This window comes from Sorex araneus, chromosome 1 (assembly GCF_027595985.1).
Source record: "Sorex araneus isolate mSorAra2 chromosome 1, mSorAra2.pri, whole genome shotgun sequence".
In the NCBI taxonomy this organism is placed as follows: Eukaryota; Metazoa; Chordata; class Mammalia; order Eulipotyphla; family Soricidae; genus Sorex; species Sorex araneus.
Genome location: NC_073302.1, coordinates 427,694,944 through 427,938,719, shown reverse-complemented (window position 1 = coordinate 427,938,719; position 243,776 = coordinate 427,694,944). Strand labels below are relative to the sequence as shown.

Genomic DNA, 243,776 nt, shown 5'->3' with positions numbered 1-243,776 from the left:
AATTCAGGGCCTCACCGATACTAGGCATTTGCACTGACACTTGGAGTAATATGCCTGATGTGACCCTATTAAATAGCATATAAATTAAATCAGGGGCCAGAGAGGCTCAAAGGACTGGAGTGCATGTTCTGCATGTTGGAGGCTTGGGTTTGATCCCTGGCACTTCATGGTTCCCCAACCACTGCCAGGAGTGACTCTGCACTGAGCAAGAAGCATATCCTGAACACCAATGAATATGGTCCACAACCAACCTCCTCCCCCAAATTAAATCAGACCATTGAATCCTTACCCTAGGAGATAAGCCCTATACATTTAATAGCACACCCCAGCCCCAGGCAAACTGAGACTCTGAATAGCTATATAACTTGGTAAAGTTGCACAACTTGTAAATAGCAGAGCTGATCAAGTCAGCCTAACTCAAAGGATATGCTCTTGGGAACCAGCATCTGTATAGGAGTTAAGGCATTTGTCATGTCCATGGCCAATCCCAGTTCAATCCCTGACACCACATATGGTCCCCTAAGAACTGCCAAGAGTGATTCCTTAAGCGAAGAGCCAGGAGTAAGACCTGAGCACTGCAGGTTGTGGGCCAGAAACAGAACAAGAAATTATATGCTCTTCCCTAATGTCACGAAACAGAGAAAACTGCAGACCAGTGAGTGGCCTGAGATTAGCCTGCGACTGTAAAGTTAAGACCCAGAACCTTCACAAGAGAAGCAAACACTTTCAGCAAAGCCTGTCAACAGCTACGGTTTCAGCCCTAGCTCTGAACTATTACCAACTGCCCAGATTGTTTTAGTCCACTGGTCCTAGTTTAGATGAACAAAAGTCAAAGAAGATTCTGATAAGGAAGAAAGTATCTTGCATATAGGATTAACTAGTTTAGGTTGTCAACTATAGGTGGCTATCAGAAAGTGACTCAAAAATGGCTACTCTAGGACCAGTGATAGTGTACTGGGTAAGGTGCTTGCCTTGTATACAGTCAACACAGATTCAATCCATGGAACCACATATGGTCCACTGGGCAATGCCAGGAGTGATCTCTGAATGCAGAGCCAGGAGTAAGCCCTGAGCATTGCTGGGTATGGCCCCCAAATAAAATAAAGATCTCTACCAGATTCACCTCATTCTACTTGAAGGTTGCCATGTCCTGGGTGCCTGGATCTTTTGACTCCCAGTCACGGAAGCTGGTGGGACCTAAAACCAGGATTTGCTTTCTTTTTTTGAGGGGGAGAGGCAATACTCGGGGGTTACTCCTGATTCTGTACTCAGGAATTACTCCTGGCAGATACTTGGGAGACCATATGGATATTAGGCATTGAACTCAAGTCTAATGCCCTACCGATAAACTCTTACTCTGGGTCCAGGATTTACTTTTTTTTTTTTTTTTTGCTTTTTTTGGGGTCATACCCGTCGATGCACAGACTTTGCACTCAGGAATCACCCCTGGCAGTGCTCGGGGGACCATATGGGATGCTGGGAATCAAACCTGGTCAGCCGTGTGCAAGGCAAACGCCCTACCCGCTGTACTATTGCTATAGCCCCAGGATTTACTTTCTTTGCCTTATGTCTACACTTCATAACTCTCCTGGGTTAAGAGCAATATCCTTTCACTGATAACTGGGGGAAGGTTGGACATATTAGTGGAATGACCATCATGAAATAAGGAATATAAAGTTCACATCAAACATACCATCTGGTTATTGCTTTTTCTTTTCATATCCTTGCCCTCAAGCTGTCTCTCCAGCCTGCTGCACCAAGACTTCTCTCATTTCTCAATTTCTAGTTCACAGAAGCAAGGAATACTTTCACAGCAAAAATCCATTTTAAGAATATTTTATTTTTCTTTTGAGATTACATAGTCATTATTGCTGATCTAATACAATCACTTAGACATAAAGATTTCAAAGAGCCTCTCAGAAATGGCGATCCTTAGAGGTTTTATATCCTTTCAATAAGATGACAAAGACAACTAGATGATTTATATATATATATATAATATATATGTATGTATGTATATATAGTTTAGAACTTGTCCACATATAATTTGCTGGTGTTGCCTATTTTCTTTCTGTAATTTTCCTTTATTAAAAAAAAAGTTTAACGCAACAATGCATTTTGATTTCTTTTTTAAAACCATGACAAAGTTAATTTTGAGAAAAACCACAGGAGCAGCAATTTCTGATCTGTTCAGAGGGAAGCCAAGCAGCACAAAAGCTTTACAGGAGTGTGTGGCCTTGGGGAGCCGTGCTTGCATGGTGGGGGGATGAGGATGTGCCCCCCACCCCTGGGAAGGTAGACTGGATATCTTAATATTTTTCTTTTTTAATGGAACAAAGAGTATTTCCACTAAGAAGGCAAAACAGACTGCCCAGAGCCAGTGGGTGGTCTCTACAAATTCACTGTAGAGAAAATGAAGTATCCCACAGGCCAGGGCTACATACAAAATGATGGTGACTCTTTCCCGAGCTTCCTGATGGCTAAGATTCATCTGAAGGGAGAGCTTATAGGAAGACACAATTGCTCTGACTTCAAGGCTAGAGGAAATAATGACTAAATCCCAACAGTAAGGTTGCCTCGGCTTCCTTTTTTCTTAATGGCTGCTTACAGGAGCCCCTAAGAAAGGAGGAAGGGTCATCTGAAACTCAGAGGCAAATACATCACCATGAGCAGCAACACTGGCAATCTAATTGGGAAGCCCGAAGCGGATTCTTTTGGATTTGAACGGTGCCTTCACTCGAGCAAGGAGGAGTGAGCGCTGGTAGCAGGAGTAAGCAGTTAACTCCCAGGAGGGCCAGGCTTTGCTAAGAAACAGGTTAGGATTTTCGATCAAAGAGCAGAATAGTCTAGAGTTCTGCTAACTGCCTAACAGAATTTGCTCTGGATATAGGAAGAGAGACCTAAATCTTTTTTAGGAGGGATCCAATTATTAACACAAACCAGAACTGGGTAGGCTAGAGGAAGAACTGAGGGGCTCAGAGGAGCCTTTATGATTCTCCTCATAAATGAATATAGCCAAGCATGAGGCACTTTTGCAGCACTTGCTAAGATATATGGCCACTGAGGAAACAGATTTTAGGGGTTGAGCCAACATGCTATTTTGTAGGCAAACAGTTATTTCCTCAAGGTTTACCTCTCCCGACCTCTGAAAGGAAGGTCACCTCCAGACTAGCCTTGAAGACAAAGAGCAAGAGAAGGTGGATGTTGAGGGGTGACTCAAGGTAGGACGGTTCTAGTGATCCGAGCTTCTTGGAGTCACTTTAATCTTGAGATTGAGGTAAATCAGGATAGGAAGGGGAAAAAAATAAAGGGGAAACAACCTGTGGGTGTTAAAAACTTTAGCAGGGGAAAAAGGGACTTATTTTGTTCAAAATTCCTAGGTTCACTGTAGACGAACTCTTTGAACTAATCTGATCTCAGTGAAACCCTTAATAGCTCAGCCTTCCAGTAGGAAATTAAAATTTCAGGCTGCTCAAATTATTAACCTTTTTGGTTTATTTTGGGGAGCCAAACCTGGCAATGTTCAGGGCTTATTATTGGTTCTGTGCTCAGGGATCACTCCTGGTGGTGCCCGGCAAACCATATGTGGTGCTGGGGATCAAACAACCATGTACAAGGCAAGTACCTTAACCTCTGTACTATCTCTCCAGCCCTTATTAAGTTTTGTAATGCTGGAGTTATGCAAGAAACTACTTCTAAAACACAGAATCCTAAAGAGGAAGCGGGCAGAACATAAAAAGAATTCCCAGCAGAGAAGTAACACCACAGGTTAAATTGCAGACACTTTAGCTCTGTTTCATCAATAGCAATGCCCAAAGGGATAAATGTCTGAGAAGGGTTCAAATTGGTCACACTACCCTTAGACACTTTCATCTGGATAGTGGACACTGCCATCTCATCTCTTATCCAGCTTACTCAGCTGAGATGCAAAAAAGCCCCTCTTAAGAGAGAAAAGAAATATATTCTGTTTGTTTCTTTAAGGTCTTGTGGGTTCAGAAAGCCCTATCCCATTCCAGATGCCTTGGGAAGCATGCCTTTCCTTGCTCAGTTTCAGAAGTAGTTTTAGGCTGTAAGGAAGTTGCAGGAAGCAGTGTTTCTCAATAAGCCCTCCTTTTCAAAAAGTGACTGTGTATCAGGAGGAAGCATTCTGGGAAAAGCATCCAGGTACTGAGGGAAACAAAACTCTAGGAAAGGGGCTGAGCCCCCACTTCCTGGGCAGAGTTTCTTAGTTGGGTTAGAAAGATGGCAAAGCACATGTCTGACAAACACCAGAGCTGCTGAGGAAATAATGGAGGCACATTCTTTTTGGAACCACAAAATGTGAAAATGGACATATTCAAGGAGGAGAAATGAGTCCTGGGCAGGGAAGAGAACTCCCAGGAAGCACAGGCACAGCTGAGTTCTTGGTATGGTAGTTTGCCAAAGCCTAACACTCCTTCCTTTCTAGCCATTTGATAAAGAAGGCAGTGACAGTGAGGGTCAAAGCCGAGAGCCCAGGCCATGCGAATTCTGTGGCTTCTAAAAGGCCTCACTGGGGAAAAGGCTAAAGCTGAGAAAGGCAGTTGCTAAAATTTATTCCAGGATATCCCAAGGAGTCTGGAATCTCTGGACTATCTCCTGAACCTGGACGAAAGATAAAACTGACCGCTGCTGAGGAATCAGTCAGTGAGGAATGACGTCACAGATGCACTGGGAATGGCTGCCCCATTTCTTTCCTTCTGCAGTCTGTTTTCTGTGGCTTTCCTGGCCCTTGGGGCAGTAACCACACTCCGGGCCAAGGCAATAGGAACAGGGTTCCGGATTTTAATAAATAAATAAACCTAAAATATAGAATGAGCATGGCGGGCAGCTGATTGAAGAAGCAGCTTGCTGGGTTCTTTCCTGTATAGGAGTGGAGAAAAGACTTGGAGTTCTGTTCCTTAAAACTTCATCAGGCTTGAGTTTCAGGAACTTAATACCTGGAGAGACAAAGAAAGATGAGATCCTGATGTTATCAGCGAGAGGGGATTCTGGGACAGGAGGATCCCGCCTAAAGGAACAGCAGGAAGGCAGGGACCTTTCTGGAGTATCTGGGAAGGATAGATCACTGGGGTGCTTTTGCACTTCAGTCAGAAAGACGGGCAATTGTTTCTGCACCCTCCCCCAACCCCGCTGTTGAAAGGTAAAACGTTTTATCCCTAAGATGAAATGGAGACAGCCGAATTCAGGAAGGGGGGCACCCATGCCCAGTGAAGGCCTGAAAGAATACTTTGGGAGTGGTATTGAGTGGGGAGTATGTTGATTTTTCTGAGTTTGTGGAAAAATGATAATGGACACAAAGAACAATTCCAATGCAGGAACTCGTCCCCACCCAAGGTTCCTTGTTTTTCGGGGAGTCTTAGGCACCTGTAGTAATTAGGCTTGAAGGGCCCATTCTTGTTGAGTCCCAGGTACTTGGCCTGCTCATCTGTCAGCTCTGTCAGGTGGGCGTCAAAGGTGGGCAGGTGTAGGCTGGCCACATACTCATCTGGAACAGACCACAGAAACTGGTGTGAGCGTCCTGTCTCTTGGCTGGCTCTTCTCTTTAGAAAGAGGCTAAGTTTTCAAAGGCTGGATGGGAGCGAATTCTTGGAGGTGAATGAAAAATGCTCAACTTATGCTCACTGACTCTCATTTCCCGTGATGGTTGCTTGCATTTTAAGCCCCGTGCTTTCGAAGCCCATTACTTGCATTTCAAGCCCAGTGCTCCCTTACAAGCTACCTGTCTTGAAACTTCCCTTCTCCCCAGGTAGACGGGGGAGAGATAAAAGATGAAAGCAGCAAAGACCTTAAGATCTAAAAGAAAGGCTGAGACAGACAGCAGGGGGACTAAAACAGTGGGACGCTTCAACATGTGTTTTGTCTTGGACTCCACACTCTGAGTCCCTCAGGAAAATGAACAGCTGGGGCAATCAGAAAGGAACAACAAAGGATACTATACTGCTCACTTGGCTTTCAGCACACTTAGTTTTTACGGGGTTCTTTTTACACTTTATTGCCTGAATATATTATCGCTCCAGTCCAGCACCCTTAATTCCTATGGGGGTTCTTTTTACATTTTGTTACCAGAATCTATTATATATATTATTTTTATGTCATTCTCTATGCATGTGTTTAACCTCCCTAATTTCACTTAATTACATTTAATCAGAACATGGGCTGTTCTTCCAATGTGTAGGTGAAAGAGAAAATATGTTCACTTTGAAGAGTTGCCTTGGGAGTTTACAAACACTGTATCAGTTCAAGTGCTTAAGGCAGGTTCTTTGAAAATTTAAGACAGTTTAACATTTCCCTTATATGAAACACTCACAAAAATGCTACTGAGAATCTTTCTTCTGCCCTGAAAGCGCAGTGCCCGGGTTAAAAGATATAGCGTGGGAAGCCTTGCTGGGTCTGAAAAGTTTCGGAGGAGCTATTCAGCAGCGTGGAACTAGAATAAGTTAGATGTCATCAGGTAGGTGGTGGTTCATTCTCCAGGAAGATTTTTTCCTAGTTTAAGGTTCTTACATATACTCTTAAGATACTCTTAAGAGAGAGAATATTTAAAAGTCACAATCATGTAATCCAAATTATAGCTATGCACGATGGTTTCAACAGGGTAATCCATGTGGAAAATGTGATGTCAAGTGGGAGAACTAGGAATGTGGCTTTTACCTAACAAAATCACAGTAGCTTCCTCTCCCACACCTTCCCCATCTGTAAGAGATGTCATTCCCCAAACTTCATGTATTCTGATCTGGAACTACGGGAATGGAAGATTACTGCATACTTACCCATTTTCTTAGGCAGCAGGTAGACATCCTGCTTATAGCGACCCTCTGGAGCATTGTAAAGCTCTATCAAGGCGAGAGCCTAAAAAAGCGGAGAGACGGATACTGATGTGCCATCCACAACCACCTGCCCTTGGCCCAGGGAATCCCAGAAGGCTAGACCCCTTTGTGGCCATGGATTCCTCACTCTGGAAACCTTACCTGAGTAGTAGCGGTGATTGAGAGCACAAAGGTAGGCACAGTGGAGCAGCTTAGGTTTAGCAGACGGCCCTGGGGAGCAAGGGTTAGGAAGTGAGTGATTAGGACAACATCTGAGGCCTCTGGGGAATAAAGACAGAGCATAAATGTGCTTTTCCAACCCCATGTTCCAAACAACACTACTAGAAAAAAGCAGGAGAACAATCAACAACTGAATTGACTGGCATTTTAGCAAAACCATAACAACTGGAAAATCTGAAGACAAAGAGATACAGGACGAAGAGATGATCTCTGGAAGAGACAGTCACATGATACTGTCTTATGCAAAGACTTCTGATAGGCTTATGCAAAGAAAGGGTCAATTCCTTTCTTCGTTATTTTGGCTTTTTGGGGCCACACCGGACAATACTCAGGGATTACTTCTGGCTTTGCACTCAGGAATCACTCCTGGAAGTGCTTAGGAAACCATAGGGGATGCTGGGGATAGAACCAGGGTCACCATCTTGCAAGGAAAACGCCCTCCCCGCTGTGCTATGGCTCCAGCCCAGAAAGGGTCAATTTCTCTTGAGTTATCTACTAGCTACAGCAGCCTGTTCTCCTTCAAAGGGACTGGCATTCCTTTGCAAGGCCTTCCTTACATGACCTGGTTAAATCCAGGAGCAATCTCTCCAGGTTGGGAGGAGAGATATTTCAGTATTCAGGAAGCTATGATGTTTTTCTCTCGGCTGGTTCTCACAAAACTCAAGGGCAGTCTTGTATCTCAAGGGCATGGTTCCAAAAGTACAAGACCCAGAAAATAGGAAAAGACTAGAAGACTACCTTTGGTATTTTGTTCCCTAAGAAGCACAGCCACTTCTCTCTCTCCTTCTCTCCTTCCCTCCCTCCCCCTCCCTCCCTTATCCCTCCCTCCCTCCTTCCCTCCCTCCCTCCCTCCCTTCCTTCCTTCCTTGTCACACCCGGCAATGCACAGGGTTTACTTCCAGCTCTGCACTCAGGAATCACTCCTGGCAGTGCTCGGAGGACCATATGGGATGCTGGGAATTGAACCCAGGTTGGCTGCGTGCAAGGCAAACGCCCTACCCACTGTTTATCACTTCAGCCCCTCTTTCTTTCTTTTTCTAAAACTCAACGATAGAGGCTGGATTGATAGCACAACGGTAGGATGTTTGCCTTGCACACGGCTGACCCGGGTTCGATTCTCAAAATTCCTGAGTGCATGAGCCAGGAGTAACCCCTGTGCATGGAAACGATAGTAGTAAAAAAATCAGTCAAGGTGCTGGCTTTTGTCATAACTGGATGAGACCTTCCAAAGAAACTAGAAATAAGTCAGGCTCATGTCCAAGTAGTTAATAGACATTTAACAATTGCCTATCTGCTCCTCATGTATGTTCCTTTTGTGTGAAAAATAATGAAGTTCTTCTCCAAGTACATTAATAAGTATTTGAGAAGAGGTGAGTAAAGGCGAGAAAAGATGAAGAGAAGAGTGAAAATATTCAAACGTGAATTTAAAGACTTGTAGATGAAGACTGTATATCTGCTACATTTTTGTATTCTGTATTATTAAATTAATTACTTTTTTGGTCTTAGGGCTGTACCCAGCAGTGCTCAGGGCATACACCTAGCTCTGTGCTTAGGGATCACTCCTGGGGGATCACAGATGGTACCAGAGATTTGAACCAGTATGGCTGCATGCAAAGCAAACTTCTTACCCCTTTCCTTATTTCTCTGGTTCCTGTATTCTGTGTTTAAAGTGTTTGAAAAGGAGGGGGCGAGAGAGATAATACAGTGGGTAAAGCAATTGCCTTGCATACAGCTGACCTAGCTTCTATTTCTGGCACTACATATAATCCCCTATGCACCGTCAGGAGTGACCCCTGAGCAGAGAGCCAGAATTAAATCTTGGGCACAGTGAATATGGCTCCAAATCTGCACTCCTTCTACCTAAAACAACAAAAAAAAAGGTGTATGTTTGAAGTGGAATAAACCAGGATGGGGAAATATTACACAACCAATATGTAGCTGGGTACATACTACACATGTGGCTAAATTTAGGGGAATGGACACGCAGAAACAGGGAATCTATCAAAGACATGTTCTTGAAGAGACTGTCTGCTAGTCTTCATCACACACACCAGGAACATTTTGTGCTTACTGATTATATCAACCCACAAATGACATTATCTCTTTGTAAGCATCACTCAAGGAGCACTGGTTCTATCCATTATTTCTTTCCAGAGCAAGAGTCATTATCTGACTCAACCTGCAAAGAGAGTGACAAGGAGAGATGGGATAATTGGGAGAAAGTGCGAAGCCAGGAGAGGTTCTTAATTGCTGAATGAAAAGACCCTGCATAATTAGATGTAAAAGCTGTTGGTAAAGAAGTTAAACTCCTTCAGAAGTAGCTGCAAGTATGAGCAGGAGGGGCCCAGGGATGGAAACAAGTCCCGTTAGGTGAGGAGTCTCTTACCTCTGCCAGCAATACTATCCTTTTGCCATCGGGCCATATTACATGGTCAACTTGGGATCGGACTCGCTCCCAGGTCAGCTCTGGTGTCCGCAGACTCGCCTGGAACACAGACAGCAAGTACATCATCAGCCATGCTTAGTCCCACCGTGAGGAAGGAGAAATGATGAAGGGAACTGTTCAAGAGCAAGTTGAGAGGAGCAACCAACATGCCACACCTGTCCTGGGTGGGTTAGAACTGTTTCATTTCAGGGCCGGAGCAATAGCACAGCGGATAGGGCGTTTGCCTTGCACTCGGCCGACCCGGGTTCGATTCCCAGCATCCCATATGGTCCCCCGAGCACCTCCAGGAATAATTCCTGAGATGCAGAGCCAGGAGTAAGTAACCCCTGAGCATCGCTGGGTGTGAACCCTCCCCCCCCAAAAAAAGAACTGTTTCATTTCAGGGAATTTATTGTAGTCTGTTTTGCTTTGTTTTGTTTTAGGGCCAAGCATGGTGGCTCTCTGCTCTGTCATTCCCAGTGATGTGGGGCTGCTAGCACGTAGCACATGTGCTCCTCCTGTTGCGCTTTCACTCTGGCCCCCATTTCAGGGAGTTCAATCATCAGACCAGCCAGGGAGGGATTCCTCAGGTTGTCACTTCACTACGGACACTGCACACCCACTCCCTGCTCAGCGCCGTGAAAGGGACTATGAGAAACACAGAAGCAAGTGAAGTTTCTGCTTTCAAAAGACTCACACTTTAGTCGAGGACCCAAAAGAATAAGCATGGGAGGTGGGGGAGAAAGTCTTTAAAACACTTATAAAGCAACATGCAAACAAGAGCAGAGTAATACAGTGTGCACAGAGTCTGCAGGAGCTGGGACAGACACAGAGAAGGAGACAGAGAGCTGAGTGGCATGAGGTAAGTGGGCTCCAGATTCATTAATACACGGCCCGCCATCTTGAGCCTCAAGTCTGCTCTTGCGTTCTTAAAGAGGCTCCTTTTTCTCAGTAACAGTGGTCTACCCTACAGTTACAGAAGCTTTGCAAGAGTGAGCAGCCTTTAGGAGATGCCCCAACTCTCCAAACTCTACAATACTAACATCCCAGAAGGAGCACACCAGATTGGCTGGGAATGTGATGTAGAAGCCAAATAAGTTTGACTAACAAAAGCATTAACACAGAAGGCTCAACCAGCAACACCAGCTTAGTCAACCCTCAACAAGCACTTAATGTCCCCTGAATGAGATGTAACTATTTTCTACTGAAGTGGTGTTTTTTTTTTTTTTTGATCATTCCATTGACCATTACAAGTAATATCAAATAAACTGCTGTGGGGCTAGAGTGATAGCACAGTGGGTAGGGAGTTTGCCTTAACCGTGGCTGACCCGGGTTCGATTCCCAGTATGCTATATGGTCCCCCGAGCACCGCCAGGAGTAATTCCTGAGTGTATGAGCCAGGAGTAACTCCTGAGCATTGCTGGGTGTGACCCAAAAAAGCAAAAAGAAAAAAATGAATTGCTGTGGACCTGCTTATGGGGGCAGGCTGTGAGGGGTGGTTGGAAAAAGGGAGACGGTCGTGGAAGGAAGGTGACAGCGGTGGTGGGACTGATGTTGGAATACTGAATGCCTGTAACAAATCATCACGAACAACTTTGTAAACAGCAGTGTTTAAATGAAGTGGGGGGAAAATGAGAAAAAAATACCCGCCTTTCTTTTTGTATTGGGTATTAAGAAAACAAACATTTATGAACAGCAGCAATCAGATGGTTTTCACAGATTTAGACTTATGACCACAACTTTTTTTTCCAATGGACCACACTTAAAATAGACCAGATTCCAAAGTGACATACTGGCTCAACTGGCAAGATGGAAAAGTTGTGCTAAATAATAGTTTCAGACAAATAAACTATTATACAGCAATCATTTACAGAGTACATATTGGATTTGAGGCATGTGAGTAAAGAAAACAGTATAGATAAGATGATGACACACCCTCACCCCCTGATAACAAAAAAAGGGTCAGGAGAGAGCTTAATAGGTTGGAGCACTTGCTTTACATGCTGGAGACCTGGGTTTGATCCCTGAGCAGTGTCAAGAGTGGTTCTCAAATCCCTAAATAGCCAAAGTAATCCTTGGAAAAAAGGGGACAGGTGGGTGGGCATAACTTTTTCCAACTTCATACTATTCTACAGTGCAGTAGTAATCATAGTACTGGAATAAAGTACTCAGACCAACGGAATAGAATTGAAAATTCAGAGACAGACAGACCCTCAGATATGTGGTCAGTTAACTTTCTAAAGAGGAGTAATATATATGAAATGGATCAAGGAAATGGATCAAGCCTCTTCAATAAGTGGTGATGGGAAAACTGTTTAGCCACATAAAAAATAAAAATGAACCCAAACCTGATTCTAGCAGCATGCACAAAAGCCAAATCAAAATGGATTACAGACCTTGATATCAGACCTAAATTCATAAGGTACACAGAGGAAAACATAGGCGGAACTCTCCATGACACTGAAGCTAGAGGCATCTTTAAGGAGGAAAGGCCACTGACCAAGCAAGTGGAAGCAAAGATAAACAAATAGGACTACATTAAACCGAAAAGCTTTTGCATCTCAAAGGAAATCATGACCAAGACACAAAAACAGCCCACAATCTGGGAGAAATTATTTGCCCACCACTTATATGACAAATGACTAATATTCAAGATATGTAAAGTTTTGTTATAACTACAAGAAAAAGTACCCACCCGATCATAAAATGGGGAAAAGAGATGAATACATACTTCCTCAAAGAAGGAATACAATTGGCCAAAGGCCCATGAAATAGTACTCTTTATCACCATCAGGGAAATGCAAATCAAAACAATGAGATAATATCTCATACCACAGAGACTAGCACCCCCAGTGTAGAAAATATACAGAACCACAACCACCAGTGTTGGTGTGGACATTGGATAAAGACAGCTTCATTCACTGCTGGTAGGAATGTCAACTGGTCTAGCTTTTTTGTAAGAAAATAAGGACATCCTTCAAAAATCTAGGAATTGAGCTTCCACATGACCCAACCACTCCACTTCTGGGAATATACCTTGAATGCCAACAAACATAGTGCAGAAGAGACATTTGCATTCCTATGTTCTTTACAGTACTATACACAATATGCAAAATCTGGAAACAACCCAAGCGCCTGAGAACAGATGAGTGGATCAAGGAATACTACTACAGCCATAAGAAAAGATGAAGTCATGAAATCTGCTCCTACATGGATGGACCTGGAGAGTATTATATTGAGTGAAATGGGTCTGAAAGAGAGGGAGAGACACGAAACATTGTACGCCTGAAACTCAATCATGAATATCCTTGTAAGGAAGGGAGGGAGGGGAAGGAAGGGAAAAAAGAAAGGAAGGAAATAAGTTCCTAGTAGGTGTAACTTAGTGGAGAATGAGGATGAGTATGATGCAAGCAGGAGACCAGTGGGGTTGGCTTTAAAATTATTAAAATTATTTTTAAAATTATTTCGAGTAGTTCCAATAACCTAATAAAATCTACCTGGTAGTCTGTCAAGCCTCTTGAGAAAAGGGTTTCCTCTGCTGAGCAATTCTATAAGATTTTCTCTTAAAGACAATCAATTGTCTTTACTGTGAACTTATAGTCACCAAGCAATCTAGTAGGAAAAAAAAAGGTTCCCTACGCAAACTGCTTTTTCAAACTAGATCTATATATTGCACTGCAAATGAACCAGTTACTACACATGCTTATATAATCAGTTATTGTATGATTCTGGACAGATTCTGAACATAGACCATCTTTTTTTCTTTTTGGGTCACACCTGGCAATGCGCAGGGGTTACTTTGTACTCAGAAATTACTCCTGGCAGTGCTGAGGGGGCCATATGGGATGCTGGGAATTGAACCTGGGTTGGTCCCGTGCAAGGCAAATGCTGTATTATTGCTCCAGCTCCATAGACCATTTTTTAAGGAGCAACAACTATGGTTCTAATCCTGCAAAGGACTGAGGCAACAGCAAGTTCCAGGCAGTATTTCTTTGGCTAGCAAAGCTTACTTAAAGAGTGGGTCTCTAAAGGTCTGATCTCATCAACTGCGATGCTTACATTCACACAGGCTTCCATCTGATACAGGTAAGCAAGTCTTCTGTCTAGGCAGATGATGCTGAATTAAAATGGCCCACAGAGAATGCCGACTGGGTTAGCCCTTTTGGAAAACAGTATGGGTGCTTCTCAAAAAATTAGAAATTGAGCTCCCATTTGATCTAGCAATACCACTTCTGGGAATATATCCTAGAATTGCAAAAAATATATAGTAAAAGTGACATCTGCTCCTATATGTTCATTGCAGCACTGTTCACAATAGCCAGAATCTGGAAAAAACCCAAGTGCCTGAGAACAGATGACTGGCTAAAGAAACTTTGGTACATCTAGACAATGGAATACTATGCAGCGGTTAGAAAAGATGAAGTCATGAAATTTGCATATAGGTGGATCAACATGGAAAGTATCATGTTATGTGAAATGAGTCAGAAAGAGAGGGACAGACATAGAAAGATTGCACTCATTTGTGGAATATAAAGTAACAGAATGGGAGACTAACACCCAAGAATAGTAGAGATAAGTATCAAGAAGAGTACCCCACAGCTTGGAAGCTGACCTCACATGCTAAGTGAAGAAGCAACTCTGATAGAGAAGGGATCACCAAGCAAAGGGTGCTAGGCTAGGTGGGCCCACTAGGTATGGGAGATACAGGCTGAAAATAGACTATAGACCGAACAAGATGCCTACTTAACACCTCTGTAGCAAACCACAACACCCAAAAAGAGAGAGTGAACAAATGGGAATGCCCTGCCACAGAGCCAGGGTGGGGTGAAGGGGACAGGGTGGGGGAGGTGGGAGGGATGCTGGGACCATTGGTGGTGGAAAATGGGCACTGGTGGAGGGATGGGCACTCAATCACTGTATGACTGAAACGTAAGCATGAAAACCTGTAAGTCTGTAACTTTGTCTCACGGTGATTCACTAATAAAATAAAACAAAAATAAATAAATAAAATGGCCCACAGAGAGAGATGTTCAGAAGGCTTTCAGAGGGATGGTCCGTGGATGACAATGAGAGTGGTTATTCAACAACACCTGCAGATAGTAGATGTAGGCTCTACACTGCAGTCTGGAGTGTATAATAAACACTGGGGTGTATAATAAACACTGTCCCTGGGGCCTGGGATGGCTCAGTGGTACAACACCTCCTTGTAGGCTGGAAGCTGAGAATTTGATCCCCGGCCCCACCCTTCATGTTAAGTGTGATCCTAGCAGCACTGCTGTTTGTGATCTCCCTGTGCCCAAACAAAAAGTGCTTTACCACGTGTGTGAGCACTGCAAAGGACATGTAAATAATACCCTAATTGAAGTATGTGCAGCCCTGGGTCACAAATGAACAACAAAGGGAAGGGGTGGGGTGGGGTAGAGGGAGAAGATAAAGGTCACGGTCAAACTACTTTTGGTTTGTTTCTGGGTCACATTGGACCCAGGGGTTCTCCTGGCACTGCACTCATGAATCACTTCTGTATGGTGCTTGGGGGACCATACAGGATGCTGAAGATCAAGACTGGCTGCATGGAAGGCAAGAGCCTTGCCCTCTGGACTATCTCTCCAGCTCCAATATTACACTTGTAAAATGGGAGTCAGGTTGCTATAGTCCTGTAATTGCTGCCACGTTCTCGCAGAATATAACTAGTTCTTTTTTTTTTTTTTGCTTTTTGGGTCACACCTGGCAATGCACAGGGGTTACTCCTGGCTCTGCACTCAGGAACTACCCCTGGCCATGCTCAGGAGACCATATGGGATGCTGGGATTTGAACCCGGGTCGGCCGCGTGCAAGGCAAACGCCCTACCCGCTGTGCTATCTCTCCAGCCCCGGGAATATAACTAGTTCTTACAATGACCTTGGAGTCCCCGGGAAATCTGGCCATAACCTCTCTAACATCATCTTCAGTCTCCCCTGCCTCTTTCAGCCATGCTGGGCGGCGTCACAGCAATCAACAAACAGACTTGGCACATGCCTGCCTTTGCTCTGGCCCTTCCCGCTAATGCTCTGCATTTAAACATTCACACAGAAAACCTTCTAAGCCTACACAAACATCACCTTCTTTGTTGTTGTTTAGTTGCTGTTGTTTGTTTCGTGGCCACACCAGCAGTGCTCAGGGCTTATTCCTGGCTCTGTGCTAAGGGTGTCACTTCTGGCGGGCTCGGTGGACCAAACGTGGTGCCAGGGATTGAATCTGGGTCAGCTTTGTGCAAGGCAAGTGCCTTACCTGCTGTGCTACCTCTCTGGATACACATTACCTTCTTAATGAAACAAGAGATAAGAAATAAACTTAAGATACAAGATATAAGTCTCCTGTATTTAAAATTATAGTCTAGAACCCCTGATTTGCCTTCCCAGAATCTTTCACGCCCCCTCCCTGTGTTTTCACCTTCTAACATACTGTGACTTTTACTTACTGTTTTTGTCTTTCTTCTCACTAAAAGGACTCTTTTCCTATTTGTTCATTGTTTTCAAGCAACCTGAATAGCACATGGCATACATCAATCACACAACAAATATTTGTGATTGAAGGCAAAATCTCCCAAGAGATTTATTTATGTCTGGACTGCCTTCAGAGGAGAGCTTATGATTATAATTTGTAGCTAATCTAAAAATTGCAAGGTGATTCTAGTATAATATGCAGCTAAGCAAAACAAATCAACTGAACCAGAAGTTAAAAAACAACAACCATCACAATAACCTATACTTTAGATTGCAAATTAATTTTTTGATTTTTGTTTTGGGGCCATACCCAGCTGACTCAGGGCTTACTTCTAGGTCTGCACTCAGGAATCACTCCTGGGGGTCCAGGGGACCATATGGGATGCTGGGGATTGAACCCAGGTTGGCTGCATGCATGCAAGGCAAGTGCCCTACCCACTGTACCAGCTCTCTAAACCCCTAAATTAATTTTTAAACAATGCATATGAGTGTCATAGAGATAGCTCCAGGATTAGAATGCACGGCTTTGCAGGTGCTTGGTACTGAGTTTGATCCCCAGACCCTCATGGATGCCAGAGCTAAACTGAGTACAGTACTGGTGGCCCTCAAGCACCACCAGGTGTGGCCTAAGCACTGCTGGGGTGGTTCAACAATAGCAAAAGTGAAAAAAAAACAAACCCCACAATGTATACAACTGAACAATGTACTCAACTTCTTAGTTTCCCAATTGAAAAATAAGGAAGAACAATGCTGCATGGGGTAATCATAATGAAAGAAACAATGAAATAAATGCATTGGAATAATCTTTTTATTTTTAGTCATACTCAGCAATGCTAAAGGTTGGCACCTCTGGCTCTGCACTCAGGAATCACTCTTGGTGATGCTTGGGGGAACATGCTGGGGCAGGGGAATGAACCTGGGTCAGGCGTGTGCACATGCCCTACCCACTGTATTATCACTCTAGCATGGGAATATTTTAGGATTTCTTGGAGATTTACATGGAAAAACTAATTCCTTCCCCTCCCTTTACTCAATATTTCTTTGTAGCAAGGAGAGTGCTACAGATTTTTTTCCCATCTGGGGGCTCTGTAAGTAGATTAATCCAGAAGACAATCATATGCTACATAGTTTAGAAACACAGTAACTCTGACCATTAGTAAAGGGGCAGTGTGTTACCTTAGTGAAATGTAGCAGACACAAACAACTAGAGGCCAGAGCAGTAGAACAGTGGGCAGGGCATTTGCCTTGCATGCGGCTGACCCAGTCTGATCCCCGGCATCCCTTATGGTCCCCTGAACCCTACCAGAGTGGTCCCTGAGCCCAGAGCCAGGAGTACATACTAAGCAACACTGGTATGATCCAAAAACAAAACAAAACAATCAACTTAAATTATTCATTGCAAGCAAAATATCATAGTAACACAGAGTAATAGTCATACTACTTAGAAATCTCAAGGGAAGAAACAGACTATGGTAGGTTGTTTTTGCTGCTATTTTTGGTAACAGAGGAACAGAGCATAGAATTAAAAAAAAAGAAACCTTCTAAAATAGATTTTATAGGGCTGGAGAGAAAATACAGTGGATAGGTGCCTGCCTTGCATGCAGCCAACCTGGGTTCCATCCCTGGAATTCCATATGGTTCCCCAATCCCTCCAGGAGTGATTCCTAAGTGCAAAGTCGGGATAACCCTTGACCACTGACTGTTGTGGCCCAAGAGCTTTTTCCCCCCCAAAATAATAAAATAAATTGGATATTATCCAATAGGCTCTCAATAGATCAATTGATTCTTACCTGGAAATGCTGAAACAGATGACAGCATGTTTGCTTGAGGCATTTACCCAGAGAGAAATACAGCTGTGTCGCAAAATGCCAAGAACAGGCCAGAGCAATAGTATAGCATCTAGGGTGCTTGCCTTGCAGGGGGCTGACCTGGGTTTGATCCCACATGGTCTCCAGAGTCCACCAGGAGTGATCTGAGCACACAGCCAGGAATAAGCCCTGAGCACTGTCAGGTGCGGGCCCCCAAACAGACAACCAAATGACAACAAGAAAAAGTCACGAAAAATTAAAACCAGAGTGAAAGTCAGACTGAGAGGTACTCTGGTAAGTCTGAAAAGAGTAATACTTCCATTAGTTTGGGTTATTTACAGGACCACATATTATGTTGGACTGGAAAATTCAATGGTGAATACAAACAAATTAGGGAACCACGTTTTCAGGTTTGAGAAACATAGCTACTGAATTGACTGTGACACAAATAGAACCAATTACAAAACTCTGTGAAGTAAGAAGGGAGAGAAGGTTCAAAGTGTGTAAGAAATAGGGGCTGGAGTGATAGCACAGCGGGTAGGGCGTTTGCCTTGCACGCGGCCGACCTGGGTCCAATTCCCAGCATCCCATATTTCCCTGAGCACGGCCGGGGTAATTCCTGAGTGCAGAGCCAGGAGTGACCCCTGAGCATCGCTGGGTATGACCCAAAAAGAAAAAGAAAGTGTGTAAGAAATAAAACCCACCATACTTGATAATCTCCAAACTATACTTGAATCCCAGCCTACAGATCTCTCTCCCTTGACGTATTCCCTTGGACTTACCTACTCATCTCACCTTTCTGATAAAACTCAAAACAACAGAATATTGACTTCTACACTAGCTCACATTTAGAATCATTTTTGTAGTTTTGAATTTACCTTGTTCTCAATCCTAAACATAAAGATAAAACTGCTTCCCCCCCCCTTTTTCTTTTCAGTTTTTGGGCCACACACAGCGATGTTCTGGGCTTATTCCTGGCTTCGTACTCAGGTGGTGCTCAGGGGACCATTCTGGATGCTGGGGATTGAACCCGGGTCGTTCATGTGCAAGGCAAGCACCCTACTTGCTGTACTACCTCTCAGGCCCCATGATCAAACAACCCACAGCATAAGTAAGTGTCAAAGTTTGTGTGGAAGAAAACTATCATTTAAAAGAATTGAGGGACCCAAAAAGCAAATAATAATAATAATAATAATAATAATAAAATAAAAGAATTGAGGGACTGTGAGTGGAGCACTTCTGGGGAGGCCCAGGGAGATCCCTAGAGTAGCATCACACCCCTGGGTCCTTGCATTGAACCACTGGCCAAGTAAGCAGAGAATCCCTGGTGGGGGCCTAGGCCTCCTGAGCACTGACTTGAAGACACCCCTTCCTTCCCTGCCCACCACCACCACCAAAATGATTAACTGAAACAAAAAAGGGTTTGAGTGTCCATAAGCACAAACCATAAGGCTAGTAAACGAATGGAGTGTGGAAAGCTTTGCCAGATTGTCATAGTTTGGATGGCTGGTGGCTCTGGGATCACTCCTGGTGGGGCTCGGGGGACCATATAGGATGCTGGGAATGGAACAACCCAGGTGGGCTGTGTGCAATGCAAGTGCCCTACTCGCTGGACTATTGTTCTGGCCCTGTTCTTTTCTTTTCTAGTCTGCTTTTAGGGGTGGACAGAAAAGAAAAATAAGTCCCAAATGATGAGTCACTTGATCTTACCACATCAATCTCTGTGTTGGAATGCCCCATGTTACAAACGATGCAACTATTCTTCATCCGGTCCAAGTGCTCTCTGGTTACCACATTCTTGTTACCTTAAAAAGAGGAGAGTTAGTCACATGAGAGGGAATCACGTGGGACCCCTACCTGACACCATATGTAAAATTTAACTCAAAATGGGTCAAAGATCTAAATTTACTAGCCAAAACTATGTACCTTTTATCAGAACACAGGAATAAGTCTTTGTGAGCTTAGGCAATGATTCTTAGGTATAACATTTATAAGTATAAGAAACTGAAGAATAAAATAAACTGAGCTACATCAAAATTTAAAAAAAAATTGTGCAAAAAATACCACCTCCAAGGAAGTAAAAAGACAACCACCGAATAGTACAAAATATTTGCAAATCCTGTATCTGACAGAGAACTTGTATCCAGGAATTATAAAGAACTCTTGCAACTCAATAACAGAGATCAGAGAACCCAAGTTAAAAATGAGCAAAGGATCTGAATAGACATTTCTCAAAAGAACATGAGCAAATGAAGATGTGCGAATGTGCACAAGAAAAGATGCTTGATATCATTAGTCATCATGGAAATGCAAATCAAAGCCACAATGAGATACCACTTCACACCTACTAGGATGACTATAATAATAATAAAAAGAGACAGATAATAAGTGCTGGCAAGAATGTGAAGATACTGGGGGCTGGAGAGAGAGTACAGAGAGTAAGGCCAACTGGGGACTGATCCCTTACTGTGCCCCAAGTTCCACTGGGAGTGATCCCTGAGCAGAGTCTGTCAGCCCTGAGCACCGCTGGGTGTAGCCCAAAAACAAACAAAAAGTTACCATATGATTCAATAATTCCACTTGAAGGAATTATTATACCCAAGAGATAATTCAAGTGTCCACCAACTGATGAATGAATAAAATGTCGCATATCCTTAATATGTATATTATTCAGAATAGCAATAAAAATAAAATATGAACATTTGCTACAATATAAATGAATTTTTAAAACATTATGCAAATTGGGTTTTTTCCTGGCCACATCTGGCTGTTCTCAGGGATTATTCCCAGTTTGCAGTAAGGAATTACTCCTGGCAGTGCTAGGGGACCATATGAGATGCCAGGAATTGAACCCAAGCTGGCCGCATTCAAAGCAAGCATCCTACATACTGTATCATGGCTCCAACCACACATTATGCAATTTTTATTAAGCCTGCCACAAAAGATGATATACTGTTATGATTCCATTTATATGAAATGTCTACAATAAGAAAATGTATACAGAGGAGTTAATGGTTGCCAAGGGCTGCGAAAAAGGTAGAGGACAAAAAGAGGAGTGACTATTAAGAGTATGTTTTCTTTTCTGGGATGACGGAAATGTTCTAAAATTAGAGGCATTGCACAATTTTACTAAACCACTACAGTGTACAATTTTAAAAGGGCAGGTTTTATGGTATGAGAATTATATCTCAATGAGAAATTTAGTTTGTATTGATGGCCATATAACCTTGTGAATCTGCAGGAAAATACTGAATGGTAAGCTCGAAATAGGTAAAATGAGAGGTCGGAGATGTAGTATACGGGTTAAGGCGCTTGCCTTCTTGCACTCTGCCAACCCCTGGCACCGTATAAGGTCCCCTAAGCACCTCCACGGATCACTCTTAGGAGCAGAGCCCCTGAGCACCAGAGAGTGTGATCCAAACACAAAAACAAACTCATGAAATGTATGATATGTGTATTACATCTCCATAAAGCTATTAAAAACCAAAAACTGAAGGGATTGATGTGAAGCAAGAATAGTTTCTTATAGTCCCTCTTTTCTGCCCCCAGTTTTCCCTGAGGCTACAAATATGTTTTTATTTTTAAATATTCATATTTTTGGCCTCTAAAATAAAATTATGAAAGAAAACTAATGGTTTAGTGCATTACGGTTCTAGCATTATGATTTAGTATCTCAGTCCAAGGTAAGTAACTTTTTCTTCACATTTCTATTAAAACTCAAAATTGGTTGTGGGGGGCCAGAGTAACAGAACAGTAAGAAGGGCTTTTGCTTAGCATGTTGCCAACCTGGGTTTGATCTGTGGCATCCCCTAGGGTCCCCTGAGCACCATCAGGAGTAATGCCTGAGTGCAGTCAGGAGTAAGCCCTGAGCATCACCAGGTGTGACACAAAGAGCCAAAAAAAAAAAATGGTTGTGGTGAGCGGTGGAGGGATGGAGAGACAGTGGCCAACTGGTTTGATTCCAGGTGAAAATAAAAAACGTTTTTTTAAAAAAGGGCCAGAGAGATAGTATAGCAGGCAGGTGCTTGCCTTGCATGTGGCCTGGGTTCGATTCCCAGCACTCCATATGGTTCCCTGAGCTCTACCAGGAGTAACACCTGACGGCAGAGCCAGAAGTAAATTCTGAGCACTGCTGGGTGTGGCTGCCCCTCTCTCCTGACAAAGAAAGGGCCAGAGGTACGACAAGAGGTTCTAGCCTTGCAGCTGAGACAATGGTTCAAATCCCCCTACCACATACAGCCCTCCAAGTACCACTAGACATGACCCCTGAGCACTTCGAGTGTGTCCCCAAAATAACAACAATAAAACCTAAAACTGACCTCTTTGAAAATGAGCACAGCTACTTTTCCCTCTTTCTCTAAAGGTGCTTCCTCTAGACTTGCCTTAATCATAGTATATATACCTCTATGTGTTTGTGCGTGTGTGTGCATTATATATATCTAATATCTAGAGATAGATATAAAATTTTAAAGGTAAAATAAGAATTCAATATATTTCTTTTTTGTGGAGGAAGGGTTGGGCTACACTCAGCAGTGCTCAGGGTTATTTATACCTGGCAATTCTTGGGGGACTGTATGAAGTGCTGGGAAAGAAACCAGGGATGGCCACATGCAAGAATATGCAACAAATTTAAGAGTAGACTTTCCAAATCATCTCTAGCCTCCTCTTAGATAGCTGAGAATAAATGGAAATACAGAAAGGTTAAAACTGACAGTGAGGACCTTAGAGACAGCTCAAAGGACTGGACTGCATGCTTTGCATGCTAGCGGTTGAGTTTCCTTCCTGGCAACACCGGGACCCCATGAGCAATGAACCAGGAGTAGGCCCTGAGCACCGTGGAGTTGGCCCCAAATCGAAGAAAAAGGAAAAAGAAGGACAGAAGGCTGGAGAGATAACACATGCGGTAAGGCACTTGCCCTGTATATAGCCAACCTGGGTTCAATCCCTGGTATCACATATGGTTCCCAGAGCACTACTAGGACTGATTCCTGAGCACAGAGCCAGCAGTAAGTACTGGACACAGCTGGGTGTGGCCCCCAAACAAAAACAAAACAACAACAACAAAAGAGGTGGAGAGAAACTTTCTTTTAGGGATGACGTAGTGATGTTTTCTGGTTAGAGTGCTAATGAAGTAGCAAAATTGTAAAAAAATCAGCTGCTTTTGTGAACATACATGATTTCTGACTTTTAGAGCTTGAATTTTCCAGAACACTTTCAGGAATTCTTCACTTGTCCCATGAAAGTGTTCTAAAGTGCCATCTCTCATTTCATAGGCCATAATCATACCTGTACAAGTAATAACAATATCCACTTGTCGGATGACCTCATTTAATTTCACCAGTCGAAATCCGTCCATGCTGAAGAAATAAAACATGATACATTAACCTGAGCAGGCAGCTGGGGACCATTTTGTCATAGAACTTCAAAAGTTTCTTTGGTAACTAGTCACTTCTCAGTATAGCTGGACTATTCTCAGCAGTGAAAAGATACAAGCATTTCCTCAGCTCATACAGTAGAAATAAAAGAAACCTGTGGCATCATTGGAGCCTAATTCTTCCTGACAAATGGAAGCTAGAGGTTAACAATGAGCTTCTCTCACTGAGCGTTAAAAGGTGAAAAGGTGCTTTCCTTGCACACCGCCGACTGGGGTTTAATCCCCAAAACCCCATATGGTCCCTGAGACTGCCAGGAGTGATTCCTGAACACAGAGCCAGGAGTAAGCCCTGAGCACTGCAGGTGAGCTGCCCCCAATCCCCTAAAAAAGTGTAGTCACAGAGCTTATTATCCCACCGTGACTCTCATCCAAGATCATTAATATTTTCCTGAATGCAAAAGACAAATTTCTGTACCCTTAAATTACATTAAACATTTTTAAGTTTAAAACTAAAATTACATTAAACGAAATTACATTAAACTCCCCGCCACTGGAGAGACAGTACAGTGGGTAGGGCATACCATATAGTCAGTCCTGAGTTCTGCCAGGAGGAATATCTGAACGCAGCGTCAGAAGTCCTAGTATCCCCTGGTGTGGCCCCAAAAAACAAAAACAAAACCCAAAAACCCTATACATGACTCGCTTCCGGAAAACTCTATACTCTAATGCCACAACATTGTTTGCTGGGGTTTCTCCTATTTTTCCGACTGCTCCTTTGAATCACAATGTTTAAATGTGGATAGTCCGTATGGCTCTCTTCTCTCTGTTATTTCTGCACTTATTCATGCCCTCTCCTCACCTAATCTCTAAAAATTACCCTAATAAATCTTATAAATTTATTTATAAATCTTTAAAAAAATGTTGGGGTGTGTTGGTGGTCACACCTAGTGATGCTGGACAGTGATGTCGGGGGTTAGGGACATGCTAGGGCTCAAACCCAAAGTCTCATACATGCAAGACATGGGCTCACCTTAGCCACATCCCTGGACCCTGCACATCTATGGCCTGACTTTAGATTACCTTGAAGTTCAGAGCCATGGATCAAACTATACTCTGGATAGCTATTCCTTAAAACTTACGTTTGATATTTTTGTTTTTGGCCCCACCTGGCAGTGCTCAGGGATCATTCCTGAGCTCAGGGTACCCCATGGGGTACTGGCGATAGAATCGGGTCTGCTGCGTGCAAGGCAAGTGCCCTGCCAGCTGTACTGTCTCTCCAGTCCCAAACTTATGTTTGAAAATAAGTTCATTACCTTCTCCCTATATCCCTCTCTAACCCTAAGTAGTCTCTTTATATTTTCTATAAATTACCCAATTGTACAAGCCCAATGAAGTAGTAAATCCTGCCTCTCCTTGATTCCTTAAACTCTCTCTCTCTCTGTCTCTCTCTCTCTCTCTCTCTCTCTCTCTCTCTCTCTCTCTCTCTCACACACACACACACACACACACACACGGTTCAGGGGTTACTTCTGTCACCCCTGGAGGGGCTAATGGGACAATATACGGTGTTGGGGATCAAACCAGGGTTCTGTTGAGTGCAAGGTGAGTGCCGTATCCACCATGTCTCTCCGCCTCCCCTCAAACTCTCTTCAATCTATCTCCTCCTCTCCATTCATGCTGGCCTTGCTTATATTCAGATCTTATTATAGCTTGCTTAGATTGCTAGAGCAGCTCCTTGTCCCAACTTATTTCTTCCAGGTTTGCATCTCTAATTCATTTTGCAGAGTGATTTCTTTAACTGCAGTTTGAACTAAGTCGGTTATATGCTTGAAATACTTTAGTGAGATTACCCGTTCTCAGAATAACACTCAAATTCTCCTACTATGCAACATGATGTAATTATACAGATATACAATTCCTTCCAGTATTCCCACTCTCTTTTTGCTTTAGGGCTGGATCTGGTAGTGGTCAGGGCTTACTCCTGGCTCTGTGTTCAGGGATCACTCCTGGTTGACTTGGGGGACCATATGGGATACCAGGGGTTGAACCTGGGTTAGCTGCATACAAGCAAATGCCCTACCAGTTGTACTACTGCTCTGGTCCCTACTGCAAAATCTTTATGCCATGTCTCATTCTATCCCAGGCAACTTCCTCTGTAGGATTAATGTAAACATTGGGTAAATTATTCAGGCTCAGATACTCAGACTCTGAAGTAGTTTCCAGGGAACCACGGTATTTCCATCTTGTTGGAGATAGCAAAAATAATAGTGACCATCTAGTGAGTGTTTATTATAAGAGAACAGTTCTGCACCTTATGCATCACTGTATCACTGTCATCCTGTTGTTTGTCGATTTACTCAAGCAGGCACCAGTATGTCTCTATTCCTCTCAGCCCTGAGATTTTAGCAGCCTCTCCTTACTCGTCTTTCCCAATGATTGGAGGCTCTTTCAGGGTCAGGGGAATGAGACCTGTTCATTACTATTTTTGGCATATCGAATATGCCACGGGTAGCTTGCCAGGCTCTGCCCGTGTGGGCAGGATGCTCTTGGTAGCTTCCTGGGCTTTCTGAGAGGGATGTATACACTGTCATCCCGCTGATCAATGATTTGATGGAGCGGGCCCAGTAATGTCTCTATTCATCCTAGCCCTAAGATTTTAGCAGCCTCTCTTTACTTGTCCTTCCCAACTTTATGCACTTTATGCATATATAAATTATATGCCAAAAACAGTAATAACAAGTCTCACAATGGAGACATTACTAGTGCCCACTCGAGCAAATCGATGAACAATGGGATGACAGTGCAGTGCAGTGCTACTGTATAATTATATGTAACAATTTTATCAAATATTCACAATTCTCTGAGGTAGGTATAACTACCTACCTTTTACAGATGAGAAAAGAACTATTCCTTTATAATAACTTTTAATTTTGAAACAATTTCAGGCTTAATAATGACAAGAATAATATAAACAATTGCTGACTCAGACCCAGCAATTTTCACCCTGACTCTGGATTTGCCTGATGCTGCCCCTGATTCTATTTCAGTTACACATTTTTTGTGAGAAGTGGAACAGAAATGTTTTCTTTTTTTTCCCAGTGTGTCATAGCAGAAGGGATCTGGCATCAGTCTATTTCTTTTTTTGTGATCATTCTTTTCCAAGGGAGAAGGATTACTTATGGAGAAAGCACGGGCATTGCGTGTTTTCTAGTTCACGGTACCCTGTGACTATTTCCACAGGAATTCCGCATTAGCCTCTCTGACAATCTCTGTTCTCAGCGTCTGCGCCCAGCAACCTCGTCCGTGAGACAGGAGCTTAGGGCTAATAGCAGCTCTCTCCTGGGCTCCTCTCAGATAAAACATGGCATTGACTAGGCTGTGCGCTGGAGCGGCTCCAAGCGCGTTATCTGGAAAGCGGGGAGAGGGACGGGCAGTCGCCAGTCTCTGGCAGGCTTACCAGGCTTGCAGGGCACAGATGGGGTCAATCTCGGTGACATACACGATGGAGCCCATGGCTTTCAGAGCAGCACAGCACCCCTTTCCCACCTGAAGAAGGGAGCCAGGGAAGGAAATCATGAGAAAACAGTTCCTCAACTCTGATACCGTGCACCCCCATGCGCCCAAGGAATTGCACTGATTAGATTCATGTTTGGTAGGGGCGGGGGGAGAGAAGCGAAACAAATACATGAAGGCAGGTCATAAACAAACTCCTAGCCCCTGCGTAGCATACACATGAGCAGAAGAACCCTCCCCTCCCCCGATTTATAATCAAAACATGAGCTAAAAGAACATCACAAACAGTGCTCCAGAACAGTCAGAAAAATCAACTTAATCAAAAACGGGCAAAAACGCTATGGGGAAAAAGACTGTACGTCAACCAAAGGCTCACTAAAGCCACTCCCCGCCCCCCACGATAAAAAGTGGTTCCTATATAAAGTGAACGTGCTCCTATGTTCAAACAAATGAAAACTCTCGTGTATGTCAGCAAGGGAAATTTTAAACTCCTCATCATGGAAAGGTTAACCCTTACCTCTCCGTAGCCACACACCACCACCTGCTTTCCACCAAACATCATGTCTGTTGTCCTTTTAAGTCTGAGGAGAAAAAAACACACACACACATGCACACACACAATATTAGAAAATAAAAATCTTTTCTTCTTCCTCTCTTGAGTTTAGATAGGATCGCGTTATTTATTTTATTTATTTATTTATTTATTTATTTTGCTTTTTGGGTCACAACCCAGCAATGCTCAGGGGTTACTCCTGGCTTTACACTCAGGAATTACCCCTGGCGGTGCTTGGGGGACCATATGGGGTGCCGGGGATTGAACCCAGGTCGGCCGCGTGCAAGGCAAACGCCCTACCCACTGTGCTATCACTCCGGCCCCTTATTTATTTATTTTAAAATTTCAAGTCTGGTTTCTCTCTTAGAGAAATTGTTTAAGATCAATTAGAAAAGCTGAGCAAAATATGTATTTTTTTTTCACTCTCCCTGCTATCAAATCAGTTCCATCTCTGTGTGAGGTTTTTTTTCTTTTCTATTTTTTTTTCTTTTTGGGTCACACCCGACGATGCACAGGGGGTTACTCCTGGCTCTGCGCTCAGGAATTACTCTGGCACTGCTCAGGGGATTATATGGGATGCTGGGAATTGAACCCAGGTCGTTTGTGTGCAAGGCAAACACCCTACCCGCTGTGCTATTGCTCCAGCCCCTTTTCTATTTTTCACCACCTCCTCCCCCCACCTTGTCTTGGGAATGGAGCAAACTATAGAGAGAAGAATCTATAGTCTACAAATAAACTTTCAAATATAAATGTACTATGCATAAGAATAAAAGAATAAAAACAATACAATTTTTTTGAGGAAAAAATAAAGATCTGGCTTAATAGAAACATTCTTCTAGTTTACTGGATGATATGGAAATGTTGAAGTATAATTGATAAATGTGATAAATGAATATGGCAGTCAGTGGTACCAGCATGGATAACAGGTCCTACATTATGGACAACATGGTGCCGAAGAGCTTGGAAGCACAACTACAATGGCCCACAAGACTGAATTCCTGCGGCTCGTTCTTTCTCAAACATGTCTTAATTCTTTGTCTTGGATTTTCTAAGAAGCTGGAGGAAGGGTCTTACTGTTTTCAGAAATTCTTGGAAAAACCTGAAGGATCAGTTGCTGGTTTCTTTTGGGGTTCTTTCCTCCCTTCTCTGGGACTCACTGGCTAGGCAGAGGAATGTTTTTAATTCAGACAAGCTTATTCAGGGCGGGGGAGATGGCGCAAAGTTTTGAAGCACATGCTTTTTTGCATGCTGAAGCCCTGGGGTGAGAAAGAAAATTCATACAAATATTTATAGATCTTAGTCACTTATCTATTTACCATTCCCCAAAGACAACACACTGCTTTAAAAAAAAAAAATTGACAACTCCCCTCAACAGGAACTGGTTTAATTCCTTGACCCCTAACAAAACTCAACAAATGTCACAAATATCAATTAAGTGCAGACACAATTCATACTGAGTAAAGACAAGACTGGCGGGGCTATTTCAGTTATGGCTTAGGAGAGTGGTCCTAGGACAGTCAGCACAGCAGGGAAAACCAACAGATCATATTTCTCAATCTCCATTTCTTTGGTACCTTCCACCTTTTCTGTCTCTCTTCCCAAACAAAGGAAGATGACTCTCTCTTGGTCACTACACAATACTGTGTGGTAGAAAGGATAATGTCCCCAGCACGGCCTCTCTGAGAATGATAAGCTGACAGACCTGGCTGCATTTCTGTTAGGCATAATTTCCTTGCAATCTTAGGAACTCTTATCTGCCTCAAGATTCAATTTTTTGTTTTTTGGGGCCATACCTGGTGGTGCTCAGGGGACCACATGAGGTGCTGGGGACTGAGTCTGGGTTGACTGCAAGCAAAGCAAGCATCCCACCAGCTGTACTAACCTCTGGCCCGAGATTCTATTTTCTTTTCTTAAAACTGGGCCCGAGATTCTACTTTCTTTTCTTAAAACTGGGCTCCTGAGCAGTGCACAGGATGCCTGGAATGCACAGGATGCACAGGATGATTTTCAGAGATTCTAAACTCATTGAAAAGACTTCAGGGCTGGAGAGACAGAATACTGGGAAAGGGGATGCCTTGCAGCTGACCTGGATTCGATCCCCAGCATCCCAAATGGTCCCTGGAACACCGCCAGGGTAATTTGAGTACAGAGTCAGGAGTAACCCCTGAGTGTGGCTAGGTGTTGCCCTCCCCCTCAAAAAAGGAAAAGAAGTGAAAAGAAAAGACTTCAGTCAAGGAAGGTCTCCAAGGGGCATGGGGGTAGGTTGCTGGAGGCATATGTAAGTCACTTCAAGTTTGACTTTTCTCTAATTCTTATAGGTCCCAGAACCCTCTGAAGAGTTCCTGAAATACTCCCTCTATGATCTGAAACATTACAGCTGGGCTCCTTTGGGAAACTCTTATTCTTCCTCCCAAGAGGAACTTCCATCCGCAGAAGGCTGTGCTCGACTGCTTTTGTGGCACTGTGGTCCCTGACAGCGGCACAGTCGGGAGCTGGCAAGGGGAGTCCTTCTAGCTAGGGTGCGGGGCAGCTGTTCAGAGCTCCAGGTCAATCAGAAATGCCTTCCATGGGGGGTGTTTGACTTGAAGGCCTTCTTTTTATTGCAGCCTTTCCTGAAGAACACTCTTTTTTCTTTTCTCTGCTTGCTCTTAACTCTGGGAGGAAAAACCTGTCTGTGACCAAGTGGAATTATTTTTTAAATTTACCATTTTTTTCCATTTTAATTACAATTTTTAATTGAATCACCATGAGATACACAGTTACAAAGTTGTTCATGACTGAATTTCAATCATACATTATTCCATCACCCGTCCCTTCACCAGAGCACATTTCCCGCCACCAACATCCCAAGATTCCCTCCCCCTAACCTGCCTCTAGGACAGGTACTTTTCTTCTTCTTCCTCTCTCTCTCTCTCTCTCTCTCTCTCTCTCTCTCTCTCTCTCTCTCTCTCCCCCCTCATTTATTTTTGTTTTGGGGTCACACGGGCAATGCTCAGGGGTTAATCCTTGCTCTGAGCTTTGGAATCACTCCTGGCAGTGCTCGGGAAACCACATGGGATGTCTAGGTTTGAGCCTGGGTTGTCCACATGCAAGTCAAAAAAGGCTTACCCCCTGTACTATCTCTCCAGCCCAAGTTATTATTAGCTGAAGGTACCAACAAGGTTTCTGAAGAATAGCTGATGTTCTTCTATTTCTTTATTAATTTTAACTCATGTTCCACTGCTTCCATCTTACTCTCACTTTTATATAGTTATGACATTAAAGAGTCTTTTATTTATAGGGCAAACTGCTCAGGAGAGTCATTCATTTTTATAGGTACCTCAGATATCCTGTTTTTTTCATGGCAGGGGGTCACACCTGGCTGTGCTCAGGGACTATATGTGGCACTAGGGACAGAACCTGGGTAGGCTGTGTGCAAGGCAAGTGTTCTGCCTACTGTTTTATCCCCAGCCCCTCAACGAATTCCCTACTGAACCTAGCTTAGGCAGATTCTAGGCTTACAGATTTTGGAACTTAAGAAACCTAAAAGATACTTAGCTATGTATGACCTTAGTGAGTTATTACCCAGATTACTATTGATTTTCCAGGCTCAAGGGTATTTAATAACATGCTATCAGTCAAAGTATAGAACGACAGATTGAGAATTCAAATGTCCAATCCCTTTGATAATATTATTGACCGAATAAGTAAATAATTAACAGTAGTTTAAATCTGAAATAATTTTTTTTCAAAATATAAAGCTTCCCTTAAGATCTAACTCATTATCAGAACTTATTGTACAAAGTTCCAGAAAGAAGGATAAGAGCTAGCATTAGGACATATGACTAAGCTCATTACTTCTCACTCCATGAGGCTGGTCTTTCTGTCATTATTACTGATGAAGAAATAGGCAAAGAGAATACAGAATAAGTCACAGCTTTACAGTTAATAAATGATAGAGTCAACAACAGTTTAACCAAGGTCCTTCTGGCTTTAAAGCCTGTGGTGTCACAACTTCCTGGAACCAGACTATGGCCCATTGGTCCTTCATTCATTTTTTGTTAATTTAAACATGAATGGAAACTAACTTGATTTTGCAATACTCTAAATCAACTTAAGTTTGATTTAGAGAATTCCTTAGTCATACAAGCAAAGATGTTTTGTTTTGTTTTTGGGTTACACCTGGCAGTGCTCAGGGCTTACTCCTGAAGGTGCTCAGGGGATACTATTCAGTGCTGGGTATTGAACCAGGGTCAGGCCGTACATGGCAAGCACTTTACCACTGTGCTATCTCTCTAGCTCCTTCTTAACAAAAATGAAGTAATATGTGAATACAAGAGTCAAAAGAGAAAGTAAATTTCTGACTTGCAGTATGAAAAACTAGAAATGCCCCTGGAAATTGATTCTGTGAACCCCAAATTGCTGAATTATATGACAGGGGCTGGCAAAATACAGCAAATGATATAACAAAATGAGTGAGGCGCACTTAGCTGACCCTGGTACCTCAATTGGTTCCCTGAGCCCACCAGGAGTAATATCTGAGCACAGAGTCAGGAGTAAGCCTTGAGCACCACTAGATGTGGTCTGAGTTCCCCCATCTCCAGAAAGAAATTAAGACAGTTAGAACTGTTGGGGGGGTGGGGGGAGGAAAAATAAAAAAAACTTAGATCTGTTAAGAGGACCTAGAATAGAGATATCATAAAACTTTCCCAAACTACCAGATACTTAGTTTTTTTGTGTTTTTTTTTTTTTAACTGAATGACTCTAGTTATTGACTTGTGGGCTGTTAGGATCTCAAAGAAAGAACTCTGCCATCAACAGATAGAGACTAGGGGCTGGAGCGATAGCACAACTGGTAGGGCATTTGCCTTGCATGTAGCCAACCTGGGTTGATTTCCAGCATCCCATATGGTGCCCTGAGCACTGCCAGGAGGAATTCCTGAGTGCATGAGCCAGGAGTAACCCCTGTGTGACCCAAAAAAAGAAAAAAAAAGATAGGGGCTAGTCTGATTTCTTAATAGAACGGATTTGCACAGTAGTAGATTTGGGTCATGAAACATTGAGTGTGATGCAGTGACAGACTCAGTGGTGCTACATACAATTGTTTCCAGAAATAATTCAAAAAAAACAAAAAAAAAAAGGGGGGAAGAACCTCAAGTCAACAATTCAAATTCATTCAAAAGATAAAAAACTATTACCCATCAAGGATTGATTCCCGGCAACAGTAGAGGTTATCAAACTTCTGCTTGGTTACTGAGTCATTGACGTTCATGGCAGGAACACACAACTTCCCAGCTTTGGAGAGCTGGTACAGTCTGAGAAAGAGGAAATTAAGAACATAAAGACATTAGCTATTACAATCTACTGCCAATTTTATGTAAAATTATGAAAATATGCTTATTCAACAGTCTTGGGAGCATCTGACGCAACTAGCTTCCACCTATTAGATGTATCCAGAGGTGAAGACCATCTTTCTAGGGTTTGTATACAGTGTAGAAATAAAGATCTTGGTCAAAAGGCGTGTGGGGAAAATCCTTGACCCATCTATAAATATTAAGGATTAAAATATGAAATTTTGGGGCTGTGAGATAATATAGTGGTTAGGCTGGATGTCCAGTATGACCCAGTTTTGATCCCTGGCACCTTATGGTGCCCGAGACATTACCAGATGCAGGCCTGGAGGCCTCTAGGCGTCCCTGAGTGGCCTGGTGAGCCCCAGCACTGCAGGGCCGGAGCAGCGCCCTCAGGAACTGCTCACCAGGTTGGCTTTCTCTGGCAGCCCCAGCCCACACACGCACATCCCAAATGCCAATGTAAAGTTTGGGGTCTTTGGATGTAGCTTAGTAGGAGAGAATTTGCCTTGCTTTATATGAGACCCTGGGTTGATGTCCAGCAGAACTTGTATGTTGCTCATACAAGTGAGCAACAAGTAAAATTAAAAATTGCTATTTTAATCTGAAAATAGTGAAAAAAAAAAAGGGGGGGTTGTCACACCTGGCAATGCTCGGGACTCAATCCTGACTCTGCTCAGGGATCACTCCTGGGGGGCTCAGGGGACCAAATGGGGGGCTGGAGAACAAACGTAGGTCACGCATGTGCTCTCTCCCTCTGTCCCCTCATATAGTCTCAATTTTATCATGTCAATATCACTGTCACTGGGCTGGAGTGATAGCACAGCGGGTAGGGCGTTTGCCTTGCACGCGACTGACCCGGGTTCGATTCCCAGCATCCCATATGGTCCCCTGAGCACCTCGAGGGGTGATTCCTGAGTGCAGAGCCAAGGATAACCCTTGTGCATTGCCAGGTGTGACCCAAAAAGAAAAAAAAAAACACTGTCACTGTATCACTGTCATCCCATTGCTCACTGATTTGCTCGAGCGGGCACCAGTAACGTCTCCATTGTGAGACTTCTTGTTACTGTTTTTGGCATATCGAATATGCCACGGGTAGCTTGCCAGGCTCTGCCGCGTGGGCGAGATACTCTGGGTAGCTTGCTGAGCTCTCTTAGAGAGGCGGAGGAATCAAACCCGGGTCGGCTGTGTGCAAGGCAAACGCCCTACCCGCTGTGCTATCACTCCAGCCCATAATCTCAATATGCATGCCTATAATTATATATACACACACATAAGTATATATGAGTTTCATCTAAATAGTCCAAAGTGAGAAACTGATCACTTTTATTTGGTATTTGACTTTGGTTTGGTTTTTGGGCCATGCCTGGTGGTGTCCAGAGGACCATATAGTACCTGGACCTGAACCAGGTCCTCTTGCGTGCAAAGAATGTGCTCAGCTCATTGAGCGGTCTCTCCGGACGCCAAAATGGGATTTGATTTAGCATGTACCCTTTTCTCAGAGCCTGAAGGTACTGTATAACCCACAGTTATTGTGTGTGATCAAAAAGATCACAACAGGGTGTCAAGGACATGGCCCAGCGGCAGTGCACTTGCTTGCCAGACAAGGGTTTGATCCTGGCACTAAAACCCAACAATCAGAAAACCAAACTGACAAACAAAAAGCTTCAAAAAGATCTTTATAATAGACTGAAGTTGTGATGGTGGTTTATTCAGAGTTCACTTCCCTGAGCTATTTCTTTCTTATGCTCAGTTCTTTCTAGCTGAATAATAATACATAGAAATGATTCCAATTTTCCTGAGAAGACAAGGATGATAAGGATATTTCTGTGCAAGGTTATTAAGCTATACAAAGACCCAGGTTTCTGCCTTTGCCACTGCCAGATCCCTAGCACTGTTCCTGAGAAGTTCTCATCAGAGAGGTGGAAAACACATCTGGAGAACAGAGGGACTTCCTCAAAAGGGGCCATAGCAGCACTGGACCTAGAAGACAGGAGAGCTGCATTTGTTTCTTTACCTATCCATACCCCTCCCCCTCAGCTATTCTAGGGTTTCTGTGTGTGTGTGTGTGTGTGTGTGTGTGTGTGCGCGCGCGCGCGCGAGCGCACTACTAGAAAAAACAAGGCCATCTCCAAAGCCGGCTCCCTATTTTTGTTTTGTTCTTTTATTTTTGGACCATGCCTGGCAGTGCTCAGGGCTTACTCCTTGCTCTGCTCTGCTCTGTATCACCCTTGCTCAGGGGCCATGTGGGGTACTGGGGATCAAGCCCAGGTCAGCTGTGTGCAAGATCTTACCTGTGGACTCCAGTCACGCTCTCTTCTACTATGCCCTTGATCTTCTTAAACATATTGGGGTATTTCTTATAAATCCAGTGAGTGAGATCCCCTCCATCGTCCAAGATCTGCAATAATAAGCACGAATAACGATATTTATTTTGCTGTAGGCTCAAGGCTTTCAGTGCTTCTCTGGGTCTTGGGTCCTAATTTCTAATAGCCCATTTGCAGAAGTTCAAATTTCCCATAGTTATGCAAAGTAATGTAAAACCAACGTAACAACCAAGCAATCCTAAGGAAATAAAAACCAATAAAGGGTGAAAGGCCAGTTTTAATTCTCAGTTAAATGCGTTGAACCTTCCCACGACTATAATATCAAAAACCACAGTAGTGCAACGTGCAGCCTCATATGGGCCAATAGCTTAAGTTGCTATCTGGGCCAGTGTTGCCCAACTGAGGGTCCCCAGGGTATTCCAGGGGGCCACAGTCCAGAAACGGTTGAAAACACTACTCTTGACAACTCTTCTTTTTTTAACTTTTTGGGTCACACCTGGTGATGTTCAGGGTTACTCCTGGTTCTGCACTCAGGAATAACTCCTGGCAGTACTCAGGGAACCATACGGGATGCCGGGTCAGCCGATTGCAGGGCAAATGCCCTGCCCACTGGACTATCGCTCCGGCCCCTCGAGAACTAATTCTTTAATGTATTATAGATATTTAGAAAACCTAAACTTGACACTGGTATTGTTCTATCAGTAAGACTTGAAATATATTCAGTCTAGTTTAAACAAGTCTCCTTCTCAGAACAATGACTTATACAATGATTAGTTAATTCGTTGCTTCTCCCAAAGTACAGGCACACACCTACCCAAAATATCAGGGCATACTGCACGGTTTTGCCTAGCTCAACCTCACACTCTTTATAAACCCAATTAAAAATAACCAGGAACTGAGTGCCGTGTAGGTGTGCGAGCACGCCTGGGAACAGCTCATCACTATTTCAGGTTGGGGTTCAAGACAAACGCAGTGCTGTGTCCACTGGACTTTCCATCACCGAGGCCAGTTCCTGAATTATAAACAAGCTGAAGAAAGCCCAGCCTAGACTGCTATTAGGCAGTGTCCCCGGAGCCCCTGGCCAGGTGGCTAGCAGGCTTCGCAGGACTTCCCGAAGGGTCACCCCATATTCCTGGAAAAGGACTAAGTTGTCCTTGACTAGGCAGACCCACATTTTCTGGACCACAATTACCCAAAATGTCATCCTGCAATCAGGATATACAAACCCACCTACCCCCACCTCAATGTCTACTACCTGGTTCCTGTTTTGCTTCTGCTTGGTGCTGTTGGTCTATTTTTTCTGATCAGCTAAACCCTATTTGTCAAAGCAGGGATCTCATTAAAACTGATACTCGTTGGGGCTGGAGCAATAGCACAGCTGGTAGGGTGTTTGCCTTGCCCGCGCCAACCCGGGTTTGATTCTCAGCATCCCATATGATCCCCTGAGCACCACCAGGAGCAATTCCTAAATGCAGAGCCAGGAGTAACCCCTGTGCATCGCCAGGTGTGACCCAAAATGCAAAAAACAAAACAAAACCAAAAAAACTGATACTTGCTCTCTACTAGAGGTCAGTGTTGCATTTTCTCCCAGTAGAAACCCTCCAAGTAGGTCCCTGGAGAAACAGAAGGGTTTCTCCGAATATCTCTTTCCCAGCACTGCAGCCGATACACCCCAGTCACACAAAAAGGTCAGAGACAAAAAGACTAAGCAATTAGAATTGTGTTTGAAGCTTACCATTCTTGTCCACTTTCCTTATTTATTTGTTTGGGGCTACACTTGGCACTGCCTGGGGGCTGCTCCTAGCTCTGTGCTCCAGAGTTGCTCCCCACAGTACTCGGTAAAACATGTGATGTCAGACACTGAATCCGAATCATGCGAAGCAAGCATACAACTATCTCTTTGAGCTCTGTCTTCAACCCTACCTTTCCTTTTTATCTAGGTAGTTGTACTCCTTATATTTATTAAATGAATGTAATTCCACTATAGAAAATTCTTATGGCCAGGGAATTTTCCTGAGGTTAGAAAATAAGAAATCTACTAGATCCTGACACAGTCCAAAGAAAATTTTCTGGAGTGACAATTGGAGTGACAACTCAAGGGGTGGCTATGTTTGTGGCTCTGTAGTCTATAAAGGCTCTCGGGGCAAAATCTCAAGCTCCCTCAATGTTCATGTTTTTTGCAAACCTCTCAACACTGACAACAGAACTGATGTTACCAAAAAGTGAGGAGTGGAGAAAAAAATGTAAGTGGGGTCCAATGGACTGTGATAGAGGGACACTGGCGCTTTGATGGTTGATGTGGTAACACTATACGCTTAAAACAGAAACACTGGTGAGGAAAGGGTGTTGGAAGATTATATGACTGAAACCCAATCATGAACAACTTCGTAACTGTATACCTCACTCACTGTGGTTAAAAAAAAAAGTATATAAACACACGTCTACGTTTTATTCTCAAAAGACACCCTTTTGAGCCCACCTCCTTTCTGCCCCAGCATGTCTACTTTGGCATCTATCACTCTGGCTCTCTCCTGTCACTGATAAAACTCTACTGGGACTCACGGTACAGCCAACTTCTCCCTCCGTTTCAAGACAGGAAGGTTTTAGAGCAGTTCTCTCCAACCAGCACCCGGTGCAGAGGGACCCGAGTTGCCGAATCCAGAAAGAGGCTGCTTCACTTTGGAAATACTGGAGTCACGAGGGGTTCTGATTTCGGTGTCTGGTGGGGAGAAGGAACGTGGGCCCCATCTGGCTAGGTGCAGAGCTGGGGATCGAGTCTGGAGCTCCCCCATGCCGAGCAGGTACTCCAGCCCTTTCAGCCATCTCCTTGACCCAAGGATCATTAGCTGATTCCCTATTTTTCTTCTTCATATGCAGACATGTCCGCAGAGGAGGAGTCCCTCCATCTTTGTGCAGTTTTTGTTCTCTCTGTGAATCTTTGTTTGTTTGGGGCCACACTTGGAGGTGCTTGGGGTTATTTCTGGCTCTGTGCTCAGGAATGACCAATGCTCAGGGGACCATGTGTGGTGTCAGGGATCTGAACCTGGGTTAGCAGCATGCAAGCCGAGCACCCTGCCTCCCTGTGTTCTCAGACCCATGTGGATTTTTTTTTTTTTTAAATAACACCAGCAGCTGAGGTGATGGGGATCCAACTCAGGACCCCCACATGTAAAATAAGCACTCTAGTCCTTTGAGCCATCTCTTCAGTCCCTAGTTATCTTTCTTTTTTTCTTGTGTTTATGCGCATTTAAATTTCTTTCCCACTTTATTTAAACACTATGGCTTACAAAGCTGATCATGATGCATTTGTTACAGGCATTCAATATTTCAACACCAATCCCACAACCACTGTCCATCTCTCCGCAACTCTATTTTTCCAACCACTCCTCAAACCTACCCCTCTAATAGGCCCAAAGTAATTTATTTTATATTGCTTGTTACTAGTAAATGGCTAATGAATGATTTGAAAAAAAAAAAAACTACTTCAGTATAAGAAAATTTGTGAGAATTGTTATATCTCATCATGGAGACATTAAAACCTTGTCTGAGAATTTACTAACTGTTACTAGCTTATTGCTAGCTGAGCCTTCCATCTTTCCTTTTCTAAGACTGCCATACCTCGAGGTGCTGGGGGTTACTTCCAACTTTGTGCTTGAGTGGGGTTCACTCCTGGCAGAGCTTGGGGGACCACAAAGTTAGGTAGAAGTGGCGGGGCAGGGTGGGGAGTGGCAGGCAGGAAACTGAACCAGGTGAGCTGTAGGCAGGGCAAGGGTGCTAACTCCTGTGCTATCCCGCTGGCCCTCTGGTCATCTTTCTTACGGTAGGCAATGAATAGAGAGAGACAATTTCTTCAAGTTTACTATAAATTTATCACATAATTCTAGAGGGGAAGCTAAATGCTATATAATATGTGTATATGTATAGTTACATCTTTTCATTATTTCTGTTGTTAGCTGGTGGTAAGCAGTGGTAGAAGATGACACTTTATTATCTTGCTTTTCAGCTAATCATGAATGATCTGAGAAATATTCTTTTTTTTTTTAAAAAAAAACTAATTAATTTTCCCCCCTTTACTTTGTTGTTGCAGTGACAGGGAACTGTCCACATGTACTCTCTGGGCAGTATTTTAATGCTGCCGATAAATACTAATATTTCTAGGACCATCAACAACAACTGAGACTATAGAGGGTTTGCACCTAGTTCTGTTGGAAGACAGAAGAGACGGCGCCTTCTTTTATCCCTGTTGTGAAGTATTACCCCATTGCTCCACCCTCCCACCAGAGCCTCTTTCTGTCCCCTCCAGAACAATGCCAGCAGAAACCTAACCCACCATGTTCGGCTGCCAGCCTTCCACATTCACACATCTGTCAATGCACCACCAGAAGTCATCCTCTGATTCTCCTTTCCAAGCAAAGACAGGGAATCCTAAGAAAAAGAGCAAAGAAAAACCATTAAAGCTCGCAAAAAAGGCTAATCCTAGATTTTTGGCAAAATTGTGTTCCTTAGATGGACTTTTTTCACTAATTAGTACTGTCCTCAGCCCTTCCCTCACCTTTGTTTTTGGTGGTCATTTTTCTCATTAGTCAAGGACTAATTCACAGGGAATGAGAATATGATGGATGCTAAATATACGACTAATGAAAAAAAGAAAAGAAAAAAAAAGTACGAAGTACATCCTGATCCAGCCACCCAGAACTTCCCTCAGTCCCCAACTATACTTTGATCTTTCTTACGTCTATACTTTACCATCCTGTCCTCTTCATCTGGAAAACACATTCTTCTCTGTTAAAATGTTGTTACACTTCATGGTTCAGTTAAGGGTCATGTTCCTGACGAAGCCTGATTAACATAACTGGAAGTAATCTCTCCAGGAATCTGAACTGGATTTATGATCTGTTGTGGCATTTATCATACGTGCCCTTATACTCTCATTGTTTTTTACATCTGTCTTCTCAAACACAATATAAAAGTCTGAGGGCAAAAACAGTCATTGTCTCATTTGTCCTTATATCTCTTCAAGTACATCAATAGGCATTTGTTGAAGAAATAGGAAAAAAATGTGTATATACACACATATATGTGACTGGGCATGTATTCAATATTTATACACTTTTCTCTAAATATTCTGTACATTAATCAAGAATCTTGTAAGTGAATTAACATAAAATATAAGAACAAATGAAATGCTGAAAATGCCAACAAAACGAGAGATTTGTTCCCCTAAAGCACTTCCTAAGGATTTCTCAAGAGCTCAAAAGCAAGTGTTTGGAACTCTGATACGAGGGAGTGCAGGCAAGAAATTGGTCAAGTACAAGTTTTTCATTTATTTTGTCAAGTGCCAGTGGCCCTTAGGATCAAATATGAATTTTCTAGGACGAATTTTTTTAACTGCTAAAGCAGAAAATACCAAGCATTGTATCAGAACAACTTACTAGAATCAGTATGACCATAAATTGATGCCCAAAGCAATTTTTTTCCTAATCCATATTATTTGGAGAGTGCACAGCATTCACTGGTGCTCTAATATTAGCAAGTGAAGGCAAAGCATTAACAATGCACTGTTAGACAGAAGATATTTGGGGAGTTGTTTTAAAAAACAGCTATGGGGCTGGAGCACAGTGCAGTGGGTAAGGCGCTTGTCTGGCAAGCAGCTGACCGGGGTTCAGCCCCTGATATCCCATATGATCCTCTGAGCACCCCCAGGAGTAATTAGAGTGTAGAGCCAGGGGTTACCCCTAAGTATTGCTGGGTGTGGCCCCAAAACCAAAATAAGTAATAAAATTTAAAGTATTTAACAAGAAAATCCCAGAGCGGGGGGCGGGGTGGGGGGGTGGGAAAGCAAATGTATTATTAAGAACAGGGATTCTTTTCTTCCCAGACAGCTCCCTCTATGTCAACCTTCTTGAAGGATTTATATAGAAACAGTGAGGTCCAGAGAGAAGCGAAAGACCCTACCGCTTTCTGCGAGAGCAGCAGCCACCTCGTTGAGAGTGGAATAGATGTTGCAGGCGGCCCAGCGGCACTGCGCCCCCAGGGCACCCAGAGTCTCCATCAGCACCTGCGTTAGAGAGAAAAGCAGGAAATAGGTGATGCTGGGCTGAACAGTTGCTCAAGACTTAAGTTTATATACTTGACAGTGAGCAAGTACATCAGGAAGAGCCAAGACAAATGATTTTCAGCTGCATTCTACAGAAACGCCTCAGAATGCTGAGGAGAGGACAGGGCTTAGGACAGGCACAGGGCAAGGCTCCAGCTGAGCGCTATGCCTTTATGACTTAATGTTCAGTTTCCTCTGCCCTCTGGGGGCATGACCTACAGTACAGTGGGTAGGGTTGTTTGCCTTGCATGCAGCTGACATGAGTTCAATCCCCACCATCCCATATGGTCTCCCAGGCACCAATAAGAGTACTTCCTGAATATAGAGCAGGAGCAACCCCTGAGCACCACTGGGCGTGGGCCCCCCAAAAACAAATCATGTAGTCCCGCAAAAATAGTTAATTACACCACGGATTTGAGAACCAAAAATTTTAATATTTCATATTTATTTTATTTTTTAAAATTTATTTTTTTGCTTTTTGGGTCACACCCGGCGATGCACAGGGGGTATTCCTGGTTCATGCACTCAGGAATTACTCCTGGCAGTGCTCAGGGGACCAAATGGGATGCTGGGAATTGAACCCAGGTCAGCCGCGTGCAAGGCAAACACCCTACCCACTATGCTATCGATCCAGCCCTTTTATTTATTTTTTTACTGTTTTTTAAAACGTATTAAATCGCTGTGAGATGGACCGTTACAAAACTGCTCATGATTGGATTTCAGTCATACGGGTATTTCAACACCCATCTGTCTACCACTTTACATTTCCCAGCACCAGTGTCCCCAGGTTCCCTCCCATCACCCCCACCCCTCACCCCTATCTGCCTCTATGGCAGGCGCTCGCCCGCCCTCCCTCCCTCCCTCCCTTCCTCCCTTCCTCCCTCGCTCTCTCCCCCCCTTCTTCCCTCCCTCCTCTCCCTCCCTCTTCTCCCTTCTTTCTCCCTCCCTCTCCTTTTGGGCATCATAGTTTGCAAGTTTGCAGTATTACTACTGCAAGGTTATCAGGAATATCCCTTACCTACTTTTAACCCTCAGCTCTTGTCCAGCGTGATCATTCCCAGCTATTATTGTCATACTGGTCTTTTCTCGATCTTACCTGTCCTCAGCCTCACATACACTTGGGGTTAGTTCCAACCACTGACCAGTCCTCCTAACCCCTATTTTCCCTGGCCTTGGATATTATTCTTCTACTATATATATTCTAATATACCACAAATGAACAGTCATTCTATATCTGTCCCTTTCATTCTGACTCATTTCTTTTTTTTTTTTTTTGGGTCACACCAGGCAATGCTCAGAGGTTACTTCTGGCTCTGCACTCAGGAATTACTCCTGGCGGTGCTCGGGGGACCATATGGGATGCTGGGAATTGAACCCGGGTCAGCCGTGTGCAAGGCAAGTGCCCTACCCGCTGTGCTATCGCTCCAGCCCCCTCCTTCTGACTCATTTCAACTCAGCATGGTACTCTCCATGTCCATCCATTCATAGACAAATTTCTTGACTTCATTTTTCCTGACAGTTGCATAGTATTTCATTATGTAGATGTGCTATAGCTTCTTTATCCATTCGTCTAAAACCAAAACTTTGTTTTTGTTTCGGGCCACACCCAGCAGTGCTCAGGGCCTACTCTGGGTGGGTTGAGCACTTAGGGATCACTCTTGACCATGCCTGAGATCAAACCTGGGTCGCCTGCATGTAAGGCAAGTGGTTTACCTGCTGCATATATCTCTTTGTGTTTGCCCAAAACATTTTCCTTTTAAAGAGAATCAATTTAATGTTACACTTCTTCTTTAGACTGTAGAAGCTGCAAGAGAAACTACCAACAGAAAAACTGGGACTAGAGAATTCAATGGTCAGAGTGCATGATTCACAGGCAGGTGGCCTGAATCTGATGTCCAGCACAGAACTTCCTGAGCACTGTCGGGAGTGATCCTTGAGCACAGAACTAGATGTGACTCCTAAGTGTGACTCACAAACCCAAAGAAACAAAACAATAACAAAAGAGAAAACCAGATTATCTATAAAAACTTAACTTTTCCGGGGCCCATCAAATTGTTGACACACAAACCAACCAGGGGAACACTTCTGGAAGGGAGAAATCCCTTACAGAGAAAGGTGACGAAGCTTTGCCTTTGGCAAAATGCGGGAGGAAGAGGTGTCTGTCACCAGGATGGCTATAAACAAAACTGCTTAAAATCTTCATGGATTCGTAAACTTGAATTCGGTGTTTCTGGTCCCTCCAGCCACACACACAAGCAGGTCCTTCCCCTACCCAGTGCTCATGAGCAAGGCAGGGGGCTGACTGGCTGTGCTCAAACGGAGGCATGACGCTGAGCCTGTGCCCACACCGTCTCTTGAGAAGGCAAATGCTGCAAGTTACCAGAAGAGGAGCAAGAATCAAGCCTGCCAGGCACCAGGCAGGGACCCAGTCCTTCCGGGAAAAGAGATAAGCATAAATTCTCTGGTCCTTCAGGGAGCCTCGGGGGTACGGGACTCCACTTGGAGATGAAGCAAAGATCTGCAAAATGGTCAGGAAACAGTTCCAGCTCAAGAGCTACTACAGATACACAGTAAATTTGGACAGAAGAGATGGGAAAACTAAAACAAACAAACAAACAAACAAAAAACCCAACAAAACAACCACCACCAACAAAAAACCCTAAAGACAAAACTTGGAGCAATAGCACAGCAGTAGGGCATTTGCCTTGCACGCAGCCGCCCCGGGTTCGATTCCTCCGCCCCTCTCGGTGAGCCCGGCAAGCTACCGAGAGTATCTCACTTGCACAACAGAGCCTGGCAAGCTACCTGTAGTGTATTCGATATGCCAAAAACAGTAACAAGTCTCACAATGGAGACGTTACTGGTGCCCGCTTGAGCAAAATTGATGAGCAATGGGATGACAGTGATACAGTGATACAGTGAAAGACAAAACCAAACCCCAAATCCCTACAGACTGGCACTGACACAGGAGGCCTAGGGACAGCAATTGTTCTCACCACAACCCAAGTTCTAGGAAATGGGGAGCAGCAGTCTAAGGCTGGCTGCCGCTGAGCGGGCAGTCAAAGAGTGGGCCTGGCCCGGCACTCCATGGCCAGGTGTGTGCAGCAGCAGAGGAAGGCGGAGGGTGGGGTCCACAACCTAAGGAGAGACATTTGCGGGGCTGAAGCAATAGCACAGCGAGTAGGGCATTTGCCTTGCATGAGGTCAAACTGGGTTCGATTCCCAGCATCCCATACGGTCCCCTGAGCACTGCCAGGAGTAATACCTGAGTGCAGAGCCAGGAGTAACCCTGGTGCATTGCCGGGTATGACCCAAAAAGCTTTAAAAAAAAAAAAAGGAGAAAGATTTGCTAACATCAGGTAATAGCAGGCACCTTCGAGAAATTTTGACGCCTGAGGTATGAAAAAAAAAGTCAGAAGCAGAATCCAGTCCAATTCATGACAGCAATGGAAACTAATATATGACTCAATCAATAAAAATTCTAAGATGCACATGAACGTGTAGGAAGCACCACTCTCGAGGAATAAAGCATTTAAGAGAACAAAACTGGAAGTGAGCTAGGAATCTGATTGTCAGTAATTTTAATTATGATTAGTTGATAGATCTAGTTAGAATTAATAACTTGACAGATCTAGAGGAAAATAGAGACACTGCCCACAAACTAACAGAAATTCTTATGATATAAAAAATAAAAATCAATCCAATAAGAAAAAATTTTATAGTTATCAGGGAACTGAAGAGTGCAAGGAACTTGTCCTGCACACAGCAAACCAGAATTCAGTCCCCAGCACTGCATATGATCCCTAAAAACTATCAGGAGTAATCCCTGAGCACTGCTGGGTGTGACCTAAAGCCCAAACCACACACAAGACAGCCATAAAGATAAATAATTCCTTTTAGACTCAGCAAGTAAGCTGGGAGTAGCTGAAAGTAGGATCAGTGACTTGAAGATATAGTAATAAAAATTACCTACCTGAAACAGAAAGAAAACTATGGAACTATGGAGGACGCAGACGCGCGCGCACACACACACACACACACACACACACACACACACACACATATCCTTTTGATATAAAAAGTAGAACTGCGATAACCTATGAAACTCAGGTGGGGTTGGAGGATTAGATGGCAATAATAAACTTAATTTCCTAATCTTATCCTTGTCTGTGGAAAACACACATATAAGTATTTGTGAGTACAGCAGCATCTGTTAGCAATTACTCTCAACCAAATCAGGAAAAAACTATAAATCGGTGTCTATTTCAAGTTTCTTTTTTGTTTTTTTTTGTTTGTTTGTTTGTTTTCTTCCAGTTTTTGAGTGCGCTTAGCAGTGCTCAGAGGCGCAGGGGACTGTGCAGTATCTGGGATCAAACACAGGGCCGCCTGCAAAACTAAGGCTTAGTACAAAACTAAGGCTTTTCCATTTGAGCCATATTACCAGCTCCCGCTGTTTCAACTTTTCAAAAGTGAATTTAACAATTTAATCCACTGATCAGATCTTGACTTTTACTTGAGTATATAAGCTGGAATTAGGAGTTTCCTGAATAAAGATACTGTGCTACCTTAACACTTTTTGGAGCTTTTTAAAATGAATTAATGCAATTAAGTGTGTCATACACACATGAAGGGCGCTGAGGGCACGCCTGAAGGTGCCCTGGGTCCCTCCCGAGAAACCTCAAGCGGGGTGGGGGGAGACCTTTCTCCATCTTCCTTTCTCTTCTCTTCAGCCTGAGTTAGTTACACTCCGATTTCTCAGTCTGGACACTCAGGGCCTGCTTGGCGCGCTGGTCCCTGCTGACCGTCTTTTTCTCTTCCCCACTCTGCTGCTTTCAGGCTCTGTGCCAACACTGGGTCTGTAAGAACAGTGCCACGGAGGACCAGGCATTGCTCAGCGAGTAAGAGCCCGAAGGATGGCTTCCAGGCTCCAGACACGAATGTTAGGCTTGGCAAAATTAACTCTAGAGAAACCCCCTATAACACCTTTGGGGCCCTGCTTTCCTTCCCAACGCCCTGTCCTCTCTCCTCTCCCTTCTCTGCCCTCCCTGGTTAGACAAAGCTACCACAGCCCAGGTGAGTGGCACTCTGATCTCATGCCAGGAATATCCATGTCAGGAATAGGAGAAGAGGTGACGGTTGTTAGGAGAGTGAAAATAACAGGTCTGTTCTGGGAAGGACGTGTGGCAGGGCTAGCTCAAAAGAATTGCCCTGCGCCAACTTCAGCCAACCCTGTTAGACTCTGTTGGAGGGGGAAAGAAAAACGAAGAAAAAAGTGTGCCAATGATAACAAACGCCAGGACTTGAACTGCAGAACTGAACACAGGATGGGGGGTAGGGGGTCTGAGGACGGAAAGGGTAGACCAGAGGTGACATAAGGACAACAGTGAAGTTTGTTTGCCCTGCCCTGATAAATGTTTTTGAAAAAGATCTGCATTGAGTTGGTGAGATAGTACAGTGGGTAGGGTGCTTGCCTTCACGTGGCCAACCTGGGTTCGGTCCCAGATACCATGTATGGTTGCCTGAGCACTGCTAGGAGTGATCCCTGCCAAGTAAGCACTGCTCGATGTGGCCCCCAAACAGTATGTACGCGTACACACACACACACACACACACACACACACAAGCCCCTCCCCCCAAGATTTCTATAGTAAAAATAGCTAATTAAAGTAGTACTATCGTCCCGTTGTTTATGGATTTGCTCGAGCGGGCACCAGTAACACCTCCACTGTAAGACTTGTTGTTACTGTTTTTGGCATATCAAATACGCCAAGGGGAGCTTGCCAGGCTCTGCCGTGTGGGTGGGATACCCTTGGTAGCTTGCACGCAGCCGACCTGGGTTCGATTCCTCCATCCCTCTCAGAGAGCCCGGCAAGCCACTGAGAATTAAAGTAAGCTAATTAAAAATATACTTGCAAACAGGGATATGGCTCAAAGGCTAGAGTGCATGCTCTTCATGGGGGTCAGGTTAGATTCTCAGTATGACATGGTCTGCTAAAGCACCACCAGGAGTGACCTGTGAGCAATGTGCCAGGCATAGTACCTAAGCACTGCTGGGTGTGGCTCCACACTCAGTATCCAAACTCAGTATACACACACACAGACACACATACATATGTGTGCATTATATATATATATATATGTATATACACACATATATACATATACACACATATATGCGAACAACTTGAATTTAATCTCTCAAGTAACCATGCCATAATAAGTTAATAATAGAGCTACTTGAATGTCTTCATTTCTAGTCCATACTAACTTTCAATGTCTGATCCCACTTTTCCCTCTCATTCTTTTTTTTGATTTTTGGGTCACAAGTGGTGGTGCTCATGGGTTACTCATGGAAGAGCTCAGGGAACATTATGGGGTGTTGGGGATCAAGCTCGGCTTGGCCACATGCAAGGTAAGTGCCCTACCCTTTGTACTATCTCTCCTGTCCCCTCCCTCATTTTTCACCTAAGCTAATTAATTTTCATAAATAGCACTCTGAATAATGATTCTGAGACTTATCAACACGGCACTGTAAATGAGGGCAGTGATTAAAATCAAGAATGTAAGAACCACTCAGAAAACAATGAATCATGACTGCTGCTGGTGGGGGTCAAGCAATGTGAAGGCAGGTAAGAGCAGGAGGAGGAGTGAGATCAGAAACTGGTTTAATCAGACTTTAAATCATCATCTAGAAGGCACAGCAAGGAAAGAATCCCATCAGAAGAGATTGCAGAAACATGTCTAAAGATACAAACAGATCCACATCGACTAGAAATATGGAGAGAAAACCACTAACTCTTGAGTTACTTCTAAGACTGTGGTTATAGGAGATCGAAAAAAAGTATTATATTGTAGTAATGTTTGGACATTATAAAATGAACCTAAACTATTTCTGTATGGCAGTGGCCAAATCCAAAACCATACACATGCAAGGTAAGAGCTTGGCCACTATACTACACCCCCTTCCCAACATCTAAAAACCAGCTTCGCAGCTAAAAAAGAAAAAAAAAAGTGATTAGAAACAAAACAAAATTCCTTCGTAGCTCTTTTTTTAAGGGAAAGGAAAAATATGGAGTGGAAATAATAAATATTCAAATCGGGAAACTAATTTTAATTACTGCATTCAGGAAAAAAATAGAAAGGAACCTTGAAGGGTGGTAATGTTCAGTATGCCAGGGGGTAAAAAAGAAACTAGATATAATTTAGCAACATGAGACAGTACAAGAGGACTTACTATTTTAAGTCACCACACTGATGTCTCATGTCCTTAACTGAAGGAAGACCAAAAGAGCTGCCAAGGGTAGTTTTTGCCATCTCAAGTATTAATCTGAGGCTCCAAAAATAATAGCTTCTCAGGGCCAGCGAGATACTCAAAGAGCAGGAACATATGCCATGCAAGTGGGAACCCTGAGTTTCATACCCAGCATCTCACAGTCTCACCCCACCTCCAGCACTGGGCACTAATAGGTCTGACCCCTGAACAACAAAAAGAAGAGTTTTTTCAATTGACTTTTGGGCCACCAAGATAACCTTTTTTCTTTCTTTCTTTTTATTTTTTTTCCTCTTTTTTATTAGAGAACAAATCGCCCAGAGAAGTCTCCCAGTGAAAGTGTTAAGAATAGCTGTCTGAATCTCTGCTGCTCTTAATCGGGAATGTGGCCACTTAGGTGTTCTTTAGGGGACGATCTTCTGGAAGTTGACTGAGTCATGCAGATGACCTGGATCTCTAAATCCCATGAGAGATTCCAGACCATTTCAGCACACCAGCTTCCGGGTCTGGGTCTAGTTACGGCTGCTAACTCAGTACCTGTTACAACTTTTTGTTGATTCTGGATTACCCTGGCTGTGGTCAGATGCTATTCCTGGTCTGGGGGATGGGGATGTGTGTTGCTCAGGCGACCACGTGGTGCCAGGGATCAAACCCGGGCCTGTTGTGGAGCATGCACCTGAGCAGTTCAGCCAGCTCTTCTGGCTCCCTTGTAAGATCTTTAAAGGTGACTCTAACCAGTCATTCTCAACAAAGGAGCCTTGGAAAACAGTGGGGACAATTTTGATTATTAAATAACTGGGAGAAGATTTACTTCTTTGCTTATTTGGGGGGAGTAGGCCACACCTGGTAGTACTCAGGGCGAATTCCTGGTTCTGTGTTTGGGGATCACTCCTAGCAGTGCTTGGAGGACCATACTGTGATGCTGGGGATCAAACTGGAGTCAGCTGTATGCAAAGAATGCACCCTAACTTCTCTATTCTCTTTCCAGCCCATTCTGTTGATATTTAATAGGGGCCACCCCTGAGGATATTTAGTTTGGTGATTTGGCACTCAGGCCTGACAGTTCAGAGTTCACCAGGGTTATAGACAGCAAAATTTATGGGGTGGGAGGACTGGATGGTAGGAATGGAATATGGGGCTTCCCAAATGTGCTTGACTACTTAAGTTATACTCTCAGACCTTTAGGTTTTTATTACTTATCTACTTTTTGTGTGTGTGTTTTGGGGCAACACCAGGTGATGCTCGGGGGTTACTTCTGGCTCTGCATTCAGGAATTACTGCTGGTGATGCTTGGGGGAGATGCTTGGGGGACCCTATGGGAAACTGGGCATCAAATCTGGGTCAGTTTCATACAAGCAAATGCCCTACCTGCTAAATCATTGCTCCAGCCCTAGATTTTGGAAAATGTACATGTAGGGGCTGGGGCGATAGCACAGAGGATAGGGCGTTTGCCTTGCATGTGGCCATTCTGGTTTCGATTCCCAGCATCCCATGTGGTCCCCTGAGCACCAGGAGTTATTCCTGAGTGTACGAGCCAAGAGTAACCCCTGTGCATTGCCAGGTGTGACCCAAAAGCAAAAAAAAAAAAGTATATGTACTGATGTTATATATGAATTTCATGTCATGACAAGAGAAACATTTTATGAAAAATAAAAAAAAATTTTTTTTCCAAATAAGACAAATATCTAGGGGTAAAAATCCCAGACAAGAAATAAATTTAAAAAAAAAATCTTTTTTGCGGAGGAGTGTGGAGAGAGAAAGAATCACTGTTCTAAGTCAATTATGTTTCCTGGGTCAGCCTGGTGGGGCAGAGGCATAGTCCTTTCCAGTGATTCTTGATGGCATGTTCTGGACGACTTCTTGGAAAGGTATCCTTGCTCTTGTGAGAGAGAAAGAAACGATCCTTCCTTTTCATATCATTTGGCGATAGCTTGAAGAACTAGAACCATTTTGCCAACAGACTGAGGGTGAAGCAAGCTCAAAGGGGACACAGCTCCTTGAGACCCAGAGAGCCACAGACAGAGGAGACTGGAACGCTGAGGGGCGCCATCTGGAGACTACCTTACTTCTCGACACCCAACTAAGCAGGAAATAAACTCCCGGATGAAACCAGGAGTTCTCTTACTTGCAGCTGAAAGCAGCCCAACACAGACTTACCTTGTTGAGATGCCACCAGAAGGGGAGGAAAACAGGAGAATTAATAGAGCATAGTAGGGGCAAGAGAGATAGAAATGAGGGTGTCTGCCTAACATGTGGTGACCCGAGTCGATCCCTGGTGCTGCAGATGGTCCCCTGAACCCTGCGAGGGTTGTGTGGAGAGAGCGCAAATAACCTTGGATAAATCATTTAAAGCTGAGCTCCAACTTCCTTGTTCATCAACAAGAAAAAGGAAAACCTTCTTTACATGGCTAATGGGCTGGAGAGATAGCACAGCAGGTAGGGCATTTGCCTTGCACGCGGTTGACCTGGTTTCAATACTTCCATCCCTCTCGGAGAGCCCGGCAAGCTACCTAGAATATCCCACCTGCACAGCAGAGCCGGGCAAGCTCCCGGTGGTGTATCCAATAGGCCAAAAACAGTAACAAGTCTCACAATGGAGATGTTACTGGTGCCGGCTACAGCAAATCAAGGAACAAAGGGATGCCAGTGTTACAGTGTTACAGCGCTACAGTGCTACAAGGCTAATAGGGGGATTACTGACTTAACACTTGTAAGACTTTACTGTCACGTTCTTAACCCAGTGCTTGGCATGTTGTGTGCACTCAGTAAACAGTTGGGAGCGTTTAAATCGCCCCTATTGAAGTAGAACTGTTTACAGTCTGAAGCTATCATTACTGTACCGTACAGAAAGGAAAAGGCACTCACAGCAGTCTGGGCAGTGATGTGTGTGCAACCCACAATTTTGGCTCCAGCCAGCGGCTTTTCTCCTTGGGCTCTCTTCCGCAGAGCCATGAGCGCAGGCATTTCTGAAAAGGCCAATACATACACAGCGGTATTAGGGGGAGGAGAGATAAAAGAAGAAACAGCAAAACCTACTTGTTCTTTTCCTGCTTCCTTCAAAAGTTACGCTTTTAAGGTTAAAATTTTTCCCTTAATTGGGTTCTGTTACCCTCTCTTCCTCCCTCCCTTCCTTTCCTTATTGAATCACAGTGAGACACACAGTTACCAAAGTTGTTCATGATTGGGTTTCAGTCATATAATGTTCCAACACCTGTGCCTTCACCAGTGCACATTTCCCAACACCAATGTCCCCATCTTTTTCCCCCCCTTTAACTTATTTATATTTTTATTGAATCACCGTGAGAAGCTCAGTTACATGCAAGCGCAGCAAACCCACCTTCTCCAAAGGGATCCTGTTTTCGGACACCCGCTTATGGGTGCTACACTTTCTTAAGCCTCAAGACATTAAGTCTGATTTTCTTTTTGAAGTAATCTTTAGAGGCAAATGCTCCAGGGTCTAACTCCCTATATTCTGGTCCTTATCTAGTCTCTCTCCCCTTCCTCCCTTCCTCTCTTTCTCCTCTCTTTCTCTCTTTTCTTTCTTCCTTTCTTCCTTTCTTCCTTCCTTCCTTCCTTCCTTCCTTCCTTCCTTCCTTCCTTTCTTTCTTTCTTTCTTTCTTTCTTTCTTTCTTTCTTTCTTTCTTTCTTTCTTTCCTTCTTTCTTTCTTTTCAAAGGTCATACCTGTTATGCTCAGAGGCTACTCCCATCATGTCACTAGGGGGTTGCTCTTGGCAGTGCTTAGGGGACCGTGTGGCACTGGGATTTGAACCAGGCATCCCTCATGTGGAGCATACGCACTAGCCCTCTCAGCCATCTTCCTGGCCCCTGAGCCTCTCTCCCTTTTCTTTGTAGAGCAGTCTCTCCTACCTCCAGCACAGTTCACTCCCCGCACCCCCACGGTGTCTACTGAACTCAGATTTCTTCTGTTATTAGTATCCTTAAATAACTTCACACGCTACTTGATCTCAGCACAGGAAAAAAGAGGGATTAACACAAAGAGAGACCTGCGGCGTGCTTTCTTTACCTTGCTCGGCGATTTCAATTTCTCTTCGCCCAAACTCGGCCTGCTTGATGTTCCTGACACAGAAGTCACTGCTTCCCTTCGAGTTCTTTTGCTGCTTGTCCCTGGGAGAGGTCTCATCGTCAGAGCTATCTGTGTATGAAGCCGCTGGAATGACAGAGGAAAACCTCTCAGGAAAAAAATGGATTCTTGTAAACTGCAAACCTTGGAGTAAACGAAGACTTGCTAATGCTCACGTTTTGCACCTTAAACATTGCATTTTGCATCTTACATATATGGTAACAGGTACTAATACAGGAGTGTGGCGCTCTCTCAATCATCTACGACCTGGTGTTATCCACCAGTCAGGAGGAAGCTGAGAGGTGATGCCAAAGACATTCCTCCTGAAGAACATTAACTGGCCATCTATGTTCAGAAAATGCAGAGGATTTATTTTTTTATTAGTGAATCACCATGAGTTACAGTTACAAACTTGTTAACTTTCATGTTTGCATTTTGTTTATATCCCTCCACCAGTGCCCAGTCCCCTCCACCAATGTTCCCAGTATCCCTCCCACCCTCCTACCCCATCCCCCCCACCCCACCCCACCTCTGTGGCAGGGCATTCCCCCTTGTTCTCTCTCTCTCCTTGTGGTTTGCAACAGAGGCACTACGTGGCCATCGTGTTTGGTCTATATTCTATTTTCAAAGTAATGTAGAGGATTTTGACTGTTCAAACAGAGCGGTTACACCAGGCTAACAATAGGTTAAAATTCTTAATGCACAATCATAGTAATTAACCTAGGGATTTCTAGAATCCTAGTTACTTCTCTCTGTTGCTTAAATGTCTGATGTAGGGGCTGGAGCGATAGCACAGCGGGTAGGGCGTTTGCCTTGCACGCGGCCGACCCGGGTTCGATCCCCGGCATCCCATATGGTCCCCCAAGCACCGCCAGGAGTAATTCCTGAGTGCAAAGCCAGGAGTAACCCCTGAGCATTGCTGGGTGTGACCCAAAAAGCAAAAAAAAAATAAATAAATAAAATAAAATAAAATGTCTTCCTTTAAAAAAAAATAAATAAATAAATAAAATAAATGTCTGATGTAATTTGTGTTTCAATAAAATAACCAAAGTGATAGGACCTAGAAAATAAAAAACTCATGGGAAAGTAATTAAGACCCACACAAAAACTCTTTGTCTCACTTAACAGCTTTCTTTTGAAGGCTAGCTGAGACGAAGCTGAAATATGAGTGCGGACCCAATTAGATATTGACAATAAAGACCCTTCTTTCTGGTTTTGGGGTCACACCTGGAAATGTGACTTACTTACTTCCTGCTCTGTGCTCAGGGAGACCAAAAAAAAAGTAGTATTACTTTCATCTAATAATGCTCTGAGAACTAATTCATCTAGCAATATACACTGGAAAGTGAAAGGGTCTGAGGCTTTTAGTTGTTGCCAACAAGCAAAAGTGTCCCTCGTGTTGGGCTGAAGTCTCTTGGTCTTTCTAAAATTCTGTAGTGTTAATTACTTGCTGGATAATTTGCATTTATTTTCTTCCTTGATTTCACTTTCTCGAAATGGTTTATTCCTAAGTAGTCTTGAAGATGTTGGGGAGAAGGGGGGACAGAAAGTACTTCGGGGCATGATATGCTGATGCCATTGGTACTTCCACCACTTTTAAGGGGGGAAAGTTACAAAAGCTCCATGTTGCTAAAGTCTGTGGTGCACTGATTTATTATATCCAGAGAATTAAGGCATTTCTGGGATTTCTTAGCAGAGGGCCGATCACTGGGAGGGCTGTAAAGGGCAAGTCTGACCTTGCCCGGTTAATCAGGCATGGCACTACAACATGTTTGGGCAGCGGGGGCCCAAGGATCTCTCGTGGAGCTGGAAAATGACCCCCGAGCAAAGTCCCAACACGAGGTAACAGGAATGAACACCAGCACCAAGGGAGGTGAGAAAATGAGTAAATCCCCAAAGGGACTTTTGTTCTTCAAAGGAGCTAATCTGTACACAAAGTTTTCGGTTCTCCCTCCTAGGGTGCGCAAGAGCTCAAAGTACCTTTGGCAAAGGAGCCCAGGCACAGCTCCCCGGAGAGTCATCTGTCTCACTAATCAATACTCGGAGCTTCTGAGCTAGTGGTGCTGGGGAATGTTGCTTCTATCACCTGGGGGGAGAACTATAACAGCCCCCCTCGGCTGTATCGGAGCTCACAGGAATGATTTCTTTTTCCTCCTCCCTTTGTGGATGTGTGCGGGGTGTGCTGGCTGGCGCAGGCTTGTTGCAGCACAGAGCCCCAAATTGAAGGCTCAACCACAAGGCAAAAGTGCCCCCCCACCCGTGCACCTCTCCTGGGGTCTCAGGATAACTACTGTTGTAGAAAGCATTTATATTCAGAATATCCTAAAAGTTCAAGATCTCTTCCAGAACCTCAGTGACTTTTGTTAATTTTGTGGCCACACCTGGCAGTGCTCAGGGTCTTACTCCTAGCTCTGCACTCAGGGATCACTCCTGGTGGTGCTTGGGGGACCATTGGGGATGCCAGGGGTTGAACCTGGGTTAGCCACATGCAAACCCTACCCACTGCAGCCCTGCCATGATGATTTTTATGTTCCTCAATGGCCACTGCAAAACAGTGGTTATGCGTTATGGAGAAAGACAGACTGGCTGAAGCCACACTTGGTTCTGAATGCAAAAAGTAGAAGTGATAACAGATCCTATTTAATAGGGTTGTTTATTCAGGTAATTCACACATTTGATTGTTTATTCAACAATATTTTAACTGCGTAACTACCAGGTACCAAGCACAATCTGGGGATATAAGACCGATATGAACTACTTTCATGGAATTCTTAATTTTTTTTGTTTGTTTGGGGGCCATCCCTGACTATGCTCAAGGTTTTCTGCTGAATCTGTGCTCAGGGCACCATATGTGGTGCAGGAACTGAACTGGGATTGGCCACATGAAAGGCCAGCATCTTTTCAACTGTAGCGTCTCTCCAGAGTTTTCCATTTAATAAGTGAGTCAGAGATTAAGGAATTAATAACAAAAGTACTTCTTTCCATTTGGATACATTGTGTCATATAAAGCAGACTATGATTTAAAAAATATATATGATTTGTCAGAGACAAGTTATAGATAAATATAAGTAGAGTGCAGAGAGTAATGCTTGTTGCAAAGATAACCAAAAACTAACTTTTGCATACACACACACACACACACACACACACACACACACATTTGTTCTTTAGGGCCACACCTAGAGGTTCTCAGGAGTCCATGTGGTGCTGAAGATGGAACCTGGGTCTCCCGCCTGCAAAGACAGAGCTCACTCTTTGAGCCCACTTACTGATCCTGCACATATATTTAATTCAATACCACATAGTATCTTAAGGGTGCTTGCCCAGCTTTAGAATTTTCAATAGGAAAGGAATCTCTCTCTCTCTCTCTCTCTCTCTCTCACACACACACACACAAAGCACGCACGCACGCACGCACGCACGCACGCACAGGATTTCTTTAGCACTTTTTTCTATTCCATCATCTACTAATCTATCCAAGCAGCAGGTGGTTGGCAGGCAGTGATTAAAAAGGTTGATATGATATTGGAGCTCTAACTTTTCACAATAGATTTTTTCTTTTCTGATTCTTAACCTTCTAAGGATAAGTCAGGGTGAAAAACAAATAACTCCCCCTATCCCAACAACAAAAAGCATCTAAATTTATTAGAAAGCACTCCAGTTTTAAGCTTGGATCATTTTCTTACAAATGGAAATATATTTGTAAAAGTATTATTCTACTATTCTAAAAGCTGGGGAAAAAAAACAATGTTTTATTTTCAAAACAGTAGTCAAACAGCACTAGTTCAACCAATGTTTTTCTTTGAACCAAAATTAATTTGCTTTCAAAGAACTCTATATTAAGACCTGTTAATAGGTGAGAACCAAAGAATCAGCTGTGTAAGACTGTACCAATCTGTGGATGCAAAATGCCTGACAGACCCAGATCAACAGGGGGTTGTCTCTTCAAACACAGAGGAAAGGCCATTTTTCAATCAGAGTGACATGCATATTAATCTAATATTTACTCATTTCTGATACTATATTTAAAGTAGTACATTCAAGAAAAGAGTTGAAATATATCAAAGATTTCTTTTTAGGAAATTTAAAGAAACCCAACTCAAAGGGACATACACACTTTAATAGATTCTGAGTATTTATATTTATGACTGAAGCCCAGAAACATAATTTAATTGAAAATGAGCAATCAGTTGGAGCGAAGAGATAGTACAGCGGGTAGAGCACTTGCCTTGCACTCAGCAACCTAGGTCTGATCCCCAGCATTCCATACGGTCCCCTGAGCAACAACGTAAAGAGTGATTCCTGAGTGCAGAGCCAGGAGTGAACCCTGAGCACCATCTGGTGTGCGCCCCCACCCCATGCACCCCCCCCAAAAAAAAGGGCAACCTATAACTTAAGTAGCTTGTATTGACATACAAGTACATGTTTGAGATCTTAGCTCCAGCTTCACTGCTAATGAATTAAGTGATGATATATGATGAAGTAACATCAAAAGGTTTAATTTCTGGATAGAAAAGCAAAGGAGGCAGTTAGGACAGAGAAGAGACCACTATGGCAATGACAGTAGGAAATGATCACTCTGGACAAGAACTGGGTGCTGATAAGTGGTGATATACATGATAATCTTTCAGTATCTGTGTTGCAAACCATAATGTCCAAAAAGGGGGGGGAGGGAGGGAGTGACCAAGTGAGAGAGAGAGACAGAGAGAGACACAGAGAGAGAGAGAGATCGCCAGACAGAGAGAGAGAGATGGTCAGACAGAGAGAGAGAGAGAGAGAGAGAGAGAGAGAGAAAGAGAGAGAGAAGAGAGAGAGGGACAGAGACAGAGACACAGATAGACAGAGATAGAGAGAGACAGAGAGAGAGAAGAAAATTGCTGTAGAGGAAGGCTTTCGGTGGTGGCAGGAGGGAAACTGAAACATTGGTGGCAGGAAATGTACACTGGTGAAGGGATGGGTGTTGGAACATTATATGACTGAAACCCAATCATGAACAACTTTGTAACCGTGTATCTCACTGTGATTCAGTTGGAAAAAATTTTAAGAAAAGTAAAGTGATACAATTCTCTCTTTGACATTCTTGTATCATAATTTCCCTGGGTTAAAATACAATTGGATGAAGCATGAAACACAGCCTCTCCATACTCGGCACATGTTCAGCTCCACACTGGTCTGCCTTTCTACCCAGCAGCTACGATATTGCTGCCATTCACTAGCAGAAGCAATTCAAATCCTGATTGAGTTAGTTCTGATAGACTAAAATTCAATTATCCTTGTTAGACTAAAATTAAAAAATTTCTTTTTCTTTAATTGAATGTTTACATAATTGTTGTAAGTAAAACTAGTATTTGTAAGTAAACTCTTTAAATTCCAGCAACTGTATAAGATCTAATCAGGAAATGAATAAACAGCTTTTTTTTGGGGGGGAGAGGGGCTATACCCAGGGGTGCTCAGGGCTTACTCCTGACTCCTGGTTCTGCAGGGATCACTCCTGGCAGGCTTGGAGGACCACATGGGTCCTGACTGAAACCAAATCAGCTTTGTGCAAGACAAGCATCCTACCTGCTGTACTACCTCTCCAGTTCCAATAACTAATTTTTTGTTTCATATATTGGAGCACACCCAGCAGTGTCAGGGATTACTCCTGGCTCTCTGCTCAGAAGTGATACGGGCTCACCACAGGCAGTGCCAGGGATCTAACCAGGATCAACCACTTACTTGATCTCTCAGCCCAGAAAGCAAATCACTAGATAGGAAGCATGAATCCTATTACCCATACTATCATGGGAACCACAGTATCTAAAACGCTTTATGGATCAGGGAGATGACTCAAAGGGCTGGAGCACATGTCTCACCTGCAGGAGACCCAGGTTCAATCCCTGGTATCACCAGGAACAACGCTTTAGCACTTTGCCAGGAGAAGCATCATTGGATGTGCCCCCACAAAAAGCAAAACAAAACCTAACAGAATATCTATAATGCTCTTAAACAGGTCAATGGTCATTTGTAAGGGCCACCCCCCGCCCACTTCAAAGTAAACCCAGCATCCAATAGAAATGTAAGAATTAATCTTTAGGGGCCGGAGCGATAGCACAGCGGGTAGGGCGTTTGCCTTGCACGCGGCCGACCCGGGTTTGATCCCCGGCATCCCATATGGTCCCCCAAGCACCGCCAGGAGTAATTCCTGAGTTCAGAGCCAGGAGTAACCCCTGTGCATTGCCAGGTGTGACCCAAAAAGCAAAAAAAAAAAAAAAAAAAAAAGAATTAATCTTTAGATTATTTTCCATTTCTACGGTGTTTTGACTCCAGACTCCTGAATTTAGTATTTGAAAATGGGTTATCAACGACATACTCAACTATAAAATGTAAATTTTATAGACTTCAACTAAAAGATCCAAGTTTTTGGGAGTGACATCAATCAGTATCATCCACCAAAAAGCAAGAGCAGACAACTCTGAGTTCACTTAAAAAAAAGTCAAGAGCATCATTTACACTCAACCAGGCAAACACATCTCTTGTGAGATCTGCGTATGGGTGTTCTGCTGGGGGGCAGACATGGATTTTCTAGCAGGAATAGTTGGAAACATGAGCATGGTGGGCAGGGGAGACTCTGAACTAGAAGTAAACAGAATCTGACACTGAACTAAAATGCAAACAACCATCTACCCAACCATATAGCCTCCCCGACAAGTTTCCCTCAAATCTGTATAACAGAGATTACTTTTCTGTTTGTGCAAAGAATAAAATTTTCTAATAAGTATTTCTATTTATATTGCAAAGACATAAGTAGGGCAAAAACTCAGCTTCCTACGCATTCTAACACAGGATAAAATTAAAATAGCTCCCTCTTCTATCAGATACATACTAGACTTGGGGCACTGTCACAGAAATGATCAATGCCTTCCAGGAGTCCTGGATGGTAAGAGTTCACCCAGCATTAAATTATAATTCAGTCCCACGAGCCATATGCAAAGGGAGGAGCAACAAGTCCTACACTGTCACAGCTTAGAAGAAGGGAAGATCTCACTTTCTGAGATAGATACAATGTTCTATTTTGGGGGAAATTAATGTGCCTCATTAATTTGCAAATACCAAGCTGGAAGGCCAGAGAATCCCTCTTTTATTTTCTAGGATGGGAAAAGCCAAGGTCTTTACACACACTGTTTCATGAAGGCCAGAAGTGAGCCCTGACCTTCTGAATAAGTCAGAAGTCAGTTTCCCGAACCACCACCTTCTACCTTTACAGAAGAGGAGACTGGTATTAAACCCCAATTTGCATCTCTCAGAGGAATGAAAAGATTTCACCCAGAATTTGGGTCTAAACTTATACTTAAGGAGTCAAAACTCTGTTCCCAAATATAGGCTCTATCATGTTGAGTAAGCCTCGAGCAGAGAGGAGGGTCCATTGATGACAAAGGTGGGGTCAGCACTGCCCGGCACGCACCTGAGCTGTAACTGTCGGTGGACGACTGAGAAATGGAGCGAGACAGGGAGCGACGTCCTATCTTGGTGGGACGTTTATTGAATTCTTGCTTCTGGTCGGCAAACTGGATCTGCTAAGAAAAAGAACTCAAGTTAGATAAAGAAAAAGAACCTCCATTTTATTTTTTTATTTAAAAAAATTTTTTTTAATTTGTTTTTTAATCAGTGAGTCACAGTGAGGGTACAGTTACAGATTCACACATTTTCGTGCTTATTTTTCCCTCATGCAATGTTTAAGAGCCCATCCCTCCACCAGTGTCCATTCTCCACTACCAATGAACCCAGTATCCCTCCCACTCCCCTCCCCCCCCCCCCCGTCCCATCCCTCTGTGGCGGGGCATTCCAATTTGATATCTCTCTTTCCTTTTGGGTGTTGTGGTCTGCAACAGGGGTACTGAGTGGTCATCCTGTTCAGTCTCTAGTCTACTTTCAGCACGCATCTCCTTTCCCGCGCAGGATCTCCAATTACATATTACTTGGTGTTCCCCTCTCTATCTGGGATGACTTTGCCCCAGCGTGTGAGGCCAGCTTCTAAGCTATGGAGCCAACCTCCTAAGAACCTCCATTTTGAGACAACTCCAGGTCTGTCTTGAGGACCCGACCTGGCCTTGAAATTTATCAAATTGTACCAATCATACTTGTAACCTCTGTGGAGAGAAGAATGGTTTTCTATCAAAAGTAAACCTTTGATTTACTCTTTCTGACTATGGCTTTAACAAAATGGTGATTAAAAAAAGAAGAACGAGGTATTTCTGGTTATAATAAATTTTTAGAAAGGTGAGTCATAGCCAGAAATCTTTCTATAGTTTCACAGAAAATTAAAGCAGGAGAGAATCTGAGACTTTTTCGGATCTTCATAATTACATGAAAAAACATCAAGGTACAGAAAAGTAAAGGCATTGCCTTCAGGCTTCAGGGATCTTGGGAAATAGCATGGTATCATGAAAAATGGTCTTTCCATTCAGAGAGAAATTTTGGAAACTTCACTCAACTCCTTCCTAGGACAATCACTAGCTAGGAACTTACCCAGAATAACAATACATTTAATTAGAGAAAAAGAAAAAAAGGTATTCTTGAATAAGTGATATGAACTCTAACTTGCAAAACCAACCTCCAAAAGCAGGACAAAAATGTAACACTGAAAGAAAGGCAGCACTGAAAGAAAGTTTTTGTCTGTATATATTGCCCCAAAAGTAATCTAGTATTGGTCTATACAATCTCGGTCACCTAGTCCTTCTACACTGTTATACTGTACTTAATAAATGTAAGTACATACTGCTTGTGGCTTTCAGGTATTTTGATACCAAGCATTAAAAAATTAGCATTTGTGGTTAATTATTATATTATTAAACATCACTATTAGCTGGAAAGCTAATACACTTTACAAAGACCTCAGAAAGAGCATTGATAGGGTCAGAGAGACAGTAGTGGGGAGGATGCTTGCCTTGCACTCAGCAGACCCAGGGTCAACACCCCCAGCACTGCCAAGAGAGATCCCTGTGTACAGAGCCAGGAGTAAGTGCTAAACACTGCTGGGTGTGACCCAAAAGCCAACTGAAAAAGAGAAAAGGAAGCTAGTGATTCCCTGCCAGAGTAACACTGAATGCTCAGGATGTGGAGGGGTTTGCATTTACTGAATCTCTACTATGTTTCACAGTTCACTTTTTTTTTTTTTTTTTTTTTGCTTTTTGGGTCACACCGGCGATGCACAAGGATTATTCCTGGCTCATGCACTCAGGAATTACTCCTGGCGGTGCTCGGGAGACCATATGGGATGCTGGGAATCGAACCCGGGTCGGCCGCATGCAAGGCAAACGCTCTACCTGCTGTGCTATTGCTCCAGCCCCCTCACAGTTCACATATTTTTGATTGTCCCATTTAACCTGTCTCTTAAGTAAAACTTGTGTCCTAAGTACTTTCATCTTTGTTGTGAATGTTGAAAAGCTCAAACCAGTTTCCCTAGCCAAGCTTTCTTCTGTACTAAGTCTTGTTCATTAATATCCCGTTTCATGAAAAAAAAAATGAGAAGTCCTAAAGTATTCTGACCAAAAACGTTAAGCACCATAAAATGAGCAATATACATTTTTTTCAGTAACAGGGAAATTCATTGGCTTGAAGTACTCTGTAAAATGAAAAAAATTACCAAGTTGATTACATGGCCAAAGTAACAACTTAATATGAAAAAATAATGTGCCCTTTCATCACTCCCATGGCACAGACATGAACTTCCACATGCGTGCTCATAGGACTTACGGCTCTCTACTGCATCCAGAGCACAGGAGCTATATCATTTCTTCATCTTTACATGCGCAGGCACCAAAGCCTGGCACATGGCAAAGCAATCACATGCTTGCCTTGAATGAACCCCACATAGCCCATTTTATCTTCTATTCCTGGATGAGTAGGAAGTAAATATGGGAAGCTCGCCAAAAGTTAAAGTGAAAAGGCTTTTAAGGGTAATAAAGACGAGGCTGGGTGAAAAGATGGGGAGTGGACAGCAGCCAGATGGGGCTCAACACTCGAGATGGGCTTCCATCTCACCAACCCTGTTCGAGGCAATGACACGGCTGGGGCGTGCTCGGCGGGAGAGTGCTTGCCGTGCACGCCTGGGTTCCGTCCCTGCCACAACAAAACCAAACACGAAACAAAACTAACTTCTTCTGCAGGCTGGGATGTGGTTCAGAGGTAAAACATTTTCCTTGCTCTGAGTTTGACTCCTGGCACCATAAAAAAAAAAAAAAATCCTCTGGGATTTTTTTTTTTTTTTTTGGAGGGCAGTGTTGGAGAGACAGCTTCACAGGCTTAGTGCATGCTTTACATGGGGGAGGCCTGGCTCTGACCGTGAACTCCGTGGTTCCCCTAGCACTACAGAGTGACCCTGGACCAGGAGCAGCCCCTCAGCACTGGGAGCTGTGGCCCCCAACAAGAACAAAAAATAATGATAATTTATCTTTATTCCTGTTTTTAGAAGTCATGTAGGAAAAGGAGTAGTGATTTCCAAGGCCACAACAAATCACTAATTTCAGCAGTGTCTCCCTTTCACAAGACCAACAGATAAATGCTGCCTCAAAAACCATCTCCACACGCCCCCCCCTCCATCTCACAGACCACTAGATGGGGCCAGTCACTCTGCCTCACTACCTGTCGGGTTCTATTCCGACAGGATAGAACCTATTCTGCGTGGGCCTATTCCTACTTACGCTCCTAACACCAAGCCAACTCAACCAGCTGCCCCATCAAGCTCAAGCCAGTATCCCTAACCGAGCTCTCTTCCCTATTAAGTCTTGTCCATTCACAGCCATTTTTCCCACCCAGATCAAGTTCGGGCTGTCTCTTGGCACTAAAGACGAGAGAGACTATGTAACCTTTCTTCATTCAGAGATGTAAGAGTTTAAATCTTGTCTACTTATTCACTAGACACAGAACCCAGTTTCTTTAAGATGTCAGAAAATTAGAGATGAACAACGTATGCAAAATAAGCCATACATTTCCCCCAAGAAAGAGCTATACATTTTACTAATGAGAATGCTCAGAGTAGCAGGTGCTCCTTGGTCCTGCCTCTCTCCGACAGCTAAATGCCAATCACGCTGTCCACACACACTTGGCCGTCCCAGTTGTAATACGATGACAGGCTCTACTCTACTCCCACCTTGTCCGAAATCAAAGAATTCTTGGGGTCTCAATGATCGAGCACATGCCTTGTAAATGTGAGGGTTTGATGCCCAGCCGGAAGAAAGGGAAAAGAGAAAGCCTTCATTAAGGTAACCCTCCTTTTCCAATTCATTGCAAATGACCTAACTGCAACAGGTACCACGGCAGAGGAAGAGGAGGAGAGACCGTTAGCGGAGGGACAGCTCACCTTCGGCCAGAAGAAGGAATCAGAGCAGGAGAGGAGGGGGAAAACAGCCGGCCCTTTACAGCAGCGGCTATAGCAGCCGCAAGTCTGGTAAACAAGAGCTTCGCCTCACCTGGGCCTTAATCCCAGAGTTGCCATTGACAATGTACTTCTTCCTGCTGCTCAGCATAGTGACATTCCCAGCCCTCCTGCCACCTCTTCGGTCCAGGGACCCTTGTGGCTAGGCCTTTAAACTTTCCTCCTCAGCAATTCCGTTGGCACTGGTTCCAACTAGCTGCTTTTTTGGGGGGTGAGGGGGGGCGAAGTGGGGGGAGCTACCTTTCCTGGAATCCTTGAAGCAGTTTAATAAGGCATTTCTGTTAGTGGTTCATCAGCTGCTCCTAATTCTGGCTTCAGTTTTGCTTTTATTATTTTTTTTTCCCCTAAACACCTAATTACACAGATTTTCTGACCTCTAAACCTTAACAAGTCCCTTGACAAGGCCCAACTTGCATGCACATAACAATAGCTTATTTATATAACCGGAGCACTTTTTTGTGTGCTATAATTAACTTGGTAATTAGGTTCCTTTTAAACCTTACCTCCTCCTTTTCCATGTCAGATGATTTTAGTTAACCTAGTCTCATTAGAAAAAAATTAACTACAGAGTCACTAAAACAATGAGGAAATTTATTAGGACAGTAAGAAAAAAAGTTTCTGGTGTCAAGTGGTCAGCTCCTACCCTACACTATTGTGTACTTGATTTAGACTGGGTACCTGGGTTTCAGCTCTGACCAAGGAAATCAGTGGAATCACTCTATTGCTTTACTGTTGGTTTTTTTTTTTTTTATTTGCCATATCTCGCTTGGACACATGTTCCATTCTTTCTCTTCCTTCACATCTAAGTAAGTTCCACTGAAGAAAAACTACCCTGCTTCACTAAATAAAATAAAAGTCTTATGTCATTGGATTGTCCAGATAAACAGAACCAAGAACTAATGGTGCAAACACGCACAGACACACACAAACTATAAAAACAGAGCCTGGGGACCAGGGAGATGGCTCAACGGCTTAAAAAGCGTGTAGGCCAAGTGTGAGGTGATGAGCTGAAGGCTCACTCCTGACAGCCCCACTGTCTGTGACCCCCAACAAAGGAAAGTTAAGGAATTAATTTTTTAAATGGAGTCATTACAGATAAAAACTGCTCAGCTGTGTGTTAGGTGAACTGGACCAAAGACCTTTGGACTCGGCCCAAAGCAATTGTTTTAAGGAACTCAAACAATTGTGTAAGAGCTGATGACTCTGGACTTTCAGCCAGGATTAAACCAATCGGTTCCTCTTTCATCCTTTCTAGAGAATCAGTAACTAACTATGTATGGCTGAGAATAGTCTGAGCTGGCCAACACCCTCTGCTCTCACTACTTACCACATCTTCCTTGTTCCCACCCACAAAATCCCCTGATTTCTGTCCCTCCTTGAGGTATATTTAGGTATAGACTTGAATCAGTATAACACGGAATCACAATTCTTTCAAACCAAATAAATGCTCTTTGCCTTAACTGCCTTCTGAATTTTTACACTGACCCTACAAAGGGAATTTTTCTATTTCTTCAGAGTTCTCAGAACCACAATAACCATGACACTCACACACACAAAAAAAGTCAAACAAAAGAGGGGAAAAATTACATCATTTATTTGTTGACTTCTGAAAAGGAACCCAGTGAATAGAAAAGCTACAGTCAACTGTACGTAACAGAGATAGGAGTGGGAATGTGATTTGAATTCTTCCTAAAAAAGAGACTGCTTGCTGAGTAGTAGGAGAAAGAACACAAAATGGTAGTCTTTTTTTAGTATAATCTTTGTTTTGAGAGAAAAGGTCTCTGAAAGGATAGAACAAGGGGAGAAAAAATGTTGATTAAGTGCCTACTATGCACAGCCCTGGGTATTTGTTCTATTACTTGATATAAGAACCTTAAGAATAGGCATTATTTTCCCCACTTGATGAATTAGGAAAGTACGACTCATCGAGCATAAATGATTTGCCTGAGGTCTCACAGCAGTAAGTGGATGCGCCTAGAATGAGAAACTGCTTAATGTCCAAAGGGAAGTTTACCCATGAAAGCCAGTGGTTTTTCACTCACCAGTGTTAAAAGATTAAAAAAGAATGCATGCGCACTTCATGATATTACCAGAAGACAGAAACTCCCTAGTCTAAACTAGTGCCACCCATCTCGAATTTAGCTCTATATTTACTTAAAGTTATTTTAAAAGAAAACAAAAGCTTTATTTGTTTAGTTATGGCTTTTTGAGGCACACCCGGCGATGCACAGGGGTTACTACTGGCTCTGCACTCAAAAATCACTCCTGATGGGACCATACGGGATGCTGGGGATCAATCCCAGGTTGGGGGTCGGAAGCTTGCAAGGCAAATGCCCTACCCACTGTACTACTGGTCCAGCCACTTAAAGTTACTTTTAGAGTATACTTTCTTAACAGACTGAGTCCCAGAAATGACATTATTCCAGATGATCTCTGGGCCCTCATCAAAGTACAATTCTGCAGTGGCTACTCATCTGAGAATCAGTGCCCTGACAGGCCTTTAACTGGCAATTCTATCCAGTGACACTACCAAAAACTAAAATGGAGATTAACTCCACTCAAATATTGATGGTCGCCATCACCCACAAGAATTTTAATTTCTGTCTTATTTTTTGGGGTAGGGGGCACACCTGGCAGTGCTCAGAGGACTACTGTAGTGCCTAGGATCAAACGGGGGTCAGCCACATGCAAGGCAACAGCCTATAAGCCCTGTACTATCTCTCAGAAAAATAGACTATTATTTCCCAACTCCTGCTCTTTGCAACCAAGGATGCCCACCTTTATGTGCCCTCAGATCATTTTCATTATCAGGTGAAAAGGAACTCCGTGATGACATCGCTTAAGACACTGGAGCTGAGCTGAACCAAAGGGAGAGCTGCAGGACTATTGCAAATACTGTTGGATTATAGTTCCAACATTTTAGGCTTAACATTGGACTGCCCTTTCTCCTCCCACAGGGAGCTTAGGTTAATTGAATTATACCCACCACAGTGCTCCTAGGCACACCCAATTCCATCAAGGCACTCCCAATCCTCTGTGTTTATCTTTAACCTCTCCTTTTTGCTCTTCTTCCCCTATCAGTCACAAATATCTCTAAATCAGAACCTGTATCTTGTAAAGTCGAACCTTCTGATGGCTCTGGATTTTGTATATGTAAGTAAAATATTGCTTTTCTCTTTCCTTTACGTCCTTTGCATCGTTTATTTTAGAGCAATGTCCTTTTTGTATAGACACAGGAAGACAGTAAATGCTATGCTTTTGTAACTTGGGGTTAACTGACTCCAAATAATATTTACTCCTGGGCGTCTGTCATATTTACTTGACTTAAGCCTCAGTTGCCTTTAGATTGACCTTAGTTCCTAACACCCCAAAAAAGTGGTCCTGCCAAGAGACTGGATGGATGCAGGGCAAGCTGTAAGTTACCCTAGCTTCAAGAAGGGACTGCTTAAGTACCATAAGAAGTATAGTAAGTTAAGACACACACGGTCATGGAACAAACTCTGACATGACCCAAAAAGAAGTAACTGAATAAGTACCCTGTTGGGGTTAGAAAAAACTAGCCTGGCCTGAGGACTATAGTCTGAGAAATATAGCGAGATGTTCCCAGGAAAAGCCATCCGTAAGTCCAGAGAGACCATTTAACCTTAATCTAGGCTACTATCTCTTACTCTGTTCATACAAAATGATGAGAAATATTATTAAGAAGTAAATCTAATATAATTGTTTAAATGGATTACCAGCAAAGGAAAGGAGAATGCAATATGCCCTTACATGGAACTCCACCCTTTGGCAGATCTCCTAGTAGGAATCTAGAGCGCTGAAGCCTCTAGATGAAATTCTGTCCTTGGCTGGATCTCCTAGAAGAACATCCCCTGAAGCTTTACATCTGTTCACTGTTTATGTTAATGTTCAACCACACCTCTGTGTAACTGCTGACCCCCCAACCCTTCACAATTTCTCTACAATAATGCTGAAATATTTAAATAAACTGCTACTCATTACCAGCCACTATCAGCTTGTGGCCCTGTTCCTTTATCTGTCGTTGGGGTGGGGAGTGGGGGGAGAAGGTCATCAGCCCCGAACACACCAGGGGACCTAGGTCACCGTGGGACAGTGACAATGACAAAATACAACCAAGGGCATTTAATAGGAAATGTCTTACTACTGAATAAGACCATTTCACAAAGTAGTTCTCATACTTTCCATGTGTCACAATCAGCTGGAGAGTTTATTAAAATACAATGCAATTTCTGACTTCGAAAAGGCCCAAGATTTTGCATTTCAACAAGCATCTATGGGACGTTGACTGCTGCTGGTCTAGCAGACACCTTGAGAACTGCTGTTCTGACACTTTGTCCCTGCACCAATAAAGGAGCCCTCATTCTCTCAACTTCTTAGTCAACAGTCTTTAAAAATATTTTTTTGTCTTGGGGTCACACCTGGAGTCTACTGATGTTTGATGGCCACTAAAACAGAACACAGACCCTGAAGCCTACGCAGATGTTCCCGGGGAGAAGGTCAGCCATTGTCATCAGTTTCTTCAGTTTCTGCTTTAAAGTCAATCCTGAACCAGAGTTCGAGTCAGTTCCCTCTACCACTGTTTATTGGAAGCTTGGGTTTCTGCCTCACTTCAAAGAGATATGATTCAATCACTCTCAGAGAATCCCTCACTTCCAAGCCAAATGAGTTGCTTGAACAAATTCTTCACTTATAGAAGGGATTACTTCTAGCTAGAAGAAAACTGGGTAACAAGTAGGCTGGGTACTTAAAGTCAATAAATCAGACTTCTAATGGAAAGGTACCAAGTGCTACTTAATAATAGTCATACTAATTTCTTTATTTCACATCATATTTGATGGGGTTCTGACAGTAGGCAACAAATCATAGAGGGATATATATATGTATATATATATGTATATATATCTATATATCTGACTGGGAACACCTGTAACGGCAATTAGAGACTGCCCCAAAAGCCTCCATCCCTCTCGGAGAGCCCGGCAAGCTACCAAGAGTATTCTGCCCGAATAGCAGAGCCTGGCAAGCTACCCGTGGCATACTTGATATGCCAAAAACAGTAACAATGACAGTCCTTATTCCCCTGACCCTGAAAGAGCCCCCAATATGCCACCGGGCTATACTAGCACACAACAGGGATGAATGGAGATGTTACTGGTGCCCGCTCGAGCAAATCGATAGATAGATAAACAATGGGATGACAGTGATACAGTGATACTAATTTCTTTAGGCTATTTTCTTGTTCTCAGAAAAAAAAGAACACGGATGGGAGGAGGAAATATTGAAATGTAGAAAAATGTATTACTGATCTCCGTGCTTGTAAGCAAAGGTAATGTACACACTGGCAGGAACTAAAGATTTCTCAGAAGTAAAAACACGTTACTGGTGCCTGCTCGAACAGTGAAGAACAAACACTGAAAAGATGTGTTCCCAAAGCAGATAGCAGTAAAACTGCCTGAACAAAGCCAAGAAAATCCTTCACATGAAGATAGCTGTGAGCAGAGACCCCTGCCGAAGTTTCCCAGTGACTGGTAGAACGTTAACTTGAAGGTTTCCCTGCCTTGTCAGTTCCCGAGGTGGTTTTCCTCGTGCTCCATGCCGTCTTATTTCCCTGCTGGGCACGAGAGTGTGAGTGTGTCCACTGCTGTCTTCATTCTGAGTTCTGTTCTGAGGGGTACTCAGTTCCCTGCTGACTGCAGATTGTTGAAATGGGAGCTTACATTTTCTCTGCTAAATTTTCCTCCTAAAAGAATGTTTGGGAGAGACTTCTCGAATTTCTTTTGGAGGCCAGGAATATCAGGGAAAACTCAGTTACATTAAATTCAAGTAATTTAACATTAATTGAACATTAATTAATTGAGCAAGTCAAACATTTATTAAGGCTTTCTTCAGTTGAAATTGTGGCCCAATATGGGAGCTGGCTACTCCAGCGTTTTTTCTTTAATAAAAAAAAAAAAATGACTCAACATTTCTCAGCCCTGTCTGGAAATCTATAGGCAAAATCCCTAGTGACACCCTTCAATGGCTCCGTGATACAGGTGGCAGTATGATAAAGCACCTCAAGACAAGGTCAGAAATAAATAACTTATGTGGTATGTGAAACAAAGTCTCAAGAGATTTGTCTTTGACAAGGAAAAAGTTTTTGGAGTCACTTAAAAAAAACCCAAAAACTTTACTTCTTGGTTTTGAGAGAGAAGGGCCAAGAAACTCCTAAATAAGGATAACGTGGGACTAACACCAAAGTAGAGCTGTGCTCTAATAAAGACTTCCCGAAAAGCTGGCAGGTCCTCGGGCATGTCCCTTAAGCAACAGTCATACTAACCCCTTAGGATACTCCCCTGCTCCCAGAAATAAAAAGGTGAATCAGTCAGAAATTCCAAGAGCTCTTCAATGAGATGTGCTTAGCAATAAAGAGAAGAATTATTTATTTTTTCTCTGTATATTATGAGTATCCCGCCCTCATGGCAGAGCCTGGCAAGCTACCCGTGGCGTATTCGATATGCCAAAAACAGTAACAAGTCTCACAATGGAGACATTACTGGTGCCCACTCGAGCAAATCGATGAACAATGGGACAACAGTGATACAGTGATTAGTGAGTAGAACTAGAGCGATAGCACAGCAGGTAGGGCATTTGCCTTGCACCTGACCGACCCGGGTTCGATTCCTCCGTCCCTCTCAGAGAGCCTGGCAAGCTACTGAGAGTATCAAGCCTGCATGGCCGAGTTTGGCAAACTACCTGTTTGCATCACTCGATATGCCAAAAACAGTAACAAGTCTCACAATGGACACATTACTGGTGCCTGCTCGAGCAAATCAATGAACAACAGGATGACAGTGCTACAGACAGTGTTACATTAGTGAGTACTGGTTTACAACACTATAGCATTTCAGGAGTTCAGCTTCACATTTGTGTGTGTGACTTGCCCCATTCCTACTCCCAAAGCTCCAGTGAAGTCCCACCAAAAAAGGCCCAACCCCGCCTCTGCCACGACACTCTCCTTTCCCCTGAGAGCAATGGAAAGAGTTGCACCAAACTCCTGATTCTGAGTGGAGAGGCCAATGTTTCCTGAAATTCTGTGGTATTGCTTTCTATAGCACTAAAGCTTATTATTTTATTACACTGTTTTGGACCACACCAAAGTGGTACTCAGGGCTTACTCCTGCCTCTGCACTCAGGAATCACACACAGGATGTTAAGGACTGAACCGGATCAGCTGCATGCAAGGTAAAAGTGCCCTGCCCTCTGTATTATCACTCTGGTCCCCAAAACTTATTATTTTAATGTGTTTCCACCCCTAAGAAAAAGCAGAATTTTTACTACCCCCACCCTCCACCTCATTCCTTGTGGGCAACTGGAGATTAAGAAAAAAAAAATAAAAAACCCAACTAGAATTAATAATAAATTCTGAAACACTGTATTATTTGAGATAATATAGTGGATTGCATTTCTTTCCATCAAATATTTTTAACTGAGCACAAGGGTCTATCCATGTATGTGTGTAGACAGGGACCAAATCCAGGTGCTCCACATGCAAGGATGTGCTCTACCTCTGAGCTACATCCCCAGCCCAGAGTTTTTCAATTCACACCAGTAATCGTCTCCTTTTCTCCCACCTTGCTGGAACTTGAGCTCAGAGACTCACCCATGCCTCAAACAACTCTTACCTGAGCCACATCCCCAAACCATGCTCTAAAACAACACTAAAAACAGCAATAACCCTAGCAAAAAAAGTTAAATAGTTCTGACAAGAATTGAAAGGTAAACGTCTCAGTCAGGCCTTTGTGAAATCTAGCACACACACACACACATATATATATATACACACACACGTATATATGTATATATATTCAGTGTTATTATCCATGTTATTGAGTTTATAATTTGTAAAGACTGAAAAGAATCTGGAATACATTTTAAAATACTCTACAGTTGTCTACAGGAAAAAATACATAAACATACACAAATCACAAGATGAAATACATGAACAAATTTGGCTAAACTTAGAGTAAAACAGACTGGAACCTCAGAATGCTTGATGTCTTAAAATCAAAAGTTGAAGTTGATCTAAAATACTAAGTTGTTAGCATAAGCACTATTTCTTTTTATTTGTGTATCGAGGGAATACTGGTTTACAGTATCATAGCATTTCACATAGCTTCACATCTCTGTGTGTGTAACTGTCCCCATTCCCACTCCCCAAATTCCAGCGCTGTCCCCCAACCAAGAACTAGTGCGAGCTCCTATTAATAACTGAGTCCTTATTATCATTTCATTAAAAATTTGCATCAGGCAAATATGGTATTTTGAAGAACGGTGCAAGAGAACTATGTGGTTCTTACCTTTTAGAAATACACATGAAAAAAAGCTAGGGAAAGAAACATTTTGACAGGAGAGAGGAAAAAAGGGCAAGCCAAGAGAAAAAAATGTGTGAAATCTTTTTTAGAAACTTGAGCAAGTACTGTTTCTACCAGCTCTGTTTTTCTTGCTCTTCTTCTTTACCCCAAGAGACTTACGAATCAGCATCAGCGTGCAGAAAGAATGCAACCAGGGCTCGCAGCCGGGCCCTGCAGGTCACCGTGCCCCGCCCCCGCCCCGCCCACGGCCGCCCAGGCCATGCATCACTCAGACCTTCCCAAGCTGCACATGGAATGAAGGAGCAGAGCCCACTCAGGACACAGAAAAATCAGCAGAAATTAGAGTCACAACCATTTTCCCAATGCCAACTCTCGGACTTCTCACTGGTGACGCCTGTCCTGTCAGAAAAGGTTCCCTTATCATCAAAAGCCAAAACAAAACAAAACAAAACAAACCCAAGGAAAAAGCAACAAGACCATAAGCAACTTACCATCCACTCAGGCATGTTAAAAGCCGAGGTCCCCTCATCATTGCCGTCCCACTTCTCCATAGTGCAGGCGTGGGTACTACTCTGTCCTGAAGCCATGGGGAAAGCTGGATGGGAAAGGCCAGCGCTTTCTGAGTGCCCAGAAGCAGAACCAGAAACAGTGATTCAGAGGTTCACAATGTCTTGATCCTCCTTCACAGAGGTCTCCTATTCAAATCAAGATCACTAGCCAACTGCCTGACACACGTCCCTCACCAGCCAGCTTCCAACCGCAACTTCCTGTTCAAAATCAGAGCCAAGGCAAGGTTCTGCATCTGACTACTGAACTTCCTACAGGCACTCGTGGTCGGAGGCCCCCCTCCCCAACACTCAGCTCCCAGCTCCCCAGTGGGAACTTTCTGCAGCAATGGGAAGGTTTCTCTTGTTCCCAGTGTATGCGGCACTGGATCATTTTCTCCCGCCCCTTGGGACACGTCACTGGAGCTGCTGATACCAATATCAATAAAGATCGAGGTCAAGAAGGCACTCCCATTTCTCAAGAGTTGTCTGATTTGGACCAGGATGGTAAACAGGCGTTTCCTTGAAATCAAGGATTCCTTTATTACCGTCAAATTCCAACAGCTACGCACAAGCACCCTATCTGCTCACACCGGGGGTCTGGCACCAAACTCACACATGTCTCGGCTAAAATTCGAATGGCATGGGAGCCAGGGAATATCTGCAAATTCAGAACTAGAAGCTCCCAAGATTGTATGGGGAACCCAATTTCTTTTGTGGGCTACTTGTGGCATGTTCCTTCAGCTAAAAGAAACAACACTGGTGCCAACTGCAAATCTGCTGCTTCTTGAGCCTGGTCAGGAGTTACTATAGTGAAATTGGGGGACCAGGGCTGCCAGACCAGCCCAGTAACATCTTTCCGGATACCAAGTCCCTATTCAGTGCCAGTTTTTACTCACGGGTCTGGTTTCAGGAAAATGTATCCACAGAGCAGACCTGACTACTGTCATCTCAAGGGACCTTAAAAGCTGTGTGTGTGCTCCTTCAGCTGAGGGTGGGAGGCACCCTTGTTGAGCTCAGGCCTGGCAGTGCTCAGAGGGTACCAGGGCTGCACCCAGTTGATGTTTGGTGAGGGACGAGGGAGGGAATCAATGCTGGAGATCTGACTTAAGGCCTCCCACATGCAAGGCAGACTCGGCTACATGCTTAGGTCAATAGTTTTTCTGTTTGTTTTTTGGTTTTAACTGAATCACCGTGAGATACACAGTTAAGGTTGCTACGATTGGGTTTCAGTCACTCAATGTTCCAACACCTGTCCCTTCTATAGCGTTATTTTTTATTGCAGAGAGAAAGTCCTCTAGAGCTGAACGTTGTGATATTTAATTAGGACTGTAAGTTCCAGGATCTGTAGGGCCCTTGCTGACTAAGAGAAAGGGCATCTGAAGGCTCTGCGTGCACAAGGCCTGGGGTTCAATCCTCAGCACTGCATGGTTTCCGGAGCACTGATGGGTGTGGCTCTGGGACCCCCCCATCACTAACAGCCGAGCGCAGAACATCAGGACTACACTAAAGAGTATTACAGGGAGGGGCTCCCAAGCTCCCGAAAAATGGGAGCTCTTTCTTATTTTTTGTGTCATAGGCACGTATGTCATGTATTTTCCCACCATATCTTTTCTGGGGAGCATGAGAGAGAGAGGAAGGGAAGGAGAGAGGAGACAGAGAGAGAAAGAGAGAGGGGGGAGGGAGGGAGAGGAGAATGAACCCCAGGAGCAAATGTGAATCTCTTTACTTGTCTCCTTAAAGATGACAGATTTGGGGCTGGAGGGACAGTACGGGGCTACGGTGTTTGCCCTGCACACGGCTGAGCCCAGTTTGATCTCCAGCACCATACATGGCTCCCTGGCAAGAAGTAAGCCCTGAGCACCATGCTGGGTATGGACAGACCACCGCCACCACCTCCCACCACTACCTCCCACCCCCGTGGAGAAAAAAAAGATTTCCAGGGTAGTATCAAATGACCTTTTTTTTGTGTGTGGAGGAGGGAAGGGGAATGGTAGGCCAAACAAGTCTGGACTGGCTAGGGGAAGAAGTGACGTAGGATGTCAGAGTGGGCATCTGACAAAGGACTGACCCAGAGGTCTACACCAGAGAGAAAGGCAGGTGCGATAGAAGGGGAGCACTGGGCGTGGTGAATGCAGAGGTGTCAAAGGGCTGGAGATCACAATGCAGGAAGGAAAGAGCAGACGTGGAAGTAAGAATGTCCCGTTCCTAGAGGAGGGGTGGGGTGAAGCAATCTGAGTGACAAGATACAGAAGGCTGATCAAATACAGGAGATAAGCTGCCTGAGGTCAAGGTGTCAATACTGATAAAGTCTTACTCCGCAACCCCCAGTTACTGTCTTTCAGACTTCCTTTCTCTTTAAGAGTTACTTTTTTGAATGAGGGTAGGCCACACGCAGTGGTGCCCAGGGTTTACTCCTGGCTCTGTGCTCAGGAATCACTCCTGGCAGGGCTCAGGGGACCATATGGGGTGCCAGGAACAAACCTGGGTTGGCCAAATGCAAAGTGCCCTTCCCACTGTACTATCTCCCCAATCCCTTTCCAGATTTCATAGTCAAGTGAAGAACATTCTATCTGCTGCCTTCATCTCCAAAGGGCTATTTCATGGGCTTTTGGCATATGTGACTGAATCCAGGTTTGGACTTATGTGTGAGGAAGCTTGTACTCTTCCACTGAGCTATCTCCCTGGCCTGCTGCCATGTTTTTTTTTTTTTTTTTTATGTTTTTAATCTTTTTTGCTTTCTGGGTCACACCCAGCAATACTCAGGGGTTACTCCTGGCTTTGCACTCAGGAATTACTCCTGGCAGTGCTTGGGGGACCATATGGGATGCCGGGGATTGAACCCGCGTGCAAGGCAAATGCCCTACCCACTGTGCTATCGCTCTGGCCCCTGTCATGTGTTTTAAATGGCACAGATCTAGTATCAGAATGACTGTTCCATCTTTCTTCCACTCCTTCTTCTCCTTACTCTACCACAGTTCTCACAGTCAAGCAAATAGAAAAGCAGTGTCCAATGCAGTTTTGATTTTCCGCTTGTTCCCAGAACAGTCAGTTCCCAGTGGTTTGGGCGTTCCCTACACCGATTCTCATTCTCCACTTACTTGCCCCTCCCGCCATCCCGACTCACTGTCTCCTAAAAACCCTCTAAAATCCTTTGCAAGGGGCTCCTCCACTACAAGCCCTTCTATATATGCAGTCTCCAGAGAAGCAGGGTTACCTGCTGTTTCCTGAACGTTGTATCTACACAGCACGGCAGCTAAGAACACTGGTTTTGGGATAAATCCACATGGGTTACAATCCCGACTCTCTACCCCTCCAGTTTTCCAACACTACAGTACAAATCACAGCCATCTCAGATGGCTGACGCGAGAACTTAAAGAGGAGTGTGACTAAGTATTTAACAAATGATAATTTTTCTTTTTTTTTTTTTCATTTTTGGGGCCATACCCAGTTGTGCTCAGGGGTGACGCCCAGCTCTGTGCTCGGGGAACCACGCCGCAGCCAGGGACTGAACTCAGGCCTCCCACACGCAAAGCATTTGGGGAGTTCTCTCCCCAGCCTGGGAGCTTTTTCTTATGTCACTATTATGCTGTGTCCTTTCCCACCTCACACTGAACACTGGACAACATTCGCTCGCCTTAACTAACGGCCATCACTTCCACACACTCAGAGTCTTTAGCGTTCAAAAGGCAATACCTACACCTGGGCGCCTCCTTTCTTCTGATAACGTTCTTTGATCTCATCACTATTTCACTCTTCCTCCTGTCATACAGATCATGTGCACGTGTGTTAGATTCTAGGAACCTTGGGAAGTTAGCCAGCTTTGATTCCTCTGCAGTGTCAAATACAGGAAAGATTTAAGTAATAATCAAATTCTGCGAGCTGGATATAATGTACTCTATGGGAAACTTGCCAAATTAATGTGTTCCATCTGTTTTTTTTTATATGATTGAGCCCAGCTGTGATTTATCTGTGGCATGTCCCTAGCAAGGTTTTAATCTTTAGTTATGGTGTTATCTCACAGAAATACTTCACCTGCCTTCCACTGCTCAATCTGCATCAATTGTAACATGTTATGAGTTGTAAGAACTTTTAGTAATAAATCAAGAACAAAAACTGAGAGCAGAGCTCAATCCTTAAAATATTTTAGTGATCAGCAAATCACTTAACTAATTGGTGTTCCTGATGAAATTTTACACATTATAGTTTATTAAGCAAATGGAAGATGACTGCTTTTAAAGAGAAGTTAAAGCACAGAAAAAGCCTTTGAAAGAAACCAGGAAGGGGGCGCTGGAGCAACAGCACAGTGGGTAGGGCGTTTTGCCTTGCACTCGGCCAACCCGGGTTCGATTCCCAGCATCCCATATGGTCCCCTGAGCACCGCCAGGAGTAATTCCTGAGTGCAGAGCCAGGAGTAACCCCTGTGCATCGCCAGGTGTGACCCAAAAAGAAAAAAAAAAACAGGAAGGGAATGAAAGAATAAACACAAATAAAATACACTATTTTGACAGGCTAAACTAAATGTTACTTAGTTGGGGTCTTTGCCCCCCCTTTTTTTTTTAAATTATAGGTTCTAACTAAACTATACTTAATTTGAAACCTGTGGCCTTAATGTAATGATTCTAGACCAAAAACAAAACAAAAGTTACTACTCTTGGGAACTGACGGTTGTTTCACGGAGCAGGACTGTCGAAGGCACAAGGTGAAGATGTAAGTACTAGTTATACTCCCATTTCCTACTTCACTTCACTCAGCCTTAGGAAGCCCAACTGCAGGAAGAGCAGATTTAAGGAGACCGCACATGGTTATCTCTAAAAATCACAGAATGTCTAGGCCAGGTTCCTGCAACTTCAAAAAAATAAAAAAGGCACACAAACTGCACCTATTCTTGCTGAAAAGTGACAGAGTATGTTAGTAACTCTGAAGAATCTTATTTTTCACTTCCACAAGACAGGATGGAGTTCTGTGCACTAGTTTATGTCCCTACCAGTGGACACTTGATAAAAGGCCATCATCACCCACACGGGCAAGCCAGATGAATAACCAAATATGCTTGGGGTTGAGAGGAAAAGATATTTACAGCGGTGAGTCCAAAAAGAGCAGGCAACAGTGACAAAATAACAGCGGCAAAACTTTTTTAAACAAGCTGTGATTAATCTGGACGCAGAGAGTCAGAAGACACAAGGCAAACCCAAGAATGTTGACCCTGTCCTTCATTCCTGCTTGTCACTAATGGTTTTATTAGACTTTGGCAACTCACCTAATTACTTTCTTCATGAGTTTCCTCACTATAAAATGAGGAGGAGGTAGGCAAGAGTGGACTCTGGAAGGCCAGAGCTGGTTCCTTCTAGCCTGGCATTCGCTATTCCTAATCCATTAGGTTTGCCCAAGGCCATAAGAAAAACTACTTCTTAGTCACCTAAATTACACTTTAATTGTAGAGGGTGAGTTCAAAGTTCCATCTGGTCAGTTACGAGTCTTGCAAGAACAGCTAGTAAGACTCATTCTCTCTTGCCCCTTCAAATTTAAAATGCCAATGCTACAAAAGCAACTGGACTGATTATGAATGTCCACCACCACCCACCCCAAACCCCATACATTAGACATCCTATCTCTCAGTTCCTCATTCCTTAGTGAACTTAGGCTCACATTACACAGGTATTTTGAGGCAACTGCTGCTGTAGACTCCAGGCTTTGGAATAGAATTGGCTCAAATCTAAAGGCTAGCTCCATCAATCTCTAGCTGTGTATCTTCACGTAAGCGTCCTAACTTTCTGAGCCCATCCTTCCCCACCAATATGAAGACAATAATAATAAACAGGTGCTCTACCATTAGGTCACCTCCCCAGTCCTCACGCTGATGTTTTAAGGATTTATTAGTAATATAAAAAAACGCAGAAAACACTTTGCCACTTTGCGTAGTGTTAGGAAGCTGTTTCCCCAACCCCACCACCACCACCAAAACTAGACATAGCAGAATAGTACCGGACAATCCGGTTTAAATCTTAATTCTACCACTTACACACTGTATAACTTTGGGCAAATCACTCATGCTCCCTGTGCCTTACTTGACTCATCTGTGTAGTGGAGATGTTAAAAGAGCCTACCTTATAGGGTAACTGAGAAGATCAAGTAAATTCATATTAACTTCAAAGTATCTTTTAGAACGCCAAACACTGCTCCCAACAGAGCCAAATTCATCTTTTCATGCATGGTAAATTAATTCAGTCAACCATGCCACATAAACAGGCAGCATGTGCTGGGCAATGCAGAAAGATATTCCCTAGCCTACAGTGCTTACGGTCTAGGGAGAAAAAGTGATACGTAATTACACTCACCATATGAGAAATAATAGTGTAGGCAGTCTATGAGAGAATACGGCAAAGAAGCCAGTCATATGTGCCGGGAGGATGGCATGAGGGAAGATGCATGTAGCTGAAAAGTAAAGGATGGGCAAGGGGTGCTCGGTGAGACGAGAGATTCGGGGTATTGCACATAGGAAGAACCTGTTTTCATGAGTATCTCTGGCAAACTGCCCTTCACACTAGCTCTCTAAGGCCTGGGCACCGTCATCTCTCTCTCTCTCTCTCTCTCTCTATATATATATATATATATATCTGCATCATTTATTTATTCTTTGCAGTACTAGAGATCAAACCCAAGGCTTCACATATGCACAGCATGCGCTCTGCTGTTAAGCTACAGCGTTGGCCCTAAATCAGTGCACCTTAAAAACTTGAAAGTGCATACAAATTCTCTGGAGATCTTGTTAAAATGCGGTTTCTGATTTAGTAAGTCTGGAACAGTCCCAAGATTTTACATTTAACAGCGCTCAGATGATGCTTAATGCTGCTGAGACCACACTTTGACAAGGTTCTGGATAATTCCATCCCAGTAATAGCCTACCTTCAGCTCATTAAACCCAACTTACTTATAAATGATCCCCAAGAGCAAGGCCATTTGAAAATCTGATCATTTGAAAACTTCCTTTTTCACAGTGCCCCACTGTCTTTACTACAAAATCCATCTCTTCAGCAAGATATTGAAGGTCCTTCCTGATTTTGCTTTGTGTGCCTTTGACCCTCAGCTCTCTGAACTCGCCCACAGTCCCTCTTTGAACACACACATAATTATAGAAATGCACACGGGCAAACACACATGTTCACATCTTTCAAAATTTAGCTTGTCTGTAACTTCTTCCTTTCCAGCTCCTGGTCTAGATTAAGAATCAATTCTATGAGTTAATGAATAATCCCCAGACTTCTCTATCATAGCACATTGTTCGTGTTGATACTGTAATTGACTATTTGTCTGTTTCCACACTAGAATTACAACAGTTTGAGAGCACGGATTATATGCCTTATTCCTGAATTCCTTGTGCCTAACATAGCACAAACAAAATATCTGCTAAAAGGGGGGGTGGGTGGGTATCTTCACAACAGCCAGCTCACACTGCAAGGCCCTAACATAGACCGAAATGGACTGAGAATCGCCAGGAGTGGCTCCAGAATCACCGGGCACAGAACAGAGGAAAAGCCAAAATGAGTAAAATACAGGCTCATATACCTTTGAGGTAAAAGGAAGAAAAACGGAATCAGGCCTGAGTAAGAAGACCCATAAATAGAAATACCACCATAAGCAAAGTCAAGTTAAACATAACGCCTTGTCACTGACTAGGTCAATCACTCCTTCTCAGATAAAAACACTTTGGCAATCTGGAGACTAGAGCACAGGAAAGCAGGCACCGAGCCACCTTCTCACTCCCTGCTCAACCCCCGAGAACCTGGGAGTGGAGTGTGGACTTAAATCCTCCGTTTCCCTGACACAGCGAATACACAGCTCCACGGAGGGCAGAGGGCACCTTACCACAGAGTCAGCACCTCCAGCGAGCGCTGGCCTCAAAAGAGAGGTCAGTTTAACTTGAAAACGTCTTAAACTTGAACACAACCAGAGTTAAGACAGGAAGGAATCTGCATTGAGGAGCATCCATTTTATCGGAGTCGGAAAGGGGAATGGGACGGGAGTGGGGTGAAACCCTGACGCCCAATGCCATTAAAAGCAGAATGTGGACTTCTCGCGATATTCTTGTTGTTTGTTTTGGGGCCACACCTGGCTGCGCTGAAGCCTTACTCCTGGCTCTGTGCTCAAGGCTCACTCCTGGTGGGCTCAGGGAACCATATGGGATGCTGGAGATCGAACCCAGGTCGGTCATGGGCAAGGTACTACTGCTACGGCCCCTCTACATTCATTATTTTTAATGAACTTTTTCTCTTAAAGCATAACTTACCTAAGAAACCCTTGCAAGTCAAAAAGCTGTAAAATTTCTAAAGTCAACAATATGTAACCACTACTCAGATAAGGAAACGAGAACATTACCAGCACCCACAGCCATCTCTCGTGTTTCCCGTCATTAACCTCTCCCTCTTCACAGGCAATGCCTTCTGATCCAGTTCCGCACTGACCAGTCTTGTATCTTAAACCAGATACACTTATCATAAAGGAGGCACTCTTGGGGCTGGAGAGACAATACAGTGGGCAGGGCACGAGTCTTGCAGGTGGTGACCTGGGTTTTAATTCTGGCATCCCAGCTGATACCCCAAGCCAGGTCAGGAGTTGAGCACAGAGTCAGGAGTAACACCTGAGCACCACGGGTGGGGGTGGAGAGGGCAAGGAAGGGGAGGGGAGGGAGGAGAGAATAAAACCACTGTTCATTACAACACCAGCCACAAAGGGAAGCGGTGGAAAGAATTTACTTTTGCTGGACACACACACACATGTGCATATATACATGCATGCACACACATACACACATTCATTTAGGAATTGAATAGATAGATTATAAAATATGTACAGGTTCATCTAGGGAGATAATGTCAATTTTCCCAAGTATTTGCTTAATTTATATTCCTACCAACAGAATGCCAGTGTTCCGTTGGTTCATATCCTTGTCATTATGGATTGCTGTGTCTTTTTACATTCTAGGGATTATCGACATCTCACCACTACCACTACCACTGACACAACTTAACACTTTTGGGGTAGAAAGTTGGGTGCTCAGGAGCTATTCTTTATCAGGGTACTCAGGGGACCAAGTGCAGAGCCAGGGATTCAAACCTGGGTCATGGCCTTTGCAGTCACATTCAAGACAAATGCACGTGACTGTCCCGTCCTATCTGTCTGGCCCCCTGAACACATTTTTGAAATGGCCTTTACAAGGCTGAAGTATGCCCCGCCTCCTTCATGCCCACTTTACTGAGTTTATCATGAAGGAAGCGGAATTTCGTCAATGGTGTTCTCTGCCTCTAATTGAGATGGTATGATTTTCGTCCTTTCCATGTTACTGAGGTGTGGATTTTGAATCATCCTTTCATTTCTGGAATAGATCCTACTTGATTATGTTTTGTCATCCTCTTAATGGATCCCTGAATTTAATATTTTATTGAGGATTTCTGTATCTATATTTATTGGGGATGCTGGCCACTAATATCATTTTCATTGAAAAAATAATTTTAGTATCAAAAAATACACAATATAAAAAAAGACATGACGTTTTAGTCATTTTAATTTCCACTCCCCCTTGTTATTGTGATGCCTGGGGTTGCACACACGCCTGGCTACTAAAGCCCTCCCCTATTCTCAGCACTGACGCTCACTTGGGGCAGGGGTCACACCAAAGGCTGTAGATTGTGCACACCTGGCCAGGTGAGCACTGAGGTCTGTGCCCTTTTGGTATGGTGCTTGCACGTGTGCTCACTGGGGCTCACACTCTTAGCTGAGGTACACGGACTGTGGGCGGGTTACTCATGTGTGCTTGCCAGAGAACACGCGTCCCCCCATGCTCTCACACCTCTTCTGAGCCTCAGAGCTCGCAGGGGCTGCGCCTCTTTTTGTAGCACTAACACACACCTGGTGTGTCCAGAAAATGCATGTGACGCTGCAGAATCACAGACACCAGGAGCACCAAGGCTGCCTGCCTGTGCACACAGGAGATACAGTAAGGACCCGAACACATGACCAGGTGCTTGCAATGCAGAAAGGCAGGCACAGAAAGTGACTGTGGCATTCGTTTCTCTCGGCCTTCGTTTCTGTCATGGTCAAGTAGAGTTCACCGGCATTATAAAAATTTGAACCCTCGTACAACCATCACAATGATCTCCCCCGGAATGCCTGCTTGATCCCGAACTCAAACTGCACATGTTAAACAATGTCTCCCTGTGGCCCCTGTCCCCAGCCCCAGGTACAACAGTTTCCTTTTGAGGGTGGGTAGGGGAGTGTTCAGGCCACACCTTGTGGTGCTCAGGGCTGGCTCCTGGCTGGCTCTGGTCACACACACTTAAGAGTGTTTACTGAGGGGAGGGGGGGTCACTGAGTGAAGCTGCTGTGCTTACCCATGTGCTTGCCAGGGGGTCTTTCGAAGCTGATACATGTACTTACTGAGTCACATGCCTGGCCACAGTGCCCACACAGGAGCTGTGATGTTCAATGAGAGTTACAGACTTTAGTTGCGTTGCTTACACACACCTGGCTGTATGCCAGTCTGCACACTCTGATGCAGCGCTGGGACTCCCAAGATAGTAGAGTTTTTGGCACTGTGCTCAGTGCATGTGGGCAGTACTGGGGATCGAACTCACAACCTCATGCTTGCAAGGCTGGTACTTTTGCTACTGAACCACCCCACCAAGACCCATCACATTCTTTAACTGCTTATACATCACCTTCCTCTTTTCCTTCCATAACCCCCTGTCAAGTATTTTTGTTCTCTTTTGGGGAACATTTTAGGTTTTCTACTGGAATCTGTGTACACCAACTGCAATTCTTAGATCCCAAGGCAATGCTTCCCTTTCCAATTGCCCCTTGGTTTTCCAATTTGAGAATCTAAAGTTACTGAAAAAGATAAAACTAACATAACACAGAGATCTATGACTCGTGGAGATGTATCTAGTCCAAAGAGCCTAAGTTTTGTAAATTAAAAAATAAAAAAGGAGGGTGCTGGAACGATAGCACAGCGAGTAGGGCATTTTGCCTTGCACACGACCAACCTAGGTTCGAATCCCAGCATCCCATATGGTCCCCTGAGCACGGCCAGGAGTAATTCCTGAGTACAGAGCCAGGAGTAACCCCTGAGCATCACTGGGTGTGACCCAAAAAGCAAAAAAAAAAAAAAAAGAAAAGAAAAAACTTCACACAGAGATGGAGCTAATTTGATACAGGGAGAGTGAAAAAATACATATTTTGCTCAGCTTTTCTAATTGATCTTAAACAATTTCTCTAAGAGAGAAACCAGCCTTGAAATAAAAAAAAAGAAAGAAAATAAACAATGTGATCCTATCTAAACTCAAGAGAGGAAGAAGAAAAGATTTTTATTTTCTAATATTGTGTGTGTGTGCGCACGCACTAGAACCAGGGCGTGTACAACAAAGGGAGAATGGGAAAATTAGAACAGGAAATCTGGATTTTCCTCAGATATATTATTGATAATAAATTACCCTATTTTGTCTTAGGCAACAGAGGTGTTTTTTTTTTCACTATTATTATGGTGCCATTTAAGTGACAACATCATTTTGGAAACTAATGTATAGTACAAAAAGGAATCAAATATTTTCAGCAGAAACAAGAGGAGCTCTTTAAAATGTCACATAGAATGAAGACTGTCTCAGGGCCAGGGAGACAGCTCAGAGGGCAAGTGTGCGTGCTCTGCAGACAGGAGCCCAGCTCCCATCCCTCGAGCCACACGTGCCCTGTGTAGCACCAGCAAAGACCCCCACGTTCTCAGCCAAGAGAAGCCCTGAGGTCAACCAGTGTGACCCAAACAACAACAACAAAAGACTGTGTCCTTACAAATAGGAAACAAGCCCAAATCATCACTGAAATGATAATCATCCTAAACTCGTAGGGAAACCACAGTGAAATACTAAATAAAACAGAAAGATGAGCCTCAGGAGAAGAGGTGAGTCTACTGAGGAGTTACGAATGTTGCCAAAAGAATTAGTAGACAGTAATGGGGCACACTTCTAAAAATGGGAAGACTCTCTTAATTATGATTCAGAGAGAGGAACTATCAGATGATCTTAATTCTGACAGAAATAAACATCTGTGGCTCTTCACTGCAAAAATTCCAAATCTATAAACAATGCAACCAGTACAAATGGAGATCTGATGGCTGAGACCTGATTCCAGGCTGCTGTACTTTCTCTTTCTTTTCTTTTTTTGTGTTTTTGGGTCACACCCAGCTGTGCACAGGGTTTACTCCTGACTGCACTCAGGGGACTTTTTAAACATTCTTTACTGTCAAGACAATCAGCATGACATTCTGAGAGAGATATTAGGATTTATAAAACAAAGTAATCTAGAGACAGACGGCTCTTACTTTTGATAAACAACAACTCTATTCAATGACTTTCTGGTTGTTCCACACCTCAGTGTGGAATCCAGAGACTCAGTCACTTTGTAGAAAAGCATGTTCTAACCTTTCCCTCCAAGGAGCCCCTTAGCTCAAGAAACAGAATCTAACCCTCCGGACTCACCAAGCGCAACCCAGAACCATTTCCTTAAAGTAGCTACAAAACCCATCAAGGGCATTCTGATTGTGGATCACTGAACAGGCGAGTTCTTAAAATAAGAGTGAATTTAAAACCAAAAATAAAAACGAAGTAAGAGTGGTTTGGAGGTCATCATTTGGAGGCCATTGAGCACATGGCCAAAAAGAGAGAGCACACCACTTTTCCAGGTGCAAGCGGGCTTTGAAAGGGCCAGATTTGCTCTAGTAAACACTTTCACTTTTGTCAGTGCTATTTGGGAAATCTCAGAATTTACTGTTTAGCATTCCCAGATCATCTATTATGGTGACTAACATGTTCCCAGGGCTTGTAATGAAATTGCTCCAAATGTACTATTTACCAAAGAATGTAATGAAGATATGAAGGGCTTATAAATCCAACAGTAATATCTAGGGATAGTAACATTTTATAAAAACTCTGTGGATAGGGGGCTGGAGTGATAGTACAGTGGGTAGGGCACTTGCCTTGCATATGATTGAGTGGGGTTCGATCCCTGGAACCCTATGTGGTCCCCCAAGCCTGACAGGAGTGGTTCCTGAGTGCAGACAGGAATAACCCCTGAGTAGCACTAGGGGTGTCCCCCCAACACCCCTGCAGAAAATAAAATAAAATAAAATTCTATGCATCAAAATAAAACAAACAAAAAGCTGGGGAGATAGCTTAAAGAACCGGAACATGGGCCTGGCAGTGCAAAAGTCATCCCAGGGTTAAAAGTCTTGGTACCACATGGTGCCCCAAGCACCACTGGGGTCAGCCCTGGTGGATCCAGTCACTGCTGGGCACAAGCAGCACTGGGCTGAATGCTATCAGGGGTGGTTCTGTGCGTCACCTGAACATGCTTGGAAGACATCATCCCAAAGTAAAAAGTAATAAAAATTTAAATTGAAACATAGACAAGAAATAAAGGTCACAGATTCAAACAAGCCAGCACAAGAGCTCCCTCTTGTGGAGAAAGGAAGGGAAAGCAGAGATGGCGCTCGATGCAGTCCAACACAACTAAGGATGGAATGGATACACAAACTAAACTCTAGTTTTAATCAGCAGGTTTATTCTAGCAATTACTGTATTGCAGTTAAGGTGACCTAACATAAATAACTATAAACACAATCAGATTATGAGTGACTAGAACTGAGGTTAAAAAAAAAAAGCGTCATGGGCTGGAGTGATAGTACAGCAGGGAGGGAAGCAAGGAGCTTGCCTTGCATGCAGCTGGCCCGAGTCTGATCCCCAGCACCACATATGGTCCCCTGAGCCCTGCCAGGAGTGATCCCTGAGCACAGCTGAGTGTGGCCCCAAAATAAAAGCAAGCAAAAAAGTGATGTGCAAAATGTAGGTATTCATCCTACAGGTTCCAACTCAAATGTCACCTCTTCAAGACCTTCCCTGATCATTCTATGCAGTTCTGTCCCTGTGACTCTGAACCCATGATCCTATTTTCTTTCCTTCACTGGCTTACCATTATCTGAAATTATTTTTTGTTTTTACATTCCAGAACAATAAGCTTTAAGAGGCCAGGCAGGGGTCTTTCCCATATTGTCCTCCAAGCATAATGTCTGACACAAACAGATATTATTTATCTTTTAAGCTATCTAGTTGTTGAAAATACAGTTTCTACTCTGGAAGGCCTACCTGCTTGATAGTGAGAGGCTACTGGAAACAAAAGGCAGCGTTAGAGAGACAGCACAGTGGGTCAGGAGCATGCTTTGCATGTGGCCAGCCCAGGTTTGACCCCAACATCCTAACTGGTCCCCCAAGCACTGCAGGGAGTGATCCTTGAGCACAGAGCCAGAAGTAAGACCTGAGCACTGCCAGGTGTGGCCCCCAAACCAAACCAAAACAAAAAATAGGTAGATGAATACAACTTAACACTTGTGGGATCTGGGAACGTTTCACTGGAGAAAAGAAAAAAAGATTTGGGACTGAAGAAGTAACCTCTAACAACTAGCCTTTTAATTCTCTAGTGTTATCATGGTACTTCAACATACCTTGGATAATAAAAAGAAAAAAGGATCTTTTGATATCGAATGCCTTTACATTGCAAATGCTGTGTAGCTTTGGCACATCTGACCTCACTCACCCCTTAGAATAGCCTGTAAGTTGCTGTTTAGTACTAGCAGCGGCAGTAGTCTCATCACCGTCACGCAGCTGAGAAATCTAAAGAACAGATATTTAAACTAATGGACCCAAGACCTCACTAATAGGGAGCAGTTAGGAGGGGCTCAGAAGATGACCTAGTAGCTTAATTTATCTGGCAAGAGTTCAACCTTGATGCGACCTGCAAGTGCTGAGGCGATCCCAACAGCTCTGTCATTAGGGATCTCAGTGAAAAAGGGCTCAGAAATGGCCCAGTGGCTCAGGAAGAGCCCAGGGGAATGTTGGTCCTGAGCCGACTGATCCCCAGTGCTGAGGGGATCCTGATTGCCCTAAGGTGTGGGGTCCCCAGCTAGGAGCATGAAAAAGGGCCAAATCTCAGTATCTTTGCATGCTTTATCTGAAATGTCCTTATCGAAGCTGAAGAGACAGCACAGCAGGTGAGGCACTTGTCCTGCATACAACAGACTCGGGTTGAATTCCCAGCTTCACATGTGGTCCCCCTGAGCATAGAGCCAGGAGCAAGCCTGCCGCACCACCAGGTGTGGCCTCAAAACCAAACTGAAATAAAATTAAATGTCCTTGACCTCACACTCTTGTTCTATGAACACATTAACCCTAAACTACCTTGTCAGACACAAAATCTATCATATTGCTTTTGAGACAATCATATGCCTTTTGAAACAGGCAAAAGTAAACACAATGAAAACTGCATAGATCTGCAAAACAAAAAATGATTCTAATTTCTAATTGGGCTGTCTAAACTGTGAAAGTGTGCAGGGTGTCACAACAGTAGATCATAACCCTAAATTATGGAATTTATATAATATTATCAATAATGCCCATAGCCATTCTTATTAAAATTTATTATACATAGTTTCGAAACAAACTACATATAGGCTAGTATCTACTTTCCTTCCCTTACCTAAAATAAAGCACAGACAAGTCCTCAAGAAGGGAGGCTTAAGACTGAGCTGTTACCTTCGCCTCACAAAGGTCAATGGCAAATCTCAGAACAACCCTACTTCATTAATAAGGTCGTTTCATTTCTGGAATGAAAACAAATCATGCCGGTTCAATTTGGATGAGGTCTGCATATGTTTGTGTCTACAGACATATAGATACATAGGCAAAAACTTTCACTTCAAGCCCAGCTTTAAATCTCAGTCTCCAGGCATTATTCTCAATATAAAAAGGTACATGATTAATATTTTTACTTTCATACAACAACACTCAACCTAGACAGAACTGTAACATTTTCAAGATGGAGGCAACCTCTAGTTTATCCACATCAATCACTTCACTTTAAAATCACTTTAGGGGCCGGAGCGATAGCACATCGGGTAGGGCGTTTGCCTTGCACGCGGCCGACCCGGGTTTGATCCCCAGCATCCCATATGGTCCCCCAAGCACTGCCAGGAGTAATTTCTGAGTGCAAAGCTAGGAGTAACCCCTGAGCATTGCTGGGTGTGACTCAAAAAGCAAAAAAATATAAAAATAAAAATAAAATAAAATCACTTTAGATCGGGCAGGGAGATCGAAAGGCTAGAGCAAATGTTTTACATGCCAGAGGCCTGTGTTCAACCCCTTGCGCCATGTGCCTCCTTCCCACCCCCAACCCCTCCATCAAACCCTGGGCACTGAAGGATGTGGCCCAAAAAAAACAAAAACAAAGAAAAAAAATTGAGATCCATAGAGAATAAATTAGTTCCAAAATATGCTATAATTTTAAAAATGGATCCAGAAAAAGCTATGAAGGAAAAGTACCAGCCATTATCTCTTCTGGTCTATAAAGAGAAAACAATCTCACAGCACAGTCTTTTCTAATGCAATGATGATCAAATAACAAAACTGCTTCGATCAGCCACAAGACCCTACTTAGAAAAGCTGCTAAAAGTCACAGAACTTGTTTCTAGAATCTAGAGAATCTGGTATTACACTGAGTCACAAGAAATTTGGTCTACAATTTTGGGGCTAGAGTGACAGCACCTTTGAACATTCAATCCCCGGCACCCCATATGGTTCCCTGAGCCCCTCAAGAAGTGATTCCTGAGTGCAGAGTCCGGAGAAAGCCTTGAGCACAGCTAGGTATGCCTCCCCCTAAAAAAACAATAAAAGTAAATTTGGTATCCACTTTCAAAGGCTCACAGATCCATTTGTATTGACAGTCCAAATTCAACTTGCTCTAGATCCTAACCTCTCTCTCATCTATATGGGTGAAGACCCCCTACAAGATTCTCTAAAAAAAAGTGTATGGTGAAGAAAACTGAACTCAAGATCAACGGTGGAATGAATGAATCCAAATTATTTCTGACGGCACTCACCTGTGTTACATTTCTGGGCCAAAGTGGCGACCAGTGGAAAACTTTTAAGCAGCCCTGCAATAAGTTACCAAACTTACCTGATCTACTTACTGCTGCCTTTCCGGGAAAAGAAAAAGAAAAGGAAAGAAAAGGGAAAAAAAGGAAAGAAAAGAAGAGAAAAGAAAGGAAAAGAAAAGGAAAGAAAAGAAAAGAAAAGAAAAGAAAAGAAAAGAAAAGAAAAGAAAAGAAAAGAAAAGAAAAAAGAAAAGACCACTCAGCACTCACACCTTCTGTAAGTGAATACACAGAAAGACATTGCATATTAGGCTATTACTGCCCTCCTAGATTATTGCAGGGAGTTCTGGGGGTGGAGGCGGTACCCTCCACTTTGAGAAACACTACTCTAGTGAAGAAAACAAATTTTGGGAACTCTCCGAACAGTAACTATGAGTTTTTGAGGGAAAAGGGCAAGAACAAAGGTTATCATTTATCATATGCTAACTAGATGCCAGGCAGCACTGCAATGTATCATGTGCATGACTCATTTAATCCTCAGGACATCCCTATTAGGTAGCTTTTCAGAGTCTGGATTTTATCTTTTATCTCTCTCTCTCTCTCTCTCAATTAGGCAACAAAGGTTCATGGTACAACATAAGGAATATATTTCAAAAAGTGCCTCTTTTCAGGGCCAGAAAGATAGCTCAATGGGCATTTAGGAGACCTAGGCTCTATCCCAGCACCACAGAGTCTCCTCTGAGCACTGCCAGGAGCAATCTCTGAGCTCTGAATCAGAAGTAGCCCAGGGCTCTTCCAGTTATGTGACACCCAGCGATAACCCCCCCAGCAGTGCTCAGGACTTACTCTTGGCTCTGTGCTCAGGGGACTATATGTGATGCCAGGGATTGAACCCAGGTCAGCCACGTGTAAGACAAGTGTCCAACCCACTGTCCTATCTCTTGGGAACTAAAATAATTTTTTTACAAGATTTTATGTTTTCCCTCCCTGAGTGCAGAGCTGGAGGAAGCCCTGAGCACAGGTGGGTATCACTATATCACTGTCATCCAGTTGTTCATCAATTTTTAACTTGAGTGGGCGCCAGTAACATCTCCATTTGTCCCAGCCCTGAGATTTTAGCAGCCTCTCCTTACTCATCTTTCCCAATGATTGGAGGCTCTTTCAGTGTCAGGGGAATGAGACCTGTTATTGTTACTGTTTTTGGCATATCAAATACGCCACAGGGAGCTTGCCAGGCTCTCCGAGAGGCATATATATGTGTATATATATATTTCCCTCTATGATTTTATGGAAAATGGGTTTGCAGTCACGCGGTGCAGAAATATGTTCACTCATGTGTGAGGCTCGGCAAAAGCGTGTGGAAAGTGGCCTGGAGCGTGGCAGCGGTTGGGTAGTGCAGGTCGGCTGCCGGGGCTGGATCCCTTGGGGCGGGGAGGGTTCTCACCCGCCCCCCTCTGGGGCACCCCAAGTACTAACAGCCTGGCGCGGAGTCCGGTGGCATGGTTATGGGAGCTCCCTTCGGGGAGAAGCAGCCGTGAGATCTGGAGGGTGGCTGATGAGGAGATAATCTCAACGAGCACAGGTGGGTACGCCCAAGAAGCCAATGAAAGTAAATTCGGTATACACTTTTGAAGGTTCACAGATCCATTTGCAGACAGTCCAAATTCAACTTGCTCTAGATCCTAGCCTCTCTCTCATCCACGTGGGTGACAACTCCATACAGCTTGTATCTTATTTTCCCTCCCATGTTCTCAATAAAATTTCTTTTTTAGTTATAGGGGCTTGGTGTTTCCCCACATCCTCTCTCCATCCAGAATGTAAAAATCCAGACGTATATAGCACTGTAGCACTGTCGTCCCGTTGTTCATCGATTTGCTCGACCGGGCAACAGTAATGTCTCCATTGTGAAACTTGTTGTTACTGCTTTTGGCATATCAAATATGCCACGGGTAGCTTGCCAGGCTCTGCCGTGCCAGACATATATATCTATATCTATATATATATAGATATATATGTACATTCATTAAACCATAACTGAATATACATATTTATATAATTGAAATTACAGGGACTGTAATTTCTCACTTTCATCTGTAAAAAAAGGTGGAGAAGATGGAGAAGGGAAGCAATACTTTTCAAGTAAGCAGCAGTAAACAACTACTGAATAAAGACATGTGAATCTTGAAATATCCAGGCTCTTATGGAGTCAGGGATGGGCAACCTTCCTCCATCTCCCCGCTCTTCTGGAAGCTGACAGTCACATCATGAATTCCTCTGATGCCAAAAAGCTCATTAACTGGCCATCACCGAGAGGCTCATATAAATCTCGAAAGAGACCAACAAGTTGCAGAGATGCTTCTGGACTCTGCTCCAGGCTGAGTCATTAGGGCACCCAATGTGTCACAATCCAGTTAAAAGCCAACTGTATTACCCCATTCCTGGAGCATGTTGGTGCAACATATCAAACTCTACCATTTTCTTTTCTTTTTTTGGATCTCACCTGGTGATACTCAGGGGTTACTCCTGGTTCTGCACTCAGGAATTACGCTTGGCGGTGCTTGGGGGACCATATGGGATGCTGGGAATCGAACCCCGGTCGGCTGCATGCAAGGCAAATGCTCTACTTGCTGTACTATCCCTCCAGCCCCCGAAACTTTACCATTTTAAAGAATAATTTTTAGTGAATTATTTATAATAAGCATTATAAAATAAATTGTTTAGAGCCTGTTCTAGTGTCAGGTTTGCGGGGTGGTTAGGAAAACCGGAAATAATGGTGGTGGGAAGGTGCAATGGTGGTGGGACTGGCGTTGGAATACTGAATGCAACAAATCATCATGAACAAGTTTATTAAAAATAAAATTTTTTTAAGTTTTGGGCAAAAAGAGAAGACTTGTGGATCACAAAAATTTAACTTTGCAGTTTCTATCAAAAAATGTGTTTGTTCTCGGGGCCATACCCGGCAGTGCTCAGGTGCCAGAGATCAAGGCTAGATCTGCAGTGTGCAATGCAACCCCAATCTGCTGTACTATCATCTCTCTGGCCCCGTAGGAGTTTTTGATTTACATCTGTGGTCCTGGGTCTCCGTGAAGCTTTGCTTTGCAACATACACAACTTTTTTTTTTTTAGGTAGACTTTAAAAGCTGGGGAGATGGTTCAAAGATCTGGAGCACATGCTTGGCACATGAGAGCCCCAGATTTGCTCTCCAGCACCACACGGTCCCCGAGGCACTGCTAGCAGTAGCCCCTGAACACTGGCCAGGAGTGGCCCCCCAAAGACAAAGCAAACGGACTTTTATTTTTAGAGCAGTTACATGTTCTGAGAATTAATCCTGGAAAACAATTGCATCCATTTTTTTTTCTTTCACACTTGAACTAAGAAACTTTGGTCTACCAAGGTTGAAGAAAGTTTCCTTGTTTTCTTCTCAGTATACAATTCATTTTAATTCTTATATTGAGAAAAAAGATAATGTTTTTACATTGTATAAAATTATACTGTATAAATTATGCAAAATATACAGATAAAATATAATATAAAAAGAATGAGATAAAAGTAAAAATTCACTTTTATCCAAATATGTAATTATACCAATACTGTTGGGACTGGAGTGATAGCACAGCGGGTAGGGCATTTGCCTTGCACGCGGTTGACCTGGGTTCGATTCCTCCGTCCCTCTTGGAGAGCCCAGCAAGCTACCCAGAGCATCTCGCCCACACAGCAGAGCCTGGCAAGCTCCCCGTGCATATTCAATATGCCCAAAACAGTAACAAGTCTCACAATGGTGATGTTACTGGTGCCCGCTCGAGCAAATCGATGAACAGACGACAGGGCTACCAATAAAAAGTGTTGCTTTCCACAGAATACTCTTGGCTTCTCTATTATGTGGGTCTATTTCTATATTTCGATTCTTTTTCACTAACCTTTTCATTAGCTTTCCCCCCTTATTAATAGTTACTACAGAATAAGCAGAAAGTTAAATTCTTTCTAAGCAGAATTCTAAACTCTCCAATTTCTCTAAGCTCTCCTCCTCTCCCTCCTCCTTTGTTTTGGGGCATACCCAGCTGTGTCGGGGCTTATTGGCTCTGCATTTATGGATTACATCTGGTGATGCTCGGGGGACCATATGGGGTATCAGGGATTGAACCCAGGTCAGGTGCATGGAAGGTGAGCACCTTACCCACTAATACTGTTGCTCTGTCCCCATCTTCCTTAGTTTCTTCTTTAAGCACTTAGTACAAAATAATATTCAAAAGAAAAAGTGTTAGCACAGAAGGTAATTTAGTTTTCCAAACACTACAGCTATTACAGAATGAAGATTTTACTCATACCATCATGCAGAACAAACAAAACTCAGTTTTATTGCTTAATTCACTGTTGTCCATTAAAAAAACAGATAGTGTCCTAGTGCCCTCTGGTGGGCAGAAACTATAGGGACACCCCAAGCAGGAGATGTGTGAGACTAATAAAAACATTTTTGGGGAATACTGAGCATCAGTTATGATTAGAATATTTATTTATTCTCACTCTTTTAAAATACTAGAAATAGGCTCTCCGCCAAGATGCGAACCAGGTGGCTGCTCTGTGGCTGATCGACCACGATCCGGAGGCCAGCTAGACTACTTTTGGTACCAGCAGCTGCTTGCAGAAATGCCTCTAGACTGTGAACTAAGCCATAGCCCCATGCTGCCCCGGGAAGGGAAATGATGCAATTTCTAACATAAATCTCCCTGGACTTAGTTACTAAAATACTAAAATACAAAAATCCCAAACTGTGCAGCCGTTATCGAGGCTGCACAACTTTATATCTCTCCATTCTCAGCAATGGAAAACTAATTATCAAATGCTTCCTTTTCAGCAGGGCTGTTTTTTTGGGGGAAAACTCCAACAATAGTGAGTTTTGGGTTGAAATATGGAATGTAATCAAGGTAAAGAGAAAGTGAAGTGAAATTTATCAGCTATGCAGGTGGGGGGGTGGGAGGTATACTGGGGTTTTTGGTGGTGGAATATGTGTACTGGTGAAGGGACGGGTGTTCGAGCATTGTATAACTGAGACATAAGCCTGAAAGCTCTGTAACTTTCCACAGGGTGATTCAATAAAATAAGTAAATTAAAAAATAAATAAAAATAAATGTTGAAACTAGGCAAAAATAAAATAAAATACTAGAAATAAAAAAGGAAAATGGTTTTATATTTTAACCCAATGTGAATATAATGAAACAGAAAGCTGGTAAGAAAAGTAAAACATAACTTTTATGTTATGTAAAAGTAAAAAATAACTGAAATTTGTACTATCTCGACTAGTACAACCTTTGTCAAAAACAATACGGACATGTCTCAAAAAACTAGGAGCTGAGTTTCCATTTTTTTTCTTTTTGGGTCACACTTGGCGATGAACAGGGGTTAGTCCTGGCTCTGCACTCAGTAATTACTCTTGGCAGAGCTACAGGGACCATATGGGATGCTGGAAATCGAACCCAGGTCAGCCAAATGCAAGGCAAACGCCCTACCCGCTGTGCTATCGCTCCAGCCCCAGGAACTGAGTTTCCATTGAGCAAGCAATTCCATTTCTGGGCATCTACTCCAAGAAGCCCCCAAACTCTGCATACTCCTGTGTTCATTGCAACACTGACTACAGTAGCCAAAATCTGGAAACAACCGAAGTGTCCAAGAACAGACAACTGGATAAAGAAATTATGGTACCATACACACAAAGAAATACTAGTCAGCTGTAGGGAAAAAAGAGAAATCTGCTGCTACATGGATGAAGCTGGAGAGTATTAGGCTGAGTGAGCTCAGTTAGAAGGAGAGGGACAGGCACAGGATGGCCTCTCTCAAACACAGCGCACAAAGGATCACTGTAGGGGAATAATAAGCGCCCAGAGGCCACAGAAACTGAGAAATGGTCAGCAAAGGGAAGTTTACCACAGGAGGAAGAATGGGAGAATGGCGGGGGAAGCAGACACGATGGTGGAGACAGTGGCCTGGAATAGTTCATGAATAAAACCCTCTAATAACAGTTTGTAAACCAAGGTGCCTAAAATAAAAGCTTTCATACAAAGAAAAGAAATTTGTATTCCCACAGTATGCTTCCCTGTATACACAACGGAAATGGGAGTCAGAGCTCAGAAGGAAAAAGATTTTATATTATTGATTGAGCAAGGAGGTAAACAAAATGGCTTCACAAGTGTTGTTTAAATACATACTTAAGATATGTTAGTATAGCACTGTAGCACTGTTGTCCCATTGTTCATCGATTTGCTCGAGTGGGCACCAGTAACATCTCTATTGTGTTTCTTGTTGTTACTGTTTTTAGCATATTGAATATGCCATGGGGAGCTTGCCAGGCTCTGCCATGCAGGTGAGATACTCTCGGTAGCTTGCCAGGCTTTCCGAGAGGGATGGAGGAATGGAACCCCGGTCGGCTGTATGCAAGGCAAACACCCTACCCACTGTGCTATCACTCCAGTTCATGTTAATATACTTGCATAAAAATATATGATCATGCATAATATTCTGTATAACACAACCAAATTTTCTGGAATGGAGTACACGAAGCCATCAACAGTGATCGTTAGTTAATACAGGGTAAGTGGGGAAATGGGGAAGGTTTCTCTATCTCTCTGCATCTACTGAGGGAGGGGCAGGAGGGCTCCCCCCAAGCAGTGCTCCTGAGACCAGGCCACCCCTCCCAGCTGAGCCAACAGGACTGGGAAGTCCAAGGCCAGGGCTGGAGCATTGATGTGGCACTGCTTTGCCAGGGCTTTGCCAGGGATGACTAGGCCACCCCTGAGATGCTTGGGGGCCTCCAGGGCTGTACCCTGTGATACCCACGGACCATGTAGTGCCAAGAATTAAACTGGGGTTGACCACATACAAGACATGCCTCAACCCCTCCACTCTCTCTCGGGCCCACTATATATATTTAAACATATACAATAAATTACTATTATTACCTGTTTTAGACCACACCTGGTGGTCCTCAGAGGCTACTCCCAGCTTGATGCTGGGGTTGTTCCTAGTGGTACCCAAGGGGCCATGCAAGTATTGGGGATCGAACCCAGGGCAAAGCTTGCAAGGCATGTGCCTCAGTCCATGAACTATGCAGCCAGTGACCTATTTTCTAAAAGCAAGTATTGGGGGGAATCTCTTTAGGAAACCCCTTCCCACACCATGACAGGCTTTCTGCCCTTTCTGTTCTCTTAAATAAACCCTCTTGGGGTGGGGTGGGAACATTTACTGGGCTGGAGAAAGAACCCAATGTGTTGGAGCTCATGCTGTATCATGCTTGGCATGCAGGAGCACTGAACTCAATCCCAGTGCTGCATGCTTCCCCGGCAATACCGGAGCAAACCACTGAGCGCCCAGTTGGGAATAGTCCCCAAGAGCCACTGGGCATGGCTCCAAAACCAAATATGTATGCCAATAATTTTGAAACAGTCTTACACATGAACCACCCAAACAGGTGGCAAATAAAATATTTTGTTCAGAACACCTGGGGCAAAAGTTCACTAAAATTCATTCTTGTGAGGGCTCAGAGTATACAGCTACATGAGTCTTCCGTAAGCAAGCAAAAAGAAAGGAAGAACAAATTTAAAGTATTTTTCAAGATCAATTTCCTCACATCCCCAGATAGACAAGATCTGAAGAAGGAAATCCAAAATGTCTGCTATCTGCATGAAGTATTCGAGCAGGCGCTTGTGCTATTAGTGCTTAAGTTATTTTTATAGCTATTTTATCATAAATTTCCAGTAGATCGTAAAGCATTTCCTGCTGAGTCTTAAACCCTCTTGCTAATTCTACATACAATGCCGACCTCTGAGAAGTCACAGACTTACTTAGCCAGAGTCTCCCTTTTACTTAGAAGACTGAGAATACTAAAAGTTCCTTCATATTTTGGATAAATGGTTCTTTTGTCTTCACCTGCTATTTCCCTCTTCCCTCCTAAAGGAAGAGGTCTATCACTTCTTTCAAACTGTCTCTCATTCTTTATTTTATATTTTAAGAATCTCATTATTATTTCTATTTTAGAAGGTTTATTTTTTGGGGGGAGGGGGCATCCGGCTGTGCTCAAGGCTTACTCCTGGCTCCACACTGAGGAATCGCTCCTTCTGGTGCTTGGGGACCAGGGATCACTCCTGTTGGTGCTGGGGATCGAACCTGGGTCAGTCGCATGCAGGGCAGGTGCCCTAACCACTGTACTATGGATCCAGTCACCAGGGCTTTAAAAATCTACCAAAAGCCAAGTCTCAGCTCCCCATAAGGTTGCACAAGTGATCCCTGAGTAACACCAGGTGTGGCCCAAAATTAAAAATAAAAGAAAAAAAAAAAGGAAAAGGAAAAGAGAGAGAGAGGGGAGGGAGAGAAGGTGGGAGGAAGAAAAATTTTTTGAAATTGAATCACCATGAGATAGACTATCACAAAGCTGTTCATGACTGGGTTTCAGTCATACAATCATACAATGCTCCAACACCCACCCCTCCATCAGTGAACATTTCCCACCACTGAAGTCCCCGGTTTCCCTCCTGACGCCCCTCTACCATCACCACCCCTGCCTGCCTCAATGGCAGTCTCTCTCTCTCTCTCTCTCTCTCTCTCTCTCTCTTTCTCTCCTCCCCTTTTTTGTGCATTATGGTTTGCAATACAGGTACTCAGAGGTCATTGTGTTTGTTCAGGGTGTTCAGTATTTTTACTGGCAAGTATAGCTGGAATAGCTTTTTTGAACTGGGTGGCAGCTTTGAAGTGTGGACATAACTGCCAGGGCTTCTGGAGGTACAGGGAGGTGGGGGGGAGGTAGCCCACCCGGGCCCCAAGAAAGTCTGGAAATTTCAGTCACAAAGTCTGCATACCCAAATTTTCAGCAGATTGATATCTCAGTGAGGTTTGTCCTGAGATGGTAGAGTTTGCTGGGGGCATACCAGTGATTTTGGATGGTGGGAGCAAACGACCACCAGGGCCTCTATTTGGGCAGGCACTGGGCTATACTGCCCCTCCCTACCAATGTACCCCAGTCTGTTCAGTTTTGCCCGGGTCCAAGATTAACTGCAGCTTTTCATCTCTTTTGAGATGTATTCATGGGTCTCTGAAGCAGGGTTGATAGATGAGCTGATCTGGAGGTGACTTGTGGGTGTGGTTCCCACATACCTAACTTTTGGCAGTTTAATTTCTTGGGAAATCTGATCCTGGTTGATGGGGTCTGGCCAGAGGTACAGTGTCAATTCCCGGGTATCAAAAAGCCTGAAAGCACCATCAGTCTGCCGATGCACTTGCCCCCGGGGTGCAGGTTGACCTGCTGGTGGAACCACACCCCCGGGGGCCCCATGGCAATGGCAGCCGCAGCCCCAGCAGGGGCTACCACCTGGACCACGGCTGCTGCTGGTAGAGGCCTGAGTGAAATGGGTGGGCTGCAGCCAACAGTCCAGCAGAGCCTGACCAGGGAGCACACACTCCCACCCTGGGTCTCCAGACCATTGGCACTCAGGGAGATTTTCCTCCACAATATGCTGCAATCGGCACAGTCTGGTCTGCAGAAGAAATGGCTGGGGGGCCTCCCCTCCAGCAGCAAATAGATGGGGTCCCATAGTGGGAACCCAGGCATCCCCTCAACTCCAGGACCTGCACAGCCCTACCCACAGTGCGGAGTTGGGCCCAAAGAACCCTATTCAGACACGTTAAAGCTCTGCAGCTGCCCATAGCGCCAAGAGCGGCCGCAGCTCTGCCAGCTGGCAGCCATGTCGGCCAGTTTCATTTAATGGTGCTCTCCCAGAGACAGAATTTCTGAGGGCCACCCACATTCGCTCATGCAGAAATGTTATGGCCCCATCAGCTTGTCAGAGCACTGAGAGCTGCTGTCCATTTGCCAGCTCTGGTGCTTGCCACTGCGCCCTCTGCCATCCTGACCAGGACTCCCGAGAAATTTTGTATTAAAAAAAGTAGCATGGGGCACATGTGTGTTGCCAGCCAGGCACATGGTCACGGGGCACAGGCTGTCCACATCTCTCAAGATATGTCCTTTCCTTCTTTGGGGGCCAGAGACATAGCACTGCAGGTAGGTTGCTTGTCTTGACATGGCCCACCTGGGTTCGATCCCTGGCATCCCATACGGTTCCCAAGCACAGCCCGGAGTGATTCCTCATTACAGAGCCCAGAGTAACACTCCCCTTTAAAAAATAGTACAGGAACCATAGAGATAGTAGGAGTTAAGTTGCTTGACTTGCATGTGGCTGATGCCAGTTCATCCCTGGCATTACTGGTTCCCTGAGCACTGTTGGGAGTGACTCATGAGCACCACCAGGCATGGCCCTAAAACCAATTTTGTGATAAAAGTGCTTTCAAAAACCGGACAAAGAAAATTTCCTAAAACTGAGACATAATCTCCAGGTTATTTTCCCAGTACGGACAATAAAATGTCCATTTCCAAGTATGGACAAAAAAAATAATAATAATAAGCATACCAAGTTACAACAAATTTCAACACAAATGATCAGAGAGAAAGAAAATATTGTACAAAGCTTCATTAGAAATGAGCAAAAGCGGGCAAAAAAAAAAAGGGAGGGAGAGGGGCAAAAAAAAAAAAGAAATGAGCAAAAGTGGGGCTGAATAGTATAGTGGGTAGGGCGTTTGCTTTGCACACAGTCAATCCAGGTTTGATCCCCAGCACCCCAAATGGTTCCCTGAGTCCACCAGGTATGATAACCCTTGAGCGCAGAGACAGGAGTAAGCCCTGAGCACAAAAGGGAAAAAAAGAAAAAAGAAATGGACAAAAGATGATACAGATATATTTATGTATATGTATATATATACATATATGTGTATGTATATATACACATATATGTATATATACACATATATGTATGTATATGTGTATGCATATATACATATATATGCATACACATATATATAATTTCATGGGTTTTAGTTATAGATACATACAAAATAAGAGATTTAACAAAGAAAAATTAAATCTATTCCCAACTGCACTTGTAGCACTAATGCACGGGAGGGCCTTTGTACCCTCACCCAAGATGGGTACTCGGAAACAACCAACCAGATGACACCACAGAGGAGATGCCAATGGGTAGGAGTCAGAATCCACGGAGACTTAAAGGTATGAATAAGAAAGACAATAACCTATAACAGAGTTAAGGACACTGGGAACTGGATAACAAATGAACTTAAGAAAAAACAGGGGGATGCTAGAGAGATAGTACATAGGTTAGGGCACTTGACTTGCATGCAGCATATCAGGGTTCATTCCTAGCAACGTGTATGGTTCAACACCAACCCTGCCAGGAGTGATCCCTGAGTACAGAGCCAGGAGTAAGCCCTTAGCATTACCAAGTGTGGACCAAAAAACCCCAAAATAAGAATTGAAAGGAAGGAACAAAGATGCTTCTTCCAAATGAAACAAGTTAAGAGATTAAAGAGCAAAAAAAAAAGAAGAAGAAGAAAGAGATGAAATAGCTCTTCAAAGAAGAATATAATTTTTTTAACAGAAGAAATGAGAACTGCTGAGGATGAACAATGTCCAGAAGATCTGATAGATGACTACTGTTTATTAAAAAATGTATGTTGAGGGGGGCTGGAGAGATAGTACAGCAGGTAGGGCATTTGCCTTGCACGTAGCTGACCCGGGTTCGATTCCCAGCATCCCATATTGTCCCCCGGGCACCACCAGGAGTAATTCCTGAGTGCAAAGCCAGGAGTAACCCCTGAGCATTGCCAGGTGTGACCCAAAAAGAAAAAAAAATGTATCTTGATGGGACAGAGTGATAGTACAGTGGGTTGGGCATTTGCCTTGCATGCAGGCAACCCGAGTTCTATTCCCAGCATCCCATACAGTCCCCCAAGCATTGCCAGGAGTAGTTCCTGAGTGCAGAGCCAGGAGTAACCCCTGAGCATTGCCGGGTGTAACACTCCCCACAAAAATCTTGATTATGAGAGAAGCTATTTGATACTTTAGATAAATTAATTTGGGGGATTCAGTTGTAAGATATAACCCAATAGCTGAAAGTCATATCAACTGAAGTGAAATAGATGAAAAATAAAAAGAATTATTTATAACTCATTATTTAATGAAGCAACTTCTTTGACATACTAAAAGCTCCAACAAATTGACTTTTAAAAATACCAATAATCGGGGCTGCAGTGATAGCACAGCGGGTAGGGCGTTTGCCTTGCACGCGGCCGACCCGGGTTCAAATCCCAGCATCCCATATGGTCCCCTGAGCACCGCCAGGGGTGATTCCTGAGTGCATGAACCAGGAGTGACCCCTGTGCATTGCTGGGTGTGACCCAAAAAGAAAAAAAAATACCAATAATCAATTAGAGAAGTAAGCAATTGAAAGAGAAGTAAGTTATTGAAAGAGAAATGCAAATGGCTTTTAAAAATTGCAAACCAAAACTACAAGGACAGAACATCCTTCATCGGTAAGAAGAGTAAAAGTTTGGTAACCTGGTGCCAATGAAGTTGAAGGAAACAAACTCTCATACATTTCTGGCAGAAGTGCAAACTAGTTCCACCTCTACAGAAAGCAATTTGGAAACAACAAATGTCAAGGCTCATATCCTTGAAATTCTGTTTCTTGGAAGTTGTGTCAGCATGTATTTACATATGAAAGAAATGAAGATATTTACCATAGAATTTTTTCAAATAGCAAAAATATTAGAAACAATCTGAATGGTTATAAGAGATTGGATTAAATAAAGTATAGTCTATCCATAAAATAAAATCAAGGTGGCTGTGAAAAGTAGCTAAATATGTACAGCAATGAAATTATCTCTAAGACATATTTTAAGTAAAAAAAAAGGCAAGATAGAGAATAGTGAATATGGTATACTAAAAGTTCTATCTGTGCATTTACAGACTATGAAAAGATACAAACAAATACCTTTTAATAGTGGAGCAGATGTAAGGAGCTTGTCTTTGCATGTGGCTGACCCCAGTTTGAACATGCCCAGGAGTGACCTCTGAGCACAAAGAAAAACAAAAAACAAAACCCAAATCTGATAGTGATAGCTTCAGGAGAAAACAGTATGAACAGGGATGGGGAGAGAATAAGAAACTTATGTTTACTGTCTATATGGTCTGACATATTGAATTTTGTACCATATGCTTACCATGTATCAGAAAATACATTTTCTAGGGGCCAGAGTGCTAGTACAGCAGGCAGGGCACCTGCCTTGCATGAAGCTGACCCGGGTTCAATCCCTAGCATCCCAAATGATCAACTGTGTACCACTAGGAGAGATTCGTAAGTGCAGAGCAAGGAGTAACCACTGAGTATCGCCAGGTGTAACTAAAAACGAGGAAAAAAGAAAAAAATACATTCTCTAAAAATTATTTCAAGTTCTATCAATAGTATTTTATTATCTGTTAGTCTATTATCTCCTTCCTATCCTGACTGCAGCTGCCCCATTTCTTTTATTTATTCATTTATTTATTTTTATTGGATCATCGTGAGATAGACCCTTACAAAGCTGTTCATGATTAGGTTGCAGTCATACAGTATTCCAACACCCATCCCTTCACCAGTGTACATTTCCCAGCACCAGTGTCCCCAGGTTCCCTCCCATCACCCCCAGCCCCCACCCCCTGCCTGCCTCTATGGCAGGTACTTTCCCTCCCTCCCTCTCTCTCCTTTTGCTGCCCCAGTTCTGACCCATACGTGTGACTAGAGGGAATGGAAGGTATTTGACCTACTCTTCCTGCCTCCAGCTTTGCTTATTCTTAATTTATGCCCCATATTTCTACCGAGGTGATTCTTCACTGTCTACTGAATAATGGCCAAACTGCCTAAGCTTGACACAGAAAGGCAGAAAACCAACAATTAAGCTATTGCCTGAGGATTAAATTCTCACTTTGAAATTTTTATCTATCTGCTAACATACTTTTAGAACCTCAGCCAAAGACAGCTAATAGAGGCCAGTTCCTTCAACCAAGCAAAATAAGTGATTGAATTTCAGTTATTTGTATTATCCTTAATAGAAGCCTCCTCTCTCTGCTCATGGAGAAGTCATGTGGAAGTTTTAACAAGGTCCCACCATTCCCTGATGCTCTTCCCAGAGAGGAGAGATCTAGGACTGGTTCCCTTCATGCAACACAGCACAGGGGGCAGTAATACTATAGGACATTCACAGAGGTCAGAAAAGATCACACAGGCCGGGGATGGAGCTCCAAGGCAGAATGTATGCCCTGCATCTGGAATCCCTAGTTCTATTCCCAAAAAGGATGCAGCTTTCCATGGTTCCTACTGAGATGCTCCGGGAGAAGAGAGTCTCCATGCAGGAAATCGAACTCTCCAATGAGACCTACTTCTGCCCATGCCGGAGTCCAATCCAGCAGGGAGGCTCGAGTGTTGCTGAAGGGTCTGGGTGGGGTCTTCTGCCTGTCCTCCAGCCCATTCCCAAGCAGAGGCCCTGACCAAGGCGAACTATGCATTGACAATTTATCTTGAGATTGTGCTAGGAACATGATTTTCCTTTTCTTTTTTTTGAATAAAAACTAAAACATAAAAAAACAAATCGGACTCTCCTGCAACCAGTATACTATAGACAATCCTAACAATGCGTGAGCAGCTTGACATGCAGACCAGCTGAGGCTTCAGATAAGGCCCAGGTGACAACAATCTCATGAGACCTCCCCATGTGAGAATGATGCTGATCCCCTAAATCCTGACCCACAAACCCGCGAGCAAAGTTAAATGTTTCTTTCAAGCCTCTTCATCCCAGCAGTAACTAGCAATGAAACAATACCAACTTCAAGAGTTACATACAGCAATAAATAGGAGCTCTACTTTACACTATTTAAAACCAGCATGGAATCTGGGAGCTATCTCTGCTTCACCACCATTTTCTTGCCATGAAATTTCAGAGAAAGTTGAAAATTTCTTTGAAATTTAAAAATTTTGAAAAGTCGGGCCCAAAGAAGATATATCACAAGACAAAGGACACAGGAAATTAAATTAGTAATAGAATATTACTAATAGACCAAAACCCATAGTGAGTTTCTTGATTCTCAATCGTTTTTCTCCCCTAATCAAAACTCTTATTTTCTCTTTCCTTTCTTTACTCCATATTTGACCTTTATGTCAGAAGAGCAGTCAACATAGTATTAATCACTTTTTTTGGGGGGGGTGGGAGGGTACGGGGAGGGTAATGCCAGGAAATGAACTAACTAGTAAAGCATGTACCCTACCAGTGAGTTGCATCTCTGACCTTCAACGGCCCTTTAATGCTTTCTTTCAAATAACCCAGTGTGATTTATGATTCAAGGAGATAAAAAGCATTTCCCACTCCTGTTAGTCCCACACATGATGAGTGTATAGAAATGAAAAGTGCTAAAAAAAAAAAAGAAAAAGAAATAAAGAAATGAAAAGTGTTGGCCTCCTGAGACAATTAATAAGTGTGTAAAAAAGAAAGATCACCAATAAGGGTCCAGAGCAATAGTGCAGGGGGCAGGGTAACTGTCTTGTACAAGGCCTCCCCAGATTTGATCCCCAGCACCCATATGGTCCTTCGAGTCCCATCAAGAGTGACCCTTGAGCACAGAGCCAAGAGTAAGCACTAAGACTCACTGGTCATGTTACCCCCTCAAAAAAAAATCATTGCATATTTTTGTTATAGGGCCAGAGCAATAGCACAGCAGGGAGGGTGTTTGTCTTGCACACGCCCAACCCGGGTTTGATCCCCGGTATCCCATATGGTCCCCTGAGCACTGCCAGGAGTGATTCCTGAGTGCAGAGCCAGGAATAACCCCTGAGCATCGCTGGGTGTGACCCAAAAAGAAAAAAAAAATTTTTTTTGTTATATATGTGCTTTGGGGGAAAATGACAGCAGAAGGGCAAAATGTGAGTAACAAGACTGTAACAAAGCAACAAGCAAAGAAGAAAACAAGAATTCACCTGGATTGGGGCGGGAGCATTAGTACAGCAGGTAAGGCACTTGTGTTGCACATGGACAACCTGAGTTTGGTCTCCGGCATCATATAGTTCCCTAAGCACCGCCAGGAATGATTCCCGAATGCAGAGCCTGGAGTAACTCCTCTGCATGGCCAAGTGTGGACCAAAAGCAAAACCACACAAAAAAGAATTCACCTGAATGAAAACTGCTATTCTTTGGCAAATATAACTTCCAAACAAAAATGTACCTTGCAATTAGGAAGAATAGTGTATGAGACAGTCAAGAAGGAACCAAGTAAAGAAAATTAAAAGACAAAAAAAGAAATCAATGGATCAAAGCAACATATAATATAGCAAAAGATGTGCAAAGGTAAACCGACATGTTACCATAGCCCAGATCAAAACCATGTTGGATTAGTAGCTTCTCACTCATATCCCCCTGGTTTCTGTGCACTAACTTCTGTAGCTACAAAGAAATACTGATAAGAGGGAACTAAGCTACTAAAATTCCTGCTGAAAATAAACTTGACACCACTCAGAGGTCCAGCAACAGGGCTTTGATTGCATTAACTGAAATATATTCCAGAAATAGAATATTATACATCTATAGAAAGAAAGAGGAAATTTGGGGCATTTTTTTTTACCTATACAGAAAAAGCAACAAGTTTCATACTATACAGCCTTTGTAAGAGAAAAGGGAGCTTTGAATCAACACAAGTCTTACTTATATTTACACTAGCTTTTGTTTGTTTGGGGCCACACCAGCAGTGCTCAGGTTTTACTTCTGGCTCCGTGCTCAGGGATCACTCCTGGAGGAGATCAAACCTGGCAAAGCATATGCAACGAAAGCTCCTACCCGCTGTGCCATCTCTCCGGCCTTATATTTGCATCTAGAAACTAAACACAAAGATTAGACCACGCCCCCCAAAACAAGTTTCACTATTTACACCTATGTTCATTATCAATCTTACTGCCCACATTAGTCTTTTGGTCACTGCAGTGGTATTTCTATTTAATTTTTGCTCTTTACTAGTTTACAGACAAACCAGACCACCTGGGTTAGAGCATCTAATTTAGTGCCAGATGACACAGTAGGGTGTGAGAATAGAGTACTTGATGCTGCGTGATTTCCAAAGTTGCCACAGAACGAGTGAAGACTGTTTCTCCAAATCTGGACCAGATCAGCATCTGACACACTTTCTTCCCACAATAATCTATCACTGTATATTTCCCCTACAAGCCCTTAGTCAGTTTTGTAATTAAAATAAACACTTACCATCTGCTTTCAAGCGCTCAGTCCATTTCAGGACGTGTGTTTTAGGCTGCAGTTTTTAGTGTCTCCTCAGTTGTAACTGTAAATGCTTGTAGATGGACTAGTTCCATGCAGTTTTTCATTGTGTCTCCAGTGCACATTTAAAGACCCTGACACTACTTTCTGAAGCCAGTTTCCAAACTGTAACCTTTTTCTTTTTCAGGTGATGTTATTTTCCCCATCTACTTTATTGTCCCTCCCCAATTCTCTTCTCTTTAGACAACCTTAGTTCTATTATCAATATCCACTGTTTTGTCTTTTTACATTGTTTTGCCTGTTTGTCAATTTTATATCCATATATAACACACATCATCAAATATCTTTTTCCTTCTGACTTTTGAGAAGCTTCCCTCAAGCTTCTTCTACTTTGTTGTGAATAAAAAAATTAATTTCAGGATTTTCTTGGAGGGCGGGGCTTTTGGTTTTGGGAGCTTTGTGCTCAGGGATCACTCCTGGCAGGGCTTGAAGGACCATTTTCAGTTCCATGGACTGAAGCCAGGTTTGCCAATGTCGGTCAGCCACCTACAAGGCAAATACCCTATTTGCAGTACTCTCTTTTCAGCCCCATGGGTAAAATTTCATTCTTTTGTATAGCTGAATACTACTTTATCATATAAATGTACCGCAACTTTATTAGTTATTTATCAACAGGCACTTTTGTTGCTTTCATATATTTTTTTTTCCCCATTTTTTTCTGGCTAGATCTTACTAGCACTAGTTCTATCTCTGGCTTCTTATTTTTTTTGTTTTAGTCTTTGGGTCACACCTGGCGATGCACAGGGGTTACTCCTGGCTCTGCACTCAGGAATCACCCCTGGCAGTGCTCAGGGGACCATATGGGATGCTGGGATTTGAACCCGGGTCGGCCGCGTGCAAGGCAAACGCCCTACCTGCTGTGCTATCACTCCAGCCCCTATCTCTGGCTTCTTAAGGAAAACTTCACAGCGTTTTTTTTTTTGGGGGGGGGGAGGGCGCTTTTTGGGTCACACTCAGTGTTGCTCAGGTGTTACTCCTGGCTCTGCACTCAGGAAATTACTCCTGGCAGTGCTCAGGGACCATATGGGATATAGGGGATGAAACCAGGGTCAGCCTTGTGCAAGGCAAACACTCCACCTGCTGTACTATGGCTCGGGCCCCTTCACAGCATTTTCAAAATTATATTCCCATCTAGAGATCCAGGGAATCCTTATTTACTCCAAACCCCCTTCAACACCTATTACTGATATTTTTCAGAGAACCCAAGTCTAACTCTCTTTTTTTTTAAAAAAAAAAAGGACCCCCGCCCTCATTCCCCCCAACTCCCTGCCCAAGAAATGAGTCAGAATCAGAGAGTCCTTGGCTGAGCCATCCTTTTCTCTCTAGTTGCCTCCCTCTCACTATTTTTGTTTGCTTGTTTTGGGGCCACCCTGGCAGTGCTCAAAACTTATTCCTGGCTCTGTGCTCAGACATTATTCCTGGCAGGCTCAGGGGACCATATGGAATGCTGGGGACCAAACCTAGGTGGGCCCTGTGCAAAGCAAGTGCCCTCCCCGCAGTCCTATCGCTCCAGCACCTAAGGTCTAACTCTTTTAACCCCCACCCCTAAATCACTGTTGGTCATATTCCTTCATTTTCCTAGCATTTTTGGTTCTGAAAGACAACTTAGAATCTGTGCATTCAATTTCCAAATACTGAGTTTTCAACATGCAAATAGAGAAACGTTAGCTACATCTGTCAGCTACAGGGGAAAACAACTAAACAGCAATTTAAATGGCTATAGGAATCCCCCCAATCTCACACAGTTAAAGAAATAGAATCAAGTCATAAAATGTATATACAAAAACTCTCCTCCCTCAAATCCTTCCCTCTCTAGTCCTCCCGGCTACCACCACCACCCATTCCTTCCCCGCAGGGAGGCAGGCTGCAAGGCAGCAGCTGGCTTACTCACCGCTAGCTTTATTTGGTTTACTCACCGCTAGCTTTATTTGGTTTACATGGCAACAGAAGCACACACAAAAATCAGGCACAAGTGGAATTTTTTATTGTAAATGACTGGTCCAAATTCTTTTGCTATCCACATAAAAGGACCCTTTAACTACAAAGGAAAGAATGGGGGAAGAGGAGAGGTGGAGACGAGTTTTCCGTGAACAGCTAAGAGATGAGCCAGGAGGGGTGCACTTGTGAAACTGTCTCGGTTTGTTGACTTCTGCTTCTGAACCCTGTTACTAGTGGCCAGGATCCCAGATCTCAGGAATAAACTGGAAAATGGTTAGTGTTTTTATTGAAAGATCTTTCATCTGTTCACGTCTTAGGGTCTCAGTGTCAATCTTTTATTTTTATAAACTGGGACCAAGAAGAAATTACAGACAACATCAAAAGTAGATACACCCAAACTCAGAACTATATCTCTGATCAGAAACAGAACAGAAGAGGGAAGAATTACTGTTTAATCCACCCAACGTCTTTGCTTTGAAATGAGTACCTAACAAATATTTTCAAATTATAAAAATCGTGTTTACTGTGAGAAATGGACTGGAGCAATAGCACAGCGGGTAGGGCATTTGCCTTGCACGTGGCCAAGCTGGGTAAGCTACCCATGGCGTAGGAGGGGTACAAGTCTTACAATGGAGAAGTTACTGGTGCCCACTTGAGCAAATCGATGAGCAACAGGATGACAGTGACAGTGACAGTGACTGTGGGAAACAGCAATGAGACGCAAAGTAATCATAACCCTACTATGCAACTATCATCACTGCTGACATTTTATTTTTAATTTATTTGGTCTTTTGGACCACACCTGTCAGTGCTCAGACCTTACTCCTGGCTCTGTGCTCACAGAACACTTGCAGTGGTGTTCAGAGGACATATAGAGTACCAGGAATCGAATGAGGGTTGTTCCTGTGCACAGTACTAGCCTTACCTCCTCAATTTACCTCCAGCCCCACTACTGACATTTTAGAATATAAAATTTATTTATTTATGGTATTTATTTTATTTGGGGGGACAGGGGATTTAGGGGACATACTTGGTGGTGCTCAGGGGCTACTTTTAAGTGTTCATGGTCACTCCTGCCAGTGCTTGGGGGCCCATATGCAGTATCAGGGATCAGACCAGGGCTGGTTACAAAGCGAGACAAGTGTTAAAAAAAAAAAAAAAAAAAAGCGAGACAAGTGCTTCAACCCAGGGCTATATATCTCTTCAGCCCCATCTGGTAAGTTTTTACATGCAAAAAATAAAATCATATTACAACACTTTTATCATGTAATATTTATTCCACATGTATAAAATTACAAAATATATCAATGAAACCATGACAGACAAGACATAACAAGACATGGATTCTAGGTCTCCCACATACTGTGTTATGTTAGAGATTTATTAACCTCTCTCAATGCCTGAGTTTTGTATTATGCTCATAATACATATGCTTACATATAAAATAAAAATAGAAAGCACGTACCTCACAGGTTTATACTAAGGATTAATAAAGTGATGGCAGACAGACGAATGGAACAAATCTAGTTGCCTAGTTAAGTCCTCAACAACACAAGATACTTCTATGATATTTTACTGAATGTCTGATTAAGTATACCCTAGATTACTTTAAAAAATTATCCAAATAAAGTTGTTTCTAAATTTATGATGTTAGGGGTGATAAAGATAGTATAAGAGGTAAGGCACTTGCCTTGTAAGTACCCACCACAACTCAATCCCTGGCAACACCTAGTCCCCTGGGTACCACCAGGAGTGACCACTGGTCACAGGAGTAGCTCCTATGCACTGCCCAGTGTAATCCAAAATAAAAAAACAAATCTATAGTATTAGAAATAGCAGTGAAATACTAAATCTAAATGTTTACCTGATTTCTTAGGGGTGCAGGTCACACCCAGAAATGCCTAGGGCTTACTCCTGGCTTTGTGTTCAGAGATCACTACTGGCAATGTTTGGGGGACCATATAGGGTGTTGGGGACTGAACCCGACACACGCTTACCTGCTGCTTGAATTTCTTCTGGCTGACTTTTTCCCTTTCAATTCAGGACTTTTCAGCACTACTCAGAAACAGGACTTTTCAGTCAAAAGGAAGAATGTACTCTTGCCAGCAAAGTTATACCAAATGATACACCCGTCTTCATGTATACAAATGTTTGGGGCCAGAGAGACAGCTCAGCCACCCAAGCACATTCAGAACACACAGGAGGCCTGAGTTTGGCTCTCAGCACCTTACGGGCTTCAGAATACCATGGAAGCGAACGCCACGCACAGAGCTGGAAGGAGCTCCTTAGAACATTAAATGTGGTCCAAATAAATGTTTATTTCCCTGTTCCTTCATTCACACAGAAATCCCCCTTTTCGTTTTGTGTGTTTATTTGGGAGCCCACACCAGGTGGTGCTCAAGATTTACTCCTGTTTCTGTGATCAGGAGTGACCCCTGGTGATGCCTGGAGGACTAAACGCAGTGTTGAGAAATGCAACTTGGGGTGGAAGGATTCAAGGCAGATGCGTTAACTCATGTTAACTCATGTACTACCATCTCTCTAGCCCTTAATTCAACATTTTAAAATTATATGTACTTTGGGGTTAGCTTTGTTTTGTTTGGGGGCTTCCTGTGCTGGAGGGGCCCACACATGGGTGGTGTTAAGAGATCAAACCCAGGCACAAGCAAAGCAAATGACCAATCCACTGTGCTCTCTGGCCCTCTTTGGGGGGTGGTGGAGCTCTGATGACACTTGGTCATGCTCTGAAGGTACTCCCTGCAGTGCTAGGGAGACATGAGCGTGGGGGACCGCTGTCTGCAAAGCATGTGCTCAGCCTAATGAACCAGTTCTCTCGTTCCATGCGTCTCTTTTTATAATCTATGCTTCAGATGATAAAATTACTCTTTTGATAACTAATTAGAGAAATGACATAATTAAAATAGTAAAAGATAACAAAATATTATGTAAATCATCTCCCCGATAAATATAACAAATTCTTTGAAAGAACCAAATCTCATTCAAGAAGAAACAAATCTGAGTAATGCAAAATCTATTAAAGAAACTAAATTTGTGGGGCTAGATTGATGGTACAGTGGGTAGGGTATTTGCTTTGCACACAGCGATCCGGGTTCGATCCCCCGTACTCCATATGGTCCAATGAGCACCACCAGGAGTGGTCTCTGAGCAGTGCCAGGCGTGGCCCAAAAACAAAGAAATTAAATTTGTGATAAAAACCTTCCTATACACAAAAAATCAGATGACTTGTATGATCAACTGCATCAACTTTTAAAGAGGAAATAATGCAAATGCTACACAAACTACAAAGGCATGGTGAAAAAAATCTTCAGACTCCATTTCACACTTACACAAATCCAAAAATTTTTAACACATTAAAAAAAATCATTCCAGCCAATGGCTTGTGATCTCAGCCCGAATAGCAGTCAGAGCCAAGACCCTGCGTACCTTTGGCAACTTCCAAACGAGAAGCCCTGAGAAGAAAGGAACAAACTTCAAGGACAGAGAAGACAGTTATTGATAATGTCTGACCTAATGTAACAATACTATTTAAACCCATGGCTGCACCTTTTTCTGTTCAAATGGTTATCCAGTAAAACGGCAGTACCTGCGACAAAGAGAGGGAGGTAGAGAACTTTTTAAAAATCTCCAACTTTCTACGTTTGAGTCCTGTAGCAAAAAGCGTTATAAAACTCTGAAAGATCTCTGAAATGAGCAAGAAACAAAATGTTCAGATTTCTGGAATAGAAATGAAAAATAGGAGAAGCATTTCCCAAGTGAAAGATACCTCAGTTAATTATGTTTCATCAGGGTCATACAGAAAATCATATACTGTGGATGAATTTATCATGAAAGTTCAGAATTGAAAGGAGAAAATAATTGACTCAGATATGGAAAAATGTGTATGAAAATGCAAATCCTCAGTGTGTGTGTATGTGTGTGTACATGTGTATGATTATATAAATAAACATGAAGTATTATACATATACAAACTATTACACACAAATAGAGAAGGGGGGATGGGGAGAGGGAGGAAGTAAGCTCCTCCAAATGAAAGCTGCAGTCTTCTCTCATGTCTTGCAACCTTCCTTTCTCTCTCAGCCCTGAGGGAAGAATGGCTCCCACAAAGAAGGTAGGCAGAAGAAGGGCGGCTCCACCATCAACGAAGAGGTGGTGACCAAGAATACAGCATCAACATCCACAAGTGCACCCACGAAGTGAGTGACAAGAATCGTGCACCTCAGGATTCAGAGAGCTCTGCAAGTCTGCCATGGGGATGGGTGCCCCAGGTGTGCACACTGACCCCAGGCTCAACAGCTGTCTGGGCCAAAGAAATACGGAGTGACCCTACTGAATCTACGTACAACTCTCCAGAAAATATAAAGAGGATAAAGATGCACCAAACTTTAGACACTGGTTACTTATGCATCTGTCCCCACTTTCAAAAATTTATAGACAATGTGGATGAGAACTCGAGTGATGAGACAATAAAATTATAAAACTACAAATAAGGGGCTGGAGCAATAAAACAGTGGGTAGGGTGTTTGCCTTGCACATAGCTGACCTGGGATCTATCCCTGGCATCCCATATGGTCCCTTGAACATCCCCAGCAGTAACTACCGAGTGTAGAGCCAGGGTTGGGAGTGACTTCCCCCCTAAAAAATCCCAAACAAATAAATAAAGCTGCAGAGAAAAACCTAGAAGTAAAGAAGAGCTCCTTGGTTTTAAAGAAGTTGAAGATAACACACAGTCTATTGTTAGTGTTAAGAATCAGATGGGAAATAAAAATAACCCTTTTTCTCAGAACAAAGAATCTGGAAAGGGACTATTAAATCTGACATGAATTATGTGGGGAAAAAAAACCTGCTTCATTAATCTTGATACAAGTTGAAAATGTTATTAAAAAGCCATTGTTTCATGTCAGAATTAGAATTATTCACAAATGCAATTGTTTATTCAAGAGTTTCTTATATACTGAGCCGTTGGGCTCACTGGATGCCAGTGATTTTATCCAGCTTTAAACTTCTGATTTTATTTCTACTACGACTTTAGTATTCACAGAAACTCATACTGCACTGTCACCTGCTCCAATTCTTTCCCTTACAAAGTAGAACTTGGTTTTTGAATAATGATTTTAATATTTTAGAAAGTCAGGCTCAGAACCCAAGCCGCAGGCTACTGCTCAGTGAAGCATTTACCGAACTGCTATTTACCGAAGCAATTTTCACAGATGCCAATCCTGATTAGAAACAGGATCTAGGGAAAATTTTTTTAACCCAAAACATTTGTTCCAACCTTCTCTTAGAGGATGCTTTATGTTGATTCAACTGTGCCTAGTATCCAACTTTCCATTTCCCAAGCTCAAACGTGCAGAAAGGTGGCAGTGGAGATAAACTGGTATTCGTCTTTTAAGGGTACTCCAATTAAAGCCACTGCAGCTAATGAAAAAGAAGAGGCCTGACTCTAAGTGGGGTAAACAATAATAAAAACTGTCCTGGGGCTGGAGAGCTAGTACAATGGGTAAGCCACTTGCTTCCCACATGGCAGACCTGGGTTTGATCCCTAGCATCCCATATGGTACCCAACCTGCCAAGAGTGATCCCTGACTGCAGAGCCAAGAGTAACCCCTGAGTACTGCCAAGTATGGTCCCCAAACAAAAACAAACAAACATAAAATATGTTCTGAAAAATGTCCCACTTAGCAGTCAACTCAGTATGTTTCAGTGTCTGTCAAACATTTATTATTAGTTCCAAAGTTTTCCACAAGTGAATAACTTAAAATCCAAATTTGGGGACGGCAGAGACAGGAGAAAGCTTACTTAGTTAAGGCACTTGCCTTGCATGTGACCTAGGTTCAATTCCAAGCACTATATATAGTCCTCTATATATATGGTCCACTATATATAGAACCAGGGTTAAGTCCTAAGCACCACTGTATGTGGCCCCAAACAAACAAACAAAAAAAAAAGGTGTAGGGAAGAGCAAGGGGGTAAGAAATGAAGCTGAGTGGTAGAGCAATTGCCTTCTGTTGACATGTGAGGTCCTGGGTTCAATCCCTGACACCACAAAGAAAAAAAAATACAAATAAAGAGATTATCGAGGATGTGTGTGCACATGTGTGTGACAGAGAGAGAAAAAGAGAGAGACAGAGAGTAAGAGACAGAGAGAGAGAGACAGAGAGAATTCTAACAATTTATAATCAAAATAATGTACACCACAGTGAGTGGGGTTTGTCCATAAAGGTTTGTTTGGCATGTGAAAAGCAATTAATGTAATCTGCCATATTAATGAACTACAAAAGAAAAACCAAGGCCAGGGATGTCACTTAGTGGGAGAGCAGATGTTTGCAGTATGATTCGCTTCCTTCCAAGACACTGTACAAAAGGGAGAATTTTATAAAATTTATTTAATAATTTACATGTGAATTATATCTCAAATTTTCTCAAAGGGATGAATAGTGACACTGTACTATACTATCTGATAGCAAATACTTAGAAAACATACCCACCAGTATAATTATAATTATATTCTAAATTAGACAAGTAACCCAATTAAAATTAGGCAAGAGATTCAAACACATTTTAACAAAGAAACTAATAAAAATTATATACATGATACATTTACGCTAAACTATGTGACAAAAATTAGTACATATGGATTTATCATCAGACATTACAGAAATGAGAATTAAATACAGTGAGTGATTACTACATGTCCACTAGAATGACCAAATGTGGAGTAACTGGAACTCTAATACACTACTGGTATGAATCTAAAATGACACAATCAATACAGAAAAAAGCTTTAACAGCTTGACAATTTTCAATAAAAATTAACATAAAATCCACTGTTTCATGCCAAGAAAAAATGAAAGCATCTAAAGCATCTATATAAAGACATGGCCATAAATGTTTAGGAAAGCTTTATTTCTGGAAGCCTCAAATTGAAAAGCACACAATCCCTATAATACATTAAAACTGATAAAATGTATTACTCAGCAGTAAAAAAAATGAAGTACTGATAATTTTAAAATTATGCTGGAAGAAGCAGGATAAGAAAAGTTTACATATGTGAATTCTTATGTTTAAGATTCTAGAAAATGTAAGCAAATCTACCATAATAGTAGAAAGCAGAACTGAGTAGATAGCTTCAAAGAGCTGAGAGCATGCTTTGCATGCAGAAACCTCAGGTTCATTCCCAGCACCGTATGGCTCTGAGCACTGCCAAGCCTGACCCACCTAAAAAGGAAAAGCAGATCAACGGTTGCCAATGAACATCTGTTTTCTGGTGTGTTCTTGTAATACAGCATGCTATCGAATCCTGAGTACTACCAATTCGGGTATAAAAACTGGTATCTCAGTGGCTGGAGAGATAGTATAGTAGGTAAGACACTTGCCTTGCAATGGCCAACCCTGGTTCAAATCCCAACAATATATAAGGTTGGTCTCCTGAGCACTTAAACCAGGAGTAGCTAGGAGTAAGCCCTGAATACTGTTGGGTGTGGGCCCCCATCAAATAAGAATGGTGCATCAAATTAACCTTTATTTATTTGAAAAACATTCTGGGCCATATCCCAGCTGTGAGCAGGGCTTACTCCTGGCCCTCAGGGATCTCCTGGTGGAGCTCAGGGGACCATATGGGATGCTGGGATTGAACTCGGTCAGCTGCCTGCAAGGCAAGTGCCCTAGCCACTGCACTATCTGATTAACATTTTAACATTTAATTATTTTCCTTGTTAAGAACGAGCTTGTTTTACATTCTCTGGATCTTGGCCGTTGATGAGATTACAAAGCTCCTGGAGGACAGTGACACAATTTTTCCTAGAGTGCATGGCTGCATTTGTGGCTGCGCAACCTCCTTATTTCTATTTTATTCATTTTTGTCCCCCCTGCACAGCAGAGTATGGCAAGCTACCTGTGACGTATTTGATGTGCCAAAAGCAGTAACAATAACGTGCTCTTCATGTTCCTGGAGCAAGCAGATGCCATTGGGCTACACTAGCACACGACAGGGACAAATTAAGACATTACTAGCACTCACTCAAGAAAATCGATGAACAATGATACAGTGATACAGTGATAAAGAATGAGAGAGGAGGGGCTAGAGCAATAGCACAGTGGGTAAGGCTTTTGCCTTGCATACGGCTGACCCAGGTTTGATTCCCAGCATCCCACATGATCCCCGAGCACTGTAAGGAGTATTTCCTGAGTGCAGAGCCAGAAATAATCCCTGTGTATCACTAGGTGTGACCCAGAAAAAAAAAAAAAGAGACAGGACTGCAGGTGTGGCTCAATGGTTCAAATCATGCCTCAAATGTGAGATTCTGGGTTCATTACCCACCACTGGAAAATAACAAAGAGTGAAAATGAGATTTCTTTCATTAGTTTAAGAAGCATTTTTATTTAATTTCACCTGAATTATCTATTCACGTCCTTTGCTCATTTTTTATTCTATTGGATTGTCTTTTTCTCCCTGGTTTTCAGAGCTCCACATATTAAGGAAATTAGGTCTTTGTGACAGGAAATGCATTTTCCTTAGTTTCTTGTTGACCTTTTTTCTTGGGCTTTGAGGGCACACCCACAATGCTCAGGATTTACTTCTGATCACTAATAGCAATGCTTAGGGCTGACTCGTGGCTCCAGTCTCAGGAATCACAATTGTCAGTGCATGGGGGACCATACGTGGAACCAGGGATTGAACCAGGCTGGCCTCATTCATGCCTCAAGCACCTACCTGCTATTCTACCTGTACTATCTCTCTAGTTCTTCTCATTTGTCTTCTGACTTGCTAAAGGTAGTCCTTGTCATACTCTTACCAATGCCAAAATTATTATATTATTTTATAGACATTATACCCAGCAGAGCCAAGGCCACTCCTGCTGATGGGTAGGTCTGACGGTTCTGGGCATGGGCCTGGGGATGCTGAGTTGCAGCTTGCAGGACTTGGCGAGTCATACCCAGCAGAGTTTGGGGAGTGGCATGTGCTCTGCCACTTAAGCCATTTACCCACAGCCCCACATCTGCAAATATTTGTTTTCCTTTTGAGGCCACACCACAGTGTTGGTGCTCAGGAACTATTCCCAGTGTGGTGATTAGGGGTTGCTCTTAGTTGTGGCCAGGGGTTAGGGCTGGCACATCTTCCTGCTCCCACTACCCACCTATGAACATTTTTTTGGTTTTGGCTTTGGGCCCACACACGGCTGTGCTCAGGAATCACTCCTGGTGCAGGTAGGGGAGCTCTATGTGGCGCTGACCTAGGGATTGAACTTTCAACTGCTGCATGCACGGAAGCTCCCTACCCACTGTACTCTCGCCAGTTCCCCAAAGGTGAAAAAATGTTACACAGTCAACTTTATCAACCTTTTTTTTTTTCCTTCTGAGTGTTTCCCTCCTCCCCTTCTTTTGTTGTGGTGGGGGTGGTTTTGGAGACTGCACACTAGCCGTGACACCAAGAATTCCAAGGACACTGCCACTGGAAGTACACTTGGCAGTGGGGGTACAGTGCTGGGGATCAAACTCAGGGCCTCACACATGCCAAGGCAGGTACTCTAACATCGAGTCATATCTCAGGCCTGCTTCTGGAATGTTTTGTCATACTGTACACATTTTTTTGTAAATTCCCTTTCTACCATATGGCTCCTTTTTTTATTTTTACACTTAAGTATTTGATTCAGTTGGAATTAATTCTGATACAGAATGTGAGGTGCAGATATAACTTTTATTTTCCAATTGTTCACCCATTTAACCTACAACCATTTGTTAGACAATTCCTTTTCTCCCACCCTCTACCTTCTTCCAACACTTACTTAAAATTTAGGGCTGGGAATGTAGTTTAATGCTACAACACTTAGTCTTGTGTGTGTGAGGCCTTGTGGTTAAATCTCCAGCACCACACACACACAAACATACATATACACACACATGTACACAAATAAACAGCTTTATCTTATAATACATATCTCGAGATGTATTTGAAGGAATACAATTTTGAATAATTGAATTTAAAGTTTTCATTAAGATTCTTGTAAGTCATACTTACTCTCATTTGAGGACATGACTTATAATACTGTTAATGGTAGAGTCTCATATCTATAATGCTTCAACACCACATCCTCCACCAGAGTATCTGCTTCCCTTCACCATTATCTTAGTGTCACCCCTCAAGCCCCCAAACCCTGCAGTGGGGATACGAGTCATATTTATGATCTGAATGAAAGATTATTTGAATACTATTTAGTCCATTTACTTCTCTGAAAATCAGTCGTACTCTTGCTCCAAAAGGGACCATCTGCCACATGGCTCCTGTATAAAATTATCTAACAGAGTCCCACTTAATGTTAAATCCTTTGATTTTCTCAAAAAGAACCATAATAAAACAATCAAGCATGTTTATAGCAGGAATATTATGGCAGAAATCATCATCACTCAACTCTTCCAATGTCACTCTTCCTTAGAAGATTAATGCAAGAAAGCCTGTTTATCCTAACAAATTAATAGTTCTGTTTCAAATTTTATTTTCATGTCCCCTATAGCCTGGTAAGCTACCCGGGGCATATTCGATACGTCAAAAATAGTAACAAGTCTAACAACGGAGACGTTACTGGTGCCCGCTCGAGCAAATCGATAAACAATGGGACAACAGTGCTACAGTGCTTCTGGACCACATCCAACACTGCTCTGGGCTTACTCCTGGCTCTGTGCTCAGAGTTCACTCCTGGAGGACTTCACTGTAGTATGAGATTAATTTTTATATTATGTTTTTGATTATGAAAAGAATTAATAAACTTATTGGGACGCATAATGGCCCTGAAGACGGGGTGGCTCTCCTTCAAGAGAGCACGCTGTGTGGAGCACAGCTGATGATAAACTAGCTGCTCCTGCGGACATGAATACCAAGCACATTCTCCACCTCCGCTGCTCCCAGCCAAGGACTGAGCAGAGCAAGGATAGCTGTGTCTAGGCTACATTGGGTGATTTTCAATTTGAGGCTATTCCAAACAAGCTGCTATAAATAACCACAAAAGGTCATTGTATGTACATATGCTTTCATTTCTTAGGTGGGTTTCCAAGAATATAATCGATGATGTAGTCCTGCCTCAAATTTTGCCTGGAGCCTCCAGATACGCCTGGCTGAGGATTTTGCAATTGTGCTGTGGTTGAAGGTTCTTCCTCCTGTCTTTCTTCACATATATGACATCCTGAAAGCGCTCCTGGCCCACCGCAGACACCCGTCCTTTACAGCTTACAGGTACTTCACCCAATAAATCTTACACCTGTCTGTCTTGACATCTGTCTCTTGGAGGATCCACAGTGACAATGAATGTGTGAAATAACTTAGCTAAGAGAAAGGAATCAGCTACCTGTCTGTTCTTTCAGACAGAACTATCTATCAAGAACCAAAAGTAAAGCTTGCTCTAGACGCCCAGGTTCTCCCTTGTAACAAGTATCTCACTTGTTTGTCTCTATGTCTCTTTGCTTTTTCCATTCCTCTCTTTCTTGCCCCTCATGTCTTTCTAAGCAAATTTCAATGGGGGGGGGAGGAGTAAGAGGAGAAGGAGGAGGAGGAGGAGGAGGAGGAGGACGACGACGACGAGGACGACGACGACGACGACGACGAGGAGGAGAAAGTTGTTTTACATTTTTACTGATATCTCAAGTATGCAGCTACCTGTTTAACCAGAAATTGACTCCACATTCTTCACACCCAGCATGATCCTCAACCTGTACCATAGTTTCTCTAAACATGCAGTTGGAAGCCACAAAGAACAGACATGCAGGAAATATACAAGATCTGCTTTTTTAAAAATCACCATACTGGCTTGCTCTGCAAGTCCATGTTCTCCCTTGAAAAGGTATTTTGCTTGATTGTCTCTATTTCTTTGTTTGCCTATTTCCACTCTGGAGAAGACTGTGTTCTCTCTCGAACACTTATTTCTCTTTATCTTCCCTCTCATCTTTCTAAATAAATTTAAATAAAAACTACCTTGCTTCACACACACTCACACAACATACTAAGGGCTTTTTTTTTAGCCATTTTACTTAAAAACTCAAATAGAGACATTCTCAGAAAACAGAGCTCTAAGTGAATCAGCATATTTCCCTTGTACTGTACAGAACAAAGAAATAAGTCAAGGAGCGGAAAAGCTAGCACAGAAGGACATGCTTTGCTTGCAGGAAGCCTGGGTTTGATTCCTGGCACTGCATGGTCCCTGAGCACCACTGGGATTGGTCCCTGAGAACCAACCCTCTGAGCACCACCAGATATGGCCTCTCATAAGGAAAAAAACAGAAAGTTACACAGAAAGAGAGACAGAGAGAAGAAAAAAATACATACTCAAGAAGAGATCTGGCTAGTGAAGAAGCTAATGGCAGGGGTGAGAGACCTCCACCGAGGAGCACCCACCTTGCAAGCAAGAGGCTCCTGGCACCACACAATCTACCCAAGGGCAAGCCCAGTGCTCTGGGGTTGCCTAGTGCCACAATGAAATGTGCTGTTGCCAACCTACTGCAACCAAGGGTGTGTGAGCACTAAAGTGCAAACCCACTGGTGAGACTCCAAGTCACCACAGAAACAGCAACAACAGCAAAGGGAAGAGGACGTGTGTTTTGAAAAAGGCAACGGAACCACTTTGGCATTTCAAATATCTTAGAGAACAAGTACCTTACCAGCCCAAGATTTCTTCATCCCCACCAGTAAGGAAAGGTTTAACCTAAAGACAGATAGTGTACCAATAGTGCATTTTTGGTCACACCCAGTGATATTCAGGAGTTACTCCTGGCTCTGCAACTCAGGAATCATGTTGCTTGGGGGACCGTATGGGATTCCCAGGGCTGCATGCAAAGCAAATGCCTTCCCCACTGTGTTATCACTCCAGCCTATCCTTTGAGAAATTCTTGAGCAATATGAGTGTCCAAGAAGGTATGCCATCACAGGTTGTGACATCACAAATGGATGTTGCCTGTCACATGGTGATGTCACATCCATTTAATATGTGGCTAAACATAAACATATTAGTAAAATGGCTAAACATCCATTTAAATAAAATTCTATCTGTTCCTGTTCTCCAATGCACTACCAGGGAGGCCCTGGATGCCCACAGCACCAGGCCCAAGTAACGGCACCACATTACCAGCCTGAGCCAGTCTGGCCGAGCACTGCCTGGAATCCCACCTCACCCCAGCACCAATGGGTAGGCTTACACAAACTGAAAATACATAAAGTCTGTGACAGCGGTTTTACTTAGTAACTTCAAGATTCATGTTGCTTTGTGTAGAGTCCTCCATAAAATGTGTCTGGCAAATACTACATCAACCTGTGATGGCATACCTTCTTGGACACTCATATTGCTCAAGAATTTCTCAAAGGATAGGCTGGAGTGATAACACAGTGGGGAAGGCATTTGCTTTGCATGCAGCCATGGGAATCCCATACGGTCCCCCAAGCAACATGATTCCTGAGTTGCAGAGCCAGGAGTAACTCCTGAATATCACTGGGTGTGACCAAAAATGCAAAATTAAATAAATAAATAGAGCTTCTTAGTGCTTCAGTTTGGCTTTATAACTTTACTGAAGTCTGAGGATTGACCATTACCCAGAAACTTCATCAGTACCTTCCGGTTAGGGAGGTATAAAATTTGCTTGCCCTTAGTTTCACCTTCTTACAAAGTTCCAGAGTCCAGGCTAAATAATTCTTGCCTTCCTCTAGTGTTAACACCCTCGAGATACTTGGGAGTGTCTTTCTCTGCTGGATCTGGTCTGAGCCAGAATTCAGTCAATCCTGCAAGCTCAATTGTTTCACTGCTTTCCCGAAGTTCATCGACTAATCCTTTCAGCAATAGGGCTGCTCGCAGAGTGCACCACCTTCTGCTCTATCACGCTGACACTGTGCTAAATGCAATACTCCCAGTGGGCTCCTGCCAGCTCCCTATGCCGCAGCACAATTCCTCTTTGTTAGCTGCCCAGAATAGCACTGGTGTTCCTTTGACTGCCCAGATCACATTTCAAGCCCGAACCAACTTTGCTATCAGCCTTGACAGTCAAGTCTCTCTTATCATCTGTTTGGGGATTTTTCCCCCACTTTTTTTCCTGTCAGATCTCTTGTACCTCCTCTTCAGTCTCTAAACAAGAGTAGGATTATGCCCTAATGCTAATTTCCCAAACAAATGAATACTGTTCATATTGACTTGGGTACTAGAAGCTACTTATGCATGAGCAGTTTTCATAACTGAGATATTCCCCCCAATCCCAGCCCACCTAACTGAGTCACTAACAGATTTCCTTGTTAATCTTAACTGAAATCTACTATTTCAGTAAAGTAACTGATAACTGTTTTAGGTCAACAAAAATGGCTGTACACTCAGTGTTCCTTAATTTTATAAGTACTTAGCAATCACCTGATGCAACTATTGTGGATAAAGATAAATGTAGTGTTTTTGCCTTCAAGCAACTTTACCATGTTTGAAAGACACACATAAATAGATATCTTTGCAGGCTCACTCCCAAAATGAGGATCATGAAGTATCTGAATTTAAACCTGGGGCTCCCACATACAGAGCCCTTTGAGCCATCTTCCTTGTCCTAAATATTTGTGTAATACAGTATAACACAAAAATGGGAGATTATACAAACTATAAAGGTCAAGGAAAGTGGTAAGTAAGAATGAATAAGGGGGGGCTGGAGAGATAGCACAGCGGGTAGGGCGTTTGCCTTGCACGCGGTCGACCCGGGTTCAAATCCCAGCATCCCATATGGTCCCCTGAGCACCGCCAGGGGTAATTCCTGAGTGCAGAGCCAGGAGTAACCCCTGTGCGTCTCTGGGTGTGACCCAAAAAGCAAAAAAAAAAAAAAAAAAAAAAGAATGAATAAGGGTTAAAACGATAGTGCCATGGGGAGAGCATCTGCCTTGCATGCAGCTGACTCAGGTTCGATCCCCAGCATCCCATATAGTTCCCCAAGCATCCCCAGGAGCAATTCCTGAGTGCAAAGCCAGAGTAATTCCTGAGCATTGCTAGGCATGGTGCAATTCCCACCGCCATCCTCCAAAAAAAAAAGAATAATTATGCTCAAGGGAAGAAGAAGACATCACAGTATTTTTTTGAACCTCCGGAACAAAAAGCAGAGAAGGAAGAGTGTAGAGTTTGGGAAATGTGTTCTAGCATGAAGCTGCTGAAGAATAACGGGCAAGGAAGAAAATGCCAGAGATAAAAGTAGGAAATTAGAAAAAACCCTGAAACGTCTTGAAGCCCAAGCTACAGTGTTTGGACCTAACCATATAAGCAATGAGCAGAGGTTAAAAAAAATATTAAAAAGGAAGATACAGGGGCCAGAGCGAGAATACAGTGGGGAGAGCATTTGTCTTGCATGCAGCCAGCCCAGGTTTAATCCCCCAGCATCCCACATGGTCCCCCAAGCACTGCCAGAAGAAATTCCTGAATGCAGAGCCAGGAACTACCCCTGAGCATTTCCACTGTGGTCCAAAAATCAATTAAAAAAAAAAAAGAAAGATACATAACCAGCATTTTAGAAAAACAGCTCAGTATAAGAGGAGAGAATGGAGGGAGGAGTAACAAAGGAAAGAAAATCAGTCTTTCCTTACCACCTGCTGGTAAGGAGGGGAAAGCAGTCAGTTAGATGACACATAAGGGCTTTAAATTTTTTCAATTTCAGAAGAAAAAATATATATATTTTCAGCCTATCACTAAGTATCAAAATGTGGCAGGTACTTACTGTATCATGTGCTTTCCATATTCTATCTCATTTAATGGCTATCACAACCATAGCAGGTAGATATAATTATCTTAATCCAACATATCAGGAATCTAAGGTTAAAAAAAAAAAAAGCTTAAAAGATGCAACAAACTTGTGGCCAACTGACCTGAATTTGATCCTCCAAGCACTGTGAGGAGTGATCCCTGTACACAGGGCCAGGAGTAAGCCCTGAGCACGGCCAGGGGTAGCCACCAAACAAAATGACCACAAAAACAAGCAAAACAGGGCTACCAGGTCAGTCAGAATTAACAATACGTCCTCTGTGGTTTCTACTTTTTGTGCTTGAGGCTACATGCAGCCAGGGCTCAGGCTCACTCCTGCCTCTGCACTCAGGGATCACTCCTGGTAGAGCTCAGGGGATCACTCAAGGTGCTAAGGATCGAAGTTGGGTCAGCCACGTGCAAGGCAAGCACCCTGCCCGCTGTACAACTTGTACTGGCCCTGCCTCTGTGGCTTCAAGAACACGCTCAGAATAAACCTTTAATCCTGACATTCTCATTTTCCTTATTTCAATTTATGTGTTCAGCACATGCAAACTAAGCAACTAGGAAGCACTAACAGGGCACATAATACCTACAGTTAATGAGTTTACAATCTGGTGGAAGAAAGACATGATATAGCCACACAATAAAAGCTATATTTAGAAACTAATAAGGAATCATAAAAGAAACAGTACAGGATATTATGAGAGTATATGAAGAGAACTTAATTTCGACTTGATAGAAGGTCTCAAGAGAGCAACATTTAACAACCAATAAAAGACGAACAAGATGCCCCACCCCATGAGGGTCCAGCTGCCCTCATCACGACTGGCTGTGCCGAGATGGAAGCATCTGCTATCGAAACCTACCATGTGTGATTGCCAAAGACTAATTGTGCAAGGAATAACTTAAATTATGATCAAAGCTCTTGGAGCTACTTTGGCAAACTGAACTGCTTTATAAAAAGTATCATTAAGGGGAAAGAAGTGGGGAAGAGGAAGAAAGGGAGGAAGGAAGGATGGAGGGAGGGAATAAGAGAGGGAGGGAAAGAAGAAGGGAAGGAAGGGAGGGACGGAGGAGGGAGAGAAGTGGGAGGGAGGATGGAGGGGAAAAGGATGGAGGGAAAGGGACCACCTTAGGGTGAGTCTGCTTGATAAACCATAAAGAATAAAGGTAAAGGAACAACACCGCCGCAGAGGTAGCAGGTGACATAGCTACCTCTAAGGGTTTTTGTTTGTTTGTTTGTTTGTTTGTTTGTTTTGGCAACACCCAGCTTTCTCCTGACTCTGCACTCAGATTGTTCCTGGCAGACTGGGACCATACAGGATGCCAGGAATTGAACCCAAACCCAAGTTGACCACATGCAAGTTAAGCACCCTCTTCATTGTACCATCTCCTTCTAAGGCATTTCTATCTCACTAGCTCCTGTATTCAAAGTTTACCAGCATGGGGGGAAAAGGCAGCTAAGATAAAAAAGGGAACTCCACGTGGAAGGATCTTGGGAGGACCCATTCAGGTTGAAAAATGCGTGCCGAAAGTAGACTATATAGACTGAGCATGATGGCCACTCAATACCTCTATTGCAAACTACAACACCCAAAAGGAGAGAGAACAAGGGGGAATGCCCTGCCACAGAGGCAGGGTGGGGCGGTGGGGGAGGGGGAGGGGTGGTGGGAGGGATACTGGGAACATTGGTGGAGGAGAATAGGCACTGGTGGAGGGATGGGTAAACAATCACTGTATGACTGAAATGAAAACACGAAAATTCATAAGCTTATAACTGTACCTCATGGTGATTCACTAATAAAATTTTTTTTAATTATAAAAAAAAGTTCACCAGCTTGATGTATTTAATTAGATATCTGAACTTTACCTTGCTACTCTCCAACATAACCTTGTGGGTACCTGTAACTGCTACTATGGCTGGAATCTGAAATTTTCATCTATTCTGAGATGAATTCAGGAGCCAACACAACAGTACAGTAGGTAGGAAAGTTTCCTTTTTATCTCAATGGTAGTTCATGTGTTTAAGATCTTTGTGTTTTACTCTATGTAACACATACTTTTTTTTTTAATTTAAAGGCAATAGGTAACTATAATAAATAATTCAGTAAGTTAAGCTTTTCACTTTTGAAAATGATAGGCAAGACATACCAAGAATCAAATCAGAGTGTAACAGAATGAGGGGAATACATTAAGAGTCAAAGGGTTAAACAACACTGTAGTAAAATTTAAGGACTTTGTCCTTTATTCCCAGTAAAATGAGGAGTCGTTACAGGTTCTGAGCATGAGTAATATAATCTAAACTAGATTTTAACAAGCTCCCTCTGGCTGTGGACTGAAAAGTCTCCAATCAGTTCAACTGCAGAAGCAGAGGTCACTTAGACCCAATAATCCAGGCAAGATAAAAGAGTGGCTTGGGCCAAGGTGGTGAGAAACGACTTGACTGATAAACTGGCACAATTTATCAGAGAGACAGAGAGAGAAGTCAAGAAAGATAAGACTTTACGCCCAAGCTTCTGGAAAGAAAGACCATAAAATAAATAAATTTAAGGGGAAGATTAGAAATTCAGTCTTGATATATTATGTTAGCAGATGTCTATGGATATCCGAGTGAGTATGTCAAGAAGGTAACTGGAGATACAAGTGTAATTCAAGAGAGACAGAGGAGAGCATTTAGATATTTATGTAAAGCCATAGGAGTAGATCAGATCACCAAGGGAGTAAGAAAAACATGGAAGAAGATTAGATACTCCCTTCCTTCTTGAACTGGAATGGAGGGTGGGTGGAGGGGAGAGAAAGTACAGCAGGTAAGGTACAGGTTTGATTCCCAGCAATCCACATGGACCCCCAAGTACTGCCAGGAGTTACCCCTGGGCACTGTCAAGTGTCAACCAAAAAATAAACTAAAAAATAAATTTTACAATGACTTATTATCGGTAACTTTTTTATTTATACACCTATTTCATATCTATATATGCCCAGGGTTGTGTAAAAATTTCTCAGAAGCAGGGCTTCTGACAGTACAGCAAGTAGGATACTTGCCTTGTGGCCAACTTGGGTTGAATCCCTGGCATCCCATATGGTTCCCAGAGCTCTGCCAGGAGTGACCCCTGAGCACAGAGTCAGGGGTAAGTCCTGAATATTAATGTGTGTGACCACCAAAACAAACAAAAAAACCCTTTCTTGGAAGGGTCAGAGTGACAGTACAGCAGGTAGGGTGCTTGCTGGCAGGCAGCTGACTGCAGTTCGATCCCTAACTGGTCCCCAGACCACCCGGAGTGATCCCAGTGCACAGAGCCCGGAATAAGCCCTGGGTTAGCTGGGTGTGGCAACCCATCCCTGCAAACAAAAATTTTTTCCCCGCAGGAGAAAAGCTGTGGCAAGTACCAAGTTAAGCAGCCCTTTTGTTATTTCTTTGTAAGAAAACAGACCTGGGAGCTGAAGGGAGCACAGGGCTAGAGCTCACATTTTACATACAGGAGGCCTGGGCTAGATCCTGACATACTACACGTTACCCAGGTACAGCTGAGAGCAATTTCTGAACACCCAGCTGAGTGGGAGCTGCCTCCATCCCTCCATCATCACTGGGTCCTGCCTCAAAACAAAACACACAGAACAAACCAAAGGAATTTGGTCAGAAGTCATTCTCCCTACACTGGACTTCTTTTTTTTAGGAGAGTACTGCTATTTATTTAGCCATTGATTAAGCTGATGAATTTAGACCAGGACTTCTTTAACTTTCTTCTTTAACTTTAACTTCTTTAACTTTTTTTTTTTTCGGTTTACTTAAGATTTTTATTTTATGCTGAGCTTATTCCCGGGCCATAAGTTTTTGCTTCTTCAGTTTCTTCTGTGATATCTTTTTCTTCTATGCAACTTCCTCTTCAGGTTTAGGAACAATCTGTTCTTTTTCAATAAGAATCATCTCAATGTGGCAAGGAAAGCTCATGTAGGGGTTAATTCGCCCATGAGCCCTGTAAGTCCTGCGGCGCATCTTGGGTGCTTTGTTCACCTGGATATGCTCAATGACCAGAGAATCTACATCTAAACCCTTGAGTTCAACATTACTCTCTGCATTTTTAAGCATGTGCAGTAAGAATTCAGCACTCTTTTTGGGCCAACGACCCTGCGTCCAGCCCCACTGCTTGGCCTGGGCACACCTCCCAACGCCACCGTTGTAACGCCGGAAGGGCACACACTGCTTCTGCAGAGTGACATCCTTCAAGTACTTAGTGGCCTTTCTGATGTGCATGCCCTTGATGGCCTGAGCCGTTTCCCGAGTGTTCTTGAAGTGCACGCGAAGGTTCGAGCCCCGGGACTTGCATGATTTCGTCGGGTTCTCGGGGTCCAGCGAGTAGCGCACCATCCCGGGACCTCCTACGGCCACTCACGGAAGAGCTAACTTCTTTAACTTTCACCCCTTTTGCCCTAGACATTTTTATGCAACCCCAGATACAGATATACAGATAGATGAAATGACAAACAAAACAAAGGAAACACTTAGTAGAAATAAGCCCTAACTTTACTTTCAAACAGCCTCCGTACTCAGGCCTGGCATGTGGTCCCAGGTAGGGGTGCAGGCCCTCCACTAGGCCATGGATCCCTCTATATACCATCTCGAGTGCTCTTACCCTTCACAGCCAATGTTCTCAAACACTTTCTAACTCTGCTCTCTTTACTTTCCTACACTCCAAAATCAGTGTAATTCAAGCTCATCATCTATCATAATACTGAAATGACTGTTCTGATAAAAATTCAGTGAATTATTTTTGATATTGATTTTATTTTACATCTTCGTAGCATTAAACTCTTAACTCCCTTCCTTCTTAGAAACTTCTTTTCAGAACACCACATCCTCTTGGTTTCTCCTTCAGCTCTGGCTTTTCACCAAGTCACTTAAGTGCTGATGTCCGTTAGGCTCTATTCTCAGCCTTCTTCTCCTGTTACCTCATATAATCTCACTGGAAATTCCACTAGATCATATAAGAATAAAAAAGTCATCTTCTGTGAGGCTTGTGCTTCTCATACTCCACAGCTGGTGATAATGATGAACAGGTACAACACTCTCCTGGCAGTGATAAAAGCATGAAAGTACTCCTGAAAGTTAAGTAATTCACTTCCATGGGCTATGAAAATGAATTTGTAGATTTTTTTCTTTAAAACCGTTCTGGGGGCTGGAGCGATAGCACAGCGGGTAAGGCGTTTGCCTTGCACGCGGCCGACCTGGGTTCGATTCCCAGCATCCCATATGGTCTCCTGAGCACCACCAGGAGTAATTTCTGAGTGCATGAGCCAGGAGTAACCCCTCTATCGCCAGGTGTGACCCAAAAAAAAAAAAACAACGTTCTGAAGAGGCTGGAGTGACTGCATAGTGGGTAAGATGTTTGCCCTTCGTGCAGCTGACCCAGGTTCGATTCCATATGGTTCCCTGAGCACCGCCAGGAGTAATTCCTAAGTGCAGAGCCAGAAGTAACCCCCGTGCATCACCAGGTGTGACCCAAAAACCAAAAAAAAAAAAAAAAAGTTCTGAAGAGGCAGGGTCAGCAAACTATATTGCCTATAGATAAAATTTTCATACTGCTGATTTTCTGTGACACTCACAAGGTAAGAATGGTTTCTATATTTTTAAGTGGTTTAAAAGGACGGAGGGACATTACAAGGTTTAAGGCACTTGCCTTGTACACATACAGCCAACCACAGTTCAAACTCCTGGCACTGCATATGGGTCCCCCTTACTCTTGAGTGCAGAGCCCTGGGCATTTGCTGGGGGTAACCCAAAAACAAAACAAAAAAACTTTAAAAAGAATGTTATGTCACATGAAAATGAAATCAAGAAATTTCAGTTTCCATAAATAAGGCTTCACCAGAGCATAGCTATACCCACTTACTTACAGATTATCTTCAGCTATATTTGTATGCCCTGAAGTGCCTTCATTAAGAACCTTCCAAACCTCCTCTAGGGGTTCTAGTAAAAGTTTCATAAAGGTAGAGCATCTATCTAGGTATCTCCTGTGGCCGTCATCTCTCTGTTTCAGGAAAGCAAACCCCAAAACCCAGTCCTTGTCAAATGTCAAATGAACTGTGGCCAGTAGGTGGAGACAGTTTCTAACCAAATGGAGTTGCAAAACCTGATTAGCACTTAGTGGAAATTTAAACTATCTTCGCATCTTTACCGTGAAATATTTAGTTAACTAGATAGGACAAAGTGATTTTCTTTCCTGGTGCAATGGTAAAGCAGGCTACTTTCTATTTCCTAAATCAGATTTCACTAAAGGATCAGAAATAGGCTGGTTGGTGAATATTCCAGTCTATTCACAACCGTGAAGTTTATTGGCTAAATATAATACATCAAGGTTCTTCTCTGGCCAACAGAATTGGATTTCCCCCTCTCTACTACTTTCTAGCTTGTGGATAATATTAACTGGTAATGACTGGTAAACAGATGATGATTTTGCCCAAAATCATCTATCAAACACTGCATAACTCACCAAAAATATCCCCAAAGTCAGAGAGACAATACAGTAGGTTAGACGATTATGTAAACAACCTACAGTGGTTTGATCCCTAGGATCCTCAGCACCACAAATGACCCTCTGAGCACTGCTAGAAGTGATCCCTTAGCACAAGCCAGGAATAGGAACCAAGCACAGCTGGGTATCGCCAACCCATTCTCCGCCCCCCCCATCCAAATATATATTCTCAAGGACTTTTCTCATTAGTAAACAAGGAAGGTGCAGGGAGTTTTGCTGATATGTTGCAAATAATACGAACAGAATCATGGTTCTGACTTCTGGGTTAATTAGTCGAGAGCAGCAAGACAACTTTTAATATATGCAAGAGGACAGAGACTTGTAATTAAGGCCCCAGTAAAAAGCATTTAAATTTCCTACTTCAGGGGCTGGAGAGATAGCACACAGCGGGTAGGGCGTTTGCCTTGCACGTGGCCCGACCCGGGGTTCGATTCCCAGCATCCCATATGGTCCCCTGAGCACCGCCAGGGGTAATTCCTGAGTGCAAAGCCAGGAGTGATCCCTGTGTATCGCCAGGTGTGACCCAAAAAGCAAAAACTAACTAAATAAATAAATTACCTACTTCAATTCCTGATACTTCTGAAAGCCAAGTACTCAGTGTCTTGAAGTTGTTCAATAAGTTTTCCAAAGCCCCTAAGAGAGTTCCTCTTTATTTATTTATTTTGGATTTTTGTGCTCTTCCTGGGGGTATTCAGGAGTTATTCTTGGCTCTGCGCTCAGGAATCATTCCTGGCAGGGATCGAACTTGGGACAGCTGGGTGCAAGGCAAGCATCCTCCCCACGGTACTATCTCTTCAGTCCCAGGAGTTTCTCTTTAGAATTGGCTGGTTAGTCCTACACTTTTTTTTCAAGGTCTCTAATTTCGGTGGTAAACACGGCTCAGCTAGGTTTTCCAAAAGAAGCATGTGTCAAGGAAAGCACGCTAAGCACCAACGACTATCACCGTCACTGCCCAGAGGTATACACAGCATAAATAATTTAAAATTTGCAATTGGAATAAGGAGACAGTGATGTCTTCCAGAAGCTCACTCTCCTTACAACCACTACCTCTTTACAATCCTTTTTCTTTTCATAATCCTGACCGCACTTCATATATTCAGTTTCACACACATTGCTAAGTATACAATATATACACATACACAGTGAAGTTGGCTACCTACTTCAGAAAGTCTGATTTTATATACAGGTATAAAACACAGTTATACATAAAATCATAAAAAGACATGTAAATACATATAATCATACAAAGAATATAAAACTCTAAAAATCCACCGGGTCAGGTCAAGATAAAAACTCTAACTTAGAAAGTTTAGTTTAATAAGAAAATACAGACTTAGTCCCAGGCTCTGCCTATTTGCTCTCTCCTTCCCAGCCCCAGGCCTTTGCTACAATCGTGCTGCACCAGATCCTCTGTCAGTCCAAGAAGCATCAGAGCTTGACACCCCGCTCAGCAGTTACCGGAGCAAGAGACAGCAGAGCTATACGCCATGCACCTAGTACTGTTCAATCACGATGTCAGGAGAGAAAGGAGACCCCAGAACTCCCAAACAAACTGGGTCCCAATCAGCAATACAAGTTTGACTCAGTAAACAGAAAGAACAGCAAACTGGAAAAAAAAGAATGTTTTTAAAATGAAATGGTTCATGATAAAGCTGCTAAAAATGAAGAACTTTCAGGAGTAGGTCCCACACACCCAGGTGTGACCCCTCAAAACTAAGATACATACTTACCTCTTACAAGGCTATTATCAGAACCATTCTTTTGAGAAATCTACACCACCTACTACCAGAAGATCCTAACACGTTTATCTTCCAGGTAACATAAAATACAAGTATAAATAAATGTCCAAGCCTTGGCACAGCGGGTAGGGCGTTTGCCTTGCACTCGGCCGACCCCGGTTCGATTCCCAGCATCCCATATGGTGCCCTGAGTACTGCCAGGGGTAATTCCTGAGTGCATGAGCCAGGAGTGACCCCTATGCATTGCTGGGTGTGACCCAAAAAGCCAAAAAAAAAAAGGTCCAAAGCTTTCCATTTTTATAAACTCCAGAGATTTATTCTCTGTCAATTGCATGTATCACTGTAGAAAGCAGAAAAAAAAATTTCTTTTACTATGAAACTCATAAATTTTCATTCTGTCCTTGTCCAGGGGCATGTTAATCCTGTTTTGTTTTTGGTTTTGGGTGATACTCAGGGCTTTGGTTTTGGTGATCCTAGTGGTGCTCAGGGGACTATATGGGATGTTGGGATCAAATCCGGGTAAGCTGCAAGCAAGGCAAGCACCCTACCCACTGTGCTATGGCTCCAGCCCCTTGCTCATAAATCTCTGAATCAGTACAATTTTAGTATATATGCTACTAGAGCAAGCCTGAAGGCAAAATCTTTCAATCCAATGTAACCCCATGGCACCAGAAAATAATTTTATTATTTTTAAAGATGTTTCTGATCTTTTGAGAAAATATTTAATTGGATGAAAAGTCTGTGGCTGATAATATAGCAAGGGGTACAGTAATTCTTCACCTGCTCCCATATGCAGGCTCTCCACTTTATTATTTCCTAATTTTCTCCTTTCGTCAAGTATCTCTTTTAAGTAACCCTGTAACTGGCCCAAACGGAAGTAAGAACTGAACTCAAAACTTGTACCAGAAAAGTCCTCCAGCCATTGACTGTTGAGAATGCAAAGAAAAAATGTTTCATGTTTTCCCTTAGCTTATCCTTCCTGAAAAGTCTGTGAAGAGAGCATAGAGGTAGAAGGCTTATTCAATGACTGTTAGACTGACAGAACAGATACAAAGAAGCATGAATCACAGTGTGAGGACACATCAAAATTTATCAACCGCCCTGGCGCCCACCAGTCGGCAGCATGAACTGCCTAAAAATAATACTGCCTTGTTCCTTTCCAATACAAAGCTGCTTCTTGAGGCTGCAAGCAGGATGGTTCTCGAGGCGGTAAGTGCACATTTCCTAATCTGCTGACTTAATTTTAGGGAAGCTCTTCAATCCATCATTCAGTCTCTCAATTGATCGGCCCCTTTGAGCAGCAGTGGAACTGGAGTTTCAAGGTTACAAGCCTAACTGAATCCTCCCAAATGAGAGGCCTCACACATCATTTTCTGATCAGCATAGTAATGTACTGAAGGTGGAGCAGAGCAGGAGAGCGGGCAAGACTGCAGCACAACCAAGAGGCAGGTTTAGCTGCTAAGATTCCAGGGCAGCAGTACAAATGTAGTGTCTTCAGAAATACTAATACTTATCCTGACCAATATTATCCAAGAATAAAAAACTTGATTTTTTAAACCCATAGCTTTAGTTTTGTGAATGAGGGCACTCGCACACACGCATGCATACACGCACACATACACACACACACACAAACACACACACACACACACACACACACACACACCCCACCACCACCACCACCACCACCACCAGCAGAACCAGCAACTACTTGAAGAACAAAGATAGTCCTAATTAAAGACAATTTGCTTTCATGTACTAATATTTTTTCAAGGGGGGGCTCATAAGCAGTGCTCAGGAGGCCCAGGTCCACTCCCAGAGGTACTTGGCCAACCATGCCAGACAGTTTGATGCTAGGGTTGACTATGGTTCTGCAATACTCAGAGGGATACTTGGGCTGCGCCCAGCAGGTCCTGCACACTTCAGTTGTGCTATCTGCTCACACTTGGCTGCAGTATTCCAGAGATCACACGCTTTGTTGTGGCACCAGGGATCACAAATTTGTGGTGCCACTGGGATCATATTTGGCACCAAGGGTTATTGATGCAAGGGATCCAATTCTCAGACCCACACCAGCAAGGAAAACAGTATACCAATGAACCAGGCCCTGAGTATTAAGTTTGAATTTTCTTTTTTCTGTATTAAGGGAGAAGCCCATGAGTTAGTCAACCCACTTCATAAAGGTCTAGATAAATGCCAAATAAATGCCTAAATGAGAACTCAGATCTACAGTCTGTACAATTTGTCCCCTCTTGCCTAATCTTTCTGAATCTATGAAATTAAAAGTGAGAGCACCACAGTCAGAAAGGGCAAGCCCTGTCAAGTACGACTGAGAGCACCACAGGGAACCCCAACAAGCAACATAATCATAACCCGTACGTGTCATCTAAGAGTATAAGAGCATGTGTGGAAGTACTGCAATTAACTGGCAGTGGGGCATATACGCGTGCGCGCACACACACACACACACACACACACACACCCTCAATGAGCATTGCAGACAGTGCTCCATAATCAGTGAATGGTGGGGGGGAGAAGAGAATGAATGAATGAATGATTTGATTTCTGTTTGGGGGTCACACCTGGCAGGGCTCAGGACTTACTCCTGGCTCTGAGTTCAGGAATCACTCCTGGCAGGCTTGGAGGACCATAAGAGGAGCCCAGGTCAGCCGCTTGCACAGCAAATGTCCCACAAACTGTACCATTGCTCCAGCCCCAAAGCAAGTGCCTTAACCCCTATAATATCTTTCCAGTCTAGCAGGGAATAATTTAAAAAGAAAAAAAGATGCCATTAGATACATAATGTATCACCGTTGAGGACTATATCCTGAGCTCACACCAGCTGGACTCTTCTGCTCTCAACCTAGAAATATAGATGGACTCTGCAACATTTTAAAAGCTGCAGCTCTGCAATGCACATCCTTCATAAACCCTTAATCCCAATAAATTTAGTTAAATCTTTTAAAACCAGATTGCTCTAGCTTCACAGAGCGAGTCTGGCTGCCGAGCTTTAATTCCCTGGAGAGAAGGGAGAAGCTCTACTCTATTATGAAACCAGCCTGTCTCATCAAATTCCCTTTCAGAGAAAGAGGTCAAGGAGAATAACTGCTGTGCCATTTTTCAATTCCTCCATCTAAGAAATGACCATGACTGACAAATGCTATTTCTCTGACTCTGAATGGCCTAGTGCCAAGATCAACTAATTGCTCCTTAAAGAATGATACCAATCCAACAAATGACCTGACTTCATAATCATAATACATAATATACATTCATAACACTTTTAAATTTTCAAGATTTCCTTCTCTCTGTATATCCTTTGGGAATAGGGAATAGATACTACCCTTATTTTACACACTGAGGAAGTGCAGTAAAGGCAACATATCACTTGTTCAAGATAAACATAAGGTAGTAAATCTAAAATTTTAGCTTACCTTATATGTAATTTCCTACATATTACATAACTTTGCCTATCTATCCTTCATATGTCTACTAATACCATTATATAGCGCAATTTACTGAAATATTTATTAACAAAAGAGCGCTTGTCCAAATAATGTATAGTACCTGTGGGATATATGTAATTGGTATGTGCACCAGAAAGTGTGTTATATGGAGTCAGAGGTGGGCTCAGATGAGTCATGTCATTCAAAGTTTACAACTTAGGGTAAACTGGTAACTAGCCTTATTACCTACAAAATTGGTATAACATCTATACTTTATAGCATCTACCCTTTATAACATCTACAATTTTAAGAATTAAGTGACAACATGTGTTAAGTGCTTGATACATAAAAGGCATTCAAGTGTTAATTCTCTGCTTTGAAACAGTCCATCCTCAACAAATCAACAGTCTTGAACCTGGGGAATGTTTAAAGGACAGAGAGATAGCTCAAAGGCCTTTGCATGCAGGAGCCCCAAACTTGATCTGACAGGTCCCAAGCACCACCAGCACCTCCATGTGTAGCCCAAACACATACCTCCCGTCCCCACAAAAAATATAAATCAAGTCTTGAGAGAGAGTCTAATTCAACTGAGTGCTGCAACTTTTAATATTTAAGGGCTAGGATGAGAATTAGAGAAACTGGAGCACTAATACTTTCCTGGCACTTTCCTCAGACATGTGGGATTTTTTTTGGCTGTCAGCCTCACAAGCTGCTTTTAGGGATGCAATCAAACCAATTAAGAAAAAAATAGGAAAAGGCAAATGGGTCCAAATAAATAACATTTTTTATGGGCACACAAAGTAATTGTTCTACCAACCAAGCAAGTATTTGCCAGCTAGACTATGCCATGCAATCTCTAAATGAGAAGTGAATATTACTTTTCCCCACAAAATCACTGGCTAGATCCATCATCATCATCATCATCATCATCATCATCATCATCATCATCATCATCATCATCATCATCATCATCATCCCGTTGATCAATTTTCTCCGTAACATCTCCATTCGTCCTAGCCCTGAGATTTTAGAAGCCTCTTTTTACTCGTCCTGGCTAGATCCATACTAAGAGAAATAATAATAACATCAATCTAAACAACCTTCTCCAACACTACTATATAGCCAAAAGGGATAAAGCACTTTTCACAGCAAATAAACCAACGCTAATACTGACTGTGAAATAAATGACTAAAAGTGAATTAAGATTATAAAATAAATTTCTTAGTTTAGAAAAAAAATCACATTTGAATCTTATTCTTGATATTCATGGGGCAGGAGTGGGGTGAGGTGAGGGGGCAACCTGGCAGCGCTGAGCAGGGATTATTCCTGGCTCTGCACTCAGGAATCGCTCCTTGTGATGCTTGGAGTACCATAGGGGATGTGGGGAATTGAACCCGGGTCGGTCATGTGTAAGGAAAACCGTACTATCGCTCCGGCACCTATTATTGATACTCTTAATTATATATTAATTCGCACAATCACCTCCTCATTGAGACTGTAATATTTCAGTAGGTAACTAGGAGGCAAGGGTTACAAATATTTGAATGACTTCAACATGTTAGATGCCTGACCACTTCCATTTGTTGTTGATTGGGTCGGGGGAGGGTAAGGGGAGGAGAAAGAGGGACAGCATGCTCAGCAATGCTCTGAGGACCCAGAGGCCACTCCTGGCAATAGCTGGGCAACCATGCTGGACACTGTGACGATCCAATGGTGCTAGGGACCACTGGGGCCACTCCAGTAGTGCTTGGGGTGGTGGTAGGGGAGAACACGTGGTGCAAGGGATCAAAGTCAGGTCCTTATGCATATGCCCCAGCCCCTTATTGTTATTATCTATTCTGTGATCATATTCAATACACAGCTTCTACTAGAACATTTTCCAGACGACACCCAGAAACTAGTATCAGCTAAATAGGTGACATATACAACTCTGATGTGCTGACAGAGGAATTTTCACTCCTGTCTTGAAAAATCAGTAAAATATCACATATTATAATATCAGCATTGTTATTTCTTGGTTTCCCCCTTTTTTAAAAGTGCCTTCTGGAGTCAGAGGTGGGAGAGCGAGTAAAGCGCCTGCCTTGCATATAGACGGGCCACATATGGCTCCCCAGCACCACCAGGAATGTGAGCACAGAACCAGGAGTAAGCCCTGAGAACAGTTGGTGTGCCACTCACAGCCCCCAAAATGCCTTTTCCCCAACTGCCAAAACTAAGCTTCCCAAAACTAAAGTTTCAAAAACAGAAAGTAAAGAATGCTGCTCGAGTCAGAGATGGCTCAAAGGGCTGAGTGCCTGCTCCACATGCAGGAGGTCTAGCTTCAGTTCCCAGCACTGCATTGTCCTATGAGCACCACAGGGAAGCAACCCCTGAGCACTGTGAAGCAAGTAGCACTGCCAGGTTTGGACCCAAACCAAAAATATAAAACAAAATGAATGCTAGCAGATATCTTTGACATGACAATTTGAAAAAAAAGTAAAGCAATTATGCTGTACGCTTCTTGAAGCTTTAGAAATAGTATAGCAGATAGGGTGCTTGCCTTGCACCAGTCAAGCCAGGTTCAATCCCCAGCACCCCTTAAGGTCCCCCGATAGGAGTGATCCCTGAGCACAGAACCAGGAGTGAACCCTGAGTACTGCCTCATAAAGCTTCTCTCCCACTAAAAAGGAGTAACATTTCTCAGTCTGGAAATGAAGTTGCAAAACTGTTCAGAGGCATTTCTTTTGAATAATAGTTAGGCTCCTATTTACCAATTAATACAAGTATTCATTCAAGCTTTCCCTCTCATATGCAGCATTACTGGACAGGAGAGAAAGTGACATGGAGCAAGAGACATAGTCAGCAAGAAATTTTGCATAACCAGATAACTATTGCAAATGCTCCAGTCACAGGTGTGACACTATTAGAATGCTTTCGAGATCTTTTCTTTGTTCTGTTTTTGGGTCAGTCCTCAGAGGACCATGCAGTGTCAGGGACTGAATCCAGTACACCAACATGCAGAACATGGACTGCAGGCCTCTGAGCTATCTTCCCACTCAAGCGATTTTCTATATTCATGCATAAACTCTTACTACAAAAAAGACATAATGAAACTTGGCTGATTGCTTCTTCAGGGTTCATTCTCTAGGAGAATGCTATGAACTTGTTAGTAACCAAACAAAACAAGTTATAATTATTTAATTAAGGAGAAAGCAAGAATAAACAAGTTAAAAGCAAAGTCCCTATTAAAAACCTTTATGATGTATAAATTCTACAAATTCTATGTTTTATGGTAACGTAAGTGGTAAGAAATCAGTAGTTCATATTTATTTGCCTTAAATTATCACATATATGATAAATAATGATCATGAAAGGGGATTAAGATGCAGGGAGTCAGGGAAATAGCTCAAGGGAAATAGTGTTCATGCCTTGCATGTGGTAGTTATGGGTTTAATCCCCCATGCTGCATGATCCTTGAGAACTGCTAGGAATGAACCACCACCACCAAGCTGATAGTAAGTTCAGAGCAAGCCAGGAATGGCTCAAAAACAGACAAGCCAAAAAAAAAAGGAGGGGGGCCAGAGGGAGGAATAAAGTTCCATTAAAAATGGCTTCATCATAATTCTTTAATAAAAGTTAATAAAGTGACAGATTTTGTGACACTTGTAAAAATCCTCTTATGAACATCAAAAAAGAGCCTGTGGTAAAATCCCCAACAGGAATTTAACAGCAAAGATTCTGGAGAAAGAACGTGTGGTTTGAATGCTGACTCTAACATTTATCAGTAACCTTGGGCAAGTTACCTAATCTTTGTTTCTCAAATTAGTTCATCTATAAAGTGCAAACCATGATAATAATCCTACCTATTTTACAGGGTCTTAGTAAGACTACACAGCTCATATAACACATGTAAAAGTTCTCCAAACACTGCCAATCATACTGTAAATACTTAAAGTCAGTTTTGTTTTGGTTTCCTGCCTTGTCTTTTGTTTTGTAAAATGAATAAAATCATGGAGAAAAATATGTGTCATGATGTAAATTTTTTTTGTCACTTAAGGGAAGAAAAAAATAAGGCAGGAGGTAGGGATGAAAGAAGGGATTGTGATCAAATATCAGTTATCATAAAGCAGGAGAAGTAAAAACAAAAATTATTCTTTGGACAAAAAATGTAAGGGCAACAATACAACTAGTATTTCTGCTACCTAAAATCAGCAAGTAACACTTTTGGGGGGGGGTATTTTACTTTGGGGAGGCCACATCCTCAGGAATTACTCCTGGATCTGCACTCAGGAATCACTCCTGGCAGTGCTCAGGGGCTCATATGGGACGATGGGGATGGAAAGATGGAAGTGCCTTACCAGCTGTACTATCTCCCTGGTCCCTCAAGTAAAACTTCTTAGAAAGCACTTTTCCTTTCATGCTAACCTATATTTTCCACAACTATATTTTCAGATCAAGCAAGAAAGTCGTAGTTGACATTGTTCTTTTGTCATGCCTTCTAATTTTTTTTCTTCCTTCCCTTCTTTTTGCTGTTGTTGCAATGACCAGTATTTAATTACATTACTCTCTGAGGGTTGTATTTAGGTTGTGTTGCTCGCCCTGGGTCATACTCTTGAGTTGTGTGCCTGTGAGCATGCCTGCCAGAGGTCAAATTCTTTAAATGCAGTGCTTGAGCAAACTCTAGTTCTGGTGCTTGCCTAGGGTCACTGCTGCTCACATACATACTTTCTGCCCATGTTGTTTGCGTTTCTTTTATTAGTTGTGATACAAGGGGTTCCCTCCCTTCAATCCTGGTACCGCATATGCTGAAATTGCAGTTGATACATGTGACAATACCAGTTGATACATATGACAATACCATCTCACAGCTGTAATGCTTACTATACAGGTACCCTAAGCCACTGAGCTATCAACTAGGCCCACAGCAAACCAATAATTTTTTTTTTTTTGCTTTTTTGGGTCACACCTGGCACAAGGGGTTACTCCTGGCTCTACACTCAGGAATTACTCCTGGTGGTGCTCAGGGGACCATATGGGATGCTGGGAATTGAACCCAGGCCAGCTGCGTGCAAGGCAAATGGCCCTACCTGCTGTGCTATTATAGCTCCAGCCCCAAACTAATAAATTTTTTAATGCAGCTCTGAAAATTCATTCTTTCACTCAACAAACATTTACTGAAAGCAATGAAGGAAAAAAATAATCTCCAAAGAAAGACAACTAAGACATACCCTCATTTTGAACTTGGGCTACACAAAAGAAACAAATATTGTATAATCTGGCCAGAGAGATAGTATAGCAGGTAGGACATTTGCCTTGCATGCAGCTGACCTGGGTTTGATCCCTGGCACCCCAAGCACCACCAAGAGTGATTATTGAGTGCAGAGCCAGGAGTAACTCCAACCCTGATTGACAGGTTGTGACCCCCCCAAACAGAAAACAAACAATGCATAATCACAACAATGAAATGAAATATATAAAACACAAATTTTACTAGCAAACGAAGTCATCATTTTAATAGTTGCTAAGAGAAAAAACTTAAGCATTCATCCTGATTTTTTTTGTACGTACTATACCACTGGGTAATCAAACAGTAGGTAATTGGAAATTTCCCTCCGTATAGATATCCCAACTGAAAAATGAAGAATACCACCATTTTAGAGTTCCTAATTATTCAGCAGATCTAAGTAAAGGTCCCAATAACTGTTGATACAACACACAAAATATTATGTATTTTATATGGAAGTATGTGACACTCTGATGGAAGTATGTAATACTCATGAAATCTCAACAGATTTCTAAATTGAGGTACAAAATTACAAGAAATGAAGAGGAAAAAAGAATTTTCATTAACAGATACCAGAGGGTTGGAGAAAAAGTGCACTTATATGCTCTGCATGTGGCCAACCTGGGTTTGATCCTTGTCATCCCATATGCCACACCCCCTCCACTTAATCCTCACTAGTAGTGATCCCTGAGTCAGAGCTAGGAGTAAATCCTAAGCACTGCCAGGTGTGGTTCAAATCCTACACCCCTACCCCCACCAAAAATAGGTACCAGATCCCAGAGAGATGCAAACAACAAAATTTACAATCAGGTAAATGCCACAGATTACTCAGTTTCTACCCCCCCAAATTTAAAGTCTTAAGAGACAAACCAACCAACTGTATTATACAAATTTAATTTACAGGGCTGGAGAGATAGTACAGCAGGTAGGGTATTTGCCTAGTAAATGGCCTACCTAGGTTCAATCCCCAGTACCTCAGATGGTTCCCTGAACCCACCAAGAGTGATCCCTGAGTGTAGAGCCAGGAGTAAGCCCGGGGCACCACAGGTATAGCTCCAAAAACCAAACAAACAAAAAATCAATTTACATACTGATTAAAACACACTTAAAAATATAGATACATATATAAAAGGGACAATCAAAGAAATGCTATCAGTATTTGGGTTTTGTCATAGTTTTTTGTTGTTTTCCTGGGGTTTGGGGGGGGTCACACCCAGAACCCAGAAGTGACCCCTTGCAGTACTTAAAACCAAACCATGTATTGCCACTTGCAAGGCAAAACTTAACTTCTCCTGAGCCAGCTGTTTGGGCTTTCTATGCATTAAAGAACTTTCATTAATATTTTTAGTCCAGTAAGAGGATTATACCCTGTCTCTGATAGATTTTTGCTTTTTGAGGGGTCATATCTGGCGATGCTCACGGGTTACTCTTGGCTCTGCACTCAGGAATCATTCCTGGCAGTGCTCAGGAAACTGTATGGGATGTCAGGGATTGAACCTGGGTTGGTTGCATGCAAGGCACACAATCTCCCCACTGTATTAATTGCTCCAGCCCACAAATGTTTTAAATAAATTAAAAGCACATGAAGAAGCCAAGGAGAAATTTCAAGTGACTAGTGCACAAACTCTATCTACTGGAAGTCTGGGTTTGAACTCCGGCATCCCATGCTCCCCCAAACACTGCCAGGAAGAACCCCCAGGATCAAGCCAGTGGTAACCCCTGAGCACCACTGGGCGTGGCCAAAAATATTTTTAAAATAAAAAGCACATAAACTGGAATTGGCTCCCAGTTAAATGCTTGGAGGTTTTAGCTGTACCACCCACTTCAATTCTGGAGTCTGGCTGTTATACTTCTTAATTACTAGGTTAAACAGTCAGTACCAATTAAACACATGGAAAATTTTGCTGTATCCAATGGTGATAACTCATGTGTTTATTTTTCCTCATGTTAAACAGTTTGGGACAGTGGTTCAAAATGTGGTACAAAACACCTAACCACTTTTAAGGTTTGAAAAGTAATTTCATAGTCATACCTGGATAAAATTTGCCTATTTTAATGTTCATTATATTGTGACTGAATAGTGGAGTTTTCCTAAGTACATATGTGTATGGTACATGTATGGCAATGACTATAATGAAGGCAAAAGCAGAAAGAAAATTCAGGTTGTTTAATAAAGTCAGATATCAAAAATATAGGAGAATGCTTTTCTTCCCTTTAAACGTTTTGTTTTCAAATAACAGTTACTTTTTAGGGCCTTGAGACAGCTCAAGAGATTTAGTGCATACTTTGCATGTGGGAGGCCCAGGTTCAATTCCGAACACCACACTGTCACCAAGCACACACAGGAGCAGGCCCCATCCTAAGTCAGGAAAGTCTCCAGCCTCCAGCTTGGCCTCCAAAAACAAATTAAAAAAAGGAAAAGTTATTTTTCTGAAACTATAATTTATGTTAACATATGACATATGATAGATTTATTATTCTCTAGTGTTGATTTTTAATTTCTCACCTTAGGTGGTAATACATGTTTATTATTATAAATATATATTATAGATACGTACATAGGGTCTTTTGTTTTAAGGACATACCCAGCAGTGCCCAGAAGCTTATTTCTGGCTCAGGGGGAATATGCAGATCTGGGGATTGAACCCAGGCCAGCAGCATAAAGGACAAGTGCCTTATGTGCTGTAATACTCTCTAGGCCCAGTTTTAACTCTTAAAGCAGTAAAAAAATGATAGATTTAAAAACCCACAAAGATAAGTGCTTTTTGGAATTCTCAAATTTTAAAAGTGAGAAAGAAAAAAAGATCCGGAAGCCAAAATGTTTTAAGACTATTGCTCTAAATATACACAATTCTAATATATGCACAATTATATCTGATACCATGTTACCTTGTATTATAATTATATTTTATGTTGTGTAATGCAACTCTTTTATTCTAACTCTACAAAGGACACTGAACTAAGTGTAGATGGTCTGATAAACTCAGGAATTATTGGTAGAGGTAAGAGTGGACTAGAGCGATAGCACAGCACGTAGGACATTTGCCTTGCACGCAGCCGACCCGTGTTCGATTCCTCCATCCCTCTTGGAGAGCCCAGCAAGCTACCAAGCGTATCCCACCTGCACGGCAGAGCCTGGCAAGCTACCCGTGGCGTATTTGATATGCCAAAAACAGTAGCAGCAAGTCTCACAATGGAGACGTTACTGGTGCCTGCTCAAGCAAATCGATGAACAATGGGATGACAGTGCTACAGTGCTATAGAAGTAACAGTGTCTTGGCTTGAAGACCAAAAAAAAAAGCTCATTATTCTAAAAAGTTATAAGGAATTTTAATCACAAGGATTCCATAAGATCAGGGAGAATATTTCCCTTTGAAGGGAAGTTAGCACTAAATCCAGAACTTTAAGTTCCTTCTTTGTGATTCGTCCCCTGGGCACCCCCACCCAACCATTTCATTAAGACTTGCCCTAACTGGTATTTAGAGTCTCATGCCCAGTTCCCTTCCACCACGGAAGACAGGCAAAATAATGGTTCCTAGTCTGGGTAGGAAAACTGGTCATCTCAGGACAGAGTATTCTTTATCTTGAGGATTCTCCACTAGAAATATCTGTCTAAACACTAGCCACTGACCAGTTTTAGTTCAGTTCAACAAACCTAGGGGAACTATTAAAGGAATGACTCATGAAGTCACAGATGGGAGAGGAAGAAAAGTACTGAACTTAGCAGATGTTAGCTGTAAATACATGTATACATAGAGGAAACTAGTACACACAAACAAGAGACACCACAAATGTGAAAGAGAAAAGATGCAGTACTAGACATGCTAGCTAAAGTTATGACTTACCAACATATATATGATAAAAATACCTAAGAGCTGCAGCCCAGTCTCACTAACCGCTGACATAGTAGTGGACCCATCTAATTTTCTAAACTTTTATACTCTGGTGCATTTGAACTAGATTTTGCAATTATGAAAATACAGTGGAATAAATATGAAGTTTGTTCACCTCACTAGAGTTACAATCCGATAAACAGAATAAAAACAGTAATATTCCTGCATGTAAGTAAAGCTCCAAAAACTACTAGTTTCTATTTCTTCATATACTTTCATGCTTTAAAAAACATATTCAAGGGCCAGAGAGACAGTTCAATGAACTGAGCACAGACTGTACAAGCCAAAAGTCCCGGTCCAATCCCTAGCACCCCAAAATCCCCCTGCACCACTGAAAGTGCTCCTCAAGCACAGAGACGAGAGTATCACTGGGCACCACTTAGCCCTCTTGGGAGTTCCAAAACAGAAGTGTCCAAATTAAATAATTCATTAACTAGACTGCAAGACAATGCTTCCTTTTTCAAAAAGTGTTTCCACTGTTGAGGTTTAAGGATTATTAAAATGGTTTTAACATTTAAATCTTCATTTTGTTTTTTAAGGCCTTAGGATGTAAAATGTTTCTTTATTCTATTCCTGGGAGGTTCCTTTCCTGAGATCACAAGATGAAATCATATCAGATTAGAAAACTGGTTTTAAAGTAAAAAAATGACCACATGATACTATGTGGGAGCCAGTATGAAACAAGAGAGTAATACTGAGTTTAGCTCTTAGGGTCCGGAATACAAAAAACTATTACTCTATTCATATGATCATAGACATAATGCATTTCTTTGTTTTTAAGATAACAACAGAACTCTACTAGAATCAAAGCAAAAGAAATTACCTTAAAAAACCCCATACAAAAGTATCTTCAACAAGTGGTGCTGGGAAAACTGGTCAGCTATGTGCAAAAAAATGAACTCAGATCTTTTTCTAACACCACGCACAAAAGTCAAATCAAAATGGATTAAGGACCTCGATATCAAACCTAAACCCATAAGGTACACAGAGGAAAAGGTAGGCAGAAATCTCCATGACACTGAAGCATCTTCAAGGATGAAACACCACTGACCAAGCAAGTGGAAACACAGATAAATAGGTCTACATTATATTAAGAAGTTTCTGCACCTCAAAGGAAACAAAGACCAGGATACAAAAACAGCCCATGGAATTGGAAAAGTTATTTACACAACAGCCATCTGATAAGGGGGTTAATATCAAAGATATATAAGGCACTGGGAGAACTTTACAGGCAAAAAAAAAAATCCAACCACATCAGAATATGGGAAAAAGAGATGAACAGAAATATCCCCGAAGAAGAAATAAAAAGGACCAAAAGCACATGAAAAAATGCTCCACATCACTAATCATCGGGAAAATGCAAATCAAAACAACAAACCAGAGACTAGCACACATCAGAAAGAACTAGAACAATCAGTGCTGGCATGGATGCAAGAAAAAAAGGGACTTTCATTCATTGTTAGTGAGAATGTAGACTGGTCAAGAATTTTTGGAAAACAATATGGACATTCCTCTAAAAACTAGAAATTGAGCTTCCATCCAACCCAGCAATACCACTCCTGTGAATATGCCCCAGGGACCCAAAAATACAATGCAGGAAAGTCATCTGCACTCCTATGTTCAATGCAGCACTATTTGCAATAGTCAGAATCTGGAAACAACCCAAATGCCCAAGAACAGATGCCTGGGATCATTCCTGGCAGTACTGTGGGTTAAGTGGGGATCATATGCTGTGCCAAACAAGGTCAGCTACATGCAAGGTGCCCTATCCACAGTACTCTCCAGCCCCAAGAAACTAAAGTTCAATTTGTCTAGAAATAGGAATAATGCCTATTCCTATCAAGCAAAATGGAAAAATGCAATAATCTACAAGTGAGTCTTGAAGTTAATTACTTTAAATAGAAAACTGCTTGGTCCTATCTAACAAAATTCAAAAACAAGTTAGAGAAAGATGGTACAGTGTGCAAGGCAATCGCCTTGCATGTGGCCAGCCAGGATTAGATCCCCAGCACTCCATATGGTCTCCCAAACACAGATCCCTGTGACCCCTGAGCACAGAGCCAGAAGTAAACCCTTAGCATCGCCAGGTGTGATCCAAACAGAGACAAATTTCAAAAGCAAGACCAGAAAGGTTCAAACTTAACTGTGGTCAATTTCTATCAATAACTTAGTTGTGATACAGAGCAAAGATATGTGAGACAGAGAGAGAAAGAGACAGACAGACAGACAGACAGAGAGAGAGAGAGATGAGGAGAGAGAGAGAAGAGATAGGGAGAGAAATAGGACACAAGTATCACATGGTAAAATTTACATTTGGAATTCAAGCAAAAATATCAGATCTACAAAGAAGCAAGAACAGACTCATAGAGCAAACATACAGAGAAGCACATACAACCAACCCAAACACTCGTGTCAGCACTGTGAAACCAACACAGAATCAACACAAATGTTATTAATAGCAGACAAGGCCATTAAAAAAGTATTATAGGGGCCTGGGAATGTGGCATGTGTGGTAGGGCACCTCTTTGCAGGCATGAGGCTTGGTGTTCAGTCCCTGGCACCACCACATGCCAAGTGTGATCCCAGTAACACTGACACATTCATGTTTGTGATCCCTGGAGTGACAGAAAAGTATGTGAACCCAGCAAAACACAACCAAGGGTTCAAGTACTACTGTTAAGTATACAACATCTGATGAGAACTCTGCGTGTGAGCACTGCAATTCCTAGCAATCACTACCACCAGAGTGTGTGTAAACACCACAAATAAAGTATCAAACCCCAGCGAATGTATGCGACAGCCAAATGTGTGTGATCCCTTGTAACTTCAACAGCAACAGAAAAAGGGGAAATGTTATTATGCTTGTATTCTTTATTCAAAAAAACTAAGTAGAAACCTCGTGTGTGTGTGTGTGTGTGTGTGTGTGTGTGTGTGTGCGCGCGCGCGCGCCTGCATCAAACTTCCAGAGATAGAATCTACAAGTCTGGGAGCCAGGAGATCCACAGTGTACGGTCCCCCAGCATCATGTGGGTGCAGACCCTTGCCATGTACAAGGCAAGCACCCCAAGCCCATTATGAACTTTCTGGCCCTAAACTATACACTAAAAAATGTGTAGTTTACCATTTGTCAGTTACATCTTTATAAAGCTTGTTTTGCAGCCACATCCAGCTCTTCTCAGGCATACTCCTGGCTCTGTGCTCAGGGATCACACCTACAAGCTCAGGAGATCTTAAATGGTGCTGGGGATCAAAGCCAGGTAGTCACACAGGGCAAACACCCTACCCACTGTACTATCGCTCCAGCCCCCATCTTTATTAAACTTTTAAAACTTCCACCTGTGCCTTTTCTATTAGCTGATGTCAAACTTGCTTTAAGTTCAATATATTTAATGATTATACATCTAGTCAGATTTCTACCACATTGGTTTCAGTGAATACCAAACTGGTAATTTACAGTAAGTTAATGCTTCTGTTTTTTCGGAAGGAGGCGACACACATTCATCAGGACCCAGAGGCTGCTACCGGTGGTGTGCTTGGGACTGCTCCGCGCAGTGCTGGGGGTTAACTGGTGGCTGGCCACAGGTTATGAAAGCACCTAGCCCCTGTACTTGAACCAAACTTAACCCAGCCTATAAGTTAATACTTCTAATTCCCACTATTTTTCCCTTTGATTACAAATTACAGGTAAATGTACCTTTAAGTTTCCAAATATAGAATTATTTTTGCCATCAAAAATTTCCCTTTATTGCTAAAGGATGTTCCCAAGTGATACTCAGGGGGTCCAGAAGGTAATTCCTGATGTTTCTCCATTAACTAGGCCTATGTTTCAATGCTAGAGTTCAAGGATACGGTACTGCTCTAATTTCCAAACATATAAAGTTATTTTTGGCATTTTTGGAATAAGTGTCTATCATTATTTTTAAGAGGATACTCCCAACTAATGGTCAGGGAGCCCAGGAGGCCATTCCCGACTACTCTCAGTCAGGCCTGCAAGCCAACACAAGGTCAGAGTTGCAGAGCTGCCTAGGGCCTGATGCGCACTCAGCAGTGTCAGGAACCACCAGGGCCCTCCCCACAGCTTAGGGGCTGGGGATCAGTCAACCCAAGGTCTGGTGTGTGCATGTACCCTAAGCCTTCTACAATCTCCTTAGCCCCTTCATTTCCATCTTAACTGGGTAGAAAAAAGTCTCCCTAGGGCCAAAGAGATAGTACAGGAGCTAAGGCACTTGTCTGGCATGCAGTCAACCCTAGTTCAGTCCCTGTCAGGGGTCACTCCAGATTAGAGCTAGTAGTCCCCAATCACGGCTGGGTACAGCCCAAACTCTCCCTTCCAAAAGTAAGCGAGAAAGACAAAGACTGCCTATTGCTCATTAATTGGGGCTAGAGTAATAGTACAACAGGTAGGGCATTTGCTTTGCATGCGGCCAACCCAGGTTCAACCCTGGGCATCCCATATGGTTCCCCGAGCACCACGAGGCATAATTCCTGAGTGCAGAGCCCAGATAACCACTGAGTACTGCTGTATGTGGCTCAAGAAAAGAAAAAAGGGGAAAAAACTTATTTATGAATTCAATGTTTCAATTTTTACAAACTGCCTAAAAAGTATATTTTTATTAGGTGAAGGACTCCCCAATGGGCCAACCAAATCAAGATCATTTGCTCACATGTCAAATTTTATTTGGTCTGTTTGACTACAAGTTTATAGATTTACAAAGTTTACGAATGTATCTATTTTTGTTTATGGGTCAGGGCAGTGCTCAGGGATTACTCCTGACTCTGCTCTAGGAACATCCTTGACAGAGTCCAAGGGACTCTATGTGCCGCCAGGGATCAAACCCTGGTCAACCATTTGCAACGTAAATGCTCTACTTGCCGTACTATCACACTGGCCCTGCATCTCTATATATTATTCCTATATTCAACCTGTTTCTTCTACCTGTATTCTAGTCATGTATTTTGAGGATATACTATTATTGCATAGTGATTCAGAATTATAGCTTCCTGGTAAATTACATTTTTTTTATAATTTTATGGTTGTTCATTTTGTTTTGTGGGTCATACCCAGTGATGCCCAGGACTCACTCCCAGCTCTGTGCTCAGGGATCACTCCTGGTGATGCTCGGGTACCATATGTGGTGCTATAGATGAACTTGGGTAAGCAAGACAAGTGCCTACCATCTGTATAATCTCTCTGGCCCTCAATAATGGTTTATCTTCAAGTTAATTAACCTTTAAGTTACTTTTGCCTATTATTACCCAAGCATTTTTTGGGTTGGGGGGTGAGGGTGTCATACCTTGCAGTGCTCAAGTACTAGCCCTGCTCTGCTCAGAAGTAACCCCTGGTGGTACTTGGGGGACAATATGTGGTACCAGGGATACAATCAGCATCAGAGATCAGAGACAGTGGCATGCAAAGCAAGAACCTTATCCCCTGTACAATTTCTATGGCCCCGACACCAGCTTTTTGGTTTTTTGTTTGTTTGTTTGTTTGTTTGTTTTGAGTCATACCCAGTGGTATCCAGGGCTTACTCCTAGCTCTGCATATAGAAATCACCCCTGGCAGGCTCAGGGGACCATAAGGGGTTCAGGCTAGCCACATACAAGACAAGAGTCTTACTTGTGGTACTATCTTTCCTTCTGCCCAGCTTTCCTTTAGAATATGCTTTTCTTTTTGTCTTTCCTTTAGGGTCCCCCATATGGTGCTAAGGAGGCCCAGGACCCCCTCCCACCAATTCTTGGCCAACCAGCCCTGCAGCTGTAGGAGGTTCAGAGGATACAGTGATGCAGGGCTGGAATTACCTGGCTCACTCTGCCTCCAGGACTAAACCCAGTGTATTTAGAGGCTTCACAGGCTGCAGCTGGTAATGCTTAAGGGACCATGTGGTGATAGGGATTCAACCAGGGTTAGTCATATGCAAGGCATATGCCCTAGCCCCTGCACTATCTCTCCAGTTCAAAGAATGAGCTTTTTTCAAACCTTTGCTTTTAATCTGATTCCTTATAAAATGAATAGAGCAGCATTATTTTCCTCTTTTCTTTTTTTGTTTTTTTTTTGGGGGGGGGGAGGGTGGAGGAGAGGCATACATGGCCATGCTAAGAGGTTACTCCTGGCTCTGCATTCAGGAATCACTCTTGACAGGCCTGGGGGACCATAGAGGATGAAGGGATCGAACCCAGGTCGGCCACATGCAAGGCAAGCACCACCTAACCCACTATACTATCCCTCCAGCCCAAAGCATTATTACTTTTCTACTGAATCCAACCACTTTCCAATTATCTATTGTTACATAAAAAACTACTCCAAAACTTGGCAGTGTTTAACAATCATTTTATTATTGTCCTGATTCTGTGGGTTAGAAATTGCAGCAGGGGCTGGCAGACAGCATGTTCTGATCCACAATGTCTGGGACCTCAGATGGAATAAGCTCAGTGGTGAAGATGGCTGGCAAGTATTAACAAGAGCCATTTGTCTGGTACTTCAGTTCTTCTGCAAGTGGAATTAACTAAGGCTGGACTTTCCAACAAGCTTCTTCACTCTCAGAAGGCTGAGTTGATGTTAGTTACTGTTTCTAGGTCATTCACTAGAGCTATAACTAGAGCCTACAAGGCAACTTTCCCATCTGGAGTTTCACAGCACGGCAGTCAGATATGAGAATATTTAAGAAAGAGAATGCCAGGAGGAATAGGCAGAAGCTGCAAGGACTCATGTCTTAGTCTCATTAAGTCACATCCAATTGGTCAATTGAGCAAGTCATTAAAGTCAATCCAGATTCAAGGGGAGAATGAAAATTAAATTCCACCTCTGAGTGTCAAGGGAAGAAACTAATGGTGGGCACTTTGGACACAAGGTACCACATTCCGCCCTCTGGCCCCAACAAGACCCTCCCACATGCAGAAAACACTCACCCTCTCCTAAGACCTTCAAAAGTCTCATCTCTTTATGGCATCAGCTTGATGTCCAGAATCTTGGTATCTAATTCAGGTCCATGTGCTGTGATTGAGGCTCCTCTGATGTAGTTCCTCTGAAACAGCTACTGGAGTATAGCTCCTCTTGATCTGAATAAAGAGACAAATTATCTGCTCCCACACACCCAACATACAATGTATGACTGACTCAGGATGATCAAATAGACACTCTCATTCAAAATATGAAGAAAGGAGGGAAGAAATAGTAGAGAGTTAGCAGTTAGGGGTCCATAGCAATTCTGAAATATAATCAGTCACATGTCACCAGTTCCTGGATTACAGCACAGTCCTCCTTTTTGAGAGTAATTCTCCAGAACTCCTGGCTGCATCCTTCCTCTTGCTTGCTCTCTGCATGCAGACTGTTGAAGTCCAAAGGCCTATCTTCATTTTCTACAGTTTTTGTTTCTTTTAATACAAGCTAAAGCTACTCCTTATTGGTATAACCTATTTCAAAATCTTGTAGGTTCCCTATGAATCTTATATAGAACTTTCATTTCAGGGATGGGAAAACCTTTTTCCTGCCAAGAGTCATCTAAATATTTATTACATCATTTACGGGTCACAAAATGCAGGCAGACAGAGGGCAGCTGACAAGAAGCAAATGTCTGTCCATCATGTATCAGGGTCAGACCACATGATTTCATGCACTTTAAATGACCCACAGGGCAGACATTCCCACCCCTATAGTCAAAGCCGTACATACCTACCTCCTCCATCTTCTCCTACCTTCTCACTAAAGATCTTAACTCTGTGTGAAGTTAAGATTCCAAGAAGCCCTACTGTCTAACAGAGAGGATTTAAGAGGTATTTCTTTAAGATTTTTATACTTATTTTTATCAAGCTGAAAGGTTCTCTAAGGCATAGCCTCAAAGCTTTGGGGGTCACAAATGGCGGAGCTTAGGGTTACTCCTGGCTCTATGCTCAGGGCTATCTGTGATGCTTGGCAACCAAATGCAGTACCAGGCATTGGACTGGGTCCATACACACATACGAAACTAAGCACATCTCTCCAACCCTGTTTATTTTTGTACTGCCAGTGATCAAACCCAAGTTTGCTGCTGAGCCACATTCCAAGTCCCCAAATCATTCTGAAATCTTTGGGGCGGAAGGTGGGGAGAGGTTTGGGCTATACCTGGTGGTGGTCAGGGCTTACATCTGGCTCTGTGCTCAAGGGTCAGGGGTGACTCCTGGTGGCGCTGGGTGATCTATACCATGACAGAGATCAAACCCAGGTTGGCCACATGCACCATAGTACCTTACCTTTGTACTGTCTCTCCAGCCCATCTTCCTGAAGTCTTAACAGAATTGGAAGGTGGGGAGGAGGAGAAGGGCATGGGATTTATGTAACCGCACCCCTGAGTTTATTGGCAGCATCTCAAAATTAAATCATTGTTCTAAAGCAATTTATTTTTAAAAGTCATGCATGGGGAACTGGCAGGACATTTTGCCTTGCATGCAGCCAACCTGGGTTCAATCCCTGCCATCCCATATGGCTCCCCAACCATTGCCAGGAGTAATTCCTGGGTGCAGAGCCAGAAGTAGCCCCTCCTGAGCATCGCTATATGTGGACCATAGCCAGGGACCATAGCCAGCTGGAGCAACTGGGAATACATTTTATTGTTTTAATACAATGGATTCTGGGTGAGAAATACTTCCAGCTTATGCTCTGCTTTAAAATTCACTCATCTATCTGTACCTTATCATAGGAAGTTAGAATCTAGGTAACACTTTAACATTATGCCTAGAAATGACTGAAGATGAGCTGGTGAGATAGCACAATGGGCTGGAATTCATACTTTGCATGCAATAGGCCTGGGTTTGATTTCTGGCAGCATATGGTCCCCTAAGCACCCTAGAGTGAACACCAGGAGTAGGTCCTGACATTGCCAGGTATATCCCCAAAATAAAAGAAAATTTCTGCAGATGACTAAATCTATTAGATACATTCTCTATCTTTCATGTTAGAACATATAACACAAATCTTGTGCCACTATATAAGGCTTCTTTCATCAAGTGTACAATACTGCTGTTCTCACTATATTTCAAGTATTCAACTAACAGTCTCCTCAAAGTCCCTCCAGCTTCTAACCAAGTCCCAAAATCAATCCGAAAATCTGATAGTACCAAAATACTATATCTAAATAGAATTATCATTTCAGATATCAAACAGCAGAATGTCACTTCCAGGTATCAAATTCTTCTTTAATATCCATTGCTACAAGCAAACCATCCAAAGCTTAATTATATATAACTATAATCATCTCATTACTCATAATTATGTAGAGTAAGTATCCAGTCAGGGTACAGTGGAAGCAGGATAATACTGTTCCATGACATCCGTCTCTAATGACAAGACAGTCTGGGCCTGGAGCCTGAATATTTTTCTATTTGATATATGAACTGGGATATTCAGAATAACTCCTTAACTCAATCATATGGCTGGCAGCTCATGTTGGCTCAGTTGGACCTCTCTATCTGATAGCTTGGGTCTCTTACAACATAGCAGCTATTCTCACAAATTGAATGCTGCATAGGAAAATATTCTAGAAAAGAATATTCTAAGAGTTAGATTGAAAAAGCATAATTAATCATGACTTAGCCTTCAAAGTACCAAAATGTCACTTCTGGCACATTCTACTGGTCTAAGTAAGTCAACAGAGCCAACCTCGTTTCAGGATATATGCAGGAATAAACTCCACACATCTACAGGAATAATGGCACAGATACAAGAGAAAGAAATAATGGGGCCAGAGTGATGTACAGCAGGTAGGGCACTTGCTTTGTATGTGGCTAACCAGAGTTTGATCCCTGGCACTCCCATAGTCCCCTGAGCCCTCCAGAAATAATCCCTGAGCACTGAGCTAGGAGTAAACAGTATTACTGGATTTGCCCCCATACACACACACAAAAAAAAAGTAGAAGAAAGGAATTAATGTCAATTGTCATGGAAACTTGATTTCATAAACTGTCTTTTAGCTGGTCGGTGTAATTCATTTACTTGAGTATTATTATTGATGCAATGAGATTTATTTTTATCTGATTTTACAGTTTTCTATTTATTATATCTTTTCTATGGTTGATATTTTACTTTCCTGCTTTCTATTAAAGCAACTAACAATGGGGCTGGAGCAATAGCACAGCGGGTAGGGCATTTGCCTTGCACGCAGGCAACCCGTGTTCTATTCTCAGCATCCCATATGGTCCCCTGAGCACGGCCAGGGGTAATTCCTGAGTGCAGAGCCAGGAGTGACCCCTGTGCATCGCCAGGTGTGACCCAAAAAGAATAAATAAATAAATAAATAAAGCAACTAACAAATCATAAGTTTGAGGAATTATCACCAAGTGTAGCAACTGCGTAACTATCACCCAGGTTAACAAATGCAAGGTAGCAGCAGCTTAAAATATCCTCTCACTACCTCCTAATGACTATCGCTTTTCCCCTCTTCCTCAAAGATATGTAACATAACTTGCTTATGAGTTTTTTGGGTTTGGGTTTTTTGCTTTGTTTTTTTGGGGGGGGGCTGTTGTTTTTGTGGCTTTGCATCACCCACTCATGATGCTCTGGGCAATGCTCAGGGGATCGATCATATGGGATGCCAGGGATATGGTGGTGCTCTGGATTGGCCATATGAAAGGCAAGCGCTCTAACCACTGTACTATCACTTCTGCTCCCATAGTTTTTAGCTTTACATAAATAAATCTATACTGCATTTTTTTGTGGGGAAAGAAAGGCATTGGAGGCCACACCACCTGTGGTTCAGGGTCAAGGTCAACAGGATGTAAGACAAGTGCCTTAACCCCTTCTCCTATCTTTCTTGCCTGATGTATATTCTATTGTGTCTGGCTTCCTTATTCAGCATTGTCTTTACTCAACCACAATCAAATGCAAAATAGCAATTTATTCTTTTCCATTGCTTTATAATACTACCTGGTATTAATACTATCAATAATATTTGTCCACTGAGTTATTTCAATGATTACTTTTTTTTTTGCTTTTTGGGTCACACCTGGCGATGCACAGGGGTCACTCCTGGTTCTGCACTCAGGAATTACCCCTGGCAGTGCTCAGGGGACCAATATGGGATGCTGGGGATCGAATCCAAGTCGGCCTCGTGCAAGGCAAACGCCCTACCCGCTGTGCTATCACTGCAGTCCCACAATGATTACTTTTTTGTTTGTTCTTTTTTTTGTTCTGGGGATACACTTATGAGTATTCAGGGGTTACTCCTGGCTCTGCACTCAGGGTTTATTCCTGGTGGTGCTCAAGGGACCATATGAGATTCGAGGATACAACTGGGTTTACCTCATGCAAGACAAATACCCTAGTAGCTGTATTATGGCTCCAACCCACTGATTACATATTTTAAAGTGGTGTTTTGTTTATTTTGTTATTGTTGTTGTTTTGGTCGATACCTGGTGGTGCTCAAAGCTTCCTCCTAGCTCTGCACTCAGGGATCACTCCTAGTGAATGCAGGGGACCATATGGGGTACTAGGGATTGAATCCAGGTTGGCTGCATTCAAGGCAAGTGCCTTTCAAACTGTGTTCTCTCTCTAGCCCTATTTTTTTTTTTTTTGGTGTTTGGGGTCATACCCAGCAGGGCTTTTCATGACCCTGGACTCAGGGATCACTCCTGGTTGGCTCAGGGGACCATATATGGTATCAGGGATCAAGCCTGGGTCCACCATGTGCAAGGTAAGTGCCATAATAGCTGTTCTGATCCTTAAAGTTCTATTTTTCAAAAAAGATCCTGGAGGTATATTTAACCTGTGTAGTCTAAACTGAATATAATCTCACAGATAATTTGTGCATTTGTTTAGCGTGTTGCCATAGGACTATCAACAATTCATAATGATTTTATGTTAATTTATTGGGTTTGGAATCCTGAAATGAAAAAAAAAACCCATTTAAACCAAAGTCAAACAAGGACACAAGTCCAGAGTTAACAAAGTCTCAGGAAAACTTTTCCATTCATAATTCATGAATATAGACAAACTTTTTTGACATCTCTCAGTGTTGCTAGGGAGATGTCACCTATTTTTTTGTTTGTTTCTATGATGTGTGTGTGGGGGGGGGAATGTGTGGGGAATGGCAACTAGCTGTGCTCAGGGATCACTACTGGCAGGGTTGGGGCATCATATATGGTGCCAGGGATCCAACTGGGATAAGCAACGTGCAAGGCAAGTGCCCTACCCCAGGGCGCTATACCCTCTTTTCAACCTTCTGAGGAAGCTAGTTCTATGGATGGAAGCGGGAAGCTTTCTTTATGCAGCTTGGCTGTTAAAATGGAAGTAGTTTAGTAATCAATGGCAGCCATAGTTTTAGCTTATGTATTTATGCATTTTGGTTTTCAATTCTCTCTTCATTTTTTTTTGTCTCTGAAGGTTTTCCGTACTTATTTTTTAAAAGATCAGTTATGAAATTTAAAACGATATCATATTTTTATCTTGCATTTGACTAGAAATCTTGAGTGCCCTTTTCACCTTTTGTCAAAGGAACAGCACATTGAGGGAAAAACTCTAAAAAGGGAAAAGAATACAGAAAAAAGTCTTTTATCACAAACAGGACAACACACTCATAAAGCCAAGGTTATATACACTGAAAAAAAAAAGGCTAACTTAATATAAATATTTTATCATCTCGTCTGGATAATTTTATACCCTGGTGACTAATGGAGGAGAACACCAATCAAGCTAGTATATCAAGGTAGTTCTAACTACAACTTAGGAATTCTACATTAGGAAGGTAGAATCCTTCCACTGGGGTGATGCAACTTATACAATGAAGATGGTATAAAGGAACAGAGAAAATAAGTATAAGATGCCCAGTGGTCTCTTAACGGGCTTTTCTTTTTTTGTTGTTGTTTTGTTTTGGGGCCATGACTGGTGATGCTGAGGGGTAACTCCTTGTTCTGCACTCAGAAATCACTCCTGGTAGAGTTTGGGAATCATATGCGGTACTGGGGATTGAACCTGGGTCGGCTGTGCGTGTGCAAGACAAGCTACCTGTAAAACACTACGCATGCCAAAGGGTGTGAGGCTATGTTATCCTACAGCCACCCACTGTACTATTTCTCCAGACCGCTCATTTTCTTTTTTTTTTCTTTTTTTTTTTCTTTTTTTGGGTCACACCTGGCAATGCGCAGGGGTTACTCCTGGCTCTGCAATCAGGAATTACTCCTGGAGGTGCTCAGGAGACCATATGGGATGCTGGGAATCGAACCTGGATCGGCAGTGTGCAAGGCAAATGCCCTCCCCACTGTGCTATCACTCCAGCCCTTCCCTTCATTTTCTTTACAGTAACTTTTAACCTCTCTTCAATGAACAAGAATCTAATTACACAAATATGCAGGAATAAAGATCTGGGGGTTAAAAACTTTCTATCATAAATAGATAGTAAACATAAATACTTTTCTGCCAAAGAGTGAGAAGTTAGAGAAGAAAATGAAAATAAGAAACTGAAAATACAAAGGGTTCAGCAGACAGGGTTCACTCCATGTGGGGTTTGGGGGCCATCTGAGATGCAAGGGATTGAACACGGGTCAGCTGTGTGCAAGGCAAGTGCCCTACCTGCTGTGCCATCTCTCAGGCCCCTGATAATTCTTATTTACATGTTTTTCATAACTAGAGTACAAACATTCTGAGAGTTACAGTTGAGTAGAAATATTAAATAACTTATATGACATACTCAGAATTTAATAAATAACAAGTGCTGCTAAAGATGAGACTCAACGACATTACCTGAACAAAGAGAACATTTTATGAGAAAATAAACCCGCACACATACAAACCATTGGGTTTCATTTGTTTCGTGATGCTAGGAATTATCAAGCACAGGAACTCATACATGCAAGGCATGGTCTCTGCCACTGAGCCACATCCCCAGCCCTAAGCCATTGTTCTTAGGTGCCTGAAATATACAGCTGAATTTAATTCCATGTATAGTTTTTCCAACGGCATACTGTGCAAAGTTCTGTTAATAAGGAAGAAACAGAAACTGGATACTGAGTAAACAACCAGAAGTTCTCCAATACTGGGTCATTTCAACAACTATGTAGGTAGCCAGTTAGCCCGCATGCATTTCTTAATTTTTTTTTTTTTAAGCCACACAGCAGTATTCAGGGACTGCTTCAGGCTCAGTCCTAGGGGAATTGCTCCTGGCAGTGCTTGAGGAACCTTGTAGTGCCAGATAATGAACCCAGCCCTCCTATATGCAAACCATGAAAACCCTTTAAACTATCTCCTGTATTTCTTCATCTTATCTCTAATGAAGTTCTCCTCCATTCCACTACCTATGCCACACCTCAGATCTTATCACTAGAAATTGTTCCAACATTGGGTAAGCTGCTCCAACTTCTAGACTGTTTCATTACTGACTACCAACCTCACCTTGACTTTAGCTTTTACTTTCAATCTCTGGAACATCTCCTATATTCTTTATCTCATTCTGTCATGATTTCTTACTCGTACAACTTATGAACCCTCATTTTACTTATTTATTTATATAAGTTTGGGGGCCATACCCAATAGTACTCAGGGCTTAATTCTGGCAGCACTCAGGGGATTACATATCGTGCTGGAATCAAACAGGGGTTGGCTGCACCTTAACCACTGTACTTAATCTCTCTGATCCATTTTATATCTGTTTTTACATCCTCTGAGCTCCGTGTCAAAAATATCCAATTTGTCTACTACTCATATTCATTTTGGCATTCCCCTCAAACTCAACAAGCCCAATTTAAGACATCATCTCCAACCACTCATTTTAGCTCCTATTGCCAAATGGATCTGATGATCCGCACAAATAATCCTAACTAGCACAAATAATCTTAACTAGTCGTATCTTTCTTCCCTATTTTTTACTTCCCTCTACAAAAACTAAGACATAATCCTACCTTTGGTATACTTCTAAAAATAACCATCTATGTTCTTCTAATTCCATAGCCAGGTTTCAGGCTTGGGCTTCCATAACAAAACAAGTTACTAACTATTCTTTCCGTATAATTATTCTTTCTGCTCCGATTCTGATACATTCTCCCCATTATCCACAGAGTATCCAAAGGATTTTAAAACACAAAACAAATCATGGCACTCGCCAATTAGCTCAATGACACAAAGGAAAGTTTCGAGAATCAGCAGCCTTCATAAGTGCAGTATAAAGCAGCGATGGCACTTTCTGGCCTCTCATTTCTCTGTACACCATTAGTTGCATACCTCCAGTTATTTTGAGGCACATATGGCCACCAGAAACTTCAGGATAATCCCAGAAAATAAAGAAATAAAATCTAGTACATGTAAATCTATTATTAAAAATATTTACAGCCCCGTTAGTGAGAGAGAAGACAATTCTGTCCAGTTCATATCAGGCTTGACCGTGTGACTTGCATTAGCCAATGAAACCTGGAGAAATAACACATCCCACTTCTGAGCAGAAGCTTTCAAAGCAATGTTGCATTTCTCTTTGCCCCAGGGGAAATGTCTCAAGAGAACTGCACCTCTAGTCGAGGTCCTGAAACAGAGCTGTATGATAGATATGCAAGATGAGCAAAAAGTAAGTTCTTACTATAACAAGCCACTGAACAGAGGATTTGTTATAAAAACTCAATCTAACCTAAACTGATTCAAACAGTGAATGCATCAGTAGGATCTTTGACCATCACTAGGATTCCGGATTATGTCCCTTGCTTACAACTTTTTTTGTTGTTTGTTTCAGAGCCAAACCCTGTGGTTCTCAGGGCTTACTTCTGGTTCTGCATTCAAGAATCCCTCCTGGGGGGTTCAGGGGACCATATGGGGTGCTAGGGATTCAACCAGTTTGCCTGCATACAAGGCAAATGCCCTGTGCTATCTCTCCAGCCTCATCTTGCTGAAAACAACCTTGAGGGACTCATATAGCTACTGGAATGCAAATTCTAGCATACCAGAAAAGCTCCTTCTGATATGCTCCTGCTTATTATGTCTCTAGCCTCTTTCCCAGGATGCCCCTTTATGCTCCAAACATTATTTTAAGGTGATGCTCAAAAGTAAGCTACTCCTGGGGCTGGAAGTGATAGCACAGCAGGTAGGGCGTTTGCCTTGCACGTGGCCGACCCGGGTTCGATTCCCAGCATCCCATATGGTCCCCTGAGCACCGCCAGGGGTAATTCCTGAGTTCAGAGCCAGGAGTAACCCCTGTGCATTGCCAGGTGTGACCCAAAAAGCAAAAAAAAAAAAAAAAAGTAAGCTACTCCTGGCTCCAAGCTTGGAGTCACTCCCAGCAGTGCTTAGAGGACCATGAAGTCCTAGGGATTGATGCAGAATCTGTCACTTACAGGGTAAATGTCTTACTTTTAAGTATCTTTCCAGTCCCTGCTTATACTATTCTTTGTAAAAAAAAATGTCATTTCTTAAATCCCCTCCCAATACACTCAAAATATCCACACTCTGAAAAAAAAAACCCAACATATTTATACCCTTTCCCTTACCTTCTTGTTATTGTGTGGTATAACACTTGCTTGTCGGGCTTGCACACTTGCCTGTAGTGCTCACCAGGGCTTGCACATTTCACTCTGGAGACTGTGCCAAGATGCTGATCAAATGAGATCATGTCCAAATTCGAAAGCATTTAATTCAGAACCTTGCCACAGGCACTTTTGCCACTAACCATCCCCAGGCCGTCTACACTATCTTTAACAATACAATTAAGGAACAAACGAGCTAGCTCAAAGAGCTAATGTGCACACTGCATGCGGACGGCATGCCATCCAGTATCACAGCACAGAGCACCAAACTGCCAGGCCCACTACTTTGCCAAAGTAGTCCCAGAATCCATCTTCAGAGCCACTGCTGATGCCCTTCCCCCCAATAAATAGTTAAAAGTTTCATCTGTGGAGCTGGAAAAAAGATAGTACAGTGGGTAGGGTGCTTGCATTGCACACAGCGGACCCAGGTTCAACTCCAGGCAACCTACATGGCACCTCAAACATAGAATGGAGAAATTCCTGAGTGTAGAGCCAGGAGTAATCCCTGAGCATCACTGGGGAGGACTAAATTTTTTTTTTAATTTTAAGAAAAGGAAAATGTTTCACCTGTGGAAGTTCAACTGTATGGCATCAGACTCAGTTGTTCATTCCTCTATACCACAACAGGACTAAGCCTTCACGTCCTGTTTTGCAAAAAATATTTACATAAATATTTATCTCTCCAACTATATTGTAATCTTCTCAGATAAAAGACCATGACTTGTTCATTTTAAAATACAAGAATCTTATGCAGAGTTGGCATATTAAAAGAGGATCAATATGTCCATGAGCAGTGTTAACATACCTTTTCCAGCAAAGCTGGGCATAAAAAGATGACACAGGCTTTATACCATGCTAAAAGAAGATGTAGAAAATATAACATAGTTCACTGATTTTTTTTTTTATTTGTTGGTTTTGGGGCTATACCTGGCCGGGCTCTAAGCTTAGTCCTGGCTCTGCACTCAGAGATCACTCCTGGCAGTCTCAGAGGACAAATATGTGGTGATGTGAAACAAAACCCAGGGAGGCAACATGAAAGGCAAACGCCCTACCCACTGTACTGTCTCTCCGGCCCTCATATTTCACTCTTCTATTTTCTTCATCAAGACTAATCTTCCTTGGTGGGTGAGGGGGGAATAATACAGCAAGGAGGGCACTGGTCTTGCATACAGCCAACCAGGTTTAATCCCTGGCATCACATATGCTTCCGCAGCTCTGTCAGGAGTGATCCGTGAATGCAGAGGCCTGAGCGTAAGCCCTGAGCACAGTCAGGTATGTCCCCGGCCTCCCCGCAAAACAATCTTCCAAGGAGCTGGAAATGTGGCTCAGGGATAGAGCAGATGTTTACATGTATGAGTACCTGGGTTCAACCCTCAACACCACAAAAGAGGAAGAAAATAAAAAGAATCTGCCTTGCAGACTTGAGGCCAAGAGTCTGAACGTGGCGGAAGAGTGACAGTACAGGGGGCAGGGTTTTTGCCTTTCATACAACCAACCCGGGTTTGAGCCCCAGCATCCCATAAGATCTCCCAAGCACCGCCAGGAACAATTCCTGAGTACAGAGCGGGGAGTAACCCGAGCCCAAGATGTGGTTCAAAAACCAAAAAAAAAGAAAAAAAGAGTTTGATTGCCAACTCCACTCCACATGCTAAGCAACCTTCAAGGCAAGAGCATTAGTGATCCCTGGATCACAAAAGAAAGCATATAGATCACCAGTATGTGCTATCACCGTATCTAAATTATACAAGCTCCACAAGTAAGTGTGTCAATGTCAGTGATCATAATAACAAAGGGAAGAGTTTTGGGAGATAATCCAAAACTGAGAATAATCTGAGAATAATCTCCCAGACTGGGAAGAACAGAATATACCTATTATGTGGAAACTGAAATCCATGCAGAAGGAAAGGATAACAAAAAGTCGGTTGTTTTTAATATCTTTGAAGCCCAAGGACCAGATAAATTATAGCCTAAGATATTAAGATCTCCATGATTTCTCACAGAAAATGGAAGAGACCAGAAACAAACAACAACAACCAAAAAAAAAACCTACTTAAGTTCTCAACTTCAAAAGAAAAAAAAAACTAGATTGTAGAAACTATAGGATTTCCAGCAAAAGAATATGCCAGTTGATAGCAGGGTAAGAGAGAGGGTACAGAGAACACCAGAGTCAGAATGGATTCAATAAAAAAAAAAAAAAACATGCTAATCTAATTTTACTTCTGACAAAATTACTAGACTGAGAGGTAGGAGAAATAGCATTGAGTATGTCAAATTCATATTAAGGAAGCCAAAGTAAGGTTGCTTATGCTGATTAGGTAACAGAGTTAGAAATAGTTAAGCCACCATCTCAGATTATTAATCAATTATTTTGCTTCTTTTTATTTGGTTTTTGGGCCATACCCAGTGGTGCTCAGGGAACTACATGGGTGTGCCAGGGATTGAACCAGGGTCAGCCATATGAATGCAAGGCAAGTGCCCAGCCCACTGTACAATCTCTCTAGTCCCAATTAATGATTTTTATGTTTTGTTTTGTTTTGCTTTGCTTTGGTTTTAGGCCCTACCTGGCAATGTTCAGGGGTTACTCTGGGCCCTACCCTCAGGAATCACTCCTAATGGTGCTCAGGGGGACCATTTGTAGTGCTGGGGATCAAAGCTGGATTGGCTTCATGCAAGGCAAGCACTTTACCCACTATACTATCTCTGCAACCCACAATCAATGACTTCAAATACTAATTTAGAACCATCTTTCCCAGGTGGGTGAAACTACCCCCACAAGAGGGCACGCAAATGACCCAGGGGGTCAGGGAGTAGTAGCCTCCAGTACAATTGGGAGATGCCTTCTGTTTGTTTGCTTAAAGTAGATTTCCAGGGCCAGAACAAAGTGGGTAAGGAGCCTGCTTGCCCTGCACTCAGTCAACCTGAATTTAATACCTGACACTCCATATGGCCCCAACGCCACCACGAATGATCCCTGAGAACAGTCCCAGGAGTAAGGACTGGTGGGTATGCATCCCCCTCCAAAAAAACAGAGAGAGAAATAAAGGAAGAAAGAAAGGGAAGGAGAGAGGGTGGAAGAAAGGAAGAGAGAAAGAAAAAAGAGAGGGGGTGGGGGAGAGAGGGAGGGAGGGAGGGAGGGAGGGAGGGAGGGAAAGGGTGGAGAGAGAGACAGTTTTCCAGAAGTCTGCAAGTAAAAAAATTTTTTTTCAGTAAGGGAGATAGTAGGTAATCCAGATAAGGTTGGGCCTTACTATAAAAGGTGTTTATTGGGGCTGGAGCAATAGGACTTGCCTTGCATGCAGCCAACCTGGGTTCAATCCTGTATGATCCCCCAAGCACCACCAGAAATAATTCCTGAGTGCAGAGGCAGGAGTAACCCCTGAGCACTGCTGGGTATAACCCAAAAAGAAAAAAAAAAAAGGTGTTTTTTTTTTTCCCCATACACACCTGGGGGAGTGTGGGTGAGGAGTGTGGGGTGGAGGGTGGGGGGTGGATCGTGCATAGATAGTACAGAGGGCAGGATGCTTGCCTTGCATGCACCAAACCTGGGTTCGATCCCTAGCAATCCACACAGTCCCCCAAGCTGTACCAGAAGTGATCCCAGAAAACAGAGCCAGGAGTAAGCCCTGAGCACCATTAAGGCTTGGAAAGATTAAATAATGTCATGAAAGAAATCTAAAAAATTAAAACTAGAGGCCAGAAAGAGAGTACACAAGGGAAGGTGCTTACCTTGCATGCAGCAGACCCGGGTGCAATCCCCGGTGTCATATATAATCTCCAAGCACTGCCAGGAATGATCCCTGAATACAGAGGCAGGAGTAAGCCCTGAGCATAGGTGTGTGAGGCTCCAAACCAAAAACAATCCTCCCCCGCCAAAAAAAAATCAAAACTATCTGAATATATAGAGCAATGGAATGAACTACAAAATGAAATCAAGGATAAAAGAACACTTTTTTTGGTTTGGGGGTTACTCAGAGCTCTGTACTCAGGGGTTGCTCTAGGCTGTGTTCGGGAGTCTATGCAATGCTAAATTTGAACCCAGGCCTCCTGCAAGCAGAGCATGTGCTCTGTGCTCCAACCCATTAAGGTATCTCTCCAGTACCATGTACCTATCTCTTTGGGGGAGGGATGTTGGGCACACCCAGTGAGGCTCAGGGGTTACTGGCTGTGCCAAGTGAGCACTAAGCTACATAGTAAGTAGTGCCACGGATTCAATCTGGGCATCCTACATGCCAGGCAAGCGATCCAGCCTACTGAGCTATCTCTCTGGCCCCTTAATGTATCTTGTTAAAGAGGTATACTATTAGAAAGAAATCAATTTAAAATCAGTTGTGTGTTTAGTGGACTGTAAATTCAAAGGAGCCTCTGATGTGAGATATCAGCTTAAAAGGTTTATACAAATTCAGTTCAATGACCTGAACGAAGAAGAAAACCGTTACAGGTCAAGCAACATCTTGAGAATTATAGTTTAGAATATGAACTCCTACAATTCATAGTTTAGAATATGAACAGCTCTTACAATTAACAATGACTGCACATTACAGATCAGACCATGTATTATAGATCCAGAAAAGGATGAGTTAGCAATGGGACTGGACAACTAAATCATAAGGAGAACAACTACAAGAATCAGGAACTTCCAGAGAAGATATGAAGTAGAAAAAGTAACATCAAAGACGTTTTCAAGTACAGGTCAGAAGAATAGTACAGAGGGTAGGCATATGCCTTGCACACAACCTATCCAAGTTCAATCCCCAGCACCCCATATGGTGCCCAAGCCCTGCAGGGACTGATCCCTGAGCGTAGAGCCAGGAATAAGCCCTGAGCACACAGGACACTTGCCCTGCACAAGGTTAATCCAGGTTTGATTCCATATGGTCACTGAATTCTGCCAGGAGTGATTCCCGAGCACTGCCAGGTGTGGCCCAAACACAGGTGTGCGCGCACGCACGCACGCACACACACACACACACACACACACACACACACACACAAACTGAGGCTAAATAGAAGCTATATGCTTAGCAGGAACAGCAAAAGAATGTCTAACCTTGGTGCTGGAGCGATAGCACAGCGGGTAGGGCATTTGCCTTACACGTGGCCGACCCGAGTTCTAATCCAGCATCCCATATGGTCCCCTGAGCACTGCCAGGGGTATTCCTGAGTGAAGAGCCAGGAGTAACCCCTGTGCATCGCCGGGTGTGACCCAAAAACCAAAAAAAAAAAAATGTCTAACCTTGATTAAGAAACCTACAAGCTTTTCACATAACAGCTTTGTGTTAAAACCATGAGACTCATTAGGGAAGCAGAAAACAGGCACAGTACAAATTTAGCAACTTAACCCCAATTTAGTTAATCCCTTGGTTTCACTTTATTACCCCTTCCCACACTGTCTCCTTTACCTAGTCTAAAAATCCAAAGGAGTAAACCTGTATTAAAACTCTAAAATGGGGAAATTTTTTTTAATAATAAAAAAAATGGATTTTTGCATGTGAGCCCACAGAGATTGATTGATTGATTGATTGATTTTGGTTTGGGGGGCCACACCCAGCAGTGCTCAGCCACACTCCTGGCTCTGTGCTCAGGAATTACTCCTAGAAGTGTTCAGAGATTCGTAGTGGGTGTCAGGGATCAAACTCGGGTCGACCATGTGCAAGGCAAACTCCTTCCCTACTGTACTATCACACTGGCCCCAATTTTTATGTCTTCAAGTTTAAAAGCTACAGCAAAAAAATTAAAATTTGAAACCAAAATCTTGCTTTCAAGCTGGTAAGTAGCAGTCCTGGCACTACTGGCTCCACCAGCAGCCAAATCTTGGTCACTGAGAGCACATGACACTGGCCCTCCACACTCCAATGGCCTTCATCAGGCACCAGAGATCTGACCAGAGAGGTGAGCAGTATCAGGGCCAAAAGGCCGTGAGAAAAAGATAATATAAAATTAAAAGGGTGCTCTTCATGTATACGATGAGCGTGGGAGATGCATTACATACATGTAATATTACATGTGATAAAACAGTGTTAGCTTTTCAGAGAAATGAAAATCTACCATGGAGAGTGACACGGGATGAGAGGAGTCCAAAAGGCAGCTATACACTAGAATTTTAAACCAGCAAAATGCTAGTTAGTTCTAGTTGTAAAATCTACAAAGGAATGCCCTAACAAGTGCCCACGCTCTCAACTTCCTTCCCAAGGAGACTCATTTACATTATAATAGTTGCCAAGGTTACGTTAATTCCATCACAGCCCCGTGCTAATCTGGAGTACCAGCCTGGGTGGTTTACTTATAAACTACCAGATACCTCGATTGAAGTTAACTCAAAACCCAGGCTACTCAAAAGTTCATGGCCTACAAAAGAAAAGTTTTTTGTAACAAAAATTGAGAATGGTAGGGGCCTTTTTTTTCCAGGGGAAGCTGTTAATTTCTATACTCTATTCTTACTCAAGATCTTACTGGTACCACAAGGAACTTGGGTTTTTTTTTTTTTTTAATTGCCTTTGCAAGAGATTCTTGTCAATTCCTATAGGCAAATAAGATAAATAAAAAATTTTATAAAGGATAATTGATCAAAGAAATTTCCCTTTAGTTAAAGTTTGTTTGTTTTTTCCTTGTTTTAATAAAAAGGAGGAGGGGCAGAGTTCAAAATGTTGAGTACGTGATTTACATATGGAGCTGGATCTCTAAATAGGCACGGCAAGATCCCAGAGTTGTCCCAGAGCCCTGTCAGGCATCGCCCTAAAACAAAACAAAACGCCCAGTACTTAAAAATGTTTCCCAATTTGGATGACAGGGACCCATGCAATGCAAGGGTCAGGGAGCCTAGGATAATCCAAAGGGTAGTAGTACCTGTGGGAGCAGTTTGAGGGAGGCACTGGGCAATTTATTTTTCCCTGAGAAGGAGATGGTAGGCCAAATAGACAGCCTGATATAAAAGGACACTGCAAGACTCTCATCTAAGTATATTACTCTAACAACAAACTGTGGGTTAGTACATTAATAATAAGGCTATTATATTCTCTATTAAAACATTAAAACCACAATCAAACAGAACAAATAGAAGGAAAAATGAAAAGGATGTAAAGGATATAAAAAAAAAAGAACCCTAAATATAGTTAGAACTTTAAAATAAAATCCAGTGGCTGGAGCAATAGCACAGAGGGTAGGGCATTTACTTTGCACGCAGCCAACCTGGGTTTGAGTCCCAGTATCCCATATGGTCCCCTGAGCATCGAGCATTGCCAGGAGTGATTCCTGAGTGCAGAGCCAGGAGTAACCCCTAAGCATTGCCGGGTGTGACCCAAAATGCCAAAATAAATAAATAAAAGAAATTTTAAACATTTTTTAAAAATCCAATAATTATGGGAAGTTATACTCCCAAAGGTAACAATAATAGTTGACACAAGAGTAGTGATCTATAGAACCCACCTACTCAGTCAAAAGATCCTTTAAAAAGCACCTCTTTGGAAAAACAAGCTCTCACATTTATATTTATTAGGTTTATTCTTTTTTTTTTATCATTGATTGCATTACCCTTCAATTTAAACAACTTACAATTTAATGTTTATATGTTTTCTTATCAATTACAATGTGCTTTACTTACACATATCTGTTACCTATATAAATGCTATTTTGTTACATATCTGTCTACTTGCTTTTGTTCTGCATTGTTTTTTAAGATTCATTATGACCTACCATATGCGATCTAGTTCAAACAACTTTACATTTTGTTATAAATGTGAATTTTACATGCCACTGGGGAAAGAGTATGGACAATACTGTTTTCCATAAGCACAAAAACAATTCTGGAGGTGCTCGAGTTGGACCACATAGGATGCCGGGGACTGAACGGAAGTCAGCATGCATGCAAGGCAAACACCTTGTACTATCTCTACGGCCTCTCTTTCAGATTTTCTACACAAAGAACTTCTAGACAGGATCAAACATGGGCTAAGTGCATACTTTGCATGCAGGAAGCCCAGATTCAATCCCTAGCACCACATGGTCCCCTCTATTTAAGGGTTTTGGTTTTTTTTTTTTTTTTGAGAGGGTGGGGGAATATCACAACCGAGCTCAGAGCTTACTCCTATCTCTGTGCTCTGGGATCACTCCTGGTAAAGCTCTGGGGGCCATATGGAATACAGGAGATTGAACCCAAGTCAAATATATACAAGGCAAGTGCCCTACCTACTCCAGGCCCCATCTAATAATTTTGAAAGTTATTTTTTAAGTTATTTTTTATACCCTGACTCCAACTCCCATGAAAACATCTTCATTAGACATAAACTAACATTTCAAATCCAATATAAAAAGTTTGAGTTGTTTTATAATATTTTAACCAAGAGCTCATTTTATAATGCTGTCAAGTAAGTATAAGAAGTATTAGAGAAGAAGACCTTATGTTAGGGACCAAAAAAACAGTAAGGCACTTGCTTTGCATACAGCTGACCCAGGTTCAATCCTTGGCACATACGGTCCCCCAAGCATACCAAGGAGTGATCCCTGAGCAAAGAGCCAGGAGTAAGTCCTAAGCACTGGTGGATGTGGCCCAGAACCCAAATAAAAGCACTCAGGTTAAATTTTTTATACTGTGCTTCGTTTAACTGAATCACAAAACTTGGGGCTGGCGAAAGAACGTGGCAATTAGGGTGACTGCTTCACATAACTCACTGGTTTCAATCCCAGCACCCCATTCTGTCCCTGAGCCCTGAGCCCTGCCAGGAGTGATCTTTGAGTGCAGAATGAGGAGTAAGCTCTGAACACCACCGGTGTGACCAAAAAACTAAGCTAAATAAATCGTAAAACCTAAAGCTGTAAAGATCTTTCATACTTTTGAAATTTGACAAAACTATAAAAATCTGAAGTATATTTTGAGCACGTGGATTCTAATATGCTCAAGTATTTATTATAATCTTATGGCTCTAGAATTGTATTTACAGATACAGAAACTGATATATTATCATAATAAAATGCAGCATCTGCTTGCATTTACAAGTTATCTGCACTGGTGCCTTGAACAAGCATTAGGGTGCTTAACAGCATTTAACAAACACTAATTGAATTTCATATTATTTGGTCTTTCCATTAGTAAACTATAATTTTATACCACAGTACTACTGTAAGATCTAATTCATATCTATAATTGCTCTAAAGAGAGTATTCTTTGATTGTTATATTTTGGCAAGTTCTCAGCCTTCACAAGGTGCCCTTAATTTTCTTCCAAAGATTAGGACAAAGGGCTTCAGGACTCTGACTTTCAGAGCCAAATTACCCATCACCTTTGCTTCTTTCTAAACAGCTGGGTTTTTCAGTCTTCAAGTTAAGATACATCACTTCCACGATATCTGCTATGTACATAAGGAACAATTTTTGTAGAAGAGTAAATAAAACTATAAAGAGTAAATAAAGAGCAAATAAAGAATAAATAAAACTATAAAACTATATACATTGTAATGTAGGTTTTAAACCAAAGGAGTCGTAACTGGTTTAACCTGATGCTCCAGAATAAAACCAGTATTTTGTTTTTGTTTTTCCAATAGAGGCCACTCCCAGAGATTGTCTATGGTGGTGCAAGGCCCTACCCTGCGAGCTTAGCTGAACAGTGCTGGTGTCAGGGGCGATGCAATGCAGCCCTGGGATCAAACTCAGGACGTGCACATGTCTACCACTTAAGCCATATCCCCACCCCAAGCTTGGCTTCAGAACTGCCGAGAACAATTATGCTAATATAGACCACAGCCTGTTATTTTTACTGTCTGACCAGAGACACTAAAAATCTCTGTTGGGGGACCAGAGTGACAATACAGCGTACAGGCCATCTGTCTTGCACACAACTGACTCAGGTTCGATCCTGGGCATTCCATAAGGTCCCCTGAGCCCTCCAGAAGTGATCCCAGGGCACAGCCAGGATCAAGCCGTGAGCAAAGATGGATGTGGCCCAAAAACAAAAACAAAAACCTCTGCTGTTTTATGCGTACTAGAAATCAGACCCAGGAACTCACACCTGCAAGGCATGCACTCTACAAAACCTTGACTGACTTTTTTCTTTCTTTCTTTCTTTCTTTCTTTCTTTCTTTCTTTCTTTCTTTCTTTCTTTCTTTCTTTCTTTCTTTCTTTCTCTTTCTTTCTTTCTTTCTGTCTTTCTTTCTTTCCTTTCTTTCTTTTCCTTCCTTCCTTCCTTCCTTCCTTCCTTCCTTCCTTCCTTCCTTCCTTCCTTCCTTCCTTCCTTCCTTCCTTTCTCTTTTTTGGGTCACACCCAGCAATGCTCAGAGGTTACTCCTGGCTCTGCCCTCAGTAATTACTGCTGGCTTGGGGGATCATATGGGATGCCAAGGATTGAACCTGGGTCTGCCATGATAGTATAGCCCTACCTGCTATACTATCGCTCCAGGCCCCAAATTTTATTTTATTTTTATAAAGTTGTTCACAATAGTTCATTACAGATAGTACTTAAACGCCAATCCCACCATCATGCACCTTACCACCACCAATAGAGGAAAGTGTGTAAAGATTGTTGTATTTCATCCTGGAGCCATTTAAGCCCTTGATTAAGAGAATACAAGCATGTATGTTAAAGCCAAACAAATGTGTGCTACTTTTGGTACATCAGTGGGCTAGAGTATAAGAGGTTGTGCTCTCCAGGGGGTTCTATGTTGCTCTCTTCCAGGAGTTTTATTTCATAGTCTCTGGATCTTGGCCATTAATGAGATTATATGGAACCAGAGAAAGTGTGGATGTGACTGCCAAGCTACTGGAAAACTGGGGAGGCTGGGGGAGGAGGCCCAGTCCTGTTCCAAGCCAGTATGGGGATCTCAGTCATGTGTCCTGCATAAAAACCTTGATTTTTAATCCTTTCAATCATTTGGTTTTCTATAATTATTACTGCCATCTGACAGAGAATTTAAGCAAGAATGTAATATGAAAGGGGCCTAGGGGACCTTGGGGGAGGAAGGTGCATACATTGGTGATGGGTGTGATCTTGAAATATATACACAAGAAAATTATATACTGTGAATTAAAAAAAAATTAACAGTATTGTAAATCACAGCACCTGAATTTTAAAAAAGTATTTAAAAAAGAATATGGGGGAAAAATAACAAAGTTTCCTTGTGTATGATGCAAAAGAGGTAAAGGGAAAGAAATATTATTAATGGCTCATGACTAAAGCTCAGTTCTATAATCATAAACATTAAACACCTATTATGAGCTGGCATTAAATTATGAAATATCAGAAGTCAGTCAATTGCCTATACAAAAGCTGTTAGTTGACCAAATAGAAGCAATTAAATAAGAGTACCATAAGGTAAGAAGATAAACAATTCTCAATTATTTCTGATATACCTCAGAGATCTTTTAAAAAGCTTAACCCACTATAACTCAGAAGACACAGTGACAGGAAAAACTTTTGGATTACTTGTACGATTAATGAGTTCAAACTGGGAAGAATTATATTTGGATATCATCACCATCAAACTGTGAATTATCATTACTGATTGGATGTAGTACTTGTTATTCAAAAAAAGGCCGTTGGTATACTGAATTATTATTATTAATATTATGGACTTGGTAAACTCCCCCCAGATTACTGCACTTAACTCATACCCTCTTCTTATCCTATAGGATATCACATTCTTCCCCTCCACTGCCCCTCTGGGTTTCTGGGCCACACCTGGCAATGCTCAGGGGTTACACCTGGCTCTGCACTCGGTATCACTCCTGGCGGTGCTTGGAGACTACAAAGAATGTTAGGATAGCTCCAGTTCCAGATATCAAATTTGTGATGACTTTCCATTTTTTGTTTTTTAAACTGAATCACCATGAGATATACAGTTACAAATGCTCATGAGGTGGCCGGAGCTACAGTACAGTGGGTAAGGCATTTACCTTGCATGTGGCAGACCCGGCTTCAAACCCAGCATCCCTTATGGTCCCCTGAGTACTTCCAGGAGTCATTCCTGAGTGGAGAGTCAGGAGTAACCCCTGAGCACACTGGGTATGACAAAAAAAAAAAGTTCATGATTGAGTTTCAGTCATACAATATCCCAACACCTTACCTTCACCAGTATACATTTCCCACCACCAATATCCCAATTTTTCTTCTGCCATACACCCCCACCCCACCCCCAGCCTGCCTCTATGGAAGGCACTTTTCTTCTTTCTTTCTCTTTCTTACTCTCGGCTTTCCATTCTTGATCAAAAGTAGGTTCAGGGGCTGGGACAACAGTACAGTGAAGTGAATGCTTGCCTTGCACACAGCTAACCTGAGTTCGACCCCCTGCATTCCATGTGGTCTGCCAAGCACTTTCAGAGTGATTGCTGAGTGCAGAGCCAGAAGTTACCCTGAGCATCACAGTGTGCCCAACTCCTCCCACCAAAAAAAAAAGAAACAAAAAGTAGATTTAACCATTTCTTTGGGTTTTCGTTTTCTCAGAATCGCTCTTGTCTCATGTAGAATTCACATTAAATAACTCTGCATACTTTTCTCCTGCATGTTTTTATGACTTTTTCCTTTGGAGGAGGGGGGTGGAGGGGAATACACACCCAGCTGTGCTCAAGGCTTACTTCTGGCTCTGAGTTTAGAGATCACTCCTGGCTGTGCTCATGGGACCATACGGGGTGCATACAGGGTGCTAGGGATCGAACCTGGGTCAGCCAAGAGAAAGGCAAGCACCATGCCTGTTGTACCCTCTGTCCAGCCCTCCTACATGCTTTTCGCCCCAGAGACTCTAAGTTAAAAAATTCTGGGACAATTGACAAAAGTCAGTAAAAGGTAAGGATTCTTATCAAAGTCAGCCTTCCAGATTCCTATTTGTTGCTGTCCAGTGAAGCAAGAAAATGAGACTTCTTTCCCCTTCTTTTCCCAATTCAGATTTACAGGAGAAAAAAATATTTTGAGAATTCATTTTTGAATTCTGACTCTTGTGAGTCTGATTTGCAATACACATTGACTGATTATTAATATTTAATCAACCCTGAAAAAGTCATTGTGTTCCTGTACCTCTGACTGCCCCTTGCTGTATGGTTCTTTATACCAGCTATAAAGACAATAAAATTCTTTACTTTCTTAGGCTGCCTTAAGGAGTAAGTCTGGATCCTGGGGATGATGGAGGAAGAAGGTCCTGTATCTTCTGCATCATCTTTGGAGTTGTCTCTTGTATCCATAGTTAAGCTATAAAAAGGTTTATTTCAGAGTTACAGTGAAAGGTATAATATTCAAGACTTGGAATGTTTATGTCTAAGAAAATCAGGGTTAGTTCTTCCCAGTTCCACTATGTCAGTTCCAGATAGATATAAGAAACTTCTTTGCCTTTTAAGCTATGAATAACTCAGCAACAGATAATTCAGAAATAAACTTAAACACTTATCTTTTCTCTTTGCCTAATCCGTAAAGAATCTAGAAACTTGTAAGTGTTCTCATCTTCATGGCAACATTGTTGTTTTAATAAATTCAATGATATAATTAGAAACATTATGTTCCCAAGGCTGTGACTGGAAAATTGTAGTTAAGATTATAAATCAGATATGAGGGGCTGGAGAGACAGCACAGGGGATAACACACAAGCCTTGCAGTTGACCCTGATTCAATCCCTAGTACCATGTGGTTCTTTGAGCATCACCCAGTGCAACCCTGCTGAATGCAGTCCTGATTAATCCCCAGCACCACAGGGTCTAAAGAGCACTTCGTCCTTGGGCCCTCAAACTGAACTGCCGGCGAGTGGCTGAGAATTGTAGGGAGGGGCACCAGATCTCCTGAACATCCTTTGGAAGGTCCAGAAATAAATAGGTACTAAAATGAAATTTGGTGGCAAGTTCTGGGCTTCATTTTCAAACTGAAGGGAATTTTTTAAAGTCTAATCTGATAGCTAAATGTAAAAATTCAACAATACAAATTTAAAAAGAGACTTCTAGAGACTTCTGTGGTCAATTACTACTGAATGTACTTAGGCAAATAACAGGCCAAATGCAATGAGACCAGACTTTTTTTTTTTTTTTTGGTTTTTGGGTCACACCCGGTGATGCACAGGGGTTACTCCTGGCTCTTCACTCAGGAATTAACCCTGGCCGTGCTCAGGGGACCATATGGGATGCTGGGATTAGAACCCGAGTCGGCCGCGTGCAAGGCAAACGCCCTACCCGCTGTGCTATTGCTCCAGCCCCCAGACTTATTTTGTAAGTAAGAATAAATGTATTAAGGGCCAGAGTGATAGGTAAGTGTGTGATAGGCCAGAGTGATAGGTAAGTGTGTGATAGGTGCTTGTTTGCATTGTATGCAGCTGAGCTGGGTTTGATCACCGGCACCCCATATGACCCCCAGAGCCCACTAGAAGTGACCCCTGAGCGCCAACCCAGGAGTCAGGTATAGTCCAGAAACAAACCAAAACAAAAGGAATAAACTTGTCAGGCCAAGAAGATAGGACAAAGAGGTGGGGCACTTGCTTCTCTGGCACCACAGAGTTCCCTTGAACAATGCGAGGAACAACCGAAGTGCCAAGTCAGAAGCAGTCCCTGAGCACCATGGTGTATGGCCCAAAAACGAGACCGAATAAAGTAGAAGAGACTTTTTTGGGTTTATTCTAATCAACAAAGCACGGTGACTATAGAGAAATTTTCATTTTCACTAGAAATCTACAGAGTAGTTCTGTGGGTTCTCAATTCTAATCTGGCAACAGTCTCCAAATTTACATTCCCAATTCCCTCCCACCCTTCTGACTTGGCATAACTAAAAATTAAAATGGAATTTCAAAAGGGGTAGGTAAAGGAAGGACTTCCCTTGCCCCCTAAAGTAGGATTTGTGGGGCCAGAGAGAGTACAGCTGGGAGGGTACTTGCCTTGCCCAGGCCCAGCCTAAATTCAATCCCCAGCACTCCATATAGTCCCCTGAGCTTACCAGGAGTGATTCCTGAGTGCAAAGTCAAAAGTATATCCTAAGCACTCAGGGTGTCCCACCACCCCACCACCACCAAAATAAGACCCATAAAGTAGGGTTTGTCTTGTTTGGGGACCATGTGGTAGTGCTCAGGGCTTACTCCAGGTTCTGGGCTCAGGAAACCACTCCTGACAGTGCACAGGGGACCACAGAGGGTAAGCTGAATGGAAGGCAAGTGCGCTACCTGCTGTACTATCACTCCAGCCCAATCACTTAAACAGATCATTTTAGTCATCAATCACTAAACAGAACAAAACCTTGTTCTCTGCCAAATGCTAACAATATAACAATATAAAAAGATCAGAACAAGAAAGATATGGTCTTAGCATTGCTGGATGTGGCCCAAAAACAAACAAATCACATGGGGAAGGGGGTGGAGCAATTACAGTGAATAAGGCCTTGTATGAAACCGATCTGTGCACAATCCCCAGCACTACATATGGTCCCCAGAGGGCCCAACAGGATTAATTCCTGACCACATTGCCAGGAGTAAGCCTGCTGTATCACCAGGTGTGGCCTCAAAAACAAACCAACAAAGAAAAAACCCAGCATCAGGGAATATAAAGATTTCACTTTTCTTGATAATACTCTAAAACCTAGAGACTTAAATATGGCCAACTAATCTATACTTTCAATTTAGATTACTGATCAAGACAAACTAACTACATGGAAACTTACAGTGTATCATGAGGGTTGCTCAATTTTGTCCAATTCTACAAGAAACAAAAAGATTGTTAATTTTATTTATTAACTAAGAGAAATATGTCAATCAGGTTGTAACCATTAATACATGATAACCAATCCAGTACAATATAATTCATAATTAAGACACTAGTAATGACTCATTTTGGAAAAAACTGCCTACTATTTGTTGAGCTTACTTAATGGTATCACTGTCACGGTCACTGTCGTCCCGTTGTTCATCAATTTGCTCGAGCAGACACCAGTAACATCTCCATTGTGAGACTTGTTGTTACTGTTTTTGGCATATCGAATATGCCACGGGGAGCTTGTCAGGTTCTGCCATGTGGGCGACTTAACAGTGACAAACTAAACACTTTCCCTTTAAAATCAGAACAAGGTAGAGATGTTAACTCTTACCATTTCTACTTAACACTGTAGTGGAAGTTCTAAGCAGTGTAACATGCCAAGAAAAAGAATAATGTATATGTATACTTTCCTTTTCTTGGAAATATATCAGAAAACAATAAGTAAAACTCTTTTGTAGATGACTTGATCCCATACGTAAAAAACCCTAAAGAATCCCTAAAAAAAACTATTAGAGTAATAAACAAGTTTAGCAAAGCTGTAAGATCGGCATACAACTATCACTTCCAGTCTTAGTTGTGTGGTGTGGTGTGTACATGTGTGTATTACCATCCTCTAGCATGTAGAAGGTGATAAGCAGCACTTAATATCAGAAGTGTCTGGGGCACTGCAAAGATAGCACCAAAGGGCTGGAGACTTTTGCATGCACCAGATTCCAGGTATGATTCCCAGAGCTATATGACCTCTCAGGTGCCACTATGTGTGACCCTTGTGGCCCCTAGGACCACGGAATAGTTAGGCTAGAGCCAAGAACAGTGGACCCTGGGCCTCTGAGCACTGCTGGTGAGGTTCACAAATAAATTTATATATATGTATGTGTGTGTACATACACACATATAAAATTATATATGTACATACATACACACACATATATTTGGGGGTCACCTGATACTGCTGAGGCTACTTCCAGCTCTACGCCAAGAGAGCTAGAGATCATCAAACCAGGGTTGGCCATATGCAAATCAAGCACCTCAACTCCTGTATTATCGCTCCAGTCCCTAAATAAATAATTCCAAAAATAGAGTAAATAATTCCAAAAACAGAAGTTCTGGCAATGTTTTGTGACCAGAAACATGCCATAAGAACTTATAAACTCTGTTTACATCCATTAGCTTACAGTAAAAGTTCAGAAATGAAGGCTGATTCTCTCCTGAACATCACCAGAAGTAATTCTCCGAGCACAGAGCTAGGACTAAATGGTGAGTGACTATTGCTAGGTTCGGCCCAAACCCATTCTCCTCCAAAATTCAGAAAACAAGAAAAATACCTTTAGCAAGCAATTCGTTAAGGCCAGAGTGATAGGATAGCGGATAGGGCGCTTGCCTTGCACACAGTCAATATGGTTTTGATCCCTGGCACTCCCAAGTATTACTTCCTCCAGGAATAATCCCTGAGTATATAGCCAGGAGTAAGCTCTGAGCATAGCTGTGTGGCTCCAAAACTAAAAATAAATAAATAAAAATAAAGTAATTTGTGAACCAGAGAGGTAATACAGTAGACAATACAGTGTACTTGCCTTTCCATGCAGTAGATCCCAGTTTGATTCCCAGCACAGCATATGGTCATACAAGTGCCTCCAGATAGAGTCAGGAACAGCCCCTGAACACATAAGATATGGCCCCAAATCTAAGCCCCTCCCCACCCCGCAAAATAGAAGGGGGCAATTTTGGAATCACTGGTAAAGTTCATACACCTTGAGGCCTGAGTGATAGTACAGCATGTAAGGCATTTACCTTGCACATGGATGACCTGGATTCAATCCCTGGCATCCCATATGGTTCCCCCGAGCACCGACAGGAGTAATTCCTTAGTGCAGAGCCAGGAGCAACCCCTCAGTGTAGCTGGGTGTGACCCAAAAAGAAAAAAAAAGTTCATATACCTTAAGTAATTTTATAATAGAAATATACTCTAGAGAAACTTTACTTATACAGGGTGTATAAGTAAATTATTAAACACGTTCATTCCAGGGGCTGGAAGATAGTACAGTGATCAGGTAGGGCATTTGCCTTATACACAGCAAACCTGGGTTCAATTCCTAGTACCTCATCTGATGCCCTGGTAAGGCCAGGAGTGGATCCCTGAGCTCAGAGCCTAGAGCAAGACTTTAGTAATGTCGGGTATTGCCCCCCCAAAAAACAAACAAACAAAAAAATAAAATGTTCACTCCAAGGTCAGAGAGACAGTATAAGGGTTAAGGAAGGCATTTGCTTAGCATGCAGGTTGCTGCTGCAACCCTGGTTTCAATCCCAGCATGGCATATGGTCCACTGAGCACCACCAAGAGGAATCCTTGAATACAAAGCCAGGTTTAGCCCCATATAAAGCCGGATATGGCCCCCAAATAACAACAACAAAAAAGCTCACTCCACTAAAAATAAATAATAATAATTAGAGCCATGCCCACAGAAGACAAAAAGAACAGACATCAATAGCAAAAGTTTCTTATATAAAACAAAACAATTTCATGCAACTGGTATGAGCTTACATACCTAAGTAAACTGTATATACTGCTATTATATGTGTATTGTGTATATATAACTATAATATATATATTATAGTCTTATATATATATAAAATGCTACTGGTACCAATGGAAGACTTCTGATCAAGCCATGCACCTACATATTCCAAGGAAGGTGACTAGCAGCCTATGGTGTTGGCAAAATCAAGCATGGAACTCTTGATGCTGCTTAGCTAAGGAAGTTAGAACCTCAGCAGAGGGAAGGAAGGAGAGCAGTGAAGGACTTCAGTCCAAGGAAGGAAAGTTCCCCTCAACTGTGTGACTGGGCTCTGAACTCAGATAATTTGGGCAGACATCCTCCTAGTCAGAACCTCCATTCCGGCCCATAAGAGAGGGATCATCCCAACAGTGTTGGTCTGCAATCAAATGGAAAAATGTCGATACTCTGGGGACATGCAGTTCTCTGGGTCACTGGCAGATTCTACCATGGTGAAGAGAAAGATTTATATGGCTGCTAAGACAGATATCTGCGGCTATACAGAACCTTGTGATCTTAGCAGACACAGCTTGGCCATGGAAGCAGCCTTCTGCAATGCCATCACTACTTAGCATCTATAACCATCAGCACTGTAGGCTAAGGGACCTCAAGAGATACACTGACAGCAAATAATAATTACTTAATTGTTTTTGTTTTGGGGCGACACCTGGAGCAGGACTTACTTCTGGCTCTGAGTTCACAGATCACTCCTGGGAGTGCTCAGGGGACCATATGCAGTAACAGGGATTGAACTAAGCTCAGTCACATAAAAATGCCTTATTCCCTATACTATTCCCTTGGCCCCAACAGCAAATAATAATTGTAGGGGATGCCAACACACCACTTATAGTGATAAACAGATCACCCAGACAAAATACTACCAAGGAAATAGTATCATTAGATTAAGTAATTGATTAGATGGACTTAATATATTCAGAAATGCCATCCACAAATAAGTAAATACGTATCTTCATAAGTGCACATGAAATAGTCTCAGGGAGTAAGTAGAACATGTTAGAAAATAAAGATTTAATAAATATGTGGGAATTTTGTTTAAAATACATGTGAAGATAAAATTCAAATTAATAATTTTTTTCCAATCACGATGACTTGAAGCTAGAAACAAACAATTAAAAGAAAATGGGCAAAAAGGGAAAAGAGAGAGAGAGGAGAAAAGTGCCTGCCATAGAGGCAGGTGGGCAAAGGGGGAGGTACGGGGACGCTGTTGTTGTTTTGGTGTTTTTTTTTTTTTGGAGGGGGGGAGGATAGGTAAAGGGATGCTTTTGGTGCTGAGATGGCACAGAAACTCTGGTAGTGGGTCTGGTGAGCAGATTAACTCCTCTGTACCACACAGATGTTAAACTACACTGCTGAAATTCTATACTGCTGCAAAGTAATGCTGTATCAGATAGTACAAGAGTTAAGGCACTTCTCTTGCACATGCCAACTGAGGTTCAATTCCCAATATTATATACGGTCTTTGAGGACTGCCAGGAGTGATCTCTGAGCACAGTCATTTTTGCCCTGAATACCACTGGGTATGGCCAAAAAACAGAAAAATTAAAACAAAGGGGGGGGGGAAATTATCTGAAATATTACTAGGGGAATGAATAAGCTGTGATACATCCATACATTCATACAAGAATGAAGATCCACTTGTTAGTTAAAAATGACTCAACCTGAAAATCTACATGTAACCTACAGGTTAAAACTCAACCAAGGACCAGAAAGAGAGAACTCAACAGACTGAGCACATGCTTCACGAGGAAGATCTAGGTTCAATCCCCAGCAGCGCATGGTCATTCCCCACTCTAGTGCCACTGAGTCTCTGAGCACAGAGTAAGAAGTAGCCCAAGCACCATGGGGTGTGGCTTAAAAACCAAAACCAACAAACCATAAAAAACTCAAAATAAAAGTTGAATGTGAAAAAAGTAGGTTTCAATACTAATGTTAAGACCATACCACTTACACACTATCTCTACAATACCACTTACATTAAGCCTGCAACTCACAAAATAATTTTATACCTTATTTACTGATTCATATTGACAATACACATATGTAGAAGAATTATTAAAACACAAGGGAAATTATAAACAGTGAAGTTATCTTGATGAAACAGAAGGGGAGAAAGGGATGGAGATAAATGCAGAAAAGATATAAATGAATTTTCAATTTTATTCACAATATTTTCCACGTTTGAAAATAAGCTACAGAAAATTTTGTAAAATCCTATTCTAAAATTAGGCAGTGAATACAATTTTCTCAGTACTCTTCCATATGCTTGAAACAAATTTTTTTGTTTGTTTGTTTGTTTGTTTGTTTGTTTGTTTTTTGGGTCACACCCGGCAATGCACAGGGGTTACTCCTGGCTCTGCACTCAGGAATTACCGCTGGCACTGCTCAGGGGACCATATGGGATGCTGGGAATTGAACTCGGGTCAGCCGCATGCAAGGCAAATGCCCTACCCGCTGTGCTATCGCTCCAGCCCCGAACCTGAAAAAATTTTTTAAGTACAGGTTTGGTCAAATGAACATATACATGTACCTGGCGGGGGGGGGGGGTGCGGGGGGAACTGGAGTGTGCTCAGCTGTGCTCAGAGGCTGCTCCTGGCTGAGTGCTCAGGGAGAAGCACTAAGCTAGGTATGTTCAGGGAACCATGTGGTGCTATGGATAGGAATCAGGCCTCCAACATGCAAAACATGCACTCCTTTTAATTTCTGGCCCAGATCAAGAGAAAAATTTTAATCTCTTTGGAAAGTATTCCATTAGTATCTCGCTAGTGTCTAACTTCCTTTAATGTGACAGAAACTCTCAGGTATGTAGGCACAAACATGCTATAGTGCTGAGTCGCCCTTTCTTACAAGATCCTGCCTCAGGCACTAAAAAGTCAACCCAAACAACCAATATGCCATCACCCACCCACATCAGTGTAGTTCAGAAATCTTTTATCTTACTACAAAATTATTCCCCTGAGTCATTCTTACATTTCATCACAGGTCTCTGTGCAAAAGCCTACCATGAGGCTGGAGAGTACAAAAGGTAGGGGGTTTGCCCTGCACACACCCAACCCATATTCAGTCCCCAGCACTCAACACCCGAGCCCCACTAGGAGTGATCCCTAAGCACAGAGCCAAGAGTAAGCCCTGGGCACTGCCAGCAGTGGCCCAAACACCAAAAAATAGCACTGTCGTTCTGTTGTTCATCGATTTGCTTGAGCGGGCACCAGTAACGTCTCCATTGTGAGACTTGTTGTTACTGTTTTTAGCATATCAAATACGCCACGGGTAGCTTGCCGGGCTCTCCGAGACAGACAGAGTAATCAAACCCATGTTGGCCGTGTGTAAGACAAACAACGCCCTACCTGCTGTGCTATCGCTCTAGCCCACCAAAAAATAAAATAAAATAAAATTTATAGCATCAGCAAGAGAGGAAGTATGAAGATTAAGGCATTTGCCTTGAATGGGGTCGGCTGTGAATCGATTCCTGTTCATCCCCAAGCACTAAAAAGATGACCTCCACGGACAGAGCTGGGAGTAGCTGACGGGTGTGTGGCCCCCCAAATAAACTAAATGTGAATATCTTTCAACTTCAAAATTCTACTTTTAGGGACCAAAGAAAGAATACAGCAGGTAGGATGGTTATCTAGCACGCAGCTACCCAACTTCGATCTTCATTATCACATATGGTCTCCTGGTCACCTCTGCAAGTGACCCGAGCAGAGCCACGAGTAAGCCTTAAGGATTGCCAGGTGCGGCCCAAACCCCCTCCCTACAAAATAGGGTCCTACTTTAATTACATACCAAGAGAAACATTAATACATGTACTCAAGAGAATGCATACAATTTCTACAGCATTATTATATTAAAAAAGTTTAGTTATATGTGCATGAACGGAAGAATGGTTTAATCAATGGTATAGACTCTGGAATTTAATTCATCAGTTAAAATGAGTAAGATAGGACTGGGATGTAGCTCAGCGCAAGAGCTCTTGCCTTGCAAGTGTGAGGGAGCAGGATAGCATCCTTAGCATAGAAGGAGAAAGAGAGAGAAAGAATATATTAGTTCAGGATGTGGCTCAGTGGCAGGGCACATTATTCATGTATAAGTCCCTAGATTCAATCCTGACACTGAAAAAAAAAATGACATAAATATGTACGAGTATGAAAGAGCTCTAAAATGTGCTGTTAATTTATTTTAAGGCATATATAGCATAGTCTCATATATACAAGCAATTATAAAGCTATAAATTTATGCATAAATAAATTTTTAAAAATCAGATAAGGGATCCAGAGATAGTTCAAAGAACTGGAGCGCACACTTTCCTGGATTCTCTGGGTTCCACCCTTGGAACTGTATGGTCTCCGAAGCACTACTGCACATGACTCTTGACCCATAATTTTCAGAAATGTTTTTGAAGAAATAATACAATTTTGAAAAACTTTGGGGTCAGAGCTATAATACAGCAGGAAAGGATCTTGCCTTGCACATGGCCATTTCAGGTTCAATCCCCAGTACCCCATACGGTCCCCTGAGTCCCGCCATGAGCGATCCCTGGCTAGAGAGCCAGGTGTAAGCCCTGAGCACTGCTAGGTGTGATCCAAAAAGAAAGTCACTCTTCTGAACTATCCATTTCTTCAAATAACTGGACTCTAGATAGGCTTCCTAAAGACATCATATACACAATCAACTTCAAATTCTGAACAAGCTTCTAAAACAATTTTTTTGGAGGACATACCTTGCAGTACTCAGGGGTGACACCTGGTTCTGTGCTCAGGAGCCTCTCCTGTCAGTGCTTGGGAGATCACAAGCAATGCTAGGGATCAAATGGGGTCATTTGCATGGAAGGCAAGTGCCTTAACCCCTCTAATATTTTTCCAATTCCCTCTCAGACAGTTCTGGAAATCTGCTTCTTTTCGGGAGGTTTGGGGCAACACCCAGAATAGCTCAGAGGCTATTCTTGCTGTGCTGGCAATACCATATGTGGTGCCGAGAATTCAAACCAGGGTAAGCTACCCCAGCAGATACATGAGCGGCAAGTATCTTACCTCTTAAACTATCTCTCCAGACTCTATTACAGTTCTTTTTTTTTTTTTTTTTTTTTTTTTTTTTTGCTTTTTGGGTCACACCTGGCGATGCACAGGGGTTACTCCTGGCTCTGCACTCAGAAATCACTCCTGGCGGTGCTCAGGGGACCATATGGGATGCTGGGAATCGAACCCAGGTCGACCGTGTGCAAGGCAAACGCCCTACCCTCTGTGCTATCACTCCAGCCCTCTATAACAGTTCTTAATGTTCAATCCTTCCAGGTCCAAGGAGAAGAGAATCCACAAATTTTACTAATATAAAACAAGGCTTCTTTCTCAGAAAAAGTATAAATTTTCACATATGTAGTAGAACCATTAATCAAGATCAATAAATAAAAGGAAATTGCCTATACGTAAAATAAAAGGTTTCCAACAAAAATATGCTAACTCAGTAAGATTCAAAGGTTCAATATGTGGTTTTTTTTGGGTTTTTTTTTTTTTTTTTTTGGTTTTCGGGTCACACCCGGCGATGCACAGGGGTTATTCCTGGCTCTTCACTCAGGAATTACCCCTGGCGGTGCTCAGGGGACCATATGGGACGCTGGGATTAGAACCCGGGTCGGCCGCGTGCAAGGCAAACGCCCTACCCGCTGTGCTATCGCTCCAGCCCCTCAATATGTGTTTTGAGCAGAGAATGATTTCAATTATAAAGCAACAGTTTGGTTCCAAACTCAAACAGACTAGAGTTCTGTAACTCCATCCCATTACTAAATATGTACCTTGAGACAAATTTCTTCTTTTCAACCCTAACTACCTCCAAGAACTCTTAAAAGGATTAAATAATATGTATAAACTCTTAATACAATGTCTGGTACACAGCAGGAGTATATGATAGCATGCTTCCCTCTCTAATTTTCAAAAACTTTAGTCAAAGATTGATTTATAAAGAAGGTAGGAATTAAGAACAGAATAAAAATTGTTAACTCAACTGATAGGAGGATCCTCCCGGTACTTTTAATTTGCAAACTAAAAATAAAGAGTAAATTTCTCAAATTATTGGTAAACTGCGAATGTGAAAATGCATAACTGATCTTGAAGTGCTTTTTCCCCTCTATGAAATATTCTTCCTCTTTAGTCTTGGGATTATCTAAGACTTAAGTCACAGAAAACTATTCTGAAAGAATTCTGGGAGATGGCCAGAACATAATGTCAAAGAAGTTAGAAGAGTAAATATTATATAATAAAAGTAACATGGGCTTTGGAAGCAAACACAGTTGGTTGAAAAGATGGTTATAGAGAATGTTTAAGTCCTGCCGCTATTGTGTTCTAGAGGTATAATCTTCTGAAAGGCATTTTACTTCTCAGAACCTCATTTCTTTACTTGTACAATGGAGATGAAGCCATCCACCTCTTGCTATGTCCTTACCAGAATTTTTAAAAAAACTAACAAGTCCTGGCATAAAAGGCCAATTAATGGTAACTATTATTAGGGTCAATCTGCCAACTGCCTTGCTGAACATTTTGCAAAGATGTACTTTCCTCTTTGGCAAAGGAATCATACTGATCCCACAGTCCCATGCCTATACCCAAAATGTTCCATTTTAGTAATCTATAATTAACCAAATCAAGGGTTTTAAGAATTCAGGGCAAGAAAAGTCTAACATGGCTCAACTCATTCTCTGCTGACGGCAACAATGCCAAATCAAGGTGGATATGCTTGCCAAAAGAAAAAAAAAAAGTCCGCTTAAACATGATCATTACTGATACTTACGTAAGCTCAAACTAGTTTGTGGTTCTTGGGCTTGGCTTGCACGTACACTGTCTTATTGTCAGAAAATTTGAATAGTGCTGAAATAAACTGTCTCCTGCCTCGTTTTCCCCACTGCAATATGACATTCCTCTAGTCCCATTATCAAGACTACATAAAAGAAATGCTCTATTATTGCTATTGCATTTCCTGTGGAACTTACCTTCCCATTTGCAAATTACTTCTTAAAGAAATATCTGGTTTTGGGGCTCACTTTATATGAGCTTATGAAGAAAGCTATTAATACAAATAACCACAATGACAAGATCTAGTCTACAGAGTACCACAAGTTACAGGTCGGAGTTAAGTGCCAAAGATAAGACTGAGTAACCTGCACACCATACGTTATTTCTTATTAACCACTGCACTTGGGAATTATGATTCTTTTAAAAAGTTTTCTTTCCTTTGTGTGACTAAGCAAAGTAAGTGAGTAAGTGAATTATGGAGACTGATGAGAGAGGGCCAGGGATATGCTCAGCCTAAGTACATACATGCCTCGTATCCATGAGACTTGGGTTCAATTCCCAGCACCGCAAAAACAGCAATGAAAGAAAACTGATGACAGTTACAGGAATGAAGTAGAAGAAACCAACAAAGAAATGGGACTTAAGATAAATAAGTTTGTATGTGACAGTTACAAAATAAAAGCAACAGTCATCAATTACGCAGACAAAAGCAGAAATCCCTAGTATACCGCCAGTCCCTCTGGAGACCATGATAAAGGGAGAAGGGAGTCAAGGTCAGAATGATAAATTTAAATAAACAAACTAAGAATCAAGAAAGGCTCAACAAATCAAAGCGTCACACTGCAGTCCCTTGTGAGGTGACTTTCAACTTGGGGAAAGAAGGGCAATCTTATGCACTTATTCTAACTTAGCCAATTCATTATGTTTCTTGTCCCCACCAAAACTTAAATGCCTTTAAGTTGTGTCATACAGCTGCATACTTGCCCAGAGCTTCAACCTGCTTAATTTCCAGTAGAGAAGCTGTTTTTTGGTTGCAATTAACTTTAAGGCAAGCTCAGCCCTGTCTTGCATAGCCTTAAGGCTGCTGAGTAAATCTAGAATCATGGAACCTACTTTTTGATGCTAGAAAAACAGGAAGAAGGTGGCTCAGCAACAAGAAAATGGTTAAGAAGTACATCTAAAATTCAGAAAAACAGATTACAGATATCTTGGTCTGTGCTTTGGTAATTTCTTTAGATATAGAATTTATTGTGAATACCTTTTAGAGGAGGTCACCATGACATGCACTTAAATCCATGATGGGAAGAAAGATAAAATAAAATCCATTCTCCATAAAAATAGTAGCCATAGGGGCTGGAGCGATAGCACAGCGAGTAGGGCGTTTGCCTTGCACGCAGCCGACCCGGGTTCAATTCCCAGCATCCCATATGGTCCCCTGAGCAGCGCCAGGGGTAATTCCTGAATGCATGAGCCAGGCAGGAGTAACCCCTGTGCATCGCTGGGTGTGACCCAAAAAGAAAAAAAAATAAAAAATAAGCATAATCTCTTAAACCCAAATTATATATGTGCTAAGTTAAATACTAAAGCCCTTTACAAATATCTCCAAAGAGATTAGAAAATTTGGAAATCCCACCAAAAAAGAGGAGGGAGGGTTTAAACTAGGATTCAAACCCTGGTCTGCCTGATTTAAAATCCCATGCTCTAAAATTAAAAGGAATTTGTTAAACACTTTTACCCTTAAGAAAACCCATCAAACTTAAGATTTTACACAAAAAGCTCCTTAGTCAGAGGTAAGAGACTTGGTCAAAGCTATAAAGCAACTGAACAACTCCGAAAAGTGTTTCCCATTTCCAGACTCCTCTAAGATCTACCAGCCCCGGCACCCCAGCTGCTGCCTTCTTCCTCTAATTCCTCCCAGAGGAGTTTTACACTGTAAATGACAAGGACACTGCCCTAAAGCGTATCATTAAGCAAATTCCTTCAGTCTTGCTCAGGCCTAATTTGTTTATAATTGGGTAAATAAGATAAAGGATGATTTACTTTATACCTTCATCGTGTGGCTCTTATTATGCCAAAAAGTTATGCTGGGGGCCCGTGCCATAGTACAGCAGGTGGAGCGTTTGCCTCGCACGTGGCCGACCCGGGTTCCATCCCCTGCAGCCCATAAAGTTCCAGGAGTTAATTAATTCCTGAGTGCAGCGCCCTGAGCACGGCTAGATGTAACCCCTTCCCCAACCCCACCCCAACTCCTGGGGAAAAAAAAAAAAAGTTATGCTGGACTCAAGGTTCCCATTCAGCCGAGTCCTACACACAGTAGGGAAGAAAAAAAAAACCAAGGACGACTGCTCATCTTTTTATGGCAGTTCTAGTAAAGCAATTACCTATCATTCGCCAACAATAAAAGGGTAGGTATAAACCACCGCGCTCTGGACTGCGCCGGGGAAGGCACAATCCATACATCAGTCTTTTCCCTCTATTTGTCCCCACCTAGTTCTTTTTTCTCCCTCACCCCCCCCCTCCACACACACACTTGGGCTAGCTAGCTGAAGTTTATGACAGAGTTCCAGAGACACAGCACTGAGTGCGAGAGCCAGTGCGAGGGGAAACAGGAGGGGTCTGATCCACCCCGTCCTCAACTCGGTTCACGATGCCCAGGCAGGCAGGCAGGCAGGCAGGCAGCGGGCAGGCAGGCAGGCAGCGGGCAGGCGGCGGGCAGGCGGGCGCGCCCGCCTCTGCCCCCCGCACCGCGGTCTGGCAGCAGCTGTCGGCCGGGGGGCCGTCCCCGGGAGTGGAAGCGTCGCGGCCAGACATTTCCAGGTCACAGACAGGGAACCTCCGAGAACAATCGCACTCTCGGGCCGCAGTCCCCGCCACCCGGGCGCGCCACTGCCGGGCAGAGAAGGGCGAAGCTCTGAGGCGGAGCGGCGGGGTGTGTGTGTGTGTGTTTGGGGCGCGGGGGGCGGGGGGCTCCCGGCCCGGAGCGGCGCCCCGATATCCGATCGCGGGGTCCGGCACGCCGGGCACGCGGCCTCGGGGCTGCGGGCTGGCAGCGGCCGGCGCCGGGCAGGGCAGGAAGAGAGTGGCCCCCCGCCCCCCGCCTGCGTCCAGCCAGCAGGCGCCCGAGCTGTCCCCGGCGTGGCAACCACTGCTGCCCACTCGGCTTGCTCTCCCCGCGGCGGGGGGGAGGGGGTGGGGCGGGCGATTTTTCAATTTTTTTCGAGACCACCGAGGCGGAGGTCCAAAGGTTCGGGGGGTTCGGAGAGGGAGTCCTCGGGGTGCCTCGACTCTCCCCGCCCCCGAGTAGTAAGCGAGCGCGCTCCCTCCATGTTCCGTGCCACCTGGCGCCGGGGCTCGCGGGCCCGAGCATCCCGGCCGAGGGGCGTGGAGGGGCCGCCGCCGCCGCGGCGCGCGCGCCCGGCCCCCTCCCCGCCCGGCGCCCGTACCTTCTTGACGGTGCGCGGCGCCTCGGTGACGGTGCCGTCGGGGCTGACCAGGGCCTCGCCGCCGTCGCGGTGCCGCTGGTGCTGGTGGTGAGGGTCGCTCCGCTTCATGGCCGACGCCTGAGGCACTTTGCCCGCGGCGGGGCTGAGCGCGGCGGCGGCGGCGGCGGCGGGCGCCGAGCCCGGCCCGGGGGCTGGGGGCCGCTCGGCGGCGGGAGCCGGAGCCTCGGGGTCCCCGCCGCCTGCCGGGGGAGCCGGGGGAGCCATGGGGTTGACGGCCGCTGCCGCGCTCAGGACCAGCTGCGATTCCACCTCGGACGGACTCAGGTCCTTCAGCTCCACCTCAGGCACCTTGGCGGCAGCCGCGGCTGACACGACCTGCACCGACATCACCGCCTCCGCGGCCACCGGCGGCTCGGGCTCGGGCTCGGGCTCGGCCCCGCCTCCCGCCTCCCTTCCCCTGCCCTCCCCCATTCCCCCACTCCTCCCCTCCATCGCCTCCGCTTCCCACCCCCTTCCTCCGCCCGCCAGCCCGCCAGCCAGCCCCGGTCGCTCCCGCTCCACCCCGCCCCGCCCCGGCCGGGCCCCGCTCGCGCGCGAGGCGCCACGGAACCTGTAGTGCGCTTGCTCGGTCTCGCACGCCGCGGCCGGGCCGAAAGACTACAGCTCCCAGCATGCCCTGCGCTCATGGGCGGGGTGGGGCGGGGCCCTGGGGGGCCTGCTGGGAGTTGTAGTCCAGCCGCCTTCCTCAGGCGACGAGGAATCCTGAAAGCGAGATGGCGCTCTAGGGCGGGCGACTAACGGAAAGGAGTGAGACTAGGTGACTCCACCGAGGAGACGAGGAAGAGAAAGTCCCCGGAGGAGTTGCGGCTTCCGGGGAGGGATCGCCAGAAACCCTGGGGCTGGGAAGGTGGGGGAGAAATGCATCCACCCTGACAGCGTGCATTTCCTCCCGGTGCGCGCACACGTCCACGGTCACGTGGGCAGGCATTTAAAGGAGCAGCGGCAGCATCACGTGAGGAGCGCGTCCGACCTAGGCTGGATTTGTCTGTTTCCCTGTAATTGAGACCTAACAGCCTTCCATACGTCTAGTGATTTTTATTCTTTCACGGGATGAAATAGGACCTTGTCTGGTGTGGCGATTTCTGGTCTCTTCTGGGTCTAGAGCAGCAAAGATAAATAAATAAAATTTGGGCATCACTGGATCCACATTTCAAGACTTAAGAATTTAATTACACGTTGAATTAAACGGAGACTCATTTGGTAGCGGTAGTACCGAGGATAGGGCTTCTTGCCTTGCACGTGGTCAACCTGGATTCAATCCCATATGGTCCGCTGAACCCGACCAGGAGTGATCACTGAGAACATAGACAGGAGTAAGCCCTGAGCACAGCTGAGTGTGGTCAAAACCAAAATACCGAAGACACCTTTCGATCTGTTTATTCTGATAGGGAAAAGTCACCTGAGCACCTGAAGGCACATCCCCTTGCGCCCCTTTGGCCCCACCTGGTGTCTCCTGAAAGGCCCCCACTGGGAACCTCAGGGGTGGCCAAATATTATCAGCACCATCACCCCTGCTTTGAACCACTGGCTGCATGGCCAAGAATTACCACTGAGGCCTCGGGACCCCCCCCCCCCGCCCCGTCCCCCACCGCCTCCTGAGCACAGTCTGGGAGGCCTAATTTTTTTTCTGTAATTTAAATTACATTATCGTAGATGGATCGGGACTGGGCCTCTTCGGCCCAGATCCCCCATTTTCCAGTAGCTAGGCAGTCACACCCAGAAACTGCCCCCAGTGCCGTGTAATCCCATCAACAGCCAACATCCAGAGACTAAAAGCAACCTCCCGGAAGACATCTTATGGCCTAGTTCTCCCTCTCAGAGAACCTGGCAAGCTACTGAGAGCTTCCTGCCCGCATGGGAGAGTCTGGCAAGCTCCCCCTGGCATATTTATATGCTAAATACAGTAACAATGATGGGTCTCATTCTCCTGACCCTGAAAGAGCCTCTAATGCAGCACTGTTGGGAAAGACGAGTAAATAGAGGCTGCCAAATCTCAGGGCTAGGACAAATGGAGACTGCTGGGCCTGCTCGAGCAAATCGATGATCAATGGGAAGATAGTGATAGTGATTGTAGATGGTGTAGCACATGTGTAGGACAGTTTTATTTATCATAAGAAGGTTTCTGGAACGTCCAAAATGTCTAAATATAGATGGCAGAATGACCATATAGTGAGTAGAAAGTTTGCCTTTCACAGCCTCACGGGGTTGGAACTCCAATATCTGATATGCCCCCACACCCCCCACGAGTAATTCTTTGGGGGGTGTGGGGGCATATGAATATTGGAGCACCACCAAGAGTAATTCCTAAGTATGAGACAGGACTTATCCCTGAGTGTGGCCCCCCCTCCAAAAAAAAGAAACCCTTAAAATGCAACTGCCTATGCAGGGACTGAAGCAATAGTCCTAGAGTGTAGGGTGTTTGCCATGCATGCAGCTGACCAGGGTTCCATCCCCAGCATCCCTTATGGTCTCCCAAGTCTGCCAGAAGTGCTTGCTGAGCAGAGCCAGGAATTAGTTTTAAGCACCTCTGAGGTGGCCAAAAAAAGAAAAAAACAGAAAACAAAACAAAAAGCAATTGCTTATGCATAGCCTTTTCCTTCTTTGAGAGCAAAGGGGATCTTCCAGCTCATGTTTGTGCAATTCCCTGACAACCCCAGAAGGCTCCCAGTCTTCCTGGTAACCGTTATCTCCCTGATATTCCTGTTATTTCCCTGGCAAGGGAAACCCTCTTGATCTCCTACCCAGGCTGTGGTCACATTGCAAGGCCAGTCATTTGTGGCGCTGTCCTCCAGAGTAAGTGAAGCACAACCTTGTGGGGCCGGACAGATCCTGAAACTCTGCTGTCCTGGTCTCTGAATGGAAATCTCCCCTCCTGTGTTGAGAGGCATCTGCACACGCCATTTCCCTCACTGCAACCTGATGCAATGGCCTCTTCCACTTTCTCCTCACACACTGGCTTTCAGAATTTCCTTCCTGTTCCAAAGAACCAGCCCAGAGCTTCATCCTCCAGCTGTCGGGGTAGAGATTAGCAGCTCTGTAACTCAGTGCTTTCTTCCCCCTAATGCACAAGGGAGCTGCGGCCCAGCTACCTGGCATGTGTCGAAGCCCCTGGGCAGCAGCTGTTTACCTGGACTGCTACTAGAATTGATTATGGAGGGGATGAATGGATTCGGCTGTGGGATGTCGTTACAAAGCATAAGGCACTGGAGCACTGGACGGAAACCGATATTCACCCTTTATTATTCCACATCCTTTGTTAATCCCTGATGGTGGAGTCAAACATCAGGTCCTAGTCTTCACCCAGGCTCAGCTCTGCCTTTTCACCTGCCGCTGCCACCGACTTTTTGTTTCTTTGTTTGTTTTTCTTTTTAGGTCACACCCGGCGATGCACAGGGGTTACTCCTGGCTCATGCACTCAGGAATTACTCCTGAATGTGCTCAGGGGACCATATGGGATGCTGGGAATCGAACCCGGGTCAGCTGCGCGAAAGGCAAACTCCCTACCTGCTGTGCTATCGCTCCAGCCCCTGCCATCGCCTTTGTTACCAAGAAACCCTAGAGACAACTTGAAGATGGAAATGTCATTCTGGTAACAGTGTGATGAAGCACAAGTTTAGGAGTAATTTATTTCAAGACATTTTAGTTCATGATAAAACATGATTCTATACAAATATATAAGCCATCAACATAAACCTCTGATCTAGCTGCTTCGTTCATTTCCCAGATCATGGAAGCTTCCAGACTTTCCAGAAGCAAAGTCCACACCTGTGTTCATGGAGCTTCCAAAAAACCTCTTAGTAGCTGAACAGATAGACAAAGTCACCCGATATATGAAGAAAACTTTTAGTATGAAAGGTGAACAGAACAAGAAATGAATTAAATAACCTGCAGGAAACGGAAGCTACACATGAAGAAGAAATCAAGACCAAACAAAATGGTTAATATCCTCAGAGATTTAAGATATTGTATTTGTGAAAGAACACGCTATTTCTAGAAGTGAACATTCAGGAAACAAACTTCAGGTCTTTGTTCTTTCTTTCTTTTTTATTTTTGCCTATTGTTGTTTTGTTCTATATTTATAACATATCCAGGGCTGATTCGTGGCTCTGTATTCAGAGGTCACTTCTGGCAGGCTTGGGGACCATAAAGGGTACTGGAGATCAAACTTAGGTGGGCCACATGCAAGGCAAGTGGTCTTCCCACTATACTATTGGTCCAGCCCAAACCTCAAGCCTTTAAACTGAAAGTATACTAAAAGAAATTTTTAAAACCTTGTAAGGAAAGAGAAATTGAGAATAGGAGAGACTAGCTATATCTTTGCTCAGATTGCTGACTTGTTTATATATTTGTGTAGAATGCATGTTTTATCATTATAGATGCAGTACGTTACAGAAAACCATAATTTTCTGTAAAAAGCCTGTCTGGGCTACTGGAGAGATAGTATAGCAAAGTAATGTATAAGATACCTGGCACCCCATATAGTTTCCTGAGCCTGCCAGGAGTGATCTTGGAGTGCAGAGCTAAGAGTAAGCCCTGGGCACAGCCAGGTGTGGCCCCCAAAAGCCAATCTGTTAGAATTTTTTCCCAGATATTCAAATAATTTTTGTTTAAATTAAAGAAAAGAAGAAGAACACATTAGAGAGCCAGAGCATCTAAATAATACCAGTGCCAGAAAGAAGTGAACAAAGGTGTGTGTGGGGGGGAAGTGTACAAAGGAAATGGAGACATTTCATCAATTGAAATGTTTCACTAATTCCAAAAACTCCCCGAAGCTGAAAAATAAGAATGGGCAGAATGAAAAAGGATACTAGCTTCCCAGCTCAACAAATGAAAATAGGCTTATGTTAATACACATCATTATATAATTTCAAAATCCCCAGAGGCAAAGAGATGATACCTAAAAATTCAAGTCAGAAAACACAGTGGACTTCTTAAAAGCAGCTCTGAGAGGTCCAGTCACTACAGACCCTTTGTTTGGAGAATAAACCAGCGGTCAGCCAAAGTTGGGAAGGGTTGTCATCCAACTGCAGAATGCCTTGCTGGGCCTGGAACCAATCCTGGGCTAGAGCGTCTACACTTCCTGCTGTTCCGATTTATCCTCCAGGGGGCGTTGGCAGTAAAAGTTTTCCATAATGGGGCTCATCTAGCTTTCCCAACTGGGCGAAATTACTAGTCCTTTGCTTTCCAGTTTTCAAAATTGCTACTTTCAGCTCCTCCCCTCCCAGTTTCTATTTTACTCCTGTTGGCAAAAATGAAAAAGCATCAACTCCTATGCTCTTACCTAAAATAAACATTCAAGAATTCTGGTCTTCCCTTCTAAGTTTTCCTCCATGTAAACAGGAGGAATACACATTGTTACTTGTTTTGTTTGGGCAGGGGGGCAACATCCAGCGGTGTTTCAGGACTGTTCTTGGCTCTGTGCTCAGGAGTGACCCCTGGTGGTTCTAAGTGGAACTATCTGATCCCAAACTACAGAAATTTTTGACTTTATGAACATTATAAAAGTTAAAACGATGGGAGGGAGGGAGAGACACTGGTGATGGGGTGATGTTGCAAATATACACAAGGGACACAGTTATTAAAAATATTATAAATCACAAGTGATTCAATTTTTTCAATTTAAAAAAACAATAAAAGCGGGCAAAAGTTTTTGCAAAACTTATTGATGGATTCTTAGTGCATATAAGAAGGTATAAATATGGAGTACTCAAAGAGTTCTTTTTCCTGTTGAGGATGTTGGAGATGGGAGAAAACCAATTCACTGTGCCAATCAAAGGGAGTTTATGGGGGCCAGAGATAGTACAGCAGGTAAGGTAGCCCGTGTGGTCCCCCAAACCCCTCCAGGAGTGATCCCTGAGCACAGAGCCAGGAGAAAGCCCTGAGCAATTCTGGGTGTGTACCCCCCAAAGAAAAACAAAAGAAAGAAAAATGGGGGGGGGGATGGGCTTGTATTTGCTTGGCCATCACACCCAGCAGCTCTGGGGCCATGTAGTTCAGAGATTAAGGAGAGCAAAGGAACCCGAGTTCCTGATGGAAAGCATGTGCTCCAGTCCTTTAAGGTAGCTGCCTGGTCCCTTTAGATAAATCTGTTATATTTTGCTTTTTTTTTTTGGATCACACCCGGCGATGCACAGGGTTTACTCCTGGCTCGTGCACTCAGGAATTACTCCTGACGATGCTCAGGGGACCATATGGAATGATGGGAATCAAACCCAGGTTGGCCGAGTGCAAGGCAAACGCCCTACCCACTGTGCTATTGCTCCAGCCCCGTAAAAATCTGTTATATTTCATTTCTTTAAGAAAGAAAGAGGGGCTGGAGCGATAGTACAGCAGATAGGGTAGGGTAGCTGCCTTGCACACAGCTGACCCAGGTTCTATCTCCAGCATCCTATATGGTCCCCTGAGCACCACCAGGAGTAATTCTTGAGTGAAGAGCCAGGAGTAACCCCTGTGCATCACCAGGTGTGACCCAAAAAGGCAAAAAAAAAAAGAGGGAAAGAGAGAAAGAAAGACAGACAGACAGAGAGAAAGATAGAAAGGAAGAAAGAAAGAAAGAAAGAAAGAAAGAAAGAAAGAAAGAAAGAAAGAAAGAAAGAAAGAAAGAAAGAAAGAAAAAGAAAGAGAGAAAGGAAGAAAGAAAGAAAGAAAGAAAGAAAGAAAGAAAGAAAGAAAGAAAGAAAGAAAGAAAGAAAGAAAGAAAGAAAGAAAGAAAGAAAAGAAAGAAAGGAGGGAGAGAGGGAGGAAGAGAGGGAGATCTAACTCAGGAGGGAGGGAGGGAGGAAGAAAGAAAGAAGGAAAGAAGGAAGGAAGGAAGGAAGGAAGGAAGGAAGGAAGGAAGGAAGGAAGGAAGGAAGGAAGGAAGGAAGGAAGGAAGAGGGGTTGGAAAGACAGCAGAGCAGGCAGAGCACTTCCTCGGCAGGTAGCTGAGCTACCCGACACCCCATAGGTTCTGTGAGCTGCCAGGGCTGGAGGACTAGGGATGTGGCTCAGCGGCAAAGCACATGCTTAACAGGTTTGAGACCTTGAACCCAAGCTCCGATACTACAAAAGAAGGAAAAAATAAATGGTTGGAAGCAAATACAATAGAATTATTATTATTATTTATTTATTTTGGTTTTGGGGGCCACACTTGGTGGTGCTCGGGACTTACTTCTGCCAGGCTCTGGGGACCTAAGTGTTTATTAGGCTGTCCTTTCTGCTTTTCTATTCCTCTTCACATTCTTTTTTAGATTAATAAATAAAAACCAGGGGCTGGAGCGATAGCACAGCGGGTAGGGCGTTTGCCTTGCACACAGCCGACCTGGGTTTGATTCCCAGCATCCCATATATTTCCCTGAGCACCGCCAGGGGTAATTCCTGAGTGCAGAGCCAGGAGTAACTCCTGTGCATTGCCGAGTGTGACCTGAAAAGTCAAAAAAAAAAAAAAAAGAAAGAAAAACCAGGCCAGGCAGATGGCTCAAAGGACAGGAGTGATGCTATATCTGCAGGAACTCCAAGGTCGGCCCCTGGCACCAGGGATCATGATTCACCCACTCACACCCACCCCAGCACCTCTGGAACAGCCCCTCAAAAAAAGAAATTAATAATATCAAGTCCCCCAAACCCAGCTGCTCTTGAACCCTGCTTAGTTCTAAGCCCAGAGATCTAACTCAGGAGTTATGCATGAAAAGTGGCCACTCCAGCTCAAGCAGGAGATCAGATGGTCCTTTAAAAACATGACAAGAAAATCAAAACAGTGAAGTATCATCTCACATCAAGCATCACGAATCAAAAAGAACAAGAACAACTAGTGCTGGTGCAGATGTACGAAGAAAGCTACTCATTCATTGCTAGTGGGAATGCTGGCTGGTCCAGTCCTTTTGAAAAACAACATAAACATTGCTCAAAAAACTAGAAATTGTTAGCTTCCATCCAACTCAGCAATACCACTCCTGGGAACATACACTAGGGCCCAAACATACCATGCAGAAAAGCCATCTGTACTCCTATGTTCATTGTAGCATTATTCATAATGGCCAGAATCTGGAAACAACCCAAGTGCCCGAGAACAGATGACTAAGCTATGGTACATCTACACAGTGGAATACTACACAACTTTTAGGAAAGAATGAAGCATGTAATTTGCCTTTAAATGGGTGGACGTGGAAAGTATCATGCTGAGTGAAATGAATAATGAATCAGAGGGAGAGGGACAGATATAAACTGATTGTGCTCAGCTGTGGGCTATTAGAAAAAAAAAAGACATAGTATGAGACTAATTACCAAAGACAGTAGGAATGAGGGGCAGGAGGATTTGGTAGGAAGCTTGCCACAAGTTGTGGGGGAATGCGGTTAGGACAGAGAAGGGACCGTTATGACAATGAGAACTAGGAAATGATCACTCTGGACAAGAACTGAGTAAGAAAAGAAAGAAAAGTGAAAGTGAAATGTATGATACCCTGTAATTAATAGTATTGCAAACCACAGTGGGGGGAGGAGGGAGAGACAGAGAGAAGAAAAGTGCCTGCCATAGAGGCAGGCTCGGGGCTGGGGTGGAGGAAGGGAGACTGGGGACGTCAGTACATCAGTGCTTGGAAATGTACACTGGTGTTAAAACGTAAAATGCACACTGGTGCTAAAACGTAAAACGCACACTGGTGTTAAAACGTACACAGGTGTTAAAACGTATGACTGAAACCCAGTCATGAGTGACTCTGTAGCTGTGTTTCTCACGGATGATTCAATTTTTTTTTTTTTTAAATGCTCCAAGATCTCTGGGTTGCCTGAGCGTCCACGCGCCCAGGGAGGGCGGTACCGGACGGTGGCGCCACAGTGCCCTCTAGCGCTGACTCCCTGCTCTGCCACCACCGCCAGCCAGAAGGGAAATTTCGCTGCTTTTTCCTGAACTTCTCTCTTCACCCATCCTCAACCTTTTTTTTTTTTCCTTTTTGAGTCACACCCGGAGATTGCTCAGGGGTTACTCCTGGCTCTGCACTCCTGGATGCTGGGAATCAGATCCGAGTCGGCCGTGTGCAAGGCAAACGCCCTACCCGCTGTACTATCACTCCAGCCCTCATTCCCATACTTAGTGTCAACCACCCTAGTGAAAACAGACGGGAAAGGAGAAAGTGCTTAAGGGCTGGGAGACTGCTCAAAGAGCTGTAGTACGTGCTCGCCTTGGGACCCCCAGTTTCAATCCCTGGCACCATATGACAGCCTCTCTCCACCCACAGCAAGATAGGGAGAAGCCCCTGAGGACAGCTGGGCATACACCTCTGCCCCATGATTAATCTTTTCCTTATTTTATTTATTTATTTGCTTTTTGGGGTCACACCCGGAAGTGCTCAGGGGTTACTCCTGGCTCTGCACTCAGGAATTACTGCTGGCGGTGCTTGAGGGACCATATGGGATGCCAGGGATTGAACCTAGGTCGGCTGTGTGCAAGGCAAACACCCTACCCGCTGTACTATCGCTCCAGCCCCCTCCTATTGGTATTTTTTTATTTTTATTTTTTATCTTTTCCTTTCTTATAAAACATCAGTAGATGATACGGGTACATTTTACTTTGATAAAGTTCACAAAGTTAGCTAATTTGCAGGGGTGTAAAGCTGTGATGGGAAGAAAGAGGGAAAGAAACAAACACGAAGGGCCAGGAGGGCCGTGGGGAAGCTGGAGAGGAGGGGAAAGCCCAGACAGAGCTCCGAGTTTAAAGCATGAGATGACTGGGGACTGGAGCAATAGCACAGTGGGTAGAGCATTTGCCTTGCACGCGGCTGACCCGGGTTCAAATCTCATCATCCCATATGGTCCCCTGAGCACTGCCAGCAGTATTCCTGAGTGCAAAGCCAGGAGTAACCCCTGAGCAAAAAAAAAAAAAAAAAGCGTAAGATCACATGCCGTGCGTGCAGGAGGCCCCGGGTGAATTCTGGCTCTGCGTGATTCCCCCGCACCACCAAGCACAACCCCAGAGCCTCGAGCCCAGCAGCTCAGCCTGAGTGTCGGGTATGGCCCCCAAAATCTTAAAAATTCTAGCTCCTCCGATCCCTCAGGATGAAACAAGAGGCAGTAGGGTACCGTGGGCAAACACCAAGGGTCCTGCCCCTGTCCCAACTTACCACTACGTGCCATGCCCAGATAAGGCAAGAAATCGCACAAGGGTTAAGACACTCGGCTTGCGCAGGGCTGGCCCTGACTCAAATCTCCTGCATCGCATATGATCTCCTCAGCACTGTGAAGAATGACGCTTGTGGGGGCTGGAGCAATAGTACAGCGGTTAGGACATCTGCCTTCCACACGGCCGACCCAGGTTCGATCCCTGGCATCTCCCTTGCACTGCCAGTAATTCCTGTGTGTGACCCAAAAAGAAGAATCAGAAACAGTCCTGAGCACTACCAGGTATGTCCCCACCAACCTCAAGGAAATGAAAAAAAGAAAAAAAATTTAAAAAAAAGTACCACCAATAGGATCAATATTATTTCCCTTTCTTCTTCCTTCCATTGTAAATTGGCTCTGGCAAAACACTTACCTCCAGCAAACACTCCCCAAACAAGTCTGACCATTACCTTGAGAGCCCACCCCCTGTCCACCTGTCCACTATACATCTCTCTACATGCTCCTGAGTCCCTGAGACCTTTCTGGAGGTTATGGGAATAACAAGCTCCTAGCAGGTAATTCTGAATTCTGTTGACTGACCAAGGGCACAAGTTAGCTCAGAAGGTACCTGTATCCCCACCCTCACCCCCCACATGCACATACCCTGTAGGAGGCCCCCAGAGACCAGGACCCACGGTTGCCCTAGAGAGCCACGCCACTCCCCACTAGCAGGGGGCAGTTGCTTCCAGTCAGTGTCCCAGGAACTGGGTGCCATTTTCCTGCTCCATCACCGCATGAGCCCTGGGCAGTGGGGCAGCTGGGGGCCCAGAGGGGTTTTCACCCATTTCCAGCCCACTGGCCGGGAAGGACCTGCAGCAGCCACACTGCCATCAGTGTCGACCCACGAGTCCCAGGTACCTTTGGGGACACCCTGGGGAGTAAGTGGAAGAGCAACGACATCAGGCCCAGGTAGTGAGGCCAAGACAAGGGCCAATCCATTGGGAAGCAACACAGCCGGAGTTCATACAAAACCTTTTTATTTCCTGTTTATGTTCCTTCTCCTCCCCATCCCTCTCCCCCATCAGGAACCCAGCCAGCTCCTCGGGTCTCCTGATGTCTGGTGCTTGAATTGGGGGGCTGGGGTTATGAGAGGTGGGGGTCGCCTCACCGGCTCTCGTAAAAGTTGAACTTCAGGCCTGGTGAAGGCCGGCAGGCAGCTTCCCAGAGTGATTCCCACGGCGGAGGCTCCACCCCCCCCCCCATGGAGAGAGCCAGAGGTAAAGTCTCTCTGGGTGGGTGGCCTCAGGCTCCCCCTCTCCCAGCCTCCCCGAGTCCGAGTCCCGCAGCCAAAGGGATGGAGGGAGAGAGGGGCAACACATCTAAACAACCAAGGGAAACCAGGGGAGGAGGGACCTGGCTGAAGTGACCTGGGGAAGGGCTGCCGGCCTGGGCAGATGAGGGCAGCACGCGGAGGGGAACGGGCCCTCCTAGCCCCACTGTCTTCTAGAAGAGGGAGAAGGGAGAGCCCAGTCTGCACTCAGCTAGGGATGCTATCAACACTTTAGGGACCAGGAAGGGGGGGGTGGGGAACCCAGCGGCACAGAAACCGGCTGCCGGCAGGGGGCGCTGTTACCCGGCCGCCGACCAGCTCTGCAGACGCCACGCGCCTCTGGACACTGAAGCTGCCAGCCACGCCCCGCGGTGGGGCAGATCTGGGACCCCCCACCACACACCCTCCAGTTCCAGGTCGCACCTTGGGGAGAGGCGCCCACGCTGACGTCCCGGACGGCCTGCCAGCGAGGGCGCCGGGCCTCAGTTCTCCAGGGGAAGCAGCACTCCCAAAGAGGACGGGGGGGGGGGGGGGGTGCGGGGGGCTGCCTGCCTGGCCTCCCCACCCCCACCCCAGCGCCCACCCCCACCCCCAGTGCTGCTGTCCAGGCTCAGAAGTCCGAGTCGGCGTCCAGGAGCTCGGCCTCCATCAGGTTGGTGCGGGAGTGAATGGGCCCCAGCCCCTGGCGGCGGTCCTGGGCCCAGGCCGAGGGGCCCGGGGCGCTGGGCAGAAAAGGGGCCTGCAGGGGGTTGGGCTCTGGGCAGAAGGGGTTGGAGACCAGGGTCCAGGCGCCCTGTCGGCAGGACTCCCCCGGGCCCCAGCCGCCCGTGGCCACCAGGCACTTGTGCCGGGGCAGCTGGGGCAGGCGCGGGACGGCGCTGGGGGCGGGCGCGGGGCCCGGGGGTGGCCCCAGCGGGCACACCTCCTTCTTCCTCTTCCTCCGCTTCTTCCTCCGGCCCAGCCGCTTCTCCAGCTCCGGCGAGATCTCGGCCTCCACTAGCCACAGGTTAGCTTTTTCCTCCGGAGGCACTGCCGGGTGGGCGTGGGGGAGACGGCCTGAGCTGAGCCCGGCCCTGCACACCCCCCTTCTTCCCTGAGACACCCCTCCCCAAACTCCAGCTGCTCCAGGGACTGGCCCTGGATGGAGCCCCACCCCTCCCCGGCAGCCCCTGGCAGTCCAGTCTAGAAACCCCAAGTTTCTAGCTGCCACTCCCCACTCCCACCACCTTCTTGTGGAAGCCCAGACGCCCCCCCTACCTGGAGTTGCCACGGGGGTGACAGACACATCCTGAGGGAGGATGGCACCCCTGCGAGCCACCATCTTGGTGACATGCTGGGCCCAGGCAGAGGACACGTCAGCTGAAGGCTCGTTGAGGTCAAAGGCCAAACCAGCTGTGGGGACAGAGGGATGAAAAATTGTGACTCCCAGGGCCAGAGCGAACGATAATACAGTGGGTAGGGCACTTGCCTTGCACGGGGCCAACCGGGGTTCAATCGGCAACATCCCATGTGGTCCCCCAAACCCGGCCAGGAGTAATTCCTGGGTGCAGAGCCAGGAGTAATTTTTGGACATCGCTGGGTGTGGTCCCCAACACAAAAACAACAATAAAAAAATTGTGACCCACCAGACTCACGGTGACCCTGATTCTTTAGTTGACACTGTTCACGGTCAGGTCACTAACACACATCACCCCGACACCCCAGTGGTCTCTACACATGTTCATTACTAGGGGACGGAAATCTAGTTCACGGAGCCCTGGGGTGCCTCAGAGCAGGGAGAGCACGTGGAAAAGAAAGTTCCGAGAGGAACCGCCTCAAAGCAAGCCCGGGGTAAGAAACAGGAGGGCACTCGGAGGGACAAAAGGGCAGTGTTGGAGGGAACTGGCAGTTGGGTGGTGATGCAGTGTGGTGACCATGTCCACCAACACCAAAAATGTTAACACTAGGTCAGTATGTGACCCGAACTATAATGCTGCTATGAACACTTAAAATTAAAGTGTATGGCCAGAGCAACTGGACAGCGGGTAAGGTGCTTGCCTTGCATGCGGCTGATCAGTCCCCAGCAGTCCCTTTGGTCCCTTGAGGCCTTCCAGGAGTGAGCCCTGAGTACCATGAGGTGTGCCTCAAACCCATAATAATAATAATAATAATAATAATAAATAAATAAAAAATATATATATACAGACATGACCAAAAAATGAACTTCCATATTACCCACGTATTTCCCTTCTGCACATCTGAGTTCATCGCAGCATTATTTATAATAGCCAAGGCTGGAAACAATAAGTGCCCACAACAGATGGGTGGACTGAGCACCGCAGTATAGCTACACAATGGAGGAGGCGAGATCCTGCAGTCCACAGCAACCCCGAGCAGCCAAGTGAAGCGAGTCAAGAAGGAAAAGAGAAAGGCTGGGTGATCTCACACGTGGAGTGAAGGAAATAGAGCCCCAGTGGACATAACGCCGTGCTAATGCCACCAGAGCAGAGTACCCAGGCAGGCCAGGGGACAGGAGGCAGGAGAGACCTGGGGACAGTGGTGGCTGGTCACTGGCACTGGTAAAACAGTAATAGAGGGCTCTGAGCCATAGGACAGCGTAGGAGGGCATTTGCCTGCACATCCCGGACGGGGTTCAATCCCCGGCATCCCATAGGGTCCCCTGAGCACCGCCAGGAGTCATTCCTGAGTGTAGAGCCAGGAGTAACCCCTGAGTACCACCGGCTGTAACCCAAAAACTAAAAGAAAAAAATAGTGTTTGCGAATAAGGCAGCCCCCACTCCCCGAGGTGCATGTGTCCAGCCAGCAGGGGAAGGGTCTGGCCCAGCATGCAGGGGACGGGGCGGGGCTCACCCACGGGCCCGTCGTGTGACACTGTGTGCATGCTGAAGGAGAGCTCCTGGCCTGGGTTCTGCAGCAGCTCCCGCCGCTTGGAGAAGGCTTTGGCGATCATCTTGCTCTTCTTGATGCGTTTGGGCTCGTCATCACTGTGCCCCGTCAACCTGAGAGCAGAGAGGGAGAGGGCTGAAGCCAGCAGCAAATCGCATCCGACCCCACGACAACACTAGGTGTAGGACAGAGGGCGCCACCAGGGGGCAGCAGTGAGCCACAGAGCAGGCGGCAGCGGCGGCTCGGCGCTAGCTGGAGAAAAGGGGTAGGTAGGAGGGAAAAGGGGGCAGAAGCAGGCGCCGAGCCCACCTGCACCAAGTGCGCCTCCAGATGAGCAGCGTGGCCTTGGTCCAGACCCAGGTGCTCATGGCGATGCCGGTCCCAAACATAGCGAACAGGTTGATCTTCTCCACCAGGAGGCTGGGGCGGTTCTTGATCTCACAGTCAGGGATGGGCTTCTTGGTGGTCAGCCCTATGGTCACATTGGCCTGGCACCTATGGGGAGGGGAGAGCAAGGGCAGGTTTTCTGGGGCTCCTGGGCGGCTCCCCAGACAATCCATCCAGAGATGGGAGAGAGTGCTGAGCCCCACAGCACTGATCACTGCGCTGGGTGCTCATTAGCGTCCCCGGGGAGCTCCTAATAACCACTGGAGTCTGGGCCCCACCCAGCGTCATTAAAGCCAGTCTCAGGGGGCGGGACTCAGGCGTTCAGTGTGGCTTAACGCTCCCCTCGCGGGCGCTGGAGTCCAGGAAGAGGTGAAAGCAATCAGGACGTGGATGTGTGTCCCCCTCAGCGAACATTTTCTTCAATAGAGGCTGTACCCAGTGGTGCTGGGGCATGGCGTGGGGGGCGGGGTCCCAGCAGGGCACGCCTGATCAAGCTCAGGGGGAGTTCCGGGGGGCCCAGGGACCCATTCTCTGGCCCCTTTAATAAACCTTTCAGCTGCCATTTCTGCCGCTGGCCTGTTTCCACAGCCCCGCTGCCTTACTCTCTCCCATTTGTGCTCATTCGGATGCAAAAATGCACGCGCAAAACCAGTAACCCCCAGCAGGTTAATGCCTCATCATAGAGAGCGGTAACTGCTTGAGGATCTGTAACAAACTCAAAGAGCGCTGGCGAGCGGAGGGAGCAACTTCTGTGACCGAGGCCCCGGACCATTTGTTTTCAGGTTGGTTGGTTTGTGCGCCACACCCAGCGGTGCTGGGGGCGTCCCTTGTGATGGCGCCAGGGATCCAACTAAGGTTTCCCGCCTGCCAAACACGCGCTCCAGTCCGAGTCCACAGGGAGGGGTGTCCGCGGAGAGCCTCGGGCCACTGGGGGGGCGGGGCTGAGCGGAGGCGGGAGGTTCTGTCCCCACCCCCACCGTGACTCCATCTGCGGCCAGGCCCGGGGGCCCACTCACAGCACGTAGTCCCGGAAGCTGCGCTCCCACTCAGCCTGGTTGAAGAAGTCGTAAAAGTGGCAGCTGAAGGTGATGAGCACAAAGCCAAAGGCCAGGAAGCCAAAAATGCCTGTGGAAGGACAGGGGGCTGCGTCAAGGGGCTGAGTGATGACCGGGCTCTGGAAGAGCCAGGGAGGAAGGGGGTAAGCTGGGCGCGAGGAAGCCGCCCTTGGGGTGAAGATAAGCCCCTCCTCCCTTTGAGCAGCGACAGCCACACACACACACACACACACACACACACACACACACTACCCTCACAGCCTTGACTCGCCCCAGCACACACACACACACACACACACACACACACACACTACCCCTCACAGCCTGAACTCGCCCCAGCCACACACACACACACCCTACCCCTCACAGCCTTGACTCACCCCAGCCACACACACACACACCCTACCCCTCACAGCCTTGACTCACCCCAGCCACACACACACACACACACACACACCCTACCCCTCACAGCCTTGACTCGCCCCAGCACACACACACACACACACACACACACACACACACACACACACCCTACCCCTCACAGCCTGGACTCACCCCAGCCACACACACACACACACACACACACACACACACACACACAGCCCCATGACACGCCCCCAGCCCCTGCTTCACCCAAGACTCCTGCCCTCACCCAGGCGCAGCATGGTCTCGTTGATCTTGCTGGCAGCCTTCTCACTCAGCAGTCCGGGGTGGTTACTCTTGATGGAGAAGAGAGTCATGACACCTGAGCGCAAAGGAGACCTCAGGCATTAGGGAGGGGTGCGCCCCCCTGGAAGGATGGGAGTGTCGGGATGTGCCCGCGCCCGGGGCTCTGAGTCTGAGGGTTGCTGTGCAGGTTCAGCTTGAGCTCTAGGAACAGACGGATGGCTCCCTTGCACGCGCGAGGCCCAGGTTCGATCCCTAGCACGGCAAGGTCCTCTGGGCACTGCTGGGGGTGACCCCTGAGCACTGAGCCAGGAGTAGACCCTGAGCACCTCCAGGTATGGCCCCAAAACAAAACAAGATTGAAAACTTTTTCCCATTTGGTTTTTGAGCCATATCCAGCAGTGCTCAGGGCTTACTCCTGGCTCTGTGCTCAGAAATTACTCCTTATGGGCTGGGAGGGCCATATGGGATACTGGGGATTGACCCCGGGTTAGCCATATGCAAGGCATATGCCCTATCTGCTGTATTATCACTCAGGCCCCCCAAATGAACAACTTTGGGGACTAGGGAAAAATGAGGCACAGCAGTGGCAGCTCTGCCACGGGCAGGGAGACGTGGGCAGAGAGGAGAGAGCCCCTGGGCATCTCACTCCCGACCTACCCACCACCTCTGAGTGAGGCAGCCAGGTCACAGCTATTCAGCTGAAGAAATTATAAAGTGATACGGTGGGGTGGGGGGCCTGGGGCAGAGACAGCACAGCGGGTAGGGCGCTTGCCTCGTATATGGCCGACACAGGGTCTACTCCCTGGCAACTCTTACAGTCCCCTATGCACCGCCAGGAGTACAGAGTACTCCTGAGTACAGAGTCAGGAGTAACCACCAAGCACCACTGGGTGTGGACCAAAAGCCAAACCAAACCAACACACACACACACACACACACACACACACACACACACACACAGAGATATGGGGTGCCAGAGGGGTAGTAAAGCGAGTAGGGTGCTTGCCTTGCATGCAACAGACCTGGATTTGATCCCCAGCACCCCATATGGTTCTCCTGAGCCCCACCTGGAGTGATCCCTGAGCACAGACCCGGGAAGAAGCCCGAACACAGCCAAGTGTGGCCCCCAAACAAACAAACAAAAAGACTTGGGGTGTCTTTTTGAGAGAGCTCAGGGGTTAAGGTGCTTGCTGTATATGAAGCCAGTCTTTTTTTTTTTCTTTTTCTTTTTGGGTCACACCTGGCGATGCACAGGGGTTACTCCTGGCTCTGAGTAATTACTCAGGAATTACTCCTGGCGGTGCTCAGGGGACCATATGGGATGCTGGGAATTGAACCTGGGTCGGCCTCGTGCAAGGCAAACGCCCTACCCACTGTGCTATCGCTCCAGCCCCCCAGTCTTGGTTTAATCCTGACACCACATAGGGTTCCCCAAGCATAAAGCTGGGAGTCACCGCTGAGCACCACTGGGTGTCGCTCACCCAGACAAAAATACATCAATTAATCAATAGAAAGACAGGGGCTGGGTACATGCTTTGCCTGCAGGGCACCTGGTTCCGTCTCAGTCCCTGTCTGCTCCCAAAACAAGACACTCGAGGTCAGCGCTGGCCCACGGAATACAAGGTGAGCTACAGAGAGCATGTCACACTGCCTGGCAGGCGCACTGAAGAGGTCACAAAGTGGACTAAGGGAGCTCATTCAAGGGGCTAGTTTACACGCTCCTCATGGGGGAGACCCAGGCTCCAGGCCGACACCTCACAGGCCCCAGCGCACTGCTGGGAGCAAGCCCTGAGCACCAATGGGTCTGGTCGCAAAACTAAACGAAATAAAATAGGGAAATTTATAAATATAAAATTAGGGGCTGGAGTGATAGCGCAGCGGGTAGGGCGTTTGCCTCGCACGCGGCTGACCTGGGTTCGATATTCCCAGCATCCCATATGGTCCCCCGAGGACTACCAGGAGTAATTCCTGAGTGCAGAGCCAGGAGTAACCCCTCTGCATCGCTGGGTGGGACCCAAAAAGCAAAAAAAAAAAAAAAAAAGTAAAAAGAAAAGGAGCTCCTCTTTAAAAACTAACTAAATAAATAAATATAAAATTAAAACATTTAGAGATTCAGCTCAGCAGTAAAGTGCAAACATGAGCCCAGGGTTTGATCTCTGGCACCTAAAAAATAAATAATATAGGGGGCCGGAGCGATAGCACAGCGGGTAGGGCGTTTGCCTTGCACGCGGCCGACCCGGGTTCGATCCCCGGCATCCCATATGGTCCCCCAAGCACCGCCAGGAGTAATTCCTGAGTGCAAAGCCAGGAGTAACCCCTGAGCATTGCTGGGTGTGACCCAAAGAGCAAAAAAATAAATAAATAAATAAATAATATAGACAAATAGTGAAATGAACTTTATTAAGGTAATAGGTGTACCTTATAACCTCAATAAATCCAAAGATTCTCATTCCATCATAGTGAAAGACTGACTCTGTGCTCTGTGAGACACAGCATGTACTTAACACTGGGACACAACTCTGTGTGGACCTGTGTCCAAACATGTTGCCGGTGGCCACCACAGAGGAGAGCAGGACACATAAGCCGGCAGCCCCCAACACAGCCCAGCAGAGAGGAAGAGGAGCTGAGGGAGGGCTGGCAGGGCAGGAGAGCTGAGTTTGCAAAGGAAACGCAACAGAAATGAGTTGAGCAGATCCAAGCCTTAGCATGGAGTTGACAGGAGGAGAGAGGGACTTGGGGCTGGGGGCAGGAGAGAGAGAGAGAGAGAGAGAGAGAGAGAGAAGGAGGGAGGGAGGGAGAGAGAGAGAGAGGGAGAGAGAGAGAGGAAACTTTAAACAGGGAAGAGTGTGTCTGTGGGGGTGTGCATATGAGTATGTTTATGTGCGTCAGTATGTGAGAGTGTGTGGGTGCACGTGTGAAAGTGTGCCTGTGCATGAGATTCTGTGTATCAGAGTGCGGGTGCATGTGTAGCCGCGCGAATGCATGTGTGTGTGAGATTGTGTGCATGTGTGAGAGGGTGTGTATGTGCGTGTGTGTGTGTGTGTGTGTGTGTGTGTGTGTGTTGTGGGCAGAAGGGAGATGAGAAATCAAGTTCTGAAACATTGAGACATAAGTGCAGGGTGCACATGGGACCCAAGAGGTCAGAAGGTACCCAGGTACCCGGGGATGGGAGACGGGGCAGGTCCCTGCATATAGGTCCCTCCCAGCACGGCCTGAGCCTTGGAACAAGGCTAGGAGGAAGGGCGATGCCGGCCTGGGTCCCGGCCACTCAGGACAGTGGGCTGGCAGCTGCTCCTCACACTCAGGCATGCTCTGCACCTCTGGGGGGCCTGGCCGCGCCCCACTCACCTCGGATGAGGAAGTAGCCACCCACGATGAGCACCAGGCCGATGGGGGCCAGCACGAAGCCAGCGCGGTAGCGGTAGTTCTTGTAGCCCACGAAACAGATGCCGCTCACAGAGTCCCCGTCCACCTGCCACAGGGAGGGGTGGGAGGGACACAAGTGTCACACGCCTTTTTTATATATATTTTTTATATATTTTTTTTTTCGTTTCCTTTTTTGGCCACACCCAGCGATGCTCAGGGGTTACTCCTGGCTCTGCACTCAGGAATCACTCCTGTGGGCTTAGAGAACCATGTGGGATGCCGGGGATCGAGCTGGGGTCAGCCACATGCGAGACAAACGCCCTCCCCGCTGTACCAGCTCTCCTGCCCAACATGCCTGCTCCCCCAAGCTGCCCCCACCCAGGCACGGTCCCCCAGCAGTCACTGTACCTGGGCCACCGCGAGGATTGCCACGGTGAGCACGAAGGGCAGAGACCACGTGAGGAGATGGAAGTAGGAGGTCTTGCCCGACAGAGGCTGGTAGGTGGTGCCCAGGGCCTTGAAGGAGGTGTGCCAGGCGTAGGTGAGGACCACGAACCAGACAACTCCAGCCATCAGGGCGTAGTAGACAATGACAAAGATGATGACACATGACAGGGTCTCGTTGGAACTGCAGACAAAGTATTGTGTATGTGTATGGAGGGGTGGGTGGTATTTCTGGGGTCACTCTACTAGAACTGTCCACCCTGCCCCAGAGACTTGGCTTCTCAGGCCTGGAAGTTTCCCAGGAGCCAGGAACCAGGCCTGATCTGAAGAGACGCAGAGCGCCAGAGAGGTGTCTTCTCAAGTTCCATTCCTGCCCCCATAAAGTCCGCCATCACCAGGAGTGACCCCTGAGCCCAGAGCTGGGAGTAGCCCACCCAACACACAAGTGACAACAAGTGCAGGGTTGGACCGATAGGACAGCGGGGAGGGTGCTGGACTTGCATGCTGCTGACCCAGGTTCAAGTCCCCGATGGTCCCCCCAAGCCCTGCCAGGAGTGATCCCTGAGTACAGAGCCAGAAGTCAGTTCTGAGCACTGCCAAGTGTGAACTCCCAAAAATCAAACAAAAGAGACTGTCCTTTCAGGGATCATTTCTATAGCTCGTTACTAGAGGAGCTCCTCTGGTCGTGCAGCATCCTGAATCCCGAGGAGGAGCCCAAGCACCCTCTCCCGACAGTGACGCTGGCTCCAGGTGTGGCTTTTGCAACTGCCTTTTACCACTAATGATCGTCTTCTCTTCCTTTGGAAGAGTGAGCAGGGAGAGGACGCAGTCTGAGTGGTTCAGGTTTAAGAAAAAAAAAAAGTACAACAGAAATAGGACACAGGACCAGAGAAAAAGCTGGGGGTGGCGGTCTCAGCACAGCAGATCGTGTGGTCGTCCTGAAATCTGGCTACCCACATCCCCTGGGTCCTCTGGGCACCAGCCCCACGTTTCCCACCTGCCCTCCCTCTGCCTCGCCTCCGGGTCCCGAGGTCACGTACGTGGGCTCCCCCAGCCTCATGGTGCCGTCTGCACGGCAGACGATCTCCCGGCGGGCACCGTCCATGAACTGGGCCAGCCAGCCAATGCTGCCCACGAAGAAGCACGCGTTGACGTAGAAGAGGATCACGGCAGGGTAGCGATTCGAGTTCCGCCAGTCAGCCACGAAGGTGGCCTGTGAGAGAGAAGCCACAGGTGGCTCTGTGAGCTGACATTTTTCCGGCTACCTCTGAGCGGCGTGGGGGGGGGGGTCCGCCCCGAGTCTGGACCACAGGTTCCAGCCTCCCCCATCCCCCACCGCCCCTCCCCTTCCCCCGCCAGCCCGTGGCTAACCAAGGTGAAGAGCGTGCAGAGGCCGGTGACGGCGCCGAAGGTCGCGATGTATCGGTGCATGTCCCGGTGCTCGGCCTCGGTGAAGAGCGGGTTCTGGCACTGAATCCCACAGCCCTCCACGTCCTCGTACCAGCTCTTGGGGTTGTCGGTCCGAACCAGGGGGGCCTCGCACTGTCCCGAACTGTTGAACTTGATGTTCTGCACCTCGTTCTGACACAAGGGAAGGGGAGAAAGTGCAAAAGCGGCAGGAGGCAGGTGGGGATGTGTGGTGGTGCTGAGCCAGGCAGGGGGGTTCCACACAGCTCGGGGGCAGGGTGGGGGGGCTGGAATCCCAGCTTTGCCGTGCAATGGCTGTGTGACCCGGGGCAGACAACCTGACTTGTCTGCCACCCAAGGAGACGGCTCATCAGGCTGAGAGTGTATCAGAGGCTGGGTCACATTCCCGGCACCCCATGGTACCCCCACGCACAGCGCAAGGAGTAGCCCCTGAGCACCAGGTGTGGATCAACCCAACAGAATCGCCTGACCCCTCTGGGACCTCAGTTTCCTTCTCTGTAAGACGGCAGTGCCCACTTCATGCGGTGTAGTTTTCGTTTTGGTGTTGAAGTTTGGGCCACACCCAGCAGTGCTCTGGGCTGAGTCCTGGCTCAGAAACCACTCCCGGGAGGGCTCAGGGCATCATATGCAGTGTCGGGAGACAAACCCAGGTTGGGCACACACACGGCCTTACCAGCCGGGCCAGCACTATTCCATGCTGTGGGTTCCAGGGTGAATGAATACACAGATGTGAAGTGGGGCCGGAGCAATAGTACAACGGCTAGGACATTTGCCTTGCACACGGCCGACCCAGGCTCGATCCCCGCCATTCCATATGGTCCCCCAAGCACCCCCGGGAGTGAGTCCTGAGTGCAGAGCCAGGAGTCAGTCCTGAGCATCACTGGGTGTGACCCCCAAACTTTCACAACAAAAGAAGTGAAAGTTCCGGGACAGTCGTTGGTAGGAAGTCGGCTGGGTGACGAGCTTTATACTGTGACCGTTACTACGGGTCCTTTTCAGCCCCACTTGTGAGTTCTTCTTCTTTACCACCCAGAACTTGGTCATCACACCCCATCTCGCTGGCTCGAGCTGCTTAAGCTGTGCTTCCTGGGGGTCAGCTCCTGGTCTGAGTCCCCAACACCTAAGAGTGGGTGTTCCACATGATCTGTGAACCCAGTAACAGGCAGACAGTCCCTGACGGACTGACGCAATCAGCAAGGGTCTCTGCTCACGGGGGGGGGGGGGGGGGAACCATGCGGTGCCAGGGCTTGAACCCAGGACGCGTCAAGCTTTCCCTCCAGCCCTTCCGTCCATCTCTCGGCCCCATCTGTTGGGGCCTGGGGCCTGGCGCCCCCATGGTCCACAGCTCACTCACCGGGCAGCCCTCGGGGAAGCGGTCAGGGGTGCAGCGCAGGAAGTCGGGCCAGCCCCGTTCCCTCTCCACGATGGCACAGGGGCCACGGGTGGCCTGGCACAGGGTGCGGCTGGGCAGCTCCACGCGGTCATTCTCACACTTGGGCATATACACAGCGCACAGCAGGGGCTGGATCACTGCCCAGCAGCGGGGGGCGTTCCGGAGACCTGGGGAGTGATGACAGGGTGGCCAAGTGACCGCGAAGCTCCGGAGTCACCGACCCTAGCTCCAGCCCCCGCCGCACTGCCCTCCTGCTGCCAGCCAATGCTGGCCAGGCCGCAGGCTCGGGGGCAACGGGACCCCTATGTCATTGGCGCCACCAAAAGTCTCCACTCACCACCATCCCCACCCCACTCGGGGGTGCTGAGTGGAAGGAAACCCCCAAGAGTAGCTTCGGGTCTCCTGGAGAGGGTCTATTTCTGCCTGGTACCGGGGACGCGACACATTTCCCTTCGTGGAACCCAAACGTAACTTCTGAGCCCTTCTTGGCGCGCAGACCCCAATTTAATGGGAATGCTTGAAATTTAGCACTGCGACCGCCAGACCCTGATAGGGACTGACAGCACCTCTGGGGGCCGAGCCCCCACCCCCTGACCAACCTTCCAGCTTTGGAGTTCCGGCTTAAAACAGGCCCCTCGGACGGGGGGTCCCACCCCTGACAAGCCCATGCACCAGAATCGGGAAACCGCTCCCCATGCCCAGCCCCCGGAACGTGGTTCCTCTTACCGCGAGAAGGTGAGAGAGAAGAGAAGTGGGGGGTTAAGAGAGGCAGTCGGGGGAGCCGGGTGCAGCAAAGCCCAGGAGGAAACAGGAAACCCGGTGGGGAGAAACAGAGGAGGCTCTGTCCAGTGCAGAGGGAGGAAAGGGGGTGTCAGCACGAGAGAAGCAGGAGGGAGGGTCACCCAGCACCCCTGCCCCCGCCCACCTCGCCCCTGCTGTCTCCTTCAGCATGAACACGCCCACCGGCCTACTCCAATCCTGGAGCTCTGGCCTTAAAACAGGCCCAATCCTGACCCCAATCCTGGGGTCAGGATGGTCCATTTCCCAAGCAATGAGTTAGAGTAGAAGTTTCTGGAACCATGAGAGGCAACATGAATGAAAGCTACACTGCCATGCCAGGGTGGAGGGTGGAGAAGAGTATACAGACATGGGGGCTACCATAAGGTGGGGTCCAAACCTCACTCCACTATTTCCTGGCTATAGGGTCCGAGGTAAATGAGTCTCTCTGTCTCTCTGTCTCTGTCTCTGTCACTCTCTCCCCCACACACACATTTTTTTTTTTGCTTTTTGGGTCACACCCAGAGATGCACAGGGGTTACTCCTGGCTCTGCACTCGGGAATTACCCCTTGCAGTGCTCAGGGGACCATATGGGATGCTGGGAATCGAACCCGGGTTGGCTGCATACAAGGCAAACGCTCTACCCACTGTGCTATTGCTCCAGCCCCTTGTTTTTTTCTATTCTTCCCTTTTTCCTTCCTGGCTCTATACTCAGGGATTACTCCTGGCAGGCTCGAAGGACCATATGGGTGCCAGGGAGAGAAACCAGTCGGCTACATACAAAGCAAGCACCCCACCTGCTCTACTATCGCTCCAGCCTCATGGCTTCAGTTTTCTTTTCTTTTCTGTTTTTTTGTTTGCTTGTTTGTTTGTTTTTTGTTTTTTTAGGGGGGAGGTGTATGAGGAGGTTGGGTTTATGGACCACACCTGGTGATGATGTTCAGGGCTTATTCCTTGCTTTGCACTCAGGCTTGGGGGAACCACATAAGGTGTCAGGGATCAAACCCAGGTCAGCGACATGCAAGGCAAGAGCATTCCCACTGTACTATTACTTCAGTGACCTCAGTTTTCTTATCTGGGAAGTGGGGCTAACAGATTGACTGAGGAGATGATGCATTACGTGTGCCTCACCTGGACGTGCCAAAGGCACACTCAGGAAAGCAGCTGCTTCTGTCACCTGGCCAGGCCACTCACAGCTCCCAGAGCCCATTAGGGATGGAGTAAGATCCTAACCCCAAAGAGGAGAGACCTGACCCAAATGAAAAATCCCCAGGGTCAGGGGTAGCCCCGAGTGATGGTACATACAGCAGGTAAGGTGTTTGCCTCACATGTGGCTGACTCGAGTTCAATCCCCGCATCCCATATGGTCCTGTAAGCACCGCCAGGAGTAATTCCTGAGTGCAGGGTCAGGAGTAACCCCTGAGCATTGTCAGGCGTGGCCCCAAAACGGAAAAAAACAACTGAACCAAACATTATCACACACACACACACACACACACATCTCCAGGGGCCCCTGTAGCTGGCTGGAGCCCACACTCAGAAGGTCTGAGGGCGGGGTGGACAGAGCAGTGGTCACTGAGGTAAGGAGGAGGGTTTGTCAACAAAAGAGCAGCCGGAGGGAATATTTGGGAGTGAGTGGGCTGTTCTCAATCTTGAGTGCACGTGACTCTGCACACACGTAGACTCATTTAGGAGCACGTACCATAAGAACATTTTACTGAGTCTTTATTAAACAATTAAACTGAAAGGGGGGAGGGGTAGTCTGAGGAGTCAAATAGAGTCTAGATTTTTGCTTTGTATTGTAGGGCCAGAAAGAAACTAAGTACAGCAGAAGGGCATTTTGCCTGGCAGATGGCCAAGCCAGGTTCAATGGCCGACACCCCATATGATCCCCAGAGCACTGCCAGCAGTGATCCCTAAATGCAAGGCCAGGAGTAACCCCTGAGCATAGCTGGGGCTGACTAAAAACAACAAAAAAGCATTGTAATACAATCCTGGTATCTCCAGTAAAATGGAGAGAGGAAGAGCGAGGGGGGGAAGGAAAAGAAGGAAGGAAAGAAAGAAAGAAAGAAAGAAAGAAAGAAAGAAAGAAAGAAAGAAAGAAAGAAAGAAAGAAAGAAAGAAAGAAAGAAGGAAGGAAGGAAGGAAGGAAGGAAGGAAGGAAGGAAGGAAGGAAGGAAGGAAGGAAGGAAGGAAGAGAGAAAGAGAAGGAAGGAAAGAGAAAGGAAATTTGACTTAAAATAATTTCTTTTAGTATCAGTAAATGTTTGATTTTTATGTCTATTTTATATGCCTGGGATCAGCTAAAATTTCTTGGACAAAAAGGAAGCTTGTTCTAAAAGACCAGACAGCTGATTAATAAAAGTATTATTTTTTAAAATTTTGTGATACTTCGCAGTCTTTATTTTTTATTTATATTTTGGGGGGTGGACTGGGCCATCCCTGGAGATGCTCAGGGCTTTCTCCACATTCTGTGCTGAGGGACCACAGGTAGTGCCAGCATCTTACCCCCGCACTTTCTCCCTGACCTAATAACCAATCTTGAAAACTGGGCTATTTGGGCCAGAGAGATAGCACAGCAGGTGGGATGCTTGCCTTATGGGGTTCATTCCCGGCACCTCATAGGGGCCCCCTGAGCACCACCAGGAGTGATCCCTGAGTGGAGAGCTAAGAGCCAGCCTTAAGCACTGCCATGCATGCTCCCCAAACAAAAAATAAGCTTCCTGGGGCTGGAGCGATAGCACAGCGGGTAGGGCGTTTGCCTTGCACGAGGCTGACCCGGGTTCGAATCCCAGCATCCCATATGGTCCACTGAGCAACGCCAGGGGTAATTCCTAAGTGAAGAGCCAGGAGTAACCCCTGTGCATCGCTGGGTGTGACCCAAAAATCAAAAAAATAAAAATAAGCTTCCTACCATTTCATTGCCACTAAGGGAGGGGAACGCAGTTAGGTCAGGGAAGGGACCACTATGATAATGACAGTTGGAAATGATCACTCTGGACAAAAACTGAGTGCTGAAAGGAGGTAAAGTGATATGCATGATACTTTTTCAGTAACAGTACTGCCCAAAAGGAAAATGAGAGAGAGGAAGAGAAAGCAAGAGAGAAAAGTGTCTGCCATAGAGGCAGGTTACTGGGGTCGGGAATGGGGGCAGACGGGAGGGAACCTGGGGACTTTGGTGATGGAAATGTACACTGGTGAAGGGATGGCAGGTGGATTGTTGTATGACTGAAACCCAATCACGTAAATTTTGTAACTGTGTGCCTCACAGTGATTAAAACAAAAAAGTTAAAAAAAAATAATAAAAAGAGGGGCCGGAGCGATAGCACAGCGGATAGGGCGTTTGCCTTGCACGCGGCCGACCCGGGTTCGATCCCCGGCATCCCATATGGTCCCCCAAGCACTGCCAGGAGTAATTCCTGAGTGCAGAGCCAGGAGTAACCCCTGAGCATCGCTGGGTGTGATCCAAAAAGAAAAAAAAAAGATTAAAAAAAGAATAATAAAAAGAAAATGAAATGATTTGCCATTTACTTTTTTTCTCATTTTACTTATTTCATACTTAAAAAAAAATAAGATCTGCAAAATAAACACAAAAACACATTTTTAAAAAAGGAACTCCATGGGGGCGGGATGACTAGTGGCAGGGGACCTGCCTAGCGTGCAGAAGGCTGTCACCAGGGTTCCCAACACCACCCCCGGTGCCCCGTGCAATGCCAGCAGCCCAGCTCTTGGGATCCCTGGTGCCATGCCAATGTATGTGGTCGAGGCTGTGAGTGCTGCTTGGTGCTAGAGCACCTGCTTTGAACGTGGGCGGCCCTGGTTACGATGCCCTGCACTGCAAAGGGGAAAAAAAAAAAAAACATTTTTTTAGGTGAGCAATCTTCCGGACCAGAGAGTCTGGCAATAAGGACTTGCCTTGAATGCAGCTAATGCCAGTGTGATGCCCCAAGCCCTGCCAGGAGTAAGCCTTGAGCACCCCCAGGTGTGACCCCAAAAGCCAAAAAAGTAATGCAGAGCAAAGTGGGCAATCTCTAGCACACCACAACCAAGTATGCAAACACCACAAATAAAGCCTGCAACTCCCAGAGAGTGCTGCAAATCCAAACAAGCGCTCAAGGCCTGCACCCAAGTATGTGAGCCCTGGTCAGTGATGAAGGGGAGGGAAGGAAAAACAATTAAATTAACTAGCCGGAGCCCAGGAGGTGGTTCAAGGGCTAGAGTCCATCCCTGCCTTGCGGTAGGAGGCCCGGGGTTCAATCCTTGGCACCAAAATCTGGTTAAAAATATGTTTCCACCCAGCATGGCTGGGTGTGGTTCCCCAGCACAGGAACAACACAAACAATAACAACCCAAAAGGGAAAAAATAAACACACGCACACATTCTCTGGGGAGAAAACAGATTATTAAATAAATCTTAAAGGACAGTTACGGAGCCAGCCAGGAGAAAAAGAAAATACTTAATTCCAGATGAGTCAAAAATAACTACACAATTAAAAATTAAAACACAAGTAGAAGAAAAAAAACAGGAACTGGCTTTTTTAACCTTCATGTGGAGAAAACCTTCAAAAGTAGGACACAAAATCCAGCCAGCCAGGCAAAAAAAAAAAAAAAAAAGATTGAAAAGAGATACTTAAGATATATTCAGCAGGGTAACAAAACAAATTCTAAGAAAAGTAACACAGTGAGAATGTTATTCCCAATATTTGTTATAGCCAAACAGCTAATTTCCTCATATGCAATAATCTCTCCCCAATCAATTTAAAAAAATTCACAATCTCACAGAAAAATGGACAAGAGATGCTCAATTCCACTCTTAAGAAAATATGAAATAGGGGCTGGAACGATAGCACAGCGGGTAGGGCATTTGCCTTGCACGCGGCCGACCTGGGTTAGATTCCCAGCATCCCATATGGTCCCGTGAGCACCACCAGGAGTAATTTCTGAGTGCAGAGCCAGGAGTAACCCCTGTGCAGTCCCAGGTATGACGCAAAAAGGCAAAAAAAAAAAAGAGAGAAAATATGAAATAAAAACTATCAGGTGCCCGGGTTGCCTGGGTAATCCCCAACACCAGGCCCGAGCAGCACCAAATCCTTGGGTCCCCCACACTCAACCACTAGTTAGCTTGTTTGAGAAACTTCCAGGAAAGGCCCGAACCCCTTGACCGTCACTTAGGAGACCCAATCTGAATAGTGCCATTCAAATAACACATGAGTATCAAATATCTAGGAATGATGATCACTGTATCACTGTATCACTGTCATCCCGTTGCTCATTGATTGCTCGAGCGGGCACCAGTAATGTCTCCATTTGTCCCTGTCGCGTGCTAGTGTAGCCCAATGGCGTCTGCTCGCTCCAGGTACATGAGGAGCACATTGTTGTTACTGTTTTTGGCATATTGAGTACGTCATGGGTAGCTTGCCAGGCTCTCCCGTGCAGGAGGGATATCCTCAGTAGCTTGCCAGGCTCTCCGAGAGGGGCGGAGGCTTTGAGCTTATATAGCTGAGCCGGAGGTGGTTTGTGGGTATGTGTCCCACATACCTAACTTCTGGCTGTTTAATTTCTTGGTAAACTTGGCCCCAGGTTGTTGGGGTCTGGCCAAAGGCACAGCAGCAATTTGGGGGTATCTAGAAGCCTGAAGGCACCATCAGGCTGCTGATGCACTCGCCCCACAGGTACAGGCTGACCTGCTGGCCGCACTGTACCCCCAGGAATAATGATACCAAATAATGTTGAGAACTCTGTGTAGGAAACTGAAAAAAAAAAAAGCAAAGTTGAGAGAAGGAAAGATCTAAAAAGGCAAAAATACATAAATGAGTTTATTGGGTATTTTGGGAGGGGACTGACACGCCCCATGTGTTAGGGATTACTCCTGGCCCTGTACTCAGGGATCACTCCTGAGGAGGCTTGGGCGGCCATACGACGGTGCCATGGATCAAACCCTGGTCAGCCACAGGCAAGCACCTTACTTGCTCTACTATCTTTCCAGCCCCATAAATCAACTGAATGTTAGACTCTGTCTCATAAAGTCATTTCTTCTCAAATTAATCTATCTATATAATGTGATTACAATCAAAACCACCAAAGAGAGGAGCCAGAAAACGGCTCAAAGGGATGAAACAACATGATTTGCGTGCAGAAGGCCCAGATTCCATCTCTGGCAGCACATGGGCCCCGGAGCACCATCACATGTGGCCTGCCCCCGCCCCCAAATAACCAATCACCGGGTGCAGCCCCCAAACTCAGTCTCCAGGTAAAATGACAGGAAAATCGATAAGGCTTTAAGAAGAGAATGTAAAAAAACAAATCCATGGCTTGTTACAAAGACATTTTTAAAAATAAGACAAAAAGTACTAAGCCATTGTAAGTTTGACAAATGCCGACCTCTAAATTCAGAAATTCTGCTCAAGAAAAGTTACAAAGAGAATGAAAAGCAAACCAGAGAACAGAAAACATTTTCAAAACATACAACTAGTAAAAGACCCAGATCTAGCGGATCTAAAGAACTATAAATCTTAGAAAAAAAATGACAAAGAAGGCTATAGAAAACTGGGCCAGACATCTGAACAGATAGGTTACAAAAGAAGAAATTCCAACAGTCAGGAAATATATGAAATGGTGCTGAACCTCAATGCTCAGGGCAGACAAGAGCAAGTCTCAAATCAAGAGGACGCAAAGGCCATCTTCCCCGGGGACACTGCTACAGCCACTAGGAAAATCAGTGAGGGCTAACCCACTCATGAACAACTTTCTAACTGTGTATCCCACTATTATTCAATTAAAAAGAAAAGGAAAAAGAAAAAAAAACAATTAGGGACAGACCCTTGTTTTTTATTTTTATTTTTTAAAAACTTTTTTTTTATTGAATCATTGTGAGATAGACCCTTTCAAAGCTGGTCATGATTGGATTTCAGTCATACAGTGTTCCAACACCCGTCCCTCCACCAGTGTACATTTCCCAGAATCAGTGTCCCCAGGTTCCCTCCCATCACTCCCCTCCCCCCACCTGCTGCCTGCCTCTGTGCTCCATGACAGCCTCTCTCTCTCTCTCTCTCTCTCTCTCTCTCTCTCTCTCTCTCTCTCTCACTTCTCTCACTCTCTCTCTCCCTCCCTCTCTCCCTCTCTCCCTCTCTCTCTCTCTCTCTCTCTCTCTCTCTCTCTCTCTCTCTCTCTCTCTCTCTCTCTCTCTCTCCAGACCTTAATACTCTCAGTCTGACCTCAAGGATAGAAATGAATACACTAGTGATGGCTGTCATGTTGAATTATGTCTATAAGAAACATTATTGAGGCTGGAGCAACAGCGGGTAGGGCATTTGCCTTTCACGCGGCCGACCCAGGTTTGATTCCCAGCATCCCATATGGTCCTCTGAGCACTGCCAGGAGTGATTCCTGAGTACAAAGTCAGGAATAATCCCTGTGCATTGCCAGGTGTGACCCAAAAAGAAAAAAAAAGAAGCCATCATTAATAATATTTTAAACCAAAGAAATTAAAAATAATAAAGATTTTTTTTTAAAAGTGAGGGAAAGCATGCCCTACTGTCCATCCATTCTCTTTCCCCAGTGCCAAGAGCCAATCCAGAGAAACCTTGCCAGGTGTACTTGCATATAGAGAAAAAACTAGGAGGTTGGAGAGATAATATAGTGAATAAGGTACTTGCCTTTCATGGGCCGACCTGGGTTCGATTCCCGGGACCACATATGGTCCCCCAAGTTCCCCAGAAGTGATACCTGAGTGCAGAGCCAGGAATAAGCCCTGAGGACTGCCAGGTGTGGCTCCAAAACAAAGCAAAAAAAAATACTATCCACAGCAATGGTATTCATTTGAGCACCCCCCTCCCAATTGGTGCCAATTTAGATGTTAACACCATGGGGAAGGAAATTTTGATCAGCTAGGAGAGATCAAAGGACTGAGCATGCGCTCTGCTTCTGGAAGCCCAGGCTTGATCCTGGCATCACATGGTCCCTCCAGCACTGCCAGGTATGCCTCTTGCCCCCCTAAAAAATTGTGATATAATCATCTAATGAAATACTGCCCAACAAAGGATGAGTTGCCATGACATAGATGAAGCTTACAAAACAGAGTCAGGGAAGGTGCGAGAATGAAGATTACTCAGCAATAGAGAGGCTTGGTCCCTGGCACTGCAAAAAAAAAAAAAAAGTCAAACATTTCATTTTTTTGGGTGGAGGGGGCGCACACCCAGCAGTGCTCAAGGATTACTTCCGGCCCTGTGCTCAGGAATCACTCCTGGCGGGGCTCAGGGGACCATATGGGATGTCAGGGATTGAAACTGGGTCGGTCACATGCAAGGCAAATACTTTACCCGCTGTACTATCGCTACCCAAGTTAAATAGTTTAATAATTAAAATGAATAACGTTGAACAAAAGAAGGAATACATGGAGCAAAAGCCCATCTGTAATAATCTTCAAAATTTGCATAACTTCCCAAACCCCAGGGTCAAAGTACATCGTTAAAGGGAAATGATCACCCCAAACCAGGATCTTACAGGGGGGAAGAGCTAGAGACATAGGACAGCAGGTAGGGCACTCGCCTTGCCTGTAGTAGAACTGGGTTTGATCCCTGGCACCCCATATGGTCCCCTGAGCCCCACCAGGAGTGATCCCTGAGCACAGAGCCAGGAATAAGCCCTGAGCACTGCTGGGTGTGCCAATCCCCCTGCCCCCCAAAAAAAGAGAAGGGAGGGGAGTGTGATTAGAAGAGATAAAAAAGGGTGCTTTGGGGAGGAACTCTGGTCTAGTCTTGACTCAGGTATTACTATAATTATTTACTATCCAGCACCTGAATTTCATGCATTTCCTGTGCATTGCTGCATTTTGAAATTTTAAAAACTGAACACCTCACATACGAGGTCATTCTGTGTCTGCCCTCTCTCCCTGTCACTTCACTCGGCCTGATCCTCAGCTTCATAGACACCCAAGTGAGCTGCAGTCTCATCTTTTCTTATGGTGAATAGGAAGTCCGCGGTCTATGTATGCACCACGGATTCTTTCTCTACCCTGGCGTCTGGATAAAGGACACCTGGGCTGTTTTCAGATCTATTCCAGTGTGGGGTATAAAGAAACATACAGTAAGGGACTAACAAATGGGACTAACAATAGAACATGGAGTTGGCCTACAGAATTGGTTTTACCATGGCGGGGGTGGGGTGGGGGGGTGGGCAGAAGGGTGCCTGGGGATATTGGTGGAGGGACGCTGACACTGTGGCAGTGGGTGTGGCATAGGAACATTGTAAGCATGGAATTCTATCCTTAACAGCACCGTTACTAATCACAGTGCCTCCACAGTATCTGCAGAAAAAAAAAAAAAACAGAAAGAAAAAACTCAGGAACAACCGAAAAAACACTGAATTCTGAAGCAAAGGGGGGGGGGGGGAAATGCTTTCCTGTATTTTTAAACTTATCCCAAATGTACCTCTGCCCCTCTTGGAGAGACCAGCACGCTACCGAAAGTATCTCAGCCCGCACGGCAGAGCCTGGCAAGCTACCCGTGGCGTATTCGATATGCCAAAAACAGTAACAACAAGTCTCACAAGGGAGACGTTACTGAGGCCCGCTTGAGCAAATCGATGCGCAATGGGATGACAGTGACAGTGACAGTGACTTCCTGGGACCAGGTTTAGCAACAGTTCTTAGGGAAATTCTTCCTGATCTTCCAAGCAAGCAGCCCTCCCTGGGCACCACCATCCCTGGCCACCCCTGTCCTTCCTTCTCTTTATCCCCCTGGGTGTGTGACAGGCAAAGGAGAAATTCCTTACAGCCATTCCTGCTCCCTGCGCTGCCCCCGCCAATCCAGGGCATGGCGCGGAGAGGGCACGTCCCGCCACCCAAGGTCGGGTTGCTTCTCTGCCCCGTTTACCCATTTCCCAAACCAGGTTTGACTGGAGATGGCCCGCAGCCTGAAGATGAATGTTTGGTCAGCCGGGAATGCCCGAGAGGAGCCATTTCAAGCTCTCAGCAACCAAGAGGCTAAGTGCCCGGAGAAGCCCACGGCCAGAAGCCGCAAGCTCTTGAGAGACCCCAGACAGAGGGGACCCCACTTGTGTGAGTAACTTCCTCCTCCCTGGCATGTCTGCGAAGCCTCAGCAAGACGGGGTGGGCATCTGTCCTCGCCTGCTGGGCACCTCCCCAGAGACACGGGGTGCACACAGCCCACACAGAAGGCCCGCTCCATCCCTCATCTGCAGGAAACGGAGGGCTGGCATGGCGGGCAGTGGGGCGGGGAGGCACCCAAGCCAGAAACCGCCTTCTGCTCATTCCCACTGTTGCAGTTCTTACGCTGAAACTCTGTGGGATGCAGCCTGTGCGCCTGCGCCCGTGCCCCTGGCACCGCCACTGCCATCATTCCGATCCTGGGCCCTTTAAGCATCGCCAAAGTCCAGCTATTGTTAACTTTTTCCCTCCATGACCCAAGTAATGTTTATGTACGCCCAAGCACGTATGTAGATTAAAATAGGTATACGAGGGTCAGAGGTGGCACAGGACTGAGTTAACGTACTTGTCTTGCATGAGGTCAATCCCTGTTGACCCCAGACACTGCCAGGAGTGTCTGGGTCAGGAATAGCCCTTGAGTGCCACTGGGTGTAGCTCAACCCAGCCACCACCCCCACCATACATAGAGCAAACATTTCCTGGCAATAATCACAAATGACTCTAAAATCAGATTCTAGAGAGCTATGTGACCCCATATGGAATCACACACACAGTTTAAGAAGTAGGCGCGGGTCAGAGATAGCACAGTGGGTTAGAGCGGCCGCCTAGCCTAGTCAACTCAGTTTCAATTCCAGGCATCACATATGGTCCCCCCAAACCCTGTGCAGTAGTGATTCCCGAGCACCAAGCCAGGTGTATGTCCTGAGCATAGCGTTAAAACAAAACAAAGAACAACAACAACAAAAAAGTAGGCCCTGGGTTCAGTTCCTGGCACCCCATGGTCCCTGCGCCCACCCCCCAGCACTGGCATATTGTCACCCCTCCAAAAAAAGAGGGGCTGGAGAGATTTTACAGCTAAGATGCTTACATTGCACATGGTCAACCCGGTTCAATCCTCAGTACTACATATGATACCTAGTGAAGCCCGGAGTGACCCTGAGCACGGCTGGGTGGGACTCAACCTCCCCCCACTTTTCTCAGCCACAAAAAAGAACAGGGCTCTAAGCAAGCAGGAGGCCTGGCCTCTCCTTGCCCCCACAGACCTCTGCCCACAGCACTTGAGGAGATCCTTCTAAAATGCCAAAATGATTGCATCTCTCCCTGCTTCAAGCCTCAATGACTCCTTATTATTGTCTAGATAACATCCAAACTTCTTAATTTGGGGTATGCATCCCTTTATTTTCTAATTCCCTAGGTTTTATCTCTTATAATTCTACCCCTCATACACTTTGATCCTGCTCTGATGAAATTTGTCTGCTTCTTTATTAAGCTCCAAGCCGCCTGCCCTCTACCCCTGGGCACATGCAACTTCCTCTTCCTGCCCCTACCCCCTTCCTGGGCCCAGGTAACTCCCACCTACTTCTCAGGTCATGAGCCATCGTGTCTATTCCCCTGCTTCTCCCTGGCATCCTTTTGTTCTGTGAACAGCCCATCAAGATGCCTTTCACAGGGACGGCTGACACCTGTGTGATGGTCTGGTTTCGCCCTGATGGTGGGAATCCTGGCCGCCTTCTCTGCCTTTGGAGGCCCAGACCCTAACCAAGAGGTGACACAGAGCCAGCAAAGCCCCCAGCTCCGCACCGAATCACTGAGTGCATGGGGACCTGCTCAGCACTCACAGCTGTGCACAGTGGAGGTCTTCACCCCGAACCCACAGAAAACGCCTCAGGTCAACTAACCAAATCAACACCAAGGTGTTTGCCTTGCAGGGAACCAACCCAGATTTGACCCTGGCACCCCATCTTGAGCACCCTGAGGCCCACCAGGAGTGATCCCTGAACAGAGAACTCAGAGTACGCCCTGAACACCACCGAATGTGGCCTGAAAACAAACCAAAAAGACCCTCAGCTCAGGCCAGGTCCCTCTGCAGGCTCAGGACTCCTGACTAAAAGCCTGTCCATCGTTCTTAAGCTTCAGTGGGGTTCACGTGACCCATGCCAGGCCCCAGCTGGCACCAAGGCCTGCTTCTGGCCCTCCTTCACCAACCATCCAGCAGAGGAGACCAGCCAGCAAGCGCCTGGCAGTGGTAACACGCTGAGGATGGTGGGACTGGCAGGGCTCACGCCTGCCCCACCGCAGGCCCGGCGACATTCCCACCTGCACAGCCAGCTGACGGCTCAGGACTCTTACCAGTTCCTCCCCTGGCCAACGCGCACTGCTCCAGGTCAGAGAGGCTCTGGGGCAGGAGGATGAGCTGGAAACAGGATCCCCCCACCACTCCAGGATGCGAGGGTAAGTGGGGAAGGGCCAGAGCAAGCAGGCACTGCCCGCAAGAGAAAGAGAGAGACAACCGTCGCCCCTTTGGGAGACGTAGAACCCAGCCAGATTCTGGTACGGAGCGGTTCCGAGTCCCCTCCAACCAGCTCCTACTCTGCCGCTCATTTCAGAGCGAGTTCCAAGAAGACCTTGTTTTTGCCTTGCTTTCGCCGTTCCGTCTTACCTCCTTCAGTTTTCTGCTTTTTAATTTATGTAACTTAAATAAGCAAGATTATAATTTGAGTGTGTGAGTGTGTGAGTCTGAGCCACACCCAGTGGCCCAGGGGTGGGGTGGGCTACTTCTGGTTCTATGCTCAGAGGACCATGTAGTATCAGGGAAGAACTCAAGGTCGTCACATGCAAGGCGGATGCTCTAACCCTTATACTATCTATCTGATTCCCCTAAAATGATATTTTCTATATCTATATCCCTTATTTTATTTATATTTTTATTATTTTGGTTTTGGGCTGACCCCTGGCAGTGCTCAAGCCTTACATCCTGGCTCTGTGCTCTGGCAAAACTCTTGGGGGCGGGGGGGCTGGAGCAATAGTACAGCGGGTAGGGCATTTGCCTTGCACGCGGCCAACCCGGGTTCTATTCCCAGCATCCCATATGGTCCCCTGAGCACCGCCAGGAGTAATTCCTAATTCCTGAGTGCAGAGCCAGGAATAACCCCTGTGCATCACCAGATGTGACCCAAAAAGCAGAAAAAAACTGGGGGGCTTAGGGGACCACAGGCGACTCCCAGGATGGAACCACAGTGAGCTACATGCAAGGCAAAAGCACCTTACTCTCTCTCCGCCGCTTGTATAGCCCTTCTTAAAGAGCCTCTATTACTATGTTACACAATTTTCCATTTTGGTTTTCGGGCCACCCCCAGCAGTGCTTGGGGATCACTCCTGATAATGTTTGGGGGACCTTACGTGGAGCTGGGATCATACTCAAGTCAGCTGGTACGAGGCAAGAGTCCAATCCACAGCCCTATCTCTCAGGCCCTGCTTAAAAACCGGATCCACCCAGGGAGCTCTGGCATGAGGCTTCTGCCAGCATCTGCACCCAGCCGGAAGCGGAATGGCTCTGTCTCCACTTGCATAGACACTGAGAACTCTGGGGCCAGCGGACAAGAACACCGAGTGTAGCACGCTGGCCACGGCAGGACCCTCACCCTGGTTCTGTCGAAACGAGGAGGTGGGAAGGCCTGGAAGGGATTTCTGATCCAAGTTTCCTTTCCAAGGAGCCATGCCAGGGACAACAACGTAGGTTCCCTTCCCCAGAACCCTCAGGCTCTCGGCCCAGAAGAGCGCCAGGTGGGGAAACCATCCACTCGGCACTGGTTGGAACGGTTTCCACAGTGGAGACGACACCGGTACGGGCTCAGCCTGCAGATTTCCAGGCTCTGCGGTAACTGCAACGCGCGCTCGGAGGAGTACCCACACCAGCGCACGAGCACCCAGCACCCCAGACTTGGTCCTTCCCAGCCTCCGGCCGGAAGGAAAAGCTTCCAAAGGACACACCGTGTCCACGAGCACAATCTCATCCTTTCCCAGCCCCAGCCAAGGATGGGACTCCCCATCTTCCAGATGAGGAAACTGGAATCTCTGGACTTCCTGTCTCCCCAAACATGAGTTCCGGAACTCTCTGGTTACCTTTTTCTTACTCATCACCAGCGGCGTTTTCATCCTTCACCAGTTTCCCTCCATTCTCTGCCCCTCCCCACGCACTTCTCTCAATGCCTAAGACCCTCCACCTCCTCTCCCCCCCATCCTTCCAACTCTTTCCCACTTGAACTCGACTTCTTGAGTTTCTTCTCCAAAGTCTAAAACAACTGGAATCCCCGAAGACCCCGCTTCTGGAGCGGCACTTCCGGCCAAGTGGCGCAACTTTTCCAGCAAAAAAAAGAGAGAGATGCCCCTTCTGGGTGGGTGTGAGCCCCCCTCCTCCCGCGCCCCGCATCTCCCCCCTTTTCACCCAGCTGCCTCCTCTCCGCACCCACCCAGCTCAGGAGGCCCTTTGTGCCTGGCCTCGCCACCTTCCTCCCGTTCCTCATCCCCCCGCGTCCCCCCCCCCCACGACCCCGAGGGTCCTCTCTAGCTCGCAGCAGCGAGACCCCAAAGTTTCTGGCTTGGTGGGCGGGGGTGGGGGTGGGGCCTCACCCCGGCCCCGTGCACGGGCCGGCGCCGACTCCGCGCGCCCCGCGCCCGCGCCCGCGCGCTTACCCGACCAGAGCACGAGCTTGCCGTGCGCCTCCTCCTGGGAGTCCGAGTCCCCGGCCAGCAGCGTGGAGGTGGCGGCGTAGGGCAGCGCCGAGCCCAGGCACACGTTGTAGCGCAGCGGCTCGCACTGGGCGGCGCGGCCGCAGTGGCTGAGCAGCGGCGGAGGGCCGGTCCCCGCCGCGCTCCTTCTGGCGCTCGCCTCGGCGGCCCGCGGCCCAGGCCCCGTCTCGTTCCCGCTCAGGGCCGCCCCCGGGCCCGGACCCCCGAGCAGCAGCAGCAGGAGCAGCAGCAGCAGGGGCGACCCCACGGCGAGCTGGCGCGTCGGCCCCCGGGCGAGGCGGGCAGCGGCCATGGCCAAACCCGCCAACTCAGCAGAAGCCCCCGCGCCCCCGGCCGCTTCCCGGAGCCCCCCGAGCCACGCGCGCAACCCTCGGGGGCCGCCGAGGCGGCTCAGGCGACCTGTGCGCCCCGCGAGTCCCGTGCCGGGTCCCCCCGGACGCTGCGCGCGCCCCGGGCCCTCGGCCGCCAACTTTGCGAACTTGGGCACCCGGGCCCCATCGGGGCGGCGGCGGCCCCGGCCGGGACTCACGGTCTCCTACTCTCCGCGCCAGGCGATCCCGGCGCTCTTCAGCCCCGGGAGCCCCCTGGGCCCCCCATCTCCAGTCCCATGCCCTCTCCCCACATTAAAACCATCCCCCGGCCCCGCGGTGGGGGTCAGGCGCGGGCCCCGGGGTGCAGAACCAGGTCCCCCGGCTCCGCCCCCGCGCCAGCCCGCCGCCCCGCCGCCCGCTTCGCCCAGCGCGCTGCAGCCCCCCGCTTCTCCTCCCCGCCGACGACCCGGCTCCTTTGTTGCTCGAGCTCGCTCGGCTCAGTGGAATGCACGGGCCTCCCCGAGCCAAGCCCGGCCCCCCCTGCGCCGCCGCTGGGGGAGGGACCGGCCGAGGAGGGGAGGGGAGGGGAGGGGATGGAGAGAGGAGGAGCGCGAGCTTCGGAGGCTTTCGGGGCGCCCGAAGGGGCCCGGGCGAGGGGGCTCGGGTGACCTCGGCCGCCGCCGCCCCCCGAGCCGTCGGGGCTCAGGTCGGTGGAAATCGTGGCCCGGAGCGCCGAGAGTGGATGGACTCGGTCGTCGGCGGGAGAGCACGGTGGAGGGTTTGCGGCAGGAGAAGACGAGGGGTGCCTCGACTCCATCCCACGCCGGGCTCCCCGCGGCATCCCGCCGGCCTCTCTGCTTGGCGCTGAAGTCTTCTGACTTGTCCCGCGGCCTCGTGCTCCTCTAACTCCTTCCCGTCGGGGGTCCTGCAGCCCCACCGGGGTCTCTCCTGGCAGCTGCTCCGGCTACTGTTACCTGTAGAAGCAGGTGGCTGGGAACCAACGGTGCCAGCCACCAGCCTTATTGCCACAAAATATGTGCTGTCTGCGCTATGGTTTCCGGCAGCAGGCCCCGAGAACCTAAAGTTGCTCGGAGAGGGCCAGCTGACTGCGGGGGGGTGCTGGCCTGGGGGATTCTCTGCCACCCACCGCCTCGCCTGGCACTTGCCCTGCCTAAGGCCTGACTGCCCTCCTGGCTCTCCAGCCGGCCCCTACAGGAGTCGTCATTTATATCCCCAGGATCCGGCCAGGAGAGAGTGGGCTGGCATCAATGAGCAAGCACACCCCACACCCAGAAGGCAGTCTAGCTGTCTTGCCGGTCTCTCCCCAGTCCTTCTGACTAGGCCAAGTGGAGTCATCCTGAGCGGTTTGGCCTGGCTTTCAAAAACAAAATAGCTTTTGCATTTCAGTCCAGATATCAAGGAGAGGGGCTGGAGAGATAGAACAGTGGGTAGGGCGGCCCAGGTTCAAGTTTCAACTTCCCAAATGGTTCCCCCCACTCCCCCTCCCCCAGCACCACCAGAAGTAATTCCTGAGTGCAGAGCCAGGAGTAACCCCTGAGCAGAGCCAGATGTGACCCCAAAACAGAAAGAGACAACCAGATCAAGAGACTTGAATTCCACATAGGAACTCTTTCTGAAATCTTAGCACCCAGTGTGGTCTTCTGGTAAGCATCCTTACCAAGCATCCTCCTTGGAAGATCTTAGGGACTTTTACTATTTTACTATTTTACTCTGAAAACACGGCTGGCTTCGGTGACTTAATAAGACATCTTTGCCAAGGCAACAACATCCCTTTCTCCAGGGGAGGGACCTTTTCCCAGTCTCTGTTCCACAAAGCCTTGGTTTCAGTGACCTGCTCATGAAGGGCCTTGCCCACCGCAGATGGACAGGGAGTATGCCCAAAGAATCGATAGAAAGAGAAGCAGTGAATGAGGTGAGATTTGAATCCAGCCCTGAAGCGTGAGTAGGAGAAGTTAGCAAGCAGCGGGGAGCAGAGTTCGCGTTTCCAGTGAAGGAAATTATGATACAGCTCAGAGCATGCCGAGTCTGGCAATCAGGACAAATGAGGAAAACTGATGGCTAAGAAGCTTTGAACAATGCGCAGAGGAATTAAGGTTTGAGTATACTGGCATTGGGGAACAGAGTAAACCTTTAAGCAAAGGCGTGATCCTTGTGGAAACATTCATTAGGAAGGCGGGGATGGTTTGCAGGGCAAGAAGCTAGAGGAAGAGACTGGTGGAAGGAAGCTGCTGGTGATTTATGGGGAAATTAGAAATCGACTATATGATCAGGGCATATTATTTCCATTAGAAAAATATTTTTATTTTTATTTATTGGGGGGGTGCCATAGCCAGCAGCACTTAGTGATCTGATCAAATCAGGGTTGGCCACATACAAGGTAAATTCCTTAATCCCAATACTTTCTGGCCCTGGGAAAATCATTTGAAACATCACGACCTACTTCCATTATTATTTTTCTGTAATATAAATGAAATGGCTGTTATAATATGTGCCATGTGGGAGGTACAGAGAAAGTTGCCTGCTACCACACTGTTATTTTTCTTTGTGAACTTTCTTCACTTATTTTCTATGTTGGCAGCTTTGATGCCCTGTGGAATTTTCTCAGTAATCCATGGACGAGGGCGGAAACTACAGAGACTTGGGCCGTCCCTTATCAGTCTACATAAAAATGTTAGCCATTCTTCACCGGAGAAGGTTCCACCATTCTTTGTCTGGGATGTCTTAGGAGGTAAGAAGACTCGGGCTATTGTAATGCAGTACCTTTGCACTGAAAATTGGGGTGCAGGGGGCTGAGAAGATGCCAAGGTGTTGTCTTCAGCCAGAATGCTCTTTGCTTTTGGCAACTATATTAATGTTACTGTTGGGCTTTGGTTTTGGAGTCACACCCAGCAGTGTTCGGGGCTACTTTTGGCTCAGCAACCAGCTATACCAAGCTGTATACGCATATGAAACCCATTGGACGATCTCTTTGGCCCCCTCCTCTTTCCTTCAGGAAGCGGGAGGGGATGTTCTAATTCTCTCTCTGTCTCTCTCTCTCTGTCTCTCTCTCTGTCTCTGTGTGTGTATGTGTGTGTGTGTGCATTCCTTTCTGGGAGTTTTGCTGGGCTTGAAGAGAGGCAGGAAGGAACAAGAAAACCCTGAGAGTGCATCCATGCCCTCCTCACTGGCAATTGTAACTAGCCATGTTTAAAGTACTTGTGTGGGGGCTGGAGAGAGTGTTGTGGGGGGGTCATTCAGAGGGCCAAGCAGTTCAGGAATGGAATACAAGGTCTAGTGTGTGTGTTCCGGCCCTCTGAACTATTTCCCAGGCCCCACATAAGCACTTTAATTTTGCTTTGGGGGCCACGCCCAGCAGTACTCAGGGGTTACTCCTGGTTCTGTGCGCAGGGATTACTCCTGGCAGGCTCAGGGAACCACTGGGGATGCCGGGGATTGAACTTGGGTCTCCTGCAGGTAAGGCAGTTGGCCGACTTTCTGTACTGTCTCTCCTGCCCCATACAGTGGGGTTTTTTTTTAGGTTATTGTTATTGTTGTTGTTGTTGTTTGGGGCCCAACCCAGCAGAGCTCAGGGTTTGCTCCTAACTCTGCACTCAGGAATCACTCCAGGTGGTGCTTTGGAATGCGGGAATCAAACCAGGTTCAAGGCAAACGCCCTACTAAGATTCCTAATGCCGTCCCAAAATGTGAATCTCCTATGAGCACCACAGCTATGTGACCCCTTCCATAGTTGCACCACAACCCCCCAGGATACAACCATGTGTGACTTTTGCTCATCACAAGCACAAAAACATTAGCAAGGGCCATAGAGACAGTTGAAAGGACTGGAGCACATTCTTTGCACATAGGCATCCTGGATTTGATCCCCAACATAGCATGATCCTTGAGTACTCCAGGAATGATATCCCGCCCCCACTCATTTCTGCAATGTTTCTGGAGTAGCACCTGAGCACTAGCAGGTGTGACCCCCAAAAAGAGAGGGGAAAAAGAGGGAGGGTGGAAGGAAGGAAAGGAGGAAAGGAGGGAGGGAGAAGGAACGGAAGGAAGGAAGGAGAGAAGGAAAGAAGGGAGGGAGGGAGGAAGGAAGGAAGGAAGGAAGGAAGGAAGGAAGGAAGGAAGGAAGGAAGGAAGGAAGGAAGGAAGGAAGGAAGGAAGGAAGGAAGGAAGGAAGGAAGGATAAAGGAAAGACAAGCTTGTGAGATTCTCAGAAGAAAGTGGAGATGCAGGAATTCCATCAGAAAGTTTGGGAGAGGAAGTGTTCAGTGGGATCTAGATTTTCTAGTGGTGGGCCAAAGTGATAGTAGAATGGGTAGCGCGCTTACCCTGCATAAGGTTCACCTGGATTTGATCCCAGGTATGGTCCCCTCGAGCACCACTAGGAGTAATGGCTGAAGTGCAGAGCCAGAAGTAACCCCCGAGCAGAGTCGAGCGTGGCCCCCAAACCAAAAATAAAATAAAATAGATTTCCTAGCACTTCCTGAATGGGCTTTAGGGACATGGGGAAAGCACGTCTTCCCTTCTGCGGGCATGCCAAGGCTGGTGACCCAACATAGTCCTGCTTTCCAACCTGGTGGCAGGCAGCAGAAACACCCCCCTGAAGGCCCTTCAGAGTTGGGGCCATCTACAAGTCCCAACACAGTCCTTTTGACAAGCCCCGGGCAGCATCCTGGTTTGACAATGTATTGCTTTGCTACAAGTAGCTTCTTGATTTCTGAGTCATTCTGATCCAATCTTTTGGCATTTTGAGGTCACCTAATCAAGGCTGACTTCTTGCTACCTGCCTTGGGTCCTTCTATTTCAAAGAATGAAGAGGGACTTCAAGGACCCTTGAGAATTTGCTTCCTTCTTAGTGCTCAGTTATCGCACCTGCCACAATATAAAGCTTTCTTCTTTTTTTTTGTGGGGGGGTGTTGGTTGTTTGAGCCACAAATGGAAGTGCTCAAGGGTTCAGGGCTTACTCCTGACTCTATGCTCATGGGTCTCTGCTTATAGGGATCGGGGAATATATGGGGTGCTGGAGATAGGGCCCGGGTCACCCATATACAAGACAGGCACCTTACCTGCAATACTATCTCTCTGACCTCCCACCAAAACTTAGAGTCTATTTTGGTCATGCTCCAGCTCTTTCTTTTTCTGGTATTTTTAATTTTCAACTAAGAGCATCAAGCCAGAGGAAGAAGGTCACTAAGGAAGGGGAGAAATAAGTGACCATCTCAGAAGCACCACAATGGATTTCAAGATGGAGACTTAAGCTGGAACTTACTAGCTAAGGACTTTTGAACAACATGTTCTGAGTCTTTATTTCATCTTGTGTTATCCACAAATGAGATAACACCAGTTTTGTTTCCACATAGCAGCAACAAGCAACCTGAGGAGACAAGATGACAATTCAATCAAAGCATCACAAAGAACAAATACCTTAGGAAAAAAGCTAATCAAGAAGGTAAAAGAGGGGCTGGAGCAATAGCATAGCGGGTAGGGCGTTTGCCTTGCATGTGGCTGACCCGGGTTCGATTCCCAGCATCCCATATGGTTCCCTGACCACTGCCAGGGATAATTCCTGAGTGCAGAGCTAGGAGTAACCCCTGTGCATCGCCAGGTATGGCCCAAAAAGCAAAAACATAAATAAATAAAAATAAAAAATAAAATAAAAATTGCTGAGAGCTAGAGCGTTAGTACAGTGGGTAGGGTGTTTGCCTTGCATGTGGCTGACCAGGGTTCAATCCCTGGCATCTGATGTCCAGAGAACCTTCAGGAGTGATTCCTGAGTGCAGAACCAGGAGTAACACCTGAGCATCACTGGATGTGACCCAAAAAAGGAAAAAAAATTGCTGAAAGAAATTAACGAAGGTTGAAATCAATGGAAAGGCATTCTGAGTTCATGAGCAGGAAGACTTTTTTAAGATGTCAATACTACCTACATTTTTTTGATACACTGTAATCACTACTACATATAAATCCTGAGTCATTCCTACTGCTCAAGTACATTGAGTTGCAATTGGTCCTAAATAGCCTAAATAATTTTGGAAAAGATGAGTACAATTGGAGAGCTTACTCTCCCAGTTTCTAGAATTACTGCAAATTTATGTAAATTAAAACACTCTGATGCTATAAGGATAGCCATATAGGCCAATGTAATAGAATAAAAGGTCTAAAATGAAACCCTCACATAAATGGCCAATGGATTTTCTACATGGGCCCCAAGTTCACCCAGTGGTAAAGACAGTCTTTCAACACCGATGGGAAAGTAGAGCTTTCCCCCTTTCATTCCCCTTGTAGCTGCTACTACTGAGATGACTAGACTTACACAGTTTGGTCAAAGGCCACCAGAAGTGCACTCTTTAGCATTCTGTATATGTGGTGGGGCGAGGGATCAAACTTCATACCTGAAAGGCAGGTGTCCTACCATTCAGCTATCCCTAGGCTCCCTAACTGGATATTTTTTGGGGGAGGTTTCCCACTCAGTAGTGTTTTCAGGGATAACTTCTGACTCTGTGCTCAGGGATCACTCCTGGTGGCACTCAGGGAACCCTATACAGTGCTGGGGATTGAACTGAGATTGGTCGCATGCAGAGCAAGTGCATTAATCCCTAAATTATCTCTGGGCCCCAACTGGACATTTTATTGGCAAAAGAATAACATTTGCGGGGCTGGAGCAATAGCACAGCAGGTAGGGCGTTTGCCTTGCACACGGCCGACCCAGGTTTGATTCCCAGCATCCCATATGGTCCCCTGAGCACCGTCAGGAGTCATTCCTGGGTGCAGAGCCAGGAGTAACTCCTGTGCATTGCCTGGTGTGACCCAAAAAGCAAAAAAAAATGACATTTGCTTGGGGACCAGAGTAAGTAGGGCACTTGCCTCACATATGGCCAATCCAGGTTTGATCTCTAGTACCCCATATGGTCCCCTGAGCCCCGCTAGGAGTGATCCCTGACCACAGAGCCAGCAGTAAGCCCTGAGCACCACTGAGTGTGGCCCCCCAAATTAATTAAATAAAATGCTTAGAAAACTCTGGAGAAGCCTGTATGACATCAGATTTGTGATTCATGACTAGGATACCAAAAGCATAAGCAATAGAGAAAATATAAATTGTACCATATCCAAAATGAAGATTTGTATACATAAAGGATTCTATCAATAAAGCAGAAAAGAACAATATACAGAATGGGAGAAAATATTTGCAAGTTATATGTCTGATAAGTGATTCACATCCAGAATCTATAAAGAATTTCTAAAATTCAATAATGGCAATAACAATACTGCTCAATTTGATAGGGAAAAAAAAACTTGAAAGCAGTGTAGTGGGTGAGGGTGGAGAGATGGTACAGCAGAGAAGGTGTCTGCCTTGCACATGGCGAACCCCAGTTCTATCCCGGACTCTGCATATGGTCCCTCAAACACGTCAAGAAGTGATCCCTACCAGTTGGGATGGGAGATGCATGCCGAAAGTAGATAATGGACCAAGCATGATGACCTCTCAGTGTCTGTGTTGGAAGCTATAATGCCCAAAAGTAGAGAGAGACTATGGGGAATATTGTCTGCCTTAAAGGCAGGGGGAGGGTGGGTAAGGGGGGGGTATACCAGGGATATTGGTGGTGGGGAATGTGCACTGGTGGAGGGATGGGTGTTTGATCATTGTGAGATTGTAACCCAAACATGAAAGCTTATAATTATCTCACGGTGATTCAATAAAATTTTAAAAATTAAAAAAAAAAAGAAGTGATCCCTGAGCATAGAACCAGGAATGACACCCGGCCACAGTCACAGCCACTTATGACCAAAACGCAAAAGATTAGAATGAAAATAAAGACTCAAATAGGGGTCAGGGAGGGCTCAGTGGTAGAGTTCCATCCCTGACATCCTCACATGCCAAGTGTGGTCCCAGCAGCACTGACTTTCAGGATTCCTAGTGCCACCGCAGAGTGCCAAATATGAGGGCCAGAGAGATGGTACAGCAGGTCAGGTGCTTGCCTTGTGCGCAGCTGACCCAGGTTCAACCCTCTGCAAGCTGTAAGGTCTTCAGAGCCCACCAGGAGAAAGCCCTGAGCACAGCTGAGTATCTCCCCCACCCCCCCCAAAAAAACCCCAAATAAAACCAAAAATAAACCGAAAAATCAAATGTGTGCAACCCAAGGTCAGAACAACCAGAACAACAAAGGGAAGAAGAGCAGAGCAGGGTGGGGTAAGACTTGAGATGTTTCTCCAAAAGGTCAATAAGCACATGAAAAAATGTCCACCACCATTACACATCAGGGAAAAGCCAATCAAAACCACAGTGAGATGCCACATCACAACTATGGGAATGGCTATTCAAAAAACAAAACCAAACACAGCACCACTGGAGAGGTCCTCCCAAGAAAACATACATCAAAAAATTTGAAAAAAAAAAGTGGGGCTGGAGCCGTAGCACAGCGGGTAGGGTGCTTGCCTTGCATGTGGCCAACCCAGGTTTGATTCCCAGCATCCCATAGGGTACCCCAAGCATAGCCAGGAGTAATTCCTGAGTGCATGAACCAGGAGCAATGCCTGTGCATCGCCGGGTGTGACCCCAAAACAAAACAAAACAAAACAAAAATTTTAAAAAGTAGAACACAGAAAGTAGTCAGAGATGGGAAAGCCAATGCTTGCACATATGAGGCCCTAGGTTTGACCTCCAGCACCAAGACAAAGAACTAAATATGAAAAATGGCGTGTGTTGGCAAGGATGTAGAGATGTTGGGACCCTTGGGCTTGGCCATATTTGATTTTACTTTTTGTTTTTGTTTTGTTTTGGGGGCCACACCCTGTGGTGCTGGGGGTTACTCCCTGCTCAGTGCCCAGGGGTCACTCCCAGGGGGCCTCCCACATGCAAAGGATGCTGTCAGTCTGTTTTATTATTTCTTCAGCCTCACCACTGGGAATTATAAATGGTACAAGTGCTGTGGAAAAATTTAGTGTTTTATTGCAAGGCTAAACATAGAACCCCGTGAGAAACACATAATCATCAGTAGCATACGATAATATAGACTAGTAAAATATCGTTAGGAAAATGTGTAATATAATAACAATAAATATGTTATCTATCAATTTCACTCCCAGGAATATGTCCATAAGAATTGAAAGTGGGGAGTCAAACACCAGTGAACATTCACAGAAACATTACTCACCGTAGTCAAGAACGAGGTAGAAGCAAGCCAAGTGCAGCAATGGATGACGGGTTAAGCAAAATGTGGCGGGCCAGAGAAAGTACAAGAACTGAGGGCTTTGCATGCAGCTGACTCTGGCTCAATCCCCAGCCCTGCCTGGTCTTCCTACTGCCACCAGGAGTAACCCTGAGCCCAGAGCTGGGAGTAGCTACTCCCAAGTATTGCCAAGTATGGCCCAAAACTACCCCCACTTTTTTTTTTTGGTTAAAGAATTATCCTGGGGCTGGAGCAATAGTACAATGGGTAGGTATTTGCCCTGCATAAAGCTGACCTGTATTCAATCCCCAGCACTCCATCTGGGCTCCAGAGCTCACAGAAGTGGTCCCTGAGCACAGAATCAGGAGTAAACCCCAAGCAGTGCTAGATATGACTCATAAAACAAAACGAAAAAAAAATAAGCAAATAAAAAATTATCCTTAAAAAAATAAACCCACAAAAGTGAAATAAATATACACATAAAGGAATATTATTAGGCCATAAAAAATAGGCCAGAGAGATAATACAGCACGTATTTGCCTCGCACAAAGCCAATCCATGTTGTATCCCCAACCTTCCATACGGTTCCCTGAGCACTATCAAGAATAATTACTAAGTGCAGGGCCAGGAGTAACCCCTGAGCATCATCGGATGTGGCCCAAAAAACAAATAAAAGAAAATTTGACAAAGGGTCAAATTGTTTTACAAATGTGAATCTGTAAGACAGTGTGCTCAGTGAAGTAAGCCAGAAATAAAAGGACAAATGGTTTGATTCCACTTACATGAGCAACTTGCAATAGGCACATTTATAAAGGCAAAATATGAAATATAGTTTGCTAAGCAGTCCAGAGGGTAGAGGACTATGAAATTCTGGGGGCGAGAGCATGGAGGTGGATATACAACACTATAAATGCAGGTAATCCCACTGAGTTGAGAGGTGAATAGCTGGAATGTAACCATTACTTTATTTATTATTTATTTTTTGCTTTTTGGGTCACACCAGGCGATGCACAGGGGTTACTCCTGGCTCTGCACTCAGGAATCACCCCTGGCAGTGCTCAGGGGACCATATGGGATGCTGGGAATCGAACCTGGGTCGGCCGCATGCAAGGCAAATGCCCTCCCCGCTGTGCTATTCCTCCAGCCCCGTAACCATTACTTTACATATTCCTTATTGCATTAAAAAGCTATAAGACTCAGGCCGGGGGACTGTTGCTCAATGGGAAGGTGCCAGGCCACAGTTTCCTCCCTGGCACCTGCCCACATGCTGAGAGCAGTCAGCACTGAATTGCACTACCCGAAAGCACAGACTGGCATGTGAGCACACGAGAAGCAAGTGTACCACCCCATCAACAAAGTCACAACTGCAAAAGGAAAGGAAGGCCTAGGGCAGAAAATCAAGCACATCACTACTTAGCTCTAGGAATCTAATAAAGATTGATATAAAGTGACACTGAGAAAGTTTGGCCCTGGGGCTAGGGGAATAGTATAGCAAGGACACTTGCCTTGCACCTGAATGACCTGGGTTGGAACCCTGGCACCCCATGAGGTCCCCCAACCCTGCCAGGAGTGATCCCTGAGCACTCCTGGATGTGGCCCAAAAACCAAACAAGGAAAAAAAAAAGGGGGGGCTGGAGTGATATAGCATAGCGGGTAGGGCATTTGCCTTGCACGCAGCCGACCCGGGTTCAAATCCCAGCATCCCATATGGTCCCCTGAGCACCGCCAGAAGTAATTCCTGAGTGCAGAGCCAGGAGTAACCCCTGTGCATCGCCAGGTGTGACCCAAAAACCAAAAAAAAAAAAAAAGTTTAGTCCTTGAGTGCTTAATTCCTGTCAGTTTCATTTCCTGTCTCTCATCTCCAACATCTTTTCTCTCCTGCCCTTGCAGTTCCTGGAAAGAAAAGGAACTGCACCCCACTTCACCTGTGGTCGCACATGGATGCCAGGTCTTTTCCAGGCAATGACAATTCTGGTTTTATGCAACAGAATGCCATTTTCTTCTCAGTAAATGACAGTGATATTTCTCCAGCTGCTTGGGCTAAGAACTTGGAGTCATCCTTAACTTGATTTTTCCCCCTAATGTTTCCTCACCCAATCAAGTTGCATGTCCTGTCAGCTACCCCCCCTTTTTTTAAAAAAAAATATTGAATTACCGTGAGACAGTTACAAGCCTTCATGTTTAGGTTATAATCACACAATGATCAAACACCCATCCCTCCACCAGTACACATTCTCCACCACCAATATCCCCGGGTACACACCCCTTTTCCCACCCTCCCCCTGCCTCCACGGTAGGCAATATTCCCCATACTCTCTCTCTACTTTTGGGCATTATGGCTTGCAACACAGACACTGAGAGGTCATCATGTTTGGTCCATTATCTACTTTCGACACACATCTCCCATCCTGGCTGATTCCTCCCAGTCATCATTTTCTTAGTGATCCCTTCTCTATTCCATCACCCTCTCCCCTTCGCTCATGAAGCAGGCCTCCAGCTATGGGGCAATCCTCCTGGCCCTTGTATCTATCTACTGCCCTTGGATGTTAGCCTCATGTGATGTTATTCTATACTCCACAAATGAGTGCAGTCCTTCTATGTCTGTCCCTCTTTTTCTGACTCATTTCACTTAGCATGATACTCCGCATGTCTATCCATTTATAAGCAAATTTTATGACTCCATCTCTCCTGACATCAGCTACCCCTTTGAAACGCATCTAAATGCCAGCATCCCATCCTGGCTTCCCTAGGAGCCATGCTGGTCTGAGCCAGTATCATCTGTCAGCAGGGCACTTCCAACAAGTGTCTCCAGAAGACAGCGCCCAGCTCTCTGACAGCCCATATCTAGACACCAGAGTCACACATGTGTTCAAAACTCCCGGAGTGTATCTCATCACACAGAGAATCCCCCAAATATGGCCAGGAATGACACCCATCACCAAGGTGGGAGTAGTTGCAGTGCACTTCCGGGTGTGGCCCCAAAGAAACAAACAAACAGAAAAAGCCTAAGATGTATATGATGAATATTATAAGATACTGATAAAAGAAAGGAAAGGCAAACTCTTGGAGAGATGGAAAGCCTCCATGTAGAGAAAGATGTAGATATCTCCGAACTGGGTGTCCTAAACCTCTAAGTTGGGGTGTGTGTGTGTGTATGTGTGTGTGTGTGTGTGTGTGTGTATGTGTGTTGGGTGACACCCGGCAATGGTCAGGGGTTACTCCTGGCTCTCCACTCAGGAATTACTCCTGGCGGCGCTTGAGGGACGATATGGGATGCTGGGAATCAAAGCTAGGTTGGCTATGTGCAAGGCAAATGCCCTACCCGCTGTACTAAGTTTAACGCAATTCTTTTTGTTTGGTTTGGTTCTCTCAGGCCACCTGACAGGAACTGCTCCTGGCAGTGCTCAGGGGGACCAAGTAGGGCAGAGATCAAACCCAGGCCTCTCACATGCAAAGGATGCAGTCTAGCCCCTTGACTGATCTCCTTGTCTGCTCATTTCTTTAATTTTTTTAAATTGCAAAAGTTTTGTTTTAAGGATCAGTCATAATTATTGCACATAGACACAAGAGAAAAATCCACAGGGAATTATGTTCTTCAACGCACACTTTCAAAACATGGCACCTATATATCCTTTATTTAGAAAAGAAACTGCTATTTGTCCACTGCTATTCACATTCTCTGTGACTCTAGCAAATAACCAGGAGTCAAGACCATAAAGTAACTTCATTTCCTGACATTAAAGCTTCCTATATGGCTACAGGAAACAAGACAGTGTGGTACAGGTAGATAGAGACACTTTGATAAACAATGAAACCGAACAGTGACCACAGTTGGGGCCAGAGTGATAGTGCAGCAGGTTGGGCATTTGCCTTGCATGCTGCAACGTGGGTTGAATCCCCCGCATCCTATATGGTCCCACAAGCACCGCCAGAAGTAATTTCTGGGTGCAGAGCCAGAAGTAACCCCCGAGCATAGCTGGGTGTGGCCCCAAATGCAAAATATATATATAAATGACCACAATTAATTTTTAACAAAGTCACAAAAGGAATTCAGTGGAAGGGGGGATAACTCTTTAAGTAAATGGTGTTAGAGGAGGGCAGAGAGTACAGTGTGTACGGTGCTTGCCTTGAATGGGGGTGGGGGAAGCGTTCCCCTTTTTTACCTTTCTGGCTCAGAAAAAAAATTAAAAGCCTTTATTACTTTCTTTTTATAATTTGTGATGGTTTCCTCCCCCCCTTTCATTCTGTTCTCTGAGTAGCTGGAACGAAACTTTGGCTGCGGGCCCCAGGCGGCTGCTGGAGCGGGAGGCTGGCTTCGGAGACACCGGGCGCGGGGCGGACCAGAATGCGTCTCCCCAGCGGGCAGCGAGTCCCTCCAGGCTCCCTGGCCGGACCCCACCTAGAGGTCGGCGCGGGGGTGGGGGCAAGGCAAAAAGACCCCAGGCGGCACTCGTGGATGGATAAACGAGGGCCCGGCCGCCCAGCCCCCAGCGCTTCTGGGAATGGGCAAAAGACATGCACAGACATTTCACCAAAGAGACTATATCAGTGGCAAACAAACAATGCGAGAGTACATTCAACATCATTAGCCATTAGAAAAATGCAAATTAAACCACAAAGAGATAACAGGACATATTTATCAAAATGGTCAGAATGAAAAAAACAGTGATTAACTCCAAATGTTGGCCAGGATATAGAGAAACTGGATCAGTCATACACTGCTGGAGAATCCAAAATAATATAAGCACTCTGGAAAACAGTTTGCCCATTTCTGAAAACAAAAACCCCAAACCATAATGCACTTATCATACAACCCAGTAATCACACGGTTGGGCTTGAAGCCAAGAGAAATGAAGACTTATTTTCACGCAGGAACTTGTACATGAATGTTCCCGGCGGTTTTATTTGCAGTTAGTGCAAAACTGGAAATTAACCAAAGTCTCCTAATGGTGGATTATTAAACTGTGGTCCACCTATACCAAAGAAGACTTCTTTTTTTTTTTTTTTTTTTTTTTTGCTTTTTGGGTCACACCAGGCGATGCACAGGGGTTACTCCTGGCTCTGCACTCAGGAATTACCCCTGGCCGTGCTCAGGGGACCATATGGGATGCTGGGATTTGAACCCGGGTCGGCCGCGTGCAAGGCAAACGCCCTACCCGCTGTGCTATCTCTCCAGCCCCAAAGAAGACTTCTTGACACAAATAGAAATAGACAGAAAGAGAAACAATTTAGACACAAAATAATAAGGATGGCTCTTAAGGAAATGATAGAAATTTTTTTTTAGAAAAGAAAAAGTAAATCTCAAAAGGAGACCTACTGCGAGGTTCCATTTATGTAACAC

General features: G+C 44.7%; 3 protein-coding genes and 1 non-coding gene across 7 annotated transcripts; 1 reads left to right on the top strand and 3 right to left on the bottom strand.

The window, feature by feature from the left end:
* Positions 1–1,820: 1,820 nt before the first annotated feature.
* AHCYL2 (adenosylhomocysteinase like 2) lies at positions 1,821–190,835 on the bottom strand. Of its 4 annotated transcripts, none has more exons than XM_055123900.1 (17): positions 190,384–190,835; positions 59,774–59,885; positions 52,273–52,416; positions 51,113–51,213; positions 40,836–40,938; positions 39,211–39,305; positions 34,848–34,954; positions 32,401–32,517; positions 27,188–27,251; positions 26,615–26,703; positions 23,070–23,140; positions 19,494–19,588; positions 9,454–9,552; positions 6,990–7,058; positions 6,792–6,870; positions 5,386–5,506; positions 1,821–4,958 (listed from the first exon to the last, which is right to left on the bottom strand). In XM_055123900.1, the coding sequence occupies exons 1-17, from the start codon at positions 190,768–190,770 to the stop codon at positions 4,952–4,954; spliced, it is 1,860 nt and encodes a 619-aa protein (XP_054979875.1). In that variant the 5' UTR covers positions 190,771–190,835; the 3' UTR covers positions 1,821–4,951. The 4 variants fall into 4 exon arrangements, with proteins under 4 accessions (XP_054979875.1, XP_054979876.1, XP_054979877.1 ...); XM_055123901.1 differs by having other exon boundaries at positions 59,774–59,882; XM_055123902.1 differs by lacking the exon at positions 190,384–190,835 and adding an exon at positions 63,780–63,851.
* LOC101540294 (60S ribosomal protein L17-like) lies at positions 128,327–128,971 on the bottom strand. The gene has a single exon (XM_055123904.1). The coding sequence runs from the start codon at positions 128,924–128,926 to the stop codon at positions 128,429–128,431; it is 498 nt and encodes a 165-aa protein (XP_054979879.1). The 5' UTR covers positions 128,927–128,971; the 3' UTR covers positions 128,327–128,428.
* Positions 190,836–201,534: 10,699 nt separating the features above from the next.
* Positions 201,535–229,733, bottom strand: SMO (smoothened, frizzled class receptor). The gene is made up of 12 exons (XM_004608268.2): positions 228,889–229,733; positions 213,434–213,639; positions 212,023–212,232; positions 211,692–211,864; positions 210,616–210,835; positions 210,190–210,313; positions 206,825–206,917; positions 206,134–206,242; positions 205,040–205,225; positions 204,695–204,843; positions 203,102–203,236; positions 201,535–202,873 (listed from the first exon to the last, which is right to left on the bottom strand). Exons 1-12 carry the CDS (start codon positions 229,235–229,237, stop codon positions 202,455–202,457), a joined length of 2,373 nt encoding a protein of 790 aa, XP_004608325.2. The 5' UTR covers positions 229,238–229,733; the 3' UTR covers positions 201,535–202,454.
* Positions 211,279–211,490, top strand: LOC129401168 (small nucleolar RNA U3). The gene has a single exon (XR_008628123.1). It is a non-coding gene; the product is annotated as a small nucleolar RNA U3 (small nucleolar RNA).
* Positions 229,734–243,776: the final 14,043 nt, after the last annotated feature.

Coding starts and splice junctions, on each gene's coding strand:
- LOC101540294 (XM_055123904.1), bottom strand. CDS start 128,926: ATGGTGCGCTACTCGCTGGACCCCGAGAACCCGACGAAATCATGCAAG.
- AHCYL2 (XM_055123900.1), bottom strand. CDS start 190,770: ATGTCGGTGCAGGTCGTGTCAGCCGCGGCTGCCGCCAAGGTGCCTGAG. Junction 34,955..39,210: donor AAGGCTGGCAGCCGAACATG/GTGGGTTAGGTT, acceptor TTATTATTGCAG/ATCTTGGACGATGGAGGGGA. Junction 9,553..19,493: donor CCAACACAGAGATTGATGTG/GTAAGATCAAGT, acceptor TCTGTGTTCCAG/GCGAGTCTGCGGACACCAGA.
- SMO (XM_004608268.2), bottom strand. CDS start 229,237: ATGGCCGCTGCCCGCCTCGCCCGGGGGCCGACGCGCCAGCTCGCCGTG. Junction 213,640..228,888: donor CAAGCTCGTGCTCTGGTCGG/GTAAGCGCGCGG, acceptor ATCACTCCCCAG/GTCTCCGGAACGCCCCCCGC. Junction 210,836..211,691: donor ATGAGGCTGGGGGAGCCCAC/GTACGTGACCTC, acceptor CTTTGTCTGCAG/TTCCAACGAGACCCTGTCAT.